The sequence below is a fragment of the Eschrichtius robustus genome, chromosome 9 (genome assembly GCF_028021215.1).
Source record: "Eschrichtius robustus isolate mEscRob2 chromosome 9, mEscRob2.pri, whole genome shotgun sequence".
Classification (NCBI taxonomy): domain Eukaryota; kingdom Metazoa; phylum Chordata; class Mammalia; order Artiodactyla; family Eschrichtiidae; genus Eschrichtius; species Eschrichtius robustus.
The window spans coordinates 28,398,249-28,664,217 of NC_090832.1; the positions used below are offsets into that span (position 1 = coordinate 28,398,249).

A 265,969-nucleotide genomic window follows, 5' to 3' on the forward strand; every position below is an offset into this window, starting at 1 on the left:
AAAAATGGAGTTGCCATTATGTGAGATGGAGAAAGCTTCAAGTGGGGTTTGTCTGAGGAGGCGGAAGATTAGGAGTTCAGTGTCAGAAAAGATAAGTTTCAGATACTATTAGACATCTAAATAGCGATATCTAGCATGAATTTGGATACATGAGTCTGAAGTTCAGGAGAGAAGCATGGGCTGGGGAGATATCTTTCGGAGTAGTCTGTCTGACCATGGGGTTTTACAAACTAGAAGAAATCACCAAAGGAGTAAGTATAGAGCAGAGGTCCAAGAGGTTAGCTCTGGGATGTTCCAATATCAAGAGGTAAAGAAGATAAGCAAAAATTAGCAAAGGTAACTTAGGAGGAGGAGAAGCAGGAAAATGTGCAATCACCAGTCAGAAAATATACTAAGAGAATTTGCTGCATTAAAAATAGCACTAAGGACTTCCCTGGTGTCGCAGTGGTTAAGAATCCGCCTGCTGATGCAGGGGACACAGGTTCGAGCCCTGGTCTGGGAAGATCCCACATGCCGCGGATCAACTAAGCCTGTGTGCCACAGCTACTGAGCCTGCATGCTGCAACTACTGAGCCCACGTACCACAGCTACTGAAGCCCGCACGCCTAGAGCCCGTGCTCCGCAACAAGAGAAGCCACCGCAATGAGAAGCCCACGTACCGCAATGAAGAGTAGTCCCCGCTCGCCGCAACTAGAGAAAGTCTGCGCACAGCAATGAAGACCCAATGCAGCCAAAAATAAAATAAAATAAAAAATAAATAAATTAAAAAAATAGCACTAAAATTATATAAAATACTGAGGAATAAACCTAATAATAATGTGAAAGACTTAAATGAAAGTTCTCTTAATTTTAAAAACCCACCATATTTGGCACTTTTATTATAATTGATAAAGAAACTTTGGAATCAAAATAACATAGTATGAATCATTAAAATGAATGAAATAGATGTATATGACTGACATAAAAAGCCCTCTGGAATAATAATACATGATAAACACAAAAACGACGTGGCAGGACAAAATCTATAGTATGAAGTTGTCGTTATAGTTTAGTATATTTAGTATATATGTGAAAGAAAGTCTGGAAGAATGTATAAAAGACTACTTGCCAGTGATTTACATATGGCAGACTTTCAGTTTCCACATTATAAACATCTGGATGATTGTCTGAATTTTTACTGTAAGCACATATGAACATTATTAACAAAGTTAGAATTTTAATGATGTTTATATGGCATGTATAATTGCATGGAAAGGTATAACATAATGTTAATTCAAGAAAGCAGAAACAAACAGCTTACATATGATATGACCAAAATTAGAATATGCATGGAAAACAGACTGAAAAAAAAAATCCAAAAAAGTTAACTGAGAGTCTCTTTGGGAACGGTACTGCTTGTTTTTTCCTTTTTCCTTGATTCTATGTCTTTTAAACTCTCTGTAACATGAGTTTTCTTACTTTTGTTTTTCCTGTTTACTATGAAAATTTCCAAACACACAAAGAAAAAGTATAATAAAATACCAGGTACTTATCAGCCAGCTTCAACGGCCATCAAAATTTAGATATATATGTGTCATCTTTCCCCCACCTGTTTTTTTTTTTTTTTTCTGGAATATTTTAAAGCAAATCTCAAACATCTTGTCATTTTACTGTCTAGACTTAAAATGATCACATTCTTATATTATCACAATACCATTTTTTCATCTAAAACAAAAATTCCTTAATATTGTATAATACTTAGCCCATACTGAAAAATCTGGGATTGCCTAAGACATGTCTTTATAAAGTTAGTTTTGAATGAGAATCCAAACAAGCTCCCATCACTGCATTCTGTTAAGCTTCCAGAATCCTTCTCCAGCAGTGTTACGGGCTAAGTTAACCCTCCAAAATTCATATGTTAAAATCCCAACCCCTAGAACCTCAGAATGTGACTATCTTGGGAGATGAAGTCTTTAAAGAAATAAGTAAATTAAAATTAGGTCATTAGGGTGGGCCCTAATCCAGTATGACTGACGTCCTAAGAAGAGGAGATTAGGACACACACAGGTACAGAGGGAAGACTATGTGAAGCCTCAGGGAGAAGGCAGCCATCTACACACCTAGGAGAGAGGCCTCAGAAGAAACCAACACCTTGCTAACACCTTAATCTTGGACTTCTAACCTCCAGAACTGTGAGAAAATAAAGTCCTGTTGTTTAAGCCACCCCGTCTGTGGTACTTTGCATGGCAGCCCTAGCAAACTAATACAAGCAGTAAGGCCAACATCTGTTCTGACTGGTTTAATGCAATCCTGTACTGGGGATAACTATTTTGTATACCAACCATATTTTTGTTTTATTCAATAAATTCACTATTTATATTTACTTAATGTTTTGAATACCCTAAATCTATTTTCATGAATGATTAGCCAATTTTATGATAATTACCACCACTACTACTCAATTGTTTGCCTCTCCTAGTACTAGTAGAGTGTCCTCAGTCTTGCACTCTTGGGTAATGGAAGTGAAACAGCATATTAGCTTTCTCCAGTGTGAATGGGGCTCATGAATATGTTAATTACATACTCAAATGCCTACTGGATATATCCTACTGAAAACAAACATCTTTTCCTCCATACCTGCTCTTCCTGCCTTTCACTGTTAATTAATTAGCCATTCTCCATCCAGGTACCTAAGCCAGAAACCTCAGTACATTAAAACCATTTTCTATAATTTTAAAATACTGTTAAACTTACAGAAAAAAAAAAATTGCAAGAATAGTATAAAGAACACCTTTACCCAAATTCTCCGATTGTTGATATATTACATTTGCTTCATTGTTCTCTCTCTGTATGTATATTATTTATATTTTTATTTACTTATATTTTTATATATGCTTTTTTTCTGAACCATTTAAGTAAATTGTAAACATGAAGCTTCATGACCTTTAAACTCTTCAGTGTGTATTTTCTAGAAATGAAGGTATCTCCTACATTACCAGAATATAGTCATCCAAATCAGGAAATTAATATTGTTAAAATACTACCATCTAGTCCACAGACCCCATTCACATTTTGTCAACTGTCCCAGTAATATCCTTTATAGCAAAAAGATCCAGTTCAGAATCATATGGTCCATTTAATTGTCATGTCTCTTTAGTCTGTTACAAACCGAAAATGTTCTTTAGACGTTCCTTTGTCTTTCATGACCTTGACACTTTTGAAGAGTACAGGTCTATGATTTTGTAGAATGTCCCTCAGTTCAGGGTTGTCTTATCTTTCTTCATGATTAGATTCAGGCTATGCATCTTTTGGCAGGAATATCAAAAAAGTGTGTTCTAAGGTTTCTTACCATATACATATACATATATATGTGTGTGTATAATCTCTTAAAACTCTCACCCTCTAGTTTTAGCATACATTGATGATTCTTGCCTGAATCAGTTTTTACTATAATGGTTGCCAAATGGTGATGTTTCTACCTATATCATTCTCCCTACATTTATTAGTTGGCAGTCTAATGTAAGGAAGAGCTTTTCTTTATCCCCATTTTAAAAAATTCATGTATTTATGTCAGCATGGACTCAAGTATTCTTATTTTATTCAGTGGATCATAATTTATTAACATTATTATAGTGATGCTCAGATTGACCCAGATGTGGCTAATGGGGGCCCCTTCAAGCTGACTTCTTTGTCCCCTTGATATGTTCCATCATTCTGTGAGAGCTTCTTTAATTTCTGGTGCCAAAAGGTTTTCCAGGGTCATGTTATACTTGCCATACTCCTGCTCTGAATCAGCCATTTCTCCAGCATCTCTAGTCCCTTTTAGTGGAGAATGGTGTTTAGAAACCAAGATCTAGTTTCTATGTGCTCACTGCTTCTAGGATATCATGCTCCTAGACCTTTTGAACAGAGAGCGAGGGGAGAGATAGATAGATAGATAGATCGATAGATCGATAGATAGATACATAGATAAATAGATAGACAGGAGACACACATACACACAAGTATGCAAATACTTTTATCTATACTTATTTCTGTATGTGTTTATATATATATTGAAAACTGTGAGTTCACACTGACTTAACCAATTCCAATCCAATACTACCACAAAAGTCATTCTGGAATTCCTTTTTTTCCTATTTGTAACTCCCTTCTCTGTTAGAGACACTTGGCTCCCATTAGCCTCAATATATATACTTATTTCCTCACTCCCATTTCATGTAACCACTGTGGCCCTGACATGCTTGCCACCTCTTCACCTGGCAAGGGAAGAAGCTGTTTATCATTTTCTATTCTTTCCTATCACTCATTCCTCCATCCAATCAATCACCAAGTCCTAACATTTTCTACCTCCCCAAATCTCTTGAACTGATACACTTCCGTCCGTTCTGACCACTCCTAGCCTTGACCATACCACCATCATCTCTTACATGGTCTGGTCTAAAACAACAGCATCCTAACTGATCCTAACTGATATTCCTGGATCTATATTTGCTTTCTTCCCATCCATGTTTCTACACTACAGTCAGAGTTATCTGACTGAAATGAAAAGTTGACCATTTACTCCATGGTTAAAACCCTTCAATGGTACCCCATTGACCTCACAATATATTGTCTGGGTCTCTTCATAACTTGCTTATCTCTCTTGTCTTACTTCCTCCAAAAGCCCCCAGTCTCATTCTCAACATTTCAGTAAGCCATGCTGGTTCTTGGATTATGCCAAGCTTACTTTTAGTGAGGATTAGACTCCATTTTTTTCTACCCAGAAACCCTTCCCAGCCTGGACAACTCTACACATTGTTTAGGTCTTTACTTAAATGTCACTTCTGCTATGAAACATTCCCTGACCACACACCTCCCCCACACACATATACACGCATACCTCTGTAAGCTATTGTAAGGTCCAGGCAAGAGATGATAGCAGGTGTACATCTGAGCCAGTCTGATAGACTGGGGAATGTGTTATTAAAATGCCTAATAACGAGCAGCTAGAGTTATAACCTCTCTTTGTAAAGTGGGTCCTTACGTCACAGTTGTGAGGACAGATGAAAAGTACATAAAACACCTACAATGCAAAGCCAATATATGTCATCTATTATCCATTCAACAAATGTTTATGAAGTACCAACTACTTGATATGTACTGTGGTAGATACTGGGGCTTGGAAAGTTAAGGTATAATGCGAACAATTAAAATATAACTTACAGAATCAGTATCCAAAGCATAACAAGATATATAGCAGGAATGTTTGGTGAAATCAGTCAACCTGGTTGAGATTCAAAGGTTGGACAACATTTGGGCTGAGACATGGAGAAGTAGGAGTTTACAAGGAAGGATTCTTCAGGGAGAGGGGACAATATGCAAGAACTGGGGCATGAAAGGGTATGGATTGTTTTGCATGGTAAACGTAATTTAATATTGCTAAAGCATAAAATTGAAACAATGCAATGAGAGATGAAACTAGCCAGGGAGATGGAGTGTCTTGTATCCTAGGCAAAGTAACTCGACTTTCTCCTACAGATTATCTTTGAATAATTTTCAGGAGAGTGGTATTACCAGATTTACATTTTTAGTGAGGTCATTCTGGTAGCAGTGTGCAGAATGGAATTCAGTGATCAAAACTGGAGTCAAGAGACTGGTAAAGAGGCCATCTCACAATAATCCCTGTGAGAAGTGATGAAACTTGGCAGGAGACAGTAGAGTTAAGATGGACAGACTATACCCTGGGGGGTGTTAAAAAGGTAGAATGGACCTAATTTGATGTTAAGAGGCATTTAGGTTGGTCTACAGGCATTTAACTAGAACACTGGGAGGATAAAACCAAGACAGAGATCCAGAAAGAGAATTAGATTTTAAGTGGAAAGATGAACATCCATTGGATTGGTAGTATTTCTCACTGACTTGAGAAATTTCTCAGAGGATTTGGAGAAACAAATGAGATTTGCTTTGTAGCGTGTGGTGATGCTAATAGGAATGGAAAAGCAGGCCTCCAAAGAAATATGCATAATGCTCTTACCGTACAAACGAAGCAACAGGTTTTAGTGTGTGACTACAACTGCAGAAAATTCAAGAGTCCGGGAGTGACTTGACTAGTATTTTTCCATCCCTGGTGACTCAGAGCTAAAGATGGCGCTGTGGCAAAAATCAGAACGTGGGAGGGGGCACTGGGTGTAGCAAAACATGACTTTTGGGCGGTTGCTGTTCTGCTTTAAACACATAGTGAGATAACTCAGCACCACATGAATCGTGGATAATTTTTTCCTTAAGATTTGGTCTGTAGTACGACTCTGCATTCTCCACGCTTAAAAGGAGGTTTCATTTCGTGGGCGCGATCGCCTGGGGTGTGACGAGAGTGTTTCTTTGCCTCATTCATAGTTCCTAGCCTTGGCGGGTTCCATCACAGCCTCCATCTCGCTTTGCCACCTCCCGTTTTTCCCAGCGCTGGCTATAGTTCTGAGGAGCAGAGCGCTTCTTCGGGGCGACAGTGGGGACATGAGCAGGCTCCGAGAAGCACCTGAGCATTTCCATGGTCCCTTCCCGCTCAAGAGGGAGCGTATTCTTTCTCCTTGGAGGGCGGCGGCCTGGAGCTTCCCGCGCGAGCGCGAGGAGTCCGACGCTCGGCCCCTGAGCGCGTGCCCGGCCGCAGCCTGAGGGCCCGCGGGCGCGCGGGCGCGCAGGCGCGCGGGCGCACGCGGCCTCCGCTCCGCAGACGCCGCACTGCAGCGCCTCGGGGCCCAGGCTTAGGTGGCGCGGGGGCGGGGCCGTGGGAGGGGGCGGGGCCGCGGAGGGGCGCCGAGGCCCGGCCTAGGTCCAGGCGGTGAGTCGGCGCCGCATCGGTTGTCATGGGGACGGCGGCGTAGGCAGGCGCTGACGTCAGCTGGCGGCGCGCTGCCCGCACTGCGGCACCCAGAGGGTGCTCAGAGCCCGGTTGGCTGGCGGCTGGGGTGGTAGCGCGGCCGCCTAGCTCTCAGCCCCACCCCGCACGGTCCCGGCGTCAGCTCCGGCGGGACCCTCTGTGGGCAGGTCTGCGCCCTCTTCTCCGTGAGTACCCTGCAGGCCTGCTGGTGGCAGGAGCCCGGGCTCGGGCGCTCGGCCTGCCCTGGCCCTCTCCGGGGACAGTGGCGTGGAGGGCTGCTCGGGTCCTAAGGCGCGGGGGCGGCGGGCCGGGAAGGCCAGGCGGGGGCTGCCCTGCACCACTGCAGTCTGACCCGCCCAGCGCGGCAGAGTGGAGGGATGGGGTTTCTGAGAGTTACCTCTTCGTACTTACTTTTCATCTCCCTTTCCTGGGCTCCTTTTTTCCGGAACGCTGAGCGTGGTGTCCTGAAAGAGTGAATGCAATCTTTGCCTTTCCTATTCCCGATTCTGGTTTAACAGCGTTTAAATCAGATGCGCACTAAGTACATACGTTTATTTCCTTTTAGGGTGTCAACCTGGTGCTGAATCTTGAACCCGTGAAATACCTTCTTAATTACATCTGAGAAAAGGTGATCGATGTGTTACGTTTCTAAGAGTATAGTTACATTAGCAGGGTCGTTTCGATATGTATACAAATAGAAGAAAGCGTTTACTATTTAGGTTTCCCTGCCAAATGGCTGTGCTACATTTCCGCATTACTGTGAAAACATCTACTGAGTGAACATATGGCTTCTCCTTCTTTTGAGAAAAGGATGCTAACAGTTTTTCCACCTGTTGCGTTTACGATTGCTGTTACTTCTTGGGCGTTCCGGAAGAAGATTGCTTATTATGAGCACTCTGAGAAGTTAAAAATATATATATTTGAAAGAAGTTCAAATACCAGAAGTTTTTTTAATCGTATTTAGAATCTTATATATTTATGGAGACTATTCTGATTTATTAGTTGAATTATGTATACGGGTTTTGTTTGTTTCCTTTTATCCCGTGCTGTAAAATTCGGTTAAGGAGCGAATCATCCAAGCCTCTGCTTTTTCTTCCCTTGATCTTTAGTCATTTATTGGCTGATAATCAAGCATTTAGAGAAAACATAAAATGAGATGAAATATAATGCAGTTAATTTCCCTATTTTGTACCTCTTAGCAGGTCCTGTAAAAGGGTTTGTGAGGGAGAAGCTTTTAAATATAATGACATGTATGAGGTTCACAGATGTCATTTTAAGTTTGACCTTAATTTTTGCTGATGATCTTACTTATCAAATATTAGTCATTCTATAATATATTTGCTATAGTACACATTACCATTTAGAGATGATCATTTCCGTAATGTATTTGCTATGTTTATCATTAAATTTAATATTAGTGTTTACTAATTGGATTGTACATTAGACTACTAAATAGTAGTAAATAATGTAAATACATAATTTATTTAATATGTTTTGTCTATCGCATAATTGTTTATTTTTAATACTATAATAATGGACATAAAGTAATGGGCCAGCCACTGTGCTGATAACTTTGCTTTTCAGTATTTCCTTTTCTCCTTACAATAAAGTAGGTGCCATTTTAATTTCCCAGGCAAAAAAAAAAAAAAAAGAAAGAAAGCTTAAGCCTGACTCATTTTGACCCTAGAACCATTATTACTGCCCCCCCCCCTTTTAAAATGGGATACATAGATGAAGAGAGCACAGGCCTAGCCCTCCACAAGCTAGCAGTTTGGTGGGGGGCGGTCACAGAAGATTTTACCAGAGTGAAAATTCAGGGCCTAGGTAGGAGGTATGAAGATCAAGGCACTGTGGGAGCACAGAGGAGACATATTTAACGATTGCTGTTACTACTTGGGCTTTCAGGAAGAAGATTGCTTGTTATGAGGACTCTGGGAAATTTTAAAAATATACATTAGAAAGAAATTCAAATACCAAAAGTTTTTAAAACCATCTTCAGAATCTTGTTTATTTATGGAGACTGTCTCTAACCCCTCAAAGTTAGCGAGCTCCCTATAGAAGATACTGATACTGACCTGGGTCCTTGGACTCTTTAATCAATAGAAATTGATACGAGGCCAGACAAGAAGTTTAGGCGAGGCTTTATTGGGACTTCTGTTGTTTCATGAGGGAGTGAGAACGGGAAACGGGGTGGTGGGTCGGGGTGTGGGGCAGAGCTGGTTCCTTAAATGGGGAGAGGTTGGGGCCAGATTTGTGGGCTGGGCCAAGGGGTGGCTTAGGTGTTCTGCCCACCCCCTTGGTGGTGCTGTGTGCAAGGAGCCTGCACAGTATGCTGCTGCTTTTGTTCCCAGCACCTCAGAAGTTGGGTTTTGGCCCTTTTGTATCTTACTGTTCATGATTTTGCCCCAACTGTGCATGCATGCACAGTTGTTTTTAGTCCCTTATAGTTTGTTTGTCCAGGAGCAGACACTCCAGTAAAGGGACCCAGGTCCCAGGTCTTAGCCTGTCTCAATACTATTTGCATTTAGTGTCAAAGGATAGTTAGGAGTTAGAGAGACCAGAGAGGAAGGGCATTTTTCAGGAGAGAAGGGTGTATGTGTAATGGTACAAAGGCAAGAAAGAGTTTGGCACATTTGAGGGCCTGCAAGTGGTTTCACAGGGCTGGAGCCCACAGTGTGGAAGTGTGGCTAGAGAAGGGGAGGTGGAGAAAGGCAAGGGATCATTTCACTAGTAGCTTTGGACCCCAATGGGACCTCATGTTTTCCAGTATTGGGAGCTACTGAAGAGTTCTAAACAAAGAAATGATTCCATCACATTTGTATTTTAGAAAATTCCTCTGGTGGTTTATTTTTTAAGGGTAGTGTGATGGGGACATGGAAACAGTCTTAAAACAAACAGCAAAATCCTTCCATAGTCTTTTTGTACCTCAAAGCTACTGCCTCATGTCACTGCCTGTGCAGGGTGGAGGGAGACAGTTGGAAGCAGAATTGTAGAAAGAATTATCTACATGTTTCTTCTACAGGTCTTACCTTCCATTCATTCCTCCACCTGTGGCTGCCAGGTTTCTGTCCCTCCACAAAAAGCTTTGCACACATGACTTCCTGACTGCAGATCCAGTGGACACTCTTCAAATCTTGCAAGAACTCTTGGTACCACACAGTGTAGACCACTTCTTTCTTGAAACTCTTTTTCCTTTGGTTACTTCTCCCGGTTTTTCATCTATCTCCCTGATGTCTTTTTCGTTTATTTTGTGGGCTCCCAGAATTCTGTGTTTGGCCCTTTTTTTTCCTGCAACCATCACAAATATAAATAAGTGATGCCCAAATCTTCAGACTCTTATCTCCTTGCTGGATTACTATATTCTATCACCTACCAAACATAAACTGATTATATATATATATATATATATATATATATATATATATATATATTATATATATGAATCTCCATACACAGACACACACACACAAACACACACACTGTATATGTGTATACAGTAATAATAGCTATCATTTTTGAAGAGCTTGCCATGCTCTAGGCATTGTGCCTAGTGTTTTACCTGCATATTCTTATTTCATCTTTACAAAAACCCTGTAAGTGATTTACTATTATCATTCTCTTTTGAAAGAGTAGGAAATTGAGATTGATCTACTGACAGGTAGAACTGAGATTTGAATCCAGGAATCTGACAATAGAGCCAATGCTTATAGCTGCTTAATACCCGTCTGATATCCAGCTCAACATGCCCCGCTAAAGCTCACTGAGCGTCCCCATAAGAAGTATCTATTATAATTGTAGCTAATGTTATTGATGCTTGTTCTAAGGCACTGTTTTAACCTTTTAATCATTTAACTCTTACAACAACCCTTTGAATAGTCACTGTTAGACTGATTTTACGGATGAGGAAACATTGCCCAGCCCATACGAGTAACCGTGGGAGATTACAGTAATTCCAGGACTTGTGTTTTAAACTACTTCACTACACTTGTGCTATACTGCACTATATTCCAATTAATGATACTACTGGTCTAATTATTTCCTTTTGAAAAACATGAGAATCATCCTTGACTCTTTGTTCTATCTCTTCAGTAGTTTTTATTTAATCTGTCTAAAATGTCATACATTTTCTGCTCAAGATAAAACAAAAGAATATAAGTAAACCTTTTCTTGATGACTCAGTCATAATATAGTTCAGCTATTTTCCTATATATTGAATCACCATGGAATACTATAAATATTAAATCCTTATTTGCTTTATTTTTTTTTTCTACTTATGTGCTGTCAGGTTTCAATTACTGATGCAGTTGGCTTTGCAGCCTCTCTTTTCTAATTTGGGGTAGATTGGAAAGATGATCAGGCTTATTAGATCTTTTATCTTCTAGAAAGAGTTAATGCTGTTTCCTATCAATAAAGAATAGGAGGTTTTACTCTGTGTATTTAATGATGTCTGTTTTGTCTGTATACCGGATAGTTGTTACAGAAGTTAACTCACATAATTAGTGTATTTGTATAATTATTTTCTTTTTAGCAGTTCTTATCAGACTTTTCTGTCCAAAGTACCCCTAATACTAAAGGAACACGAATGTGGATCCCTAGGGATCTGGAACCTTAACTGATAATTGTTGAGTCAAATCAATTTTTTTTTTTTTTAACAGTCTTCAGTTTTATTCTTAAAAATGTATGCATATTGTGTTCTAATGTGAGAATTAATGTCTGTTTTGGACACACACCCTCATCTTTTACAAAAACTGGAAATTTAGGAATACATATACTGAGTTTATCCATGGTTTTGATACACAATGATACACACCCAGGTATTTATTTGAGAAGATGGAATGAATGCTTGTGCTTAACCTTCTCTGTTGTAGCATTTTCAGTGGCAGGTACAGAAATATTTAAATTCATTATCTGTGAATGTGCTACCCAGAAGCATACTTCACTAGTGGAATAGTGTATGTGCTTGGGAAAGTCAATCCTGATAGGGAGTTTGGTTTCTCAAAAGTACATAGAAGTGTTCATTTTTTTTACTTAAAATACTTTAAAAGGTGTGTTAATATACTGTTAGATGTTTATTGCCTTTCAAACATTTTTTGTTTCAAATATATAAATATTTTACTCAATTATGATCCAGTTTGCTTTACTTTAAGTCTCTAAACTGATTCAGATGTATTTAAGTCATTTACATAAGGTTGGAATAAGAGAACTTAGTTTTATTGGTATAAACCTGATGAGGTAGTAGACAATCACATAATCTTGCGTGAAGAGTATTTTATAATTTTTATTTGGAAATTCCATATTACAAATAAATCCTCTTTGTTTTAATAGGATCCTGATTGAATCAGTGCTTTACGCTATAACTCAGTGCTCTCCATGAAGCTGAGATATGCCCACTGGTAAGATTTCTATGAAATTTATATATGCAGTACAGATTATTTATTTTAAAGTTTGGATTATTTTAAGGGATTCTTCAATTAAGGAATGAAGTAGGTGTCATCAACCAAAAATTACATTTAGAGATATTTCATAGTTTGATATTTAGCTATCTATGTAATGTTGGTGATTAAGGTTAATATGTATTCATTGGCTGGCAATTTGGGACTCAGCTGGGCAAGGTAAATGATAACATACGGTTAGTTTTTATTTTTTATTGTCAAAATGGGTTTTTCACTTTAGAGTAGACTTTGGCAGACTTTTTCCTAAAAGGCAAGCTAGTAAATATTTTAGGTTTGGTCTCTGCTACAACTCCTCAGCTTTTCCATTGAGGCACAAAAGCAGCCATAACAGTTCTTAACAGAATGGGCATGGCTGTGTTTCAATAAAACTTTATTTATTAAAACAGGTGACTGGCCTGCAGGTAGTAGTTTGCCAATACCTGCTCTTGGGCATTCATTCATTCAGCATTTATTTATTTGAAACATGTTTATTGAGTACTTACTCTGTGCTAGACCCCACGATAGTAGCTAGGGATGTAGTTATGAACTACCTCATATAGTGGGAGAGACACAGTATATTTATGTATATAGATATACAAATAATTACACAAATTCAAGTTGGGTTAAGTGCTGTGAAGGAAAAGAACAGTCTGTCTTGTGAGAAACAGAAATTTAGATGAGGTTGTCAGGAGATGTTCCGCTTTAGAGGCAACATTTAAACAGATATCTTAACACCAGCCAGCTGTGAGGCGTTAGAGGCAGTTTGTACCAGGTGGAAGCAGCTTCACATGGGAAATTGCTTGTTCTGGCAGAAGAGCGAAAAACAAGGATGTCTGGCTAGAATGTAGGGATCTAAGGGGATATTTGTTTTTTGGGTTTTTTAAAATAGATCTTTATTGGAGTATAATTGCTTCATAATACTGTGTTAGTTTCTGTTGTACACCAAAGTGAATCAGCCATATGCATACATATGTCCCCATATCCCCTCCCTCTTGAGCCTCCCTCCCATCCTCCCTATAGGGATATTTGTTTTAATTGAAGCTGTAGATGTAGACAGACCAGGAAGTAAGAACCATGTAGGGCACGTGAAGGACTTGCTTTATTTTGTCCTAAGTGAACTGGGAAACTTACAGGGTCTTAAGCAAGGTACTAGCATGACCTGATTTATGTTTTAAAGGGGAAAACAACTTTCAGCTTTTAATATTTGTTGAAGGCTGATTGTTGGCCAGGCAAGCGTTAGTCATTTTTCATGAAAAAATGATCTTTGACATAGGATTATTCTGATTTTACACATAAGGAAAATGAAGTTTAGAGATGTCAAATGACTTGTTTAAGGCCACGTAATAGTCGTAGGTGCTACTGTGCATCATAAGTAAAGAGTTAACTTAGCAAAGGAAACTTTTAGAGGGAGTAGCCCAAAAGGTAAGACGGATATAGGTGAGTGTGTTATCACCAAAGCCAAAAGAAAAGTTTTTAAGAAAGAAGGACTAATCCTTTTAACTCATGCAGGTATTTACAAGGCTGTGGGTTTTTTATTTTTTAACATGATACATATGATAATAGAGTTGCATAGAAAATGACATGAATCATTATCATTTGTAGTTGAGAGTGAAGCAAAGGTGAAGACCAAAGTTCGCTTTGAGGAATTGCTTAAGACCCACAATGATCTAATACGTGAAAGAAAAAAACTGAAGAAAAAAATTGGCAAATCTGGAGAAAAAATCTCAGTGAGTAACTGATCATTTGGTAATGGTGACTTGTATATCTGCATAAAATTATGACTTTCATATGAAAACTCCAAGAAACTTTGGAAATTAAAAACAGTAAATCTGTGTTGTGGTCAATAACGTGGTAAAATAAAGCTTGCATTAGAATCAGCCTCACTCTTCACTCTTTGAGTATCGAGTTCTTGAGTGCTGTCCTACAAGAACAACAGACCAACTGGTTAAAGTGATTAGGGATAACAGGGAAATGCAAAACTAGCCATATTACACATTCTTGAAGAAAACCAAGATTTTTAACCCAGAATTGTGAAGAACTTAGGAAATAATATTTTACTTCGGATATTTAATGGCTTATCTTTATTTAGACTTCTTCATCTGATTCTACCCAGCAGAGCCAGGAGAAATCAGTGGTACCTTAAAGAAATAATTATCCTTTTGTACTTGAGGTATACTTTCAAATGATAGAATTTTTGGTAGCACCCTTGAAGGGATTGAAAATACAGAACTCAAAGCAATACTAAACAAATCAGCAATTAACTACAACCTGATTCCCAAGGTATTATAGAGTCTGTAATGGTATCCCAGTTAATGCACTATTCACTCTTCAAACCTATCTCGCTGTTTCCATTGCACCTTTTACCTCTTTGACCATAATCTCCACACAAATAAATAACTTCATGCATGTTCTGGTAATTGGTACATGCATGTCCTGGTAATTGATACAAAGAATACATACATTTCTTTGGCAGGAGTTGTACGAGTTATATGCATCCTTCATTTTACTTGTAGCATATTTTACCTTAGTCTGTATTTTGTCATGAGACCTGTTCATTTTAATATTGTCTGGCAGCCATCAGTGTAATAGTTATATTCTCAAGTGAGGCAAAAAAAAAAAAAAAGTTATAGCATTGGCTAGAATGCAGCTGCACACATGTGAGGGGTTCATAGTATACCAGTGTACTACTGCATACTAATTAAGAACTGCTGACAGAATGGATCAGATTAGGTCTCCCATAGTGGATGCTGCTCTAATATAGAATATGCCACTTCTGGTGTACCAGTGTGCAGCATGGTAGGGAAGAGTGGCATATGGACGATGGAGCATTGCTTACTGGGATATGCCCTCTCCTTGAGTAAGGTGGTGTACATTTGGCAAAAGCAGAAAGAACCCTGCACACAACTGTCTGCAGAATATTTGTATAGACTCAGTCAAAGTAGAAACTCATACATTCTCTCACTGTCAGAACTGGGCTTTGTGTGCATGAACAAGGTGCAGCTTAGGCCAGGAACGCTAAATTAAATGGATAACTAGAAAATGGGCAGAAGATATGTCCATTTATCCAAGGTCCAGTTTAGATGTTGGGGACACACAAGTGGGAGGTGATTAAATGTAATCTACTCAGCCTCTTTTGGCACACACCAGGCCATTCAAGGTCTCTCTTAATTCAGAGATAAGTATTCTTAAAAAAAATATTTAGGAAGAGATTTTTCAGCTCAATGGAAGAGGATTATTCCTGGAAAACAAACTATTTTTGAAATGATTTACTTTAGCAAACAGAGGAGGAATACCTGCTTTTATTTACTAGATAACGGTGCTCTCTATCTTTCAAGCACTCTTCTAAACATTTTATGTATATTCACTCATTTTTAATACAAGCAATAAAATTATGAAGTTTTATTTCCATTTATAGATGGGGAAACTAGATCACAGAGAGGTTGAATAACTTACCCAAAGTTAGTGGCATAGTTAGTGGTAGAACCAGGATTCAAACTCTGACAGTCTAACTGCAGAATCCACTGTCTTAACCACAACCCAATAAGACCCCTTTTAATAAGGCATGAAGTGATGGGATCTCTTCAGAACAAGAACAAGGACTCCCATGTGCAGAACAGGCTGACACTGAAAAGGAAGCAGGCTGAAATAAGAAAATTAGGCAAAGAGAAAGCCATAATAAAATTTGTAATAATGTCAGGTTCATGTTACTGTTTTTCAACTATCAGGCACTCTGATAAGAGTTTTACAAATATTATTTCTGATTTTTATGTTAATCATGAAAATAGATATTGGAGCTCTTACTTTGCATATGAGAAATTCTATGAACATCTGAACAGAAAATGACTTACCATCTTTGCCAGGGCTGTATAGCCAGAAATAGAATAAGTAGGAGTTATTTTGTATATATATATTTTAACACATAACAGAGATTTTATTTAAATCATTAATTAATAAGGGAATCAGTAAGATGTTATAACCAGTTCAGATGGATTTAATTTACAGAGATTTATCTACCAGACAAAAATTCAGTTGCACTGTATTAATAGAAATCATTTACATAGCTATGGACAGGAAACATTTGTATTACTATCAGTTTTCTACATGTTAACCCTTTTTCTCTACTGAGTGGTAAAATAGTCAAAGACAGTGAAGCAGCAATAACCAGAATGGATGAGCTAATTTTCACCCATTAGATTTCAAAGACGTTCTCACACTGGAGTAAAATCAAAACAACCTGCAGTCCTTCTGTTCAGGGATAACCTGCATATATGAATTTTGTGCCATATTTTTTGATATCATGTAAGAATTGTAGAATAAGGATTTAAAACCACGGTCTCCACGTTCTCTCTTCCTTGCTTCCTTAAAACTATATCTCAGCCCTAAGTAATAGAATTGACACCATGGAAAAATTTAATTAGTAATGTGGCAGACAAATATGAAGCATTGTTCATGAGAAGAAATGGCTGAAACTAAAATGAAAGCTATAAGAAATAACAAGGACGTATAGAAATGCGTGACCTACAAGTAAGTGTTCCCAGACAGCACTAGTGGAGCAGAAACAGTAAAAAGAGCACGAGGAGGAAGCCGTCCTGAGGTTAAAAAAACATCTAGGAAGAGATGACTCCATCTTGCATTTCAGGTAAATTTTATGAGATGAGAACTATATCTGAAAACTTTAATCAAGAAAAAGATAAATTTTGCGAACATCTAAACAGAAGCAGAAACATCTAGTGCATTTCAGGCTTCTCTCAAAAACCACTAAGGCCAAAGACAATGGAGCAATATCTCTACAATATTTAGGGGCAAATTGTGTTCCAGGGAATCTACTTGCCTAGATTGTCAGTCATTTGTGAGGGCAACAGTGAGCGTGTGAATTAGCAAAGAATTGCTGCTAGTGTTCCCTCCCTGAAAAACACAAGAAAACTATTGAAGATGGAGTAGTTGAATGTGTAGTACCATTTCCAGAGACGTGAATCAAAATGAAGGATTTAAGAATAGAGAATTTATGATCTGAAAATATATATATATCTGGTTGAGCCTTGAAACCAGTTAAATATGTAGAAGTTTCTTATGCCAGGTGTTTCAAGAAGCTATGACACAAGAACTAGTATTGATAGAGTCGCTTTAGCTTCTGGGGGAAAAGGTCAATTACAGTCTCATTTTATCTCACACTAAACTACACTTCAGACATCTTAAAAAGGTAAATGTAAAAAGCTAAATTAGTAGACAAATACTTAAATAAGAAAACAGAAATGAGCTGGTTCAGTTTTCCAGTGTAGAAAGATACTCTGGTCTTAAAAGGAATGAGAGACATCCCAAGTAGTGAGAATATTCTCTGTCTGCACACAGAAGACTCACTAAATATTTGTTGAATGAATAAATCTGATGTAGAAGATACTTTTTTGAGTCAGAAACAAATGCACCTAAAAGCCAATTCGCTGAGGAAAATACGTGATTTTTTTTTAATAGCCACAGATCTAATACTCTTTTATATAGCCAGTAATATATAATAATTGTTAACATTTATTGAACACCTATATTCTGGTATTAGAAGGACCTTTTCAGTGTTTTATAGTTATTACCCTATCAATCTTGAGAGCAACCTTATGAGTAAGTTCCATTCCTATTGTTAACATGTAAAGAAATGCCACAAATAAATGCCATAAATAGTAAGATACTAAATCTCTAAGTGAGCAAAAGGCATGAAAAATAAAACTAATTACAAGAGAAGATAACATTGACTAATAAAATATAGAAACATTTTAAAAGCTATTCAGATTGGAAACCAGAGATGGTATTTTTGCTTACCAAATAAGTATTCGAAAGTTTATTAGCAGGGTAGAGAACAAAGCTTTTTAATATAAGGTTCATAGAAAGGTGAAACAGTACAACAAGTATAGACAACCTTTTCAGGAAGTTTGACTGTAAAAAGGGATATTGTGAAGATGATATTGATTGCATTCAGGTATTTAAACGCTGATAGCGGGAAGATAATGGAGAAATTGATGATACGGGAGAGGAAAGTTTTCTAGAACACAAGAAGACCCACCTCTTTATTTTTTTTTTTTTATTTTTATTAGGGTATAGTTGATTTACAATGTTGTGTTAGTTTCAGGTGTACAGCAAAGTGAATCTGTTATACATATACATATATCCACTCGTTTTTAGATTCTTTTCCCATATAGGCCATTACTATAGGCCATTATAGTTCCCTGTGCTGTACAGTTGGTCCTTATTAGTTATCTGTTTTATATATAGTAGTGTGTATATGTCAGTCCCAATCTTCCAATTTATCCTTCCCCCTTCCCCTTACCCTCTGGTAACCATAAGTTTATTTTCTACATCTGTAATTCTATTTCTGTTTTGTAGATACATTCATTTGTAGCCTTTTTTTACATTCCACATATAAGCAATATCATGATATTTGTCTTTCTCTGTCTGACTTACTTCACTCACTGTGACAATCTCTAGGTCTATCCACGTTGCTGCAAATGGCATTATTTCATTCGTTTTTATGGCTGAGTAATATTCCATTGTATATATGTATCACATCTTTATCCATTCCTCTGTTGATGGACATTTAGGTTGCTTCCATGTCCTGGCTATTGTAAATAGTGCTGCGATGAACATTGGGGTGCATTTATCTTTTCAAATTATGGTTTATATATCTGGAGAAAACCATAATTCAACCCACCTCTTTATAATGAGAAGGAAAAGAAAAAGGTCATTCGGGGTGCATGAAAATTTGCAGACTTGGTAGCAGAAAGTTGCTACCAAGCAGCTTCCCTTTTAATAGCTTTAATCTGTGAAAGTGAGTCAAGAAGTGACAGCACTGGACATCAGAGGTGAGTGAAGAAAGTTTGAAATAGCGACAGAAGAGTGCATATGAACAGATTATGCAGCATAGAAGAATTATCCATAGCTTTGTGGTCTCAGTTGAATTTGTAGACTAAATGTTTATAATAGTGCCAAGTTTTGAAGTGGTTCTTCCAGCAGTATTCAACAGCCTGGTTATAGTTATAGAGATGAAAGTCACTTAATTTGAACAGTACCTGGAGTTTTTCCAGACAGGTGTGATGGATGGAAATTACATGATAATGGTGAGTGATGAATGAGGTGATGGATTATGGAATCAAAGCATCAGGAACTAAAGATGAGAGGCATGATGAATAAGGAGAGTATATTGGGTTCAGAGCATAATGAATGATTTATTATTTTATACCACTAAGTCTGGAGCGGTTTGATACTCAGCAGTAATAGGTAGAACAAATACAGTAAGTCCCCGACATACGAACCTTCAAGTTGCAAACTTTCAAAGATGCGAACGTGCGTTCATGTCCAGTCACATTAGTTAATTCACATGTCTGGCATTCATTGTCACGTGTGTGCATCCTCTACAAGTGGTTGTGCTTTTGTGTACTTTACAGTACTGTATAGGGTACAGTAGTACAGTATCTTTATTTCAAGCCCAGGATGTCTGGAAGTAAGCGTAAAAGCAGTGGTGGTATATAGCCGATTGTGTTAGTTGGGTACCTAGGCTAACTTTGTTGGACTTACAGACAAATTGGACTTATGAACATGCTCTCAGAACGGAACTCGTTCTTACGTAGGGGACTTACTGTAAATATAAATTGCTAAGTAGAGAATAAACACTCAAACTGTAGCTATTATTAATTTTGAAGATGCATCTGAATTTTTGCCTTTTAAAGGGGGAAATTTAAATCATGTTCTGTTCATTATCATTGTCAGTTTTATATCACCTTGATTTCATTCCTTTATTTTCCCCTATGTCATTTTATCCTAATAACTGGTATTTCATAGAGGCGATAACTTCTTTTATGAATGACAGCTTGTGAAAATGTTTGTGTTAAATTAATTTTAAAGGGTGGAAAATATTCTAGATTCTCTAGCTATTAATAATATCCTTTAGATGATTTATGTATTCATTCACCTTTATCAAGCACAACATTCCAAGGGCTCAGAGCTCAGTTCCCAGGAGCCGGCCACGGGCTGGTCCTGAAAACAGGCCTGTTTTGGGATCTGAATGATTTGAGCAACCAGGGCTGCTGAGTTAACCCTTTTCTGCACAACCTTTAACCAGACTGATTAGAACAAAAAGGAAATGAGCACAAATTACCAATATTAGGAATATAAGAGGGGTTCACTGCAGATGTGTTAAAGACCTTAAAAGGATAATAAGGGAGCAGTATGAAATAACTTCATGGCAATAAATTTAGCAGCTTAGATGAAATGCATAAATTACTTGAAGGACACAAACTACCAAAGCTCACTCAAAAAGAGACAGATAACTTGAATATTGTATATCTTTTAAAAAAATGTGTCTGTGGTTAAAAACCTGCCCACAAAGAAAACCAGGTGGCTAGTCTTCTCAGCTGGCTTCACTGACAAATTTTACCAGATTATTTAAGAAATTATATTAATTCTATATAAACTCTTTCAGACTATGCAAAAAGAGTGACTACTTCTCCACTCTTTTTGGGGACAATTATTAAGTACCCTAAAACAAAAACCAGATGAAGACATTACAGGAAACCTACACCAGTATCCCTTTTGAATCTAGAGCAGATATCTTCCACAAAATGTTAGGAAATCAGTCTTACATTATATAAAAAGGATAATACGCCGTGACCAGTGGGGTTTATCTCAGGAATATATCACAACATTTGAAAAAAGTAGTCAGTGTAATTTGCCATATCATAAGATTAAATAAAACCATATGATCATCTCAACAAATGCAATAGAAAAATGACAAAATTCGTCACCCATTCTGATAACTCTTAAACAAAAAGAATAGAAGGAAACTTCCTCAATTTGATAAAGGGTATCTACAAAAACCTACAGGTAAGATTGTACTTAAAAGTAAAAAACTGAAAGCTTTTACCTTAAGCTTGAGCACATCACCATGCATATTCATAATTATGCAGGTGACCCTGACTAATGCAATTTTTTAAAAAGAGCATAAAGATCATAAGTGAAGAAGTAAAAGAATCTCATTTGCAGTTGACAAACTCTCTAAAAAGTGCTGTTAGAACTATTAAATGAGTTTAGCAGAATATAAGGTCCAAGTATAAACCAATTGTATTTCTATACCAGTAATGAATAACTTAATTAAAATTTAAAATATCATTTATAGTAGTAACAAAAATATGTAGCAATCAAGGAAGAATTTATCAGAAAATATGTGAGACCTGTATACTGAAAATCCCCAAACTGCTGAAAGTAAAAACCAAATAAATAAAGAGATATCCATATTCATGGATTGGAAGAATCATTATTGTCAAGTAATTATTGACAGATTATTATTATCCATTCTCTGAAAGTTGATCTATTGATTCAATTCAAAATGCCAGCAGACTTTTAAGAATTGAAAATATAATTATAAAATTTATTTGAAAATTTAAACAACAGACCTAGAATAGCCAAAACAATTTTGCAAAGGAAGAACAAAGTCAAAGGAATTTTGTCATCTAATTCAAAACTCATTGTAAAGCTTTAGTAACCAAGACAACCTGGTATTGTCATAAAGGTGGATATGTAAGTCATAGATCAGAAGAGACTCTAGAAATCGACCCAAATGTGTATGGTCAATTGATTGTTGACAGAATTGCCAAGGCACCTCAATGAGGAAGAGGACAATCTTTTCAACAAATGGTGCTGGGACAGTCAGATATACATATACAGTATTACAAACTGACCATATCATGTTCAGAAATTAAATAGAAATGGATCAACGACCTAAAAAACATAAGAGCTAAAACTATATAACTTATAGAAGAAACAGGATAAAACCTTGGTAACCTTGAGTTATAAATAGATTTCTCAGGATACAAAAGCATGAACCATAAAAGAAAAAAGGGATAAACTGGGCTTTGTGAAAATTCAAAACATTGCCAAGAAAATGAAAAGGTAAGTTATAAATTGAGAGAAAATATTTGCAACACACTGTCTGATAAAGTGTATTTAGGACATTTTAGGAACTGTCAGAGCTCAGTGATGTGAAACAACCTTACAAAAATGGGCAAAAGATTTGAACATTTAACCAAAGAAGAGATACAGATAGCAAATAAGCACGTGTAAAGATTCTCAGTGTCATTAGTATTTAGGAGAATGCAATTTAAAAAAATAATGAGATACCATTATACACCTGTTACAACACAAAAAGATGAAAATTAACAATGTGGAGTGCTGACAAGGGTGTTAAGTAACTAGAACTCATACATTTGGGAGTGTGAACTGGTACAGCCACTTCAGGAAACAGTTTGGCAGTTGTTTAAGAACTTAAATGTGTACTGACCATATAGTATATCAGTTCCACTAGTGGGTATTCACTCAAGAGAAAGGAAGACATATGATATGCAAAACTGGAAATAACTCAAATGTCCATTAATTGGTATATGGAGAAATAAAATGTAGTATCTCTCCACACAATGGAATACCGCTCAGCAATGAAAGGGAATAAATTACTGTAATCGCAACAACATGTGTAAATCCCAAAACTTTAGGCTGAGTGAAGGAAACCAGACACAAAAGGCTATATACTATATGATTCCATTTATATGAAATTCCAGGCAAGACAAAATTACAGTGATAGAAAACAGATCAATGGTTGAGCGGGGCCAGGACATGGAGGGATAGGAGTTGACTTTGTAAAAGAACATGTGGGGTGATGAATGTTTAACATCATGATTGTGGTGGTGTCACAGCTGTATACATTACCAAAATTCATTTAAGTATACACATAAAACTGGTGAATATTACTGTACTTCACATAATTTATTGTTATGTCTCAGTAAAGCTGATTTAAAAAACAAACTAAAGCAAAAAACCTAAATGAGGCACGTAAGGTAAAGATAAAAGGATGGGCGAAGATATAATAGAACATGAACAAACGTATTTCAGACACTTCAGAATTCAGTGATGATCCATGAACTATGAAATACCATGAAGTAGACCTTTTTAAATTATAGTATGACAAAACTAGAAATCAGTAACAAAAGTTTAAAATTTATAAACTACTCGAAAATGTAAACACTATCTCATGAAGTTGTTAGCAAGACAAAGGAAATCCAAACCACAAAAACAGGAATTTAAAAAGTAATGAAACTATCAATTCAGTGCAATGGAATTATGGGATGCTACCACAGATGCTCTGGGCACTGTATTTAAAATGATGTTATTAGTACAAAGGTTGACAGATCAGTGGAAGAGAGTAAATAAATAAACAGAAACTCATCTGATTAGCTTCCCCAGGGTTTTGTTTTCAAAATCCTTTCTTCTAGACCATAATTCTTTTTTCTATTTCTAATTCTTGGTTATCTTTTTCCAGTTATTGGAGTGTCCTCACAATTTGTATCGATTGCCACTACGTTTCTGGTACCGAGAAAATAGAAAAATTTGCATTTGCCCCATTTTGACATAATGGAAATTCAAGGTTATTAGGTATGACTGTGTTCATAGAAAAACAACAAAAATAAGTTTCTGAAGAGATTAGTAATGACTTTCCTTGTGTGAGACAACCCAGGACTGAACTTTGGGTCTTCTTTTTCTAAGTAATTTCTGAATTTTTTTTACTATTTTTAATTTTTTGTTTTCTTACTGTTTTAAGTTAAGCATATATTGCTTCTAGAAACAGAACATGTGAAAATAAACTATTTTTAAGAGAGAAAATTTTTTTTTTTAAGTTCTATAGATGGATGATGGGGATGGTTGCACAACAATGTGGGGTTTTTTGTTTTTGAGTTTCTTATTTTATTTATTTATTTATTTATTTATTTTTGGCTGTGTTGGGTCTTCATTGCTGCATGTGGGCTTTCTCTAGTTGCGGCGAGCGGGGCTACTCTTCGTTGCGGCGCGCGGGCTTCTCATTGCGGTGGCCTCTCCCGCTATGGAGCACGGGCTCTAGGCGCGCGGGCCTCAGCAGCCGTGGCACGTGGGCTCAGTAGTTGTGGCTCACGGGCTGTGGAGCGCAGGCTCAGTAGCTGTGGCGCACAGGCTCAGCTGCTCCGCGGCATGTGGGATCTTCCTGGACCAGGGCTCGAACCCGTGTCCCCTGCATTGGCAGGCAGATTCTTAACCACTGAGTCACCAGGGACGTCCCGAGAAAATATTTTTATTAGATTTGATTAGGAAAGATTTATTTGAGGCTATGGATTCAGAATTTATCCTTGAAGAATAGATAGAATTTGGAAATACCTTTTAGGTAAGCAGAAGAGTCTTGGAGATGGTAAAATATTGGATATATAATGGGTTACTAGTTTTTCTAGCATTTTCCCATCTTTTCACGTATATTAGATATTTTCTAACCACTTTTAAACATGAGGATTTTCGAAAATTGAACTTCAGTCTTCACTGGTAAGCTCATCCATTCCTGGGAGAATTCTTCATTTTGGTATTGGCTTCCATCTTCCAACCCAAGGGCACTTGGGTTTTGCCCTTTCTGTTTTTGAACACATCTCTTAAGCTTTTATTTCTGTCGTTCAAAATTTTAATTCTAACATCTATGGTTTTTTTTTTTTATCTCATGCTTTTGAATTTCTTCATTATATTAATTCCACTTCTTTTAAATTATTTTATTTATGCTATTTATTTTTCTTCCTTGTTAATTTTTCTGTTTTATTGGATTTGGTGGCTTTTCCTTCATTGTGCTGCTTTCCTTCAGTGTTTGTTAGTTTTTGGTTGTTAGTCATCTTTGTATTTGAGAATTTTTCTCCTGCCTTGTTGGTTGTTTTCAACATAGTCTGCTTCTGCTGTTGGTGAGGGTTGTACCTACCTAAAACATGAAGCCATATCTCTGTATTCAGCTGCTTTGGTCTTTGGGTGAAAGTCACCATGTAACACGAATGGAGGAGGGAGACAGAGCTGTCCCTCCCAACTCCTCAATTGGTCATCCTCAGGCTTGTCCCTCCTTCTTGTATTACTTGATTCAGCTTCTCCAGAACCAGCCTTCTCCCTGGAGAAGTCTTTTCCTATGTGCTGTGGTTTTCTCTGGTAGTTTACTAGATCTAATCCTGCCTGTTTTTTTAATCCTTGGGGAATTTCTCAAAATGTTTATTTCATTACTAGTAACGTTTGGTTTTGATTTCTAGCCTGATTTTCTATTAAAAATGTCTCTCATTTTAAATAATTTTGTTTGGAGAAAGAGGTACAAGTGTGTGCTTAGTCTGTCATTTGATCTAACTTGATAATATTTAATACTTAGCAGCATTTTCAGTGATACATTTGGACTAATTGCATAGTAATCCTAGAGCTATAAACCTTTGGTTTTTGAATGTAATTACGAAGCAAGATAAATGACCCGTGTGTGTTTTCTGTTGGCAAACATGAAATGGTTTAACCATGGCTCTTTTAGCATTTCACAAGTATCTATTAGATTAGAGTATGGATCATTCTGCCAAAGAGGAAACTAGCATTTGAGATTTGAGCAGTTAATTCACTTCTGAAAAGTCATTAAGTACTTTTTCCTTTGTTAACTAGTTAATTCATTTGATCTGAAGTTACTCTCAAGATTGCTAATCTAACGCTGGGAGAATAGGAAAACGCTCATCAGATGCCGTAGAATGGTGTCATGTCACAGTGCTCAAGTAAAAAGTGAAATAGTCCTCCCAGTATTACACATTGTGGAACACTTGTCATTATTTTATCTTCACATAACTAAACTGTGCTTAGCTGAAACTTTGTTATTGTGTCGTCTTCTCCTAGCTTGATGCTGTTAGAAGCAACCTTCAGAAAATCAGGGAAACTAAAAGTGGCGATATAAGTGCTGCTAACACTAAGAACCCAGGGAAGAACATGCGAGTCACTAAAAACAAACCAAGAGATCCGCAGCCAGCAACTGAAGATCCAGATAATGATGTTAATGTGGAGGACGACAAGCAAGAAAAGGCAAATAAAAAGGTTATAAAAACAGCACTCCAGGTGACAGCACAAGAAGTGGAGCCGGAAACTCCTGAGAAGGCGGATGCAACACCCCAGAAAGCAAGGATCAAGCCACTGCCAGGTGTCACTCGTGAGAAAAGTGAGAAGGCCAAGGAAGGAGAAAAGAGTTTAGATGAGGAAGAACTGATGCAAGTATACCAGCTCCAAGTAGCTGAAGAAATGGCAAAGGAGATTAAGAAGAAAATCCGAAAGAAACTCAAGGAGCAGTTGGCTTACTTTCCCTCAGAGACTTCCTTTCCTTCAGATACTTCATTGTATGATGACAAATTGAACAGTGAAAAAAGAAAAAAGAAAAAAAAGAAAGTCCCAATCCTGTCTAAATCTGAAACAAGGTATGTTACATTGATAAATATAAAATGTCCTCTTAAAAACACACTATTATTTTCAGCTTTTGAGTGATACCTGTAGTTTTGTTACTGAGTCTAAGATCATACTGCTCGCCGCACGACAGGCCAATAATCGAGAGATGAGTTGCTGGGGCAAGGAATGACGGCTTTATCTGGAAAGCTGGCAAAGATGAAGATGGTGGGCTCATGCCCCCAAAGAACCGTCTTACCTGAATGAGAATTCAGGCTCCTTTTATACTAAAAAGGGAGGGCGTAAAGTCAAACACTTCCTGGTTTCCATCGGCTTCCAGAGGGGATGTGTTAATTTCTTCCTCCCTGCAGTCATTCACAGGTGGGCCTGGTCAGGATGTTTCCTGTGAGCTAAACAAAGGTATTTTAGCTTAATGCTCATTACCTGGGAAGCAGGGCTCCCAGAGATGGGCCATTATGTATAATTTAAGCTTATAGGCAACATCCCTTTAGTGATTAACTTGTAATAGAATACAAAAGGTTCTTCCCTATTACATTTTCACAAAGAAAATGGTTAGTCCTCCTTTTGGACACATAGCCAGTACAATGCTAACAGCTAAACTTTATGTGGCCCCTTCCTGTGTGCTTAATGCTTTACAAGGAATACATGCTTTTTCCCTTATAACAACCCTATAAGGAATAGTAATATTATCATCCTGTTTTGCAGGTGAGGAAACTGAAGGGTTTAAGTCACAGAGCCAGTAAGAAGCTGAGCCAGAACCTTGGCAGTTTTGCCTTAAGAGACTTTACCCTAACTGTTCACATCTGCTTATTAAATAATTGAAATCTAAGTAGCCCCTTTATTGAGCTACAATAGCCTGTTTGAATATATGAAAATAACATTTTCCTCTTATTTTACAAATAACATTTACTCATTGTAGAACACACAGACACAGAGAGGAAAACAAAAGTAATCCAACCATACAAAGATAATCACTATTAGCAATTTTGTATTCCTTTAGTCTTTTTTTATATACAATACTTATACATACATGCTTACATATACAATGTGAGCATCTGTGAGTATATTCATATTTATATGTCTCTCCTTGGGGAAAACAAGACAAAAAAAATCTTTTAACTACTGTGATTAAATTTGTTCTTCATAATCTACATCTGGATAAACAACTTGAGGTGGGAACAGTCTGTATTTGACTATTCTCTGGCATTCAGGGTCAGTTTCCCTTAATGTCCTCATCTAAAACTAATTCCCCTCTTATCAAAAGCTAGACAACTAGTTGTAGCAAAGAGAGGGCAAATAGAGTTGCTAACAGGGACACGTTAGTATATGAATTAGCTATCGGTTGCTGCATTAAAAAGTTACCCCAGAATTTAACAGCTCAAAACAACAGACATATATTGTCTCACGGTTTCTGTGGCTCAGGAATCTGCGCATGGCTTAGCTGGGTGCCTCTGACTCAGGTTCTCTCACAGGCTGCAGTCAGGATGTCAGCTGGGGCTGCAGTCATCTTAGGGCTTGGCTGGGGGAAGATCTGCCAAATGATGCAGCTATTGGAAGACTTGGATGATCCACTGCTAACCTCACTCATAGGGCCATTAGCAGGTCTCAGGTCCTGACTGGCTTTTGACCAGAGACATCAGGTCCTTGCCACACGGACCTTTTCACGTGGGCTACTCAAAACAGGACCACTTGCTTCCCCCAAGCAAGGGCTCTGAGAGGGAAAAAGCAAGACCAAAGTCACAGTCTTTTCGGAACCTAATCTTAGAAGTAGCACCAATTACTGTTCCTATATTCTGTCTATTAGAAGTAAGTGGCTAGGTCCAGCCCACAATCAAGGAAGGGGATTACACAAAGATATGAATATCAAGAGGCTGGGATCATTGGGGACCATCTTAAAGGCTGCTTACTACAGTATACCATAAATCCTATTTCTTCTCATAACTACCATATCTGTTATGAAGTGTTAAGTCATACTCAGTAAGATCAGTTCATGAGTTTTAAATAAAACCATGCTTTACATGACAACAGCATACAAAGGGTAATTGTTCTCTTTAAATAATAGTATTTGGTGATGTGATAAAATAACATGACTTTCTGGAATGACTAATTTGAAACATTTCTTTACTCTTTTTATTTCTCAACCTCTTTTTTTGAAATGTGACTAAATATATTGGAAGTCAATTTTTGATTATTAAATGCAGATTTCTTTTTTCCTTGATAAATCACAAACTTTAATAGGCTGGTTTCTCTTTACAACTCAGTATGCTTCTAGGCTGCCACCCCTTGCCATTTAGTAGTTCATGTGATGCATATTTTAATTTTAATAATAGCCTTCTGAAAATGTAGTGACACACCAGACATTGGAACACACAAGAAATTAATTTTTACATAGAAATCAAAAGTTGACTATCTGAAGCCTCTTGAAAACAGAATAAACAAATTAGAACACTTTTTTTGCTTTTAAATAAAGTAATTTAGTAATTTGTTCATTATTTATTTACTTGGCAGTAGCGTGAGGAGGATTTGACAATCCTATGTAAAAACAGATCCATCGATCATAAAATACAATTTCACTTTTCCCTGGAGTTTAGAGATGAGTTTAATGTGGCTCATGGGGTATATAATGTATCACCAAGCGTAACTTAGTACACATAATACCTAGTTTGGCAGCCAACCATTTTAGTGTGTAAGAAAATATATGTATCTCCCAGCAGGAAATAATATTGATTTTAGGATTATCTTTGCCTCTATTCACCGTTTACTTTGCTGCACAGTAATAATAATAATGGTACATTTCCAATGGCTTGAACTTGGATTATATTTGCAGTACATTGATCATCTCTGATGACCCAGTTGAAGGTGAACAAAAGAAGGAATCTCCAGTTGGAGCAGTTACTTCAGATTCTCATCAAGATGATGAAATAAGCTCAAAGGAACAAAATGTAGAAGTCAATGTGCAAGATGACGCAAAATCCAAACTGAAAAAAAAGAAGAAGGCTAAAACAGGTTTGTTATCCAAATTAAATGAAAAATGTGTGCCTTGGTAGGAATAACTTGATTCTAGGACTGTTGGTCCTTAAAACTAAAGAAAATCTAGTTCCAAAGGATATAATTGAAAAAAATCCAATATAGAATATTTGGTACTTATTCTTGGATTTGTCCAGATTATAACATTCATTTATTTATAACTGTGGACCTCTGTGATGAGTTAGTCTTACTTGAATCATCTCTAATTAACGACTTGATTCACCTCTAGAATGACATTAACTTTGTTGTTGCTATTGTGGCATAGAAGATTTCTTCTTTATGTTATTGCCCCTAAATAATTAAGACTTATAGCACTGAAAGCTATAAATGGTCAACAGCCAATAAACATTTCAGATGTTAAAGCTGCATCCCTCTGTCAAACATGGTATCTTCACAATTTCTCCTAATTCAGCTTCTCTCCTTCCTGCCCACTTTTCATTTTACCTCTTGCTTTCTACTTTCCTCTTTACTCATTTCATTTTTCTTATTTTTCTTTACTTATTCTTGCCTTTTTTCTGCTTGTTACATTTCTTTTTTTTTTTTTTTCTTTTCAGTTCCCATTTAACTGGCCAAACATTGGGACTAAAATAGGCAATTTTAGACTTTATGGTACTTATTCATTGGGTGATGCAATTTATGGTGTTTTGCAGTTCCATAATTAATTTTTTAAAAAGTAAAATGTACATGTTACAAGTATACTACTTAGTGAATTTTCACAAACTGAACGTGTCTGTAAAGTCATCATTCAAATCAAGAGCCAGAGCATCATGAGCACCCAGAAGCCCCCACAAGTTCCCTTCCTGTTCATTATCCTACAGGAGTCTTTTCATCGAACACATAGTCAATTTTTCCTGTTTTCTGCTTTAATATAAATAGAATAATAAATACTATGCTCTTTGTATCTGGCTTTTTTTGCTCAAAATTATTTTTGTGAGATTTATACTGTTGTTGCATGCACTTGAGCTTATGCATCATCAGTCCTGTTTTTGTACTGTATAGACACCCGTTATGTGAATATACCACAATTAATTACCTATTCTGTTGATGGACGTTTGAGGTGTTTCTAGTATTAAGCGATTATAAATAAAGCTATAATGAACATTCTGGTCACATCTTTTGGTGAGCATGTGTATACATTTTTCTTGGGCACGTTCTTGGCATTCTTGCTATGCCATAGAGTATGTATATTTTTCACTTTAACAGGTACTTCTCCCTTTCCAAACTTGGGTTACCAATTGATACTAGCAGTATTTGAGAGCTTCCATTACTCTACGTCTTCACCAATATTTATATTGTCAGTGTTTTAAAATTTTAGTCATTCTTAGGAGTGTTTAGTGATTATTCCCTTTTGACTTTGATTTGATTTCCATGGTAACTAGTGAAGTTGAGCATCTTATTCATGTTAATTGACTACTTGGATTCCTTCATTGTAAATTTGTTCACATCTTCTGTGTATTTTTTTAAGAAATGGAATTGTCTGCCTTTTTCTAATTAATTTGTAAGAATATTTTATATAACTAGGTAGCAGTCTTTTCTCAGTTATAAATACATATATATATTGCAAATATCTTCTCACTCTGGGTTTTATAATTTTTCTCCTACTGATATCTTCTGAAAAACAGAATTTAAAAATTTTATATAGCCCAACGTATCCGTTTTTCCCTTCGATGTTAAGTGCTTTCTGTGATTTAAGAGATCTTTCCCAAGTCCTGAAGATGTTTCTCTGTATATTATTTTCTAAAAGTTTTTTTGTTTCACTTTTCACATTTAGATTTCCAGTTTATCTGGTATTGATTTTTAATAGTGGTAGTGGTCCGGACCCATTTTTTTCTCGTATGAATATATAATTGACCTAGTACCATTTACTGAAGAGAGCTTTTCCTCTGCATTTCAGTGTCACTTTTATCATAAATAACATGACTGTGTAAGTGGGTCAGTTTCACTAGTCTCTATCCTTAGATGGTTTGCACCAACACCACCACCATGTCTTAGTTCTATAGCTTTATAATAGGTCTTTCTGTTAATAATGATAGTTTTATTGCTTCTTTTTTAGTTCTTATGTCTTACTCCTTATTCTTACCTTGATACACTGGCTAGGTATTTGATTACAGTGTTAAATACAAGTGGCAATAACAAGTATCCTTCTCTAGCTCTCAGCCTTGGGGAAAGCTTCCATTATTTCACCACTGACTGTGATGTTTGCTATAGGTTTTTTTGTAAATACCTCTTATTGGATTAATTACTGGCTATTCCTAATTGGCTAATAGTTTTTTTATTATTATTATTATAACTAGATACTGAATTTTATCAGGTGCTTTTTCTGCATCTATCAACATAATCATATTAATTTTCACCCTTTTTTCTATTAATGTGGTTAATCGTTATTTGATTATTAAGCCATCTTTATGTTTCTGGCAGAGGTGGGGGGCACCCACTTTGTTGTGATGTATTAGCTGTCTTTTTAAAAATCTATTACTGGATTTGATTTGCTGATACTTTGTTAAGGATTTTTGTAACTGTAGTCATGAGAGAGATTGGTTTGTACTACTCTGTCTTAAAATACACTGAGTTTTTAATATCAAGGTTTTGGTGGTCTCAAAAAGAATTGGGAAATACTTCCCTTTTTAATTCTCTGTAAGTATTTGTATAAATTGGTGTTAACATCTTCCTTAAATGTTTGAAGAATTTACCAATAAAGCCTCTTAGGCCAAGGTTTTCTTTGTGGAAAGAATTTTAAATCAGATTTAGTTTCTTTCATAAATATCAAACTCTTCATATTTTCCGTTTCTTCTATCAGCTTTGATAGACTGTATTTTTTGAGGATTTTTCCATTTAATATGGATTTTCAAATTTTGTATGTCTATAGTATCTGAAAGGGTACCCCTTGATATCGGTAATTAGATTCCCTCTATTTCTTCATTAGTCTCAGGATTTTCAATTTATAAATATTTTTAAAGGACCAACCTCTAGCTTTTATTTCTATCTATTATACATTTGCGTATGATTTTGGTGATTTCTTCTATCTATATTATTTCCTTTTTTCTACTTTCTTTGGGTTTGAGTTGCTGTTGATTTCTAGCTTTACAAGTGGATTTTTTAAGATTTCAGTCTTCCTTTATATGCATCTAACACATTAAGTTACCATCTAAGCACTACTTTATCTGCATCCCACAAATTTTTGATATGTTCTATATTCATTATCATTCCATAAAAATATTTCCTAATTTCCATTTAAATTTCTCCTTTGATCATTCATTATTTAGAAGCATATTGTTTAGTTTCAGGCAGCAGGTGATTTTCTAGTTATCTTTTTTTTTTTTTTTTTTTGGTTTTTATCTTCCATTGTTGTCAAAGAACATATTGTGAATGATTTCAATCTTTTGAATTTATCACGGCTTTCTTTATGACCACCTTATGATCGATTTGGTAAATATGCCATGTGCACTTGAAAAGAACATGAATTCTGATGTCATTGGGTGTGGTGGTGTCCTATGTATATCAGATCAAGTTTAGTGTGTTCTCATCTTACTGATTTTTTTTTTGTCTGCTTATTGTATTAGCTATTGAGACGAGTATTAAAATTCCCACTATTACTTTGCATTTCTGTTTTTATTTCTGTCGTTGTTTTCTTTATATATTTTGGAGCTATGTTATTGAATATATATACATGCTTAGGATTGTTATATCTTACTGTCAAATTGACACTTTATTATTGTCTTAGTTCATTCAGGCTGCTATAACAAAATACCATGACTGAATGGCTTAAACTATAAACATTTATTATTCATGGTTCTGGAGGCTGTGAAATCCAAGATCAAGGTGCCTGCAGATTCAACGTGGAAAGGGCAAGAGAGCTCTCTGGCTTCTTTTTTTTAAGGGCACTAATCCCATTCATGAAGGCTCTACTCTCATGACCTAATCACCTTCTGAAGGCCCAACCTCTTAATACTATTGCATTGAAGGTTAGAATTTCAACATATGAATTTTGGGGAGTCACAGGCATTCAGTCTATAGCAATCATTATGCGGTGTCCTTCTTTATCTCTGGTAACCATTCTCCCTTAAAGTCTACTTATGGTTTGAGTTTGCATAGTACATTTTTCCCCTTCCTCATTTCTCCAGCATCATCCACAGTGTACCCCTAGGTGGTGCCAACCTGGTTGAGAAAGGACAGCCTTCAAACCTGTGCTTGGTTCATGGTCTCCAGGTCTAGGCAGGGCTTGCCAGTACTTCATTCCTCTACTAGCCCCTAGGCTCCCTGTGTGTGCCTGCTTTGCACCTCCTTTGTTTGGGCCACAGTATGTCTGTATTCCTTTCCTTTTTGCCTTCACCTCTTTTCCTCTCCTACTCCAGCACATGTGGGGTCTCAGCCCCCAGGCTGTGAACTCCTTGGGGACAGGTGCCCAATAAATGTGACATGCTCTTGTGCCTCCCCCAATATCCTCTTGTTTGCGACCTTTCTGTGTCCTTATATTTATCACCTCACTGTTAGTTTTTCCATATGACCTAAGTGTTTTATGTTCCTTATTCTCCTTGCCTTCTTTTGAATTATTCAGGTTACTTTAAAAATTTTGTTGCCCCTATTAACTTATTAACTTATTAATTACACATTTTTCTACTATCTTTTAGCTGATACCCTGAAGAACATTAAGTTTATTCTTGACTTATTATAGTCTAATACAAACTAACTCCCTAACAAAATACACTTCCCCAACACTGCTGAAACATAAGAATAGTTTGACTCCATTTGGATTTTGTCAGGTGCTTTCTTTCTCTGCATCTATCCCCCCTCCCGCCTTCTAGGTTCTTATCCTGTATTTTAGGCCTACATATATTTTAAACTTCACAGATGTTACAGTTACCATTTTGCACAGTTGATATTAATTTATATTCACCCCAAAATTTACTTTTTCCTTTATTTCCATCTTTCATCTGCTTGAAGAATTCAGTTTATTCTCTCTCTTAGTGCAGGCCTGCTAATTCACTCAGATTTTGTTGTGTTAAAAATGCCTTTACTTTACCTTCATTTTTGAAGCATATTTACTAATATATAATTTTAGGTTACAGGAAATCATACAGTTGTCTTCTGGCTCCCATCATTTTTGTTCCCAACTGCAGTCTTATTTCTGTCCCTTTTAGGGGACTCTTGTCTTTTTTTCCCTCTGGCTGCTCTTTAGCTTTTGTCTTTGGTTTCAACGTTTTATCATGCTATGCCTAAATATAGCTTTGTTGGAATTCACCCTGCTTAGAGTTTACTGATTGATATCATTTATCAGTTGTGGAAAATTTTTAGTCATTATTTCTTTAAATATGGCTTCTTCATCATCCTCTCCTGTTTTTCTAGATTATAATTTCACAGACTCTTTTGAGTTTGTCCACATGTTTCTTATGTTTTTTTCCCCCATATTCTTTTGTTTTTTTCCATTATGCTTTGGTTTGGATATTTATATTGATTTTTCTTCTAGTTCACTAATAATGTCTTCCTTTGTGTCCAGTATGCTTTTAGACACATCCATTGAATTCTTAATTTCAGACATTATATTTTTCAGTTCCATAATGCCTGTTATTTTTATGAGTTTCAATTCTCTGTAGATAGTCTCTATTTTTAAAAATAATTTTGTCCGTCTTTCCTGTGCTAACTCCAGGCTGAATCATCTGTGGGTCTGCTTCTGTTTTCTGTGTTTTCTCTTGGTTATTGGTCATACAGTCTTGCCTCTTTTAAGTCTAGTAACTTTTTTATTATATGCCGGACATGGTGTATAGAATCCCAGAGGCTCCAGATGATTTTATCTTCCACTAGAGAGGGTTTCCTCTTTCCACTTTTAGGCAGACAGGGTGGGCAACTGATTTCAACTAATCTGAGCTAAGTCAGATCTGGGTCGCAGTTTTGGTAAGACTCTATCTCTGATTTGCCCCGTTCCTAGGATGTGCCCTTGCAGGTGTTTCAAATTGAGAGCCTGGCAGGTATTTGTCTTGTCTACCCTAAAAGACTTTGGGAGATTCAGTTTTGCCCTTCAGAGGTTTCAGCTTAGTCCTTTAGCCTTCTGCCCCATGCAACTTCAAATTTTGGCAAATGTCTTGAGGGAGAGACTGGCCGTGTGTTTGAGGCCCCTCAAGTCTCCAATTTTGTCACTCCAGCCCCGCGTGAACGCCAAAATCTCTGCTGGTTTCTCTGTCCCCCAGTAGGGACCTTCTGCCAGGGGGCACGCCTGGATTCTCAACCTCTAGATGCGCCCAGAATTGGTAAGTGACCCCAGGTGAAAAGTGGCTGTAGGCATAAAATGACCATGCCCTCCAGGGCTTCCTCCTTGCCTGTTTTGTTTCAGGCCCCTCCCTGTGGTGGGTCATTGTTTCCTAGTACCACAAGACTGGGAGATTTTACTATCTCTTTAGCCTCTCACATTGGCCTTGTGTTTGAGGCTGATTTTATCACTTAACCCCATGCAACCACTAAAAATTTTGCTGTTTACTCTTTCTCCCAGTAGTGACCTTCTGCTTGGGTCCTCTGCTCATATGCTAATCAGCAAATGTCCCCAGACACTGAAACAGTTGCCAGTCCATCAGCTTACCCCTGATTGATTCTCCATCTCTGGAATTTTAGTCCATCTACTCTACATTGTTTCTGTACTTTTCTGATGCCTTTAAAAATAAGGTTTTCATAATTTATTTGGCTTTTTCAAGTTGTTGTTACCAGAAACATTGACCTGCAACATCCTACTGCATCCTACCCAGAAGCAGAAATTTGAGTGATACATATTCCACTTAGACAATTTCTAAATGAAATTACTTTTTTGTCTTTGGCTCTCATTTTTTTCTTTCTGTGTTGTTTAGTCCTTGTTAGGGAAAAAAAGAAAGATACCTCACCCTATTTTAGTGCATTAGTAAATGCAGTATTTACTCTCAGAGTGTAGTCTGCTATTATCTGGCTTTTTCTTTCTTTTTCCTTGAAGTGCCTTTGTTAACAAAGACAAATAATCATGGATTACTAGGATTAGATAATCTGTAAATTCAATGTTTATTGTTGAGTATATTGTTATGGGAACAATTAATTATAACATTGATTTTCTTCCATGCATGTAGTTTCAGATGATAATGAAGACACTGATGGTGATGGTGTTCATGAAATAACAAGCCGAGATAGTCCAGTTTATCCCAAATGTTTGCTTGATGATGACCTTGTCCTGGGAGTTTACATTCACCGAACTGATCGACTTAAGTCAGATTTTATGATTTCTCACCCCATGGTAAAAATTCATGTGGTTGATGAGAATACTGGTCAATATGTCAAGAAAGATGATAGGTAATTTTTTTAATTGCGCAGCCAACCCTTGGAATTGAAACTGTCTGCCGTAGAAGTCTCTTGTCTGCCATTGACAGTCAATGGGAATAGAGCTATAGATTTGTATTAGAGAATGGTATACTAATTGTAGGTGTTCATCAACCATTGATATTGATGAGTATGTTTTATAGAAGAAATGGAGAACATGTGTTAATTGAGTAATTCATTTTAAGTGAAGGGGAGTTGAGAGAGTTTCTCCCAAGCTTAACTTTCATTGTATGGCATTTAACTTGCATTGTAAATCATCTTATGTGGCACTGCTTTAATTGTCTCTAACCTCATTTTTTTCTTTTGAAGTTAATATGTTATCTGTGCCACAGATGAGACAAATGTCTTGAATTTAATTTTTCCTAATATTAATTCTATAGCTAATACGTGTTTGAAGGCTCAAATAGAAAGTATAATATTGATAAAATAAATGACAGTACTAGAATTCAAAAAAATTATTTGCTTGGAAAAATGACAGGCCTGGGAAACTTGAAAATTGTCAGAAAGGTTATTCACTTATTCATTTGTCTTGGAGCACACAAAGAAAATATGACACACCTCAAAGTACTTACAGTCCTGTTGTGATCATTTTGTTATTTAAATCTAATGTACTAATTTATCACAAACTCATTTAAGATTCTGAAGGTGTTACTTAATTCCAGCTTTGTATGCCAAAGATGTAATCACACCTCTCACTTTATGTGTAAATAATAAAATAATTCTATGAAACTGACTGATGGTATGTAAATACAAGATGAAACTAAGATACTACTACTTTTACGTCGCATAAAATTTGTAGTTTTCTAGATAGATAAAATTTTTTTCCTTATGTATCATGGCTATTTATTATTTTTGGTCACCTCACCTTGAACACTCTATTTTTATTTTTTTCTTGCCTTAAAATTGTAAAGAACTGTGTTAATGGAAGTATCTTTTTTGAACAGTGAACGGCCTGTTTCATCTTACTATGAAAAAGAGAATGTGGATTATATTCTTCCTATTATGACACAACCATATGACTTTAAACAATTAAAATCAAGACTTCCGGAGTGGGAAGAACAAATTATATTTAATGAAAACTTTCCCTATTTGCTTCGAGATTTTGATGAGAGTCCTAAAGTCATCCTGTTCTTTGAGGTATGAATTGAATAGAGCAATTTAAACTAAATTTTAGTTAATATTTTAATAGCACAAATATAAGCTATTATTTTAGTAGATCAATAATACAACAAAGTAGTGTGAGAATTTGACCTCTAGGAATAATGTATTTGTAATATGCTGTGGAGATACAAGTAATCGTGTCTTTGCTGAGCCTTTACTAGTACAAGTAGTTAGCCATTTGATTCACTCTGTATTATTTAATCCTTACAACAATGCCATGACTGTTCACTGAAGTGATGATTCTAATCTATGTCTAAGCAGTCTTCCATTTTTAACACTTTTCATAAAGAGTAAACTCATTTAACTGTATCAGACTTCCTAAGATTTTGTATACTGCTAGGAGAAATAAAGAAGAAAATACACAGATCACTTGACTAATACAATGTATTATATAACCAAAATGAAGTAGAACTTCTTAGGTGTCAAGGGTTAGTGGAGGGTCATAGCAGTCAGGGAAAGCTTTATGGAGTAGAGCGCCTGTGAGCTGACTTTTTTTAAAGAATTAAATTTATTTAAACTAAAAAAACCCAAAACCAGTTCACCTATTTCTCTTAACCCCCATCCCCCGCCCCTAGCAACCATCAATCTGTTCTTGTATCTATGATCTTGGTTAGTTTATTTGTTTGTCTAGATTCCACATATTAGAGAGATCATACAGTATTTGTCTTTCTCTGACGTATTTTACTTAGCATAATGCCCTTGGGATCCATCCATGTTGTCACAAATGGCAAAATTTCATTCTTTTTTATGGCTTAATAATATTCCATTTTGTGTATATGTGTGTGTGTGTATACCACAATTTCTTTATGCATTCATTCATCAGTGGACACGTAAGTTGTTTCCACATCTGTATTGTAAATAATGCTGCAGTGAACAATTTTGCATTAGGGTTTTTGTGGGTTTTTTGGATAAATGCCTAGAAGTGAAATTGCTGGATCATATGGTAGTTCTATTTTTGATTTTTTGAGGAACCTCCGTATTGTTTACCACAGTGGCCTCACCAGTTTACATTCCTACCAGCAGTGCACGAGGGTTCTCTTTTCTCCACATCCTTGCCAACACTTGTTCTAATCTTTTTGATGATAGCCATTCTAGCAGGAGTGAGGTGACATCCCATTGTGGTTTTGACTTGCATCTCTCTGATGATGTTTGATGTAGAGCATCTTTTCACATACCTGTTGGCCAGATGTCTTCTTCAGAAAAATGTCTCTTCATATCTTCTGCCCACTTTTTAATCCGATTATTTTTTTTACTATTGAGTTGTAAGAGTTTTTTACATAGTTTGGATATTAGCTGACTTATTATTTCTAATTTTTTACTGCAAAGGAAATGAAGGCTCAAAGTATAAAGTGATTATCCCAGAGTTACTCCAGTCTTAGGTGCAGGTAATTAGTATTTAAAGATAATTTGAACCTAAAATACCACATTTCTTTTCCCTACTTCATGTTATCTCTCCATAAGCAAAGAAAAGGAGAGAAAGCCTCTCCTCCAGTTTAAGCAAGATGGGGAATTTTAGCATGGGAAAAGCAAGGCATGACCAGAGCCAATAACTGATTTTGTAGAGTCACTTGTTTTTATGATCCTTAACTTTCAGATGATCTAGTGTGTTTATGGTATGAATACTCCACCATTTACAATTGTGATTATGTTTTATGATTTGTACAAAGCCATGCTTTTTAAAAAAATGATATAATTTGTATATAAAGGTACTATTTCTTTGTCATAGAAATTTGTCCTCTGTTATCATAATATTCTTTTATACTCATTTTAATAATATTATGAGATTTAAGAAAGATAGGTTGTTGGATTATAAACACTTTTGGTTGATTGTTAAGGTTTGACATAAAATGTTATTCTCTACAAAACTAAGTTTTGATTTCAACTTTTTAACGGTGTATTGAGGACAACTCGATAATATCTATCAGAAGTTCTTAAAGCTATTATTCCATTTTCAGGTATTTCACCTAAGGGAAAAATGACAAATGCACAAAGATGTGTGTGTAAGGATATTTATTTAAGCACTGTTTATAATAGCAGAAATTTTAAGGAAACAGATCTCTTCAGTTAGCAAGAGGTTTGGTTAAATAAATTATGGTTTTTATTAAATTTATGATACTTCTAATACAGAAGAATACTAGGTAGCCATTAACATGATGGTATACATATGTATGTATTGACTCGAGCTGTCCACTACATATTACATGAAAATAGTTTGCAAATAGCGTGGGAACACACAAAAAGGTTTGGATACCTATAAACTAGATGTTAATGTTGATTAGCTATGGGTCTGGATTATACGTTTTTACTTTGTTATATATTTTTCTTATACTGTCATCATTTTTTTCACTGAGAATGTATTACATTGAAGACAAGTTTAAGTATATAAAGAAGAGGAATAAATGGAGTGCATATTATTTTTTAAGCAGTCCCCTACAAAGATTTGTTAAGCACCAGTAAGTGGTAGTCTCTGACATGTACCTAGAATACATGTAGTCTCTGTGGCAGGTTGGTTGCAAATCCATGAGCTTTAATATCCAGTCAGGATAGAGATATGAAAGGAGTTCTCTTGAGAAGCCTAATGACAACATATATCCAAAGAGAAAATACCCAATTTCAGGAAGCTGATCCAAGGAAGAACCCACAGATTAAGGCCGTGAGTTTTTTAAACAAACAATTCTTTGAAGTCTGTGCTCATACATTAAAAAAAGAGCAAAGCTTAAGAATTTTGTGCCTGGTGTATTTTTGCCCGGACTATATTTGAGGTAATTAATGCTTTGTCTTGAATTTTAAATAAATCTTAAAGATTTATTGATAAAAGATAAAGTGGTCAAAAAATGGACCTTACTAACTGGATGAGTTAACTCAAGAGTGAGTGAGATGAGATAAAAATGTTTTTCTTCTCTCTAAGGGAAGATTTTTTAAATTTTAATAATATATTATTAGGAAATATTAAATTTTAGGTAACCTAGTATACTGTGAAGTAATTTTTTATGCTTATTTACAGATTCTTGATTTCTTAAGCATGGAAGAAATTAAGAACAACTCTGAAATTCGAAACCAAGAATGTGGCTTCCGGAAAATCGCCTGGGCATTTCTCAAGGTATGTTTTTCATCCATTTTAAACAATGTTTAAAATAATCTTCAAATCTGATGGGCTACTTTTTTCCAGGTCAGTTTGGTTTCATATAAGGAGTTATGATAAGGAGGTAAGATTGCCATGGTAAAGAGTTATTAATTCAAGCTCAGGTGATGCTCATTCAGATTCTTAACTATTTATTGAGTGCTTAGTGTGTGCCAGGTACACTATTTGGCTCTAAGGATCCAGCACAGAGAAAGACACACACAGCCCTGACCTCATTTATTCAACTCAACAAATTATTTATTATTTATGTGCCAGCCACTGTTCTAGTCAGTGAACAAAGAAGATAAACTCCTTGACCTCATGGCCTTCATATTCTAGCAAGGAAAACAGACATAAAACAATTGATCATACAACTTAGCATTTATTACAATTTTTATAAATACTCTCAAGTTGGATGGGGTAGATGATGCAAACATCCTGCGGGGTCAGGAAAAGGTCTCCTACAGAAGAGACATTGAACCTGAGCATGAGCTGGATGGCAGTAGTGGGGAAGAGAGGGTTCTAGGTAGAGGCTACAGGCTATGCAAAGACCCTGATGTTGGAAGGAGCAAGGAATACCTAGATAACCAAAAGAAGGCCACTAAGATTGGAGGACAGAGACTGAAGGGGAAATGGTGCCTGAAGAGCTTGCTGAGGTAGACAGGGCCTTGATAATACAAAGTCTTTGAGCCATTATAGCAACAGGGCACCATTATAGACTTTAAAGAGTAATGGGAAGCCATTTAAGGATTTTAAACAAAAGGATGAAATAATCTGATTTATTTGTTAGAAAGATTACTTTGCTGAGTGGAGAATGGATTAGAGAGGGTACAAATGTATGTACTGGAAATCAAGGTAGAAAATTCTTGCTGTAGTCTAGGTATGAAATGATGGTGTCTTGACTAGGATGTTTCAGCAGAGATGAAAGACGTGGATAGATTAATGTTTAAAAAGGGGGACATTTTACTTTCATAATTCTTTTATTTCTGACTTTAAACATAAATTTGAGTTTTAAAAAGTCTTGAGTAATTAACCTGTTTTGTATTATCTTATAAAACTTTTCCATTTGTGCATCCATCCATTCAACAGATATTTACTGTTTGAAATGTAAATGGTAAATAGTCTATGAAAATAGTCTATGAAGTGCCAGGCACTCTGCTAAATATAGGGCATTCATAGGTAAATTAGACATTGTTCTTGCCCTCCAGTTCAGTTTCTGTGTAAACGTATTACCTATATGATTATGTGCTATGGAGTAGATGCTGTGAAAACCCAGATGGGGCACTTAATCCATGTTGGGGGTTAGAGGCTTTAGGAGAGGTGCAGTCTGCTTGCTGAATGGCAGTCTGATAGGCTTAAGAATCACTTTGTCCATTGTACCTTCTAAAATCTCCCTTCTATAGAAGGGAGATTTCTCCCTTCTTCTGTTATACCTTTTTCTAGACCCCCTCTCATACTAAATGAAAAAGAAAAAGGCAAAAATAAAAACAAAAAAAACCGCAAAAAAGGTCACTTTCACATAGTAAACATCGCCATCTTGTGGTCTTATTAGAAACTTTTCATTCATTTTATGCTATGGTTTGTGCAGAACTGCAGTATTTACTGTAAACTGCACTTGGGAAACAATGTATTTCACAGCATTTTTACCTTTGTGTCATATTAATTTTTATTTATTTATCCACTTTATGCCATTGATATAAATGGCAGTCAGGAATAAAGCGCACATTATTCTATGTGCATCCTCTATTAGAACACATATCTCTTTCATTAGACTGTAAGCTTTTCAAGTCACTGGTGATTCTTTTTGGCCAATTTGTTGAACATATTTTAGTCCTTATTTTACCAGATCTCTTTGCATTTAATATATCACTCTTCAAACTCTCTATTTTATAATATCATCACTCTCCGCATATTAATGGCACATAGAAAGTGCTCCGTGATGTCTATTGAGAAAGTGACATGAATCAAATTAAAATGCGAATGTTTGAAAACCTGTACCATTGGTTCCAGGACTGTCCTAGATAACTGTAAAGTTATCATAGTGGTCCAAATGAACCCCAAAGGACCTTTGTCCAGATTTAAATGAGACTTTATCCTAATTCTCAGGTAGAGGCACTTTTGATTCTTTTAGCACATATATATGACTAATCTTTTAAACTGAAAAATAATAAAGCCTTATTTATTCAAGTTCCACTTCGTATGTTTTGTAATCATAATGGCAGGATCTTGGCTGAATCTTAGTTGTTTACTCATGCTAAGCAGCATACTAGTATAAACTAAATTGCCTGGTGAATATTAATACAACTTATGGAAAGTATGATTTAGAATCTGGGCAAAAAATATCTTTTAAAAATGATATTATTCCCTTATGATAAGCTTCAGGCAGATAGTATACAGTTTATGAAGGGAATCTCAACTGCTTAATATTTAATGACTGAACATCTCAATTGCTCAATTTGAAACTGGTTTTTTACCCCTCTATATCGTAACATCACCTCTCAGCTTACGACCTCCATTGACTTTACATCTTCCCCTAAGAGGGGTAAGGAAAAGATGAGCTATGTTTTTTGCCAACTCTGTTTCTTTATTGATGCCTCATTCCTGAACGCACTGCAATCTGGATTTTGCCTCAGCTACTAAAGCTTCTCCAAACATATCACTATGACTTCTATTTACCAAATTATTGAACATTTTCTAGTTCTTCTTTTATCACACCGATGTGCATGATATCACTCTCTTGAAACTCTTGTTACCTTGGTTTTCTTGTCACCATCCTTTCCTGATTTTCCTTATCCCATTCCTTCAGTTCCTTCAGTTTCCTTCCTGGTCTACCACCTATCTCTTTAATATCAATCCTACTCATGATTCCATCTTTAATCCACTTTTCTTAGACCCACTTTTCTTGTGTGTGCCTCAGAATTCAGACATTTCAACTTGGGTGACCCATAGATATCTGACTCCCCCAAACTGAACATCTTCCCTAGATCTCTTACCTTTTCCTCATCTGCTGCTTCAGTTGGTAGCACCACCATCTGTCCAGTCTCCCAAGTTTACAACCTTAGAGCTGCCCTATCTATTTTGGTAGCCACAGGTCATATGTGGCCATTTGAATTCAAATTAATTAGCTAAAATTAAATATAATTAAAAATTAATTTCCACAGTTGCACTAGCCACACTTCAAGTGCTCGATAGCCATGTGTGACTAATGGATACTGTTTTGCATGGCACCAATAGAGAGCATGCCCATCATCACAGAAAGTTCTGTTGGACAGCGCTACCTTAGAGTCTTACTTGATTCTTCTCTTTTTTACTTTCCAAGTTGCATGAGTCAGTAAGTTATTAAATATTCCCTGTACTCGGTCCCTTCCTACTCTTGGAGTTTGTCAGCTCCACCTGCCTAAACTGCTGCAAAAGCTCCCAACTGTCTCTACTAATTTGTAAAGGACACAAAAGTTAGCAAAGGTATTTTCTACTTGAGTCATAGTCTAGTGAAAGAGGGCCTATTTTGAGTTGGTGAGATTATTTTTCTCATAAGAATCTCCATTTATGTAGCTGAAACATACGTTGTCTTGTTTAATAGTTTTTCTTAATTGAATAGACCTTTTTAAGAAGGTAGACTAAAATATTTTAAAAATGTAATAAGGGGCTCAAACAAGTTTAAGTGTCTTAATTACTTTTTTAAAATAATTTTGACTTTTTAAAAATTTAAACATCATGAAATTTTACCACTGAAAATACTGATGCTGAACAAATGGGAAATTTGTTTCTGTGTTTAAATAATATGCATTTTAATCTTTATTACAAACAGTATTATTACAAACAAATGTGTATTGATCACCTCCTTTGAACAAAGTAACACCCGCCACAGTAATGTAAATGCTTTACCAACAGTCTGAAGTTGTATAGAGGAAAAGACAGCCATTGGGAAGATATTTTAAGTCATTTGGGCTATCTTGTCAAAATGACCTGGAACTGTGCTTGACCAACTGTGTCAGTGTTCTTTCCTCTGCTTTACAAATCTAAAGGATTTCAGCATGCCATGTTAATCTTTTTAAAATGAGTTTTTGACTATATACTATTGCTTTATTGGATGTATTTTCAATGAAGGTAACATTTTATTTGAATTCTTATTTTCAGCTTCTAGGAGCCAATGGAAATGCAAACATCAATTCGAAACTTCGCTTGCAGCTGTATTACCCACCCACAAAGCCTCGATCCCAATCAAATGTCGTTGAGGTTTTTGAGTGGTGGTCAAAATGTCCAAGAAATCGTTATCCATCAACGTTGTATGTAACTGTAAGAGGATTAAAAGTTCCAGAATGTGTAAGTTAATAGCACATGTAAAAAATATATCTTCCATTGTTGAGATTAAATGGTGACATGTTTCTATTTCTAAAAAGATAAAGTCTTTAGAATTATTTTAATAGACTTCTGAAATAGAAAGGGACCTTCAGAGATTATATATTAAGCCTGTAATAGCTGATACTTAAAAGATACTTAAATGAATTTTAAGTACTAAGTATAGATATCAGTTTTAGGAAAAAAATATTTTTTTAAAATAATACTGATCTTTAAAAATTAAAGGTAAAAGAATGATTTAAAGTGGGAGTTGGCAAATAGTTTCCATAAAGGACCAGACAGTGAATAGTTTAGGATTTGCAGGCTATACAGTCTCTGTTGCAGCCACTTAACCTTGCCTTTGTAACGTGAAAGTAGCTACATAGACATATGTAGGTGATAACTAAACAAATGGGTTTGGATGTGTTCAAATAAAACTTTGTTTACAAAAACATCATCAGGCTACATTTGGCCCAGACCATAGCTTGCAGACCCATGAATTACAGGCACATTTTTTTTACAATATTATTCAAATAATCAATAAGTAATATTTCTACTTCTGTTTTACATAGATTAAAATTATGAATATCTTAGCAAAGCATTTGTCCTAAAATGAGGTGAAACTTTTGCTTTTGTCTCATTGCTATAAGACATTTCAGGCCAGTTGCATATTCTGTAGTTGAAATTATAAAAAGTGACCATAAGGTTGGTTTCATTGGTTTGAGCGTAGTTAAACCTATTTTAAGAAATGGAGGATTTAAAAAACTTTAGATCTTTATGTTATCAGTTTCGTGATCTTAAAGCCAGAGATACCGTAGTACAATGGCAGAGCCATAATATAACATCTGGTAGGTATTGGTGAAGAGGCGGAAACAAAGGGACAGAGTTACTAAAACTATTTTATGTAACTATTGGAGTTCTGTTTTATTCCTTCCCACTTTTAAGGCTTTTGGGTTTAGGACTGTAATTTCAAGCAACCTTTATTTTATTTAGAATAGTGTACAAATAAAAGTAGAATTTTTTTTCTGGATTACATTTTGAAAACATTTCCATATTATAATGTTTGTTTCAATATTTTAAAAACCATATATGCTAGAAAAGAGAAAAAGATTAACATGATATATACATTTTCTCATTTTGTATATATATTTAGATAAAGCCATCTTACCGTTCTATGATGGCTCTTCAGGAAGAAAAGGGTAAACCATTGTATTGTGAACAACACCATGAGGCACGTTCAGTAGACACAGAACCTGGATTAGAAGATTCAAAGGAAGTGGTGAAGTGGAAACGACTGCCTGGGCAGGTGAAGTGGTGTCTGACACTGGATTCATTTAGATATTTACTCATTTACCTTAAAAACGCCAACAGCTCCTAGGGTAACTGGCTTCCTACTTAAAACTCTCAGATCATCCTTGTTTTTAACCATGATCTTGTCTTTCTATTAATTCATTTGGTAAATAATAATAGAGTGCCTATCATGTGCATAAAGGCCCTATCTTAAGTTCTTTAGTGACCTGGGGAGTTTTATTAGTTTGTCAGAGCTGCCATAAAAATATATCACAGACTGGGCCTCTTAAACAACAGAAATTTACTTTCTCATAATTCTGGAGGCTGGAAGTCCCAAGATTAAGGGTTGGCAGCGTTGATTTACTCTGAGGACTTTGTCATTGGCTGGCAGATAGCTGCCATCTTGCTTCTTCTTCATGGTCTTTTCTCTGTGTGTGTGCATCACTGGTGTCTCTTCTTATTATCAGATTAGGGCTGTACCCTAGCAACCTCATTTTAACTTAATCAGCTCTTTAAAGACCTTATATCCAAATACTGTTACATTCTGAGGTACTGGGGTTAGGGTTTCAACATATGAATTTGGAGGGACACAATTCGGCCTGTAAATCCACAATTTATGGATTTGTGAACTTTTTTTACAGCTCCTGGATTCTTCCTGAGTCACATTTTGATAGAGATAGGTATATGTATATACCTTTACCACAAGTTGAGCTATATTTAAGCTTTTTCTAAAGTTCTCTTACTTGGTTAGCATATTTTGTAGTGGCAAGAAGCATTACTGATAAAGTTTTGCAAATCTCTTGTTTCCGTAAAGAGTGGAGGGGTTCATTTTATATACTCAGTATATACAAAGAATGACTATTTTCCTAGACCTTTTCACATGCTGTTTTGCATCATATCTGACTTCCTTTTTGAGGCTAATTTTACAGATACATCTTAAAATCAATTTTAAATACTTCAAACATAATAATATGGAGAGAATAATACTTAGACTGTGACCTTGGGGACCTTTCACGTCAGTTGGGGACATGGGAAGCGGTTACAGTGTCGTTCACTGTCAGGTATGCTGCAGAGAAGTCTTGAGGAAATATAGCTATAAAAATAGTTGTTTAGATCAGCAGTTCTCAAAGTGTGATTTGGGGACTGCTGGGAGTCCTGAGATACTTTCAAGGGGTCTGTTGAAGTCAGTCTATTTTTATAGTAAGATCATAATGATTCTAATGATTCCATAATGATTTAGTTTTTCTTTTTGACTTTCATTCTCTCACAAGTATACACTGGAGTTTTCCAGAGACTGAATGATACATGATATCACAAGAGAGTGAATGCAGAAGCAGTTATGAAATTCCAGCTATCTTTTATTAAGCCAGATGTTAAAAAGATTTTCAAAAATATAGAACAATTCCATTTTATGTAGTTATTTTTCATAAAAAGAAATTATTTATGTTAACATTTAATGGGTTTGCTCTGTTGTTTATTAAATGATTAACAAATATTTTTAAAATTTCTCCATTTTAATTTCTAATATAAATATCTGTTTATATAGCCACATAAACAAAAGCTTTTTGGAGTCCTCAAAATTTTTTAAGACTGTAAAGCACCCTGAAACTAAAACAGTTTGAGAATTGCAGATATGTAGGAGGTGATCTGGAGTGGTGGAAGAAGGGTTCATTCAACAGGTTGGTGGAGCTTGAGATGGACTTTAAAGCATGGCCAAGTTAGGAGTGGGTGAAGAGGACAGGGAGAAATATTTCCTATTGTGGCAATGTTGTAAAAAATGGGAAAGCACCTGTTGTATTCCTCAGGCACTCAAAACTTGGCTGGCTGGAAACCCAAGTTTGTATAAGAGGTAAAGTGGTGTGATAGATTAGGCCCGCATTGTGGAGTGGCTCAAATGGTAGGTAGCCTAATATTTGATTGTGTGGGATTGAGAAATAATGGGAGGTTTCAGGTAGGGAGGAAGCATGATAACAATTGTATTTTAGGACAGATTAACGCTGGCGATGGCAGGTAGATCTTGAGGTAGGATACATCAGAATGAGAGAAAGGTAGCCGTTGCAGTCATTGGTGTGTGAGGTGAGAAGGGTCCAACCTTGGGGTATTGGTGGCAAGAGTGAGAAGTAAGAGGTAAATACAAAAGGAAAGACCTAGTGTGAGTTAGTGACTGACAAGGTCGTAAAGAAGGGGAAAGAGTTGAAAATGTTGAGGATCTTTATTGCTGTTATTAAACGTTCATCAAGTGCCTCTTCTGAGAACAGTGTCAAACTCTGGGAATACAAAGAAAATGATGGTGCCGTTAGTATTTTGGCTTAAGTGATGAGGCACAGAGTTTTCCTTAACTACATCTCCTCCTCTAAGAGCAGCAGCAAGTGGTTATGAAACTTCCTAACTTTTCCTTCAATTTTTGTCCTCTTTTTATCCCCCTTTCCCTTTTCTATATCATCCCAATAGAGAATGGAGGGAAAATGGTGTCTGATACATTATTGGCACCTAATAAATGTCTGTTGAATTTTTCGCCTTTCTAGTAGCTGCTTATAATGCTGCCTCTTCATAATGCTGCTAAATCTTGATGCTACTTGTGAAAAACCTGGTACCAATCTAGAAAGCGGGCCCTTAAACCAATAGTCTTTGACTAGGCCCGTTAAGCTGGGCTTAACCCTCTGAATAATCCTTATTAGCTATATATAGTAATAATAATTACAGGTTTACTGCGATGAATATATAAAAAGACATTTGTAATAAAGTACCACATTCATGGCATATAGTAAGGGCCCAATGTATGTTCAGTTGAACTTTTTGAATAATAAGAAAGAAACACAGGAACCAAGGCTCACAAAAGTTGGAAAGAGAGAATTAGGACAAATAAAAGTAAGTAGTATTTTCTACAGCAGATAATAATGCACAGAAAGTTTTGGTTTCATCTGGTAATAAGGAATGAAACATAAAAATTATGAAGGAATTTTAATAAAATTAGCGAATGAGAAATCAATAGGTGATTGAGTTACTTTGAAAATACATTTTGGAAGGCAGTACAAATAATGGTTATTTTAAGAGAGAAAAAAAAGAAAGAGAATGAATATTCATACATCATGGACTTCAGCTAGGCCTATATGGCATTTATAGACTCAGAACAAGTTTATGGTTCAGCAAAAATCACTTATTAGTTGCTGTCATGAAATAAGGGTGTGACATACATTCATTTTTGTGGCTGTATAAAAATAATGTGGTAGTGACAGCTTTAGAGTATCAGATATTGAAATTTTCTATTCATATTTTGGGTGAATAGTGCTAGTTAGGCATGGAGTATAAATTCACTTGATTTTCAGGAGAATTGAAACTGATTCTCTGCTTTGAAAGTAATTTACTATGGTTTTCCATCATTCCGCTTATTTGCTTTCCTCTTCCTCTGCATCACAGTACAGGGACTTTTTAAAAAACCAGAAACTGCGACAGCTACAATAATGGAAGTTAACAGCTAGCTTTCATATTTTAATGTTTCTTCATCCATATTGGTAAAATGTCTGTCTTTCAGGCTTGCCGTATCCCAAACAAGCACCTCTTCTCACTAAATGCAGGCGAGCGAGGATGTCTGGGTCTTGCTTTCTCCCACAATGGAAGAATACTAGCAGCAGCCTGTGCCAGCCGCGATGGGTATCCAGTTATTTGTGAGTAATAATCCTTCTGTTTAAGCGGATTGTAGTCTATACGGAGGATGTTTTTTGGGTTTTAAAATTCATTGAAATCTTAATTTGAGTCATCCACCAGTACGACTAAATTAAAATAGATTTCCTCAAGTAAAGTAACAATTCTTTTATAATAATTTTGCACTTTGCTATACAGTGTAGGTCCAGAAATAGAATGACAGTGATCAAATGAAGGACGATAAATTTATTTTTAAAACATTCAGGAGGTATTTTTTAAGCACTTTCTACTTTAAATACAGAAATTTTGCAACATGAAGGATTAATAAATCTCTTGACGAATTTTAATCCAATTTTAGTCAGCTGATAGTAGTGATAATTTGATTATGAAAGCCCTGAAATTTGTTATGTGCAACTAAGACCTGGCACAGCCAAATAAACAAATATGTTTTAAGAAGAAAGAAAGAAAAACTTGAATTTAGATATACTTACTGCTTAAGTCTCAAAAAACAAAAGAAGAATCTTTGTCGTTGTTTTTTGATTATGGTGTGTCTACTAGGAATTCATTTAGCTTATAGGATGTGCAGATTGATGTTTTTCACAAGTTTGGGAAGTTTTCATCTTTATTTCTTTGAATGTTCTTTCTACCCCTTTCTATTTCTTCTCTTCTTCTGGAACTCCCATCATTAATATATTGGTACACTTGATGGCGTCCTACAGGTCTCTTGCACCTTTATTCATTTTCCTTCGTTTGTTTTTCTTTCTGCCCCTCTGACTGCATAATCTCAGTTGACCTGTCTTCAAGTTTACTGATTATTCTGGCAGTTCATATCTGCTGTTGAGCCCCTCTAGTGAATTGTTTATTTCAGTTATTGTACTTTTCAACTCTAGAATTTCTGCTTGGTCTTTTTTTATACACTCTATTAATTGGTAAGAAATAATTCTCACACCTTCGTTCTTTAGATGTGGTTTTCTTTATATCTTTGAACATATTTATACAAGTGAATTTAAAGTCTTTATCTAGGAAACCAGTGTCATAGACAGTTTCTGTTGACTGCTTTTTTTCCTATGTGTGGCCATACTTTACTATTTTGGGTTTTTTTTAGGGGTGTGTCTCCCTAGAAAATTGCATATTTTAAATATTACAATGTGGCAACTCTGGAAATCAGACTCCCCTCTTTACCCCCCCTCCATCTGTCCACCTGGGATTTGTTGTTGTTGCTGTTTGTTTAGTAATGTTCCTGGACTAATTCTGTGGTCTTTATCCTTTGTCAGGTTTTACCCCTGGAGTCGTTGCTTGGTTAGCTTAGTGGTCCACTAATGGTTAGAGAGGGATTTTTAAATGCCTGAGTGAACGGGTCTCCCAGCCTGTGCCGAAGTGCCGTGTGTGTGTGTGTGTGTGTGTGTGTGTGTGTGTGTGTGTGTGTGTGTTGGGATATGTTTTCAATTCTAAAATAGGGAGTTTACAACTTCGCCTTAGCCTTTACTCACTGTTTGCACAGTCCTCAGGGCCGTCACAGTAAGAGACAAGGCCTTTCAGGTCTTTCTTGCACAAGTATGTACACAGCCTTTCATGTGTATGTGTCCTTCTAGATTCCCCAGAATATATTGGAGCTTTTCAAAGTCCCCTATGGACATCTCATTCCTAGTTTTTCCTTTTGAATTTCTTGATCAGCCTCTTCTTAGGTGCACCTGGTATCACTGTGTCAGATAGCCACACCACTGATTATTTCATGCACCCTAGAGTTATGGCTCTTCACACAGATCATGCTCAGAGCCAGCTCAGATAAAGCCAAGCCCTGAGAATGGAGCCTTTCCGGGAGCTGCCAAGCTGTCCAGCAGTGATAAATCTTGGAGATGGGGCTTTGGAGATCTTCAGGCCTCTTCTGCCCCATCCCATAGCTGCTAGGCTGCTGGTTTTCTTCGTAGTTTCAAGGCTGTTGGTTTTTAAGTCTACTTTGGAGCTTAGGAGAGGGGAATGGGAACAGGACAAGTTAAAACACTACAGAGCTCAGTGTTCTTACCAAGATTCAGCTGTTTTCTTTAATAAATGCTCCTCAGATTTTTGCAAGCCTTTCATTTCCAGAGTTCTGAAAAAGTTAATTTTGACAATTTTTGCCAGTGTTCTCGTTTTTATGGGGAAGCAGATTTTCCGAGGTCCTTATTTTGCTATTACAGAAGTTCTTGTGTACTGCTTGATATTTTAAAGAGCAGTTGGTTTTACCACTAGGTGGAAGTAGAGACTTGGAAAGTATTTTCTGTGTTAAGTTGTTATCTTAGATTTCACTGTATATGTACGTAACATAGCCATAACACAATGCCTTGTTTATCAGATTAAATCTCTGTTCATTCTCTCACAGTAGTGTCTGTCATTTTTAGTATTAGAATTTTTTTCTCACAATAGCACAGTTTAAATTTCTCATTGCTTCAAATAGTTAAATTTCGGTTGGAATTTGATTGATTTTCAGATAAAATAATACCTTATTCATGAAAGACCAAATTACAGAATCTTTGAAGTGAATTGCAATTTAAAAGTTATTTGAGGGACTTCCCTGGTGGTCCAGTGGGTAAGACTCCACACTCCGAATGCAGGGGGCCTGGGCTCGATCCCTGGTGGGGGAACTAGATCCCGCATGCGTGCTACAACTAAGAGTTCGCATGCCGCAGCTAAGACCCGGCACAGCCTAAATAAATAAATAGTTTTTTAAAGTTATTAATAAATTGATTATCAAAGATTATTAGGATTGCTTTGAAGAGATAAGAATAATTGTTAATTGTAGCCCATTATAAAATTTTAGGTATTTAAATTCTTGTGTCTAAAGCAAGTGAAAACTTACTTTTAAGTAGATTTTGACATTTTTTAGTACTGAAAATGTCTTTGGTGATAATATTCTTATAGACAGTGCTTACCTGATATACAAATTATTATAAATTATGAATTTTTAAGTTATTCGGTTAAGACTCCTCTGTCTGGAAGCGTACTAATTCTTGAATATTTTCATTAGTATATGAAATTCCTTCTGGACGTTTCATGAGAGAATTGTGTGGCCACCTCAATATCATTTATGATCTTTGCTGGTCAGAAGATGATCGCTGTATCCTTACTGCATCATCTGATGGCACTGCCAGGTTAGTATACTTGAGAAGTACTTGCTGTGTTTGCCGCTTGCCCTCAAAGACAGCAGAGAGACTATAAAGTGATATAACTACTCTTATGCTTCAGTTATGTTTTGCTTATCAAGGAACCGTCACAAACATGCATCATACAGACTCACTGATTAAATAAGAAGTAATGAAAACGTTTTTCCTAAAGACATTCTGTTAAATATATTTCGCTTATGTAATATATAATGTTTCACTGTCTTTAAATGATCATTTTGTACACTCTTTGATTAATATTTTGAGATGAAGTTCTTAAACAACTGAGATTTTTCCCGGAATATAAACTCTTGATGGCAGGGATTCTGTCTCCACTGTTAGCTGGATGCAGAGGCCAGGACATGGTGCGGCTCAATGCACAGTGTAGGGTCAGTAAATGAATACACACCTTATGTTTTAAGAGCTTAATAGATTGTCAACTATTTGCATTTTTCAAAATGTCAGTTTGAAAATAATTTAGCCCCTTCCAATTTAATAAGTATCACAATAAAATATTTTAAAAGTTACTTTTTTAATCTGTTACATTTATTTCCTACCTCTGTTGTCTCTTCAGTATCTTTCTCTATTTATTTTTTCCTCTCATCTTAGAAGTATGTTCAAATCTCCTTATCTTAAGGAAATCTTTTTCTAAACTCCTCCTGCCTTTCAGGCTACCACATTATTTTTCTTTCTACCCCATCAAGAAGCATTCTACACACACTGTCTTTACTTTCCCCCAGTTAGTCTGGCTTTCACTTCCACCATGCTGTATAAACTTTCTTTGAGAGATCTGCAGTTTCTTACTAATTTTCGGATCCACTGGCTAGCTTTTGTCCTTACCCTGTTTGCCTTCACTGCAATAGTTCATTATTGAGCAGTCTTGAAATATTTACAAGTCATGGTTTTCATTGACAACCTCTTCTGTTTTCTTTTTATCACTCTGACCAATTGTCATTCTCCTGTTCCTTTTCTTCTGCCTGTTCTCTGTAAATGCTTATCCCCAAGATCCTTTATTCGATGTCTTCTGTGGTTTGGTGTGCTTATCCTGGTCTCTCTCATCTCCTTGGCTTTGAATCTCACTCATATGCTAATGACTTCGAGCTCCTTTTCTTTTTCCGAATTCATCTTTGTATTACACACTTCTGTCTGGATTGCCCAGTGGCACCTCAAGTCCGTAACGGAAATCACCAAATTTTGTTTTCCTTTTTTAGCCCTCATATAGTTTTTAATGGCATCCTTATCCACCCTGTCTCCCAAGCTGGGAACTCAGAGTAGTACTCGTGTTTCTTTTCTACATACAGGTAGTTCTAAAGTATATTAATTCTGCCTCCTAAAAGTCTCACATTCTGTCACATTCTTTCTATCCTCACTGCTGTTGCCTTAATCCAAGTCCTTGTTATCTTTTGCTTAAACTGTTGCTGCTCAGCTTTCCCAGTGTTCACCCTCTAGCTCCCCCATCCCTGCTATGCTAAAATTCTTTCCAAAACCATCTTTCATAATGTCTTGACTTTAAAAATCTTTGCGCTTTGGAAAATATTCCAGTTCCTTAGCATGGCATGACAGGCATGACCCTCATTGACCTTCTGTAGTCCCTTGTGCACATCCCATGTACCCTCCGCCTCACCCACACCATCTTTTCAAATACCTTTAGCATCTTATCTTCTTTGGCATCTCCATGTTACCTGTCGACTCTTCCTGACATGCCCTTCTCCCCTTCCTGCCCAACTCATTCACTCAACACACATCTAAATGCCTTTTGTAAGCCAGGGTGGGCTCATAGTCATCATTTAAAACCCAGCTCAGATTTTACCATTTCTTGAAGTCAACTTGGGTTTCCTCGCACAGCATATATTGTAGTAAAGGATCTTTTTTTCTTTATGTAGCCTGGAAGTTGATACTAATTTAGGACTCTTTACATCCTAAAAATATTGTTGTGAAGGATTAACTGAGTGAAGAGAGAAACATTGTGGCTAGAACGAAAAAGACAGTGGGGTTTTTGAAATAGGTGAAAAATACTTACACTGAATGAGCTAAAGTCAAAAGGAAGAGAGCCAGAGTTGCTAATGCTCAGAAGTGGCAGGAGGTCGGGTTTCTGCCCAGGTCTTCTGTCATCCCCTGGGGTCACCGGCACCTGTTATTGTTAGTGTCTCCTGAGTAACTGTTTTCCATTGGTTAGCTCTCTGCTAGATGGGCTTAATCTAAATCTCCGTCTTTAGTTATCTTCAGTATAACTTGAGAACACTACAGATCAGCAGCTCCTAATATAATCAGAAAGACTTGTCCATGTGTAATGGCTCCCAAATAGACCCATAAGGCCCCACTCTGCCCTCTCTTCACACATACTGTGTTAACTTCGGAATGTTTTTCTTCTTTCCTAATTCTGATAATTTGTGTGTGTGTTCATCTGGTCTTTACAGATTTGTGTATCACTGTTCTTCTCTGTCTACGGTCAATCTGATTTTTTTTCACAAACCCATTAATACATTTCTTTTGATCTTGGATTCTACCATTGCTTGGGTGATGAAAGCCATCATTGATACCAATTCCGCTTTTATGTAAAAAGTTTTTTATTTTAAAATACTGTGTCTGTTCTAATTATATTGAGCTGTTTTTAAGGTACAGTTGCTTCATTTCTTCTTGTTATATAGTATTTCAGATAATGCTGCTAAGATTTATTAGCAGGCCACTGAAGTTTTTATCTTTTAGCATTCTCCTTAATATTTCCTCCAAATTAGTGATTTTGTTCTTTCTATAAGTACTATATTTCATGTTACATATGTTCATTGAAAGTAATACTGTGGTAAAAATGTTTATGCAGTGACACACATGCTTTACTTTTACTTGAAAACATGTTCTTTCACTTCCTTCATTTATTAGTTTGGATTCTTAGTAATTAAAGATCATATCCTGTATTTTAAGCAGCTGCTGAGAAAACTTATAGAATGTTATTCTTGAATAGCAACTGTATTTTTTTATAGATAATCTTGAAAAGGACTTAATTTGCTTCAGGTCTTAGACAGTAATTAAAAGGGTGAACTATAAATCCCCATATTAAAAAATTAATAAATTCTTCTAATTCTGATAACTTAAATTTTTAAAAATCGAGTGCTTCACACTCATAAAGCACCTGTTTGTTCCTAGGTTTTGCCTATTTTTGCATATTGACTTGCAGAGTATCTAACATGATAGTTTAACTCTTAGAGTTTACTCTTGTCAAGACTGTAGCAAGGGCTTCCCTGGTGGCGCAGTGGTTGAGAATCTGCCTGCCAATGCAGGCGACACGGGTTTGAGCCCTGGTCTGGGAAGATCCCACATGCCGCGGAGCAGCTAAGCCCGTGAGCCACAATTACTGAGCCTGCGTGTCTGGAGCCTGTGCTCCGCAACAAGAGAGGCCACGACAGTGAGAGGCCCACGCACCGCGATGAAGAGTGGCCCCCGCTTGCCGCAACTGGAGAAAGCCCTCGCACAGAAACGAAGACCCAACACAGCCATAAATAAATAAATAAATAAATAAAAATTAAAAAAAAAAAAAAAGACTGTAGCAATAACAATATTAATTTCTTTTAAATCACCTATTATATAAAGGAAGAGATAACAAGAGTATTAAACATAAAGTGAGTGCTCAATGTTAGCCTGTTTTCTATAAAATATTGTAATGATTTTAATGTTATTTTAAGTATTTATATAGTAATTTCAACGTGCCTTCTAAGTCTTTGAGATCTTTTTTTTTTTTTTTTTTAATTATTATTTATTTATTTATGGCTGCGTTGGGTCTTCGTTGCTGTGCACGGGCTTTCTCTACTTGCGGCGAGCAGGGGCTACTCTTCGTTGCGGTGCTCGGGCTTCTCATTGCAGTGGCTTCTCTTGCTGAGGAGCATGGGCTCTAGGCACGTGGGCTTCAGTAGTTGTGGCGCACGGGCTTAGTTGCTCCATGGCATGTGGGATCTTCCCGGACCAGGGCTCGAACCTGTTTCCCCTGCACTGGCAGGCGGATTCTTAACCACTGTGCCACCAGGGAAGCCCAGTCTTTGAGATCTTTATGTTCATTATCTATGCTTTGAAATTACAAATATAAAGTTAATAGAGTACCCTATTCTCTAAACCCTCAACTGTAAGCACTTTGGAAAAATGATATACACAGCCGAAATGGGAAATCATTGAAATTTCTCCCTCTATTTTATTTTTCACTTATATTGTATTAAATGCAGTATTTTACCAACTATTCAATGTGTTTACTCAATGCCAAAAATACGTAGGTTTAAAAAGTACAGATATATACAAGTACAGTTTTTCATTTTACAGTATAGATTACAATTAGTAGAGGAATTAACCATTATGCTTGAAAATAACTATAAGAAATAGCTTTGTCAAACTGAAAGAACTCTGGCTATCAAATAATGTCATCACATTATTTTTATTGCTATAAAATTTACCATTGGTTGTTGTCACTTGCTTACTTTTATAAAGTCCATTGCCCATATTGGTTCTTAGAGAAATGTCTGCCTTTCAGAAGCAATATGTAACTTTTTTATCCTTTTCCAGGATATGGAAAAATGAAATAAACAATACAAATACTTTCAGAGTTTTACCTCATCCTTCTTTTGTTTACACGGCTAAATTCCACCCAGCTGTAAAAGAGCTGGTGGTTACAGGATGCTATGATTCTGTGATACGTATATGGAAAGTTGATATGAGAGAGGATCCTGCCATATTAATCCGACAATTTGACACTCACAAAAGTTTCGTCAACTCTCTCTGTTTTGATATTGAAGGTATGTCCAAGAATATATTCCAGTTGAAGGCTAGTTACATGAAGAATTTTAAAAAATTTTCTGTTTCACTAGGATAATAATTATTTAAGCTTGAGAGTGACTTTATGTATCAGATAAAATTAAATATGTTTGTGCGTATTTAGATTTATGCGTATTTTGCAGATCATATGATAGACCTTGGCATAAATTTGGCACTGAGGGAATTGTTAGTTAATTTTGAAGTCAATAAATTTCTAAACATTTTGATTCAACTAATCTTTGCTGTAACAACCAGTCCTGTTCCAAATTGCAAAATATATTTCATTGGATTGATGATTATTCCCTAGTAGGTTTCTTAAAGGGCCGTTTTATGTAAAGGGTAAAAATGAGGAAGGTGGGGGGGAAATCCCAGAGGAATATTGAAAATATATATTTTAAATGTAGCAACAGGATTTTTTTTTTAAGTACAGAAACATATAGAAGGGAGATTTGCAATTATTTAAAGGTTTAATCTTAGAATATGAGTATTATGGATAGTGTTTTAAGGACATAAAATATAGATTATTTTGTCAGCTGAAAGAATAAAGAAATTCATTATTAAATAGTCACCTTTTCTATTATTTCAGACACTAGTTGTGTATAGCTATAATTAGTTAGTATGGGATCCAGATCAAAATGATAATACTGCTAATGTACTCAGTTCAACCATAAGGATGTTTATAAGTAGGAACCCATTCAGGAAAGGTCAACCAAGGATAGGAAGGCGTCTGAAAATTCTGTCATAATAGAAGTAGCTCAGATTATAAAAGAGAGATGAAGAATTTCTTCAAATATTTGGTTAAGATGTGAAGCAAAGAGAAGTCCTTCTACGTTGCTCTGTAGGTAGAAGTAGGGCCAAAGCTGCAGGAAATAGATTTTCTTTGCTCAGAATTAGAAAGAACATTCTAATATATAGAGCATTTCATCAGTTGAATAAGCTACTTTTGTGTAAAATATTACATTCACAGTTGCTGAACAACCATCTGTTCATAATGGTTTGTAAGATATTCCTGACGGGTTATGAAGTTGAAGATGTTCTCTGAGGTCCCATTCAACTGTAAGATGGTTTGACTCTAAGAAATGATACTGAACTGAAGCACCTGTTATTTATTATTTTATTCATTCCCTGGTCATTTATTGAGTTCCTACCAGGTCTCAGGCATTATGCTAACAGTATATATTAGAGTATAGGTGTTTTTCCAGGAATATAAAATAGATTATATAGGTTAATAAAGGTGAGCAATACAGATCATATTGGATATTTCAAATAATTTGTTTAGCTTTGGAATTTGAGCCACGTACACATAAACTGAGGTGCTCATTTCTTTTTGTATTCAAATTCAGGTAGGTGACAAAGGGAAATAAATCATCAAAAATAATTCAAAAGGGTGAAGAATTCATTTAAAGATAATTGGGATCTGATTGTTTGCCGTTTGGACTTTTTTAAAACTGTAATGCCTTTTAATAGCCCTTCAATTCTTTGTTTTATTGGGATGTGTTTTCCCAATTTCATAATGTTTGTTTCAAACTCTGTGTGACATTTATATGTAAGTAATTTTATTTTTTTAAATAGGTAATCACATGTATTCAGGAGACTGCACAGGGGTGATTGTTGTTTGGAATACGTATGTCAAAGCTAATGATGTGCAACACTCAGTGCGTCACTGGAGTGTAAATAAGGTATAGAGCCATTTCATATTTGGGGATTTAATTAAAGAAATGGGAAAAAAAAATTGAACCACATGACTTGAAGATGTCAGGACAGATTCACTTTGTTATAAAGCAGAAACTAACACACCATTGTAAAGCAATTATACTCCAATAAAGATGTTAAAAAAAAAAAAAAGAAAAAAAAAGATGTCAGGACATTCCGTTCGTTCTTTTCAAAGAAATTAAGGTTTTCTCAGTCCCTGAGAAGTCAATTATCATGTCTTTCTGATGGCTAATTGATAACATAGTGACGTAGTGAAATTTTCTTCATTTTGGCCAGGCTTTTGTTTCTTTTTTTTTTGAGCCCTAATTTGCCCTATGGTATTCAGGGATCCATTACTGAAGTTTACGCAAAATGAGGTATATGTTATATCACCACCTATACATAATAACTTACATTTTCTGCTATTCAGATTCTTTTTTTCTTGGTCTCATAACATCACTAAAAACACTGTGTTCAAGGTTTTGTTAACAGTGCTATCCCTCAAAATTATGTGATCAAGATTATATAAATATGAGAGGGCTTATCATTTAATCACAGTAATTGTTTCATTTGAAATACACTAAATTGACAGAAACAAATGAATGATCTCATTTTTGAAGCAGAGTGTTTTAAAGATGGCTTGTATACCAAGCAACTTTGTTGGTGCATATTTAGTATGTTTAAGTTAAAAATACAAAATGAATCATTCAACCTGAGTTGTTTTTATAAATATTGATATAGTTTTTGTCTTACATGCTATACCTGTGTTCTTCAGTTTTGTTCTTCTTCATAATAGATTATAATTGTCCCTGTTTGAAAAAAAGACATTCTACATGAAAAAGAATTTCCAGGAACTTTAGTTAAATCTGTTGAGGCTGTCAGACCTGTTTAAAAACCAGTCTATTCTATTTTTAGTCATTCTCATCTAGTCTGTCAGATTAATGAATGATGGCTTGGGATTCATGTTGTAGCCTAATTTCACACACTTTGAAAAGAACTTTCTAATTACTTACATATTGATACCTAGAGGATTGGCAAGGCTCCAAAGGCACCATTTCTAATCATTTGAGTCTACAATGCGGAGCGTATTATTTGTATTAAAAATCATGTATTTCTTTACCTCAATATAGTAACCAAAAGGCAAATATACCTTGGAAATCTGCCTCCTGGTGGTTACTTGAGACAGTCGAAAATAGAAAGTTAGGAAATGAGCTGGGATGTCTTTTTAGTAGCTTATGTCCTAGGACAGATGGGAGACTGCGATTTCTTACTTGGTTCTCTTCAGCCAGCAGTGGGGGGAGGGGTTCTGGGTTATACACATCTGTCCCTGAAGATGAGGTGCCCATGTGCTATTGCACACAGTCCTTGGTATAGGGCATGGTCTTTAGAACTAGGGCTTGAGCATGAATATGATAAAAATACGAAGGAACTCGTTAACAGATACTACAAACACTGAATCTACCAGCAGCTTTCTCAAACCTGTACCTAACACTTAACTTGTTATGCAGCCCTGGTTTTGATTTTGCACATTTGCATCTGTGTAAGTGTTGCTCCAATTGCTCACACCTTCAGCAGTGCATCTCCACCTCCAAATCGTTGTAGTTGGGCTCAGTAAAATCCCCATCTGTGGTATCAGTATTTGACTTTATTCTGTAACTTGTAAAAAGCTGACAGCAGGTTTTAGCACCAAATAGCAGTAGGAGGGGCTCAGCTGCTGATACTAGGATTGTAGCAGTTTGTACCCCACCTCAGCTGGTGCCAACCCACCTCTGAAGAGGAGACCCTCTAAGAGAAGCGAGCAAGAATAAGGGGTCCTCGAGGGAGAAGAAGGCTAATTCAGAATTCTGCCTACAGGTTAAAGCAGACCCTCTCTTGACTCTTTAGACTTTAGTTTAAGCAGTTTTGCATTTGCAATTTTTGTCTTTCTCCTGGTAATTGAAACAAGAACCTTTGGAAATTGTCCTTATACACGGCTTGTTCAGGCAGATTCTCTTTCAGTGTTTGTGTCTTTCTTGACATCATTAATCAGGTCTACTTATAGTCTTCTTCTATAAGTAGAAGATTTAGCTGCCTTAAGTATCCAAAAAAAAAAAAAAATTACAAGCTAAACTAAATTATTTCAGAATAAGATGCTGATAATTTACCTTTTTCAGGACAAGTGGAAGTAGATGTATGAAGAAATAATCTGAGACTGAAATAGAACTTGAGAGCTAATTCTATACTTAATTTTGAATTTATAAAAATTGGAAAGTTTCTTATCTGATGATAAACAGACAGTGTAGTGTTAGAAGATGTGTTTGTAGAAAGTGCTTCTTGTTTGGGAATATACTACAAAAACACTAATTAAATAAGGTGTTACATAAGAACCAAAAAATACATTTTAGCAGCTTTATTTTCATCCTTAACCTGAAGTTACTTGGAATAATTTTGCTAACAATTTTAAAACATCCTGTATTGTGCAATTGAAAATGACATCTTAAAATTAAATTTGTACACTTAAAAGGGCTTAACTTTAGACAGATTTTACAGTGGTAATATTTTATAATCTTTTTTAAAATCATTTTAGGAAATTAAAGAGAGTGAGTTTAAGGGGATTCCAATAAGTTACTTGGAGGTTCATCCCAATGGAAAACGTTTGTTAATTCATACCAAAGACAGTACTTTGAGAATTATGGATCTCCGAATGTAAGTATATTTCAGTATTTGCGGGTTAAGTGCTCATAGAATAAGTAATGATTTAATTCATATTTATAAAGTGCAGCTGTGGTTCTCAACTAGAGAATTTTGTCCCTCAGGGGACCTCTGGCAGTGTCTAGAAACACTTTTGAATGTTTATTCCAGTATCTGGTGGATAGAGACCAGAGATATCACTAAGCATCCTGCAGTGCATGAGACAGGCCTCTGCAACAATTATCTGACCCAAAATATGAATAGTTCTTAGGCTGAGATCTAGTCTATTGTTTTTTATTTTCACAATAAAAAAAAAAAAGAAACTTCTGCCATCGAATATCTTTTATCTCTGTGATATTGGTTTAACAGAGTATTATGATCTACTATCACGCCTGAATGAGAGGGCTTTTGATTCATACATCCTTGTTTTTCTTTTTTGTTTTATTTCTAAAAGAGGCAAATGAAAAGAGATACTCTTAATGTAAAAGGCAGAAGCAGAGTTCTAGGAAAACCAGCATGGACTTCTGGTGTGCTTTGGTTTTGACGTTAGAAGTTCCTGTAAAACAAATGAGAGAAAGCTATTTTATTAAATTTCATTATTGTATTTAGAAAGGCAAATGTGGTAATCTAGATTAGTTTATTCTGCAATTATCACTTTAGGGCTAACCATTAAGCCCTTCAGTATTTATGTAGAACTGTTTGAGACACTGGCATGGGTGCTGTAGGAGAATGATAAGCAGAATTTGTTCATCAGGAATTTATAATCTAGTTGTACTACCTCCAAAATAACATATGAAACACTTAGGCTACATTGTGAGATCTTCAAGGACTGTAATCTGCTTATTCTTTTTTTCTATACATCGTACCCACGTCATACCTAACAGATAGCAAGTACTCAATAAGTATTTTTAATGAATATAAATACATAATAAAAGGATTGTATTTTTCATGGCAACGGTAAAGCTGATAGCTATAATATAGTCTTCTGTTAAAGTCTCTGTGGCAAGACTGGTCCTTGAGCTCAATCTTGAAGGATGGGTAGAATTTAGACAAGATGGCAGTGTCCTCACTAGGGTGGAAAACATGAAAAGCCTGGAATAAAGTTTGGAGGTAGAATAATAGAAGCTGTATTCAGGGCAGAGTGAGTTAGTCTGTATGAGCATGGGTTTCTTGCTAAGGAATGCTGAGAGAGAATCCAATAGAAATTAGAGCCAGACTTTAGAAGACCAGGCCTGCAGAGTTTGGTTGTTCTCTATTTAAGCAGTATAGTATTCAGCCTATGACCATGCTTGGGCTCTAGAGGAAAACTGCTTGCAGTCAAATACTGCCTGTTCCACCCCTTACTAGCTGATTAATCTCCCTGTGTCTCTCTTTCCTCATCACTCAAATGGAAGAAATAATATACCATCCTCATAAGTGTTTTGTGAGGAATAAACTAGTTTATACATGTAAAGTACTTAAAACATTAACAGACATAGCAGAAGTGTTTGACCCAGTAACCTTAGGTTTAGTTATTTATGTTAAGAAAATAATCATGAGGCAGTGCAAAAAATATATACACAGGGTTGTTCACAGAAATCATATTCATGGTAGGGGAAAGCTGGAAACATCCTAAGTGTTATCCAACAATAGAAAATTTCTTAGATACATTTAGACAATGATATAATATATGCCTATTAAAATGATAATGCGTAATCTTTATTTTCTGACATGATGGCCATTATTCATGATTCATTGTTGACTGAAAAAAGCAGATAACAGAGCAGTATATGTAATATCTTCTCTGTAAACCAGGGACGATACTAGTACCTACCTGGCGCATAATAAGCACTAAAACAGTGTTAGCTATTATTATTCATAAGTTAAAAAGCCTGGAAGGTTATATACCATATTTAATAGATGATTCAATAATGTTTTGTCTAATACTTCTGCAACAATCAAGTATTCATTGTTTGATTTTAAACATTTATCACATGGAGAAAATATAAGAGTATAAAAATTCTGTTCAGTTTTTAGTAAACAATTCAAATGCTACTTCCAAAGTAGTCTTTTGCTCCATAGCTAGAAATCATCTCTCTTATCCAAATCTGAAAAGTACTCTTTCTGTTCTTCTTTTGTGGCACTTTCTACATCCACTTTCTATTTTACTTTAATGCATTTCTTCTCTCTCCTGCTAAATGATAAGCTCCCTGAGCTCTGGGACTATCTCTTCTTTATTCTGCATCCATCATAGAATGTATCCTGCATAACAGATTCTCACAAGTTGTTTGTTAAATGCAAATGAAGTATTTAAAAGTCTTCCTACCACCAGTCTTTTAAATGGGTAAGACAGGTTGCATTTGTAAAATCTTTTTGGTTTCTAGATTAGCAGCAAGGAAATTTGTAGGTGCAGCAAATTATCGAGAGAAGATTCACAGTACTTTGACACCATGTGGGACTTTTCTCTTTGCTGGAAGTGAGGATGGTATAGTATATGTTTGGAACCCAGAAACAGGTAAATAATATTTCATTGAACTTGAAAATTTTTGTTTTGTTTTGTTTTTGATGAAGTATAAAAACTACCATTTTATGGAATAATTTTCAAGGAAATTCTGATTTCAGGTTCTCAGTTACGTTTTTCAAAATTGGAAAGCTGATAATGGAATTCAGCTGCAGTCTAAATTTATATTAAATTCTGTTCTTTATGGTTTTGATATCTTCATGGATTTAGAATTTCACATTGTAATTCAAGGTTTATTCTTTCCTTGCTGGTAATGAGATATTGTTGATCTTAGAGAAGTGTTTAATGAGGACTGTAATACAAAACACAGTGTTATAAACTGAATTTAAAGTACAACTAGGTATACAAATGGTTAACCATCTACATTTTTATTAGAAACAAACATACTCCTGTCAGTTTTGGATGTCTGAAACTTAATAGCAATTTTGCTGTAATTCAGTTTTTTTTCAATAACATAAACTATGATATTGGGCAGTTCATTTGTGCTTCACCTTGCTTTTTAAAAGAAAAGCCAAAACTACCTAAACATTTTTTTTTAGCAGTAGAAAGAATTTTATAAAAGTTACTTTAAAGTTTCTTTAATGAACAGTATTTGACTTCAGCTTTTTATTTTCTTCATCTTTCCCTTTAGGCATTTTTGACTAGTCAGTTCACTTACAGTTTTTTTTTTTTTTTCTTACTGTATTTTGATACTTCAGCATCAGTTCATAAGTGTTCATAAATCTCTTTTCCCCGGCAATCAGTGGAACTGGATTCTTTGCTTTTTGAGTTCTGATTTTCAAACTTAAACTTCTGCTGTAGGCCTCTTTTAGTCATTAATAATCATATGCATCTTTAAAGCAGATGGTACGTCAAACAGCCTCTGGAAGAAAAATAGAAAAAATTAATTCCTCACTAAACCTCTCCCAACCAGAGTTTCTTTAGTTTTAATCCTGACATTCCTCCCCTAGTTCTCCCTGGAGTTCTTTGTTAGCTGGCATTTGCTCAGCTCTGTCAGATCTCAGACTCAGATCTCTCTACTTCCAAGCTCTTTGTCTTTATTTTGTGCCTTGAATACCTCCGTGAAGAGGTTGGACTGAAAAGTAGAAAAAGGAGGGCCAACAGAATGAAAAATAAAGATAATTATTTAATATAGTGGTACTCAAATATTTATAGGTTTTTAAGGTGTTCATGTAAATAACGTGAGCTTTATCATTACTATAGATCTTTTTTAATAAGCTACAGAATAATCTTCTAATGAGAAGTATCTGAGATGGTACAAATTATTGAATGTCTTTTCTTATTTAGGAGAACAAGTAGCAATGTATTCTGACCTGCCATTCAAGTCACCCATTCGAGATATTGCTTATCACCCACTTGAAAATATGGTTGCATTTTGTGCGTTTGGGCAGAATGAGCCAGTTCTTCTATATATTTATGATTTCCATGGTAAGTCCACCACTTGATAAGAGGAGAATATTTAGAGTAACCTTTACATTTAGACTGAACCGGAAATTATGAGCTCTGTGAAAACTGTCATCCTTTGTATTAACAAAGCTCTCTTGAATATACTATGAAAGCCAAGCAACTTAAAAAGATCATATTATTATTATAACATTTTATTTTTCCATGAGCACTATTATTATGGAGTTTAAATATCATCAAAAGTACACATAATGGTTGTGCTCTTACGTTGTAATCACAGAAAGGTAGTCATCACTTCCTTTGTAAATCAATTTAAATAAATAAAATTCACCTAAAAATTATTCGGGAATATGTCTAAATTTAAAAGATTAAATAACATTTAGGAAATATGGATCTGTAATGTTTTTACTTGAATATTGAGTTAATTTTCCTATTCTTTGTTTTTCTTTTTTACTAAAGCACATAGTTTAAATAAGTTGTAATCTTGAGCGTTTCTTAACATAAAAAGAAGGCAGAAAAATTAAGCGTCAATGAAAATGAGATCTGGAATTAGAAATCTAACGCCTTTTTCTACTCTAAAATTACACTATTCTATAATTTTGGAAAATAATAAGGAAATAAAGACTTTGGACACATTTTTCAGAAATAGTATGGCATTATTAGAATTATCTGGATTTATGCTATTTTTCATATATTTCTTTAATTTTTGTCCTGAAATTAGGATTTCATTGTTCTGCATGGTATTGATAGTGCTGACACTCTCAAAATTGCAGTTCCATTTTCTTCATATATTAATTATTGTACAAAAATAAATGGTTTTTATTACTCTCTTTGCTTTGTTTAGGATATCATTCACTGTTTTTGCTAAGCTAAGATGGCTTCCACACAATGTTATAAATGCATAAATATGCACATATGTATACAGGTAACATTGCTGTGGAACTATCTAGACAGAGTGTTTAAGTTAATGAAATGCAGGTGGTTAAGCTTACTGCATTAATACAGTGTGAACTGGTTAATGTTTGTGATAAGTGCTAAGTGTTAGACAATTGAGTCAAGCTCTAAACCTGAAGTTCTTGATCATAGTATGGATTTTATTATGCCTTTACAGGTGAATTATATTAGAAAATAATGTGTAAAATTGAGATTTATCCTGTTTTAAAGAATTTTACAAAGAAGAAATAATAAATTTCTCTGACACGTATTCAGATTTACAGAACAGTATTACTGATGGTGGAATTGTTAAACAACACAATACCACTTAACTATTACAAACAAATTTAGCAAAAGTAAACACTGCCTGACTATGGGAAAAGACAAGTGGATTTCTCAAATCATCCAGTGTCCAAGTTTGTTGTCTAGTTCAAACATATGTCCTGAAACAGGTCTTTCTTTCATACACTTTAAATCTTCACAGAAAGGAGAAGAGTTATACCTAATTACTTTGTAATGGGAACTGTTATATAGGAAATAGGCACTCAGTTATTTCCTCAAACTCTTCAGAAGTTTCACCACAGTTTTCATTGAATTTCTATTTTGCTTTTTAGGCTTTTGAAATTTTCACTACAAAATGCAAGTTAAAGCTCCAGTCTCATCTTTTTTCTTTAGTGTATTTTTTGTCTTTGATAGAAGTTCATCAGTAGATTAGCGCAGTTAGGTTTGTCCATTTGGTTTTGTGACAATAGACATTTAGACTAAGAAGTCCACTCTAGAAGCATAAGTAGAAAGAGCCAAGTGTTTAGGAGTTCAAAAACATTAGTTTTAGGCTCAGTTCTGTTTCTTTAGTGGCCTTGCACAAGCCTCTTGCCTTCCTGAAGCTCCATTTCCCTATCTAGTAAATGGTCCTACAACTACTAATTTCTGTCCTACCTAAGAGATTTTTTGGCGAGGGTGCTATGAGACAGGGACTGTGAAAGTACTTTGTAAGCTGATAAGCACTATACTAAAACAAACAGAAAAGATAAAGTGGGTTGTTACCATGCTCATCCAACCTGTATACACTTGACTCTATGGGAACTTATGTTTTAACATGCTGATAAGCCTCTCTGTGTGGAATGAAATGGAAAAAAAGGTTTTTTTCCCTTTCTTTCACTCTTTCTGTTGGTCAGCCTTTTCCTTTTATTTATTAGAGTGTGTACCTTTCTAGGTCAGTTGTATTAGAAAATAAATGCATAAAGTTAAGAACATTATGTTATGTCCACAGTATCTTGATGTAAATGAGGGATTTCCATGAGTGTTTTAGAAATTTAAATGTTCAGTTAATACACATATTAAATTAAAATATTTTGTGCAGTGTATTTAGAACACAATTTTTGATACGCTAACACACCTTTACAAACAAAACTCAAAATGTTTCAACACATTTTCCCAACTCTTTGCTGCCTATTTTTAAAAAGAAGCAGTTTAGGAAAAAGTTATGTGATCTCAAGCAATCCAAGATTTGGCACAGTTCTTGTGAATGGTGTATAACCATGAAAAAATGAAAAGTTGTTTCAGACTCTAAAATATTTTGCTCATTAAATACAGGCCAGAATCGTGACGTCTTTAAATTTTTTCAATGAAAATTATAACATTTATTACTGACCTATTATACCTTTGCCTTATATTTTATTTATCTTTTAACACAGGACTATTTTGCTCACACTTTCTTGTCTGAAAATAAAGTTTACAAGCAGTTTTACATAAATGTTTTAATGGTAAAAAATTTGAAAGATACAAAGCAGTTACATGATTTTTTAGATAGTATTTATCAGAGCAGCTGATACATTTAGGCAATTTTTAAGGAAAATGGAGTAAGCTCATTTTTTTTATCAGTTAAATAAGCTGTGAATGAGACCACAGTGGTAGCTAAATGTATCATCCATCTTTCAGTTCTAGCAAAATCTGTGAAGAGTCAGCAGGCATCTTTCCCTGTTAAGCATGTGTTCAGGTTGTGGTCTTTTGGGTCTTTCATTCTACTGACTTTTTGCTTTTTTTGGTAAGAAATATGATTTTTACTTTCAGAAGGCAGTTTTATTTGCCTGATTTTGAAAGGGTTAATCATCTAGTAATACAAAATTTAGTCACAGTGTACCACAAATAATGCACTTTTAGGATTCCCATAGTAACAGAGTACTAGTCAGAGAAACGGCTTCTACTGAATTAAATTTATGAAGCTAGACTTCAGCAATTAATGTTCTGTTATTAATCAATACTTGTCTACCTCAATCTCTAGGATCCTGTTCTACATTTAATGATAATTTTGTCTAAAACTTATAGAGCATCTTCCATGTTCCTGGTACTATTTTAAGCACTTTACCCATATTTTTTAAAGTTTTCGCAATAATCTTATGAGGTAGGTATTAGAATTATCCCCATTATGGGAGCCAGGACTTGGATCCATACAGTCTGGACTTGGAGTCCATACTCTCATTTGCTATACTAAACTGCCTTTTTAGCAGATTTCCTGAAATATTAGCTTTTGATTGTCTAATATGCAAACTTTTTTTTTTCTACAAAACCATTTATTCTATGCCTCTCCGTGGAGTATGTGATTTCTTTATATTATCTATACTTTGTGGGAAGCAGAGTTGGAGGCTTATTTGTCTTTTTATTACTGGTACCTAGTCTGAATACTGACACATATTGAATATACATGTAGTATTTTAAGCAGAATCAAGTCTTAATTTGGGAAGTTCTCAGCATTATACGGTAATCTCAGGTAATGAGCCTAATTTTTCACTAGGTGGCAGTATCTCCTGTGAATCAGTATTAACTCTGGAATGCTTTTCAGTTCATAGTGTTTTAGGCAAAACAAATCTTCATTGAGCATTTATTGTGTGCCAAGTTGAACGGCGCTGTGAAACCCAGGAATCAGAACCATGCTCTTTTCCAATCTTTTGTGCTTCCTAAGTAGTTAATTAAACCTCTGGGAGAATTTTAGTTAAACTGAAAGGCAGTCTACCATTGACACTAAACATGATTTTATTTATAGAGCGTAGACTTATTAATGATCACCTGCATCGTCATTGTTGATAGGTTTATTTTTCACATTGTGACATGTATTACCAGAATTCAGGGCAATATATACCTTTACATTCCTATATAACTTGCTCAGTAACAAAAAGCCCATGGTGTTTACAAGACCCTATGTCTAACATCCTACCTGCTATATTACTGATGTGCAATAAATACTTGAAATAAGAATTTAAAATCCCTTAGAATAGCATTTTCCCCTTATATTTTATAAACATATAGAATGAAAGGCATGATCAGTTAGTACATTTGGGGCTAATAATGATAGTGGTAGTAGTAGTAGCTAATATTTATCAAGTACTTATGCTGTCAAGCATTTATTTATTTATTTAGTAAGTATCCCCTGCTCTCATGAGCATTTTACATGCATTATCTCATACAGTTCTCCCAAATCCCCACAAGATAGTTGCCATTTTTATCCCCATTTTGCAGATGAAACTGAGGCACATGAGGAGCATGAAGTAATTTGCCTGAGGCCACACAATTGGTAAAATGGCAACGCTTGCCAGGCTGTCTGACTCCAGAGCCCGTGCTCTTAAAACATTAAGCTGTCTGCCACAGCTACTTATTTAGTCTTTGCATTTCCTATTTCATGAAGTAACTTAAGAAGGTAGCTGAATATACCTGTGGTGAAATGTAGTGTTTGTTTTCAATTTTAATATATAGGAAGACCCCTTAAGAGTAAAAGGAGCTTTGGTTGTCTAGTATCATTATTAATTGTTCACTCCTTTACAAATGTTGGTGGTAATTATAATGCATTAAACCATTATATTCTCAATATAGTCCAAAATATGATTTTTCTTTATTATGTAATATTAAATTTTAATGTAACTACTTTTATAATATTTTTGCAATAAGGTAATGTCTAGTTGAAATAAATTTAACATCTGTAGTTGTACATATAATTTAATGGTGTTCTTGAAGTACTAATTATGAATGATTCAAAAGCAAACTCAGATGTTGTAATCCTCATACTTGGATAAGACTAGGCAGTAACATATATAACTGATTGTAGGTTAGAGTTTTAGATATCTATTATTAGCTTAGTAGGAGAAATTGAGATAGAAATGCCAAATTTTAAGACATACTGAAGCTACCTATTTCTTGGTCATATCCTGAAGCATCTGTTTTAATAGTCCACACATGAGGGATACTCTGATTGAAAGCTTATGTCATTCAAGGATTCAGGACGTATAGAAAACGTAGTCAACTTAATGACTTTGAGCACAAACCAGAGCCCTGAATTCCTCATCCAGGCATTTTCTTATGCTTACATTGGTGCTTTTTAAAGTGCCCCTAGGGAACTTACCTGGTGGCGCAGTGGTTGGGAATCTGCCTGCCAATGCAGGGGACACGGGTTCGAGCCCTGGTCCGGGAGGATCCCACATGCAGTGGAGCAACTAAGCCCATGCTCCACAACTACTGAGGCTGCTCTCTGAAGCCCGTGAGCCACAACTGCTGAGCCTATGTGCCACAGCTGCTGAAGCCCACACACCTGGAGCCCGTGCACTGCAACGAAGAGCGGTGTGCACTGGGGAAAGCCCGCGCGCAGCAACAAAGGCCCAACACAGCCAAAAATTAATTAATTAGTTAATTAATTAAAAATAAATAAATAAAGTGCCCCCAAAAAGAAAAAGTGGTACAGTTCAAAATAGACAACAGTGTGGAGGGAAAGACTGAAGTAGGAATTAGAGCATTTTGGTCCTAGACAAAATGCCATCACCTTCTATTTGACCCTGGTCAAAAAATTTATCATTTCTATATCTGTTTTTTCACCTGAAAATTTAAAATAATACCTGTTCTATTTTATCTCAGTGTCTTATCAAAGGATAAAATGAAACTAGAAAGCAAGGCATGGAGCATGGATATGTGAAGCAGGCTGCAGTAGGGAAATCCTAGCTATTTTCTGTAGCAGTATACGTGTCCCACACTTTCAGTTGAATAGCATGATGTGTGATGATTGATAATGGAATAGGAAGTCAACAAAACTACAATGCATGTACTTCAGGGGATTTGGAGATAGTTTATTATATTTTCGATGTTCAACTAATAGATTTGCTGAATGATGGTAGACCCTCTCCCATTTGGTTGGCTATGAGACATGAGTCTTTTACACTTTCTTGTATAGCTTCTTGAAGTTTTATTAGTGACACTTTATAAGTTCTACATGACATATAAAATATTTCAAGAAATACAAGATTATGAACAGGCCCTGAAATACACTCAGGCTACTAGAATTGAAGTATTACTCAGTAGAACTTCTTTGATCCATTGACGCAGTTTCTTAAGATTCGCTGAGGCAGGAACAAGTCAGGCCCAGTGAAATACAACAAAAAATCGTAAGCCCTTGAACATCCTTGTCTTAGTCAATTTGCACTGCTATAACAGAATACCAGAGACTAGATGGCTCATAAACAACAGACATTTCTTTCTCACAGTTTTGAGGTCTGGGAAGTCCAAAATCAAAGCCCTGACTCTTTGTCCAATGAAAGCTCACTTTCTGGTTCATAAAGAGCACCTTTAGCTGTACCCTCACATGGTACAGCTAAAGACCTCATTGGGGTCTTTTTTATAAGAGCACTAATCCCTTTCATGAGGGCTGTGCTCTCATGACCTAATCACCTCCCAAAGGCCCCACCTCCTAATACCATCACCTTGGGGGTTAGGATTCCAACATAGGGATTTTAGGGGAACACAACATTCAGACCACAGAGATTCTCTTCACACCGCAAGTGTGAGAGGAAGAGAAGGAGGGTGCTGCATAACTGCTGAGTGCTAGGAATCTAGAGCCGTAGACCTGCCAGCTTACAGTAATCATATTATAATTAGAAGTAGAAATATTGATAAGTAAATTAGGTATCCAGTAAGATGACCATACACAGTAACAGGGGTATGTGTAATGGCAGATCTTGACCAAAGGTATTAAATGTTGGACCACAAAGAAATATTACTGTTAATATAGTGTAAGAAAAAGACCGTGCTATTTTTTCATTGTGCTTTATTATAAAGTCAATAACATAAGTACACATAGGTTTTAATAATAACAAACCTTGTATTATTTTCAAATGCAAAGGGCACAGAATTGAAATATCTTATTTCCTCCATTCTTCCTCCTATAAAGATAGAGATCTCCTGAGGAAAACCACATTATTTTTTTATAATTGTTTAAGGCCAGAACATACACAGAAGCACTGAACATACTATATAAATCAGGAAAGAGTGTCAGTTATGAAAACATTTTAAGAATTCTTTTAATCGTGTAAAGTCTAGAATCCCAAATTACAGGTGATAGTAGGTAAATTTAGAAGTATTTTGATGGATATAGGAAGGAAAGGAAATTGCATTTCCTTTAAGCAAATGTAGTTGCCACCTCTGTGTTCTCAGCACCATGTCCATTGCTCTGCTGTACCACTTAGCACATAGCAGTAATTTCTTGCTGACCTCCAAAAATTCAGACCCCCAAGAGCGGGGCAGTGCTTTTGTATGCCCAGAGCCTGCTCTAGTGCACTCCTCTGAGAGTCATGAAAGGATAGGGATGAGACTTAAAATTGTGAGTTTTAAACATATTAGTAAGGTTAGAGCTAAGTTTTAAACATACAAAGTTAAATTAGTACAAGGAAGAGAAAATGACTAAGTGAAGAAATACAGTTACCTAATTGCACCATCATTCTCTAACCATGGCCTCTATGAAAATGATTTAGAAACCTTTGAACTGTTAGAAGCGTAGAGCTTGAAGGAATTTCAGAAATCATCTATTATAACCTATTTTACAGGGAAATAATCTGTATAGTCTTACACAAATAGGTATTTGTGGAGGGCTGGGGAGGGGAAAGAATGCAAGAACTTGACAGCAGCTTGTTTGTAGTTTGTAGTATCTGAGAAACTAGGTCTTTATGAATATTTCTGCAGATTTTTTTTATGGCTGTCTTCGCAGAACTAGAGGTGCTAAAGATAAGGTAGGGTGTTAATTTGCCTCCTTGAAATCCAGTCAGATGGCTTTTGTATAGAAAATTCCCTTTAGACAACATAAACAAGTATTCATAATTGTTTGGGGTTTATTTTTGTCATCTGTATCCGTTTAGGCCATTTTAATCTTTTCTGAAAGGTATCCTTAATGCCTGGAAAAATAGATAAATACTCAGGCAATTGCCTTTTGTTATTTTTTACTAGTTAAATAAATTCCTTTTTTAAAAAATTAAAATAATACATGTTTAGCATAGCAGAATACTTAGAAAATACAGTTTGGCAAAAAGAGTAAGGTAAATACCCAAATCCTACTGTCCCGTATAACTGTTGCTTATATCAGCCTCTGTGCTTCTAACGTGTACTCACCCACTCAGGGCTTGAGGTGAAATTGTAGTTGTGTATCTGGCAAGTACAAAAACATAGGGAGTCAGAAAATGCCATTAAATAGTTAAACCCAGTTTTACTTTCCATTCTAGTAGCAAAAACCAATGAAATGTTAAGAGGACAATTTTGAAAAGCAAATCAGGCAAAGATCATGGAACGTGATTTTTACGCGTTGATTCATTCATCCCCGACCCATCTACTAAAGTCAAACCTCCAGTCCATTGAGCACTCTTCTTTTACAGCTTCAAAGTTTCTCTTTGTTCTTTAAACAATCTTTTATTTGAGGTAAGTAAATGTTCTGAGTGCTATGAAAAGAAGTCCAAACTATATACTGAAAAATAGTAGTCAAACCCACAAAAATCTAAGTGTAGGCACAGCTACACTTCCATCTGAAAACAGTAATTGGTACTGAGGAACGTGCATCACTGCAAGGGTGGGCTGTAAGCAGGTCTTCTCCCTCAATTACATCCCCTGGTTCTTAACCACCATCAAGGTCTGCAGGGAGAGATCCCCAGTTATCATTGAGCTGTTCTTCACTTAGAACATGTGAATGAAGTAGTACATGAATATAAAGATCAGAGACCTGAATTTTTTTGTAGGTGCTATTTCGAATTCATGCTTCGTGAAACCAAGGGTGATAACTAAAAAGAAAAGTGATCATCCTTTTGTATATTCATGTTATTGCTTTATAAACTTTTTTCTTCCAATTAATAATATATTATGAACAATTTTCTATCATGATAATTATACATCTGTACATAATTTTAGTGGCTGAATTCCCTTTCTTTAAACGAATACACCATAATTTAAACAACTATTGTTGCATAATTCCACTATTATATGTTTTTCAGTATTTTAAAGAACACTTCAGTACACATCTGGCTACCCTTACTCAGTTTGTTCCGTGGGAACAAATATCTTGAGGTACAGTGGGATAGTTGAACAAGCAATAAAAGAAGCATCACTTTCTAATTTGCCTTCTTCCTCTTATTTCTTCCTTAATTAGTAGTGAAGTTGGATATATAGTTCTCCTTTTTGTGAATTTTCTGTAATGGTCATTTGCCCATTTTTCTGTTGGATTATTCATTTTTAATTGATTTTGTGGGGACTCTTTGAGTATTAACTCCTATCACTTTTTTGTGAGCAGTTTTATTGAGGTGTAATTGACATACAATAAACTGCATATATTTTAAATGTACACCCTGATAAGTCAACACATATTTATATACTTGTGAGACTATCACCTCAACCAAGATAATGAACACATCCATCATCCCCCAGAGTTAACTTTGTGCTCCTTGGTCATCTCTCCCTACCTCCCCCTCCTGCCAGACAAACACTATGAATTAATTTGCATTTTCTAGAACTGTATATGAGTGCAACAGTATATACCACATATTTTTTTTGGTCTGTCTTCTTTCACTCATAATTACTTTGAAGTTAATTTGTGTTTTAGAGTTTATCAATAGTTCCTTTTTATTTCTGAGTATTACTTTATTGTATTGATATATCACAGTTTGTTTCTCCATTCACCTGTTGATGGGCATTTGGGTTTTATCCAGTTTTTAGCTATTACAAATAAAGGTGCTGTGAATATTCATTTACAAGTGTTTGTATAAACATATGCTTTTATTTCTCTTGAATAAATACCTAAAAATAGAAGAGCTGGATCCCAGCGCGGACATATGTTTAAGAAGCTGCCAGACTGTTCTCTAAAGTGGTTGTGCTGCTTAACCTTGCCACCACTAGTCTGTATTTCAGTATCTCCGTATCCTTGCTAAATTTGAAATGGCCAGTCTTTTAAATTTTAGCCCTTGTAATAGGTATGCTGTGCTATTTCATTGTGGTTTTAATTTGCTTATCCTTAATGACTAATGATGTTAAGCACCTTTTCATGTGCTTATTTACCATCCATGTATCTTCTTCACTGAATCATCTGTTCAGATCTTTTGCCCATTTGTAAAACTGGCTTGTTTGCTTTCTGATTATTGAATTTTGAGAGTTAGGTTTCTTATATACAAGTGATGCTCTATCAGATATATGATTTGCAAATATTTCTCCCAGCCTTTGGCTTTTCTTCTAATTGTCTTATGAGTTTGAAAGAACAGACGTTTGAAATTTTTATGAAGTCCAAAATTGTCAATTTTTTCTTTTATGGATTTTTAAATTATGTAATTGTATAATCAAGAAAATACTTCTAAATGATTACTTTTTATTTTTTCTCCTTTGTACTTACAGGCATTTAAAATTTTTCAAATTCATTTATTTAAATGATCAAATGAGATAATGTATGTGAAAGCATCCTAAAAATCATAAAGTACAATACAGGTGCTAATACCCTCGTCGTCGTCGTCATCATCATCATCATCATCATCATCATCATCATCAAAAACATTCACCCTTTGAGCCATCTATTCCACTCTGGGGTATTAAATCCAAAGAAAGGATTCTTTTAAAAACTGAATTATGAAAGTACTTACGCATAGCCTATAATGAGGGAGAACAGAAAACATTGTAAATATTTAGCAATAGGAGAATACATAAATAAACTATGGCGCTTCCTTAGATGAGACATTGTAAAGCATTTATAAATGGTAATTACATAGTTGTAGAAATATGCAAAAACTTACATTTAAATTGAAAAACTGTTCGATTGTGTTTACACTGTGATATCTTAAATAAACTGTACATATGAATAAAGATAGGGGTATGAAGATATGAAAACAGTTGTTTTAAGGAAATGGGTTTGTGACTAATTATTTTTATTGTTTTTGTGTTTTCTTTAATTCTGTTATACTATGCCTTTGATGTTTTATATTGTGTTTTCTGTATGCATCTCTTCAAAGTTAGAGTCCCCTTCCAATGTGTTATGTTTACCAGACCAAGATACTGCATGGCCTTCAAGGCTCAGTTATACTACCTGACATGAAGTTATCTATGAAATTATTATATTTCCTTCCTTATGGTTTACAGTATTTAATAATTTCACATTTTGTTCATCATGTTGTATTATTATTACCCAGTATCTAAAATGTATTATGTACTTTCTGATCATTCCTTTAATGCTACAGTTTCATGGCTTAATTATTTCATTATGCTTTTGCCATGATGATTTGAACTAATTATGGACTAATTTTTCCAGTTGCCCAGCAGGAGGCTGAAATGTTCAAACGCTACAATGGAACATTTCCATTACCTGGAATACACCAAAGTCAAGATGCTTTATGCACCTGCCCTAGACTGCCTCATCAGGGCTCTTTTCAGATTGATGACTATGTCCGCACTGAAAATTCTTCAATGAAGATGCAGCAAGTGAAACAGAGGATTGATTCTGTCACAGTATGTTTACTTATTTTATGCAGTTGAGAAGTTGGAAACTTTAAAACCATTTCAATTCTGTTTTACATTGCCATGCCAATAAATATTAACTGAACGAAGTAGTTACTTAAAACTAGGCTTTCTTATACTTTTATAGTTCCTTTCTGGTACTTGTTCTAAAATCACTAACTGCAGTAAACAAACTGAACTTAGGATAATCTATTAGGCTTTCCTGACTTGATATCTCTGTAAAGATCAGCCCAGGACTTGTTTCTCTGTTTTAAAGTATATGTGTGTATATGTGTGTATACGCATATATACAACATGCAGACACGCACACACAGCAAATACCAACCTGGGAAAATGTCTACATAAAATGTATAAATGGAACAACCTTCTTAATATGCAAGAACTAAATAATAAAGAAAATAAAGTGAGACTTCAACAAAGAAATGGATAAAAGAAATAAACATGTACTTTCAAAAAGAGTAGGTACAAATGTCTCATAAGCATATTTTAAAGTTCTATCTCACTTCAGAGAAAAGTAGTGCCACAGAAACCAGATATTGCCTGTAAAACTGGAAAATAGATGATGAAAATCAGGAGGAAGATGCTTGGTTAAAAGTCGTGTGGTATTCTGTTGGTGATAAATTACTATGCAGTGTTTCTCAAAGATAAGTGGTAAAATGTATTGAGAAGCTTGAACATCCTTAAAAATACTTAGGCTCTTTGACCCTAATAGTTCTTTTAGTGAGAATTAGCCTGAGCTCCTTGAAGACAGGGACTTTGCAGGCTTGTTGCGTTCCCCCTTGTGGCACAGTGCCTGGCACTTAATAAATATCATCCTTTCCCCTCCTCCTTTGATAGGGATATTGACCAGTTTTAAACCCAACATAGGAGGAACTACATCGAGACATCTTTTAGTTCTGACTGTACTTTCTTCCTCTCTCCTTTCCTTTCTTTAGAAAGTTAGAGAGTGTGGAGTATACCAGAGTGCAGATCACTCAGACAACGGGTTCAGCTTTAGTTGGAATATGGGGGAAATTTTTTTATATTTCTCAGTATAAATTTTAGAATAATATGACTATAAATTAATATTTCAGTGTTGTAAGACTTTATATTTTAACATTTTAAAATAATTGAATAATGAATGTGTTCCAGATTTTAAAAGGAGGTATGAATAGATAAATGGAGTTCTAAAAATTAGAGAAAAATATTTATTCACTAGGGAAAAAAATGGCCCTTGTCTAAAATCTTGCATGGCAAAATGGTTTCATCTACAGACTTAAGAGCAACTCACAGATAGATATATAAAAACAAGTTTCCTACAATCTGTCAATCTTTACACTGTAAAACTTAACATCCTGGAATCACCTTGGGCTTGTAGCTTTTCTCCTGCATCATCTTTTATAGCTGTCATCCTCAGATAAATGAAACGAAGGTAGATGTAAAAGAAAAATAAAATCAGAAAAATATTATTTAAGATATGAAATCAACGGCAAGGGGAAAGTAAATTGATAATTTATTATAAGAGAAAAACTTGTTTCTCATAGAATCATTGATTTATTTAGCTTTTACTAAACTTTTCCTTTTAAAAATTATGCTTTGGGATTGAGGTAGATTGAGGCTGCCTTTGGAAATGAAAGCTTTGTCTATTTGCTGTGGTTTTTGAAAAACCATATATTTCCTGTGTTAAGAGAATTCTCTGAACTTTTTTTTCAAATGCTATCTGCAGTGTATTTTCTATGAGAATGTATGTAGTATATATGGGAATCAAAACAAAATGTCATCTTTGTTCCCACGGAAGCTCCATTCTTTTTATGTTTTGCAAGCATTTAGGTTGACTGGATTCTCAACTTTTGTCACAATGCCTTTTCTCTTGTTTCCTAAGCTGTGTTTTGGTAGACCCTAAATTCCTTTTCCTGTTAGGTTTGTTACTTAGTCTAAAAGGCTCTGTCACTGGTCTTCTATGTAGAAGTCTAATAGAGAAGACTATATTACTTCTATATTGTAGAAGACTGTATCCCTGGAGATACTCCTTTCTTTGTAACCACAAAAGGAATGTTTTTCTGATAAAACACAGTTCAAGTTTAGGGTATGATTTGTGTGTGTGTGAATTGCATAATAAATTCAGTTCCTCAGGTATTTCATAGGTGTTTACTCATGAATGAGAAAAGGATGCCAAAAATAGATAATTTTCTGTTCTTGGTAGCTTTATCATTTACTCATAATAAAACTCATTTAACTGTTTCGTATTTAGTAGAGCCGACTTTGTGCTACTGCTGCAGCAATACCTAAAAGGCTCTGCAATCCAGATAAGACCTCACGGGTAGACAGTATCTTGAGAGCAGTGACACAACTCTTTCTAAGGTTTCAAACCCAGAAATTTGGTCTTATTAGTGTAAACGGAGCTGCTCAGAATCTGGGGTACCTGGTAGTAGTAAACAGTTCCACAGAAAGTTGATTTATAAACTTAAACATCTTATAATGAAAGGTATACCTCTCCAGCTGCTTGAGCACTCAAGACCACTCGCGCTTTTAAAAATTAACCCGATATCTGGATCAGTGATCACAGAGCTGATTGTTAAGCAGAGTCGTAGGAATAGGGATTGAATGGGTTTTAAAATGTTTTATGCCAATTTTGAAAAAAAAAGATTAATTTTCTCTACCTCACAGGAGATTTCACTTTATAATAATTGGTGATAATTAACATCTGTTTAATTATGAGTAGAAACTGACATAATGAATTCCTGGTACTGTGCTAAGTGTTTTACGTGTTCACTGTATTTAATCCTCAAAACCATCCTATAATGTGGATGCTAGTATTATCCCCATTTTACAGAAGATGAAGTTGAGGCTTACAGAGATCAAGCAACATTGCCAAGGTCACACAGATGGAAACATTGGAGCTGAGATTCGGTCCAGGCAATCAGAATCTCATGCCCACAGTCAGTTTTACTGTCTCCTTTTAGTGATTGAAATTACTAGTATCCTTTAGAGGTAGTCTATGTCCCTTAGAAATTTCTGGATTAAAAAAAAAAGGACACTCTTCTTTTTTAGTTCTTTTTTTCTAAACTCCACACTGATTGTTACCATTTTTCCCTAGTGCTGTACTAGGCTGATGATATATGCTGGTTAACCTTAATTGGACTAGAATATTATTTGTGTCTCCCTAGCAGCAAATTTACAAGTCATCTATTTTGTGTTGCCTTTGACTAATTTCTGTTTCAAAAGTGACTTTTTCTTGGCCTTATCCCATGAGTTGTAGGCAGTCCCTTTCTGTAGCTCCTCCAGTCATATCCTTTACTCCTCAGAAGTGTTTACTATTAGATTTCCTCTGAAGTAAATTATTAATTTGAGAATTATATGTATGGGTATTCTTATTTATAGAGATAATTATATACTGCAGTTCAGAGTGTGTCTTTTAGATATGTTAGTGTCCCAGTACAGAACTTTAGTGTTTATGCTAAGTTTACTGAGGAGACAAATTTTTCTTGAGGCGGTTACATGTGGGCCCTCCAGAGTCTTGTTTGTCAGTGCGTTTTGCTTTGGCAAACCAAAATCATGTCATTGAGTCTCTTTAATTTATACTCTTTCCAGCTCATTGGAACAGTGCAGAGTGACACCTGCAGGTCATAGATTAAAGAACACTCTCCCAAATGTTGATTTTTGGTTATTAAGAGATTAATATCTGAATGTGTTAGAAAGAGTTGATATTTTATTAAATGAAATTATGAGTATTTCTTTACTTATTTTATCCTATTTCTTTTAGGAGGTGATACGAGCCTGTGCTGCGAAGGTGAGTGGTTTTTGTTGTTGTTGTTTTTGAATTTTATTTTATTTATTTTTTTATACAGCAAGTTCTTATTAGTCATCCATTTTATTCATATTAGTGTATACATGTCAATCCCAATCTCCCAAGTCATCCCACACCCCTCCCCCACTTTCCCCCCTTGGTGTCCATGCGTTTGTTCTCTACATCTGTGTCTCTATTTCTGCCCTGCAAACCGGTTCATCTGTACCATTTTTCTAGGTTCCACGTATATACGATACTTGTTTTTCTCTTTCTGACTTACTTCACTGTGTATGACAGTCTCTAGAGTGAGTGGTTTTTATTACCAGGAAGGTAACTTTAGTTTTCATTGTGATGCACCAAAGAATTGAAATGTACCGTTCATAGTTGTAATAGAACTTTTACAAAGTTCATCTGATACATATCTTCTGCATTTGAGCTCGGATTTATCAAGGAATCGTAATACTGGCACCTGAGAATTCAGCAAGTAGCTTCATATTTTTGAAGATTTAAAAATATTAAGTGATTGGGATATACTTTCAGTAAAGGGCCAGCAAGATCATTTCCTTCTCTGAGAAAAATATTATATGATACTTTATAGGTAAGAGACAGCAATACAGTTCCAATGGGTGAATGCTGAGTAAAGTGTATAAGCCTTGAAACGAATGTAAGCCTCACATAAACGGCAGCGATATATTGCGCTGATAATGCTCTGGATCATTTATACCGTGTTTCATACTTCCTTTCCCATTTAACTATATAACAATCCTGAGAGACAGATTAGATATTATTGTTATTCCAATTTCAGAAGAGAGGAAACTGAGGCTGAGAGAGGTTAAGTGATTTGCCCAAGACCCCAAAGTTGGTCTGAAAATGGAGGTATGCAAAAAGGCCCTTGATTATTAATCACTTTCAACTAAATTGTATCTGGGATGCTATCAACACAGCAGCTTTCTTCCTTCTACAAGCAAGGTTATTTTATATACAACCTTTAACTTAATTGTCAAGAAAATAAGTTTTATTTAAAAGAGTTGGAATAACATCACATGTTTGTCCTTCCCTCTTATTTTCTTCTGTCTGTTCCCAAAATTCAGTTGAATAATTAGACATCCGTTTATTTATCAAATATGATTATATATGTCACAAAGTGAAAGGTGAGACCTCCAGAAGGGAAAGAATTAAAGTGGTATTAGTATATTCAAAGACTGCTTTATATAATGTCAGTGCAGTGGAAATACTGTTTTTACTCAGTAGACACCTCCTACCATGTGGCAGGTGCTTGGAATACAGAAGTAAGTAGGCTATTGTCTCGTTCCACATGGGGCATCTTATGGAGGAAATGTGTCAGAGAACACTGGGCTTATCCCGTCACTGAGCTGTCCGATATCAGTCAGGACCCATCACATTTTTACCTAATTATCACAAGTCAACAGGAAATAGAATATAGACAAGGGGAAGGAAGATGGGGAAAAAGGAGAACAAGCTATATTCTGACTTAGGCTGCAGATGTTCAGGAAACTTGTTCCTGATAGCAATGATTGGTGTAATGATTGTAGCTCTAAGATTACTAAATCTTCTTAAGTATGTATAGAATATAAAACTGGAGTCAAAAAAGTAGTTTATCCTCTTGATTAGCAGTTCAGAGCTATTTCTCTTTATTTTAACACATGTATTATGTACCCCTCTTTTGTAATGCTGTCTGAATGTCCAAAGAGTAAAGTGTTCTGCACATATTTGGCAAAAGGCTTTATGGAGAACGTCCTCTGCTATTCTGGAAACTTCCTGAGGGTGGAGGTTCATGTCATTCATCTTTGTATTCCTAGTACTTAACAAAAGCAGAATAGTCATTGAAAATATGACATTTTTGGAAATTAATCAAGGTCTATAAAGATTAACCTACTAGTGCCTTTAGTTATTTTTTTATGACAGTTTTATTGAGATATAATACACATACCATAATATTCACCCTTTTAAAGTGTACAGTTTATTGGTTTTTATTATATACACAGAGTTGTGCAACCATCACTACTATCTGGAGCTCTTTCATTCCCTCCAAAAAGAAACCCCGTATCTCTTAGCAATCATTCTCCATTTCTGGGTAGGGACACGCATACACACACACACACACACACACACACACACACACACACACAACACTCAAACTCCTGCTAACCACTAATATACTCTCTGTCTCTATAGATTTGCCTATTCTGGACATTTTATATAAATGGAATCATAGAATATGTGATCGTTTGTTAGTGGCTTCTATAGATTAGAATAATGTTTTCATGGGTCCTCCATTTGTAGCATGTATGAGTACTACTTTTTATTGTCAAATAAGATTCCATTGTATAAATATATTGCATTTTGTTTATCCATTCATCAGTTTACGGACATTTGTGTTGTTTATACTTTTTAGCAATTAAGAAGAATGCTACTATGAACATGTGTGTACAAGTTTTTGTGTGGGCATATGTTTTTATTTCTCTGGGGTATATATCTGAGAGTGGAATTGTTGGGTCATATGGTAACTCTATGTTTAACATTTTGGGAAACTACCAAGCTGTTTTCCAAAGTGGCTGCACCATTTTAGAAGCCCACTAGCAGTGGTTCCAGTTCCTCCTCATCCTTGTCAATACTTGCTATTTTCTGTCTTTTTTTTATAGCCATCCTAGTGGGTATGAAGTGGCATCTCATTGTGATTTTGACTTGTATTTTCTTAATGACTAAAGGTGTTGAGTATTTTTGTTGTGCCATTTTTATATCTTCCTTGGAGAAGTGTCTATTCAACTCCTTTACCTGTTCTTTAAAAAAAGAATTATTTCTTTTTATTGTTCACTTTAAGAGTTCTTTATATATTCTGGATACAAGTCCCTTGTCAGATAGATGATCTGCAAATGTTTTATCCCATTTTGTGGGTTGTCCTTTTAATTTCTTGACGGTATTCTTTAAAACAAAAAGGCTTTAATTTTTATGAAATTAAGTTAATCTATTTTTTTCTTTTGTCACTTGTGCTTTTGATGTCATATATAAGAAACCATTGCCTAACCCAGTGTTCCAGAGGTTTACTTCTCTGTTTTCTAGGATCTTTATATTTTTAACTCATATTTAGGTCTGTGATTATTTTGAGTTAATTTTTTTTAATATGATGTGATATAGAGGTCTAATTTTATTCCATTTGCGTATGGCTGTCTAGTTGTCCCAGCACCATTTATTGAAAAGAGTATTCTTTCCCCATTGAATGGTCTTTACACTGTTGTCAAAAGACTTTACTCTTAAAAGCAGAATATATTTATGTCATTTCTCATCTATTACATCCAGGATAATAAATTTTTACCAGGTACCTAAGTTTTTTCTTCCCTAAATCCCATCTAGATTTTTATATTGTTGAAGATTTATTCCTTTTTTTTCCATTAACAGTCTTTAAACAAATATTTATTGAATGCATACCAAGTGTGTGTGCGTGTGTGTGTGTGTGCGTGTGTGTGAGAGAGAGAGAGAGACCATGTGCGCACATGGAGAATACAACAGTGAATAAGAACATTCTATTGTAGGGAGACAAATAACAAAAAAGGAAATAAGATGATTTCAGTAAGAAGTGATGTGAAGAAAATAAAATAGGCCCATGGGACAAAGAATGACTGGGGGAAGTTATACTCTAAAGGATGATCATGGAAGGCCTCTCTGAGAGAAATACTTGACAAGGAGCTAGTCCTGTCCTGCAAAAGTCCTCATCCAGGAATAAAACTGGCATGCTGGAGGAGCAGAAAGAACACCACTAAGCTTAAGCGGGATAGTGAGCAAGCAAGGAGGAACAATGTTTCCTGACAAGTTGGAGAGAAAATCAGGAGATCAGGCATGCCTTTTAAAGGGCCTTGTAAGCATGGTAATGTAGGGGAGGGAAAATTTTACCTTCCACCCTTCTAGTTTCTGTGGCTGGTCTAAGGGTTAAATTGGCATAGACAGATTACCAGGAGAAAAAAATACAATTTTAATTACATACATACATGAGCTCCACAAAGTTATGATATTCCAAAGGCTGCCAGGTAACTGAGGCTTATATACCATCCTGAGCCTAGAAAAGGGATAGAGAGATCTGGGGCTTCAGAGGCAGAAGGCAATTCAAGGGAAGGTGAGCAGAGGAACTGGTTAGTAGACAAGGTTACCCTGCCATGCAGATAAGTCTCTCAGGTGAAAAAGTTGTCCCTGATGATAGCTTTTTTCCTGGTATAATAGATCCCCTTTCTAATGTATTGGGTTGGTCAAAAAGTTCGTTCGGATTTTTTCCGTAACATCTTAGGACAAACCCGAACAAACTTTTCTTTTTTTTGAGAAAGGCCAGTGAACCTTTTTTTTTTTTTTTAAACACAACTAACTTTTAAAAATTTATTTATTTATTTTTGGCTGCGTTGGGTCTTTGTTGCTGTGCGCAGGCTTTCTCTAGTTGTGTCGAGTGGGGGCTACTCTTCGTTGCGGTACGCGGACTTCACATTGCAGTGGCTTCTCTTGCTGCGGAGCACGGGCTCTAGGTGTGCGGGCTTCAGTAGTTGTGGCATTCGGGCTCAGTAGTTGTGGCTCACGGGCTCTACAGCACAGCCTCAGTAGTTGTGGCACACGGGCTTAGTTGCTCCGTGGCATGTGGGATCTTCCCAGACCAGGGATTGAACCCATGTCCCCTGCATTGGCAGGCGGATTCTTAACCACTGCACCACCAGGGAAGTCCCCCGAACGAACTTTTTGGCCAACCCAGTATATTTCCCTTACAAAAGGGTAACTTCCACTCTGTTTTCAGAACTCCTGTGTCTGAAGTTTCTCAAAGTAATCCTTATGCCAAAGAGGCATATTTTGGGGTGGCATATTCTGCTATCCTTCTGTAAGGAGTTTAGGGTGTTGATTTAATTAGAGAAACAAGTGATTAAGATGTTAAGCTAGAGAGAATGTGAGAATAGATTTTAAAAGGAGAGTAAGGGTCTCAGTTCAAGAAAGAGGAGATTGTGGCCTGGACTAGGATGGTATTAAAAGATAAACTGAGGCATATTAAACATTTTAAGAGGGTCTTTTGGAGCAAAAAATGATTCGAATTGGGCAGGGCCAAGCCAGAAATCATTAGAAGCATTTCACCAACAGGAGCTGGGGAAAGACTTCTATAGAGAAAAGGCAGAAGCAAAACAATGAAATTATTGATTGGCTATAGTTTAAAGCCTAGTTGGCTGTTGTGATTAGTTGTCCTTAGGTTTCAATTTTGCAACCTTGAAGTATTTACAGGCTTAGATTTTGTGGTCATAGGCTACCCTGGCATTAGAGCCACCTCAGTCTAATGGTCCCCTTGATTAATTAGCTTAACATTGGTAATAATGGAAATGGAAGCAGTGGACAGATTTGGGATATATTTTGGAAGTAGATTCAACAAAACTTGGTGATGGATTAGATGTGGTATAAGAGAAAGAAATTAGAAATAACTTCTATGTTGCTGCTTTCAGCAGCTGTGTAGATGGTAGCAGTGCTTTTTAATGAGGGGAGGAATACTGGAGTGGAGTTTTCAATATGACTGTATAGCTGAGAAGTAGGCAATTGGATATATGAGTCTTAAGCTCAGGGGAGAAGTCAGTGCTAATGTCCTTTTTGTTCTAAACTGTCAGATTTGGTAAGATCACGTGGGGAGAGATTATAGCTAAATACCTGAGGCCCTGGTCCAGGAGGGGGTATGTCAGAAAATCCCAGAGGAAGTATTTTAAGAAAGAGGAGTGATAAACAGTCACATGCTACTGAGAGAAAGAGTAAAATGAGGACAGAAAGTTGGCGTGGTGGTGTCCTTTGGTTACCTAGATGAGTGCTGTTTCAGTAAGTGGCTGAAACAAAAGCACGGTTGAAGTGAGTTGAAGACAGAATGGGAGAATATAAAGCAGAGACTGTGTAGGCCATTCTTTTAAGACATTTTAACTGGGGAGCAGAGAAACAGCAACTGGAGGGGAACATTAGATGGACAGTATTAAAGCATATTTATTTGCTGATGGGAATAATTCAATGGTGATGGAGAAGTTGATAATGTCCCATGGAGGTGGTAATTGCTGGACTCAAGTCCTAGAAAATGTGAAAGGGGATGTAATCCTGAATACCAATGGAGAAACTAGCCTTAAGAGAAGGGCGTTTTCATCCTTTCTGATAGGCAAATAGGTAGAAAGTATGGGTAGATGCTCAGATACAGATTTGATGATGGGAAGATGAAAGAGTTCTCATCTGATTACTTCTGAGATAGTAATTGGTATTAGAAGTCTGTTACATTGCTCTGAATTGCAGTAGCCCTGGACTACTTACACATAAATATATAATTTACAAACTTCCTTGCACTTTCCTTTGTTTAGGAGTGGACTGAAGCATACCAGAAATGGTATGAGTCTATTTCCATTAAGCTTTGTATGATTCCTCACAAATGGAATTAGTCTGTTTTTCTCATGTTCTCAGACATATTTTTTCATACCTGGCATGTTATATAATTGGGCTTATTCTGCCTTAAGTTGTAATTAATTTTGCCTGTCTTTTCCAGAATTAAATTATGAATTCCCTCAGGGAGGAACAACACTTTTATTTTTTCCCTCTCCCTCCCCTTCCTCCCCTCTCTCCCTTCCATCTTTCCTTCTTTTTAAATTTTACATGGTATTGCTTCCACCTCTAATCTTTACACGTCTGAATTTCCACATGCCTCTGTAAGCTTCTGGAAGCCAGGGGACTTTATCTTTTTTTTTCCAATTATTTATATCATCTACCCTAAATGAATATAAATGTAACCAAGCTAAAGTTTATTGAAGAATGCTGTAAAGGTGAAGTAATGATCTGTATTATAGTTTAAACTATCTTGGAACATATTATTCACTGAAAAATAAAAAGGTTTAAAAAAATAGAGACTCCAAAGAAAATAAGTTTTTAAAACTCCTTAAAAAAAAAGTATTTTGACAGTATTTGGAAGACTGGCTTGGCTGTAGGAGTAGTACAAGCTACAATAGGCCGCGGGAAGAAATGTATGGACTTTTGTTACTGGATATCTTAGAAAACAGGAAGAACCCTTGTTTTAGGAAAAACCAGTTTTCCTCCTGTCTCCCTCACTCTCACACTCCTACCGCACTCCGACATTTCTGACACCAGAGGTGGCGGGGTTTCCCTCATCAGGCAGTTCTGAGACACCAGCTGGGTGAACTGCAACTTAATTCTGACACTGTCTACCTGAAGATAGCATCAAATCCTACAAATTAAAGGCTCAGTCGCACAAGCCTGCCCCCCTCACCCCGCTTCAGGCGCCAGTTGCGAGTCCAGGTTACTTGTGCTTCTGACCAATCAGCTGTAAATCGAGATTCCACCCACCCCCTCCTTGGGTTTGATTGATTTGCTGAAGCAGCTCACAGGACTCAAGAAAACAGTTTACTTGCTATCTATCAGGTTATTATAAAATGATATGATAAAGGATGAACATCCAGGTGGAAGAAATGCATAGAGCAAGGCATGTGGGAAGGGGCGTGGACCTTCCTTACCCTCTCTCTGGGTGTGACATTCTCCCAGCACCTCCCTGTGCGCCCCATCCTGGAAGCTCTTCGAACCCCATATGGTCGGGATTTTTATGGTGACTTCAGGTAGGCATGGTCAGTTATTAACTCCATTTCCAGCCCCTCTCTCCTCCCTGGAAAATGGAGAGTGGGCCTGAAAATTCTAAGCTTCTAATCATTTCTTGGTCTTTCTGGTGATCAGTCCCATCTAGAAGCCCACCGAGAGCCACTTCCCTAGAACAAAAGACATTCCTATCACCTAGGAAATTCCAAGAGATTTTGGAGCTTAGCTTCAGGAACCAGAGTCAAAGATAAAATATAAGAACAAAAGATGCTCCTAGTGCTCTTATCACTTAGGAAATTACAAGGGTTTTAGGAGTTCTGTGCCAGGAACTGGGGGCAGAGACCTATATGTGTATATTCTTTTCTATTATTTCACACTCCTGTTTCTAGATTTAAATATGAGTATTATCGGGGTTTTGTACGTAGCAGAGCAGCTCCCTTGCTGAGATCTATTGAAAGTCAGCCCTCGACACAAGGGTTTGTAAAAAAATAAGAAGAAGGAAAAAAAAAAAAAAAAAAGAAAAAAAAATATGAGTATTAAACCATGTAAATTAATGAGTTTCTTACTTTTAAGCCCATTATTCTGTAATTCTTATCATCAGAAAGTTACCTACATTTGAGAAGTCTTGAATACAAATACCACCTTAAATTTGGGTAAGGTTTTAAAACATGCACTGTTTTCATATGTATTAATGCATTTGACTTCTGTGTAGTTCTTATTAGCGCTATACCAGCCACTTACCAAAGAAAGGTAGACGAAACCTGTTCCTTACCCTCAAGAAGATTACAGTCTGATGGATAACTAACAATATAAGTAATCGTACTAAAGTGTTACCAGTGCCATAGTACTAGAAGATGTGGGGATAGTGGAGAGACAAAGGAGGGGGAGGTAAGTTCTACTGGGGGAGTCTGAAAGGCTTTTCGTACATGATATAATACTTGAGCGAAAGCTTGGAGATGGAGTTGGTATCCACAAGGAAGAAGGAGCCAGGAAGGAAGCCCATTCCAGGAAACAGGAACAGCATGAACTAAGTCACAGAGACACTCAACAACCTGGCATGTCTGGGGAGCTGTATGCAATTTGTTGTAGCTGGAACATAAGAGATGGAGCAGTAAGGTGGGAAAGCTAGGTAGTTCTTATAATATAGAAAGCTTTGTATGCCATACTAAAAATGTATGGATTTTATCCAGTGGAACAGTTGATGATGGGTTTTAAACAGAAGTGTTGCTCAATAAAATTAGCATTTTAGAAAAATCATCCTGGTAGCAGTATAGAAGAAGAATTAGAGAAGAGACAAGAGATAGGAAAACAAATCAGGAGACTATTGCAGCAGTAACACTAACTGTGGAGAAGGAGTGGGATCAGATGCCAGAGCACCTGATTGACTTAATGAGTGACTCTGTGTGAAGCGTGAGGAAGCAGTCCAAGGTGATGCCCATCTGTCTGGCTGGGGCAGCTGGGGGGATGGTGATATCTTTCCCTGAGGAAGTGAACAGCAGGGGAAAGTTTAGTTTGGTTTTGAACTTACCGATCAGAATAGTTTTATTGGGTTGGCCAAAAGTTCGTGTTTTTCCATTAGATCGTGTGGAAAAACCCGAACGAACTTTTTGGCCAACCCAGTATATTGAAGAATCATCAGCATAAAAGGCAGATGAAGCAATGAAAACAAACATCACTGCCCAGGATAACCATGTGTTGTGAGGGAAGAAGAGGGCCCAGTGGGTCTAGCCAACAACACTGATAGGCAGTGGCAGGATCGCCAACAGAAAAATGGTTTCCCAGAAACAGGAGAGTTATTGACAATGTCAGGTATCTCAGAGGCCTTAATGAATCCGCCAAATTTGATCCTTTGAAGTCCACGATGACTTTAACTTCAGTTTTAGTGTTCTGCTGGATAAAAGCTTTGTTGTAGCTGCTTGAAAGTGAATGGTTGAGGTATATGGATAGCAGTTATGTGCTATTTTTCAAGAAATTTAACTTTCAGTGAAGCATAAGGAAATTATGGAATCACAGTGAGAATTTGTTTTCTATTTTTGTACTAAAGTAGAAAGATTTATGCTTATAGCCTTTAGACAAACAGCCAGTAGAGTATTTGGAAGTAGAATCTGGAAGAGTTTTAAGGATATCCCCAAGGGGACAGCTGGAGGGATTAATCTTGAATGGAAGGGTACCTCTTTCTCTGACACTAGGAGAAACAGAAAGGTAGGTGCAAGAGGTATGTTCTTAGAAGTGAGGATTTCGGGGGGTCCAGCACCAAATTTTCTCTCTGGAGTAAGGAAATACACTAAGAGAGAAAGGAGGTAAAGGTTTGTCATTGCAAGATGCATCGAGGTAGACTGGCTTTCCCTAAGGCATATTACTGCTGGATAAGTGGTTTGAACCAGGACTAGATCTTAATTTTGAGCTTCTCACAGAGAAATATATGAGTAATCTTTGAACCACCAGTCCTTGCTGTATGTATCAAGGGCTCAAAAAATCTTGATTAAATATTACAAAATAAAACTTTGTTATGACTGATCCCAATTAGAATTCTAGTTTAGTTAATACAGTATTGGTGAACTGATTTGGGGGGAGATTTTCTAGCACATTACCTCACTGTAAAAATTTCTCTTTAATAGTAACAGTGTTGGGCTTCCCTGGTGGCGCAGTGGTTGAGAATCTGCCTGCCAATGCAGGGGACACGGGTTCGAGCCCTGGTCTGGGAAGATCCCACATGCCACGGAGCAACTGGGCCCGTGAGCCACAATCACTGAGCCTGCGCGTCTGGAGCCTGTGCTCCGCAACAAGAGAGGCCGCGATGGTGAGAGGCCCGCGCACCGCGATGAAGAGTGGTCCCCACTTGCCGCAACTAGAGAAAGCCCTCGCACAGAAACGAAGACTCAACACAGTCATAAATAAATAAATAAATAAAAAGAACGTGAATTTCTTTAAAAAAAAAAAAAAAAAGCAAAACTGGGCTATTCATTTCAGTAACAGTCAAGTGGTCTTAGTTTGCATTCAATTTCCAATCAGTTTCTCAATCTATTAAAAAAAAAAAAAAAATAGTAACAGTGTTTCTTTCTAATCCCTCACTTCACTGTCCCACCTTGCAAGGAAAATATCTGGGGCCTAGAGATCATGTTGTATTTCTCTTTATGACACCATAGCCAACTCATTTCTTAGGTTTTACTAACCAAGATATCACAGAAATGTAAGCTGCTTTTAGAACTTATATTATGAGATGTTAAGAGACCTACTTCAGATAACTTGAATCTCACTTTGGCTCAAGTTTTCTGTTTAACTTGTTTTGTAATATTGGGATTTTAATTTTTACAACACACATATAACTTGCAGCAAAACATTTCCTACATACTGTCTAGGTTTTTGAACTGTCTTCAAATTAAAGTATTATCTGCATTGTTGTTCAAATTTAGTTCAAAAAATAGACAGTTGTCTGGAGGATGTGGGACAAATTTGTTAACATAAGCATATAGACAGTATTAATATCTTTTCCGTTATCATTTAAAACCATTTGAAGTGTCTTGACAAGTTGAAACTTTAAAAACAATTCTTCAGGTGAATATAGCATATAAAGTCAGCTGAAATGATTAGACTTGTAAGTGTATATGGAAATCAGTGTTATATATCTCCCAGTGGTTTTACAATTTAGTCACTAAAAGGTAAACTATTGCTGGCCTGTTTAGTTTTGTGCATTCAATTTTAGGTTAGAGCAATGACTTTTTTAACATGAAAATTAACCCCCTCCTAGAGAATTAGTATTTGCATATTTTACACAAAACTGTTTATACCCAGAAAGAGTAGGCAAAACAGTTTTGTGATTAACTTGGCAGTTCTAGGTGTTTTTTTTCTTTTTCTCTATTATGAATTTCATTAAATTTTTATGCTTTTCTTTTTACACAGTATGGAGGTATTAAACTGACTTTGGCAGACTGTGGTTTTTGCATGAAGCAAGCAGAAAAGTGTGTTGTAAAAAGAGGATAGATTGTTGTAGGGTAGACTATCTTAGCCAACCTTTCTGTTGTTGTAAAATTATTAAGCAATTCTTTTCCACAGCATATATTTCAAAAATAGATATTGCTTCACTGTATTTAATGGTTGTTATTATTTTTCTTCCTTTAAATGAAGTAGTGAATATGTGTAAGCTAGCTTTGAAAATACTTGGAGTTCTAATTTCAAATCACTATAATAATTAACAATTATCCCAGCCTTAGAAACTGACTTATCTGCTCTGTTGGGTTATCACCCATCACTTCATGGACATTCGAATAGTCTCTAAGAAATGTGTCAAGAAAGAGCAAATTATAAAAATGCTTCGGAAAAACATGCAGATTATAGTTGGGGTTTTTTAACAGCATTTTACTTAAAAAGAGTGACAAGTCTTTCTGTTTGAGTGGAGGCATTTAAGTATCCTCTTCTAGCTTTCTTGGTATCCATTTTTGTTTTAACACAAGTAAATTAAGGCAGATTGTGTGTGTGTGTGTGTGTGTGTGTGTGTGTGTGTGTGTGTGTATGTGGTGTCTAGCATACACCTGTTCTTTTGCACCAGATTTCAAAATGCTTTGTTTGACACGTAGGATAAAAAATTTTAAGAACACAGAAGTAAAACTGAAAAATGATTCTAAAAAGAGAAGTGGATTAAATAGTTAAGTGATAAATATGTCATTTTGTATATAGTACTTCCATTTAAAAGCATAGCATTCTGAAAAATTTACTGCATCTTCTTACTGTATTACATATTTTTAATTACCCTTACTTGTAGTGCTGTTAATGATAACTAATATTTATATAGCACTTGATTTGTATAGCACTTTAGGTTCCCTTTACCAACGTACTTTGTTTAATCTATTTCATATTTAATATGTTATTTAGTGCTTTATGGTTAACCTGTGTGAATAGCACTTTATCATACCAGTTCATTGTTACTGCTCTTCAGGCACATTTCCTTTGAAGCATACGTACTATTTTTATTATCTCCATTTAAAGATGGAAAATGAAGTTCAATGATGTTAGGTGATTGCAGTGTTACTTTAGCTGTTGTATCAATATAGTCAACTTTAATTTTGGTCAGTGTTTAATAATGGCTCCTTACAGAATTTTTCTAGCTGGATAATTTTTCTTAGCATTGATGTAGTATTTGACCCCATCTAACTACTTTGAAAAATATTTTTATTTTTTATAAGATGATACCACAACAGTTTAGGAACCTTAGAACTATATTATCATCTGGTCTTAATTGACTTTTTCACCAAATTATCTTTCCTTCAAGAGAAAAACTTAATCTAAGATATACCATTTACTATCACTGTTTGAAAGAAGGGAAGCATTTACAAACATTATGTAAATAATGAGTCAGATAAAGGGCATGTAACCACAACCCAGTACTATTGTATACAGAACATCAAAAGGGAATTTTTAAATAGTAATACAGTAGAAGTCCTCCGTGTAGTTTTGATTATTTCAAAAAAAGAGAGAGAAAGGAGCTATTTTCATCTACTAATATTCACATACCATAAACTATCATTTAACAGTTTGTTAATTCACAGATTACTTTTGAAACTTTCAAATTTTTTCAAAATTAGATCACATTTTATCGTGCTTTTTGAAAGTGATAAAAATAATAAGATAAATGAATGATTTATTAATAATGAGTGGCTAGATCACTGCTGAAATTGGTTGAGTTACAAAATGAATTTACTAATTTACTAAACATTTAAAACTTTTTTTGTGACATGTATTTTTCTACAGTAGCTGTAGTTATAATGTTGCACTTGTTATGCATTTCATTTCTGTGAAACCATTGTACTCAGACAACTATAATAGGATTTTTGTGTTGTAGAACATTGTATTTACTTACAGAAATTTTGCTTGTTCATTATTTTAGTTGTTCTTTGACATTGTCTTAAGAATGAGATTTTTTGATGCAGTGGAAACTATTTCACTTGGCAAGTTAGGTTGCAGCTGTGTTATCTATGTCACCATGATGTATATAAACATGAATATTACAGGTGTTTTCTGTGCAGTCTCTGAAAAGGAAGTACCTGCTATTTCAAAAATGCTAAAGAAATGTGGGTGTGAAACATTTTAACCCTTTCTTAATTGAAAGCAGTCAAGGAGTCACTTTTATTTTTCACATTTTTTTTGGCATAACTTTTAAGACCACTCTTGAGTTACTAATAAAGTCAATTCCATGATAAGCAAACTTGTTTTCAAAGTAAAGCAGATTGACTTTCATATAGTTACGCTTTCACTACCACTGTATTCCTTCTTTGATAAAAACTATTCTGTAAAAACTTTAAAGTTTTGTAAACTCTTAAAAACTAAGCATATAAATCATTACCACTCCTTTTGACACGTGTCCTGGTTTGCATCGTAAGCAACTATTTCTCATCCCGTTTTTGCATCAGTAACCCAGGAAATTACGCTTTCGTTTCTGATTTGCCTTTCCTATTACAGGTTAACAAAAATCTCTCATTTACTTCAACATCAGCCTCTGCACAACAGTCGAAGTCAAAACAATCCAACATGCTGGACGCTCATCAGATTCTGCGTCAGTTTGGTTTCTCTCAAACTGGTGAGCCCCTTTCTTACTCTGACTGTTCTTTAAATGTTCAGGTTCTATTTTTTAATGGATATCATTTATTTCACTTCAGAAATATGGCTCATAGCATTGTAATGGTCAGTTTTCACACCTGATGAATTATATTCCAGCATTTTTTCTTTCTAAATTATTTCAAAAGCAAATTTGAATTTGGTAACTTTAACAGTAGACACTCCCAACCTCTATTCTATTGAGCAGATAATAATTTAAAGGTAGCAAAATGTGTGAGTTTTGAACATGTATGATATGAAATCTGAGTCCCTTGGGTAAAGGAACCATAGTTTATGGATAATCACATTTTGTAATTCATTTCAAGGAAAGCCCAGATAAAATGCATTTTGGCAGAAACAGAATACATCCTGCCAGTACTATCGTGTTTCTTCAAAATTAGAAAATTAAGAAAATATGCAAAGAAGCTAGTTATTAAAATGTCTATCAATCACAGAGTTGAAATGAACTATACAATTGCAAATTTTTAGGCTAATGTTTTAAATTAATTTGAATAAGGTTTTCAGAGGATATCGAAGAAAAAGCATCTAAGTGAGAAATGTGTATTTTTGGTATTGAAAGATGACTATTTCTATTCATTAGCTTTAGGTTTTTTATGGTATTTTTTCTGCTATTGAAGTCTTTTAGAAAGATGAGACAGCTGAGAATAACAAAAGAGTTGTCTTTGACGGAGAGTTATAAAAAGAAGAAGAAACTTGAGCTTGAAAAGATCAACATACTTTATTTAGAAATTTAGGAACAATATTACTTTTCTACTTTGAAGGTATTTGGAGTTTATATATGCAAGTTATTTTAATATTGCTACATTTTAATATCGCTGAGTTACATATTACAGTGGGAAAATACTTGGTTCAGGAACTCTTATGTTCAGTCTGGCTGTGCCTTTTATTATCCTTATTACCTGCAAATGTTAGAATGTTCATTTTAAAACTAGAAATGATGTTTGCATTATATATTGTTGAAGTTCAAACCACGAAGCACATATGAAAGCACTCTATAAGCATAAGATACTATATGAGTGTAACATACTTATATTGTAAACAGGGTGAGTGTGTACATAAGCTTTGAAAATACTTTGAGTTCTAATTTTAAATCACTATAATAATTAACAATTATCCCAAACCTTAGAAATTTTAAATTTCTAGTGTTTCAGATACCTCTAGAAGTTAGAGCAATAGCTTTGTTTGTTCTTGTGTACAGTGGGGGGCACACCGTGGCTGCTCCTGTAGACACATTCTCTGCACCCTAACTCGATAACGTGGTTTGCCTTCAGACCACATCATTCTAATGACTAGGAGGGAGGGAACCTGTCTCCACCACTTGATCCCTATCTTTCTGCTGAGGTCTAAAATTCTTCCAGGAACAAATCTTTCCTTCCACATTTCAGGGTTAAGGGGATAGAACATAAATGTCTGATTGAGTTAGCAGATTGATTAAAGTTCATTCAAGTAGTGTCTTAAGTTTGTCAACCAACAAGGTGTAGATAATAGATATAAAATTCTTTTTCTGTAAACGGAAAGAGCAGAGAGGATAGATAGGAAGGCCTTTGAAATGGAAGAGCGATTACCACTGTGACAGATAAAGACTAAAGATAAAGAATGAAAGGAAAGCCCAATATGATAAAGGCAAGCCTTGCAAACTTCACAATTATACGTAGGATTGGCTCCATTTACCTTCAGCTTTCCGTGGCCATGTAGTCCTTGAGTGGGCCTTTTAAATCATGCATGTCCCTTGGTGTGTGCACTATCCCAGGAGCATTACCATTAAGCCATGTAATACGTGGTAAGAATGCTTTGCTTGATTTTTAGTTATTAATATGCCTGACCTCATTTTAAGGCATATCCTTCCTATAAAATTTATTGAGATATTGCTGTATAGAAAAGTTATAAAAGCAGACTATGTAGTCCTTTGCAAAATGGCCAAATCCATCTTATTCATTAAGAAGCCAATCTTTGTGGAAAAAAATCCTGCACTAGGAAACAGGTGAACTAGTTTCTACACCTTACTTCACTTCTGAATGACTATAGAATCTTTAGTAATTTCTTCAGGCCTCAGTTTTCTCATCCCTGCAGGTAAATGAGGGCTCTGGATTTGGTGAGTTTGTGTCTTAAAAATTCTGTGAGTCTATTCAATATTCAAACCAGTTTTAAAAGGGGATAAATAGTTAAGTGTTCTTGACTGTACAAATAATCTATTAGAATCTGAAATGAAGGACTATGGAAACAATGTAGATAGGATGTTTAAAAATAAAAATCTTACTGAAAAGCTATCAGCTTTTGGCTTTGTACAGTATAATGAAAGACTATTTACACAGAACTAGTCAATATGGGCCCACTGGCTTTCATGCAAGAGGCTTAAGAGGAGGAGTTGATTTGATATATATTATACGTAAGTGAGTTTATATGCTGGAAGACAAGACCCAGAAGTGCGTTTACCGTCTGCTGTGACTTCTATTGACCTTATTCAAGGTGAGTTCTGGGTAATGGAGACTGCTAGAAAAGTAAGACTTTCTTTCTTCCTTGGTTTGTATTCTTCAGAGTTTCTAGAATACTATCTTCATTCATTCTAAAATCATTTTAAGTGGCTACTTTGTTTAAGTCCCTTTCTTAAGGATATGGACTAAATATGGCAGTCTCTGCTCTCAAGGAACTTAGTCTGGTTGGGAAGACAAATGAGCACGCAACAAATTTTGTCAGAGTGTGATAAATTCTAAAATCACAGCATAAACAAAGTGTCACTGAAATATAGAGGGATAAAGCAGCTGAGCGACTTCTCATACTTTACATGTCCACACAGAACTCTTGCCCCCAAACCGTTCCTCCACTTCCACTTCTGCCCCATACCAGGTCTTCCCACCCAGCGCTCCGGCATATGTACCCAGTCATTTAGGTTGAACCAGAAGCCATTCGGGATCCCTCTTCTCCCTCCACTTCTCTGCTTTTACTCCTGTCCCTTAGCTTATTCTCCCCACAGCAGACAACATGGTTCTCTGAAAAATAAATTAGATCCTGTTACTTCCCTGCTTAAAACTCTTAAATGGGTTTCTGTGGCGGTCAGAATGAGTTCCAGAGTCCTTATAATACCTTCCAAGGTCTCGCCTCTGTCTTTATCATCGGCCTCATCAGCAGATAGGGCTGGAGGAGGGCATGCTGAGCCGAGAGGCAGGCAACTAAACAAACAACTGGAAGCGAGCTTGACTTGGATAGGCAGTGGTTTGAATCTTAGGTTAGCTGGAGGAAATGGTGAGATGGATGTGTTTAGGAAGAACTGAGTTGCAAAGTAGATTGGGGTCAAACTGTGCCCTACTGTGGAATTCACATTTTATTCTCTAGATAAAATAGAGCTATCCAAAGGTATGAGGATGAAAGAGAAATGATAAAATATGTTTCTAAAAAATACAGCTTGTGTCTTAGTGAGGGATGGGTTAGAGAGGAAAAGAGCTGGATACAACTCTTATGAGATACTTATTTTAGGAACTGTTCATTAGGCTTTTGCTCTAGGTTCTTAATGAACAAAATAATAAGTCAGCTAATTTTATTAAAATTAAAACCATAAACCTTTTCTGAGTACGTTGTATAAGAAAGAAAGTTATAAAATTATATTTGTCAGTTATACCTTTATAAAGCTGGGAAAAAAGGACATTTTAATTTTAACATTTTAGGTTAAATTGTAGGTTACAGTTCATAAATGTCTCACCATATGGTGAACATGTTGTACTGCATCTCAAAACTGTTTCCAAACTTCCTTAGTATAATGAAGAAAATCTATAAAACAACAACAGTAACTTCTATTTGTATCAAAATTTATTTATATACATCTTCATTTGATCCTCAACAAAACCCTCTGAGAAGTAGGGTAAACATTAAAATCGTAGAGTGTAAACTCTTTTGAGAGCTGCTAGGACCTTATATCTTTGACTGTCAATCTCTTTACTGTGAAACTGAGAAGCAGAAGGGCTGACGTGTCAGAGTTCACATAGCTAGTGGCATTTGTATCTAGAGCAAGATCTCCTCGCTCCTAGCTCAGTACTTCTCACCCTCACCATCCCACGCTGCCTCTGCCTTTGGCTGGAGGGGGACACTAGTTCAGAAGTGAAGTGGACCCTCAGTCAGGCTATGCCTAGAGCCACTCCTTCATTCCTGGCCCGTTGTCCTCCCACTCTGCCCAGAGGTCCCTCTGGCCACGGGCATGTACTTTTCTTACTAGCATTGGAGGTGTGTGGTATATTGCAAAGTAATAACCTGGACAGTACTATTTGGAATAGATGTAGTTGTTAAAACTGAGGTGTCACGAAGGTATTTTCTAAGAATTAATTAAGTTATCATTTTATCTGACCTTTAAATATAATTCTGTGTTCACCAGTTATTAGATTTCTTAAAGCCTAGTTCCAGTGAAATTGTGGTATTTAGTCGCCAGTCAAATCAAGAGATTCTCTGCAGAGAAATTTTGTTCTGAGATAGTTGGTCTGAATCCCAGATCCCATTCAACCATCTTGAGAGTCCTTATTAGATCAATAGTAGTAAATTTTAACATGTGGATTATTCAGCAATAAATAAAAACAATCACAGTTATGAGGGTGGAAGTTAGAGGAAGTGCTTATCATCTTTGCATGACTATATTTGAAGGACAGCATCGTTCATTTTTGTGTACTTAGTATATCTTTTCACAGCATTGCACTAAATTTAATTCATATTAATAGGTAAGTAGAGGCGTGCAAAATAAAATGATTCACTTTTATTAATATGACTATTAATGTAATCTTTATATCCTCTCTTTAAATTTTTTTATTTATTTATTTTTGGCTGCGTTGGGTCTTCGTTGCTGTGCACAGGCTTTCTCTAGTTACGGCGAGCAGGGGCTACTCTTCGTTGCGGTTCGCAGGCTTCTCTTTGAGGTGGCTTCTGTTGTGGCAGAGCTCGGGCTCTAGGCACGCGGGCTTCAGTAGTTGTGGCACGTGGGATCAGTAGTTGTGGCTCGCGGGCTCTAGAGTGCAGGCTCAGTAGTTGTGGCGCACAGACTTAGTTGCTCCGCGGCATGTGGGATCTTCCTGGACAAAACTGTGTCCCCTGCATTGGCAGGCGGATTCTTAACCACTGCGCCACCAGGGAAGTCCTATATCCTCTTTTTAAATTGTAGTCTTGGAGTTTGACGGGGTGGCAGAGTGTGACTTGGTTTTTAAAAGCGATCAATAGCTTCCGTCTTCTCCATATTTTGTTTGCACTCTCCATTAGATCATGTAAACATATATTAATGTTTTTACCATATCCTAAACTGTCAAGATATTTGACTTAAACAAAATCATAAAATAATTCAGATGACTTCAGTATTGGTTGAGAGGTCTGTCAAGTTAACTTTTGTGCTTCTACATGTTGGATATTTGAAAAACTGTATCTTTCCGTTTCTTTTGCATGTCTTTGCCAAGTATACACTTATCCCTTTGACCAGTTCTTAAAATTAGGAGCTATTTTTCCAGTCAAATTTTAGTTTTATTGTTTTCACAGTGTCAGTATTTCTTAAGGTTTCAACTGTTTTGGAGAAGTGCAAAACTTTTTAAATAATGTAACTGAAATCTATTATTTATGTGTCAAAATTTCACCAGAGATTCTGTGATATCCTTATATAAACCCATTGTAGAAGGTAGATTACATGTAAGCTGGAAATATGATGGTTCTTATATTTCAAAGGGAGAAAAAGAAAACATTTAGGCAAAAATTAGGTTAGAATAACTCAAACACAGGTGATGGTAAAAGGGGGTTTCCGTTTTAAGGAAGGCAAAATGAGTTCAAAGACTTTCTCATACTATCAGAATTGGCAGAGTTTTCTGTTAGTATTACTTAATGAACTTTAAACTATTAATTGAAAAAGAATGTTTCATTGAATTCTGATTTCAAACCTCCAGAATTCCGAGACTTCAGTTCAGGTGTGGGATGAAAGGAATTAATTCACTACCAAAGATAATCTACAGAATTAACTGATTATCTGTAGACACATGTCCTTAAATGTGCTTAATGATGCTAACCAACCACTCTTCTGAATTCAGCACTTGTGTGTTTTGGTGAAAAAAGCACTAAACCTGGGGTCAGAAGGCCAGAAGTGTTGGGGCTGAGCTCTAATTCTGCCACTTCCCAGCTGTTATCTTGGGTAGTTTCTCTCTGCCAGTACAGTGTCTCTACTTTCTACTTCAGATGAATTTTCTACTTCATAGAATTGTGAGGATGAGATACTTTGAAATCCATAAATACTGTGAGAATAAACAGCATGAAATTTTATGGGAGATTCTTTTTATATTATTTTTTTTTAAGTTTGAAATCATGCAGTTTGCATTGTGGCCAAAGGAATGGAGGAAATCTTATTTTAAGACATGATTTAATAAATGTGTTAAGTGATGATGGCAGAAAAAAGAACATGTCAGAGAGGCAAACATGGATTCTCAAAAGAGAATTTTGAGAAGCATGCCAAAAAAGACATTAAGATGAAGTAATTAGAAGACAGGTTTTCAAACAAATATCTCAAATATAAATAATCCACCAGAAGCCACTTAACTTTTGAAACTTTGGCTTTCCACATAAGTACTAGACAACACAAAACCCCTGGAGGTGGGAATGTTTTAATATTTGGATTTTTCTGGACACTGAGAAAAAGACCTTGATCACATGGATTTTTTTCTTTAACACATCACTATTTTATATTCCCTTCCACAAAGAAGAGAGTTTATTTGTTAGATATTTTTTGTTATCAATCTCTAAAATAGTTGTTTGATTGGTACATTAAAGATATAAGGTGCTATTTTAGTAACCAATATCAGGATTTTACTAAGTAATTCTCCAGTGATCTGAGTTAATCTGCTTGTTGAAGGTTGAAACTTATCCTTACTTGTAATAAAAGTGCCTATATTTCCTGAATAATAAATGTCACTTGAATTAGTAAAGTGTTTCTAACCATGTTGATAACTTAAAGTATATTCTACATATTTATCGTTTCCTAATTTAAACATCATTTTTATGAACTCTAGTAAATGTTAATATACTTAATGAATGGTCTTCATGCACAAGGGTATGCACTTGGTCCCCACTGAGATAAGAAATTTCTTATCATGGTCCCCACTGAGATAGGAAATTTCTCCTAACACCCTCTGAGGGGAGAATATAAATGCAAGCATTTCTCCTCATATGAATCTGCTGATTTGAATGAATTTAAATTTGTGCACTATTTCCTAGCCATTTATTTTGTAAGAAACTATTTTATAGAATATTTATATGGTGTATATGCTTCTAACCTTACAATTTTAAACCTTTTCCCTCTATCTGTTAACAGTAGAAAACTTACTTTAAGTTTTTCTTCTTTTTCAGTCACATTTCTGTGTGTGTGTGTGTGTGTGTTTTGTTTAAGAACCTACTAAATTTAGTTGTCAAATTATACTGTGACATTTGCCCAGTGTATTAATTTTTAAAGTAAGATAATTAACGTGAAAAATAACAAGAAAGCAACTGAAAACCATAAACTATGAGAAATTAAAATGAGATCTTACTGATTTAATGAATATGAAAAGTACATAATTTCATTCTAACATAGCCAGAGTACATGCCAGATCATTGAATTTATATTTTACAGGTATTCTGATGTTTACCTATTCCAAAGCTTTCCAATTGATGTAATAACAACTTCTTAATTTGTCTTTTTTATATTTTAAAGATTTATAGAAGTTATTTGCATATGGCATCTTTTTTTAAAAGATCAAATATGAAATTTCTGAGAGTTTAGGCAAAGTTAAACAGAGCTATTGTAGTATATGTGGCTCTGAAATATGAAATCTAATCTCAGAAAAGATTTTCAGCCTCAAACTTGTGTAGCAAGGTATATAAGCTAACCACTTTTTGTCATGTATGTGACAGAAATGTAATCATTGCCATGAGTGAGGTTGAGTTTCCTGAAAGGAGTTTCTGTATTTTACTCTTGATGTTAGCATTACTGTTTTTCAGGTGGAAACTATGGACTCCTTCTCCTTTCCTTTTTCTAACTAGTCAGTCTCAGAGCCCTCTCATTCCTTTATTCTAAGTCTTTCTCAGTTCACCAATCATCCATTTGATATTTATGGTTTCTTTCTTGTCCTGTTTGTTCCTTTTTCCTAGTATCAAAGTTCTGTGGATGTCATTATATCTTCCTAGATCTCTAAGTTCTCTTCTCTGAATTGATATTTCCTCTATGTTCAGTTTTTTCATCTGTTAATGTATCCTGTGTTTTTCTTTTATGCCAATGATTTTTCTTTTATATCTGATACCCTTTATATTTCCTTGGTATCTGGTTTTTTTTAAATGAATGACTGGATACAAATATGGTGTCCCTCCCTCTTCTGTTGTGTAAATAACTCTATAATCTAACTATTTTGTCACCTGAGCAGAAAGTCTATTGAGAACTTTGTATGTATGGCTAAAACATATTAACTGGCAGGCTTATATTTAGGGTAGTAAACAGGTAAGATAAATGAGTCCACCTGTCAGGCTGTCAGACTAATTGCCAGAAAGAGAATAAGCAGGACAGCAGTATCCACTCTAGAAGTCTTCACTCTGTCCAGATGGTTTGTTCAATATTATTTTTAGAGACAATGCCACTGACTTTTTTGTTTTTTTGGTTTTTTTGCTTGTGGTTAATGCTCAGCAGCATCCATTTTATGTGGGATCTGCAGCCTGTCTGGCCCAAGTGTTTTACATATGAACCTTCAATTATTTCTCCTGGATTATGTTTTGTTTTGCTCCCCACCAAATATGCTGATCCTGTGTTCACAGCTCCTCTGAGTTTCATTGTCAGATTCTGTATCTACAGCAGCCCACCATAATGTTTTCAGACAGATGTTTCTAATCACTTTTCATCTTCTGTAAATTTGTTGAAATTTCTAATCTGTTCTTTCAGGCTCACCAGTGACCTGTACACATTGCTGATTCCAATGGTCAATTCTTTGTCCTTATCTTGCTTGATCTATCAGCAGCATTTGACACATTCAATGGCTTCTTAATACGTTGGTTTCTGGGCCACCACATTCTTGGTTTTTTCTCTTATCTCATTAGCTACTGCTCTTCATTCTCCTTTGCTGATTCTTCCTCTTTTCTTCCATGTCTTTTTAGACTGTTCCACTGCAATCTGATCCTCTTTTATTCCCTATACTTCACTTCCTTGATGAACTCATGACTTTAAGTAAAGCCCACACACCAGTGATTCTCAAATGTCTATCTTCAGCCCAGACCTCTTTCCTGAATTCTAGACCAGCACAGTCCAATATGGGAACCTTCAGCCTCATGTGGCAGTTGAATACTTGAAATGTGTCTTGTGTGACTGAGGAACTAAATTTTTAATTTTACTTCATTTTAATTTAAATTTAAATAGCCACATGTGGCCAGTAGCTATCATATTGGACAGTACAAATCTACAAAATCGACTTCGATGTAAATCTTCATTATCTGACACCAGACAAATCAGGTGTTACAATATAAAGAATGGATTACCCATTTTTAAAATTAAATACAAATAATGCTTTTAATATTGAAACATTCCTGAAAGTATTATCCTGAAGATTTCATGATATTTCGTCATCACGATTGTGCATTGATTAACTTTAATAGAGACTCCAGAAGTTTCTTATTTTTCATATTTAAATTAGTACCACATATTCTGGTAACACGTAGCCAAGAGGTCAGAGACACCTGAATTTAGATTCAGATTCTGTTTCTTATGCTGTGACCTGGAGCAAGTGATTTCATCTTAGTGACTTGTCATTTGAAAATAGAGGATAGGAAAGTGTTTACTGCAAGTGAAAGTTTTTAAATACCAACCTATGTTTGACTTACAATGCAGTAAGAGTTACAGATAGTATCTTTATGACTATATTCAGAACTATTTTAATCATTGAACCTTTTGATTTTAAATTTACTTCACTTCCCACTAAATTTTAGAAAGAGAAATCACTATGCTCTTAGAATTAAATTTAGTGTATGTCTTACGTTAAAATCCATACTCTTTTAGTACATATTTTTTCAAAATACAACTTCTAGGCATACTGATTAAAACACTTCCAAGACAAAAGTAGTTTTCATTATATAATCCTGAAGTAGGAGACTTTGAAGGTTTCAGCCTCCTTATCAGAACATAATTTATATCATGGTGAAAATAGTGAATGTTTTATAATTTACTGCTGTGCCTCCAGGGAAAATTGGTAGTATCAGTAACCAATCCACTCAAAGTGAGGATTAGAGGAAGAATTACAACAACTTTATATTGACTGCAACAGGCAAGGTGAGAGGGCAGGTTATAAAATGGCAAAATTATTTTTGACCAGGCATAACTTTATTGTTTGTTTTTTATAGTTTGAGAAAGACTATGTTTAACATTGTTGAATATCAACCGTAAGACACATTTTACTATTTTATAATTTCAAACTGAAATGACAGTTTTTCCATTTTTAAGGCAGTTAGGCATACAAAAAGATGTTGTGGAATGTATTCCCAAATATGTACTTCTGCGGTTTTCTGTAACTTTTTCTGATAATAAGCTTAATGCCTGGTCTTAAAGAAAATGAGTATTCCATAATTTTGAAGCCTTTCTTCAAGTGCTAGAGCTTATGAATATTTTTAGTTTTTCAGTATTATAGTGAATACATTGTATATCAAAATGTTGACCACATCTATGATAATGAAAAATATTTTAATTCATGTTTAAAGTAGAATAAATTTTATTCCATATTAATCACGTATACTCATTCCTTCCCTTTGTATATCTACACATTAGCATTTTCACAGATTTCACATCACAATCCATGTCAGTCTTTATGTTCTATTATTCTTTGAAAAGTTATGAGTTTAAAAAATCAGTAATTATTTTTTATTTGCTAATCTTGCTTAGGGTAGGCACTGCTTAGAACCAAGGAAGCAGCCCCTTATGTTTCCCCTCCCCTGGTCATGGGGAAAAAAATGAAATACTATTTATATCATAAAAATAAGTTTTATTTCCTTTGTAAATTTCTATGTCCCAAAGTAACTTTTTTGTGAATTAAGTCTATGATAAGAAATACTTTAGTTTTTAGACATTTTGGTTTGTGTCTACTGAAGGCCCTGGAAATTCAGAGTAGGAGGGCTATCTAAATTAAGTTTTCATTTACTCTTACTCAGTTAGATTATACTTTTCTAAGACTGTACTCAGAATAGCCCTAAGGTTTCTTGTAGAGTAGCTAACTGCGTACTTTTTGCATTTTGTGGTTTAGTCAGTTTGGTCTAGATAGTGAAGAGACTATGATATCATAGAATTTACTGGTAATGTTTTCTGGAAATGAATATCCATCACTTATTGAAATGCCAGCTAACAGTGGAAATTAGGTTGAGGAACCAGACCTTCTGGTAATGATAGAGATGTCTAGATAATGCTGATTTGTATTTTCCAGAATTTTAAACATGTATTTTCAGGAAACTTTTTCCTTAGTGAAAAGTGAATGAAAATGTAAAGAATAACTCCGTGTTTTTCTGCAAGTCTTGAGAGCAAAGTTGATGACAAATATGGAAACTAAGAAATGACTAAGTGGAATGACTGGTCATTTTTTTTTAAATAATTTAAGTGGTCTTTGCAGTGTAAATGTTTGATAAGTAAAAAGTAGAACATTATTTTAATGTTCTAATTTCAGTCAGTTTACTTTTTTTTCTCAACTTTCTCCTCTGAAAAAACATTCAACTATAATTTCATAAGGAGTAAAATTGAGAATGATTTTTGACTAGTGTCCATCTTTTTCTTTTTTATCAAACCAGAAATACTGTATTTTAGTAGAAGCACCCTACAAAAAAGCTGTTAGTTTAAAAAATAAAAACCTTTTTATACTTGATCAAAAATAATTCATACAGGTTATAAACCAATGTTTATGGCGAGCTTACTATGCACTAGGGACTGTGCTAAGTCCTGGGGAAATGGAAGCTGAAAGACTGCCCTCAAGGTCCTCCCAGTCTAGTTGGGGAATCCAGCAGGCAAAGAAATAGGTATAATATATGTTGGGGATGAGTTCAACAGGAGATAAGCATAAAACACTAAGAGAGCGCAGAGAAAGGAATCAGTTCGATTAAATGTATTAATTCTGTGTTGTCTTTACAATATAGAACAATATTGTCCATTTAAGACTCCTCTAAATGGCAGTTTAGAACTAGGAATCTGGATTTTGTTGCTGGCCTTTTAGGAGACTAATATGTCTCAAGTCATGTGATAGCCTTAATTACTATGTTACATCTTTCAGATGTGCCTCCCAGTGGTATTCTGGGAATAAGTGAGTTAATACATAAGAAGCACTCCAGTTTCTTTTATATTAATGTGTGTGAGTGACACTGTGTGTGTGTTGTGTGTTGTGTGTTGTGTGTTGTGTATACCTTCCCTTCTTTTGAAAGGAATCCAGTCTTTCACATCTCACAGCTATTAAATTTGTCTGAGCAAAGTAGGCAGTGAGCAGGTTTTTTATTTTGGCCAATTCAGAATCAACAAAGTTTGAGGTTTTTGGGGGAGAGGGTGGTCTCATTTTCCTCTCTTTCTTCTTTTTTCTTTTATTTTTGTAGTAATATTATGAGGCTTGATACTTAATGTCTCCTCAGTCTTTTCAATCTGTATATTTTCAAGCAAAGATTTAATAAACAGTTGAAAGCAAAACACTTTAAAAACTAATGTTAAAGGCAGTGTAAATGCACAGTATAGCAGTTAGGCAAATTAATGTACTTAATATTCAGTGAACTTTAACAGGGAAAAAGTTGATATAGCATAATCATATTTTTAAAATGACTTCTCATTGCTTTGAGTTGTGGAAAACGTCTTCTAAATGATCATGCTTATGTTCAGCATTTAAATTTATTGTCTCTCTCTAGAATTTAAATTGTATCTTTTATGGATGGACCCGGGAAAATGAATTCTCACTTTCTTATATTCTCGATACTGTACCACTGTAGTAGATGAAAATAGTTTTCCCTTATTCAATCCTTTCTCATGTTAACTTTCTTCTTTTTTTGTTTTTAATTCTAAAGGATGTTTAATTCCTGCATATACAGATTCTGGGAATGCAAGATTCATTCATACATTCAGTAAGTACCCAGTGAGTACTTACTTTGTCCCAGGCACTGTTATAAGTGTTATGTGAATGTATCAGTGAACAGAACAGATAATAATCCATGTCCTTGTTTAAGCTTACTTCCAGTGGAGAGAGACAGGCAATAAGCAAATAAATACAGAATAAATAACAAAACAAGGAAAGGGGATAGGGTAAACTGGGGAATGGGGTTAGGTTGCTGTTTTTAATGGGTGGTAAAGGAAAGCTTCACAAAAAAGGTGACACTTGAGCAAAATTTTGAAGAAGAAAGAAAGCCATGTTGTCAGGAAGAATAGCATACCCAACCAAGATCCCAAGTCAGAAATTTGCTTAGTGTGCATTTTGCACAGCAAAAAGGCTAATATGTCTGGTGTGGAGGAATGAGGGGGAGAGTAGAAGTCAGAGGGGTAGCAAGAGGCCAGATCATACAGAACCTTATATAAATGAGTGCAAAGCACCGCCCTATCCTCAACACTGGCATTATTCACTAGAGATGTATTTTTAAAAGGGGGAGGTGGATGGGATTGTACAATTTAATACTTGCTATAAATAAAAATATGAACAAAGTGTACAAGAGAGCAGATACGACGTAATGACGAATAATTCCTTGTAGAGAAAGCAGTATTTAAAGTAATTGTTGCAAGATGAGAAGACTGTCAATTATAAAAAGTATTAAGGCATCCCAGCTAGGAAGGCCAGTTAAAATATTATTTTAATAATTGAGGTGGGAGAACAGGACCGAAGTAAGAAACTAGAGATGTTAAGTTATTAAGGTATTAGAAATTTGGAATGTGAACGTTAAGAGATAGACAAGTAGAATTTGAGGATAACCAAGGATTCTAATTTCGGTGAAGGAGTGGATGGCAATCCATTAACAAAAATAGGGGAATATAGGAATATTGGGAAAATCATAATGAATTGTATGCGGTGTTTTGGATATATTGAGTTTGAGATGGCTGGCAGACATCTAGAGCAAGACATCAAATAACTTGCACATCTATTTGAGCCTTATTTATTAAATGTCCTACTATGAGTCAAGCCCTGTGCTAGGAACTAGACTACATACTTTGAAATACAGGCTTGGAGCATAAGTATAGATTAAGGAGTCAGTGGCATATGTGTAGTCTTTGAATCCACAGGAGTAAGGGAGATAAGCTGGAAGAGGCTATTGAAGAGACTGAGAACCATTAGGATGACTATGAGGTTGATATCTTGGATATTTGCTACCTAAAACAGACAGTAAAGGAAACAATTGAAAATACAGGCAAATACAGAAAGCTTCTGTTGGTGCTAAATGTCTTTTTTTTTGTTAATTCGTCACTGCAGTAACAAATCTGAATAAAAAAGAAATACCTGAATTATATGAGTATACCCTTCATCTTTTTTGTAGCTGTACTTGTGATTTGCAAAGTACTATGACATTGTTCAAATAATTAATATCAGTGTTAAAGACTTAGGCTAAATTATATTTTAAGGATTGAACACACAGAATTGAAGTAATTTTGTCCTTGTCTATATAATAAATATGTGTCACAATTTTGTTAGAAACATACCTGTCTTCAGATTGAATATCTAGAGCATGTCACAAAAGATGTGATTTGAACAGGCTTCAGTCTCTTGTTAGAGTGAGAGGAAATTGATCAAACACTAAAAATTGTATGCAGTTCTTGGTAGTTTTTAAATAGAAATAAGTACTGTAAGATTTTGACCAGTTATTGGTTAGCATCAATTTAATTATTAGCACCAATTAAATTATTTGGATATCAGTTTATGAGTCAGTTAAAGAAATGCTAACTTTATATATTCATTGGATCAGTGAATTTAATTTTTTGACTAATATTTGGAAATAAATAGCACAGATCATTAGAGACTAGCATAGCCAGGAAATCTTCCCAGAAGGTATGAGATGTAACTGAAGCATAGCAAGACTGAATTGTATTCACTATTGGTGGTGGGGCTGAAATCAGGAGTCACATTGTCTCAGTGATGTATTGTCCACCATGTAGCTACTCACTTCTCCCTGCTTGCTTTATACTTTTTCATAAGCATTAATTTACTAGTCTCAAAATTTAGGGACCCCTTACCCCACTTCCTAGTGTCTTACATACTCATTCATGTTTACATACTCCCGGTCACTACCTGATTCCATGACTAACACAGGAAAGCCTACTAATTTGTGGTTTGAATATTCACTGCTATACCTCTGTGGTCTGTATAGACACCCAGACATTGTAGACTCAAGGCCCTCAGCCATTGATGTTTCTGAGTTTGGAGAAGTTTTTTCATATAATATATGAAAAGTACAGTTTTCAAAGAATATTCTCTTTCTGAAATCTTTGAAATATGTAGAGGACTTTCCATAGCATCCAGAAAAATCCAATATGAAATAAATATTAACATTTTACCAGGTTAAATAAGGATAAACCACTTTAAGATTCACATTTATTAAAAATTCACTTTTAGATGAATATTTAGAAAAATATGTAGAATATGGGATGACTATACCTGTGGAGAATCTGTAGCCTATTCTGCTGCAAGATGTTTTTATAATTCTCATTTTCTCTACTCATGTATTCAGTCATTCAACAAGCATTTATTGAAGATGAACTATTTGACACAAGAAACTAAAGTTTTAAATAGTGAGGAAAATGCTGTGATAGAGGATTGCACAGGAATACTAAGGGGAGGAGAGATGGGGAAGGGTATCTAAATCAGAAGTGGGATGAGGAGAAGAAAATCACATAGTGTTTCCTAAAGAACAGAATGTTTGACTTGAACTTTAAGTGATGTCCAAATGGCTTTGCGTGCCATTTTGAGTTAAGCAGTTTGAGTTAAATACTTGACGAGGGTGATGTGTATCCTGAAGATTAAGCTGTAGAAGGACAAGATAACAATTTTCCCTTTGGAAGAGTCTCTCTGGCAGTGGGGATGTCATTGGAAGATTCATGGAGCAAATCAGAGACCTGGATTAGGAAGCTATTTCAATACTCCAAATGATGAGAGAGCATCCAAACTAAGTAGTGAGACAGAGAGGAGGGGGCAGGTTTTATATAAATATGTATATATGTATGTGTGTGTACGTATATCTATACACACATATATATGTATGTGTGTGCATATTTTACAATAAAATTTTTTTTAATTAAACATATGATAAAGTCATTTTTTTCACCTCAGGTTGTATGAGGCAAGCCCTTAAGTTCTAACAAGAGCTCATTGTTAGAATAGCTAACCTTTGTCATATAAATATTTAATTATAATGCTTCCTATCTCTTTTTTCCTTTAAACTTCAGTTCTACATGTATTTAAAGGCTGTTGAAAGCATATGACAAATATAGAATTTTTTAAAATTGAAGTATAGTTGATTTACAGTATTGTGTTTCAGGTGTACAACATAGTCATTCAATATTTTTATAGATTATACTCCTTTTAAAGTTATTATAAAATATTGGCTGTATTACCTGTGCTGTACAATATATGTTTGTAGTTTATTTATTTTACACATAGTTTGTACCTCTTAATCCTCTACCTGTATCTTGCCCCTACCCTCTTCCCTCTCTCCACTGGTAGCCACTCGTTTGTTCTCTATATCTGTGAGTCTGTTTCTTTTTTGTTATATTCACTAGTTTGTTTTACTTTTTAGATTCCACATATAAGTGATATCATACAGTATTTGACTTTCTCTGTCTGACTTATTTACTAAGCATAATATCCTCCAGGTCCATCCATGTTGTTGCAAATGGCAAAATTTGATTCTTTTTTATGGCTAAGTAATATTCCATTATACACACGCACACACACACACACACACACACACACACACACACACACACACAGTACACCTTCTTTATCCATTCATCTGTTGATGGACATTTGGGTTGCTCCCATACCTTAGCTATTGTAAATAATATTGCAATGAACACGGGGGTGCATGTATCTTTTTGAATTATTGTTTTTGTTTTCTTCAGATATATACCCAGGAGTGGACTTGCTGGATCATATGGTAGTTCTAATTTTAGTTTTCTGAGAAACCTCCAAACTGTTTTCCATAGTGGCTGCACCAATTTACATTCCTACCAACTATGTCTTAGATTTCCCTTTTTTCCACATCCTTGCCAACATTTGTTGTTTGTGGTCTTTTTGGTGATAGCCATTCTGACTGGTGTGAGGTGGTATCTCATTGCAGTTTTGATTTGCATTTCTCTGATGATTAACAAGGTTGAGCATCTTTTCATGTGCCTGTTGGCCATCTGTATGTCTCCTTTGGAAAAAATGTGTATTCAGGTTTCCTGCTCACTTTTTTAATCGGGTTATTTGTTTTTTTGATATTGAGTTATATAAGCTGTTAATATATTTGATATATTAACTTTTTATTGGTCATATCATTTGCAAATATTTTCTCCCATTCAGTAGGTAATCTTCTCATTTTGTCAGTGGTTTCCTTGGCTGTGCAAAACCTTTAAGTTTAGGTTCCATTTGTTTATTTTTGCTTTTGCTTCATTTGCCTTAGGAGACAGATCCAAAAAACAATTCGCTCAATTGATGTCAAAGAGTGTTCTACCTATGTTTTCTTCTAGGAGTTTTATGGCTTCCCTTCTTTAATTTAGGTTTTTAATCCATTTTGAGCTTTTTTTCCTATATGGTGTGAAGAATTGTTCTAATTTCATTTTTTTACATGTAGCTATCCAGTTACTCCAGTACCACTTATTGAAGAGTCTTTCTTTTCTCCATTGTTTATTCTTGCCTCCTTTGTTGTAGATTAATTGATCATAAGTGTGTGGGGTTTTTTCTGGGCTCTCTATTCTATTCCATTGATCTATGTGTCTGTTTTTGTGCCAGTACCATACTGTTTTGATTATTGTAGCTTTGTAGTATAATCTGAAGTCAGGGAGTACAATACCTCTAGCTTTGTAAAGCTTGCTTTGACTGTTCAGGGTCTTTTGTGGTTCCATATAAATTTTAGGATTATCTGTTTTAGTTCTGTGAAAAATGTCATGGCTGTTTTGATAGGGATTGCTTTAAATCTGTAGATTGCTTTGGGTAGTATAGACATTTTAGCAATATTAGTTCTTCCAATCCATCCATAGTATCTTTCCATTTCTTTGTATCATCATCAGTTTCCTTCATCGGTGTTTTATAGTTTTTAGAGTCTTTTACTTCCTTGGTTAAGTTTATTCCTAGGTATTTTATTCTATATGAGGCAATTTTAAATGAGATTATTTTCTTGCTTTCTCTTCCCGATAGTTCATTATTAGTGTATAGAAAATCAACAGATTTCTGTATGTTAATCTTGTATCCTGTAACTTTGCTGAATTCATTTATTAGTTCTAATAGTTTTTGTTTTTGGTGGAGACTTTAGGGTTTTCTGTATGTAGTATCATGTCATCTGCAAATAGTGACAGTTTTACTTCTTCCCTTCCAATTTGGATGCCTTTTATTTCTTTTCTTTTCTTTTCTTTTCTTTTCTTTCTTTTTCTTTTTTTCTTTTGTCTGATTGCTGTGGGTAAGATTTCCCATACAATGATAAATAGAAGTAGTGAGAGTGGGCATCCTTGTCTTGTTTCTGATTTTAGAGGGAAAGCTTTTAGCTATTCACCATTGAGTATGATATTAGCTGTAGGTTTGTCATAAATGGTCTTTATTATGTTGCAATATGTTCCCTCTATACGAATTTTGATGAGAGTTTTTATCATGAATGGTTGTTGAATTTTGTCAAATGCTTTTTCTGTATCTATTGAGGTGATCATGTGATTTTTACCTTTGTTAATGTGGTATATCACAGTGATTGATTTGTGGATATTGAACCATCCTTGCATGCCTGAAATAAATCCCATTTGATCATGGTGTATGATCTTTTTTATTTATTGTTGAATTTGGTTTGATAATATGTTGTTGAGGATTTTTGCATCTATATTCATCAGAGATATTGCCCTGTATTTTCTTTTTTAGTATCTTTGTCTTATTTTGGTATCAGAGTAATGATGGCCTTATAGAATTAATTTGAGAGTGTTCCTCTCTCTTCAGTTTTTTGGAATAGTTTGAGAAGGATAATACGTATATTCTTTGTATGTGTGGTAGAATTCCCCTGTGAAGTCATCTGGTCCTGGACTTGTTTGCTGATTCAATTCACTACTGATTTAATTTCACTACTAGTTTGTTTAGATTATCTCTTTCTCCCTGATTGAGTTTTGGAAGATTGTATGTTTCTAGGAATTTATCCATTTCTTCTAGGTTGTCCAATTTATTGGCATATAACTGTCTGTAGTATTCGCTTATGATTTTTTTGTGTCTCCGTGATATTGGTTGTAATTTCTCCTCTTTCATTTCTTATTTTGTTTATTTAGGTCCTCTCTTTTTATTCTTGATGGGCCTGGCTAAAGGCTTACCAATTTTATCTTTTCAAAATGGCAGCTCTTTTTTTCACTGATCTTTTCCATTGTTTTTTGGTCTCTATTTCATTTATTTGCTCTCTGATCTTTATTATTTCCTTCCTTCTGCTGAATTCGGACTTTGCTTTTGTTCTTTTCCTAATTCCTTTAGATAGTAGGTTTTGTTGTTTATTTGAAATTTTTCTTGGTTCTTGAGGTAGGCTAGTATTATGGTAAACTTCTCTCTCAGAACTGCTTTTGCTGCATCCCATGGATTTTGGAAAGTTGTGTTTTTATTTTCATTTATATCAAAATATTTTCTGATTTCCTCTTTGATTGCTTTGTTAACCCATTGGTTTTTTTAGTAATAAGTTGTTTAGTCTCCATGTTTTTATGTTTTTTCCGTTTTTCTTTCTAATTTCTAGTTCCATACTGTTGTGGTCAGAAAAAAATACTTGATATAATTTCTATCCTCTTAAATTTATTGAGACTTGTTTTATGGTCTAGCATGTGATCTGTTCTGGAGAATGTTCCATGTGCACATGAAAAGAATGTGTATTCATCTTTTTTGGTGGAACACCATGCAGATATCTACTAAGTCCAACTGGTCTAAATGTAGTTTAAGACCACTGTTCCCTTATTGATTTTCTGTGTGCATGACCTGTCCATTGATGTCATTAGGGTGTTGAAGCCCCTACTATTATTGTATTATTGTCAGTTTCTCCCTTTAAGTCTGTTAGTATTTGCTTTATATATTTAGATACTCCTATATTAGGTGCATATATATTAACGAATGTTATATTCTCTTCTTGTATTGATCCCTTTATCATTATATAATGCCCTTCTTTGTCTTTGTTTTAGACACTGTTTTAATGTCTATTTTGCCTGATATGAGTATTGCCACCCCAGCTTTCTTTTTGTTTCATTTGCGTGATATATATTTTTTCCATCCTCTCACTTTCAGTCTGTGTGTGTCTTTAGCTGTGAAGTGGGTCTCTTATAAGCAACATATAGATGCACCTTTTTATATCCAGTCAGCCACCCTATGTCTTTTGATTGGAGCATTTAGTCCACTGATACTTAAAGTGATTATTGGTAAGTATGTACTTATTGCATTTTTGTTGTTTCCTGCTTGTTTTTGTAGTTCTCTCTTCTTTTCTTCCTTTAGTTTCTTCTCTTGTGGTTTGATGATTTTCTTTAGTGTTATTCTTGTGTTCCTTTCTCTCTGATTTTTGTGTATGTGTTGTAGGTTTTTGATTTGTGGTTACCACGGGGTTCATATATGTTGACCTATAACTATATCTACTTGTTTTAAAGTTCTAACACATTCTACAAGATCTTCCTTTTTCACTCCCCTCCCCCACATTCTGTGGTTTTGGTATCATATTTTACATTTTCATGTCTATCTCTTAACTGTTTAATGTAGTTATAGTTGATTTTACAATTTTTGTCTTTTAATCTTCATACTAGCTTAAGTGGTTGATCCATAGCATTTCCTATATATTTGCCTTTACTAGTGGGATTTTTCCTTTCCTATAAATTCTTACTTCTTTTCTTGTTGTAGCCTTTTCTTTTCCACTTAGAGAAGACCTTTTAACATTTCTTGTAGGGTCAGTTTAGTATTGATGAACTCTTTTAGTTTTTGCTTGTCTGAGAAGTTATTTCTCTCTCCTTCAATTCTGAGTGATAACCTTACTGGGTAGAGTATCCTAGGCTGTAGGTCTTTCCCTTTCAGCACTTTAAGTATACCTTACCACTCCCTTCCAGCCTGCAAAGTTTCTGCAGAAAAGTCAGCTGAAAGCCTGATACCTTGTATATGACTGTTTTTCTCTTGCTGCCTTTAAAATTCTCTCTTTATCTTTAACTCTTGCCATTTTAATTATGATATGTCTTGGTGTTGGCCTCTTTGGGTTCATCTTGTTTGGGACTCTCTGTGCTTCCTGTACCTGGAAATCTGTTTCGTCAGCTTTGGGAAGTTTTCAGCCATAATTTCATCTGATATATTTTTAACCCCTTTCTCTTTTCTCCTTCTGGGACCCCTACCATGTGCATGTTAATATGCTTGATATTGTCCTGGAGGTCCCTTAACTGTCCTCATTTTTTAAAATTTGTTTTTCTTTTTGCTGTTCTGATTGGATGATTTCCACTGTTCTATCTTTTGAATCATTTATGCATTCTTCTGTATTACATAGTCTGCTGTTAATTCTTTCTAGTATGTTTTTCATTTCAATTATTGTAGTCTTTAGCTCTGACTGGTTCTTTTTTATGATTTCTAGTTCTTTGCTAAAATTCTCACCTGTTCATCTATTCTTTTCCCAAGTTCAGTTAGTATTCTTGTTACTAATACCTTGAACTCTTTATCTGGTAAATTATGTTTCATTGGTTGTTCTTTCAGGTTTTTTTTTCCTTGTTCTTTCATTTGAAACAAAAACTTCTGTCTTCTTATTTTGTTTAACTTTCTATGTCTCTATGAAATTAGGTGAAACACTTAACTATTGTGGTCTTGAAGAGGTGTTCTTGTGTGGGAGCATCCTATGTAGTCTGCATGTGCCCAGTGGCTTTGATGTTAGAGCTGGATCTGAAATGAGCAAGGGTCATGCCTTCCCCGAGGGTGTGCTGGCAGCTATCACCTTGGTGGGAGGTGGGGCTAGAGGTGGAGGGGCTAGACCTAGAGCCAGGTGTGAGCCTGGGCTTTTCCTGTGCTCATTAGGCATCACCACCGTATCAGGGGTGGGGGTGGGTCCCAAGGAGGTGGAGCAGAAGCCCTGAGGGTCAGATCTGAGCTTATTCCATTCCCTTTAAGTATGTGTTCTCCCCACTCCTGGCAGTGGCACCTTCTCCCCAGAGGAGAACAGTGCTGGAGCAAGAGGAGCCAGAGCAGACACCCAGTCTTGGGCACATGCTGGGATGGTCATGGCACACCAGTCAGAGTTGCAGACTACTCCTGATCTGCTGCCTCCATGAGTGTCAGCCATGGCTGCCCTCACCTTGTTCACAGGCAGTGCCAGGCCCAAGCAGGCTCCATCCCCTACAAGAGTCCACTCTCCTCAGTATCAGCACCTCTGCCCTAGAGGGAGCTGCACCAGAGCAAGAGGGGCTGGAGCAGGCACCTGGTGCAGGCTGGGTCATGCACTGAGCCAGCTGTGGGAAACTGGCCAGAGCCCCATACAGTTTCAGTCTACTGCCTCTGCCTTTTTCAGGGAGTAAGCAAACACGTGCACAGTCTGCATGAGTGAAGTCTCGACTTCTTACAGTCCTCCTTTAGGTCCCACTGGTTTTCAAACCCGCTAAGGGTACTCATCTTCCTGGTTTTGAGCCTTAGGGCTGGGATGCCCAAGATGTGGTTCAAACCCCTCATTCTTCAGGGAGGATCTTTGAGCCCCTGATATCCCCCTCCTCTTCTGTGTCCCCTCCTTGGAGCACAGGTCCCAACCTGATCACTTCCGCTCCCTTCCTACTCGACTCTGTGATCTTTCTTTACAAGCTTGGTTGTAGGAGAGTCTTTCTGCCAGTCTCCCGTTTGTTTTCAGTGAGAATTGCTCCACGTGTAGATGGTTTTTTTTATGTGTTCGTTGGCAGAGGTGAGCTCAGCATCCTTCTACTCTGCCATCTTGATCTCCTTCTGGATCAGATATTTTAAACATTAAAATCAAAATAAACATTCTGAATATATATCAATTATGTTCAGTGTTCAGTATGCCAGGTATAATTTGAAGTATTTTTTATATTAATTAACTAATTTAACCCTCCCGTCAGCCAGTGAGATACATATTGCTTCCCCTGTACTGAATAAGGAAATGAAGGCGTGGAGTGGATAAATAACTTGCCCAAGTCACATATCTAATAATTGCCAGAGCCAGTTTTTGAATACATTACAGAGTGGCTCCAGAGTCAGGATATATTATACAAATAAATTGTTCTTTGGAATGTATTTTTTCCCTGATTATAAAGGAACAAAGTCTAATAGTAGAGATTATAAACAACTCATATCTCTGAACAGGGTGGTAATTTTATTATTATATATAATAATATAAATATTATATAAAATATAATAATATAATATAATTATTATTATAATTAAAACTTATTATTTTTAATAAACATAGTAGATTTATTGAGTGGTGCTATCAACATGTCAAATATAAATACATTCATGCATTAATTGTGGAGTTTTCTCTCATTTTTAGGAAGGTCTTCTAATCAATCCAGAGTGAGTGTTTTGATTTTCTGTTGGCTCTTTGTTTTAAATAATGCTGAGAAGTTTTTTCAGTGAGAATTTTAAACCCATTTACTCTGCTTATATGGAAGATTTTTCAATTTTCAAAACCATTGAAAATTTGTTTGCCTACTATATGGTCACTAAAAGTCTATTAAGGGCCTACACTCCTTTCCCAAACTTTATTTTGAAATATTTTAAAACCACAAAAAAGTTGAAAAAAGTAGGTAAAATGAAACTTCGAAATTCACAACATTTGCTTCTTCGCTTTTAAAATTTCACTCATATATCTGCCAGCAAGAAGGGTATTGTCTTAAATAACCATAGTTCCATTATCACATCTAGGAAAATTAATGATACTATAATACCATTTAATAAACAGTTCATATTCAGGTTTTCCTAATTGTGCCTAAGATGTCTTAAGTAATTTTTTATTTGCTTACCTATTTTGTACAGCATCCAGTCCAGATTAGCACTTATATTGGTCATTATGTCATTTTAATTTCATTTAATCTCAGTTAACCTAGAATGTTTTTTGTTTGTTTTTCATGACATTAACTTTTTTAAAGAGTCTGCCTGAGCCAGTTGTCCTGTAGAATATCCACTGTTTTTATTTTGTCTATTTTGTCATGATTAGATCCAAGCCAGACTTTTTTGGCAAGAATACAGTAAGTGATGTGTGCTTTTTTGCATCACATCAGGTGGTATATAATGTCAGGTTGCCCCACTATTGGTGTTGCTATATTTAGTCCTGGACCTTTTTCTGAGCATTTTAATACATTCTGTTGATCTACATGTCTACTCATGTGTCATCCCCACATTGTTTTAATTAGAGACTTTTTACAATATATATTGATACTTAGTATTTATTTTCAGTCATCACTCTTTTTCCCCAGGATTTTTCTAGTTATTCTTGCATAGTCTTCTACATGAATTTTAGAAGCAACTTGTCTAGTGCTGGGACAAAAACTGTTTTATTGAAATCACATTAAATTCATATATTATCTCAGAGAAAATTGGCCTTTATGTGATGTTACATTGTCTTAGAACAAGGGATGTCTTTTCATTTGTTCAAGACTACTTTTATGTCTTTCAGAAGTATTTTTACATTTTCTTCGTACTGTTTTATATATTTTTGTATTTATTCAAGTATTTTCTCTTTTATGATAATCTTATAAATGAGGTATGCTTTTTCATTATATCTTCTAACTGGTTGTTTGAGTATGTAAAGGGTATTGATTTTTATATATTAAATTTTATATTATGCTGACTTTCTGATTTATTAGTTCTCTTATTGGTTGTGTTAGTTTTAGCATTGATTCTTTTGGACTTTCTGGGTATAAATTATATTATCGGAGTAACAGTTTTACTTCTTTTCCAATTCTTGAGAAGGGCTTGCAGTTTTCGTACAGACATCTTTATATTGAATTTGGCAGGAAAGATCTTTGCCTTCTAACATTCTGTATTTTACTGGAATATAATAAATTGTATTTCATTTCTCCTAGCCGTAGATAATCAAAGCATAATTCTCCCTGTGCCCCATATAGAGATTAATGGCAACTTCCAAAACTGAATTAGGATACATAGTTATAGTGTTGCCTAAAACAAATAACTCTTTAGAAAATTTCATATAAGGGAGGAGAGAGGCTCTCCCGTCCTCAGCACAGTGCGTTGTGCTTGGTGGGTTGCCCATAATCATTTGGTGATGATACATAGGATTGCTGGATATACGTTCTGGCTTCAGAATTTGGCACTTTGTTTGGCCTGCTTTGTTTTTGCAATAAATCTGATCATCTGTTTTCTTTCTTTCCTTTGATCATGGTCCTGACTTGAAGATTGGTAGAGTTTAAGGAAACTAAAAAATATATAATTCTGCTGTTCCAATCAGTCAGGTACAAGCGGGGTATAATGTCATGTTCTGATTTTCCACAAAGTAAAATACCCAAAGCATCTCCCAAGAAGCATAAAATTTCTTCATTATCTTCTCCAGAGTGTATTAATGTCTGGAAAATTAGGAAAATTTTAAAATAATACGTTTCAGTTTTATAGTAGGTTTAGAAACATTACCAAAGGAAGTAGTTAATTAATGTTTTGAAAAAGAGCCCTAGAACGTTAATTCAAACATTCTGATGACTAATACACACAGTTAACACTGCATTGTAGAACGTGAACCCGGTGGATATGGCATAGATTAATTCATTCAGTTAATATTTGAGTTAACTCTTGAGGACCTTCTGTGTTTCGAGCATTTGGACCAGGCACTATGGATACAAAAGTGAATTAAATCAGATCCTGGCCACAGGGGCTAGACAAACACACAAATGGGTCTGGAGGTTTGTGACTTAGATGCATGGGTTTCAGTAATGGTACTGCTGCTCCTTGGTTGTGTGACCCATCTTCTGACTTACTTTCTGAAAGCTGCTATTTCCTCCCTTTAAAATGGTGTTATCTTTGTTGTTTATTAATTAGCTATCTTAAAATTCTTAATAGTTGTCAAGTTTTGTTTCTTTTGTTTTATTTTAATTTAAGAGATTCTCTAATTTTTCCATTGTTATCAGTGGCACTACCAGTCGTGTAAGGTTATTTGCTGATCTTCAAGTTACTGAAACTCCTTACCAGAGTTTATTTTCTTTGCACGCTCATGGTTGTGGTCCCAACTATTCTGCTGGAGGTCTGAACTATAGCAAAAAAATGAAAGCAAACCTGTGCAACTGTTACCCCTGTGCTGAGGCACAGGATTAAGCTTCTCCTCTCAAGTCTCATCAGTTGCAGGTTACAGCCATCTCCCAGTAACTGGTCCTGGAAGCAAACTCCTCCAGGTGGATGGGCGTATAGGCCTCTGTTTAAGGACCATTGTGGTCCATAGGATCTGCCAGGCCCTTGATGTACTACAAACATTAAACTGACAGATAATAGCCAGTTACCCAGAGGATTTATAGCTTCTGCTGGCTGAGAGCCCTCAGTGAACTCTGGAAAACCCATTATCTGCCCACACCTTGAGAAGAGGCCTGTTTTCCATGCAGAGGTCCTTGCTCAGCACCAAGGAAGACACAGCCCTCCCATTCCCACACTTTGCCTGACACACTGGCTCTGAGATCCCAGGAAAAAAAAACTTCATCTTCTGAGATACTGTCCAGCGTTTGCCATCCCTCTTGCCTTAGTCTTCGTAGGCCTCTGGAAAGGAACTAAACATGATTTCAGATTTTAAAATCATTAGACAAAGTGAAAAAGAAGATGCTCACCTAGAAGATTAAGTGGCACAATTATCAAAAGATAAAAATTTTGAAGGTAAAAATAAAATGGGCTGCAGAATTAAACAAATAACAGAATAAAACTTCCCTGAGCAGAAGAATGATAAGATTCTGCAGATTAAAGGGCTGTCAAGTCCCAAGAAAGATTAATAATAACAAAGACACACTTGGACATACCCTGGTGAAAGCAGTCTGTTGGCACAATTCCCTCTTTCAGGGGAGGTCAGTCTTTTTTCAGGCCTTCATCTGGTTGGATGAAGCCCACTCACATTATGGAAGGCAATCTACTTTACTCAAGGTCTGCTAACTTAAATGTCAATCCCATCCAAGAAATGCTTTTCACAGAAACATCTGGAATGTTTGATCAGATAAAAGTGAAATAAAATATAGATTTTTTTTGGTAAAATTTACTTAAAATAGCAAAATATTTGGGGATGCTTTTCCTTAAGCTTATTCCTTTCTGTATAGTCTCTATTGAAAGCTTAAACAAACATGCATGATTGTATTTCCAAAGGATATTATTTCAGTAGGCAATCTAAATTTAAAACTAAGCTTATATTGGGTTGGCCAAAAAAAGTTCGTTCGGGTTTTTCCATAAGATGTTATGGAAAAACCCGAACGAATTTTTTTTGGCCAACCCAATATCTTTAGAAAATTCATTTTAAAATTCTAGTTTTCAACACATTCTTATCCTGAAGTTGAAACTGTAAAACATGTAATTTTTTTCTTTGTACTTTCATAAGCTAAGGATGTAGATTTGGGGTTTTTTTAGTTTTTTTATTTTCATCATTTTGAAATTACTTTCTAATTGGATAAGAATTTTAAAATCAGTAGTCAGCCTAGGCCTATTTTATGGCAGTCAGATTATAGTAGTGAGAACACGTATGTAAGATGTTGCTAATTCCTGAACCCCGTGGTATGACCCCTCTCATTTTAAAGCCAGTGTGTCGTGCCAGACTATTCTTAGCGGTTGCAGCTAGAGAGGGTTGTGAGAGCATGAGGGCTGAGGAGGTGAGGTTTTCACCATTAGTTCTGTATACTTCAGTGTAAAGTCTTACAGTAAGAATCAGCATTATTTGAATATTTTCAAATATGTTTTACTTGGGTTTTAAAAAAAACTTTTCAAGGCCAGTGTTATCTAAGAAAAAAAATGTCTTTCCATCAAAATTACTTTAAAGACTTTGTTATTACATTTAAGACAGAACTGTTAATTTGGTGTATAGTATTTCTTCAAAAAAGGACATCTGTTTTACTAGACTCTTAAGGTCAGAAATCATAATTTATCCTTTATAATTTATCTTTTATCACTGAGTGCCAAATAGCCACTTACAACTAAATATTAGCTGATTGAATACAGGTAGTATAGTGCTTTACACTTCACTGGCTAACAATACATACTGAGAGTATTTTTAAATGAAACAAAAACTATTTTTTTTAATCTTGTTTCACAGTACTTAGTTCATTTTGAATATACTCTACAAAAGTGATAAAAAGTGATTGTTTTGTGTTGATCTCATTTATTATACTTTAAGAAAAAATGAGTTAAATGCCTATAAAGGAGAGGAACTAGTGTTTTGTTTCAACTAGGAATTGTGCTATTTGCTCTTAACAGTGCATTGCAATTCTCACTTCTAACCACCCCTGCGTGGTTAGCTTTTAGCGTTATTTAACAAACTGTTAAACTACTCACATGTTAACTATTCACATGTTGGTCTGCTGATTGACAGAGATTGAAAAGTAAATGAGAGCCACACCTGTGTTCATTTTAAACTTGAGCTTGATTTTGAACCAGTATCTTTACAGATGAGATGCAATGTGTTACATCCTTAGAAGCTGTTTATTACAAAGAAATGCAGTAGGGGACATGGGGAACAAAAAGATAAATCTATACATGATAAAATGATTTTTCTCAAGGTTAGCAGTCTATATTGTCATTTTAAAGGAGAGAATCAAGGGAACTTTTTTTTCTTCAGTACTCTGTGGTGATTGAATAGATAGCCAGCCGATTGTATCATAGTAGGAAATCAGATGATCAAAGAGAAATTCAAATAGATTTATTTTTTGTTTTTGAGAAAATAAGGAAGCGATTCTTTTCACAGACTTTGTGATATTTCTTTATGAAAACTTGATGACCTCAAGACAGAAGCAAAACTTTCATTGAAGAAATGTAGCAGAGGGAGATAATGGTATAATTTTTGAGCTGAGAACAGAATAAGAGCACATCTTCTGCTATTGCTGGATGCCACTTGAATGAGAAAATTGGCTTAGCTCACCTCGAGTCAGGTCTCTTAGTTAGCTAAACTCTCCAACTGTTTCTGACCAAAGAATTCATGATACCACTTTAAAGGATTCTGCCATCCAAGTGAGGCTTTTTTCTTGTAAGCTGTAGGAGTCATGTCTTGCTGACATAAATGTTTTCAAAATAAAATGTATAGGTATAATAAGCAAATATTCACAGTCTTTTCATTTCACAGGGATTATCAGTATAGAAAGAAAGCCTTGTAACCACCATGTAGATACAGCACCAACGGTAAGGCAACCTATTTCTACATTGTTAAAACTGTTAAGAAGGCACAAAATAATACTGGTTATAGTGACAGAAAATGCCATTATAGAAAACTCTTGTAACCTACCTTTTGCCAAGAGTTATATCCCTTTAAGAAAATTAACCTTATGTTTTCTAATTAATCAAGATAACCTATCAATTTTTACTAAGATATAGGAAAATAAGATGCTGTATCATTTTTACAGATACTTGTTTATATTAATGTTATGAATAAAATGGTATTTAATTTTAAAATACTTTATACTTTTGGTAAAGTACTGTAAATCTTTATGCAAATTGATTTACACCCTTGTAAAAATGAGTGTTATTTTGTGCACTAGCATCATTATTTAGAGTGAATGTTTTGTAATAGTGAAAGTAGGCCATTATGCTTCATTTCTCTTGTAGATTACTATGCCTTATAGAAGTGAAATGCCTTACTATGCCTTATAGAAGTGAAATCTAATCTTTTACTCCACTACTATTACTACCAGACAACAAAAGGCATTTAATAATTATAGTATCTATTTACCATATTAAAAATAATTATAGAAAATAATATAGAAGGAAGACAAATAAATTTCCCTTTTAATCTCTGTATATAGTATTTGTATGTATGAAATACACTTCAGTTGCTGGTTCCCACTTGAAAGATTCACAAGAAGTAGACTGGAGTATATCTCTTCACTAAGCATATTCTTGTTTCTTATCCTTTTATATAATAATCTTTCAAGTACTCCGTACACTTCAGCATTTCCTATTGTGAGAAAGATTTAGTAATACCTTTTTTAAGAAAATAATAAAGTATTAAACTATATTTGAATTTTATTGATAATTAATATTTTCCTCACGGACAAATTGACTCCATTTTTTCTGTTTGTTATAAATCCATATAATTGATTCAGCATGTTTGGTAACTTCTTCATACGTGGGGCTTCAGAAACGACTGGTGTTTGAGGAATTAATCATTAGCATAGTCATAAAAAGGTACATGGATATAGTGTGTGTGTTCCAGTTATCCTTTAGTAAGTATTCTAAAAGAATAGCCATAATATTATGTAAGTTTTATTCATTAATATTAAAAATGGAAGGCTAGCAATTATGGAAAATTAATTATTTTAAGGTATTTGAATAATCTACTCATTTGACCATTTTATATACTTTTGAAATTTATTTTATTCCTGTAGGGTTTCCTGCAGCACCTTGTTTACATTCTGGGTGTTTTGTACATTTTGGAACTCAGGAAAGTGTAACCTGCCAGGTTTTTTTGTTTCACCCTGTAGGCTGATGGCAGATTCCCATGTGAATTAAATCATAAAATAATAGAACCACATATTCATGAAATCATGAGAAATAATGGCATGAACAAAATTTACAGTAGTGCCCTGATCTCGAAATTACTCCTGTGAATTAGGAACAAAATCTAATGCATAATAGTTTAGGTATCGTTGGTTTTTGGTTATGTTCTCCCAGTTGGGTTATTAAATGGTGGCTCCTAGTATAGTAATAACATTTCTACTCTGTAGAGTTGATAAGTTTTAAAATACTTGGTTTATACAGACACTCCCCTAACACTCATTAGATCCCCAGGTTTGACTTGAGCCAGTCGTCCTTTCTGATGTCTTTTTCTGAGCTCTTCTCCTTCTGTCTCTTTACTACAGCTTAAGCATATTCAACAACCTTTCGCCTCTCCCCCATAGTTCCCCAGCTTGCTGACAGTTAACCTTGGCCCTTTCTCCATAACCTCTAAATAGAATCACAGGTCTGTTCATTACCCAATCTCTGCTGGGCCACAGGACAGATAAAGTCTGATTTTCACAGAAATATAATTTTACCTAATTTTCATCCTTTGTGTCAATGTGCCCTTATTTTCCCTAAAGGGTTTAAGAGAAGAAAATACTTAGAGATAAAAGAAATAGGAAAAAGTCTGTCTAAAAGTTTTACAAAGTGGGATATTTGTGAGTTCAAACTTTGTACTATACTGGCTAAAAAGGAGAGAGACTCTTTGGGCCTGAGAAAAAAAATAGAAGGGAAGTGGACCAGGATTTCAGAATGGCTGAGGCTCTGAATGACTCCTGTCCTCATACCTAGCCACCAGTTTCCAGCCTACCTCTCTACAATTCCTTTGGCTCTAAGTCCTACCGTGAATGTCTGGGGTCTAGGAGAGTGCTAGATGCTACTTACGACTATTCAGCAGGGGAGGGAAGCAAGACTTTCTTAGGCCTCTGTGACAGGGAAAGATGTGTTTCTTGACGTTTCAGGTTGGAATGAACTTTTCTGTAAATATATGGTTACAGAGGATAGTTTGATCCTATAGCATTGTAGTGGGATGCAGTAGTGTTCTTTAAGTGAATATAGGTTAGCCTGAGAACAAAACCCCTTTTGTCCCTTGGTTCTGTGTTCTTTCTCACTCTCTTTTTCATTTACTTGTTTCCCTTTTTTTTCATTTATTACATGAATTTTAATTTTCTGTTTGGAATTTTTTTTCTTTTTGACATAAATAATACCATATCTGTGTTTGAGGTTCCTTCAATAGAAAGCAAAACAGAATATCCCCACATGGCATGACCCCCTCCACCAAAAAGGATCAAACCTTCCTTCTTAACTGGCTATAATCACTACTTACTTTTTTTTGCATTCAGAGCTCTTAATTTTGTTCATATCTAAGAGTATATTTTCAAGTTATTTTTTCAAGAAATATAAATTGAGAATTATATTACCTGAATCTGCATATTTTAAAATATCTCTCATTTGTCTTTGCATAAGACAGCTTGCCAGGGCTTTTAATTATTTGAATATAACCTTTTTCCCTTCAAAACATTGTGGAAATTGATCATCTTTTTGCCTTCTGTCATTGAGTATTTCAGGAGAGACATTCAAATCAGTCTGATAGTTATTCCTTTGTATAGGTAGCATGTTTTGCCTGTTCATGTATTCAGATTTTCTTTTATTTTCTTTATACCTAATGTCTTAGCTCAGGTTTGAGGCATAAATGTGTGGCTTTCTTTTCACTGATTTTTGGGCTGAATGGTATTCACTCAGACGTGTTACTATTATAGGAAAAGCAAATAAGACATCATATAATCATAATATTAGATTACATGAAGATAATTAGATCATGCCACTTTAAGAGCTGGTTGCTGCACCTGCTTATAGCCTCCAGCAAGTTAAGGATAATATCAGACTCAGATTAATCAGAGGTCATTGTCTGAACCCTGAAAGGCAGGTGTAAAAGTAAGTTAATAGTTAAATCAGCATAGGCTTGAGTCCCATAGTTACTTTAAATGGAGGACTTATTTGCAAACCAAAGAGAAATAGCAACTAGCATAACGAAGTCTTCCACCCACATGTCTGGTCTTTTCTTACTTTAGGTTATTACACGAAGGACTTAGTTAAAACATACCTGCCTATTAATGTAGAGTCATATGCACAGCAGTTCCCATAGCTTTTCCTATTTTCTGGTGGAATTAAAACATGGTAAGCCATGTTGAATATATATAAAGTATTTTTAGTGATTTGAGGAGAACTGTTTTTGAATCTCTTCCAGTGAAAACTGGTACGATAAAATTCAAACAACATCAACATGGCCTATTGTAGTCAATCATTTTTTGTAAAGCTTCTGCATTCCAAACCTGTAACCCTAACTAATACTATTTCTTTCTTCTTATTTTATTCAGTGATCCCACAACCCCCACTAATGAGAACAAATTTTCTTTTAACAAAGGGATTTTTTGTCAGTTTATGAAATTACAGCTTATGTTTTCATAGAAGTCTGCAGATCTACCACAGCAGGTTGAAACAAACTCCTGCCTGTCTCATCAGAATTATACCAGTTATGGAACACTTTTGCCATCTGTTAAAGTGTTGCATAAATTATTAAGAATTAAAATATCCTAGCTCGATTGGAAATTTAAATGTTGCTTCATTATTCTTCATTGTTATAAGACCAGTTTAACAAGCTGTTCATTCATTCTGCGGTTACACTCCTTCTAGGTTTTCTAAGGGCTTGATTGATAAATTTTTGTCACATGATTTTTCATCAGTGGTAAACTTTACTGTGTTTTAGAGTATTTTATTATTATGAAAATATATCTGAGATGTTTGTGGTATTGCTTGCCCTTAACAGTAAACTTATTCATAAATGTACATTCAAATTAAACTTTATTCTGAGTCTCTTTTGGATTATATGATTATGGATTATATGATATTCATTCTATAACATTTTGAGTTGTTTCTGTTGTTAGATTATTATCATTGTTTAGCCCACTGTAGGTTCACAAGATTGCTACATATTGCATTATTGCACATTAGTTTAATAAATTTATACATATGTTTACATAAAATATGTCTTTCACATTTTAACATACTGTTGGGGGCAGCCAATCTATAGAATTTTCCGGGAATTCATAGTATGTAAACTAGGGTGAATGTGCCCCTATAAAACTCATAAAATAGAACCTATGGCCAATCTCTTCCTGAAGGCAATTGCAGGGTGGAGAGGGAACTGATAAACTATAAGCTTTTATAACTCGTCATAAAAGAATCTGTTTTCACTTATCAATAAAGTAGCAATTCAGAGCAATTCTACTGAAATTCAAATGTAAATGCTAAATTGGTTCTTTTTTAAGACCACTTGTGAGTTATCCATAATATAACATTTTTCTTAAGTATTTGCACATTAATTTTTCTCCAGATACTGTAAACTATGAAGCTTATGTTGATTTTTCCCATTAGTATACTCTGCTGACATTTGTTTTTCTCAGACTTTTTTCCCCCAGTTCTCTTTTGACTTTGCTAAATTTCTCTACCTGAGAAAGTTTTAAAATTCTGAAAGTGTCATATTACTGGAGGACTATAACATAAGAGTGGCATAATAGGAATTTATTTTCTAAATTATCAGCAAACATTAGGTGTACGGTGCCCATAGGACAGTACAGTATCAAGTGCTGGGTAGGTGTGGGAGTGGTATGGGGGAAAGCAGAAATACAAAAAAGTATAAAACATGCTTTGTGTCTTTGAGCAGCTCTTGGTCTAATTAGAAAAGTGAACTGTAAATAGTTAAATCTCAATACATGAAATGGATAAAAGTTCAGAGCAATATAGTACAGATGTCATGTCAACAAGGCAGCTTGTACTCAAGTATAGGAATATGGGATGGGCCTTGAGTGCTTTAGGAATTCCCAGGGCTGTAGTGATTTGGGAAGGCTGTTTAGAGTAGGAAGGTGCTAAACTGGATCATAAAGGACAGATGGGATTTTAAAAGGAATAGGATGTTCTAGACCAGAGTAACAGTGTGACTGAAGATCGTAGAAGGAAAGTACACAGAGTTTATAGATGGAGACAGTTTGCCTGAAGCAGAGCATTTCAGAACATGAGATAGATTAAGAAAAGGTAATTTGGGCATGATTTATAAAGATCATTGGATGTTAGGTAAAAAATTAAGACTTTATCAATATAAGCAACAGTAAGGCATTTGAGCATGAGAATAAGATGATCAAGGTGTAATGTTTTTAAAAAATTAAAATAAAAGCAGCTCATGAAATTGCAGGTAGGTGGAGATTAGAAGTAAATGATCTGTGAAGCTACTATAATCCACATTCAAGGTGCTAAGGGTCTGAATAAGGAAGGGGCAATGGAAATGGAAATAGAGGTATGCTTATGAGAAAGATTTGGAAATTAGAACTGATGATAGAAATTCAAAAGAAAAAGAGGTAAATGATGGCTGGAGACATAGGTTACTGAGAGAATGATGACTCTGTTAACAGATTTTTTTAAAAATAGGGATGAAGGATGATTTTTAGAGAATAATAGATTCAATTTTAGACATGTTAAATTTCAGGTAACCAGAAGCCATGAACAAGTAGAAATGTTCAGTAGAGAACTGAGAATATAGGCTTGAACCTCAGAAAAGAGGATGAGTTTGAAGATCTAAATTTGTTGTGCTTGATAGAGCCACACTGAACAGCTCTGGGGTCCAGAAGGGAGATCCAGTGGTCAGAAGCCTCAGACCTCGGTTGTGGGAAGTCCTGTGTATCATCATAGGTGGAAAGCAAGCAGACTCTTCCCAACAGGTGTCCAAAGGCCCCGTCCAGGAAGGGGGCAGATATCCAGTCTTTAGAAAAAGCTCAGTCAGGAACCAGTCTCCTCCGCCTCACCTCCCAAATTCGTTCTCCACAGTTATTTATCCAAGGCATAAATACAATCATATGTTAAAGATCTTGTGGTGCACCCCATCTCCTACCAGTTGAAAGCTAAGCTATTTAGCATGTGGTCTGAAGCCTTCTGCTACCTTTGTAGACTTATTTCCAACTTTTCCCAAATACTCAACGCTGGCCACTCTGAGCTACTTGTAGTTCCCTAAACATGTCTAGGTCTCTCGCATTGAGGAGTAATTTTAGAAGAGGGCTTAAGAACACTGAGTCCAGACCAGATGTCCTGGCTTCAAGTCCTGTTTTGGCCACTTTTACTCCATATGACTTCAGGCAAGATTCTTTACCTCTTTGTCTGCAAGTGGGAGTAATACCTACCTCAGGGATTGTTGTGAGGGATAAATGAGTTGAGACACATTCCACTCAATATTTTTCTGTATACCAGATATTGAATATTATTTCACCACAAGAGATGGCCAGATAATATGGACAAGAACATATCCCAAGCCTGAGGTCAAGAATCAAAGGGAGGACCCCGGGGTCCCAGCTAGGGCAGGGACACTGGGAACAAGGGAATCTGATGAAGGTTGCCGCAATGACCTGCGTGCCTCTTGACCAACCTTCTTTCTTTTTCTCTTTTCATTTTTTAAAGTGTGTTTATGTATGTATGTATGTATGTATTTATTTATTGCATATTGTGACTGTCTCCTGCTGTCGATGCAGACATCCAGTTACACCAAGACAACAGGCGTATAAACTGGGACTGTCTTGGGCAATCCTGAATGCGTGATCCCTTTATTCATCGATTCTGTAAGTCATGGCAGCCAGAGTGATCTTTTTAAAATATAAGTCAGAATGGGTTTTCCCTCTCCTTATTAACACTCTTCACTAACTTCTCCTTACTTGTAGAATAAAACCCAAACCCCTTCCTGGGGCCTACCAGGCCTTGCCTGATCTGGTCTCTGCCTACCTCTTCAGCATCACTTTATGATACTCTTTGCTCTGAGTTTCTGGAACACAGCCAGCCTTTCTCCCACTCACCTATCAGCTTTGAACATTCGGTCTCTCTGCCAGGAATATACACCCCCTTTTGCATAATGGGCTTTTTCCTTAGATCCCAGTAAATGTCAGCTTTTCAGAGGATCTTCCTTCACCATTCTATCTGAAGTAGATACTCCCCACTTAGTCTTTTTATTGCACCTTTTTTTTTCCTTCTTAATACTTATCCCAATTTGTAATTTTTTTGTTCAGTTATTTTCATGTCTATCTCTTGTCTTCCTCGATAGAATGGATGTAAGTTTCATGAAAGTAGGGACCATGTCTGCTTTAGTCACCATTGCTTATAGACTGTCAGTAGATACAGCTTAAATGAATCAATGAATATAGGCTGAAACTATAGAAATAAATAAGCACAAAGAGCTAGACCGGACTTCAGGGATGTCCATATTCAGAAGGTTGGAAAAAGAGCCCTCACAGAAGACAGACAGAAAAGAGAGACATAGGAAGTCAGGAGTAGTGTAGCATCTTGGAGGCCAAGGGAGTCTACCTGGAGGTTTTGTGCCATCATAGGTGGTCAGAAAAGTTTGGGAGAATGGAAGCAGAAAGGAAGCTAGCTGGTAACATTAGGAGGCATGATGAACTGGAAGCAATTCGGGAAACCTGTCGTGAGAGGAGGATGGAAAATAGAACAGCAGTTACCTTAGCCTTGTGTGTATATTGCTGACTCATTTCACAAAAGAAAGTAATGTTTTGCCAAAAGGGCTGCCATGAAAGGAACCTATATAGAATGTGAAGTACATGTTTCTTTTTCCGTGCTCTTCAAAAGTGAAAAATTAAGCTTTAGTATTTATGCAACATTATTACTTTCAAAAAATTTCTCAGATGGAAGGAAAAATTCAGGAACATAAATGGGGAGAAGGAGGCACACTGTATTTTAGCATTAGACAAAGGAGTAGAGTAAGGCAGTTGTAGCAAGATTCCTTACTAAGTACTTAAAACTTTTCTAGTTGGTAAAATGAGGAAAGTTGAAGAAGTTGATCTTTTAGGTCTACTTTGGGTCTTTTTCATCTGCTCTTACTGTTCCAGGACAACACATTAAAGAAGAAAAACTAAGCAAATTTCTGATAGTCATCGCTTGAATGCTCACTCATCATTTCTCTCTTTCTTCCTATTCTCAGGATTCAGTTAGAATTCACCCATATATTATACACATGGCAGTCGTGTCCACCGGGTCGACTAACAAATGCCCATCACCACCATTGCTATTGGAAATTTCATGCTGCTTAATTAGTAGACGTGGGTTAGTTGTCTTCAGTAGATCAAAAACTAAGTCCTTTCACTACAGACCAAATCTCTCCACCTTCACAAGCCCAGGGCTTGGTGAAATCATGCCAAGCAGTAGGATATGGTGTTCAGATAACTGTGTAATTTAGCCAGCAGGGGTTAGAGAGCATGTGCAGTACAGTGGGGAAAAGGAAGGGCACTGGTCTGGCTGCCTAGGGTTCTATTGAAAGAGCAACCAGTAATCTTTTTTGCCCATTTCAATCTCTTTCACTAATAGCTTTCCCAACACAAATAAAGTCATGTTCAGTTACACAAGCTGGTAGAACTTGAGGATTCGGCTAATCAAAACTATGAATCAAGAACAATTCAGAAGTGCGTAAATATTCTAAAACAGTACATCTAAAGCATTAAAAAACTAAAGAAATTAAAATCATTCCATTTTAGACTCTAGCTGAAGTCCTTCCTTAGTCAAGCTCTAGTGAGATGTCTAGAAGTATGAACACGTGGTTCCCATGAGACCTGACTCCAGAGGAATTATTTTGGTCATTTTTTCCCCTGAGAGCAGCAAAAAGAGCAAGTGCTGGAAGGGAGTCTGTTTCCTCAGGAACTTAAACTGGGAAGACAGGAGCCAGAAAGCAGGAGCTGTGTTAAATGCCATAAGGGGAGGTGGTGATATGCCCCGCCCAAAACATGTACTTCACCCCCTAACCTGTTTCTTTGGAGTAGTACTTACTGTCATTGTAAGTACAGTCTGTGTTTCTGTAATGCAGATTAGCCAATGTGCAGTTAATAAATAGTTGAATGATGTCAATAAGATTGCAAAAGATTTATTTATGCATGTTACAAGTTTAAACCCATCAGAGGCAGGCTTTTTCATAATCAAATGGAAAGACTGAGTCATTTTAGAAAAAAGCTGAAATGCCTTTTGCTAATGTCTAATTTAGTAGCTTCAAGAACTGCTAATACAAATGAAGAATTGTTTTGTTTGATGAAATCTAAAACCTGATTGGGTTTTTAAAAATTATTTGCTTTATTTTATTTTTTTTTTAATTTTATTTATTTATTTATTTATTTATTTATTTATGGCTATGTTGGGTCTTCGTTTCTGTGCGAGGGCTTTCTCTAGTTGCGGCAAGTGGGGGCCACTCTTCATCACGGTGCGCGTGCCTCTCACTATCGCGGCCTCTCTTGTTGCGGAGCACAGGCTCCAGACGTGCAGGCTCAGCAATTGTGGCTCACGGGCCTAGTCGCTTCGCGGCATGTGGGATCCTCCCAGACCAGGGCTCAAACCCATGTCCCCTGCATTGGCAGGCAGATTCTCAAGCACTGCGCCGCCAGGGAAGCCCTGGGTTTTTAATTTTGATAAACTGGTCTCTATTGAAAGGAAATTCTTTCATGGACCTGACTTAACCATAATGCTGGGTACAGATGCCAGCAAAGATTTAATACCACATTAGTACTTTGATTAGGATTGTTAGTTTCTTTCAGCACCCTAGTTACAAGCTCCATAGATTTTAAGTAGTCTGCAACAACTGCATTTTTTTTTTCATAAGCCTCATTCTACAGAATGCAAGGCTTTATAGCAGAAAGGCCTATAAAAAATTATGGAATTTTGTCTCCCCTCGTAAAATGTAAGCACCACTAAAAGAGGGGTTTTCCATGTTCTTGTTCAGCACTACAGTCTGAGAACTGTCCAATGCCTTACACATAATATTACTAGCTATTATATTACTAATATTCATAATGATCCTGAATCTCTAAGAATAAGTTAATTATATCAAACTATTATTTAACTTTGTTGTGAGCATCAGTGATACACATGTATTGAATACCTACTATGTTGCCAGTGTATCTTTATATCTACTTTCTTTTCATCTGTATAATCTTAGACAGGTTTTATTATCCCCATTTTATAAATTACGAAACTGAGGCACTGAAAAGTGAAGAGTCTTCACTAGGGTCACACAGATGGTAAATATAGAGCCAGGAAATTCTTTTCTTTTTAATTAACATGTTACCTAAGAGCCTCTGGAGTCCTTGATATTTGACAAAGACTACATTATCTGCTAATAATGGGATATTTTGATAAGTGTATCGAGACGTTTCTAATCTCTACACATTTTTAGTCATTTAGCTTCAACATATGAGAAGGATGTGTCACTGGTTACAAAAAAAAAGTCCCCTTGCTTGTGGATACGTTCTTTCCTGGAAAACAAAAAACTACTTCTACCTTAGAAACACTGTGTTTTCATTAATTACTCAAGTTTTGTGCTTTACCTACAAATGATTAGTACCTTGGTTTTACTCTGCTTCTAGACCGTTATAGAACAAATCAACTTTCTCTGCTATAAACACAGCTCTTGAGATGCTTGAGAGTGTCTGTTTCATCTTGACATTCTCTTTTTTAGACTAACTCTATCCATTTTCTTCTACTTAATCTATACTGATTATACTGGTCCAGTTTGTTCATATTCTTTGGAAAAGTGACATCCAGAACTAGATTTAATATTCTAATTGTGATATGAAAAATAGTGATATTATTGGTTTCTATAATCTGCATACTGTGTTTGATATTGAATTATGACCTACCATAACTTCTTGATATTTTAAAGATTTACTGTCAAGACCTGTCTTCCCATTCTTTATCTACTTGTGCCTCAGTATCCCCATCTCTAGAATGGAGATAATAATAGTACCCACCTCATTAGTGCTGTTTCCAGTACGGAGTACAGTGTCTAGCACACAGTAATCTCTCAGCTTTCCACTATTACTGTTTAACCCTAGGTGCAGTGGTCCATTTATCCTTGTTGAATTTCATCAGTTTGTTTTTGACTCATTTTTCTTTTGAATGCCGATTTTTTTTCAGCCATGGTCACTCACTCCTGAACTCTGTAACATGAACAAATTTTATAATGCCCCTTATTTATTGCCTTTATTCACAACATGAGGAAAATATTGAACAATGAACAAAATCAAAAAGGCAACAATTTCTTTACATGTGGTCAGTTTAAGTTTCTATTTATCAACAAAATGCCTTATAAATAAAAGTCATTTGGGGGGAGGATGTTAATGTTTAAAAGCAATTTCAATGTTACATTGCATTGTCCTTTAGCAAAGCATTTACTTATCTGTCTTTTAAAATAAGATTTGGTGATTACTTGAAATTTTCCTTTTAATCAATATAAAATTTGATCCCTGTAAGGAAGCATTGAATATAGTACCTAACAGAAACCAAAACTTGAGTTGATCATGCCATAAAATGAAGCAATTATTTAGAAAAACTTTTCAGACTCATCATTTTATGGAATATTATTTTCCATTTTGGGAAAATTTAATCAAAAGTTATCAAACTAGTCCTCTGTTCTTCCTGCCTAGATGGGCATTTACCATCTGCCACTCCAGATGTTCCATAGATTCTTTTCTTACCTTGATAAATATACACGAGTTTACCAGATCTCTTCTTCCTGTGATGCCCTTTATCCTGCCATCTTCTCAGCGTCCCCAGAGATCAGTCTTTGGCAGAGATCGTAGTGCAGCAGCCAGTAATGCAGACACCTCTTGGTATAACCACATTATTGGGTCACAGATTAGTTTAATGCATAAAGAGTAAGTAAGATACATACCTAGAGGGAACTAAACTTCTGTGTTTTTAATTAAACTTCATAAAGTTTTCTTGTCACCGTATCTCTGCCTGGTAATATCTTATGGCAACATGAGCAGACTTTTCTGAGGGCACTTTATGGATTCAAAGCTGTTTTTGCCAAACCTAGAAATAAATTTTCTTTTCAGAATGGAGTTGGAGTTAGTAGATCTATATTTTGTTTGGAAAATATGGTTACGTTTATAGTACTACAGAAATACTTTACTACAGAACGCCATTCCTCTTTGATAAAGAACTTTAGGAGTTGAGTAATAACAATCATACCTCTAACATTTATTGGGCACTCATTATGTACCAGGCACTGTGCAAAGTGTTTTATGTAGGATATCTCATGAATGTCATAATTCTGTATGATAAAAGTATCATCATCATCATCATTCGCCAGTAGGGAAACTGAAACATAAAAGGTCTTTAAGAGTCTTTTAGAAACATTTAAATTGAATGTGTTAATGCATTATGGTAGATGAGCCAAAAATATTAAGAGCAGAATAAGTTTATATGATTAAACCATTAAACTCAAATGTCACTCAGTGGCACAAGGCAGATTCTGTGGAAACTGGGAGCAGTTCAGATAATATTAACAGCAATTAACACTTATAAAAACAATTTTTAGTTTTAAAAACCCTGCTTCATAGTGTGTATTATCTCATCTGATCTTTGTATCATCACTGTATCTTTTAATGGCATTAGGCAGGGGTGGTAATGAGGAGAGTAGACAACTGAGAGATTCTGGTAGGGCTGACCAGAATGACAGCCAAGGCGGGTCATGAAGACCTTGAGGACAGGACAGAGCCAAATACAGATTCCTCCCACTTCACCATCTACCATGGATGTTATCTAAGAAAGCCAATTGCAGAATTTTTTTCTTGGAAAACATCCCATCCACACACCAAGGAGTTTTAATCAGATATGGTTTGGGGTTAGTGGACAGAGTCTTAGATTCCCTCAGAATAGTGGCACTTCAATTCTCAAAGCTGCAGGGTGGGTTAAAGACACATAAGTAACAGAGAGTAATCTGGATGTGAGAAGGGGATCTTGGGGTTTGGTGGGAAGAAAGGGGCCCAGAAGCTGTGGTTTTTCTAGTGCACTGGCAGAGTCACCTGTGACCTTGAGAAAGGAAATTACAAACACCTGTTACACTTCAAACTATGCTACCCACATGCCACAGACAGCTGTTTGAAGAACAGGACTAAAAAGAACAGGAATGAAAAGGTAATTGTCTCACCCAAGAATGAGGTGATTGGGCTTTGTCCCTTCTTCCTTGAGACCTACTTGCAAAACTCATTGTACACACCCAAGTGTCAGCTGGTACCTAAGCATAAATGACTCCTCAGTTGATGTTTCTAATCTTAATTATTCTTTTCTTTCTCCATTCTACTAGAAAAATCTTCATAATAAATACTTAGGCTGTTAACCACTTGGGAACCAAAGAACCTGAAAATGAGTACAGCTCAATAAAATTCCTGTCTTTCCTGGGACTTCTATTGGGCCTTTCCACTTTAATCTTCTGTCACTGGTACTACCAACTGCTTAGTTCTTACTGACAAAACCTTGGTAATATATTAAGCTTATCTTTCTCTCTTATGTACCTCATGTATTGCTTTCCTCTTCTCTTATATTTCCACAGTCTAACCTCTTTTGTCCATTTCCATAGCCAGAATCAAGACTCCCCTCTCTGACATGAATCACTATGGTCTCCATCTCTGTGTTTTTGCTTGTATCTGTTCCTTTATTCTGACTTCACCTTCCATAACCATAATTTCTATGATGTTCTTTTTTTATAACAGCTTTATTTGGATATAATTCACATAGCAAAATGTTTGCTCTTTTAAAGTCTACAATTCATTGGGTTTTAGTATATTCATAGTTTGGTACCCGTCATCAGTGTCTAATTTTAAAACAAACTCCTCACCCCAAAAAGAAATCCCATACTCAGTAGTAGCCACCCACCCCGCTCCATTGCCTTCTCTCCCTAGCCCCTGGCAAATACTAATCTACTTCCTATCTCTGTGGATTTGCCTATTCTGGACATTTTATATAAATGCAGTCATATCATACATGACCTTTTGTATCTGGCTTCTTTCACTTAGCATGCTTTCAAAGATCATCCATGTCATAACATGCATCAGAATTTCATTCCTTTTTATGGCTGAATAATAGTCTATTATATGGATACGCCACATTTTATTTATCCTTTAATTCATTGATGAGCATTTGGGTTGCTTCCATTTTTAGCTATTATGAATAATGCTGTGTGAACATTTACATACAGGTTTTTGTGTAGACCTAGGTTTTCAATTCTCTTGGGTGTATATTTAGTAGTGAAATTGCTGTGTCATATGGTAACTCTGTATTTAACATCTTGAGGAACTGCCAAAATGTTCTCTAAAGTGCCTGAACCATTTTACAATCCCACCAGCCAAGTATGAGAGTTTCAATTTCTCCACATCCTCACCAACACTTGTTACTGTCTTTTTTATTATAGCCAATTTATTGAGTGAAAAGTTATATCTCCTGATTTTGATTTACATTTCCTTAATGATTAATGATGTGAACATCTTTTGCAGTGCTATTTGTATATCTTCTTTGGATAATTTATTCAAATCCTTTGCCCATTTTCTAGTTGGGCAAATTATGTTTTACTATATAATTGTATAAATAGGATATATTTTAATGACTGTGTTACGTATTTATGTATGTATGTATATATGAGAATCAGATCTTATTATACCAAGGGTAGCAATACAGTTTTGTTTTTAGAAATGGAGTTGAAGTTAGCACATCTACATTTAATTTGGAAAACAGGATCACATTTATAGTTGTGGGTATCCTATAGAAATATTTTTATTTTAAAACACCATTCCTCTGTGATAACTCAAAGAACTATAGGAGTTGAATAATAATAATTATACCTGACACATATTGTATACCTACCATGTGCCAGGAATATAGCATATAAATATATATTATATAAAATCAACTGTATAAATTATGTAACTCATACATAAATATAGATATAATATAGATATATTCATATTATTTATATCTAATTGGGTTTGTCTTAGTATTGACTTGTAAGAGTTCTTTATATACTCTGGATACAAGTCTCTTATCAGATATGTGATTTGCAGATATTTTCTCCTGTTCTGTAGGTTGTCTTTTTCTCTTTCTTGATCATGTCCTTTGAAGCACAAAATTTTAAAAAAATTTTTATGAAGTTCAATTTCTCTACTCTTTTGTTTTGTTACTTGTGCTTTTGTTACCATATCTAAGAAACCATTGTCTGATCTAAGGTCACAAAGATTTACTTCTGTGTGTTCTCAGAGAGTTTTATACATTTAGCTCTTACCTCTAGGTCTATAATCCATTTAGATTTAATTTTTATATATGGTGTGAGTTACGAATGTAACTTTATTTTTTTGCATGTGTCTATCCAGTTTTCCCAGCACCGTTTATTGAAAAGACTGTTATTTCCTCATTTAATGGTCTCGGCACCCTTTTCAAAAATCAGTTGACCATGAATGTAAGGGCTTATATCTGGACTCTCAATTCTATTGTGTTGATTCATTTGCCTATCTTTATGTCAGTAATCCACTGTTTTAATTGTTGTAGCTTTGTAGTAAGTTTTAAAAGCAGAGCTTGTCCTCCAGCTTTGTTCTCTTTCCAGATTATTTTTCTATTCTAGGTCCCTTGCATTTCCATATGAATCTTAAAATCACCTTCTCAGTTTCTGCAAAATTTTTAATAGGGATTGTGTTGAATCTCTAGATCAAAATGGAGGCTTTTCATCTTAACAGTATATTAAGTCTTCCAATCTAGTAACATGGGTCTTTCAATTTATATAGGTCTACTTTAATTTCTTTCAATGACATTTTGTTTTTAGTATGTAAGTCTTAGACTTTTATTTCAAGTATTTTATTCTTTTTGATGTTGTAAATGGAATTGGTTTTATATTCAGATTGTTCATTCCTCAGGTATAAAAATATAATTGATTTTTTATATTCACCTGTATTCTGCAACCTTACTGAATTTGTTTACTACTTCTATAAGATGTTTTGGAGGATTTTTTGTAGATTCCTTGAGATTGTCTATACACAAGGTCATTTCATCTGTTAATATAGTTCTACTTCTTTCTTCCCATCTTGATGCCTTTCTTTTTCTTGCCTAATTTACTGGCTGGAATCTCCAGTACAGTGTTGAAATAGCAAGGGTGAGTGTCTGTGTCTTCTCTTGCTCCTAATCTTAGGGGAAAAGCTATCAGTCTTTGACCATTAAGTATGTTGTTAGCTGTGCGCTTTTGTGAATAACCTTTATCAGGTTGAAGCAGTTCCCTTATATTCTTACTTTGTTGAGTGTTTTTATCAGGGAAGGATGTTGGATTTTGTTAAATGCTTTTTCTGTATTTATTGAGATGATTATGTGGGGTTTGTCCTTAATGCTATTAATATGGTCTATTACATAGACTGATTGTCATATGTTAAACCAAACTATCATTTCTGGGATAAATCCCACTTGTCATGGTGTATAATCCTTTTTATATGTTGTAGATTCTGTTTACTAGTATTTTGTTGATATTTTTACATCAGTATTCATAAGCAGTGTGTAGTTTTCTTGTCCAGCTTTGGGATCATGATAACACTGACTTCATAGAATGAGTTGGAAAGTGTTCTTTTCTCTTTTATTTTTTGGAAGAGTTTTGTAAAAGATCGACATTATTTCTTCTTTAAACATTTGGTACAGTTTGCCAATGCTGCATTCTGTACCTGGGCTTTTCTTTGTGGAAATTTTTTTAACTGTTAATTCAGTCTCCTTACTCTTAAGGTCTATTCAGATGTTCATCTTCTTCTTCAGTCACATTTAAGTTGTCTCTTTCTAGGAATTTGTCCCTTTCATCTGGGCTATTTAATTTGTTAACATACAGTTGATAATAGCACTCCATTATAATCCTTTATATTTCTCTAAGGCCAATAGTGATATCTTCTGTCTCATTCCTGATTTTATTAATTTGGGTGTTACCTTCCACTCCACCACCCTTGGTCAGTCTAGCTAAAGTTTTGTTAATTTTCTTGATCTTTCAAAGAACCAATTATTGGTTTTGTTAATTTTCTCTATTCTTTTTCTATTTGTTATCTTTTATTTCCATCCTAATATTTATCATTTCCTTCCTTCTACTTGCTTTGGGTTTAGTTTTATTTTTCTAGTTTTAAAGTATAAGGTTAGCTTATTGATTTGACTTTTTTTTCTCAATTAAAGCATTTACAGCTATAAAATTTCCTCAGATCATTGCTTTTGCTGCTTCCCATACATTTTGGTATGTTGTGTTTATCTTTTCATTTATATTTTTAAAATTTCCCTGGTGTTCTCTTCTTTGACCCATTGGTATTTAGGAGTGTGTTGTTTAATTCTGACACAATTTCCCAATTGTCTTTCTGTTACTGATTTCTATTTTCATTTCATTGTGGTTGGAGAACATACTTTCTGTCATTCAGGGTTATTTTTTTTTTAAAGGCTTATTTTATAGCCTAGCATATTGTCTATACTAGAGAATGTTCTACATGCACTTAAGAAGAATATGTATTCTGCTTTTATTAGGTGGAGTGTTCGATAGATGTCTGTTAGATCTAGTTGGTTTTTAGTGTTGATCAAGTCTTCTGTTTCCATGTTGATCTGCCTAGTTCAAGTCATTATAGAAAGTGGAGTATTGAAGTCTCAACAACTATTGTTGTTGAATCATCTATTTCATCTTTCAATTCTGTCCATTTTGCCTTATGTATCTTGAGGCTTTTTAGGTGCATATATATTCATACTTATTTATGGCTTCCTGATTGATTGACCCTTTCATCATTTAAAATTTCCTTCTTTATCTTTACTGACAGTTTTTGTCTTTAATTATATTTTACCTGGTATCAGAATAGCCTCTCCAGCTCTCTTTTGGTTTCTGTTTGTATGGCATATCTTTTTCATCCCTTTCAACTTTATTGTGTCTTTAATCTAAAATGTTCCTCTTGTAGACAGCAGATGGTTTGATCATGTCTTTTTTTCCATTCTGATAATCTCTGCTTTCCATTTGGAGTGCTTAATCCATTTACATTTAATTTAATTACTGATAAGATAGAATTAAGTCTACAATTTGGTTTTGTTTTCTTTATGTCTGATGTATTTTTTTGCTGCTTTCCTCTTTCATTACTCACTTTTTTTGATTAAAGTAATATTTTTAATATACCAATTTAAATCCCTTTTTCTTTTTGTGTATTTACTTGAGTTGTTTTCTTAGTAGTTACCCTGAGAATTACAATTAACATCTTAACTTAAAACAATATAGTTTGGATTAATACCAACTTAATTTTAATAGTATATAAAAACTTTAATACAGTTATTTTCCCTTCTGTCTCCTTTGTGCTATTTTGGTTGTACAAATTACATTTTTTTTTTTTTTTTTTTACTATCTTTATTGGAGTACAATTGCTTTACAATGGTGTGTTAGTTTCTGCTTTATAACAAAGTGAATCAGCTATACATATACATATACATATATCCCCATATCTCCTCCCTCTTGCGTCTCCCTCCCACCCTCCCTATCCCACCCCTCTAGGTGGTCACAAAGCACGAAGCTGATCTCCCTGTGCTATGCGGCTGCTTCCCACTAGCTATCTATTTTACATTTGGTAGTATATGTAAGTCCATGACACTCTCTTATTTATACATTGTAAGCCCATCAACACATTTTTATAATTCTTTACAAAGTTGTCTTTTAATTTACATGAGGAGTTTCCCAAAAAGTACATTTATACTGTCCTTTGTATTTACTTATGTAATTACCTTTATCAGTGCTCTTTATTTCTTTATGTGGATTTGAGTTACTGTTAAGTGCCCTTTTGTTGCAGCCTGAAGGACTCCCATTAGTTTTTCTTGAAGGGCAGGTCTACTAGCAACAAACTCTCTGTTATCATTTATCTGGGAATGTATTAATTTCTTCTTTTTTACATGGTAGTTTTGCTGGATGTTGAATAGTAGGTTGAGTCTTCTTTCCACACTTATTGTTGAAAGCATCATCTTACTAACTTCTGAACTCCAAGGTTTCTGATGAGAAATCTATTGTTAATCTTATTGAGAATCCTTCTATGTGATGAGTTGTTTTTCTCTTGCTGCTTTCAAGATTCTAGGGCTTCAGTAGTTTGGCTATGATATGTCTAGGTGTGGTTCTTTCTGAGTTTATTCTACTTGGTGTTTGTTTAGGCTCTTGGATGTGCAGATTAATATTTTTGATCAAATTTGGGAAGTTTGGGCCATTATTTCTTCAACTATTCTTTCTTCCCTTCTGTTTTTTCTCTTTTTGGGTCTCCCATTATTCATATTTTGGTACACTTGATGGCAGCCCATAGGTGTCTGAGGCTCTGTCATTTTTCTTCATTCTTGTTTCTTTCTGTTCCTCAGACTAATCAGTGAAAAAGTTCACCGATTCTTTCCTCTGCCAATTCAAATCTACTGTTGAGCCCCTCTAGTGAATATTGTACTTTTCAACTCTAGAATTTCTATTTGTTTTTTAATTCTTTGTTTTTATTGATGTTTTCAATTTGCTGAGATAGCATTCTCATTTTCTGTTAATTTTTTTTAAAATTTTTGTTGGACTATAGTTGATAAACAATGTTGTGTTAGTTTCTGCTGTACAGCAAAGTGAATCAGTTATACATATACATATATCCAGTCTTTAGACATGGTTTCCCTTAGGTCTTTGAACATATATATACCAATTTAAAGTTTTTGTCTAGTAATTCCAGCATCTGGACTTTCTCAGGGACAATTTCTATTGACTTCTTTGACTCCTATTAGGGTTATACTTTACTCTTTCTTGACATGTCTTGTAACTGGACATTCGAGATAATATAATGTGGCAAACTTAAAAATCAGATTTTCTACCCCCACTTCCCTATGATTTGTCATTTTTGTTATTATTACTGTTACTGTTTGTTTAATTAGGGACTTTTCTGGAGTAATTCTTTAAAGACTGTACTTTCTGTGTTGTGCAACCACTAAAGTGTCTGCTTGGTTAGCTTAGTGGTCAGCTAATGATTGTATTAAGATTTCCTTAAATGCCTAGGACCTTTTCCATAGGGCTGTATGTGTGTGTTAGGACATGTTTTTAGTGCTTCAACATGCAGTTCATAACTCTACCATACTTAGACTTCACTTTCTGCTTGCATCGACTGTCAAGGTCGGCACAGATGAAAGATTTGAGCCTTCTCTGGTCTTTCCTGGGCATACACAGAGTTTTGCACATGCCCATGGCCTTCTAGATTTCCAGGAATCTGTTGATGCTTTTCAGCAAACTCTATAGACAGACATGTTATTTCCCAGTTTTTCCTTTTAATTTTTTGGTCAGTTCCTTACTTGTCATAACATGTATCACCACCTAAGTTGCCACTGATTTTTTTTGACAAATGCTCGAGGAATATGGCTGTTCAAACAGCTGACTCTGAGTCACATCAAATAAAGACAAGCCCTGAGAATGGAGCTTTTCAGGGGCTGCCACCTAGGTCATATAGTGGCACTTCTCTGGAGATGGGGATTTATAGGCACTCTGAACCTGTTCTGCCCTCTCCAGTGACTGCTGACCTGATAGTTTTCACAGTTAACCGTGGTTGTCAGTCTGTTTTTAAAGCTACCATGGGGCTGGCAAGAGAGTAATGGGAATAGGGCAGGTTAAAATTCCACAAAACTTGATGTTTTTACCAAGATCCAACTGTTTTTCTTGAATACATGCTCTTTGGATTATTGCAGTCCTTTGGCTAATTTTTCAAGTTCTTATAAGTTGATTTTGACAGTTTTGCCAGTTTCCTTGATTTTATGGAAGAACCAATTTTCATTAATCTCCCATTCCAGAAGTGCTTCCCCTCTACTCATTTGTTCTTAAGCTCAGTGTTTTCTAGTTGCTTCTTTAAAATTCTATTTGCTGATTTCTATTTTGCCGTTTGAAATACTGTTTGGTAGGTTTTAGAGCCCCTTACTTGACCATCTACATCTCTGTATGTATCATAATTATATTTATATGCTAAAATAGAGACGTTTTCCATCAAGCTTCTTCATTATCCTTCTATTATATTCTTGTCTTCTTCCTCACTAAACCAAATACTCACATGTGTGTACATGAGCTTTTCCCAGAATATTTGGATTGACATTAGAATTAGAAATAGACAAGCCTCAGTGTTTAAATAAGATGCGCAGTTAATTATTGATGTCTTACTATCAGCAGCCTAAAAAGCTTTTCTCTTTCCATTTAAATTTATTACTCAAGATTCCTTCACAAAGCCTTTCCAAATTAACAATGCCTAGTCATTTCAGTGTAAGTGTAAATATAAACTATAGTGATCAGATGGACACACCTGTTAGTATACGTATGTCTGCCATCACTTTGGCCTTATTTCAGTTTACCACATCACTTCCCAGTTTGATGGCCTCAACAAATTGTGGCTGAGAAGATAACATGAAGAAAATATTCTTCAGGTGCCTTCTGTAATAGAAATACCAAGTCTTAAAGATCCTTCTTTTGGCATAAATCTTAGCAAAAGTCATAAGCAGTGAACCAAGCAGATTTATGTTTACTTGGTTCCACGAAGACCTCTAACTTCAAACTTAAATATATAGGTTTAGTGATTAAGAGCATAGATTTAGGAGAAAAACAAACCTTCTAACATCTAGAATTTGCCAAACTGTGTGATTTAGACAAGTAATAATTCTTTTAGTTTATAATTAAGGAAACAAAGGCATGATAAATACTAAATAGGGTGTTTATGAACTTATGTGTGAACATGTGTATGTACACAAATATATATATATATGTGTGCTATATATGTGTGTGTATATTTGTGTGTATGTACACATACACACATGCATACGTATATAGTGTAAAATGCTTTGCTCATGCCTGACACATAACAAGCATTAAATAACTGGTAGATACATACATTTCTAGATAACATCTAGAGAGATAAACAGACATATCTATAGCATAGCAGATTATTAAATAATAACAGTAGATATACGTTGCTGAGAAAAAAATAAACTGAGATTTATATACTTGTTTTAGAATGAGTGAATTAAACTTTAAGGATAAGAATTTTTAAGTATATAATATTTGAAATAGTATGTTTTTCTTAACTATGTCTTAAGTAGCTTCAAGTCAAGAACTTTATGCTGCATTTCTTTATATTTCCCATACTATGTACAGTGCTATATATATAGCACACACCAAACATATTTATTATATAAATGAGTTACTAGTTAATTCATCTTTTTAGAAATTGTTAATAAATTATGGGAATTCCCTGGCGGTCCAGTGGTTAGGACTCTACGCTTGCACTGCCGAGGGCGCGTGTTCAATCCCTGTTCAGGGAACTAAGATCCCACAAGCTACATGGTGCATCGAGCTAAAAAAAAAAAGAAAGAAAAGAAATTATTTATAAATTTAATGAATTCTGTTAATAAATGCCCTTAGGGGTGCTCTTAAGTAGTTCTCAAAAATATCAAGTACTGTAACTCTTTGCACTTATAGTTGGTGCCCAGGAAATCCTGAAGATGCCATTAAGCATTAAAAAGATTTAATTTCATTCTCAAAAGATTTGTCTCCAGACCTTATGTTATTTTTAAGTGATAAGTCTGTTATCTCTATTATGTGTATTTAAGCACAGAGAAATGCACCCATACCTCACTCTCAAAGAAAAATGGAAATGTAGCTCATACAAACAATTTTTAGTTCCTGTAGGTGCATATTCAGTTTTAGAGTAGGCTTTTCCAAACTAGTTTTGTAACAATACAAGTCTATTTGAAGACCCTTGTGTAACTTACTTATCTATCTATATGTTTATTTTTTTAAAATATATTTATTTATTTATTTTTGGCTGCGTTGGGTCTTTGTTGCTGCGCACGGGCTTTCTCTAGTTGCAGCGAGCGGGGGCTACTCTTCATTGCAGTGCGCGGGCTTCTCATTGCAGTGGCTTCTTTTGTTGCGGAGTATGGGCTCTAGGCACGCGGGCTCAGTAGTTGTGGCTCACGGGCTTAGTTGCTCCACGGCCTGTGGGATCTTCCCGGACCAGGGATCAAACCCGTGTCCCCTGCACTGGCAGGCGGATTCTTAACCACTGCACCACCAGGGAAGTCCCTATATGTTTATTTTTAAGTTTTTTATCATTTATATATTCATGTGTTTATATCGTTAACAAACTTGAATCAATAATTTTTATTTTAGTATTTATAAATTTGTATGTTTATTTATTTTTTAAAAAATTTGTACTACCTCTCATAACAATATGGCAACAGAAAGGACCTGGCCAGGAAAGTAGCATCTAAGGAAAATAGAAACAAGTTATAAATGCAACAGGGTAAAAAAGAGAATATTCCATTTATCATAAGGGATATATTTCTGTATATAATCTCTATAAACCACTGCTTTGAACTGTGAAGTATAAAATTTATAATGACTAAAACTGTGTATAAAGTGAATAATATGTTGTTTGCAGATACTTGAATTTATTTTTGTTTAAAAATATAATCTTCAGCTGATTCTTTTTCTACTGATTTTACATTTACTCATAGCTCATGGTTTGTTAAGAGAATTTAAAGAAATTTATTATACTTTTCTGAAGTAATTCATAAATTATTATTTTAATATTCAATATCAGCATGCACCCTAGTACTCTTTATTGGCAACTTAAAAGTAGAGAAACAGCAGAGTAACTTGTACAGATACTAAAGGTGTCCCGTTTTTAAAAAGGGCCACCAGACCAAAAACAATGAAACATAAAATGGAATATCCCAAGGACAGGAACTGTTCACTTCTGCCTCCTCAGCCTATAATAGTACCTCAGACACGATATCGATCTAATAATTATTGCTAGATAAACAGATCTAATCTTTCAATTTTTGCTTGTTTTTCTATTTTAAAAAGTTTGCTAATCCTTAAGAGATGGTAGGGGAACCGAAGAAATGTTTACTATGACTCCTAGTTGCAGTTTGAGCATGAGCTTGTTGAAAAAAATGACGAAGTAGATGTTAAATTACTCAAATCTGGACCTAGTCAGCATTTCAGTGCTACGAGGGAAACTAAGAAACATAAGTAAAATAGGAAAGGAGGAACAGGTTTACTTTTTTAAGTTTTACCCGTGACAATTTGTTATAAGATTTGGTTTTATATTTTAAATTATGTTTCTTAACCATTCAGTCACATACTTGATACGTGCAGAAAATAAATGTACATGTTTTATAAAGTAGGTCATCGAAATAAAGTTAATTAAACCTTAAGGTACATCAGAATCACCTGGCAGCTTTGTTAAAACAGATTACTGGGTCCATCCCCAGAATATATGGTTTCAGTTGGTCTGGAATGGGGCCCAAGAATTTGCATTTCTAACCAGTTTCCAGGTAGTGTTGCCACTGCTAATCTGGAGACCACACTTTGAGCACCCACGTCTAAACCAATGATTCATAATTCTCCTTTTGCTATCCCTCCCAAGAAAAATAATTAAAGTACACTGTCATCTTTCTTCACTAACAAAAAACAAAACAAAACAAAAATCTGTAGTCCAGTCTATAAAGGTCTGCATCATTCTCTTGATTTTTTTTTAGGAAATAACCAATACAAAGATACATTTTAGAGCCTTTTTCAATGAAGCACTAATGATTCACTGTAACAAAGTATGTGAATTGTGATTTCCAGTAAGAAGAGGTTTAATTAATACCAATCATCATATAAAATGAGTAGCTTTATTTGTGAAGTCCAAAAGTTCAATCATTCCTATTCGTCAAAGAAGAAAGAAGTATTTCCAACCAGTAAATTCCAAAGAAATGCTTTATCACTATTCTTCTTTAATTATGACTAAGAGGCTTTTCCTGTGTAGTACTGCAGCAAGCAAACAAGCTTTTCTAATTCATGTATGATCACAAATAATCAGGCACACTGTTATCCAACAAATTAATATTTTGAATTTCCGTTAAAATTTGTGAATGCCATTCTTTTGGAATAGTTATTTGAATACCTGATATGATAGAATTTTTAAGCTGGAAGGGATACCACCTAGCATCTGGTCCAAACCCCTTAGTTTACAGACATCCAGCTTGAGTGTTTTATGATATATTTTAGCCTTGGAGGCCCAGGCAGGACTGGAAACTCACTGTCTTGATTCCTAGTTTCGTATTTTTTTCCATTACCCTTAGTAGTTACTTTACCAGAAGGTATTTGGAATTAAATATTTTCAAATATTTGTTTGATGAAGTGTTTAAGGTTCATATATGCTAGCATTATGTAGCAGGATAGAACAGATAGTTTGTCTGGTACAGAGACAATAAACTTTGTGCAATTATTTACTTTCTTTATCTCTGTTTTCTTAATCTATTATTATCCAGATAAGATCAGTCAAAAATAACAAGACCTTAGTTTCTTTTTTATGAATATCTTTAGAGTTGTCTTTCTTAGTGTTCATGGAAATAATCATAAGAGACTGTATATATTTCTACCACATGGTGCTAGAAGTAGGGTTATATGTTTTTCCATTCTTCTTATGAAATAAAATATAGTCCCAGTGTCACTATTAGTAAAGGAGTCATTTGAATGTTTAGTAATGTACTTCTGTACAATTCAGGATTTGTTGTTAAATTTGATTTTCTACTAACTTTTTTTATCTGCTCTTTTTTTCTATTTTAATAATAAAGACCCAACATTGCTCGACATAATTGAGAAATGAGACTTTCCTAAAGCTTATTTTTTTTCCACTTGTTAAATATTACTGGGGGGCAGCAGGTAGGCACAGCCGGGGAAGGGACCGGTGGAGGTGGGGGGATCATGCCCAGCATAGCTCGTGGGCCAGTGCAGTGATGCTCAGGTACATGGTGGTTGGCGACTGCACGGCGGGCAAGATGTGCCTACCCATGAATTATGCCAACGACGCCTTCCTGGAGGACTACATGCCTGCCATCTTCAACTGCTACGCAGTCAGTGTCACCTTAGGGGACAACTAGTACCTCCTGGTTCTCTATGACACAGCCAAACAGAAAGACTAAGAGCAGACAAGAAGACTGTGATCATCTGAGGCTTTTATCTTATCCGATGACTGATATCCTCCCTGTATGCTTCTCTGTGGTAAATGTAGCCTCATTTCAAAATGTGAAAGAGGAGTGGGCAACAGAACTTAAGGAATACACACTAAATATACCTGTTGTATTAATAGGAACTCATATCTCCGAGGTGACCCCAAAACTATAGCAAGACTGAAAGATATGAAAGAAGAACCTATGTCTGGAACAAAGGTGGAAACTAGCAAAAGAAATGAGAGCAAGGACTTCCCTGGTGGCGCAGTGGTTAAGAATCCGCCTGCCAATGCAGGAGACACGGGTTCAAGCCCTGGTCCGGGAAGATCCCACATGCCACGGAGCAACTAAGCCCAATCACCACAACTACTGGGCCTGCGCTCTACAGCCCGTGCACCACAACTACTGAGGCCACATGCCACAACTACTGAAATCCACACGCCTAGAGCCCATGCTCCACAGCAAGAGAAGCCACCACAATGAGAAGCCCGCACACCGCAACGAAGAGTAGCCCCCGCTCACCGCAACTAGAGAAAACGTGCACGCAGCAACGAAGACCCAATGCAGCCAAAAATAAATAAATAATTTTTTTAAAAAAAATTTAAAAAAAGAAATGGGAGCATGCTGCTATGTGGAATGTTCACCTTTAATCCATCAGGGATTGACGTGTTTGGTGAGGCTATCACAGCCATTTTAACTCCAAAGAAACACACAGTTAAAAAAAAAAAATAGGATCAAGATGTATAAACTGTTGTTTAATTACATGAGAAACATCTCCAGTGGCCAAGAAAACGGTCCATTTCTCTCAGAAAGCATATGAAATGCTACAGCTATACCCAGACCTCTTATAAATAATGAAGCAGTTTAAAACTTGAAAGAGATTTTTTTAAAACCCTGTCATCAGGATTCTATAAAATTCATTAAGGATGTTTCCCTAAGGTCGAAAAAGCAGCAAATGCGTCTGAAGCCACAATCTATTCTAAATAACTTTATTTCAACTAGAAAGTACAATCTCTCTGGGGTTTCATAGTTTAAAAAGCTACAGTCACACCATGTTGTTCACTATGTGAAAAACAGTGCAATAAATATAACTGCCTGGCTTAGACCATCCATACTTCTGCATAGTCCTTATGGAATCTGCACAAAGAAGCATCTTCTCCCTTTGCTCCAATTAATTGTTCTTGTATGTAAGTTGCTTTCTCTTTTAGTATATCCAGAGTGTTGAAACAACAAGGCCAACCACGCAGCCAAAGGTCACTCCAAGCCTACAAGAGATGGGCCATCCCTGAGGGGAACATGTATAAGGTCAAAAAAGAACAAAAGTTTTATTATCACTTGAGCCAGAAGTTAAGTGTAACCTAAGTATTTCTATATTAAAGCTTGATATGCTTTCTTTAGGAATACCAGAAGTGTAATAAAGTCATAATTGCATTTATTATGAAAACTGAAAATGTATACATTTTAGTTAATGTGCATTAAATACCTGTAACAAGAGTTCTGTCAAAAAATAAAATAAAATAATTACTAAGACGTTTCTTTTTGTTTCACCTTATATTAATTGGTAATAATCCTGCCAATAACCATAGAAGTACCCTTAATAACTCTTTGGCTGAGTACTGATCTGCACCTACATGGGGTAAAACTCCATAAGGAAAGAACCATCAGAAATTAGTAGCCTACACAACAGAATGGAAATAATTCACAGTCCTGCCAGCCAGAATGGAAAAACCTCCTAAAAATGTGGGGCATCAGGGGGAATTATCAGGAGAATCATGTCTTAGTAATGGAGTTTGTTGAGTCCTAAAGTCTTCCTGAATCTGCTCTAACACAACTTAAAAGCAAACCTGGAAGGGGTCAAACTGATCTCAAGTAACTACATGCCAGAAAAGCATCCAGTACTCTTTAAAGGAATACAAAAAATCTAGTACTCACGAAAGTAAACTTCATATGTATTAGTTTTCTGGGGCTGTCATATCAAACTACCACAAACATGGTGTGGCTGAAAACAACAGAAATGTATTCTTTCACTGTTCTGGAGGGCAGAGTTCTGAAATCATTTAAGCAAGTAGGAAGCAGAGGGAAGGGGGTGGGATCCAGATGCTTCATTAGCTGCAGGCCGGTGCAAAGAAGTTCCCCGACAATTATGGACCCAGCAGAAGCCGTGTTGGAGGAGAAAGTGCTCAAGTGTATGACTTATTCAGCGTAGCTTGTTGAATGACTTGGGGTCATTATGAATATTGATTTTTGGATTGCATCACAGATAACATTGCAAGGAACGTCTGCTGCTGAGCAGTACAGTGGTTAATGTTCCTTCGGTACAGTGGTTTCAAGAACCACTGAGAATTCTAGAGAGACAACTGTAATAATGAAAAATCTCTCAGAAGATAGTGCAAAAAGGAATTCATCTAAATGTCTTATAACAGCCTGGCAGACTCTGCTTAAACCAAGAAATAGTATCTGGCAAGCACTGCTATGAAGACTGAAAACTATGTCAAAAAAAAAAAAAAGCTTGCCAGTGGCACTTCCACCATGAATGACTGTGCCCAAGCAACTCGGCAAACTTTGAGAAAAGGAAGGAACTCTGTTTCAAATATGTGAATAGTGGTCAAATGTGACCAAGTGGATTTTGTGGAACATTTGATTTCCCAGACCTATCATTACCATTATGTGCACATGGGCACATAAACACATATTTTTAAACTTACGTCTAAAAAGAAAGATTACTGAAAGATTTCATAACCACCCTGTCAGCTCAAGATTTGGATCATAGTACTGAGGATATTCCGTCATACCTACGTGCCAGACACCGTGTGCACAGAATGGTACATTGTAGAAGATACTTCTCAAGAGAATGGTCAAAACAGATTTTCTGTGACAAAACCTACCAAAATAAGGGGAAAATAGAAATGGTATTAATTCAAAACAAACCTCTGCATGGGACTGTGTCTTCCAACACTTGGGGAATAAAGCTCCCAATGGAGCTTTACTTTATCCTAAAACAGCGAGATGACAATGAAATCTAATTGGAGGCGGGGAAGACGTGACTTACGCAAAATCCACTACCAAAATAAAACAAGCAAAGTTTACTGTGTGTACTGTGATGCTCCGAAGAGAGTAATGGTCTTCAAATGATGAGAACATTTTGATAAAAACACACACTGGAATACCAGCAGATTCTCATGAGCCGTGTGGATTTTGTCACGTGCCTTCAGTATGATGAGAGAATGGTCACAGCTCCACTGCCGCCAACCTGTGGGCTGTTGGCACGTGAAACACGCTGACTCCTCATTGTGAAGCTGTTTTGCGCCTAAATGTCAGTAATGGTGTGATGGTGACAAAGCAAGACTGCTTCGGGGGGTGTAGTCTCCCTCCTACGGATGGTAGTTGTGGAGTTTGGTGACAGGACATTATTTCTACATCAGGAGATAGCATTATGAGAGTGTAGAACACAGTGCTGTAAGCCGGGAAGGACCTAAGATGGATGCAAATGAGGCATTGCCCATTTGCAATACCGTAAGAGGCTGGTAACACGTGATTCACCTGACACCATCAGGTTGTGAGGCTGTATTATGTATTGGTCTGACAGATCTGCTGTAACAAAATACCATAGACCGGGTGACTTAAACAACAGAAGTTTGTTTGCCCGCAGTTCTAGAGGCTGGAGGTCCAAGATCAAGTATCCGGCCAGGTTAGTTCCTTCTGAGGCCTCCTTGCCATGCAGACAATCACCTTCTCGCTCTGTCCTCAAGCGGCCTTTTTCTCTGTGCACGTACGCTCCTGGTGTCTCTTGCTCTTTTTATAGGAACACCAGGATGGAGAACAGTGGGAACAAATCCCCACGCAGGTTCTCGGACTGGGTTTCAGGTGTCGGGAAAGGGGCGCAGTGGGGCCTGCAGGTGACCCAGGGGAGCTAATCTTCTCAGCACAGCCAGCTGCCCAAGTTCTGCTGTCCAAAAATGTGTCTTATCTTTCATGAGTGATTAGGATCTCCTGTCCCTCCTCCCTTCCTCTCTGCTGCTTCTTTCCCATGTTTGATCCTAGGTAAAGATGGCCTGTAAATGTATTTCATTAAAAAAAAAAAAAAAAAAGAAAGAAAGAAAGAAAATAAACACGAGTTTAAATCCTGATTCTACCACTTAGTAGTTTACTTTAGACAAGTTACTAGATTTCTCTGTATATCAAATTTCTCATTTGTAAAATTGAAATAAGAATTTCTGCCCTCACAGGATTGTCACAAAGGTTGAGTAAGATAACTCACATAAGCAACTAGCAAGGGACCCAGAACATGGCAGGCGCTCAGAACATTTTTATTGGCTTTCCTGTTCTGTGATAGTGCCATGCAGGAGAATACAGGAGAAGAGGTTTGGAGAAGGAAGAATGCAGGGGAAAAGTTAAAAGTTCCACTTTTACATAAGTGAGTTGGCATCAGTATGCTGAGAGTTATAAAAGATTTGTAAATTTTAAACAACGTCCTGCATAGCATGCTGTAAACTAGGGGCTGTGCTAAGCAGAGCAATAAGAGTTGTATTTTTACCACTTAAATTAAATTATCATTACTGCCCTTATATTGTACAGTGGCAGCAGTTAATTCCAGATTTATCCATTAAAGTCTTCTGGTTAATGTGTTAATAAAGATTTTTAATTAATTTCAAGGCACCACAAAGAGTTTTGAGAACTGTTATGGAATTCCTTGCTTCCCGTTGCCCATATTCTGAGTCTGAACCTTTCAGCGTGTATGATCTGGCGCCTACTGACTCTTGAAGCCTCAGCTCCTCCCACCTTCTATCTAGATTCTTACCTCTAATGCCAGGCTCCCACCATATTGAGCTATTTGGGGTTTCTCTTCCCTGGACTCTCACACATGGGGTGCAGTCTGCCTGAGACACACTTTCCATCTCTTCAGCTGGCTATTTCCTGATTATCCTTCGTTCTCCTGCAAAGCCTAAGCAAGGTACCCCTTCTAGAAATTATCTTGTTTATCACTGTACGTTCAGTCCCTAACACAGTACCAGGTACATTAGGATTTCAGTAAATACTTGTTAAGTGAATAAATCAGTACTCAGCCTAAATGCAGAGGACTGCAATGATAATTTTCCATTACGTATGTCGTTGTATAACCTGTAAATTTTCAAATTCCACTTACATAGGAAAAAAAGTAGAAGTAGTTTATTCTTTACTGTATGTATTATGTCCTACTTTATACACTGCATCACGTCTAAAATGGGTTGAGGTCTGCTTCCTTCTTGTAACTGCTGTAAGGGATTTGTAGATTCCTGTGCAGCCATTCATTTTGAATTTGGTTTTTCAAAAGAAAAAATATATATAGTCACTACTGTAACAAAACAGAGAAAGAGGATTCTCATAGAAGGGTTTTTCCTCTTAAATTTGTATAAGCTTATAAAGGTATTTTTAAAGGTAGGGGAAGATTTAGATTATTCATATAAAACACCCCAAAAATGGTATTTGTGTAGAAATACATCTCAAAAAGAGACATTAACAATAAACCCAAGTGATCACAATGAAATTATGTAAACTGGTTGTTCCATTGAATTTTTCCTTTTTGTAAAAGTGTCGACGTTCTGGAGAATTTTTTTTTTTTTTCAGATGCGTCTGCTTAGCACAGGGAATGGGACCAAAGGTAGAATGAAACAATTCTAAGAAAGTGAATGATGTGTGAGCTTTTTTTTATTTGCCTCACAAGTAATTTACTTTAAAAAAAATTAACATCTGCTATTTTGAAGCTAATCTTAGTGTATTGAATGATCTTAACCATTTCTCAATCCCACAGTCTTTTATCTTGCTTCTCCTGCTGTGTTCCCACCACCCCTGATCCCATTAGCAAACCTTGAGACAGCCTCAGACTCACCAAAGTACTGCTTTGGTTTCAGCTGCTCTTCTGCAAGAGGAAGTGAATGTTGGGGGTTTTCTCTGTGGTACAGTTGTGATAAAGCTGTGGTGGTCTTATCTCTCTCTTAGGTAGTGGCCCTTTATGACTACACAGCGAATCGATCAGATGAACTAACCATCCATCGTGGAGACATTATCCGAGTGTTTTTCAAAGATAATGAAGACTGGTGGTATGGCAGCAGAGGAAAGGGGCAGGAAGGTTATTTTCCAGCTAATCATGTGGCTAGTGAAAGTAAGTTTTATGCTCCCTTCCTGGTTTACTAATATGGTATAACTGATAGTCCAAGATTTTATCATTTTCTATGCTTTAACTTGCTGTCTTGTTACTTTTGCATACATTTACCGATGGGTATTGCTCTTCATTCTCATGCTGCAAAAAAATAAAAGGGGAGGGAGGCATTAGTACACTCAAAAGCTATTACATTCTGAGATTGGAATATCTGCTTCATGGGCTTCCCATCCCAGGGGACCTGCCCGTCTAGCTACCACCCTTCTTCAGCCCCTTTTCCCCGCCACCTGATGCTCACACACTGACGTCACCTCTCCTCTTGCCACAGAGACTCCTCAGTTGACAGGCACCTAAGAACCTCTAGCTCCCAACTCCCATTCTTTTTACCTTGTTTCCCCAGGCCTAGCTGGTACCTGCTCAAAGAAAACTGCAATAGATTGTTCCATTCTCAAGTAAATTAAGCCCTCATTTGTGAAAGGAAAAAGAAAGGAGCGTAAGAAGAAATTCTAAATCTGAGTTTCTGAAAGCTGTAGATTTGCTTCCAGGCCTTGAGAGGAGAAAATAGAACTAACACAGAGAGTTTGAAAATAAAAGAGTTCAAAGACTGAAGAAAAGAGAGGAGTATAGTAGTGCTTCTTCAGAAGAACGCTTCCCATCAGCCGTTAACTTGGTGTGTGGTAGGAAAAGCATGATGCCCAGCGGCCAGGAGAACTGACTGCTAATCCTACCTTGACAACTAATACTGATATGCCTCCGTTTCCTCCCATGGAACGAGGGAGCTGAGCTCCATCATCTCTAAGCTTTCTTCCAGAAACACTAAAAGCGTATAGTTCCGATTTAAAAATATAGTAGAGGCAGCCTTGAGAACACGCTACGTTTTGAATGTTTATTGTTAAGTCTTTTGTTTCTGCAAAGTAATTATTATAAGTAGTAGCTGGTTTTCAGGCTAGTCTCTGAAACCCCATTCAACCCAAACTATGGTTGAACAAAAATACGATTGATTTCTAACCTAAGTTCTGAACTTTGAAGGGAAAAGAGATGAAGAAAAGGAGAAAGAATTTCTTCCATGAATCCTGGATGCTGGGCCAGGCCCAGATAAAATTATTTCTCTTGGGCCACCTTCCAGGTCTGCACCCGGCCCTTCCCAGGGCTCCCTCCCCAAGAGCTCTAGATCTCACTGCAGCTCCTTCCCCAGCTTATCTGCCGCTTTCAGCAGACTCCCCTCCAAAGCGCTAAGTGTCTCGAAAATTACCCACTTCTTTCTCTCTCATAACAAAATTCTTAATTTCCTCTGTGCCATGGTTTTATTCTCTGAGCGGTAAATGACTAATAGCTCTTAAACTCTATCTGAGGTATAGTTTTATGTTTAAAGGAGGATGCAGACTGGAGAGAAGTTAAGGCAGTGTGGAAGGAAGAAATTTGGGGACAAGTTAATTCCCAGTCATCTCCCGTAAACTCAGCACTTCTCACATCCAGGTCATCTCAGATATCCAGGCTGCTTCCCTCCCCTCCCAGTGACGGCTTCTCTCAGGACCAGCAGCTGGAGTTCTGCAGCGGTAGCTTCTGTTTTTAAATCAAGAGCTGCCTGCACAGTCTTAGTCACTCTGGAGTATATCTGTCATTTTAACTAGATGTTACAATCTGTTGTTTCTTTCAGATACAAGTGGAAACTTGACAGTATAAAAAGATTGTGTATTTCCATAAAATGGTGTTATGTGCTAACTTTAGAATCTAGTTAGTTTGCAGAAATTACCTCTTAGGCTTGCAAATATTGAGAGACTATAGAAGTTTGATCCACAGGGGATTAAAGATTCAATAAAATTCGGTTTTCTTCCATAAGAACCAAAGTGGGACTTCTGAAGCATACTGCAGTGACCATGGTTGGTGGCCGAGTACAGAAATCAACTCCGTGTCTCAGGCGGTGGCCATCCTTCAGTTGCCATAACTCCTTGTTGTACCCCAGAGTAATTGATGGTTTCTTTTGGCATCAGTCACTGCTTGTTGAAAAAGCTTTTGCAAAAGCCAGAACAAACAAAAATTTTTCAGAAAACCTGAGAATACGATCGAATTCTCAGCTTATCAGGGGTTCTTTTCCTCTCCTTTTATCCTACTTTTTACCTGAATTTAACAAAAACTCACCTTCCCAGTTTTAACATTAGAGAAAAAATGACTGTCAGCAGCATATTCCGCTCTGAAAATAGTAGGAGAAATTGTCCTTTATCTTTATCTGAAGCCAGATATGCAAAGCAAATGATCTAAGGGACTGTGTGTGTATGTGTGTATTTGTGTGTGTGTGTGTGTGTGTGTGTGTGTGTGTGTACATACTATACATACATACATAATCTCTATCAACTGTTCAATTGAAAGCCATGTCCTTTAAGAGAATGACACAATAGAAGACATTGGTACCCTGTTATCACAAAGGACATTCCCTTTGTATCTTAAGCCACTGGAAAGGAAAACTTGATCAATTTCCTTAATCACATCTAACATTTCCAGTAAGAGATAAAGAAACCCAATGATAAAATCCACCCCCACACAAAGCCCATTAATGTAGCTCATAATTTTAGAATTTTGATCAGGTGTATTTTATCACTTTCTCTCAATTCAGAGTTGCCCAAGTCATTTAACCAAAACAGATTTCCTTTTTAGCCCTTTAAAATTCCCACGTAACTTTTTAGATTCAATACCACGTGTAGATTAAGTAGATTATACAGATTATAATCTTAAAAGAATCTTAGATCCAACACTGAGTGGATCCTGTGTCATGTATAGTCCCAGCCCTGTGCTTACTTGTTTCGTACCATCTTCACAAATTATCCTTTATCCACACCTCCGCCTGGCAAAATCCTCCCTATTTTTCAGTCTGACACACCTACCACTTTTTCCGTTAAGCATTTGCTATCCCCACATCAGAACTTGTCTTTGTTATTATCTCTCTTCAGAATAATATCACAGTCTGTTTTATATTACAGTTAGTTGTGAACATATCTGTCTCTGACCAGATTGTAAGCTCCTTGAGAGCAAAGACTGTCTTTGGTCATCTTTGTATCTCCTCCAGCGGTACCTAGCTGATGACCCTGCATGTAGCGGGTTCTTGGTACATGTGTATTAAGATAAAATAAGCATCTGCATGACCACATACATAGTAAGTGAAAATGACACTTTCTGCATTTCTGAAATCCTGCTGATCAAAACTTGCCAATCATAAGTTGTGTTCTTTGGATAAGGAATGTGTAAGACTACAAATCGCCTTAACAGTAAGTTCTGGGTAGCTCATTGTTACACCAAGGAAGTGTGAATATCAGTGTGTTTAGTTTCCTGTCTGCCCCCCATTGCTGTTTTGCCCCGTGGAACGGTGCCCCTCGATTTGATTGCGTGAATTCTTTGTTCAATTCCAGCACTCTATCGAGAACAGCCTCCAGAGGTAAAGGAGCGATCCCCTCCTTTAACCCCTAAGGAAAAAGCCAAAATGGAAAAAGCTTTTTCAGCTCCACAAAAGGTAAATGTTTGCAAGACTGTGTATTCCATGTACTTTGATTTTCACTCTCTCTGGATGAAATATTACTTTATTTTTCATGTTTATATCCTTCATTGTTTACATTATTATTTCTTCTAATGTTGGCACAAACATTTTGAAATATATAAGGCAAATATTATTATAGCCATTTTCCAGATAAGGAAACTGAGGAGGCTCAGAGAGATTAAAATAAACCCCAAGTCACAGCCCAAGTGATGGGACGAGAACCCAAAGTAGAACTTGTGACTTTAAGTGTGACACTATTTCCACTCTCCACGTTTCTGTAACTGTGATACTGACACTGTCCTCAGCCCCACCTGAGGGGTCCACATTTATGCTAACAATGACTGGGGCTCATAGACTAAAGATGTCCTATCTTCCTGGATCATTCCTCTTACTTGCTAGGAATTTTAAATGCTTTCAGGTTAAAATAAATACGGATCTATTATTAGCCAGAGAAATGTCATGTTTTTTCACCCTGTGCCATCAGCTCCCTCAAGGATATCAGGCAGAATTCTGATGTTGGTACTGCTTTGGTAGAAAAGTTTATAAGCACTGTACCACCATATATACTACCTTATTTAACTTATTTTATTATGTGACATTAGCTCTTGCCTTAGACTGAATAACTTTAGTTATTTTTGACTCCATGAACTAGCAGGCATATATATGTGTGTGTATATATATATATATATATATATATATATATATATATATACACACACATATATATGTATATTTTTTTTTTTAACAAATACCATGTCGTGATAGAGTTTTTTGACAGTTGAACCTGTCATGTATCACCCTGCCATTCATTCTGTATTTGTTGAGTTCTTACTTCCATGCTAAGCACACTATTAGTCCTCACTGAAACAAGACTGAGTAGTCAATGCACCTGCCCTTGAGGAGCCTACAGGCTGGTAGGTGAGACTCCTACAAGCAGGTGATTCCAGCAGACTATGGTAGGTACTGTCATGAAGATCTGTGCATGATGCTTTGGACACACACAGGAAGAAACACTCTAAATCTTCCCTGGGGAGTCCAGGAAGAGTTCCCAGAGGAGGTCAGGCTTGAGCTGAGGCTTATAGGATGAAAAAGTATGTGTTAGGTAAATGATCATAGGAAAAAACATTCTAGCAAAGGGAATAACTTGAGTAAGGTGTGGTATAGGATGGTTGTGTTTGGGGAGCATGGGGTCTGATGGAAAGAAGGATAAGAGAAATACAGGACCCAGGCCTAGTGTGCTCTGCTCAGATGCTTAGACTGTAGCCTTCAAAGAGAGGGGATCCCCGGAGATGGTAACCTGGGGAGTGACATGTACAGATTTACAGGATGAAAATACCATTCTAGTGGTAGCACAGTGGTTGAGTTAGAGGTAGCTGAGACCTGGGGCAGGGAAATTGGTTAGGAATCCATTGAAATAAAATACAAAAGCCTGAACTAGTGCAGATGTGGAGGATAGGGGTCATAAGGTAAAATTGACAGGATTTTGTGATTGATTGTATGCGATTAGTGAAGTTGGAATCTAGGCTTGTGCTAAGGGCCCTGACTTTATTATACAACTGCATGGATATGGTACCACAGAAATAATAAAAGAGCAAGGAAGATTTGGGGAGATAGAGACGGAATGGTGGGAGGAGGATGTGATAAGTTGTTTTAGATATCTTGATTTGTTAGTGGTGTCTGTAGGGCTCCCAGGTAGAAATATTCACTAGGGGGCCAGAAATTCAGGATTGGAATTTGAGAGAACATAGGGCTTCAGAATAAAATGGGAGGAGCTAATGTATCCATTGTATTATATCAGGAAAGTTGAAGCTTGTAATGAAGGAGATAGCACAGGAGAAAGAGTTCTGAGAGGAGGCGGCCAAGGACAGAATCCCAGTTGAACACTTACTGGTATTCAATGTCTAAGGGACAGTCAGGTGAAGGGAAGAAGATTAAGAAAGAGTAATCAAAGGGGAAGGAAAGAAGTGGCCTGGAAGCCAGGGGAAAACAGAGGTTCAAGGAGGGTACAGTCAGGAGTGTCAGAAACAGGCAGTTAGTTAGGGTCTCAGCATGTGGTCATCAGGAGGATCCTGGCACCTTTGCACTAGTGTCATGGATTCATACTAGTATGAGAAGGATCGAAGAGTAGAATGGGCCTCAGCAAGTGAACTCGTGGAAGTCATTCCCCGAGCCTCTTCACTTGAAGGAAAAAAAAAAAAAAAAAAGTCAAGCAGTGGCTGGAGGGAGACCTGGTTCCAGGAATGACTTTTTAAATATTGGAATGACATAAAATGATACCCTAAGGAGTCAGAGCCAGTAGGACAGGTCCAGGTTGAAGGTAGATAAAGAAAGCACACATGGATCTTAGAGAAAGCAGGAGGTTTTTATTGGGAAGACAGGTTGATAGATTAGTCTTGGCTTAGAGCAGTGGTTCTCCACTGAGGGTGACTTTGTCGCGCAGGAGACATTTGACAATGCCTGGAGAAATTTTTGCACATACCTGCAAGGAGAGGGGTACTACTGGCATCTAATGGGTAGAGGTCACAGATGTTGCTAAACATCCTAGAATGCCCAGGACAGCCCCCTCAGCGAAGGACTGGATTGTCTGGCTGTGCTGAGCATAGAGCCTCACCCCCCTGCCGAGACAGGTAAATGTGGAAGAGGATGCAGGTAAGTTGATAGCGTGGAAGTCTCGAAATTGAGGATATCTTCATGTTCTCCAAAACTGAAAGGAAGGTCCACTTCAAATGTGAGGGTCATAGGAGTGAGATAGGAAGAAGAGTAGTGACTGTTAGAATACCTGTAAGGACAGCAGGAGCAGGGGCTTATGGGGGACATATAAGGAGATTCCTGAGTAGTTCTGGGAGCTGCTATTTGGATGCCATAAAAATCCAGGTGACGTCATTCTGGATTGAATGTGCAGTTGGGTTTTTCCTCAGTAGCTCTTAGCATCTAGGGCCTAGCAGTGGAGAAGGCAGATTTAGTCGGATGCATAACTGGAGCTTTTTGAGGGGGGGGGGGGTGATGGGGAAGAAGAGGATAAGAGGCTCAGTAGCACTGGTCAGACAGTCACTGGAGTGACACACCATGGAGGGTCACCCGGACCGGAAAGGACGTGCAGTCAGGAGAAGACCGGCAGACTTAGAAAGCAGGGTTCTCTGCAAGGCTGCAACAAGCCACCCATGCCCCAGTGGCAGCAGGCAAGTGTCAAACAGGAAAGCAGTTAACAAACTGGAGCTATGGCCTGTAAAGCCAGATAAAGCTAGACAGGCTTGAGCTCCTTAAGTCATACCATTAACTTAAACCTAATTTTTTGGAGAAGAGGAGCCATGATTACCTTCCCGTCTGTGGAGAAGATACCGATGTACTATGCAGATCAAGAAGGCAGGAGCTCATTAAAGGACTTTGTAAGCTAGCTTTTCACGACGGTGTGAACTGCTGCAATGGGAGCTCGCCTGTAATTCCAGGTTTTTCTCCCACTAGCTGAAAATAAAGTGGTTTATTTGCTTGGTTCCAAAAAAAAAAAAAAATTTCTGTAAAACCAGAAATTCTTTCGCTTATTTAATATTATGTATCAGATGTCAAGCAGCCCAAAGTTATGGTAAATCCACAGAGTTGTGTATAAGAGCTGGAGTGAAATCAAAGGACGTGTTATTAGAATTGAGCTGGTCAAGGAATTAGGACCCAGAGTATCGGGCAGGTTGTTCTCTTGGACATTAAAATTCGAGGATGGTTGCAAGAGTTGGGATGAAGAGGACACAGGTGAACCAGGAGCTGAAGTTCTTAATTCTTGTGTTAGAGCAGATGTCTCAACCTTGGCTTCACATTGAAGTCACATGAGAAATTTTTAAAAATAAATAAATAAATGCCTGTCTCCACACCCACAAATTGATTTAAGTGGGCTGGAATGGGACCTTGGCATGGGTAGATTGCAAAAGCTTTCCAGGTGATTGTAATGTACAGCCAGCATTGAGAACCATTGTGTTAGAGTGACCACAAGGTCCAAAGGTAACAGCTGCAAAGATAAATAGAGGGTGTTATAGCCAACGTCAAGGCACCCAAGGAGGAGCACTGTTAAAGTATAATAGCCTAAAATCAGCAGCGGAGAGCTAAGAGGAGGCCAGTATTAATTCCAGCCCCCGTGGTTCACGGTTGGGTTATGTGTGAATGAACAGCTTATGCTGCAAAGAACTGAAACAAAAACAATTCTTGGTAAACTCCAGTTTCAAATCCAGCAAGAATTTATGGTGATGGTTGCCTATAGCAGTATGGGACTACAAGGGATACAGTTGAAAGGACTGGCATGAAATTTCGCTGTGGGCAAATGTCACATGTGTAATAGTATCCATTGTTTGGAATTCACCAGATTTAAGAATTTAGGAAGATGCTAATATAAATTTAACCTAAAGGCATATAATGCAATGAAAGCGTTTATAACATCAGCATAGAGTCATTGTGACAGCTAACAAGATTTGTAGTCTATGTCAGGAACTGTGTGAGATGCTATGAAAGACACAACCTTTACTTGTAGTGGCTTACTGGCTTACTGGTATTCCCAACTCTGCATCATGCTGACCTTTGAAATTAGGGTTACCTACCCCCCACCTTTGTATGTTCCTGTCTAACAGCCTTGAGCTAATTCTGCCACAGCCAGAGGAGATATAAGGAACTCTGTCAGTGTCTTTCTGGCTGCCTCTTCTTGACATGCCTGTGTTCCTATGGATGGAAACCTCTTACCTGCTTCTAAGACTCCCCAGTTCTCACTGCCTGTGCCACTGCTCTACTTAGCAGAACTCGCTGCATCATAGTCTTAGTTTAGACTGTAATTGATTTTTTAATTCTCTGTGCCTTTTCTTCTCACAGACTGATCTCCATGCTTGAAATAGATCTTTATATTCATATCCCAACAGACGATTCTTCAGATATCCAACTTGACCCTTGAGGTCTGCTTCAGGCTATCCCACTGCTGCCCAAACCCTAATTCTAATAGATCTCAAAGAACTTGTAGATATGCAAGTAAAACATTTAAAAACATAAAATAGGTAAAGCAAGGAAGTTGCAGAGGATAAGAATACATTTAGGGAAGGAAGTAGAAAAGTTCTCATGGAGAAGATGGAGCTCGAATAAGGCTTTAAGGTTTAAGATGCAAAGATTTCTTTTGTTGAAGAACATGATTTGATCTGCTTTATCTGAATCCATGTGTTAAAATAGAATCTTACATATATGTATTTATCTTCACATGTGGAATGTACCACATGTATAGTTAGACAGTGTTTTACTTCCCTGTGGGAGAAAGTGTAAAGAGTGACCTACACGTAGGTAAGAAGTCCCTGGGAAAGGTTAATGTCATCCCAGGTAACCAAAATGCCTTGGGTACACTGTGAGTCATGACACAAACAGCCAGCCCTTGAGAAATGTGTAACTGGGCTTCCTTAGCACCTGGCATAGTTGTATTTCTTCAGTTTAGTTTCTTTATCAGAATATGTTATGGTTTGATTTTTATCAAGATCCTGCCTTATAAACCTACCACAAATTCTATCAGATGTTTAATTTCATGTGCAAGTTTTATTTTTATTATCATATATAAGTTTTTTTTTTTAAAAAAAAAGAAGGGCATGAAAAGTGATCTGTGATAAGTGACTAGAATTGGGGCGTGGGAGGGGTGGGTCCTAAGTTCGTAGAATTATAGAACTGATGACATGGAAGGAAACTTAGAGATCAACACTGGTGATTCTAGTCAACTCCTTCACTTTGTAGATGAGGAAATCAAGGTAGATCCAGGAAGGTTACAAGGGGTTTGTTCAGAATGACCCTCCTGGTTGGAGCTTGGCCTCCATGCTCTCAGGCTGGTGCCCTTTTTCCTCTACCACCTAGTCAGCGACACAGGCAGACAGCTGTTACCTGCACAGCCAGCCACGTTTTGCTTTTTTACGTCCGTGTTTTATGTTTGTTTCATTGTACCCTTTCTTCATGTGGAAGTCTTTAGAATTGTATTGTCTATACTTCTTAAGGAAAAAAGGAAAGAAACCGCAGCAGTTTTTTTTTTCTTTTTTAGATTATTTCTATTCAAACTATAGAATAAGAAGTAAAATTATGCCTTTTGGCAGCTGCTGAATCTTCTAAGTCCTTCCAAGTGGGACACACCTGTTCTGTGGCTAAATGTACCAGGTACCTTCTAACATTTCGTCTGGGTCATGGAAGTGTTAGCGGGTGATGGCAGCATTTGGCTTCTCCACTGCAAGAGGAGGGGACGGGCCTTGTTCGTTACTCTCCACAATTGGCTAGAGAATCCCCAGACAAATTAACCTGTACCCCAAGGGTATAGGAGAACATTTTCCTCAAGCTCATTCCAGAACATTTTTATCACAGTGTGCTGTGATAAAATTTGCATCTCATAAAAGGAAGAATATTGCTGCTATCAGGGAGGAAAGAAACTCAGAAGGTTTGGGAAAAAGAAGTGCTGACAGTCTTAGTTTATTTGTGTTTGTATCGTGGACCATTTCTTTTTTAGGCTCTTTATTTTTGATAGCCTAAGCATTAATCTGTAGCATTCATCTATTTGGGGAGGAAAATTGTCATTAAAGTTCCTTGTATAAAAATTTTAATTAATTTGAGGATTTACACTATAAAAGTAATATACTTTTTTTTTCCTTCATTGGAGTATAATTGCTTTACAATGGTGTGTTAGTTTCTGCTTTGTAACAAAGTGAATCAGCTATACATTTACATATATCCCCATATCTCCTCCCTCTTGCGTCTCCCTCCAACCCTCCCTATCCCACCCCTGTAGGTGGTCACAAAGCACCGAGCTGATCTCCCTGTGCTATGCGGCTGCTTCCCACTAGCTATCTATTTTACATTTGGTAGTATATATATGTCCATGCCACTCTCTCACTTCGTCCCAGCTTACCCTTCCCCCTCCTGTGTCCTCAAGTCCATTCTCTACATCTGCATCTTTTTTTTTTTTTTTTTTTTTTAATTTAATTAATTTATTTATTTATTTTTGGCTGTGTTGGGTCTTCGTTTCTGTGCGAGGGCTTTCTCTAGTTGCGGCAAGCGGGGGCCACTCTTCATCGCGGTGCGCGGGCCTTTCACTGTCGTGGCCTCTCCCGTTGCGGGGCACAGGCTCCAGACGCGCAGGCTCAGTAGTTGTGGCTCACGGGCCTAGTAGCTCCGCGGCATGTGGGATCTTCCCAGACCAGGGCTCGAACCCGTGTCCCCTGCATTGGCAGGCAGATTCTCAACCACTGCGCCACCAGGGAAGCCCTACATCTGCATCTTTATTCCTGTCCTGCCCCTAGGTTCTTCAGAACCTTTTTTTTTTTTTTTTTTTTTTTTTTTTTAGATTCCATAATATATGTGTTAGCATACGGTATTTGTTTTTCTCTTTCTGACTTACTTCACTCGGTATGACAGTCTCTAGGGTCATCCACCTCACTACAGATCACTCAATTTCGTTTCTTTTTATGGCTGAGTAATATTCCATTGTATATATGTGCCACATCTTCTTTATGCATTCATCTGTCAATGGACACTTAGGTTGCTTCCATGTCCTGGCTATTGTAAATAGAGCTGCAATGAACATTGTGGTGCATGACTCTTTTTGAATTACGGTTTTCTCAGGGTATATGCCCAGTAGTGGGATTGCTGGGTCATATGGTACTTCTATTTTTAGTTTTTTAAGGAACCTCCATACTGTTCTCCATAGTGGCTGTATCAGTTTACATTCCCACCAACAGTGCAAGAGGGTTCCCTTTTCTCCACACCCTCTCCAGCATTTATTGTTTGTAGATTTTTTGATGATGGCCATTCTAACTGGTGTGAGGTGATACCTCATTGTAGTTTTGATTTGCATTTCTCTAATGATTAATGATGTTGACCATTCTTTCATGTGTTTGTTGGCAATCTGTATATCTTCTTTGGAGAAATGTCTGTTTAGGTCTTCTGCCCATTTTCGGATTGGGTTGTTGGTTTTTTGATATTGAGCTGCATGAGCTGCTTGTAAATTTTGAAGATTAATCCTTTGTCAGTTGCTTCATTTGCAAATATTTTGTCCCATTCTGAGTGTTGTCTTTTCATCTTGTTTATGGTGTCCTTTGCTGTGCAAAAGCTTTTAAGTTTCATTAGGTCCCACTTGTTTATTTTTGTTTTTATTTCCATTTCTCTAGGTAAAAGTAATATACTTTTATATTACTTTTATATATTATACTTTTTTATATTTTATATACTTTTATATTACTTTTATATATTTTAAAACTCATAGTTTTAAAAATCCAAACAATAAAGAATAGTGTAAATGAAAAATAAAACTCCTCTGTCCTGCTAATATTCATGTTTACTCTGTTTCTTGCATATCCTGTTAAAAATGTTGCCTGCATATGTATACATACAGGTCTATTCATGTCTGTTCTTTGTTTTGATGAAACTGTGATCTACTTAATATTTTTATTTCGCCAATATATCTTGGACATCTTTTTTTAATCTTTTGAAGTATAGTTGACATACAATATTAGTTTCAGGTGTGCAACATAGTGATTCAGCATTTAAATACATTATGATCACCACAGTAAATCTAGTAACCATCTGTCACTATACAAAATTATTACAGTGTTGTTGACTGTATTTCTTATGCTGTATATTACATCCCTGTAATTTATTTATTTCATAAGTGGAAGTTTGTACCTCTTAATCCCCTTCACCTATTTCGCCTAATCCCTCATTCCCCTCCCCACTGGCAATCACCAGTTTGTTCTCTGTATCTATGAGTCTGTTTTTGGTTCGTTTTGTTTGTTCATTTGTTTTTTAGATTCCACATGTAAATGAAATCATAGGGTATTTCTCTTTCTCTGTCTGACTTATTTCACTTAGCATAATACCCTCTAGATCCATCCATGTTTTCACAAATGGCAACATTTGTTTTTTTTATGGCTGGGTAATAGTCCATTGTATATATATACCACATCATCTTTAACCATTCATCTATCAATGGATGCTTAGCTTGCTTCGATCTTGGCTATTGTAAATAACGCTGCAGTGAACATAGGGGTGCATACGTCTTTTCGAATTTGTGTTTTCTTTGGGTAAATACCCAAAAGTGGAATTGCTGCATTATATGGTAGTTCTATTTTTAATTTTTTAAGGAACCTCCATACTGGTTTTCCACAGTGGCTGTACAAATTTACATTCCCACCAACAGTGCATAAAGGTTCCCTTTTCTCCACATCCTTGCCAACGCTTGTTATTTTTGGTCTTTTTGAGGATAGCCATTCTGACAGGTGTGAGGTGATATCTCATTATGATTTTGATTTGCATTTTCCTGATGATTACTGATGTTGAGTATCTTTTCATGTACCTGTTGGCCATCTGTATGTTTTCTTTGAAAATATGTCTGTGCAGATCCTCTGCCCATTTTTCAGTTGGATTGTTTGTTAGATATTAAGCTGCATGCATTATTTTGAATATTAACCCCTATCAGATATATCACTTGCAAATTATCTACTCCCTTTCAGTAGGTTGCCTTTTCATTTTGTTAATGGTTTCCTTCACTGTGCAAAAGCTTTTTAGTGAGATGTAGTACCATTTGTTAATTATTGTTTTTGTTGCCTGAGAAGACAGATCCAAAAAATATTGCTAAGACCCATGTCAAAGTGTTTACTGCCTGTGTTCTCTTCCAGGCCTTTTATGGTTTCAAGGCTTACCTTTAAGTCTTTAATTCATTATGAGTTTATTTTTGTATATGTTGGATATCTGTTCTTATTAGCACAGACAATTCTTTTCATAGTTTCAAGGTACTGAAATGCCCTATTGTCTTTTTCTTAATACCTAAAATGCCCAGGTTTTTTTTAAATTTCTGAAAATGCTTGGTTTTCTTCTTTTTTTAATTTCTAAAAAATGAAACCCATGGTAGAAGAGTACTTTCTACCTTCAGTAAATTTTTCAGTGTTAACACAACCAATTATGTTTTTGTATAAATGCCAGGTGTATAGTAATAATTACACACAAGAATGTTAGATTATTTCTGTGAATGTGAAGAAATTAACTGTGATGTTTTATTTATGTCTTTCTCTAAAAACTCATTAAATGAATAATAGTTATTAGTTTTTCTATTCCAAGATAATTATTAAAATATCCATTATAGCTCATCTCTTCATTTGAGAAAAGTGTTTTAGTTATTTTCAGTATTTTGCTTAGCATATAAAGTCAGTAAGAGCAGGCTGGGTTAATTCAAAAGAGCTGGCTTCCTAACTAAACTGCATACTCCAGTTGTATTCAGAAACAGCTGTTTTCTTGTCTAGTCCAAAACAAGAACAGAGAACCCCAAAGCATCAGATAGCTCCATTGTAGTTCCTCTTCCAGCCAAACACATGCACACAAAATTTTACATTGATAATTCTGTCAACCTATCAGGAAGACAGTAGGCAGTGAATAAGTTGCCTTCAGTGTGCATGTGTCTGCCTTATTCTAAAAAACATCTAATTTTTATTTACCCTCTTCATCCCAAAAGTAGACAGTTTATTGAAGCCTGGATTAATTGTGCTATATATCACTATTTTCAAAAATCACTTCATATAGAAAAAAATTTTTCCCGTTTACTTCTCCATGTACCAGGAGTGCATCTGAATTATTCCTAACCATAGGAATTATATGATTTTATTACTGTGTTAAAGTCCAACAGCAAATTTATAATATACAGTGGTAGCAGATTTTCCAACTACCTAAAAAGTTCATGTGCACTAAATCATTGAATACAATCATAATTATTATTGCCTTCTTCCTAATGCTAAAGAATAATATCAATTTATATATTTTTTACTTTAGTAATTCATTTATCAAAGAAAATACAGTTGATTTAATCTCTAATTTGTTATGTTAAATAGATAAAAATTAATATATGCTTGGATTCACTTTAAAATTCCAGGAATATGTGAAGTTTTCTTTCTTTATCTGAAGAGAACTAAGGCAATATTTTAACTTACAAGTAAATTAAAGCTAAAGTGCTTATTGGTGTCCCTCAGTGCAGATGACACTGATACATATTTCTTTTTTCTCCATAATTTGGCTCAGTAATTTATAAATATTTTGAGGAAACATGTTAATTTCCAAAAAAAAAAAAACGTTATTTACATTTGAAAACTATCTTTTAGTCTAGAGAGTGAGTGGGACCCCGATGATACGACAGCAAAGCCAGTGTGAGTCACCTCACACGCACAGATTCCACTCCCAACAGTAAAGTCCCTAAACATTCTACACGGAGGAACTCTAAAAACCTCCAGAATCTCTCCTGCCCTGCAAGGAACCCATAAGGTTTTGACTCTATCAAAGGTTTGGTAATGAGTTTTACTACTCATTCTGCTCTTACACCGTTGCCTCAGCCATTGTCCATGCAAAGTGTACCTCAGCCTGTGCTTTGTCTCTTCCCCCGCAGCTACATTTCTTGCTACTTTGGGCAATTCCCCTCCATGTTTTCAGGGCCCTCTCACCCTCAACAGAGTGAGACCCCACAAAGTGCTTGTCTTCTCACTTTATCTCTCCTGGGAGCAGGACCTAGATCATTGCCAGTGGTTCTGAAATAAAGGGACTGTGAGATAATCCCCCCATAGTCTCTACCCCAAAACTAGGTTTGGGGAATGTTTCATTTTCTTGATGTCTTCCTAACTCGCATTACTTAAGATTTGTACAGAATAACATAAGGGCAAAGTTGTTTTCCAGTTTAGCAACCCTCTGATTATTCAGCTGGTTTGAGTCTCTGAGCCCATCCTCCATCACGTCTCATTTTCTTACACAAATCTTCCATGAAAACTCAGTTTAGAGAATAATATAAATTCTCAATAAAGACTTGATAATTGTTTCAATAAACCATTGATAAGTATTTGTAGGACTCCTTCATGACTCTGAGAAGGCAAGTTTGGATTCTAATCTTTGAACGATGAGATACGTGAAAGTATAAAATAAGTGATGCTGTACAGGGTCAAACCAACGTTCCCCTTGGCCCACACTCTCTCCAACAGTGGCTTCAAGGGCCGTTTGATAGAATAATGCAGTGTTTGCTCTCCATGATGATATTTGCAAAAGTTAACCTAAATATCAGTAACATCCCTCTTATGATCTATTACAAACCTAAAATGTGAAACATGTTATTGGGAAAGCTTCCCACCAGTCATTCCTAGTCATAAATTGCCCTTTAGGTAGTGGCAGAATTGATTGTTATCAGTCCTCCTGTCTTCTGACTTGACAATCAGCATGACCTTTCTTCATAAGTTCTCTGATACCCTAACTCTGTTGTCCTCTTGTTTTGTCAGGCACTCCAGGGTTTCTCAGACTTGGCACTATTGGCATTTGGGGCTTGATAATTCTTTGTTGAGGGGGAATATGTTGTGTATTGTAGGATGTTTAGCAGCCTCCCAGGCCTTTACCCACTAAATGCCAGAAGCACTAACCCTCTCCGGTTGTGACAATCAAAAATGTCTTCCAGACATTGCCAAATTTCCCCTGGGGGCCAAAAAGACCCCACCCACACCCCACAGTTGAGAACTACTGCTCTATTTTAATAGAAATATATATAATATATAATATTTTATACCCATATGAAGAGGTGTGTTTTTCCTTAAATTACAATTCTTATTTTAAGATCTTATTAAGGAAACTTTGCTTTCATTTTCCCATTACGTGCACGTATATAAGTAGTGGTGTTGGAGTTACAGACTACGCTACTTAAAAACAACAGCTTCACGTAAAGATGTATCCAGCTATGTGAGGCTCAGTGTGATGAATGTGATTAAAATGTCTCTTAATCAGATTTAGGTATCTCCTGACTACCATTTATTTCCTTTGCTTAAGAAACTTAGCTGTATGCTAATCTTCACATAGACCATGGAAAATTAACGGTATGCTAATGTTATTATTATTATTACTTAGCAATCCCAATAATGTGGTCATAATGGTCCCTGATTTTAACATTGTTCTCCTTCAGTTGACATAAAAAAGGAAGAATCTTTTTTTATTTGAATGTCTCTTTTATCCTCATAAACCATGTGCACAATGAAAGATCTCTGAACATACTGGAACAGGTTTGCTTTTATCACTCTTTTACTAAACTTTTTTGTGCTTGCTGAGTCTTTTCTTTCTTTTACCCCTATTTCTGCTTCCCTGTTACTGTGGGTGTGTTTAAGCAGCAGCCTCTTACCCACTGCTGTATCTCACACGAAGGAGAGACAATGTTTGATCGACCTCCAGAGGTTGGCATCTCCCTTGTGAGAAAATGTCTTGACCATGCCTGCCTGCTGGCAGAGTCACTGACTGGAAAAGCAATATCGTTCCCAAGATCACAGGAGAAAACATGCCTGGCCCAAGACCATGAAGGCTGCATACTGCCCTGTCCTTAAACTCACTGGCAGGCATAGGTCTAAATTACATTTCAAATTGAATTTTTCCATATGAACAATCTTAGCATATGGGTCACATTTTTTTTTTTGGTTGATTTAGTTTGATTTGGTTTTTTATTGTAGAGACATAAAACATGGAAGACTATATGACTTAAACTGATCATGAAAGTAATTATATGCCCAAATATCTAAGTTATGAAATAAAATTTCATGTTTTATTGTATTTTTTTTTTTAAAAACACCTTTAATTAATTATTTATTTATTTTTGGCTCTGTTGGGTCCTCATTTCTGTGCGAGGGCTTCTTCCACTTGCAGCAAGCGGGGGCCACTCTTCGTCACGGTGTGCAGGCCTCTCACTATCGCGGCCAATCTTGTTGCGGAGCACAGGCTCCAGACGTGCAGGCTCAGTAATTGTGGTTCACGGGCCCAGTTGCTCCGCGGCACGTGGGATCTTCCCAGACCAGGGCTCGAACTCGTGTCCCCTGCACTGGCAGGCAGACTCTCAACCACTGCGCCACCAGGGAAGCCCTGTATTTTGTTTGCTTTTTTTTTTTTTTTTTTTTAACATCTTTATTGGAGTGTAATTGCTTTACAATGGTGTGTTAGTTTCTGCTTTATAACAAAGTGAATCAGTTATACATATACATATGTCCCCATATCTCTTCCCTCTTGCATCTCCGTCCCACCCACCCTCCCTATCCCACCCCTCTAGGTGGTCACAAAGCACCGAGCTGATCTCAAGGTGCTATGCGGCTGCTTCCCACTACCTATCTGTTTTACGTTTGGTAGTGTATATATGTCCATGCCACTCTCTCACTTTCTCCCAGCTTACCCTTCCCCCTCCCCGTATCCTCAAGTCCATTCTCTAGTAGGTCTGCATCTTTATTCCCGTCTTGCCCCTAGGTTCTTCATGACCATTTGTTTTTTTTTGTTTTTTTAGATTCCATATATATGTGTTAGCATACGGTATTTGTTTTTCTCTTTCTGACTTCACTCTGAACGACAGTCTCTAGGTCCATCCACCTCACTACAAATAACTCAGTTTCGTTCCTTTTTATGGCTGAGTAATATTCCATTGTACATATATGCCACATTTTCTTTATCCATTCATCTGTTGATGGACACTTAGGTTGCTTCCATGTCCTGGCTATTGTAAATAGAACTGCAGTGAACATTTTGGTACATGACTCTTTTTGAATTATGGTTTTCTCAGGGTATATGCCCAGTACTGGGATTGCGGGGTCATATGGTAGTTCTATTTTAATTTTTTAAGGAACCTCCATACTGTTCTCCATAGTGGCTGTATCAATTTACATTCCCACCAACAGTGCAAGAGGGTTCCCTTTTCTCCACACCCTCTCCAGCATTTATTGTTTGTAGAATTCTTGATGATGGCCATTCTAACCGGTGTGAGATGGTACCTCATTGTAGTTTTGATTTGCATTTCTCTAATGATTAATGATGTTGAGCATTCTTTCATGGGTTTGCTGGCAATATGTATATCTTCTTTGGAGAAATGTCTATTTAGGTCTTCTGCCCATTTTTGGACTGGGTTGTTTGTTTTTTTGATACTGAGCTGCTTGTAAGTTTTGGAGATTAATCCTTTGTCTGTTGCTTCATTTGCAAATATTTTGTCCCATTCTGAGGGTTGTCTTTTCGTCTTGTTTATGGTTTCCTTTGCTGTGCAAAAGCTTTTAAGTTTCATTAGGTCCCATTTGTTTATTTTTGTTTTTATTTCCATTTCTCTAGGAGGTGGGTCAAAAAGGATCTTGCTGTGATTTATGTCATAGAGTGTTCTGCCTATGTTTTCCTCTAAGAGTTTGATGGTGTCTGGCCTTACATTCCATATTGAGTTTATTTCTGTGTATGGTGTTAGGGAGTGTTCTAATTTCATTCATTTACATGTAGCTGTCCAGTTTTCCCAGCACCACTTATTGAGGAGACTGTCTTTTCTCCACTGTATATTCTTGCTTCCTTTAGCAAAGGTAAGGTGACCATATGTGTGTGGGTGTATCTCTGGGCTTCCTATCCTGTTCCATTGATCTATATATCTGTTTTTGTGCCAGTACCATACTGCTTGATTACTGTAGCTTTGCAGTATAGTCTGAAGTCAGGGAGCCTGATTCCTCCAGCTCTGTTTTTCTTTCTCAAGATTTCCTTGGCTATTCGGGGTCTTTTGTGTTTCCATACAAATTGTGAAATTTTTTGTTCTAGTTCTGTGAAAAATGCCAGTGGTAGTTTGATAGTCATTGCATTGAATCTGTAGATTGCTTTGGGTAGTAGAGTCATTTTCACAATGTTGATTCTTCCAACCCAAGAACATGGTATATCTCTCCATCTGTTTGTATCATCTTTAATTTCTTTCATCAGTGTCTTATAATTTTCTGCATACAGGTCTTTTGTCTCCTTAGGTAGGTTTATTCCTAGATATTTTATTCTTTTGTTGCAATGGTAAATAGGAGTGTTTTCTTAATTTCACTTTCATATTTTTCATCATTAGTGTATAGGAATGCAAGAGATTTCTGTGCATTAATTTTGTATCCTGCTACTTTACCAAATTCATTGATTAGCTCTAGTAGTTTTCTGGTAGCATCTTTAGGATTCTCTATGTGTAGTATCATGTCATCTGCAAACAGTGACAGCTTTATTTCTTCTTTTCCAATTTGGATTCCTTTTATTTCTTTTTCTTCTCTGATTGCTGTGGCTAAAACTTCCAAAACTATGTTGAATAACAGCGGTGAGAGTGGGCAACCTTGTCTTGTTCCTGATCTTAGTGGAAATGGTTTCAGTTTTTCACCATTGAGAATGATGTTGACTGTGGGTTTGTCATTCATGGCCTTTATTATGTTGAGGAAAGTTCCCTCTATGCCTACTTTCTGGAGGGTTTTTATCATAAATGGGTGTTGAATTTTGTCGAAAGCTTTCTCTGCATCTATTGAGATGATCATATGCTTTTTCTCCTTCAGTTTGTTAATATGGTGTATCACATTGATTGATTTGCATATATGGAAGAATCCTTCCATTCCTGGGATAAACCCCACTTGATCATAATGTATGATCCTTTTAATGTGCTGTTGGATTGTGTTTGCTAGTATTTTGTTGAGGATTTTTGCCCCTATGTTCATCAGTGATATTGGCCTGAGTTTTCTTTCTTTGTGACATCTTTGTCTGGTTTTGGTATCAGAGTGATGGTGACCTCGTAGAATGAGTTTGGGAGTGTTCCTCTCTCTGCTATATTTTGGAAGAGTTTGAGAGGGATAGGTGTTAGCTCTTCTCTAAATGTTTGATAGAATTCGCCTGTGAAGCCATCTGGTCCTGGGCTTTTGTTTGTTAGAAGATTTTTAATCACACTTTCAATTTCAGTGCTTGTGATTGGTTTGTTCATATTTTCTATTTCTTCCTGGTTCAGTCTCAGACGGTTGTGCATTTCTAAGTTTGTCCATTTCTTCCAGGTTGTCCATTTTATTGGCATATAATTGCTTGTAGTAATCTCCCATGATCCTTTGTATTTCTGCAGTGTCAATTCTTACTTCTCCTTTCTCATTTCTAATTCTATTGATTTGAGTCTTCTCCCTCTTTTTCTTGATGAGTCTGGCTAATGGTTTATCAGTTTTGTTTATCTTCTCAAAGAACCAGCTTTTAGTTGTATTGATCTTTGCTATCGTTTCCTTCATTTCTTTTTCATTTATTTCAGATCTGATCTTTATGATTTCTTTCCTTCTGCTAATTTTGGGGGTTTTTTGTTCTTCTTTCTCTAATTGCTTTAGGTGTAAGGTTAGGTTGTTTATTTGAGATGTTTCTTGTTTCTTGTGGTAGGATTGTATTGCTATAAACTTCCCTCTTAGAACTGCTTTTGCTGCATCCCATAGGTTCTGGGTCGTCGTGTTTTCATTGTCATTTGTTTCTCGGTAGTTTTTGATTTCCTCTTTGATTTCTTCGGTGATCTCTTGGTTATTAAGCAGTGTGTTGTTTAGCCTCCATGTGTTTGTACTTCTTACAGATTTTTTCCTGTAATTGATACCTAGTCTCATAGCATTGTGGTTAGAAAAGATATTTGATACAATTTCAGTTTTCTTAAATTTACCAAGGCTTGATTTGTGACCCAAGATATGATCTCTCCTGGAGAATGTTCCATGAGCCCTTGAGAAGAATGTGTATTCTGTTGTTTTTGGATGGAATGTCCTATAAATATCAATTAAGTCCCTCTTGTTTAATGTATCATTTAAAGCTTGTGTTTCCTTATTTATTTTCATTTTGGATGATCTGTCCATTGGTGAAAGTGGGGTGTTAAAGTCCCCTACTATGATTGTGTTACTGTCGATTTCCCCTTTTACGGCTGTTAGTATTTGCCTTATGTATTGAGGTGCTCCTATGTTAGGTGCATAAATATTTACAATTGTTATATCTTCTTCTTGGATTGATCCCTTGATCATTGTGTAGTGTCCTTCTCTGTCTCTTGTAATAGTCTTTATTTTAAAGTCTGTTTTGTCTGATATGAGAATTGCTACTCCAGCTTTCTTTTGATTTCCATTTGCATAGAATATCTTTTTCCATCCCCTCACTTTCAGTCTGTATGTGTCCCTAGGTCTGAAGTGGGTCTCTTGTAGACAGCATATATATACAGGTCTTGTTTTTGTATCCATTCAGCCAGTCTGTGTCTTTTGGTTGGAGCATTTAAACCATTTACATTTAAGGTAATTATCAATATGTATGTTCCTATTACCATTTTCTTAATTGTTTTGGGTTTATTATTGTAGGTCTTTTCCTCCTCTTGTGTTTCCTGCCTAGAGAAGTTCCTTTAGCATTTGTTGTAAAGATGGTTTGGTGGTGCTGAATTCTCTTAGCTTTTGCTTGTCTGTAAAGGTTTTAATTTCTCCGTCGAATCTGAATGAGATCCTTGCTGGACAGAGTAATCTTGGTTGTAGGTTTTTGCCTTTCATCACTTAAAATATGTCCTGCCACTCCCTTCTGGCTTGCAGAGTTTCTGCTGAAAGATCAGCTGTTAACCTTATGGGGATTCCCTTGTACGTTAGTTGTTGCTTTTCCCTCGCTGTTTTTAATATTTTTTCTTTGTATTTAATTTTTGGTAGTTTTATTAATATGTGTCTTGGTGTGTTTTTCCTTGGATTTATCCTGTATGGGACTCTCTGTGCTTCTTGGGCTTGATTTACTATTTCCTTTCCCATATTAGGTGAAGTTTTCAACTATAATCTCTTCAAATATTTTCTCAGTCCCTTTCTTTTTCTCTTCTTCTTCTGGGACCCCTATAATTCGAATGTTGGTGCATTTAATGTTGTCCCAGAGGTCTCTGAGACTGTCCTCAATTCTTTCCATTCTTTTTTCTTTATTCTGCTCTGCAGTAGTTATTTCCACTATTTTATCTACCTGGTCATTTATCCGTTCTTCTGCCTCAGTTATTCTGCTATGGATTCCTTCTAGAGAATTTTTAATTTCATTTATTGTGTTGTTCATCATTGTTTATTTGCTCTTTAGTTCTTCTAGGTCCCTGTTAAACGTTTCTTGTATTTTCTCCATTCTATTTGCAAGATTTTAGATCATCTTTACTATCATTACTCTGAAATCTTTTTCTGGTAGACTGCCTATTTCCTCTTCATTTGTTTGGTCTGGTGGGTTTTTACCTTGCTCCTTCACCCGCTGTGTATTTCTCTGTCTTCTCATTTTGCTTAACTTACTGTGTTTGGGGTCTCCTTTCTGGAGGCTGCAGGTTCGTAGTTCCCGTTGTTTCTGGTGTCTGCCCCCAGTGGCTAAGGTTGGTTCAGTGGGTTGTGTAGGCTTCCTGGTGGAGGGGACTGGTGCCTGTGTTCTGGTGGATGAGGCTGGATCTTGTCTTTCTGGTGGGCAGGACCGCGTCCGGTGGTGTGTTTTGGGGTGGCTGTGACCTTATTATGATTTTAGGCAGCCTGTCTGCTAATGGGTGGCATTGTGTTCCTGTCTTGCTAGTTGTTTGGCATAAGGTGTCCAGCACTGTAGCTTGCTGGTTGTTGAGTGGAGCTGGGTCTTAGTGCGTTGAGATGGAAATCTCTGAGAGAGCTTTCACCGTTTGATATTACGTGGGGCCGGGTGGTCTCTGGTGGACCAGTGTCCTGAGCTCGGCTCTCCCACCTCAGAGGTTCAGGCCTGACACCTGGCTGGAGCACCAAGACTCTGTCAGCCACATGGCCAGGTACATTGTGAGTTTCTTGCCTTTTGGGAAGTCTGAGGTCTTCTGCCCGTGTTCAGTAGGTGTTCTGTAGGAGCTTTTCCACATGTAGATGTATTTTTGATGTATTTGTGGGGAGGAAGGTGATCTCCACGTCTTACTCCTCCGCCGTCTTGAACCTCTCCTATACATATATTTGCCCTCAATAAATTATGAGCCTGAGAGTTACTGTGTCTGTTTAATGTTGTTTGTTGGGAAGGAATTTGAAATCCTTGATGGATAGTTCTGGTAAGAATTGAGATTCAAACCAGAGGAAGGGGAGAAGGCAAGAATGGGAGGAGTTGACAGGGATCAGAATAATCCATGCTTACCGGCTACTAAGCGAAGTCAGCTTCACACACACAGATCAGGAATCAGTCCTGAGCTCTCCAATCCGCACAGATTATTGGTTTGATATATGCCAGAGTAGGAGTTCTCAAACAGCTAGGCCTTAGAATCACCTTGGGCACTTGTGTGAAAATACCAGTGCCCAGACTCTACCCTAAACGTGCTACTCTTTGGGAGATACTCCTTTATATTTTTGAAAGCTCCTTTGTAGACACAGAGTTATGGAATTTTGCTAGAGAATGTTCTTCCAGCCTCATCAAAGGAATAACATATCTACTTCAGGCCCTTTGATCTCAGGCTATAAACTTCCAGTTGACCTGACTAAATATGAGTTTATAAGCCATTACACACAGCCATGTGAAACCAACAGGAATCAACTTTCCAACAGTCATATTCCCCCCAAAGTTCCCACCTTAGTACTGGACGTGTAGGATATTCTCTATGAATGATTACAATTTGATTGAGACAGAGCTCCCCCAAACTTCATAGATTTGTCAAGGAATAAGATTAGGAAAGGTAGCAACTAAGAACAGTAAAATAGTAATTTGGTGGATGCACAGAAGCCATGCCTAAAAATACACAGTCAATTTTAGTCATTTACAGCAATTATGTTCTATAAATTCACCATGAACACTGAATTAGTGAATTCTAAACCAATGCTCCTAGAGGAGATGCAGGATTAGGTTCTTGAGAGCCTCTGGTCACAAGATTTCCATCAACCAATCAATACATAACCTTGTTTTATGTGTATGTCTGTCTAAAGACACTTAATTTAATATAGTTGAGTCATTAAAATTGAACTCATGCACTGTCACTTGCACCTAAACAGAGCTTAACTAGTACACATACTTTATCTGTGGGGCACCTCAGCCCTCTTGTACTTAGTCACACTAGACAACACTGCAACACTATGCTTAGGGACCATTTTAAACAGCAAAATCACCAACAAAGAGCACAAAAATGTGAAAAACATGGCACTAAATAGATCATAAAAAGGACACTTGTTTACTGTATGAGAGCTGAAACAGTAAGACGGAGCATGAGAAACATTGCAAGGCATTAGGAGGTGTTAACATTCCTCCCTCAGCTGGGAACGTGTGCATTGGGCAGCTCAAATGTGTCACCACTCTGCGCCAGTGCATGTATTCAACTGTGACAGCACCACACGCGTTGATTTGGGGGTTACAAGTAAATTTTAGTGAGTAGGCAAATTTGCAAATAGGGAATCCACAAATAATGAGGATTAGCTGTATTTTGAAACTGTATTGAAAGTACACAGTCGTTTTATAAAACCTGTAAGTCTTTATAATAAAGATGAAGAAGGAAAAGGTCAGGCATAAGAAATTGGATCAAAAGTGTAACCTACTATTCCTAGCATGGCTCATGCATACGACTTTTTTCTTCTATTCCTTTCTTTGTCTTTGGATGGAATAAAAGGGCCATAACTTCTTTAAGGCAGAGACTGTGTCTCGTTTAAAATTGAATTCCCAGCATCCGGCACAAAGCAGGTATTCAGTAAATGTCTGTTGAATGAAGGAAGGATCAGGCAAACAAATAGGAGCAGCTGTACTGAGGTATGTATTAATCTTCCAAATCAGACCTGACCCTGTCGAATGTCAGCAGGGATGGTGTTGCTCACGGGCAGATGGTCAACAGTGCACAGAGGACTGCAATGGACTTGGTAAAATTGCCACGTCTCCTTCAGTCTCTCCAGTTTCCTTCCCTTATCGCCCATCACTAGGGAATAGTCCAGTCCCAAAAGAGGCAGTGGGTGACCCAAATGATTCTTTAGTTTGCAGAAATTTTTTTTAAAAAGAGGGAGGGGTGGCATTCTGATGTTTCCTGCCTTCTTGGTTATCTGCTATCAGTTTTCGCTCTCCCCAAACCAGCTCACTTAGATCACCAGGAAATAAATGCATGGAAGCAGCACTTATTTACCAGTTTGATGTCATATACATATATGGCACTTGGTGTGACTTGGCATACAGGTCTTACCAGTCCCCAGGCCTGGGGGTAAACCAGTTGTCCATTTCTCTCACTTCTACTCTGGAATTTCATCACTGCTAAAGAAAAGCACAGAATTGTGGTGGTTGTCTCTGTGTCATACTTGTGGTTCCCAGCCTCAGTGAGACCCATGGTCTTGATCATCTTTTTGTTCTTCCTGACTGACTCCCTACCCCATGCTTTACAGTGCCTGCTCACAGTAAGGTCCACCTAACCTCTTACTCCAGGCTGACTTTGTCTCCCTGCTTTCTCTGTATTTCTGTTACTTCCCCTTCCTTCTCCAGCTGCTTTCAGATCATAGAAAGAAGTGCCCTCCTTTCTATGGCCAACCTCTCCACTTGTATTTTTGGTCATTTTCCCCTCCCACATTCTTCTAGCCTCACTCAGCCAATGACCTGCATCCTCACTCCTCCACCCCTTTGGTGTCTTTATAGTTTATTCATTTAACACATATATATTGAATGCCTGCTGTTTTTCCAGGCACTGTGGTAGAATGTCGTCTGGACGGTGTAATGGTGAATTAAACAGAAATAGTCCCTCCACTTACAGAACTTACAGCCTAATGAGTGAAAGTAACTGTAATTAATGAGTCATAAAACTAAAACATAAGCAGTGAAAGGACAGTGAAGGGTAGCTGTGAGGCCTTGTGGTGAGAAGTGGATGGGTTAGTTTTTGTAAGGGGGTGGGGGGCAGGAGGATACGTTTGAGGCATTAGAAACAGCTTGTGCAGAAACCCTCAAGTAGCTAGAAGTGCTCATCAGAGAAACTGAAAAACCAGCTGGTCACAGGGGAAGGGATAAGGGATAAAGCACACGATGGAGGGAGGGACTGTTTCCAGCAGTTTACAGACCATGTGAAAAAATCCTCCATATGCCAGCTTTCTGGGTCATTAACACCTCTGCTTTTTTCTGTTTCCTTAATGCTTGTAACAGTGCGCTTACCTCTCCTGTTTCTCTCTCATTCTCTGGCTTTGCCTGCCACTGTAATACAAGCCTTCTCTAAGATACATGCTGCATGTTTTTTATTTTTCTCTAGCACTTTTTTCTGGATTATCCTCTACCCCTATCATTTCAAATATTACTCTGGTATTTCAGATGTATCAAATTCTACATACGTAACTTCGGCTCCTGTTCTGAATTCCCCAAGTGTATTTCTAACCGCCTACTAGAAATTTCCACATTCACGAAGGTGTCATTCTGGAGTCTCTGGTCCAGTGTGCCCAAAACCAAATCCATTTTTAAAAACCCAATTTTCTTCTTCTCTACTCCAGTGTGTTATGGAATCATCATCTACCTTCACCTTTAAGGAGTTCTCTCTTGAAAGAACAGTCAAATATCGGGGGTTTTACAGCATAAAAGTCTGTTTTGGTAGAGTTCTATATGAAATGCAAGGGAGCAAATAGAAGTGGCCCCTGACCCAATCTTAATGAAGTCAGGAAAGGCTTTCCAGAGGGGTTGATTTCTAAATTGAGTTTTATGGGAGGAAGAGCATTCCAGGCAGACTGAACAAATATGAAGGCATGGCACACAGGCCACCACAAGTATTTCATCATGGCTGGAGCCTAGGCTGCAAAGTGAAAAAGAGAGAAAACCTGAACCTGAACGAGGAGACGGGATCAAGAAGATCCTTGTATGGCATGTGAAGGAGCTGGATTTGATCCTGGAGACACTGGGGAGCCATTGGAGGATTTAAAACATGGAGGATGGATGGCATGATCAAATCAATTGTTTCAAAAGCTCATTCTGTAAGCTCTGAGAAGGGGGGAAAAAGAAAAAAAGCAGTGAAATAAGACCCGGAGAGGCGGTTGCAGCAATCCGAGCCAGCCGTAATGAGAAAGTAGGGTTTGGTGAGGAAATCCATGTGAAGGAAAAGGAGCAACCTAGGTTTCTAATGTGACCATCAGTGTGTAAAAGCAGAAGGGCCCTTCAGCGTAAGATGTGCTGTGTGTAGTGCCTGTGCGGCAGCCAGGGGGCTCGGGAGAGATTTGCTGAGAACTCAGGCTTGCGAGGTAGTTCTGATGAAGATGGATGGTTCCAAGTGTATTTTCAGAAAAACTGCCATATTTACAAGATTTGCTGAAATCTAACGATTGCCAAATCATTTTGAAGAAAACTGGAGATCCAGGTTCTGGGTATTGATTTGGAAGTCTTTAGCATAAACATACCTGTCGAATCCATGGGAACAGAGGAGTGTACAGAACTAAAGGGTAGAAGGCATTAAGGAGCATCAGTTTTTTTTAAAGAGTGCACTGAGGGGGAGGAGCCTGGGAAGGATATTGCTGGAACCAGTCCCCCAGCCCCTACCTGTGGAGGTCTCCATGCTGCCATTCTCCAGTCTTTACTGCACCATTTACCTGCCTACCAGAGGTACCTTCCTAAAATAGAAATCAAGTCGTGATTTACCAGCTCAGAAGTCTTAGCTGATGCTATATTTGTCTTTGAAGTCCAAATCTCTTAAGTTTTAATCTAGCTCTCATCCCTCAGAGATTGAACAGAAGTTCTGACCTACTTTTCCTCATCTCCCAAATCACCCTCCCGAGTATGCTGCCCTGCAGACGCAAAACCTCAAACCTCCGCTTACCCCGTTTTCTCCAGCTGTATAGTTTTTGTGCTACGCCAACTATCAGAAATTCAGTTTATCCCTTAGGAGACATCTAAATGCTCCCTCTTCTGAGAATCCTTCTCAAAAGCCTCCAGTTGCAATTCAAGACTTCTGTTCCTTTATATCTGCACATTTTTTTTCCTTTATCATAATGTGGATCTCCCTCTGCTTTGTTGGTTGTCTCCATGCCTTTCCCTGTTAGAGTATAAGCTCTTGGAGCCTACTTAGCTTTGTATCTCCAGGGTGTGTAGCATGGTGCCTTGCCCCTAGAGTGGCTTTCCGTTAAGTATGTATTGTTGTTGTCATTTTTAATTGGCATAATTAGTATCCCAAACTACAAATCATGAATCAAGATGAAGGCCTTTACTTTTTGTTTTAATATACTTATAGAAACTGCATCTTAATGCAGAAGAATATTTTGTCCTTAAGGAAAAGCATAATTGGAGGATTTAGCATCAAATACAACTCAAATAATCAACAATAAATTCTAAAATCAAAGAACCAACAGCAAACTTGTATGAATATTTAAAGTCATAAAATTATGCTCCCAGAAACATAATTTTAGCAACAGAGAAAACCTGAAAGAGCTTATCTAGTCGAGTGGTTTGTAAACTCTCTCCTCTGTAGAGCCCTGTTCCTCAGGGCTCTGTAGGGTAGGTCTGGGGAGGCCAGGTTGGCCAGACCACCAAACCTAGCTTCACCTAGAGAAATTCTACTTTTCAGTGTTTGTATGTGAGGCTTTCAAACAAAATTGTATTGAAAACGAGTTTTGCTTTTAAATCAGTTTGAAAAACAGGATTGTAACCTTCAGGCTACTTCTGTAATCTTGGTGACTCTGGGCCTCCGTTTCCTCATCTGTAAAATATAAGAATAGTGCTATGATAGTTCATGCTTTTATCCTGAGCACCTCCTGTACATTTTCAAATAAGAAAAACAGACCTCAAGAGAAGTTAAGTGGCTTACTCAGGCCACATAGAGAGTTAATGACAGAACCAAGATTAGAATTTAACCAACAGCCCTCGTTGTTGGGGTTTTTTTCTTTTCAATAAAAATTCCTACAAAGTGGGTATAAAAAAATTGCAGATATTAATTCTTTGGAAAAGGTAGATATCAGGAGGTATATAAATAGCTTTAAAAATAGAGCTCTACTATATCATAAATTTGCCTTATTTAAAGCTGGTGTGCTACTGCAACAAACATAGATTGAACATTTACTTAATTTTACATTCATTCTTCAAGTTTATAGAAATATTTGGGGGAGTTGTTTGCATGGCCCATTTCTCTTTTACAAAGTTATTTATGAGTTGTTTCTTCTTGGTAAATCTCCGTGTAATCACTGGAGGCACTGAAAATCATTCCATTAATCATTCCTTTCATGTTTGTCTCACTGCATCTAAACTTAAAAGCATCACTACGAAGTTGTGAGGGTTTGGGAAGCAAGAGTCTCCAGATTCTGATCCTTTCATTCATCTCCTTTGCTTTGCTCATCTTCCTCTCTTCATCCCCTCCTCTCCAAATCAAGGGTATCCATGAAGAGGAAATGAAGTCACAAAACAGCTGAGAGGTGTGTGTGGACAAGAGGGAAAGAAGGGCAATCATGCTCCTTGGCCTTGATGGGGGGTGAGGGTGCTTATGGGCTGATTGTCTCATAGCCTTGGGCTTTTTTGTTTAAAGATAAAGTGAAACAAAACAGCTCACAGAGACACTTCCTTCTTCCCCCTCCTTCTGCCTCCATACCCATATGGCGCGCTGCTGCTGAGACCAAGGAATGAGTGAGTAAAGGTGTTGAGAAGTGAAGTATTGGTCCTAAAGAAATAAGTGTCCTTTTACAAATCAGTGTCAAGACTTTGTAATGTGGATCTCCTACTAATTTGTGATTCATAGGATTTGAACATAGGTTAAGCCAACCTTTGCATCATGAAAAAGGACTTGGATATGCCCGCTACAGTAATGCAGTAATACAGTAGGAAACAGGGCAGGAACCATGTTTAACCTGCTTAAGACAGACTTTCTGAGGACATCACAGCACCCATTTCATATGAAAAGACTATTAGAAGCAGGTTTGGTAAGACCTGCACATAGTAATATGTTGTTACTCATTTGTCAGGGTCACAACAAGCAAGGAAAAGTAACACTGACATAACAGTGATGTATAATTCAGTCTGACTTCCCTTCCCTAAACCTCTGGAGTAGACTTATATTCTGATTAGAGCCATTATGTTGGGTTTTTCTAATCCAGTAGTTTTACAACATTTCATATACAGTTGGCCTTCCTTATCCACGGGCTACGCATCTAAAGAGTCAACCAAACATGGATCGAAATTATTTGGAAAAAAAATTCCAGAAAGTTTCAAAAAGCAAAACTTGAATTTGCCATGCTGGCAACTATTTACATAACATTTACATTGTATTTACAACTATTTGCATAGCGTTTACATCGTATTAGGTATTATAAGTAATCTAGAGATGATTTAAAGTATACAGGAGGTTGTTAGGTTATACACAAATACTACACCATTATATGAGGTACTTTAGCATCTGCAGATTTTGGTATCTGTGCAGGTGGGAGTGTCCTGGAACGAATCCCCCTTGGATACTAAGGGCCGACTGTATATACATGTATTTAAGGTAAGGTGTTGCTCTTGCCTTGGGCAAAGAGAGAGAAGTAATACTTAGACCATGTAAAAGAAGCATCTGACCTTTAATCTGATGGCTGTGTTTGGAATTTATTTCATAAGTCTGGGGAAAAAAACTGAAGAAATTCAGTTACAGTTCATGCTTTCTGAGAGGTTTTGACGGTTTTCTTCTGCTCTATGGGCTTGAGGGCAGGTAGACTATTCTGCAGTCTGCGTTAGTCCTTGAATTTAAATTTTCTATGTGTTTGTACTTTTTTCCCCAAACACATTTTAACTGAGTCAGATCATCTTCAAATAGTCGAGAAAAATCCAAGATTGGTTCTTTTGTTGTTCTTTGAAATAGCCTCACTTAACTACAACGTTCAGGTTTTGCCACTAAGTCTCCTTGCCCTTTAACTCTTGTTTTCATTACATGCTTGATTTAAAGCTATATAGCCAGCAATAATATTACATAATTATGGTCCAGAAAAGTACAAAATCCTCTTGAAATCTTTATGATAAGAAAAGTAATACTTGTTTAAAGGGACTCAGTGCCAAATCTTGCTGAAATCTGATTGTGGAGGAGGAAATCCAGAAAGGCAAAACAAGTTTCAGTAGAGATAAGACTGGGAAAGCAGTAGTTACTCAAAGAAGTTAAGACTGAAAGAGACAGTTGTACTCCTTGTCTTTCATTTCATTTTGGTTTTTTGTTTTCTGGGGTTTTAAAACTTTAATTAGGTAGATATGGTATATCTCTTTCATTTGTATGTAATTCAAAACTTTAACATAGTAGTGATTTATATTTTCTATGTGAATTTTAAGTAGATCCTTTCCATAACATGTAATTATCTGTAAAAAAAAAAAAATTTGCAAGTCTGTCTTATAGCAAGATTAAGTTGATTTCTAAACTACTGTCTTATATCAACCACCATTTTCCACAGTATCCTTTCATTTGGAATTAACGTTCAAACTCTAGAGGAACTATCTAACACTCAGAGTATAATCTGGCACCACTGAAAGTGCTTATTTGATTTTCTCATGGAGGTGCCATTAATAAAACAGATATACTAAGCAAATTTTGTAGATTCAAAAGAGCTTGCAGATTAAGATTTAAAGGACTTGCAGATTTAAAGATTTAAAGAGCTTGCAGATTCAAAATTTTACACATAGTTCAGTGAGTAACACCATGAAAATACAGTGTACTGACAAGATTACAAAGGAAAGATGCAGTGTAGAAAGGTAAATTTAGAACTTAAGTAATATAACATAGTATTACTGAATTAATTTAGGCTGACTCACAACTGACTCTTTTTGCCACACACCTGAAAGCTCACTTTATTTACGAAGAGCGCTTAACCAATCTGGAGAGCTGTTTCCTTGGTTTTCCATGGGAGTGAATAGACACTTGTGATAGACATGCTGATAGACACTTGTGTTCAGAACAGGCATGCTCTCTCCTCATTCATCCAGTTGGTGGGTTTTCAGCATGTGAATATTGCCTGTGTTGTCTTCTGTGATTTGTGATTTACTCTTTGTTCTTCTTTCACAGCAGTCATTCAAGTCCCAGGATTTCAGACCGGGCTCAGAGTCTATGACACAGTAAGCAGCTTTTCCTCCTAAATAATTTGCAGTGAATAAATAGTTGTTGTTTTTTTTAAGGACAATTTCTCCATTTCCTTCTTCATAACACCACACTAAAAAAATTATGAAATGCCTATTTCGAGGCATTAAAGAAAAAAAGCTAATACCCAGAACATTATCATTGTATATGTCTTAGAAATGCCTAATGTAAATGAGCAATTTTTGAAGTATTTATTTTAAAAGATCTCTAGGAAGTTTTTGTATTTTTTTGATACTTGCTATATTACTTAATAACATAAATAGAAAATCTCTCTCTTACCTCAAAAAAAAAAAAAATACCAAAAACCTTTGCAAAGCACTTCTCAATTTTTATCATTGCAGATCATTTTGTACGTAATTTGAAGCCCTGACTTCATATTCACACGTCACTAGCAAACTATCACATGAGTGTAACAACCTTGAACAGCTCAGGTGTCTGCTGTGCCCTCCCATCCCACCGCCACTGTCCCCATGTTGGGTGCATGCCTACACACATGTGCACACAGAGAATCCCTGCTGAATGTCCTTCAGGAAAATATTGGGTTGGCCAAAAAGTTCGGGGGTTTCCATAACATCTTACAGAAAAACCCGAATGAACTTTTGGGCCAACCAATATTTATTCGTTAACCCTGCTATGCACTTTGACATTTTGAAGAATATGTCTCTTCCAGTTCAGAAATTCTGATTTAAATGACACTCTAATTTACAGGAATTATCAGATAAAACCGTGCATTATTTTATAATATTTCATTCTACAGATGAAAGACAAACAGAATTTTTAAATGGTATTTAAGAGTCACAGAATCATGACCTAGAAGATCCCTTAGAAATTCTACATTCCCTCTGTTTTACATTCAGGAAAACTAAGAGGAAAGACCTTGTGCAAATGTCACAAGGCACATTTATGTCAGCGCTTGAACCAAGCAAGACCTAAGTCTCCTGATTCTCAGACTACCGGGGTGTGTGTGTGTTTGTTTTTTATACTATATTCAGTGTTATTAGGCCCCTTGGTAAGATGCCATTTTGTTGTAAGTTTAAAATATCTTTCTTTTTGAGAGATAAAATTATATTGATGATTATATGATTATATATAGCCCTGTATGACATCAGAGCACAGCCACTCACATTATCACATTTGAGTCTCCCCATTTCCCTGCAGACCATTGCTCTGACCCCTCTTTTGCATGTGGAGAAACATGATCTGAGGGAGGTAGTAAGAGGCAGACCCAGTAACAGAACACAGATCCTGTGTTTCCCAATCTGCTGTTCTTTCCATGCTTTCTCTCTGCCTGTCACACGACACAAATACACATCCCAGGTCTTTCAGTTTTTTGTTTTTGTTATATCTGCCAGGTATGTTTTCAGTTCCCATCTCTGAACAATTGAAATTTTGCATAATAGTTGATCATATAATAACTGACTCTGAGGAATATATTCAATGACAGATCACCCATGTAAAAAATACGCTGGATCAGTGAGGACAAACTCTGTTTCAACAACCAAAAATGACCATATTTTAATACATTATGGGAACAGTCCTCTCTATGAACATTTTTATAAAATTTTTTAGAACTTTTATCTAATATGTGAATGAAAGGTTCTGTAGTCACTCTGACTACTTTGGATATGTATTTTCAGGTGACAGAGAGATCCACACAATGCTCTCCAGATTAAAATTCAAAAAAGCCTCAAAAACCATCCCAGCTTGTTTCTAAGGCTGTCAGGGTAGCTTGGCTTCTCTTTTTGAACATAGAGCACTTAAGAAGCTTCTGAAAATAAATTTTCATGAGAAGTTCAGATATGTCTAAATGCTCAAGTTCATCTAAAGCCTTTGGGCTTTCCCTGTACTCATAATTTCTTAGAAGTAAGGATGAATTAAGATACATTTCTCATGACTTAAGAACTGTAGGCAAGTTGAAGGTGGAAATACTATAGCCCAGTATGTCATTTCTTTATTTCTCTAATTTACTTAAATGAGTCCATTGTACCCAAGTAAATGGATAGAGGCTAATTTTTTTGTTTCTTTGCAGCCTTGCCATTCAGTTACTAACATCTGCTCATTAGTTGGTTGACCAAACTTTGTAAATGAGCCGCATAGGACTGCCTCTCACCACTTTCCACTTGAATTTCTTGTCTCATTTATGCTTTTTAATTTTTTTTCAGAAATGTCAGTCACTTCTGTGCAAACAATTTTTACACATTTTAATAAAGCTACACTCTCTTATCTTAAAAAGATACCAAGAAGAAACTTTTACAGGTTAATTTAAAGGCATTTTCTTGAAAGTCTTAAACTTTTACCTTTTGTATCTCATGCCCCTATGATGTTATGATCTGCTGCCCAAGTCAGAGTTTGTAATGAAGCTTCTACAAATATGTTATAATCCATAATTAGTATTAGTGTTCCCTAGTTACTAATATATTTTATCTTGAGTTTGTTGGGTTTTTTTTTTAAACATAGAATGCTTTATTTCATTAACAGGTTTGGTCAGAGAGAAGTTAATTCAGATGGTCAATAATATTAAAGGCCTTTATTTGTGAACACTCATATGTGAACTGAATGAATGAATGAATGCAATCTCTTCTTAATGTAGTGCAGCCATAAGTGTTAACTCCAAGTATCCGATCTCTCCTCCACTATATATTTTTCCATCTTTATAATAATCCTATTCCAGACTTCTTCAATTTCTTCTTCTTTTCATGAGAAGAAATTAGTTTACCTTTTTCCCCTAAAATACCCTACTACTTGCAACTTTTTTTTTTAATTTCTTCTTTTGATTATTCACTTTTCAGCCTTTTTCTCCTCCTCCCATTGCCCGCCCTTTCTGAAATCAAAATTATCCATTGTCAGGTGTGTGACATCACAGAGTTCCTTATATATTCTAAATATGTTCTTTATCAGATACATGATTTGCGGATATTTTCTCCCGGTCTCTGTTATGCCTTTTCATTCTTTTAACAGTAGCTTTTGAAAAGCAAACTTTTTTTTATTTTGATGAAGTCCAATTTGTCAATTTTTTTCTTTTATATATCATGCTTTAGTATAGTATCTAAGAAACCTTTGCCAAAGTTACAAAGGTTTTCTCCTATGTTTTCTTGTAAAAGTTTTATAATTCAAATTGGTTTCATATATAAGTCTATGATCTGTTTGTGTTAATTTTTGTATATGATGTGAGGTTTGGATCAGAGGATTCTGTTTTGTTTTGTTTGCATTTGGATATCCAGTTGTTCTAGCATCATTTGTTGAAAAAACAGCCATGCCTCAACTGAGTGGTCTTTGCACCTTCATTGAAAATCATTTGTCATTATAAGGGTAGGTCTGTTTCTGGACGTATTCTAATCCATTGATCTACTTCTGTCTTTACACCAGTAACACACGGTCTTGATTACTGTAGTTTTATAATATGTCTTGGAATCAGGTATTATTGGTCCTCCAGTCTTGTCCTTTTTTAAAGTCGGTTTAACTATTCAGGGTCCTTTGTATGTCCTCATCAGTTTAGAATAAGTTTTTCTGTTTCTACAACATAGGCTTCTGGAATCCCAACTTGTATTACCTTGAATCCAAAGATACATTTGGGGAGAACTGACGTGTCGACTTTCAGTCATCTGACTCATTAACATGAAATATTTCTCCATTTATTTAGGCCTTCTTTAATTTCTCTCAACACTGATTGTTAGTTTTCAGCATATAAGTCCTGCACATATTTGACTGATTTATTCCTGCATATCTCATTGTTAAATGGTATTATTTTTCAATTTCAATTTGCAATTGTTTGCTGCTAATTTATGAGAATACTACTAATTGTTGTATGTTGATCTTGTATCATGCTACCTTACTAAACTATCTTGTTAGTTTTAATAACTTTCTGGTAGACTTCACCAGGTTTTCTGTATAGATAGTCATACATATAAAAGCCAGTTTAGCTTCTTCTTTCCCAATCTGGATGCCTTTCCTCCCTCCCTCCTTATTGCACTGGCTAGAACCTCCAGTACAATGTTGAATAGAAATGATGAGAGTATATATTCTTATCTTCTTTTGTCCTGAAGGGAAGTGAGTGGGAAAGCATTCAGTCTTTCACCACTAAGTATATCATCATAGGTTTTTTAATAAATGCCCTTTATTCCTTCATTTCCTAGTTTGCTGAGAGTTTGTATCCGGAATGGATGTTGGATTTTTGTCAGATGCTTTTTCTGCACCTACTAAGATAATCATATGATTTTTCTTTTTGAATGTGCTAATATGGTAAATTACATTGGTTTTCAAACGTTAAACCAACTTTTCATTCTTTGAATAAACCCCACTTAGTCATGGTGTGTTATCCTTTTTATAAATTGGTGGACTTGATTTGCTAAAATTTGATTTAGAGTTGTTTGTATTTTGTTCAAGAGAAATATGGGTCTATAGTTTTATTTTCTTGTACTGTCTTAGTCTGGTTTTGCTATCAGAGTAAGCTGGCTTCATGGAATGTGTTAAGAAGAATTCCCTCCTCTTCAGTTTTCTGGAAGAGTCTGTGAGGATATGATATTACTTTTTCCTTTTGTAATACATTTCTATTTATTTATTGATATTCTCTATTTGATGAGATGTTGTTCCCATACTTTCTGTTAGTTCTTTAAGTATGGTTTTCTTGAGTTCTTTGAATGTATTTATAATAGTGGATTTCAAGTCTTTGTCTAGAAAGTCTGATGTCTGGGCTTCCTAAGCGACCATTTCAGTTGATTGCTTTTTCCCTTGTATGGTGCATACTTTCTTGTTTCTTTGCATGTCTTGTAACCTTTTATTGAAAACTGGATATTTTGAATGATATAATGTGACAACTTTGGAAATTAGATTCTTCCCCCTCCCCAGGGTTTGTTGTTGTTGCTACTTATTGTAGTTGTTCGTTGTTTGTTAACTTCTCTGAACAAATTCTTTAATTCTTTAGTTGTAATGTGTTTGTCCACAGGAGTCTTTGCTCAGTTATATTAGTGATCAGCTAATAATTGGAAACCGATTTCCTTAAACACCTGGAACCAGTAGGTCCCCCAGTCTTGCCAGGTAGGGGCTCTGTGTGTGCTGTGCACACCTTCAACACCCAGCCAGTCAGTTGACACCTCTGTCTTAGCCTTCACTTCCTGTTGGCATAGAGTGTTAAGGTCAGCCAGCGGTGAGGGCTTAAGGCCTTCTCAGGTCTTTCCTGTGCATGCACACAGCCCTACACATGTGTAAGACCTTCTAGACTCCCAGGACTAAGTCTGAGCTTTTCAAAACCCTCATGGACAGCTTCTTCCCCCAGCTTTTCCTTTAAAGCTTTTAGTTAGTCTGTTGTTTGCCTACTGTTATCCACCACTCAGGCAGCCCTGAAGTTAATTGTAATTGCCTCCCAGGGAAAAGGCAAGCTCTAAGATAAGTCAAATGCAGACAGCCTTACAAGTGGTGTCTTCCAGGAAACCACCAAACAGGTCAGATAATGACAGTTCCTTGGGAATGAGGCTTTGAAAGAGCTCCAGCCCTGTTCTGCTTCTTCCAGTGGCTGCCAGGTTGCTGGCTTTCACCATAAACGCAGGCTCTTCTTTTCAAGGTACCCACAGAGCCAGACAGTGGGGATGGGATAAGGTAAGTTAAAATGCCACAGAGCTCACTGTTCTTACCAAGTGTCAACCATTCTTCTTGAATAAACATTCTCCGGGTTACTACAAGCTATTGGCTAATTTCCAGAATCTAAAAAAGTTGATTCTAACCATGCTTGCCAGTTTTCTCATAGCTTATTCGGAGGAGAAATTTTTCAGAAGTCCTTACACCACCATTTTTACTGATGTCACTTTATTTCTTCTTCAGATGTTGCGTAGACTCACCAGTAAAGCTATCTGGGCCTGGAGTATTCTTTTATGGAAGATTTTTAACTACAAGTTCAATTTGTTTAATAGAAGTAGAGCTATTAAGGTTATCTATTTCTTCTTATATAGGCATTGATAATTTGTATCTTTCAAGGAACTTGTCCATTTCATCCAAGTGGTTGAATTCGTTGACATAAAGTTGTTCATAATATCCCCTCATTATCTTTTTAATATTGAAAGAATCTGTAATAATGTTGCCTCTTTAATTCCTAGTGTTGATAATTTATTTCTTTACTGTTTTCCTCAGTCAGCCTGGCAAATGGTTTATCAATTTTATTGAAAAGAACAGCTTTGTTTCGTTGATTTCTCTTTATTGTTTATTTATTTTGTTTCATTGATTTCCACTCTGATCTTTATTTTTGCTTCTTTGGGGTTTAATTTGTGCTTCTTTTTCTAGATTTGTTAGGTGGGACTCGAACTGTGTTTAGTCTAGGGCTAATTATTCCTCACTACTGATACAAATCCCTTTTGCGTATTCTACCCAATGCGTTCTGAGTTGTGAGGTTTTCCATCCTGGCTGATGGGAATAGGTACTGTCCCTGGCCTCGGGAAATTTCCTCAGCTGTATATTCTCACCTGTACTCTGCTGAATACTTGAGGAGAACCTTTGCAGGTCTCCAAGTTCTCTCACTATGAAGCTGTCTCCTCTCTGGTAGTCTGTGAACTATAGCCTACCTGGTCTCCTCAGACTCCTAGCACTCACTCAGGGAGTCCGCCAGGCTCTACACAGTTTCCATCCCCCTGTGCTGTGGCCTGGAAGCTCTCAAGGCAGTAAGCTGCGCAGTCATAGGGCTCATCTCATTTATTTTCCATTTCTTGGGTATCACTTTCCTTTGTTGCCTGTGATTCAATGTCTTGAAAATTATTTCATATGTTTTGCCCAATTTTTTTGGTTGTTTTAGGTTAGCAGTAAATCTGGTCCCTGTTACTTCATCTTGGATGCAAGCAAAAGTCCAGATGTTGTATTTTTCAGGGTAGCTTTCTGTTAGATCATATGTACATTATGAGAAAGAAAAGGTGGAGAGGATCACACGGTCTGATTTTCCCACAGTGATCAGGGAAAGCCAAAGATGTAAGATAGCATTTAAGTCTTAAAAACCATGTAGAGACAGGGTGAACAAAAAGAAAAGGACCTAGAAGTCAGAAGGATGGCAGGAGCTAAGGCGCAATTGCATGGAAGTGCCTGGAATACCCTGAGACTAGCAGGGTACTCTACAGGGTGGGGGAATGCACAGACCAAAAATATATATATATTTTTTAATTGGGCCTGCCAGCAAGATACAGTCCAGGTCCACTGTGTCTGTAATCTTACCAGTTGCCCAAGTACAAAGATTTCACATAAATGTAGATTTCTTATTTCTTTTGAAGTTCTGGACCACAGCTCCACATTCTTTGCTGGCTTCCATCCACTGGAGCTGAGTTAGTGGTCCCCTCCCTAAGATGAGTCATCCACTCTCCAGTTTACCAGGGTCCTGCCGTATTATTCCTGGCTTGCTTTCCTCGCTCTCCTTGTCACCCTGGCAACCACAGACATTTGAATTTTTACTTTAATGCTAAGGTGTAGGTTCCCTGGAGATAGGCAGTAAGTTATTGATGCTTTTTGCTTCAGAACTCAACTTTTCCTTTCTCTCTCATCATTTTCCTCCTTTCTAGACGTACTTTATTTGTTCTTTCATCTTTGTGGCTTCTGACCCTTTTCCTTCTCAGTCATCTGACTTCATTTTACTTACTTAGACATCTCCATTTTAGTCTTCTCAGGCTGCTGTAACAGTACCACCGACTGGGTGGCTTAAACAATGTAAATGTATTATTTTCATAGTTCCGGAGCCTGGAAATTCAAGATCAAGGTTCCAACAGGGCTGGTTTCTGGTGAGGCCTCTCTTCCTGCCTTGCAGGTGGCCAGCTTCTTGCTGTGTCCTCACATGGCCTTTCCTCTGTGCATGTGTGGAGAGAAAGAGCTCTCTGGTGTCTCTTCCTCTTCTTATAAGGACACCAGTCCTGTGGCTTAGGGTCTCACCCTTATGACCTCCTTTAACTTTAATTACCTCCTGAAAGGCCCGATCTCCAGATATATACACTTTGGGGGTTAGGGCTTCAGCCTGTGAAAGAATACAATTCAGTCCACAGCAGTCACTGTTCAGTCCTCCTTATTGCCTGATTTTGAAATTCTTGTACCTTTTTCAAGCTCTGTTGTGATGTCTCCCACCATTCCTAGACATCCTAGAAAGGGGGCACTGCCTTCTATTCTTTGAATTTCCCTTTTTTTATTGTTTTTGTATTTTCTTTTTTCTAACGTAACTTGCATTACTAAACACTCATCCACAAAATATTTGTTTTCTATGTTATTGTTACTGTTGAACCATTTGAAAAGCTGCATTCCCCATCCCACAGGTCAGGATATCACTGTTTTCTTATGCATAAACTTCCTTCACCCCTTCTTTGTCAGTAAGGAATCTCCTGCTCTTTTACACACACACACACACACACACACACACTTTCTTCTATTTAATTTGATAAAAACTTCCTGGTTTCTCCCAGGCAGCTAGTATTTTTCTGAAAGAAGTAAAATTTATTTTATTCTTGTCCCTTCATACAGTAAAAAGGAGCCCAACCAGCTAAGGTTTATTATCTCTACGTTATTTTCAGTGACTCCCTGCTGCCCACCCACATATATAATCGCTCATGTCATCTGTCGAATATTTTTCTCTCAGATCCTCCCATTTATCTCCCCTTTTTATTCCCACTGCCACTTGCCTAAATCCGAGCCCCATCTGAGCTGTTGCAGCAGCTTTCTCACTGGCTCCTTGTCTCCAATCTTCCCCTCCTGCAGTTCTGAGGTGGGCAGAGAACAGAGCCTTGAGGACCGCAGACACATCATGGATATGCAGGGGAAGAAGAACGAACAAACCGGCCGGACAGTCACCCTCATAGAGGTAAGAGGAAACCAGGAGACAGTCATGTCACGGAGTCAACAGGAAGGTTTAGGAAAGGCATGGTCAACAAGGACAAATATCAAAGACAGCAGAAGTAAAATAAGGACTGAAAAATGCCTTTGGGATTTGCAACCAAGAGGCTGTTTGTGACCTGGGAGAAGAGGGTTTTGAATGGAGGGTCCTGGAAGCATGAGTCAGATTGTCTCCAGCCCATAGGGAGAAGGCCCGTCAGGAAAGGCTTCTTCTCCCAGAAGTTGGACTTCAAAGGAAAGAAAAAGCTGTGCAGAAACTAGTGGAAAACACAGGATGTAGGGAAGATCTTTATACAGGAGGGAATGACAAGAATATTTATAACCCCAGAGCAAAGAGCCCCTTGAGAAGAGCCAGTCAAGGTATAGGATAAGGAGAATAATTAAAAGAGTAGAATTTGAAACAAGAAGGTGGGGCTACTTTTTCCACTGAGACAGGCAAGTGAGACAAAATGAGTTTGAATGATGATGTTTTCTGGTGAGAGATAAAGTATAAGAAGGACAGGAAAGGACTCTCTAAAGAAGGCGACCTTGTTTTCTCTATTACTAGAAGTGAAGATTGTCTGCTGGAAGTGAAAATGTTAAACTCTATCACGTACACTTTTATGAAATTGATACTTAATGAGAATTAGATTCAAATTTTTCATAAGTATTTTTAGATTTTGATGGCAAAAAATAAAATCTCATTATACAGAAAGTTTATAAATCAATAGTTTTATAATCATGGGTGTTAAGGAATGACTTTTTATCATTGATACCAGAATCAGAAAACATATTTTGAAACAGGTTTTTAGCTCCAAATAATAGAAACTTTAAAATCATTTATGTCAAAGAGAAAAAAATGCCATAAACAGAATCTAAAAACAACCAGTAAGCTGGCATCAGGAAGAATTTCACAAAATATGTGACAGACGAAGCGTTAATACCCTTAACTTACAAAAAGCTCTAAAAAGTCAAAAGGGAAAAGAAGTATATCAGTAGGAGAACTGGCAAACGGGGTGCATAGGACATTCTTAAAGGGATATATATATATATAAATAGCAGTGAACACACAAAAAATGTCCAATTACAGTGATCAAATTAAAACAATAAATGAGATGGTATTTTTCCCTCAGAAAATGGCAGCAAGCTTCAAACTGATACAACCTTGTGTTGATGAGAGTGTGGGGAAGTGGGTTTCCTCATATGCTGCTGGTAATAAGTATATATTAAAACAATCCTTTGTGGAGTATAGCTTGGTAATACTTGTTTATTTTAAGTTTTCAAATTGTTCATGTCTTTTGACCTGAATATTCCACTTCCAGGAATTTACTATAGGAAAATGTTTAAGTATACCTGCAGAGATTCAGTTAAAAGGCTACTCCTTCAAGCAGTGTTTTAAAAATAGAAGGAAAAATATTCAATTTCTATGAATAAAGGATTGATTAAATTATTATTATTATTTTAATTTATTATCATTTATTTTTTTTGGCTGCGTTGGGTCTTCATTGCTGCGTGCAGGCTTTCTCTAGTTGTGGCGAGCGGGGGCTACTCTCTGTTGTGGTGCGCGGGCTTCTCATTGCGGTGGCTTCTCTTGTTGCGGAGCACGGGCTCTAGGCGTCCGGGCTTCGTTAGTTGTGCCACGAGGTCTCAGTAGTTGTGGCTCGCGGGCTCTAGAGCGCAGGCTCAGTAGTTGTGGTGCACGGGCTTAGTTGCTCCGTGGCATGTGGGATCTTCCCGGACCAGGACTCGAACCCGTGTCCCCTGCATTAGCAGGCGGATTCTTAACCACTGTGCCACGAGGGAAGCCCAGGATTGATTAAATTATGAAACATTTATATAATAGAACACCATGTGACTATTTCAAATAGTGAAAATATTATAGAAATATGTTCCTAGATGTGGAAAGAATGAAACATTTTTAAGTTAAAGAAGGATGATTATAAAATAGTTTTTATATAACATATGCATGAAATATGGAACAATATACATCAATAAATGTCAGTAGTTATCGCTAAGTGGTGGAATTGTAGTGATTTTTTTTCCTTCATTTTCCTGTGTGTATTTTCTAATTTTTCTACTCAGCATATATTGATATATATACACACTTGATCATTTCTTTATTTTTCTTTGCTTTTTGTTTTTTGAATTTTATTTATTTTTTATACAGCAGATTCTTATTACTTATCTATTTTATACATATTAGTGTATATATGTCAATCCCAATCTCCCAATTCATCCCACCCCTGCCCCCCGCGTTCCCCTCTTGGTGGCCACACGTTTGTTCTCTACATCTGTGTCTCTATTTCTGCCTTGCAAACCGGTTCATTGTACCATTTTTCTAGATTTCACATATATGCGTTAATATACAATATTTGTTTTTCTCTTTCTAACTTCACTCTGTATGACAGTCTCTAGGTCCATCCACGTCTCTACAAATGACCCAATTTCGTTTCTTTTTATGGCTGAGTAATATTCCTTTGTATATATGTACCACATCTTCTTTATTCGTATGTCGATTGGCATTTAGGTTGCTTCCATGACCTGGCTATTGTAAATAATGCTGCAATGAACATTGGGGTGCATGTGTCTTTTTGAATTATGGTTTTCTCTGGGTATATGCCCAGTAGTGGGATTGCTGGGTCCTATGGTAATTCTATTTTTAGTTTTTTAAGGAACCTGCATACTGTTCTCCATAGTGGCTGTATCAATTTACATTCTCACCAACAGTGCAAGAAGCTTCCCTTTTCTCCACACCCTCTCCAGCATTTGTTGTTTGTAAATTTTCTGATGATGCCCATGCTAACCGGTGTGAGATGATACTTCATTATAGTTTTGATTTGCATTTCTCTAATAATTAGTGATGTTGAGCAGCTTTTCATGTGCTTCTTGGCCATCTGTATGTCTTCTTTGGAGAAATGTCTATTTAGGTCTTCTGCCCATTTTTGGATTGGGTTGTTTGTTTTTTTGATATTGTGCTGCATGAGATGCTTGTATATTTTGGAGATTAATCCTTTGTCAGTTGCTTCATTTGCAGCTATTCTGAGGGTTGTCTTTTCATCTTTTTTATAGTGTCCTTTGCTGTGCAAAAGCTTTTAAGTTTTATTAGTTCCCATTTGTTTATTTTTGTTTTTATTTCCATTTCGTTAGGAGGTGGGTCAAAAAGGATCCTGCTGTGATTTATGTCAGAGTGTTCTGCCTATGTTTTCCTCTAAGAATTTTATAGTGTCCGGCCTTACATTTAGGTCTTTAATCCATTTTGAGTTTATTTTTGTGTATGGTGTTAGGGAGTGTTCTAATTTCATTCTTCTACATGTAGCTGTCCAGTTTTCCCAGCACCACTTACTGAAGAGGCTGTCTTTTGTCCATTGTATATTCTTGCCTCCTTTATCAAAGATAAGGTGACCATATGTGCGTGGCATTATCTCTGGGCTTTCTATCCTGTTCCACTGATCTATATTGCTGTTTTTGTGCCAGTACCATACTGTCTTGATTACTGTAACTTTGCAGTATAGCCTGAAGTCCGGGAGCCTGATTCCTCCAGCTCCATTTTTCTTTCTCAAGATTGCTTTTGCTATTCGGGGTCTTTTGTGCTTCCATACAAATTGTGAAATTTTTTGTACTAGTTCTGCGAAAAATGCCATTGGTAGTTTGATAGAGATTGCATGAATATGTAGATTGCTTTGGGCAGTGTAGTCGTTTTCACAGTGTTGATTCTTCCAATCCAAGAACATGGTATATCTCTCTATCTGTTTGTATCATCTTTAATTTCTTTCATCATTGTCGTACAGTTTTCTGCATACAGGTCTTTTGTCTCCTTAGGTAGGTTTATTCCTAGGTATTTTATTCTTTTTGCTGCAGTGGTAAATGGGACTGTTTCCTTATTTTCTCTTTCAGATTTTTCATTATTACTGTATAGCAACACAAGAGATTTCTGTGCCTTGATGTTGTATCCTCCTACTTTACCCAATTCATTGATTAGCTCTAGTAGTTTTCTGGTAGCATCTTTAGGATTCTCTATGTATAGTATCATGTCATCTGCAAACAGTGACAGTTTTACTTCGTCTTTTTCTGACTTGGATTCCTGTTATTTCTTTTTCTTCTCTGATTGCTGTGGCTAAAACTTCCAAATCTATGTTGAATAATAGTGGTGAGAGTGGGCAACCTTGTCTTGTTCCTGATCTTAGTGGAAATGGTTTCAGTTTTTCACCATTGAGGACAATGTTGGCTGTGGGTTTGTCTTATATGGCCTTTATTATGTTGAGGTAAGTTCCCTCTGTGCCTACTTTCTGGAGGGTTTTTATCATAAGTGGGTGTTGAATTTTGTCAAAAGCTTTCTCTGCATCTATTGAGATGATCATATGGTTTTTCTCCTTCAGTTTGTTAATATGGTGTATCACATTGAGTGATTTGCGTATATTGAAGAATCCTTGCATTCCTGGGATAAACCCCACTTGATCATGGTGTATGATCCTTTTAATGTGCTGCTGGATTCTGTTTGCTAGTACTTTGTGGAGGATTTTTGCATCTATGTTCACCAGTGATATTGGCCCGTAGTTTTCTTTTTTGTGACATCTTTGTCTGTTTTTGTATCAGGGTGATGGTGGCTTCATAGAAGGAGTTTGGGAGTGTTCCTCCCCTGCTATATTTTGGACGAGTTTGAGAAGGATAGGTGTTAGGTCTTCTCTAAATGTTTGATAGAATTCGCCTGTGAAGCCATCTGGTCCTGGGCTTTTGTTTGTTAGAAGTTTTTTAATCACCGTCTCAATTTCATTGCTTGTGATTGGTCTGTTTATATTTTCTATTTCTTCCTGGTGCAGTCTCGGGAGGTTGCGCTTTTCTAAGAATTTGTCCATTTCTTCCAGGTTGTCCATTTTATTGGCATATAGTTGCTTGTAGTAATCTTTCATGATCCTTTGTATTTCTGCAGTGTCAGTTGTTACTTCTCCTGTTTTCATTTCTAAGTCTGTTGAGTCTTCTCCCTTTTTTTCTTGATGAGTCTGGCTAATGGTTTATCAATTCTGTTTATCTTCTCAAAGAACCAGCTTTTAGTTTTATTGATCTTTGCTATCGTTTCCTTCATTTCTTTTTCATTTATTTCTGATCTGATCTTTATCATTTCCTTCCTTCTGCTAACTTTGGGGGTTTTTTTCTTCTTCTTTCTCTAATTGCTTTAGGTGTAAGGTTATGTTGTTTATTTGAGATGTTTCTTGTTTCTTGAGGTAGGATTGTATTGCTATAAACGTCCCTCTTCGAACTGCTTTTGCTGCATCCCGTAGGTTTTGGGTTGTCGTGATTTCATTGTCATTTGTTTCTAGGTGTTTTTTGATCTCCTCTTCGATTTCTTCAGTGATCTCTTGGTTATTTAGTAGGGTATTGTTTAGCCTCCATGTGTTTCTATTTTTTACAGATTTTTTCCTGTAATTGATATCCAGTCTCATAGCGTTGTGGTCAGAAAAGATACTTGGTACAATTTCAGTTTTCTTAAGTTTACCAAGGCTTGATTTGTGACCCAAGATATGATCTATCCTGGAGAATGTTCCATGAGCACTTGAGAAGAATGTGTATTCTGTTGTTTTTGGATGGAATGTCCTATAAATATCAATTAAGTCCCTCTTGTTTAATGTATCATTTAAAGCTTGTGTTTCCTTATTTATTTTCATTTTGGATGATCCGTCCATTGGTGAAAGTGGGGTGTTAAAGTCCCCTACTATGATTGTGTTACTGTCGATTTCCCCTTTTACGGCTGTTAGTATTTGCCTTATGTATTGAGGTGCTCCTATGTTAAGTGCATAAATATTTACAATTGTTATATCTTCTTCTTGGATTGATCCCTTGATCATTATGTAGTGTCCTTCTCTGTCTCTTGTAATAGTCTTTATTTTAAAGTCTGTTTTGTCTGATATGAGAATTGCTACTCCAGCTTTCTTTCAATTTCCGTTTGCAAGGAATATCTTTTTCCATGCCCTCACTTTCAGTCTATATTTGTCCCTAGGTCTGAAGTGGGTCTCTTCTAGACAGCATATATATGGGTCTTGTTTTTGTATCCAATCAGCCAGTCTGTGTCTTTTGGTTGGAGCATTTAAACCATTTACATTTAAGGTAATTATTGATATGTATGTTCCTATTACCATTTTCTTAATTGTTTTGGCTTTGTTATTGTAGATCTTTTCCTTCTCTTGTGTTTCCTGCCTAGAGAAGTTCCTTTAGCATTTGTTGTAAAGCTGGTTTGGTGGTGCTGAATTCTCTTAGCTTTTGCTTGTCTGTAAAGGTTTTAATTTCTCCGTCGAATCTGAATGAGATCCTTGCTGGACAGAGTAATCTTGGTTGTAGGTTTTTGCCTTTCATCACTTTAAATATGTCCTGTCACTCCCTTCTGGCTTGCAGAGTTTCTGCTGAAAGATCAGCTGTTAACCTCATGGGGATTCCCTTGTATATTTTTTGCTGTTTTTCCCTTGCTGCTTTTAATATTTTTTCTTTGTATTTAATTTTTGAAGTTTGATTAATATGTGTGTTGGCATGTTTCTCCTTGGATTTATCCTTATGGGACTCTCCGTGCTTCCTGGACTTGATTGACTATTTCCTTTCCCTTATTAGGGAAGTTTACAACTATAATCTCTTCAAATATTTTCTCAGTCCCTTTCTTTTTCTCTTCTTCTTCTGGGACCCCTATAATTTGAATGTTGGTGCGTTAAATGTCCCAGAGGTCTCTGAGACTGTCCTCAATTCTTTCCATTCTTTTTTCTTTATTCTGCTCTGCAGTAGTTATTTCCAGTATTTTATCTTCCAGGTCACTTATCTGTTCTTCTGCCTCAGTTATTCTGCTATTGATTCCTTCTAGAGAATTTTTAATTTCATTTATTATGTTGTTCATCATTGTTTGTTTGCTCTTTAGTTCTTCTAGTTCCCTGTTAAACGTTTCTTGTATTTTCTCCATTCTGTTTTCAAGATTTTAGATCATCTTTACTATCATTACTCTGAATTCTTTTTCAGGTAGACTGCCTGTTTCCTCTTCATTTGTTTGGTTTGGTGGGTTTTTACCTTGTGCCTTCATCTGCTGTGTATTTCTCTGTCTTCTAATTTTTCTTAACTTAATGTGTTTGGGGTCTCCTTTCAGCAGGCTGCAGGTTCGTAGTTCCCGTTGTTTCTGGTGTCTGCTCCAGTGGCTAAGGTTGGTTCAGTGGGTTGTGTAGGATTCCTGGTGGAGGGGACTAGTGCCTGTGTTTTGGTGGATGAGGCTGGATCTTGTGTTTCTGGTGGACAGGTCCACGTCTGGTGGCATGTTTTGGGTTGTCTGTTGCCTTATTATGATTTTAGGCAGCCTCTCTGCTAATGGGTGGGGTTGTGTTCCTGTCTTGCTAGTTGTTTGGCGTAGGGTGTCCAGCGCTGTAGCTTACTGGTCATTGAGCAGAGCTGGGTCTTAGCATTGAGATGGAGATCTCTGGGACAGCTTTCACCGTTTGATATTACGTGGAGCTGGGAGGTCTCTTGTGGACCAGTGTCCTGAACTCGGCTCTCCCCCATCAGAGCCTCAGGCCTGACTCCCAGCCAGAGCACCAAGACTCTGTCAGCCACACAGCTCAGAAGAAAAGGGAGCACAAAAAAAGAAAGAAAGAAAGGAGAAAATAAAATAAAATAAATTTACTAAAATAAAAAATAAAAATGCAATTTAAAAAAATGAAAGAAAGAAGAGAGCCACCAAACCTAAAAACAAATCCACCAGTGATAACAAGCGCCAAAAACTATACAAAAAAAAGGAAAAAAAACGGACAGACAGAACCGTAGGACAAATGGTAAAAGCAAAGCTATACAGACAAAATCACACAAAGAAGCATACATATACACACTCACAAAAAGAGAAAAAGGAAAATATATATATATATGTCTATATATATAAAAAAAAGGAGGGCTTCCCAGGTGGCGCAGTGGTTGAGAATCTGCCTGCCAATGCAGAGGACATGGGTTCGAGCCCTGGTCTGGGAAGATCCCACATGCCGCGGAGCGGCTAGGCCCGTGAGCCACAACTACTGAGCCTGCGCATCTGGAGCCTGTGCTCCGCAGCCAGAGAGGCCGCGATAGTGAGAGGCCCGCGCACCGCGATGAAGAGTGGCCCCCACTTGCCGCAACTAGAGAAAGCCCTCGCACAGAAACGAAGACCCAACACAGCAAAAATAAATAAATAAATAAATAAATAAATAAATAAATAAATAATTTAAAAAAAAAAAAAAAAAAGGAAGAGAGCAACCAAATCAATAAACATATCTACCAATGATAATAAGCTCTAAATACTAAACTAATATAAACATAAAACCAGAAACAAGTTAGAGGCAGAAAGCAAACCCCAAGTCTACAGTTGCTCCCAAAGTCCACCGCCTCAATTTTGGGATGATTCATTGTCTATTCAGGTATTCCAGAGATGCAGGGTACATCAGTTTGATTGTGGAGATTTAATCTGCTGCTCCTGAGGCTGCTGGGAGAGATTTCCCTTTCTCGTCTTTGTTCGCACAGCTCCTGGGGTTCAGCTTTGGGTTTGGCCCCGCCTCTGCGTGTAGGTTCAGGCTCTGCTCTGCGTGTAGGTCACCTGAGGGCGTCTGTTCTTTGCTCAGACAGGACGGGGTTAAAGGAGCAGCTGATTCGGGGGCTCTGGCTCACTCAGGCCGGGGGGAGGGAGGGGTACGGAGTGTGGGGCGAGCCTGCAGCGGCAGAGGCCGGTGTGACGTTGCACCAGCCTGAGGCGCGCCGTGAGTTCTCCCGGGGAAGTTGTCCCTGGATCACGGGACCCTGGCAGTGGCGGGCTGCACAGGCTCCCGGGAGGGGAGGTGTGGATAGTGACCTGTGCTCGCACACAGGCTTCTTGGTGGCAGCAGCAGCAGCCTTAGCATCTCATGCCTGTCTCTGGGGTCCGTGCTGATAGCCACGGCTTGTTCCCGTCTCTGGAGCTCATTTAGGTGGTTCTCTGAATCCCCTCTCCTCGCGCACCCTGAAACAATGGTCTCTTGCCCCTTAGGCAGCTCCAGACTTTTTCCCGGACTCCCTCCTGGCTAGCTGTGGCGCACTAGCCCCCTTCAGGCTGTGTTCACGCCGCCAACCCCAGTCCTCTCCCTGGGATCCGACTGAAGCCCGAGCTTCAGCTCCCAGCCCCCGCCCGCCCCGGCGGCTGAGCAGACAAGCCTCTCGGGCTGGTGAGTGCTGCTCGGCACCGAGCCTCTTTGCGGGAATCTCTCTGCTTTGCCCTCTGCACCCCTGTTGCTGCGCTCTCCTCCGTGGCTCTGAAGCTTCCCCCCTCTGCCACCCACAGTCTCCGCCCGCGAAGGGGCTTCCTAGTGTGTGGAAACCTTTCCTCCTTCACAGCTCCCTCCCACTGGTGCGGGTCCCGTCCCTATTCTTTTGTCTCTGTTTTTTCTTTTTTCTTTTGCCCTACCCAGGTACACGGGGAGTTTCTTGCCTTTTGGGAAGTCTGAGGTCTTCTGCCAACGTTCAGTAGGTGTTCTGTAGGAGTTGTTCCACATGTAGATGTATTTCTGATATATTTGTGGGGAGGAAGGTGATCTCCACCTCTCACTCCTCCACCATCTTGAAGGTCCCTCATGCTTTGCCTTTTAACTCTGATTAAATGGTAAGTACTTGCAGGCGGGGGCTATAGCATGCTCACATTTTCTCTCCCCAGTACTTAGCCTGGTGTCTGGCCACATAGTAAAACTTCAGGGAATACTCATTGGATTGAATTTCTTGTGGAGTAGGGCACAGTATTTTTAGGAATCTTATTTTTCACACATAACATACACACAAACACTAACCTGGTTTCATACTCATTTTTAAAATCCTGCTATGAGATTTTCCTTTCTCTTTTCATATGATTTGCCTTTATCGGCCCTCACTCTGTTACTCTCTCCCTCTGTTATGTTACGGGGATACTTTATGAGGAGATACCACAGAGAAAGCCTGGATTTGTTTTCATGCTGGTGTCTTGGTTAGATGACATCTCTCCCCTTGTCAGCAAGTCTCTGCTGCCTCTTAGGTGTTCGGTCCCTGTGCTGTCAGCAGCCATCATCGTGCTGCTCTGTCCCTCTTGCTTGTTCCCTGTTGTCAGAAGGGGGCTTTCCTTGTCCAAGGTGTGCACTTGGCAGTCTCTTCTCCTTTTCCTTTTATTCTGTCCCCTTTCTCCCTTTCATAGATAGTCTTTGTCTTTCTGTATTCAGTGTTCCTTCCTCTTCTTAGTCTGAGTCATTTCCCTTAAATATGTTATCTTTACTGCCTTCTTTAGCTTTTTCCAGTTAAGTTTCTCTTCAGGTTCCCTCTCTTGAGGGTCCTCCTGGCTCCCGTGTTTACTTCTCACAATGCAGCCTCAGTCTGATTGATTTAACTTGTCCTACTGTCTTGTGCAGGATCCATCTCACTCATTTCCAGCTGTTCTCCTCCTCCTCCCCCTCCCTTTTCTGTTTTTCTTCCTCGGTTTTGTCCTACCACTATCATAAACTCCTCCTCTCACCCTGTTTGCCTCGTTACTCCTCTAAGGTCCTTTACCTTCCTCACTGTTCCTTGCAGAACAGGGTCTGCAAGGAACAGACCCTGTTTATAGGGTCTCTGGGTGACTTGTGCTCAGCATCCATTTGAGCTTTTTCTTCCCCACTTTTATCAGACCCTAATTTGAGGCAAGTTTTATATGCTGTACCTGTATACACACCAGGACAGTGTGATGCCCTTTTTTGCCCCTGGTGAGATTGTACCTTGCCTCACCATAGCTGTACCATTTTATAGTCTACCTTACTTGCATTTGTGAGCATGTTCACTTGAAACATTTCAGGGCTTCTATATATTATATAATACTGGTTTAACAAATTTAAAATCAGAAAACAAGGACTGACAAAAGATTATTTTTCCCTCATATGGAAAGGTAGTACAACCATTTATTTAAAATTGGGCCATAAACCATAGCAGAAAAGAATATGAAAAAGAATGTGTGCATGTATATATATATATCCATATATATATATATATATACACACACACACACACACACACACTATATGTATAACTGAATCACTTCGCTGTACAGCAGAAATTAACACAACATTGTAAATCAAATATACTTCAAAAAAATAAATTTAAAAAGTAAAAGATTGGGCCTGTCCCTAAAGGCACAGATGTTCCCTAACCTTCCGGTTTAGGGTTAGGGAATGGTTATTAGCACATCCTTTTTTGCCATGATGCTCTAGCCTCTACTTTTCTCAGGAGTGATCAATGGAATTGACCACCACCTAATCAGATTGCCCTAATCCTTAGGCTGAAGTTTGTTTTCTAAGAGCAACCAAATGTTAAACCCTTTCTGTTCAGAGGAAAGACAACAACAGTTTTGTGTAAGTCCAGATACTCATCACTGATATGTAAATAATTGCATCAAAAAATTTCAGGCTCAACCCCTAGTTTATCACCCTCTAGTTTTGGTGTACTTACTACATGGTCTCTAAAGAAGCAATATCTTGTTTCATCTGCCTATTGGTTCTTGATTTTTATTGATGGTATAATTTGTTTTATTTCAAAGCTGCATCTAGATACATAGTTAACCATCACTATCTTGGTCAATCAAAAATGACACATACCATTTTTTGGATTTATTTGAAAAGCTGTAATAGTTTACTCACTTCTAAAAGTAGACACAGCCATAGACTAAATGAAAGAGTGCTGTTTAATAAAATGGCCTATATGCTTTCCAATCACTAACCCTGAAGCATCTTCCATGACATTTTTTTTTCCAGTGAATGAAGAATGTTATAAACTCTGATTGCCGGCACTTAATTTCTGGAAGTTACTGAGGGTTTGCAGTGCTTATTGTCTGTATTTGAGAAATGTATTTCTTTTTTGCTTAAATTAACTAGTCAGTGCTGGATCAGGCCTTAAGCAACTGCTGGTGATGCTAAAATATGTTAATTTAACTGTATGTTCAAGAGGCAAGCTAGAAGTTAATTCTAGAAGTTAAACTAGAAGTATGTTCAAGAAGACAAATTAGTATTTTGGTCGTGTGTGTGTGTGTGTGTTGCATAGTGTGTTTTATTACTTGTGCTGTTGTCTGGGCATGCTAAGATTTGTTGTAACTAGAAGACATTGTTTAAGTTCATTTAGTACATTTTGTGTCATTCTCTCCTAGTAAAGAGCTGAAGAAGAATGAAGAGGCAAAGAACCAAATATACAGAAATGAAATGACAAATTAAACCAAATGGAATTTCTCTTCAGAGTTCAGAAATTTCAGATGGCCAGGAAGAAAGGAAGGCTCTACTATTTCTTACCCTTATGAAAGAATCTAGAAAAATCAGAAGCAAGGTATGGGTGGAAAAATAAATGTGGCCTTTTGAGCTTAATTGTTATAAACCATTGTGTTTGCTGTTGATCAAAGTATTGGTACTTGTATTTATTAGTAACTGCATCAAAATTACATTACCATTCTTGGAAAAATCAATAAAGAAACACCATAATTGCCACACAGCAAATATGAGGAAAAAGTGTTTGCATTGTTAGGATGTCCGTAAAGTAATCATTTAATATTATTATATCTGTAATGTGGTTATATGTGTGATGATATGCTCAGAATATGAAATATCTGCTATTGAAACTTAACTTTATTTAAAATAAAGATAAGCAGCTTCAGGATTTTGTGTATTCAAAATGGTGCAAGTAAGAAAGGCATTAAAAGGTAACAAATGTGTTTGTTTTGAATGAATCATATGTGTAAATTGGTACACATAAACTAAAAGTGGTTTTTGGCTAGACTGGCAACAGTGTTCCAAATTTTTTTACCTTTAAAAGAAAGCATTTCATCTTGAAGCATATAAGTGATTTGTAGGCTTAACATTGTTTAATATTTATTTTAGTCTTAATACTTGTTTTTAAATGTTTACATTGCATTATTTATTTCTTTAGTTCCAGAGTAACAGTGTCATTACTATGTGACTATATATTTTGAAGTGAGATATTATAAAATGGGAAAGTTTATCTCTTTGTTTTTCACTTGACTCTTCTTAAAACTGTGTGATTTTAAGTCTGTCAATAAAATATTTAACTTCAAGAAGGTCAAAACTAATATAAAATTAGAAAACTTATTTACCAAATTAGACAATTGATTCCATTAAAGTAAGAAGTGAGAAAAATAGTGCTGGGCATTGAGGTGTAAATTTTGCCCAGATGTATACCCGATGTGAAAAATTTTCTAGTAGAAATATATTTGACTCTTACCCCTGCACATGTTGTAGAGGCATGAAAATTGGTAAACATGCCCCTGCTGTGTAGAACTTGGGGGGAGGGGGGCATTTTTGAAAGTGGTGAGTGGCATTGATGACTGCTGAAGCCCTCAGCCATCAGCACAGAAATGTGTTCTGATAGTACCAAGCTCCACTGTTCTGGATGCACACGTCGGTGCTTCAGGTACAGCTGGACCCAGCCAGCTTGAGTCACCCTTGTACAAGCTTGTTTCTTCTGTCTTGTGAGTGCACTTGGTAATTAACAAAATAAAAATATGTGACTCTCTGCAGTTTCAGCTCATAGTTTTGAGATGTGTGTAGATTCTCTGATTTTGGTTTTAATTACAAAGAATTTCAGCAAGTTGCAAAATGATTTTAAATCAAGATGATCATAAAATAATATGTCAGAGGAGCTAAACATTTGCTGAAATCCCAATGTTCATATGAAAAATAAAGTAAAGGGTTATTTTTATATTGCAACTACTGAAGGCAAAAATAACAATTGAGGCAAACACCAGGAAAAGTTTTTTCTACTCAAAGCCCATTTCTTTTCTTTTTTGTCCTGTTGACAAAGCAAGACTTGGGTTATGTTCGTGAATAGATTAATAAAACATCTTCACCACCTTCTAAGATGAGATGGGGTGGGAGAGATCATAAGAGTGCCCTCCAAGTAATAAGTCCGAATTATAATCAAGCAGAGAAATCAGACTATTTACTTAGTAATAAATTAACTTTGTTTTATTTTTATTCTAAAATTATTTAATTCTATCCCATTTTATAGTCTCTTTTCTCCAAACAAGGAGCAGTTTGACACTATCTTTTCTAGATAATAAATAATGTCATTCTTACAAATTAATTTCCCAATTATTGATTCTACTCTGTCTTGAAGATTCGAGTTTCTTCAGTATCAAAGCTATACAATGAATAGGATTTGCAAAACTAGAATAAAAAGCAAGTTTTAAAAAGATTTAAAACTTGAAATATTTTACACCATGAATGCAAATTCATGTTTTAAATGCACCTTTTAAATATGAAATCAGTGTTTTAAATGGTTAACACTTGATACTTTTGAAACCTTTCATAAGGTTTCTTTCCAAAAAAAATGGATACTTGACATTAATTTTATTTTTCAGTTACAGAAAAGTTTTATTAAAGAAAGATATTTTCTCTTTAGGAAGTTCAGCAAGACTATCTGGGAAATAACTTACCATTTTATAACTTTATATGTCATGTTATTTTAGTCATATATTTAACTCACAAATATTTTTCAGACGGTTAGAAAGTTCTAGAAACTATATCAAAAACTCATGACCTTATACTTTTATACATATTTCAATGATTTCCATCTGAGGTCCATATCTGTTAGGTAGATTATGGGAACATTTTCCACCAGTCCAACTTTTGAAGCTCTATATTTGTTGATTTCTACCTCATTGGACTTGACTACAGGAGAGATTCCCCACATCTTCACTTTATGTACATGACCTCATTTAGTCCTCACTTCAAACCCAGGAGGAAGATAAAATCTTCCCTGCCCTGCAAATAAGGAAACCGGGGCTTTGAAAGTTAAACAACTTGTCCGAGTGCACACGGTCAGTCAGTGTGTTGCTTGCTGTCCGTGGAGGTTTGTCAGGCTCCACTGGGACATCTCCAAGGTCCCCACCCACCCCAGGTGCTGGGTGGAGTGAGCCAGTAGCAGCTAGAGTTGGTCTCCAGCCCACACAGGAGTAAGAAAGCAACCTGATGCACATACAGCCACACTCAGAGACTAGAAACATCTCATATGTCTTCCATGCAGCCGTGACCTACATAAAATGAAATACCATATCTGAGTGAAATTTTTTTTAAAAAACTGATAATGTCTTTACCCCATATTTGTTTTGCAAAATCTTTACTCCATACTCTAATTCTTACATTTTTTTAAGGAATCGATTCTGTGGATTCAAACTAATACATGGACAGTAACATTTTATTCAAGAAACAGTATCCCAGTCACATAAGAGAAAATAAAAACATCAAGAGTCACGTCAATCAAAAGGCTCTGCTGAGTGGCAGACTCAGTCTGTGGATGGACCCAATTATCTGCAGGCGAATTGAATGTCAGCATCATTTAGGGTTAACAATGGACCAGCTAGGCAAAAGCAGACAGCTACTCTCTGCAGAGACCCGGAAAGCAAACTTGGTAATGAGGTACTTCATTCATCATCTCCTTCTGCTCTAATTATTAAAGTGAATAGGGAATACTTTAAGTTAAGGCGGGAACTGGATAACATAAAAACATCTGTTTTGTAAACACAAAGAATGCTTTTTTTCTAATGATCCTCTTCACATCTACATCAAGCATATGTTGTGAGCCCCCTGTTTTCGAAAGTTGCTCTTCTAACACCTCAAATTCATTCTGATTATGGATGGGTTATTTCGATTGTCTCAGAAAGTTAGGGAGGACAAAGCTGCTAAGAATCTACAATTTTACTATCTACTCACAATCTAAAGAGGGGGAGGGTGTCATAAGTAAGTACCTATATAACCATGCATAACACATGTTCTATTACTTGTGTCAGAATGGTCCAACTATATATACTTCAATGTCATTCATCTCTAAAAGTACTAAACAATCTGATTTTTACTCATTCTAGTTCACTTTTTCTTAACTCATCACTTGGATCCTTGTGAAGAATTGTGAAAGAATTTGGTAGAGGAAAATGTAGGATTTTTTTTTTATACAACAATTATATAAGTAAACATATATTGCCAATCTTTAAAGTTGCTGGGAATGAGCTGATTTACTGTTGAGAGGGACCAATTATAGTTAAGAAAAAAAAGTACAAAAGGAGGAAAAAGCAGGAAGGTGAGGAAAATAGCTTGTTGCTGGAGCAAAAATGAACTGAAGCTTGTGAAAAAGCAGTCGCTAGACCAAAGGAAGAAGGTTCCCTGGAGAAAAACGTGGTCGCTACGGTTCAGTTTTTCAGTGATTTCAACTGAGAATCAGTAGTTAATTTTTTTTCTATTTAATTTGTTCATGGGGCCATTTTATATAAACACTCCACACAACTTTTTCCGGAGCTACAGTTCTTCGATTTAAAGTAAATGGAAGATGGCTAAGCACGGTGATGTTTTTAACATCCCTGCCTGTTATACAGAAGAAGTTAATGTTCAGAAGTATCTGCACATGCTACTTTTAGCAACTAAATATTTCCATCGTGGTAAAGAAATGTCAGTGAAATCCATGCACTTTAAGAACATCAAATTCTTATTATACTTATCATGTGTGCAGGCAGAGTACATAATAAGCTAGTCTATAGCAGCTGTAAATTTCTGAGGATTTATCTAACCACAAATACATTGAAATGGGGAAACGGGGCTATATTAAACTATGCAAGATGCTGCTGGAGCTTTGCCATTTCTGCAACATCCTGTAATTAATTTCTCATGACAGGTCTGGCAAACTGAAACATCCAATACACTTGCGACAGACAGACTAGAGTTGTTGCAAATCCTACAGTCCCATGAAGTGAAGGTAGTTTTTTTCTTTCAAACATGAATATAGCTCTGTTTAGAGTGTCCCGTAGCCAAGGACAAACTTGTCACTTTTTAATTCCAAAATAAAGAAGGTCTAGAATATAGAAAAGATCCTGAGCTGAGTGTTTAATCTGTTCTCTGTGTTGCGCAGTCTTTCCCTGAAGCGGGACAGCCCTGGGTAGGGGGATGTTATGGTTAGGTTGGCGTGCATGCCTGTTGTAGCTATGATGGGATTCTCTCCTGGGAGATTTGAGGTCAGTTCTCTCTCGAACACATCCTCTCACTGTAAACAAGACTCACAAGACCACCTTCTGCATCTGTGTGTCATTCTCTTCTGGAACCCATAATCCTGCCATCTTGCAAACTTAGAGCACAGATAAATACAGAAATGATCCCTGCTGCAACACAGAGAAAGGAAAAAAATGTAAATTTTTTTTTTTTTGCCAAAATAGATTTTCCTGTATAACAGTAAGTTCTTTGTCAGTTCATATGATGTGAAAGAATGATCCTCTCTTTACCTGATGTGTGTAATTTGATACAGGTGTTAAGTGGTTGGACCTTAGTAAGCAAGCCTCCTTCTTGCTGGGGGAGTGAGATTCTGCCCCTAAAAATGAAATCAACATATCAATGTCCACAGCCTCGAGCATTTCCTTTGGAAGGTTGGAGTTCCTCAGACTACAAACAAGAGGACACAAGGGAGTGTGGGAACCTTGAATCTGGAAGTTTTCATAAGAAGGGAAAGGTTCCAGGTGGTAAAGAATAGGATGGGTCTTGCTCAGCAGAAACGGAGGTGAGAAGCCAGGCAGGCAAGGGGCAGTGCTTTCAGCCCAGTTGCCAAAGGCTAACTGTAAACACCTGATGTTCTTTGTATTTTCTCCAGTGATTGTCTTTCCCTTTATCCTTGCTATTGAAAATGTATTCTGTTCAGAGGACCAGAGAACTTTGTTGCTTGGGCTTAGTTTTAGAGAAAAGCAACCACAGAACCCCAAACTGAATAACCCAAGGGGAAAAGTGAGCAAGAGACCATGTAGGAATGCTTTTGTATCCTTCCACTCCTCTCCACTGGAAAAGCTCCCTTCAGAGCTCATCTATGTAAAACTCTGGAAATGGAAGAGAGAGATCAAAACATAAAAAGGAAGACCCTTCTTTTACATACTTGTCCAGGGTCACAGAATCCAGGGCCAGGACCCCACCTCCTACTCCTGATTCTCCTACTCCTACTGCTATTTACTAGGTAACATTCTCAGTTACCTTAAAGCTGAATTATTAAATCCTAATTCTTGAAAACTCCTAAACTTTTTCAACCTCCTACACAACTAAGAATAACATCCCGCATAGAGCGTGATCTACATTCAGGTAAATTCCCCTTTAACACTAGGTTGTTATAAGTGGTGAATTTGAATGAGTGAGGGTTGAAAGTAGGAAAAGTATAAGGTGATAGCAGAGAGTCCAGAGAGAGACATTTCAGTGCATGCACAAGAGGTCGTTTTCTTTGATTTTTGTTTTTTTTACTATGTTGACAATTGGATACAGATAAGGACTGATTCTATTTACATATCAATAGCTGGAGTTACTGACTGCTTGCCTAAATATATCCTTATAGTTAAAGATCATCAATAGTTTTAACACTTTTCATGTTTTTTCAAAGCGTGTGTGATCGCTTTCAATTTATTCAACAGCTGATTATTGAAAGCCTGTTTGTCAAGCAGTGGGCAGGAGCTGGATGGACAGTTGAACCAGGAGCCTCAACTCTTCTACTCTGTGTTTCACCTTGAAATTGTCACATGTTTATTGCCTCCATCACCCCACAGTGGTTTTCAGAGGACTTCCACATACATTACTAAACTTGAGCCTCATGACGATCTTTGTTAAACAGAAAAGTCCCCCATTTTTCAAACCAATCGCAAAGAGGTTGAGTGACTTGCCCAATAACTGTTGATCAGCGTCCAGCTGTCCTCCTCCCAGTGCTGTGTTCTTTCCAACCAGGAAAACTCATCACTGACATCTGAAAACTGTGGCAATAAGTTATATGAAAAGCCAATATATGTTCCCTGTACAAGAGGCAACATTATGTAATAACACTAGTTTGGATGTGGGTCTTTTCGTATGAATTTATGATCTCTTCCTGTAATCAGCTATAAAGTGTTTTTGCTGCCATCCTATATTTAAATATATTTTTAAATACAAGAACTTAAAATGTAAAGTTGTAACAGAGGCCAAATAAAAACATGTAAAAAAATTTTTTTATTGTATTTTGTAGACAGAGGAAGAAGGAGATGTGCAGAAAATGCCAGAGTCCCTTTTCAAAACCTTTTCACAAATCAAGTAAAACAAAATCATTTTGTGCATTGTATATTGAAGCCAAATAGTTTTTATTCAAGTTACCAAATAAATTACATTTTCTATTAAAGGGTAATAAATTCCCATTTGACATAAAACTTCATTATATCAACTAACTTGGAGGTACCACAGAACCTTTCATTAAATGCAAACCTGACCACGTCACACCCCGTTTAAAGCTCTTCACTGGCGCTCCCATCCACTCTTACTAAATCCAGTGAGTTTTTCCTATTTGCTTAACGATTATTCCTATAAATTCAGTCCTGTGCTCTCTGATATCACAGGAAACTCTCAAATGAAATTCAGTCACCTTGGAAGTGACAGCAAAAGTAAGAAACTTGGTTGGTATCTGAAAGTCCAAACCACTGAGCACAGCAAAGACCTCCCTGATCTGTCCCCTCTGTTCATCCGTGTCATGACTGCATGTGGAGGTCCTCTGTTCACACTGCAGCGAGACCATACTACTGCCCTCCAGGGACCATTGCTGCTTCAAGCCCTTGACTTGTTCTCTTGACTTGAAGACACCTTTTTCCCAAAGCCTCTGCCAAATATATTTCCATTCAAGTTTCATCTCAAATAACACATGCACTAAGATTCCTTTCCTAATTACTGACGATGGGTAATTGTAGTCTCACAGTGTCCTATACCTAATGTCTATAAAGACACTTACTTAGCACATGACGTTGAAACTGACAGTCTGTTGATCAATGTATTATTTAGCATTTCTTGTGTGCCTGAGATAACGCTTTTTTAAATTGAAGTATAGTTGTTATATATATATATAGTTTTATATATATTCTTATAGATCTGTGCTTGTGCTCAATATCACAGGATGTTCTCAAATGGAATTTAATCTTTTTAAAAATCTTAAATGCCCAGTAAGACTAGGGAATTTAGGAAGGAATCTAAGAAAATGTCGTTAGTCATTCTACCACACCTTCACAACTGTCTTTTGTCTTTTTTCATTCTCTCGTCTCTTTCTCACACGCTCCCCTTTTCTTCTTTTTCTCTGGCTCCCTTTTTCCTTCTTCCCTGCTTGACATCAGCAGTGGCATTCACTGAATTCCACATTAAACCCTCACTGACCCATCTCAGTCTCCTCCTGAAACTGGGAATCCAAGATGGAGGATCCATCCTGACGGTGACTTTGGCTGCCTCTATCCAAGCCCCCAGTGCACTCTGAGCAACGCTTTATTTACATAAAAACACAGTCTTTAAATGTGGATGTAGTCTTCCTTTCATGTCTTTAACTGGTTTTATTGAGGCAAATTATCTGGAAGAGTAAGTCTGATTTGCATAATATTTTGCATTCCCATTCATCTGAGGGTAAAAATCCTCCAAAAGCCTTCTAAAATTTGTATATCTAACCCCATTGCCTGTGAATCTGTTATCTTTACCACTTTTTTCTTAAAATTTCAATAATTTTCTGGAGAAAAGATTCCTAGATTCATAAACAAAGTCCACGATATCACAATGCCTGAGTGTAAGCATCTAATTTTAAGAATTCACCACCTCATGCCATATATGTTTATGCCAGTAAATGAATCTAGTCATTTTCATCCCCTATATTTTTATCACCTAAAGAATATCTAAAAGCTTCAAACAATTCTTTGACCTTATTTGGTCTTAAGCAAGACCAATATCTAGCCCAGCAGTGTTTACATAAAAAGTTTCAGGAGCCCCCCAGAGCCCCCGAGGGAGAGGTGTACGACGAATCACACATAGACCTGGCTGCCTGGTGTAGAGGGATGAGGCTCGACAGTTCTTGGCTTGGGTTCTGCTGAGACTCCTGACACTTTGCACTCAGATTTCTATGTGACTGATGTTATTGAACACCCTTAACTTTTACTCATGTGCTTTCAACTTTGGATCTTCTATTTCTCCTTAGGATTAGTGGAACTACTCCTGAATATAAACATTAGTCTGGTCAGCTTCTTGAGAATGCAGGCCACTGTGGGTAACCCTCTGTGACACTCATGCTATCTACACAGCCAGGGAAATGTGATTTTGACATTTATCCTCTTAAATAAATCATTCTTCAGCACTATCAGATCATTCCACTCAAAAACTTATTTAACCTTTTTCATAGGCTGTAGCCATTAAATTCACTCACAAAAAATGAGTTTCACTTTGTCCAATTCACTTTGTCCTATGCATAGTCATAATTTAGCAGGGAAAGGGAAAGTATTATTACAATTATTCATGATTGTAGACTAATTTTAATGATAGCTACCATTTGCTGAGCACAGGGTAGGTACTAGGCTCCTTGTCAGGGGCTTTATATGCATAATTATCTCATTAAATTTTCAAAATAAGCTTACAAGGTAGATACCATTATCATTACTCCCGTTTAAAAACAAAACAAAAACTCTGAAGTTCAGAAAGGTAACGCTGTGTGTCGGAGATCACACAGCTTGTAAGTCGGGATGTCAGGATTTATATCTCTGGTTTGTCTGACTCCAAAATTCCCCTCTTAATTACTAAACTACTGCCCTTGAGTTTGCCAAACTACAGACTGTATGTTCTTTTAAAATGAAATGGCTTCTTTTTAAAATGCTTCTTCCCCTCACAGTTGACAAAAAGTGACTTTCTGTTATTTTAGAAACGCATAAGAAAGTTAAACATTTAATATTTTCCAAATTTCTAATGTGTTTTGCAGAACAGTCTTCAACAAAATAGTTTGATCGAAAATGAATCTCATGCACCCCAATATTTATTGCAGCACTATTTACAATATCCAAGACATGGAGCAACCTAAATGTCCATCGACAGATGAGTGGATAAAGAAGATTTGGTATATATACACAATGGAATATTAGTCAGCCATAATAAAGAATGAAATAATGCCATTTGCAACAACATGAATGGACCTAGAGATTATCATACTAAGTGAAGTAAGTCAGACAAAGACAAATATCATGTGATATCACTTATTTGTAGAATCTTGAAAAATGATACGAATGAATTTATTTACAAAACAGAAACAGACTCACCGACATAGAAAACAAACTTATGGTTACCAAATGGGAAAGGTGGGAGGAGGGATAAATTAGGAGTTTGGGATTAACATATACACACTACTATATATAAAATAGATAATCAACAAGGACCTACTGTATAGCACAGGGAACGCTACTCAATATTCTGTAATAACCTATATGGGAAAAGAATCTAAAAAAGAATAGATATATGTATATGTATAACTGATTCACTTTGCTGCCCACCTGAAACTAACAACATTGTAAATCAACTGTACTCCAATATAAAACTAAAATTTTTTAAAATAAAATTAAAAAAGAAAATGAATCTCAAAGGTTCATATTGAAATAGTCACCAACCTTTAGCATTTAAGAAAAATGTTTTCTTTACAATTTTTATGTGATACAGAGACGTTACCCTAGTCTAAAAGGAATGAATAATAAAATACCATCACCAATGCATTTCACATCCCTGTGAGAATTGTGTCTATTAGGGTTGCGTTTGGGGTGCAGAAGAGGGTTGTGTAAGGTCTTCCTTCTTGTGTTTCCTCTCTAGTCTCCGTTCACCATCCTCAGGAGACATAGTTGGCCCTTTATGTCATCATAGCCCGTGTACATCATCTGGCAACCATCTCGTGTTAACTTGCCGTTTGCAGAGAGACAATATCTTTTCATCATTTGTTCCCGATGTTACCTTTAGTGCCTGGTGCATAATAGGCACATTCAGTACTCAACAAGGCAGATCACAGGTCCAAAGGCTTATTTTCTGTATATCGTTAAGTTGGGGGTGAAATGTAGGTAGGGATATTAACAGATCGTGGAAATTATGCAGTGGTATCACACCAATCCAAATTTCTGTGTATTTTTCTATTTCCTCTAGTAAATCTATTTCCTTTCCCCTCTCACTCCCTCCCCTCCACGCCCATCCTGGCTTTTAAACTCTTACTTTCTCTCTATTTACAGCCAAAATTGTTTGCAGTGCCCCACACCTGACTTCCAGCTGGTACTTGTATTCAGGCACAAACAAAAGCAAGACAAACACACACTGCATCTGTACCTTGAAACAGCCTCAATTCCAGCTGGTTGAAAGGACTCCCTGGGGCACCTGAAACTCAGGTGGGACCATAGCAGTGTTTCAAGCCCAGCCCAACTGTAATTCCCCTTTCCTCAAGGCTGCCAGGCAGGTGAAAGCTGGGTGTGCAGAACTGGTGGCTCGAGTTCTATCAGGTGTCGGCCTCTGGCATGTGCAGTGGCAAGAGGCAGGCTGATCCTCCAAAACGTCTTGAGCCTGCGCTTCACTGAGGTCACAGCCCGAGCACCTCACGTGTCCCCATCCATTTCCCAAAGAGCATTTTCCTCCTGACTGAAGGGGAAAATCCAACTTCCTATGGTTTTTCTCCTGAACTAGCGTGCAGCAGGTGAGCTAGGGAGCCTGCCTTCTGGTGACCAGCGTGCTCAGCCATTCCAGGCCAAGTGTGGGTGCCTAGTGGGTCTCAGTTCTCCCTGTCACTGCTTCCCATTTCCTTGCAGTGCCAGTGGACCTCAAGGCATGTCTGAACTGCCATCACAAGCTTTCTTTGTCACTGATTTATAGCATCAGCCCAAATAATCATCTGGCCTTCATCCTGGCAAGAAGAAAAAGATACACGGGGTGGTTAACAAGAAGGTAATGTGTGTGAGTATTTAGGTAGTAGCTGATTATTTTCTGACTGGAGAACCAGATAGACTGTGGCAACACTGTTTCTAACCCCACTGCTTTAACACTTTCCTAAGTGGACAAATGGATGTGAATCAGAAAGGAGGGTAAAGTGAGGTGGGCTTAAAAAATAAAGATATCTTCTTTCGGTTTTTGCTTGAGTTCCTTTCTGCCAAGAAATGAAGAAAGCTTCAGAACACCTTACACAACATTTCCCGTTTTCTTAATTCTACCAAAATGCTTTTATTTAGAGTTCAGTTTTATAAATTGGCAAATCAAGTAAGAAGGAAGTCCATTTCCTTGTGGCACAGCTTAACAAGAGACCCAGGATGAAAACCTCTGCAGAATCTTCATTCCCAGGACTATGGAGGATAAAAATTATAAGATTTATGCAAAACTTCAGAACAAGCCCCTCCCTACACACACCTCCCCCTTGCGTGGGTGTTTCCTTCACCCCACTACCACCAGTGTTGGTTTTTATGTGAGCATAATTGTGCTTTTGTCTTGGAGTTGGCTCACCTCAATACTCTCTAGTCTGAGATCCCCTGGCCTCAAGCCCAGGGTGGGGCTTTGCCCTCAGTACTGTAAATAATGGTAATTACCTTTACAAACTTAAAAAAAAAAAAATTTTTTTCCCCAAGGCCAAGAATATCCAAAGTCTAGAGCATTCTATATAACCCCTTGTGCGTAAATCTGTTAGAATCTGTATGGCAATGAGAAAGAGTTTCTCCCTCGTGGAATGAATGTCCAAAGTGAAAAGACGGTCACCAGCGCTCAGCTGCCCCGTGGATCGCTCTGGGCCTGTGTGGGCTCTGCTTCCAGATTATAGTGGTGACGTAAGTCCAAAAGAAGGGAGTAAATTATGAAGTAGAATTTAGCGTTTATTCTCACCGCTGACGCAGAAGTTTCTGTGAATTAGATTGAAACAGAAGTGTGTTCCATGTGCCCGCTATCAACTCACAAGGAGAGGAGTTAGGCCGCCTGATTCTAGACTGGGCCATTTCCAAGGCATTACTTCCTACAGTATCTCTGCCTGCTTGACAGCACCTATTGTTCCGATTAAGTTGACATGCATCCAAGCTTTTGCCTCATTAGATTATCTCCATGGTGCTGAGGCTATAATTTCTGCATAATCTTGGTGTTTTATTTCATGCACAATCGCTAGCAGCTGTTATCCATGTCGAAGTTCAAAACAATTAATGAAAATTCAAAAATTTTAAACTCAATAGCTTTTGGCCACATCGATATATCAAGACTCATACAAAAGTCTTGATTTATGAATGAGATAGATTGGTTTCCCGGACCCCAGAGTTCCTTTGATTATTTTACTTCCAGATTAACTGGTTTGAGTATGGAGACCTGAACATCCGTACAGGTGCCCTCAACCTAGCATGCACTCGTTTCAAAGGCGAACGGCACAGAGTGGGAAGCCTCCTGGGCATGTGTGATAACTGGAAATTTACTAAGACCCTCAAAGGAAGTGTCAGACTTGTCTGCATGTCATTTTTTCCATTCAGAAGTCAAATTATTGCTCCATGGCTGTGAGAGTTATTGAGGGCATGCTCTGTGTTCATGTTCTCGTGTGTTCCAGGCATTTAAATGATCAAGAATATTCATCTGTGAGGTTTCTTGTGCTAAGAGGAGGTGATTCATAATGCAGCTACCAGAACATGAAGCTCTGTGATCCATCATGCCATCACTTTATTAACAATCGCTTTCCCTTGGCTCAGGACCCTGCTGAGGACCAAGAGGGGTCCACCCCTGGGCTCTGGAGCCTTCCCCTGAAGTGCTAACTTATAATCAACAGTAAGAAACTTCCCCTCTCACTAGGAGGGCTCAGTGTTCAGGAGGTAATTTCTCTTTTGCGCTTGGCCTCATTCCAAATGTTCAGAACTTCTTGTGGAGGTTCTGAGAGCTATTCATGCAGCCCTCCTGATGTTTGCTCATCGGTTTGTTAAAGACTCCCTTGTCCCCATGTGACCCCTCAATCCATCCACCATGCAAGTTCCAAAGACTGCCAGAGAGAGCACCATGCAGATGGCTGTCTGTACTCTACACAAATTCACCTCTTTTGGGGGACTCCCCGGATGGCTAGTGTCCGTGCGCACAAGAATGAAAAGTAACTCCACGTGAGGTACAGCACGAGTCGTTCTGGGGGAAACAGACACAACCGCACAGAACTGGTGAGACCAGGCTGCCCCATTCACCATCTTCGGAAATTTTAAAATCGGGCTGCGTCTCAGTATCTCTTCTCTCTGCTGCACAGTCTCTAAAATAACTTGTTCGATGGTGATGGAAAAAAGCCGAGGGCAAACAGGAATTGGTTTTCTAGGTCAGGTACTTTACGACTTACTGAACACCTAGAGAATCCGACACACGGTATTATCCCCATCCTAGAGGAGCGTCCGTGGAGCGCCGTCTCTGGGGCTCTGTCGATACAAAAGGAGTGTCTCGGCCTTGGCGTCAAAGCTGGAAAGGCTTAGGGATAATTTTTCAAAACTTTTGTCTGAAACTGTTTCATTCTTTCACTGAAGGTTAATAGTGGTTCAAAGTACTATTGCCATTGATTTGCGTTGAACTTCTTTAGAACAGAGAGAGGGCTAGGGGTAGGAATTGTTTTCTAAACCATAAAGCTTGACTCTGGTTCATTTAGGAGAAAAAGGGGTTAAGTCCTCTGGGTAAAACATTGTCAATCACTAGTGACTGCCACCAAGATGAAAAACAAGCTGCACCTGTACATGGGCAATTTAAGAGATTCTGGTCAGCTATTTTTCTCTGGTGCTTTGTTCTGCCAGCTGCCTCTACTTTGGATGCAGGTGGAAGCATGGACTTTGCTATCTATAAAAAAATTTAATGGTGAAGATCAACTTCCGCTTCACCTCCCCAGGGATCAAAGTTTTGGGGCTCTTTTTTTTTTTCTTTCCCTGAAAGACTAGTAGAGCAAAGCTCAGATCAGACTAATGGATATGTTGTTGAGAAGCCCATTCTCCCCAGAGAAGTAGCAGGAGATCTTTGGTGGGTTATAGTTTTTTTCTTCCCAATTTGAGGAAACTATTAGAAGCAGAGAGATGCATGCCTCCACAGGGTGAGGTTAAGCATCTGCTGGGAGGAGGGCTGGGGAATGACAGCTGGGGGAGCCTCATTACCACCACTACGTTTACAGTCGGCCACCATCGTGAGCCTGACAGGGAGCAGGCATATGCGAAATGGAAGTGACAGTCTCTGCACCTGTCAGTGGGAGAGATGTGCTTCCGTGCAGCCTCATCTCTATGGAAGCGGGATGTCACAAATCTTATATGGGTTGGGTTACTTTCCGTTGCACAATCAATGACGAGCAAAATGTGTAGGTAGAACAGAAGCTTAAAAATTGAATGCTCTGGACTAACCCATACAGGAAACTTAAGTGACATGCCTCACCAAAGACATTCTCAAGGTTCTTGTAGTCATTCTACAAACACCTGTTGCTACCATGTGCCAGGTTCTAAATTAGTTATTGGACATACAGTGGTTGTTATGGCCTGAATTGTGTCTCCCCAAAATTCATATGTTGAAGTCCTAACCCCCGCCCCCAGCACTGTATTTGGAGGTAGAGCCTTTAAAGAGGTAATTAGATTAAAATGAGGCCATTAGGGTGGGCGTTAATACAATCTGACTGGTGTCTCCATAAGAAGAAGAAATTTGGACACACAAAGAAACACCGAGGAAAGACCAGGTGAGGAGACAGAGAGAAGGCGGATGGCCATCTGCTTGCAAAGCAGGGAGACCTCAGAAGAAACCCAATCTGCCGACACCTTGATCTTGGACTTCCAGCCTCCCAGGACTCTGGGAAAACAAATTTCTGTTGCTTGAGCCACCCAGTCTGTGGTGTTTCATTATGGCAGCCGAGCAGATGATTACAGCAGTGAATAAAGCCAGGTCCAAGTCGTCACTGTACTTACAATCGGTTGAAGAACCGACAATGTCATGCCCATTTAGCAGAGGAGAAAGTGACTAAGGGCACTTTTAGACATTGTCTAGCGAGCCTGACTTAGTAAGAGAACCAGGACCAGGAATTCCAGCTAATCTTTGGACATACTTCATTATGGCATCTATGGTCATTACCCTTTATATTTGAATTAAGGGTTAAACAGAATTATCACTGTGCTTCAACATGAGAAAGCAACAAATCCTGCACTGATCACGTGCCGGGGGGAGGGGGGAAATCTAACAGATACGACCTAAAAGGTTAAATGGAAAAGAAGCATGTGCCTAGATGAGCATCACATGCAGACACATCACAGATGTGTGGGCTTCAACGTTAACCAGTAGAAGGAAAGGAAATCTGTATATTTTTATAATCACTACACAGGTGCTTATTTTAGATTGTTTTCTTGAACGTTGTTAGTTTGTATTTTTTTTTTAAACCTCACTGCCCTATACTTGTTGCCTCAAAGGAAGCATAACATTAGATAAAAATACAGAAGCTGCTATCCGGAGTTCAACAGGTTAAAACAGAGCTAAAAATATCTCCTAGGCATGTCATATGGTTGGCTGACTATTTAATCCTCTGATATGTGCGAGGAATGGAAGCGTTCTCGTCTGCATATCTGCCAACTGTCCATGAAGCTTTACTGTCCTTGGGATTTTGGGGGACATGGTCATTGGGAGACTGAGTTTACTAACGCAATGAAAAGTACAAAAAGTTCTCCTAGGCTGACTAGACAAAACTGTGACAGATGTGTGCTTTCTGTTGTGTGGATGATATACTCATTGTATGTTCAGATGTTGTGATTCTGTCCAGACAGGCAAGGACCCCTGTGTGTGTAGAATTGGAAGTAGGTAGGGTCTCAGATAAAGGGAGAACTCACTTACTGGGACAGTTGTAAAAACACCACCACACCCCTGAGGGTGGTGTGGAGACCTCGGGCTGGAACCCAGAGTAAGGATCTAATGGAAAAAACTTATGCAAGTGACAGAGTTAAAAATCTCTTTCTCGGTCTTAAGTAGGGTTGCCAGATAAAATAAGACCCTCCAGTCAAATCTGAATTTCACATGAACTACAAAAATCATTTTCATTGTAAGTATGTTTCATGCAATATTTGAAACATACTAAAAACATGTTATTTCTCTGAAATTCAAATTTAACTGGGCGTATTTTACTTGCTAGATCTGGCAATGCTATCTTAATGGCAAATACTAGCTTCAGTGTGGAAGGAAAGTAAGATTCAGTCATCTCTGTTTGGGGAGCTGGGCCTAGAGCTGGGTTATGTCGTCTGTGAAACTGTGCCCATCTTTCGGGGTTGGAACTGAGTAGCCTTTCTGCATAGTATGTGGCACCAGAGCCAGCAGGTCTAGAAAGATGAGAAAACTATGTGTCATATTACTCCCAGGGCATTTAATGAATCTTCAAGAATTCCCAGGCCTGTGAATTCTCAGCTGTGCCAAGGTGACAAACCTAAGGAAAGGATTTGGGACCATACTTTGCCAGGAGCGTTAAAAGCAAGTCCCCCAGGGGACAGCAAGGGCTGAAATCAAGGGGACAGAATTGCAGTCAATTGGCCAGTTAACTTCCCACCTGGGAGACTCTGGGACTTGTTTTATGGAGAGAGGCAAATACTGCTCCCAAGTGTGAAGAACTCTGGCAGAGGGACTTCCCTGGTGGTCCAGTGGTTAAGAATCTGCTTTCCAATGCAGGGGACACGGGTTGCGGGTTCGATCCCTGGTCGGGGAACAAAGATCCCACGTGCCACTGGGCAACTAAGCCCACGAGATCTAGAGCCCACGCACCACAATTAGAGAGAAGCCCGCGTGCCACAGCAATCTCGCATGCCACAACTAAGACCCAACGCAGCCAAATAAATAAATAAATAAATATTAGAAAAAATAAAAAGGAAGAAATGTGGCAGAATACTAAGGCTCCCTGGTTCTGCTGTAGTCACTCCCTCCCTCTTCAGCCAAGGGATTCCTTGATTCATCAACCAATATTTATAGAGCACCGACCACGTGCCAAGCACTGTGCTAGGTCTGGGAATACAACTACCCCCAGGCATCACCCTCACCCTAGGGAGCCTCTGGTCTCAAGGGGGATCCTCGTGCTGCTCTTCTTAGACTCAGCCCTGGGCCCAGGCCTTGCCATCCAGCTGGCATCTCCATTACACAGGCTCATTCAGTTACGATCTACTCCTCTTCAGCATTGGGGAACCAAAGAGTGCATCACAGACACTTTTATTGTGGTTGGGGTCCCTGTAATAACTCATCACGTGGGCCTGGAGCTCTTTTCTTTCACTCTGGCTTGGCGACGAACACAGCAGCTCAGCTTTCCCCTCGCCCTAAGGCTGTCTGGTCCCTACGTTCAAAGGGTTCCAGGTGTATTCAAGTTAAATAACCACGCCCGGGGTAACCCCCGCTTCCTGTCACTCTCCATCACGTTGCCCTGTTTCATGGTCCTCACTGCATATATCACTATCTGGAATTGTTTCCTTTGTTCATTTGTGTATTTGTTTATCACCTCTTCCTAGATTAGAATGAATACATCATGAAAGAAGTAAACTCATCTCTCATTCACCATTGTACCTCGAAAGCTTAGAATAGTACCTGACACTGGTGGACACTTAAATATTTATTGAAGGAATGAGAAACAATGAATAAGTGATCAAACAACCAAATTACCTGTTCCAGGCCACCTGTGACATGCATGGGGTGGATCTCATGCACTGAAACATGGCTACATTTGGAAGATGTTAAACTGTGTCTTCTAAGGCTGATGAGCATGTGCCCTGTTTTCCCATGGGGTTATCTGGTGCTGTATCTATCTTCCTTATCATGGTCAGGGCCACCAGCTGGTCACCCACACTGGGAACCTGGAATCTACATAGTCTCCCCCTTCTCTCCCTCCCTCTACAGTGAAACTACAACTGAGTATTGTTTCTTCTACTTCAATAGTGGTAGAGCTAGTGAACCTGCTCTCCGCCTCCATCCTCCCCCCTCCTCCAGGTATATTAGTCAAGGTTCTCAGAGAAACAGAACTAATAGGATCAATAGGATGTGTTGTACATATGTGTAAGAGTCTGCTTCTCTTGCCATTCCAGAAACATTTGAAAGAACCCACCTCCCTACACTATGTCCCTTTCTGGCTGAAATACCTAGAGAGATTGCTGTTGTGTGTGTGTATGTGTATGTATATAAATATATTTTTATATTATATTATAAATATATGAGAGAGATTTATTTTAAGGAATTGGCTCACAAAATTGTAGAGGCAGAATTCCTTCCGCTTCTGGTGACCCCAGTCTTTTCTCTTAAAGCCTTCAACTGATTGGATGAGGCCACCTACATTAAGGACAGTCATCTGCTTTTAGTCAAAGATTTAAATGTTAGTCACATCTAAAAAATACCTCCACAGCAACATCAAGACCGGTTTTTGACCCCAAAAATGGACACCATAGCCTAGTCAAGTTGACACATAAAATGAATGGTCACAGATGACTCTCCGCCTCCATCCCAACCTACTCCAGGGTGCTTTCAGGACAGCAGAGGATGGAAAGCTAAAAATTATATTTCTAAGACTCCCTTGCAGCTAGGTAAGGCAGCTCAGGCACAATATTTAAGGGGGTATTGAAAAACTTAGTAATCAAGATAAATAATGAAGTATTTTTGAAAATTAAAATATAATGCCATATTACTGTTTTCTTTTGCCTTTGTCCCCAGTATGGCTTGGCATGGTACTTGGTTCTTAATGTAATTAGGTTTCATCAGTGAGATGCACTCATGTGATATCTGGAAGGCAGAAATGAGGTGGAAGTTATCTTTCCATGCTAGTCTCTGCTGGCAAGTCTAATTGTGCTCCAGCATGCCATCTCTTGCTGTAATGAGGGTTACAAAGTATGGGCTGGGGCATGTACATTTTGCTGTTGCAGATGGAACGAGCACAGCAAAGCTCTAGAGCCACTACTTGCAGTGACAGCAGCTCCTGCCACAGGTAGGGGGAACTCTTCCTGAAATCTGAAGGTGGCCTCTTGATTCCCCACTTCTCTTATTGAGGCAGGGGTACAATTCCCAAATGGGTCATTCTGCAATGGTGTTCATTCCTAGAGATTGACCTAGAGTCTGCTTCTCTTGTCCTTCCAAAAAGTTTGGAAAAAAATTAATTCCCTATATTATGTTCCTTTCTGGTTGGAATACCTAGAGAGGTCACTGCTTCTTGCACCTGAACCCTGACCAGTGCCATCATCCTTCACATATTCATCCTATCCCTTCCAGCCCTACCATCCTGTTCTTAATTCAGGCCCCCTTTTTAATCTCTCCCCTGCCTTCTCTAGTATGGTTTTCAGATCACTGTCAACTCACCCTCCTTGTGCACTTATTTTTATACATTCTTTATTCTTCACCCAGATAGAATTATCCCCTTCCCTGTGAGCTCACACTTTACTGTATAGATTGACCCTGTTCCCAAAGATTTAGGTAACATTAGCACATCATCTGGGAAGTGTGATGTTAAAAATCCAATATTGAAAATGTATAAAATTTCTTTAAATTCTCAAGGAGTTTACATTTATTTTCTACCTTCCATCTCTACTGAATTCCTCACTTCTTGATTTCACACATTCTGCATATTCTCACAAGGCCTTTTTATGCATAGAAGAACTTACTGAACAGTTGAGTGTAAGCAAGTTCTTAAAAAAAAAAAAATCCTGTATCTTCTCTGCCACGCTGCTCAGGTCTCCCTGATTTCATCCTTTCTTGTCTGTTCACTGCCCTGCTGTCTCTCAGAAAGAAAATTCTTCAATTTTCTAATGTACTTCATTTCTTCCACCCTCTCGTTATAGACCTTGTCTTATGTTTCCACATCCAGTTGACCAATCATGGTTTTCTTCCTATGAAATGGCATTACTTCCCAAAGAGGACTTCTTCTACAGCTCAGTTTGGGTAGATGAGTGGGCAAAACTAAGTTACTCTAAATAATTGTATCAGGGTTGTGGGAGTTCACAGGAGCAATCTGGGAGAAGAGGTGAGAAAGGCACCAGTGAGGAGAAGGACCAGGAAAATGACTGGAAGCCTGGATACTCCATGAGGTCGTCTGGCCAATGAGAACTCGTAAGGAGGTAGGGGAAAGACATTCAAGAACAGAAATGTCTGCTGTTAAATTAAAGCGCTGTAGACAGAACGCATAGTGTTCAGGAACTCTGGCTGCGGGTTGCTGACTGTGTTCAAAATTCAGCTCTACCACTAACTAGCTCTGCAACTGGCAAGTTCCTTAACCTCTTTTATCTTCAATTTTTTGTGTAAAATAGGGTAATAATTGTTTTTTAAAAAGCCTATTTCCAATGACTACTGAAGGATTAAATAAGATAGTATATGAAAAGTGTCTGACAAAACAAGCCAGTTGTCTGGAAATGTTGCTATGATGATGATGTTAACAACAATGCTGAACAGACGCTGTTACTGCTGCCATGTAAGTCATCATTGCGTCCCCAAATCTTCAGCTCAAAGTCTATGAATTTGATATTAAAATCTTTAAAATATTAATAACTGAATTTCCCATTCTGGTTGAAGTAATAATGAAAACAAGGGCAAGAAAATCCATAAACTGACCTAATGTAGCAGAAGCAATTGCTCTGGAACACAAGCATGCAAGCTCCTTATGGAATATCCAGAATCTTGGAGTTTGACTTTCCTGACGTTGGGGATAGAGGACTGAGTCAGTTGTACCCACATCTTGAAAGCGCAGGAAGAACCCAGCTGATATCTGAATAACTATTCTTCAAGCGTTCACTATGGAGATGGCCACTGCATGGCAGGCAGGCTGCCCTTCCCCACTTCTGTGGTTGTCACTGGCAGCACTGCTGTGTTGAGAAGGATTCTGAAGTCATGCCCAAGCTCAACTTGAGCTGGTAGGGCCTTGACCAATTAAGAACCCCTGTCATGACCCAGAAATGTTCTATGTCTGGGGTCATCAAACTATAGCCCAAGGCCAAATCCAGCCTACCACCAGTTGTTGTATAACCCATGAGCTAAGAACGCTTTTTACATTTTGGAATGGTTGAAAAAATGTTTAAAAACAATACTATTTTATAGAGCATGAAAATGATATGAAATTCAAATTTCACTGTCCATAAATAGTTTGAATTTGGTCAACAAAAAAAGTTGTGGAAAATTATTTTTCACTCTTGTCATAAAAATTCTGGTTTTTATCTTTTGGCCCAGAAAGTCTAAAATATTTACTATCTGGCCTTTATAGAAAAAGACTGACACCCCTATTTTACCTGATCCAGAAGAGTCAGTGTATTGCCACAAAGTGTCTTCTCTTCCTCTCACCCTCAAGGCTGTGCTTATTTTTTTTTATTGGAGTATAGTTGATTTACAATATTATGTTAGTTACAGGTGTACAGCAAAGTGATTCAGTTTTATATATATATAGATATATGTGTTCTTTTCAGATTATTTTCTATTGTAGGTTATAATAAGATATTGAATATAGTTTCCTGTTCTATACAGTAAATCCTGTTGCTTACCTATTTTATGTATAGTAATTTGTATCTGTTAATCCCATACTCCTAATTTATCCTTCCCCTCCTCCCTCTCCCCTGTCTCCCCTTTGGTAACTATAAGTTTGTTTTCTGTGTCTGTAAGACTGTTTCTGTTTTGTATATAGATTCATTTGTATGTGCTTATTACCTTTAACTTGATTTTATCATATAAATATTGTGGATGGGAGCCCAAGAGACTTGTGGATTTTCTTTCTTTTGATAGAAAATTTCTTTTTGAAATTATTCCTTAATGACAAGTTTGGGATAAATCAATAATGCATGCTGATTGACTTTTTTTAAATCAAATACTAAAAATGAGTCAGTAGCTCTCATCATCCTCTGCGTTAATGACTAAAGTATAAGACAGGGCCACACCATTTTCATGATGAAACATTCTTGGTGTTTCTTCTACTTTCATGGTGACTGCTGGGTCTACTTTATCTAATTTTTATGCTTTTATTAAAAAAAAAAAAAAAAGCTTTCTTAGACTCTGCGCACCACCACTCACTCCTCTCTGACAAATTGCAGACACTTGAAAAGTATTTTCTTTCTTAGTGAGAAGTAGAACTTGGATACAGTACCTGCTGGATGCGTACAGTGCTTTCACTACAGCCTTGACCTTGCACATTCCCCATTCCCAGAAACCAGGCACCTTCCTCTTCCACCTGAGCTACCCGTTGCCCTTTCTCTAGAAAAACTGTGTGAACTTTGAATTTTTTCGAAGTAATAATTTTCCTGATAATTACATTATAATATCGCTGGAGCTTATCTTTATTTCTGATTGATCTTCAGTTGGCACCGACTCCTAAAACTTTCTCCTTCTAGGCCCCACCCCTGTGTCCCCCACTGCAGTTAATGATCTATTAACAAATGCATAAGAGCTTTAATGCAGTTGCCATTTAAAAAAGAAGCCTGTGGAGATTTTTTCAGAGGAGAGAAAAATCCTTCAGAGAGTGAATAATAATACCCTAATTGTAGGTTCTGGAGATTTTGATTTCTTCTTCAGATTTTCTTATCCCTTCTTTTCTGAAAACATATTTCCTGAAGCCTATTTACTCATTTATCAACCATTTGCTTTATTTTTCTTAATTGATTTTTACAAAAGCAACATCTGTTCTTTGTGACAAGTCAAACAGTGGAATTATAAAGAAAATCACCCTTCCCCTCCTTTCTCCAACCTCTCTTGCTGGGTTAACCAAGGATTGCACCTAGGATTTCTTTCATCCACTTCACTACATTCAGATAGACAGAAACAAATGCAAAGAGTTATTTTCTACCTTTTACAAATAATAGGGGTGTTCCATACATATCACTCTGAAATTATAATCAGTATGCATAAATATAACTCATTCTTCTTAGTAGTTGTATATTATTTACTGGTAGAGCTCTTGATGTCTCTGTTGATAGATGGTCAATTCAACAAAGATTTACTTTGCACAAAATAAATGCTAGACACTTTGATAAATGCTGGGGAGAGAAAAATTAATAATGCATCACCTTTGATGAAGTCAAGGTCCTGTGGAAGAGATTAAACGAATGATTTCATGTGAACACAAAGTGCTACAATGAGGGGTGTACAGTTATACTGAGAAGAGACAGAGAACTAGAGGGAGATTTAGATTCATCTAAGGATGAAACTTGACAGACAAGGTGGGAAGGCACAGACTTAGAGAACAGCATGTGCAAAGCCAAGGAAGTCTGATGGAACATGACGCCCTCAGGAAACTGGCTAATGCATAGCGTGGAGCAGCTGGAAAAGGGCAGAATGGTAGGTTGGCACAGAAGTGAATGGACTTGTATACCAAGCTAGAGAATCTGAACACATCCACTGGGCTGAGAGTAAAAGAAGGACGTTACAAGGATTTTAGCAAGAGAACAAGGTCCTGGTTTTAAAAAGATATCTGGCAGATGAACTTGGGAGGAAAGACCAGGTATAACAGGAGATGGCAAGAAGCCACTGACATAATCTAGTCAAGAGAGGATGAGGGACCGAGGCAGGGCAGTGGCCAAAGAAGGGAGGGTAGAGAATCAGATTCACTTTTTGAGTTTGACCCAGTAGGACTTGTGGGTAGACTGGAGAGTGGTGGTGCAGGAGAGCTTTTAGCTTGGGCAATCAGATGTACCCATCGAAGGAAACACAGGAGAGGTGATAACTTCTGTTTTGTACGTGTTGAGTTTGAGGTGCCTGTGGAAACATCTTGGGCTCTTTGAACATTTTCCAAATATGTGGCAATGTTGGCCATTGTAAAGTATTCATTAACTTTGTGATAGGTTTTCCCCCTTCACAGAGAAAAAGGAATGAAATGACTCAATGGGGTTGCAACCATGGACTCCAATCTCAGGAGGTGGGAGCCACACAGCCCCAGGGACTCTACTGCATGCTCAGTGCCCCTGAGTAAATTCACAAAGTGCCTCTTCTAGCTGACAACTTGCCAAAACATGAACTCTGTGTAGATTAGTAAGTAAATGACATCCTTCCACTGGGCGGAAGCACACATGGCAGAGGGTGTTGGTAAGAGAGTGGGCTGTGGGTAAGATTCCATCGAGCCACCCGCACCAGTCAAGCACTTGTGTGCAGGTCCCAGTCTGCACAACCATAGGCAGAAGCCCACGGTCTTCTGAGGTCATCGGTGACCTCTCAATTGCCTAATCCAACTGACACTTATCAATCCACCTCTTACTTTATTCAGTAAACACACAATACTCCACTCTGTGACACCAAGAACACCATAATGAGCAAGACTTGCCCTCAAGTTGCTCTCAGATCAGTAGGCAAGTCTGCAGTGACAACCCCCAAACCCCACTATCACATGATGAATGATTTCAAACTGATAGGTGCAAAGTATAGCAGTGTGAGAAAAAGAAAAGCTACATTGGGCAGACTTACAGAAAGCTTCAGGGAGCAAAAGGCAGAGAGAGTCTTCTGGGGTTAGCAGGAATCCCCAAGACAGACAGGTTTCCCAGAAGGATCTTCCACAGAGGGGAAGGCCGTAGTTCCCAGACACGGTCAGGAGAATCATCTGGAGAGAGTTTTAAGGTATCAGCAAAGGAGATATTTGCAATGAAAAAAATCTGACAGTGTGTGGAATATTACAGAATTTATCTGTGGAGAACACTGCTCTTTCTTTTTTGGGTGGACACACACTAATATTGTTTTTTAAATACAAGGCCCGGGAACTTGGCTGGAGGGGGAGACTGATGCAAAAAGGACTAACCTCCTCGGTGAACCAAAGGTGGGCCTCTCAGAAGCTGAGGAAGATGCCTCCAATTCAGGCATCTTCTGGATTGTTCCCAGAGGAAGACCCAGAATAGGAGATGATTTTGGAGGGTTGGAGAGGAGAGGCAGTGACTTATTAGCTTGGGCTGCTATTAAAGAGTACTGTAGACTGAGTGGCTTAAACAACAAACATTTATTTCTCACAGCTCTGGAACCTGAGAAGTCTAAAATGAAGGTGCCAGTGGATCCGCCTGGTGAGGGCCCTCTTCCTGGTTTGTAGACAGCCACCTCCTTGCTATGTTCTCACATGACAGAGATAGAGAGAAACTCTGGTCTCTCCTCTTTTTATAAGGGCTCTAATCCCATCGTGGGGCTCCATCCTCATGACCTCATCTAAACCTAATCACCTCCCAAGGGTCCCACCTCCAAATAGATGTTCATCACATTTGGAGGTTAGGGCTTCAACATGTGAATTTGGGGGGAATACAAGCATTCATTTGACAGCAGGAAGGAACCTGATACTGGGGAAGGGGAGGGGAGAGAAGATGGGAAGAGGGCACTCTGGGGCAGGGAGCAGATAAGGTCAGGGCATAAAGACAGCGATAACCATCCTGTTATTCCTCTAATGGGGACCAGGAACGTTTCAAGGAAGTGCGTTTTTTGTTGTAGAAAGCTCAGTCTGGTGGCGGGGTGGTGGTGGAGTGATGGGGCAGAGACCGGGTGGAAGGCCGGGTCGTGAGACCTGGTGATGGCCCTCCTGAGGCTCCCTGTATGCGCTCCCACCCTCCGTCCTGCCGGTTTGCATTCTCATCGGCTCCCTGGGAGTGAGCGTTCTCCCTGGCAGCGAGGTGTCTTCGCTTGAACTCCCACTGTCTGTTGTAGAAGGAAGATAAAAAGCAGCGTGTTTGTCTTTCATCAGGACGCCATCTCTGAAAGACAGGGACAGAGTCAAGGCCACACGGACCTACTCCTGCCTTTGGGATCCTGCTAGCTTCTAGCTTCTGTATCTTATCAGAAAGTCAGGAAATGGCTAAAGCAAATACCTGCTTTTTGCATTAGGCTGGGCGCAGCTTGAGTTTCAAAAGAGGAACCTGGCTCCTTCCTTAATTAAAGGGTTTCTGTTATTTCCCTACTTTTTAGTAAAATGCTGAAAAGAAACGCGGATGCTGCTGTTCTTACAAAATGATATTTTAAATGTGTCCTTAAATAAAGCCGAGTCTTAAGGCAAACCCTCGTGGGGTTCCTTTTCCCCTTAGAAATGCATCCTGTGCTCTAAATGTGAGGGACAGAACAATTACTGGGCATAATAAAAGGAATTACGTCTAAACCTACCCAGCCTCCACCCCCTGCACCTCCCTTTTTAATGTAAATGTGGGCAATACCAGGAAACAAGCCGGGCACAGTATTTGCTGTCTTCGTATCTCCACTCGTCTATTTGGAGTCTTGGGTAAACATGCCCCCAGCCACGGAGCTCAGCCGTGTGTGAGCACCGCAGCCTCCCACCGTCAGGCACCTCCCCTGTAAATTCTGATTAACATCTCTCAAATCCATGGCAATCTCTCGGAGTCAAAGAACAAAAGAGGCTGTACCGGAACTTAAAACAGTACCTGCCTTACACAGGAAAAGCCTTCAATACATCGTTCTTTTCCAAACATCAGGAGAAAACTTCTACTAGAAGAGTCATCTCACTCTGTTCATGGGTACTTTAACACATAGGTCTCAAACATATACATATGTATATATAATATATATATATATTTTATATATATATATATAATATATATATATATGGAAGCTGTAGACAGTATAGGCATAAATGTGATATTATTAATGCTATGTAATTCTTCTGCTATAGGATGGAGTAATACATGTATCACATATAAATACATGCCTCATAATATGGAGTGTTACACATCATGCTAAGATCTGTACTATTAATAACTGTATATCATTCCAAATGCTAATTGTCATTTTTCAGAGTCCAAGCATTAGTTTTGGAAGAACAAGGCCACAGCTCACATTGTTCTAACAGTGTGGCCAGCTGCTGGCTTTACCACAATGAGACCCATTGTTGGGTAAATGGAGTCCCTCAGGTGAATGTAATTATGCAAATCCCTCCCTAACTACCAGCACTCCCTTGGCCCTCTCCCCCGCGGCCTCCCACCAGTGGGAACACTGTCACATTTCATTATGGGAGGCTTCGCTTATTTGCTGGGAGTGTCCCCCTCCTCGTTCTCAGGCCTGGTGGCCAGAACTGGCTATGCAGGCTCTGCCTCCATAGGCCTGCCGGACCAACTAAGGAACTACTAGAAGACCAAATCCTTTTCACCAGCTGATAAATTTCTTCACAGTGTGTCAGACATTGGCAAACATATCCTTTAATTCCCTAGCGTGTCTACCTCCTGATTCAAGGCAGGCCTGCACACAGATAATTCTAAGGTCAGAGGCCGGAGAGGTGGAATGAGGCTCCTTTGAGAAAGATGCTGGAAGTTATGTAGCCCCATGGTTAAGTGTCACATACACACACACACACACACACACACACACACACACACACACACACACACGCTACTCTTCTTAATTCACTCCAGAACAACCCTCTGTGGTGATTGAATATTAGTGTCCCCCAATCCACAGACAGGAGAAAACTGAGCTACATTTGCTTATTTATTGACACACCGTAAACATACCTAGAAATAGGGAACCTGGACAAATAGATCTCTTGAAAATCCCCACCTTTTAAAATTTACATGAGTCGCAAGGCTCATTTTTTCCACATTTTTGGTGATTTCCCACAGTCACCAAAATAGAACTCTGCCTACAGTGGGTCCTGCATAAATGTGAGGGAACACAAATTAACCCCTTTTTACTTTCTAGAACTAGCTCAATGAAATAAGAATATTCGTTTAATAATTTACTTCTCAACATTCTGTTAAGTCCTCGCCCTACTCTCTGCTAAGTTTTAACTATTGAGAGGATTTGAATGTAAAGTCAGATGTAATGACAGTGAACCAAAGAACACTTTTCTGGAGAAAATAAAATATCCAAAGGGGTTTAAAAACACAGAACTGCTAATTACAAAATTCATTTATGTTAAATCTAACTTAGCTTTGATATCAAGATGATCATCAAAGAATGAGATATCCTAAATGCCAGAGGCTCTGTAAAATTTGTAAATCATCAGTGAGGATATGAGACTAAGCTTTGGTTAGCAAAATGAGAGGGGACGAAAGAGGTCAGACTTGCTGGCAAAGAACTCTCATAATTCGGAGCCAAGACCCGACATGAGGGAGATTATCAGGGAGGATGTTCCCTTATTCCTTTATTCACACAAAAGCTGTATGACTATTGTGGGATGGAATTGGAAGAAATAGAATATACGTGGGAGTAAATGAATAGGTTTCTGTGTTTTTTTAAGCTTTTTCTGGATCCTGCAGTTCTAGTTTTAAAAAAGAAAAAGAGATCTGGGCTCTGGTAATAAAATATATTTTTGCATCATCTTTGTATTAATTCAAGGGCTCTTAGGTTTAGGTAGATGAAGTAAAAATAAATTCATGTATTGGAACCTACTGCAAAAGAGTCAAGATTTCTAAAATGGTATCTATCACATGTAGGAAATAAGCAAATTTTCTCACTGAACTGTTTAATCACAACCAGCTTATCATATTTTAAATTTTTCATTATTTTTATCTGTCATTTGTTTAGTCCTTTGCATTGGCCATAAACTGTGCCAGGTACTTTATTCATTGGAACCTCTTTATTCCTCAAAGCCATCACATGAAGAGTTATTATCTCCATTTTACAGAAGAGGAAACTGAGGCCCAGCTACATCAAGGAAAACACATAAACAAGAAAGGAAATAAATCCATCATGAAACAGGCCCTAACGTTTCAAGATCCAGGGGATTCCTGCCTTTTGTGGCCTCTTCTCTGCTGTTCCCTCAGGGAGAGCTTGGTGGAAGTGACTCCGGGTACGGGAGTTTGGAGCCAGGAAAGCCCATGTGTCAACTGCCAGGGTCCCAAATGAAGATGAGACGGGCCAGCCCTTGCTGAAGAGGCCACCAGTAAAACCTGCCAAGATGTCACAGGGACATCCTGCGGTCAGTCCTGGGGAACTGAACTTCTTTTTTCTAAAATTGCAACGATATTTATTAAGATTTCTTAAAACTGCTTTTAATTCTCTTTAGTGTCATGATTCCATTTGGAAATTTTTCTTGTTTCCTAGATATACCTGGTATGTTGTGATATGTTTACAAATGGGATAAGGAAAAAAACTAAAATAATGGGAAAAAAAGCACTTGGGTAAAAAAGATGGCCTCGGTGAGGCAGGTAAGGAATTGCATCCAATATTCCATATATGAAACAAAATTTTTCATCTTTCTGACTGATTGTGTACATGGATTTTAACCGATCCTGGCCGCAGCACTGTATTGACAGTCGGGATTCTTGCCCTAAGTTTATTATCCATATCAGTTTCATTAAGGGAGTGAATTACCAAGAGCCAAATCATATCAGCTCTGTAATATAAAAGAGCAAATGATCTGTCAGTCTTGGGTAAGAACTGCACTGAAAGTATTTTTGAGGCCCATAGGTAGTTATTTTTATGAAATTCTTACTGCAGTAACACCTTGCTAGCTAACAACCACTGCTTTCTCCAGGGCTCCTTTCTAGAATCACCACCTCAGGGCTCAGTGGCATTCTGGGAGACCAGAGCTGGAGCTATGCTGTCTTCAGAAAGCTCAGCTGTACCTGGTCTTTCAAGATATTCGAAAACCAAGAATGTGAGCACTTCAAAAAAAACCCACATCTCAACTTCAAAGATTTTAATAACCCGTCAGAAAGACAGTTTTGCCACTACAGGGGGAGGAGGCAGGAACTAGAAACCTCTTTCTTGTGTTGTAGTTTTGGACTTTGGTATTAAACGGAGATGGGCACTTGTAGTTTTCACAGTGGAGAAGGCAAAAGCAGGTGGGTTGTGACTCTGACATCTCTTCCACCTAAAGTTGCCAGCTCGGAAACACTGCTGCCTATTGATCCCAAGCCAGAGCAGTGGTTTTGGGGTTGTTCGAGGGGTTTTTTGGGGCTGCCAGGTTGACAGCAATGGAAAGTGTAGAAATGTCAACTAAACAAAAGAAAAATTCCACCATGTTATTATTAATCTTTAAAAAGGAAAGCCTGTTCCCTGATACCAGTTGGAAAAACCTACAGCAGGTCAGTCAATCCCTTTGCTCCCTCCCTTCTGACCAAACTGGGGAACTAAAGCAATCAGACAAGTGTAAAATGGATGAGAGGTGGGACAAAGCCTATCCAAAAGGTCAGATTTTCCCATATTCTTAGAAAAAGTATCTTTGTAACTAGGGTGAAGTGCACGGTTATCAGATAAAGGCCAGTGAAGCAGCATGTACAATGGAATGACTAATAAATAGTTTATTATTTGATGGTGATGATTAATACAACAAAGTGCCAATAAGTGTCTCAATACTCAATCCCTATTTGGAAGAGTTTTTGAAGCTTGCATGGAAATGAGAACAATCATTTACCTGAATAATTTTCTCACGTGTATATAGAAAGTCGACGCATCTCCTGGCTTAAAAAAATAAGTAAATAAATCAATCTATTTAAAAAAATTTTTTTTCCTATTTTTTTCTTTGTTATCCCTATTCCAGAAATGTCTAGGGTCCATTAAAAGCTGTTCTTTGAACAATGAAGAGTTGGTGATTGCATCAGCTTTCTCTTCAGCATTACCTATGCTTTATTACTTTTATTAAGGAAATATAAAGTAACAGTAAAGAAAATTTGGAAGATAGAGCAAATCTCAACTATTTTCACTTTTTAAAATTCCCTTCTAATGCTAATGATACACATGCTCAGTTTTTGCATGATAGCTAGTTTAATATCTGCCAAAGAATATACCCTGCTTTCTTTTACTGAACATTGCATAGTAAGCATTTTACTTGCTTTTTGTAGGTTACATAGTATGTCATAAACTGCATTGTTCCACAATTTAATTAATGCCCTAGTGTTTTCTTCCTTTATTTCTTCCTTCTTTTCTTCCTTCCAACTTGTTAACTTCCTACCCTCTTTTCTTCTTTCCTTTCTTCCTGTCACAAGTCCCACTGTTTCTTATTTATTTTGTCTTTTTTATGCCAAGTTCCCGGAAGTACGATTACTGTGTCAAGGCAAATGATGATTTTCATGGTTCTTTATATATAGTGCTAACTTGTTTTCCAAAATATTTGTAGCAATTCCCACTGCCAGCAGTGGTAGATGAGTGTACCAAATTCCATAAGCCTCCTCTGACAGTATGTTTAAATTATTCAAAAATCCTAATTGTTATTTTTATGTATATTTTAAGTTTTTAACAAGGTTCATAATTTTAAGTCTTTTTGTTTGCTAATTATGCTTCCTCTTGTTCAAATCATTCATTCATCTACTGGTATTTTTTGTTTTCTTACCAATTTGTATAAAGTCTTTCAATCGTAAAGAATGTGCTGTATTTATCATATGTGCTCTATCCATCCTTTCACAGCCTTTTGTATGACTGTTTACTTTGGTTGAGGAAGATGTTTTTATGGAGATGTAAATATGTGCAAAGTCTCTTTAGCTAAATCTATAGACTTCTTGTGTTTAGATTCTGTCTTTTACTTCTAAGGTAATCAAAAGCAATCCAGCATTTAGATATCTGATAAATATTAAACTCTTTTTCTATAAATTAAAATATTTAGGTTTTTACTGTGTTACACAGTGTGCGATTCAGATATACATGGATTTTCTGCACTAGTCACTAATCACTAACCACTATCCCTTTTCTTCCTGGTCATTTTATGAGGCTTGCTTTATGATGTATTAAATTCTTATCACTGTGAAGTTATCCCAGCCCAGCTCTACACATGTATTTATTGTGGCTAATATAAGGCAGTACTGGCTCCCCTTCTTAGTCTTTTTCTTTTGTAGAATATTCTTTGATATTTTTGCCTATTCCTTCTTTGAAAGAGAATTTAAAGTCCTATTATCAGATTTAAAAAACATCATGTTGGGATTTCTTTACACCTGAGAAATTCTTTCTTGTAATCCTTGAGATAAGGCGGCATGTCATGACTGGGGTATTTTAGCAACAGATGACCTGAACCAAACTGGGTTAGGTGAATATTTACTCTCAGAACAACCTGAAGAAGACATGAACTAGGAGGCCAATATAAAGTATACCTAAGGAGAGGATTCCAGATCCATAGTTGAGGGAAATGTAAAGAATCAGGGCCACGGGGAGTGAGTTAGCCTTGAAAAGTAGAAAGGGCACTAGGAAATCTAGAACCCAGGAGAGCAAGAATAAATCAGAAAAAGGACTTAACATAACCATGGGAACCTAACCAAACTCTTGTTTTTTTCTTGGTACTTTTCTGCAATTCCATTGAATTTCCCTTTGTGTTAGCAGTGTCATCCTGAGCCTGGCCATGCATTTTATAAACTACAAAGAAGCTCTTATAATCTTGTGAGAACTGTCTCAATAAAATCCAAGCATCTGTCAGATTTCCACACTGTTTGATGTGTTCTGCAGGAATCTTACACCAATTCTCAATGAATCTTTCACTGCAGTTGCCTTATTACAGATTTTGAGTAAGCCGAGGGAACATTTACTTTGTGATGTTCTGCAATATTTTGTTTTGAAATGTGTACTCTTTTGAAATCAACTGTAAGTCATAATATTTGTCTTTATTTTCCAACTGCAAAATTGCCTTTTTTAAAATCAGAAAGACATGTGATACCCTCTTAGCTATAAACATTGTTTTCTAGGAAATAAAATACTTTCAGCAACAAATTTCACGTATGTTCTATTTCCTGAAATGTAGATCAAGATAACGAAAATAATATGCCAGATCAGTTCTCCAGAAATCTATCTTTACTCAAACATTGTTATGAGTTCAAATACATTTTATTTATGAATGCTTTTTGACCTTTTCCAGAGCTTTTTCTTTCCATTAGAAACTCTTCATTTTAAATGACATCTCCATAAGTAAATATTATTTAAAGGAACAAGTATTATAAAGAACAGAATGTTGCATCCTTTATAATTCTGTATCCTTGTGTTAGACCTCAATACCAAAATTCTTCGAAGCTTCAAAGTTATCTGCAGAATTCTGGTGGAAAGTGCTTCACTCTTCTTAATCTTTGGGGAGTAGCTATGGCAAAAGATTACATTTTATCTATCATATTCCTTTTGGGGGAACTTCTCCTTTCCCCATCTCTAATCATGAGATCTATATAGCAGCAGCCATCATTTATGTAACTTCATATACTTGGCCACGGTGACTGTGCAAGAGGGAAGTTCCTGAATCAAATGAAGATACATCAAATCCCAAGGCACTGACCGTAGCACTTGATCCTGAGAAAGCCACATGTAACAGACACTCTTGGTGTTTTGCACCGATCCCCTCTGGTACCTATTTTTATGCACCTGTGTCCTGGCTTTGATGTGCTTTGTATCTAAGGGCTTGCATCTGTGACTCTCTTCTGAGGCCTGTCTTGGGCTACTGGAGATGCTTTGCTTTCACACATTTGCAAGCAAGTGCAGAGAGTCAGAAGCATATGGAATGGGGTGACCTTTAGCCAGTGACCAGCTGGTCAGTATAAAAGTGCCACAAACTTGCCCTGTATCTGGACAAACTTTGAGCACCATTTGCATTCCAGAGCTCCCCGCAGGATCAGGCTGAAGCTGGAATTTTGCTTGAAATCACATCCTTGTTTGGTTTCTTTCCCTTTGCCTGTCCCTGTTCCCTCGTTCCTTTTCTCCTGAGAGCACTTTCATTGTAAATGACTTGAACACATAGCCCTTTCACAGGCTCTGCTCCTAGCAAACCTGACCCAAGCCAGCATTGACTCCTGCAGGGTCCATGAGTTTCTCTCCCTGAGATTTTCACACCTGGAGTTGGGAGGTAGAAAGCTTGTCAGGATGACTCTGAAGCTGACCCACAGAAAGCTGGGGAGACAACCCTGAAATGCTACAGTCCCCACCTCCAGCTGTCCTTGAGGCATCTCAGGACCCCCCCAAGGTGTGGTTGAGATAGAAACTGTGGTTCAGGTAGTTAATTCCATCCCTGTCAACAGACGTTGGGGAACTTTTTGAGACCTGAGAAACTTTGTTTCCCTCTGACTGTGTTATCTTCTGCTTTATGAAAAGCCATCTTGGGAGTGGGGCGAGGGTGAATGGGATGAAGGCAGCCAAAAGGTACAAACTTCCAGTGATAAGATAAATAAGTACTAGGGATGTAATATACAACATGCTAAATATAACATGCCATATGTTATAGTTGAAAATTATTAAGAGAGTAAATCCTAAGAGTTCTTATCATAAGGAAAAATATTTTTTTCTTTTTCTTTTCTTTTCTATCTATATGAGACAATGGATGTTCACTAAACTTATCGTGGTCACCATTTCATGATGTATGGAATTCAAATCACTATACTGTACACCTTAAACTTAGTGCTGTATTGCAATTATATCTCAATAAAACTGAAAGGATACAAAAGAAAAGCTGTCTTTATAAAATGTAACTTTTTTTATATAATTTTTTAAAATTTTTATTTATTTATATTTATTTTTGGCTGTGTTGGGTGTTCGTTTCTGTGCGAGGGCTTTCTCCAGTTGCGGCAAGCGGGGGCCACTCTTCATCGCGGTGCGCGGGCCTCTCACCGTCGCGGCCTCTCTTTTTGCGGAGCACAGGCTCCAGACGCGCAGGCTCAGTAGTTGTGGCTCACGGGCCTAGTTGCTCCGCGGCATGTGGGATCTTCCCAGACCAGGGCTCGAACCCATGTCCCCTGCATTGGCAGGCAGATTCTCAACTGCTGCGCCACCAGGGAAGCCCTATAAAATGTAACTTTATATTTAGCTCTCCCTTGATTTTACAAAAGAAAGAAAGACAAAAGGAAAAAAAAAAGAAAGAAAAAGAAAAGAAAGTAAGCCAGACCCTACACTTGATAATGGTATCTGTCAGCATCTTTCTGTTGAACGCTTCATCTTCTCATTTTGACAAGCGCATGGCAAACGTTAACGCTGCCCTCACTTCTGTGCCTTAACTGAAACTTGGTTTTGCGTAATGACAGTTTTCCTTATGACCAGTTCTCAAGAATAGACTACTCATATTCCCGCTCCTCTTAAAACTTCACACCTTTAAACTGCAGAGTCATATGTTGCCGCATAACAAATTACCACAGGCTTAGCAACTTCAAGCAACACCTAATTATTAGCTCACAGTTATGTGGTGAGCAATTTTGGAAGGTCTGGCTGGGTTCTCTGCTTAGGGCCTCACAGGCTGAAGTCAAGGTGCTGGCCGAACTCAGCTCTTATCTGGAGGTTCTGGGGAAGATCCTGCTTCCAAGCACGTCCAGGCTGTTGGCAGAATTCTCTTCCCTGTGGTCCTCATTTCCTTGCTGGCTGTCAGGTGGAGGCAACTCTCAGCTTCTAGAGACTTCTCTCTGGTCCTGGGCCAAGGCCCCCTCTATCTTCAAAGCCAACAATGGGTGTGAATCCCCATGATGCTTTCTGACTTCCTCTTTTTCTACTTTCTGGAGAAAATTATCTGCTTTTTTTTTTTTTTTTAATTATTATTTATTTATTTTTGGCTGTGTTGGGTCTTCGCTTCTGTACGAGGGCTTTCTCCAGGTGCAGCAAGCGGGGGCCACTCTTCATCGCGGTGCGCGGGCCTCGCACTATCGCGGCCCCTCCTGTTGCGGAGCACAGGCTCCAGACACGCAGGCTCAGCAATTGTGGCTCACGGGCCTAGCTGCTCCGCGGCATGTGGGATCCTCCCAGACCAGGGCTCGAACCCGTGTCCCCTGCACTGACAGGTGGACTCCCAACCACTGCGCCACCAGGGAAGCCCAAATTATCTGCTTTTAAACGGCTTACCTGTCTGGGTCAAGCCCACCAATGGAATCTCTGACTTGGGGCTATAATTACATCTGCAAAATCCTTTCAGAGCAGCGCCTAGATGAGCGTTTGATTGAATAACTAGGGCACAGGAATCTTGGGGGAGGAGTCATGTTTAGAATTTTGTCTACCATGGCTACCAACTTAGAAGCATTTTAGTACCCCTTGAGGGTCTTGGATTAATGTGGAAGCCTCCCCATTCCATAGCTGGGGTGAGTATTTTCTCCTAGGGTAACTTCAGCTTTTGGAATTATTTGCTGCTCACTGTTTGGATTTTGTCTGCTATGCTTCTTCATCATCTTATTTTTGTCTTCGTTGAGTTGGGTGGAGGGTTTAGAGATTCCTTTTACTTTCTTGTGAGGCTGAAAAAAATTCTTTAGAAAGTATGTTTGTGGAAATTTGTATAGGATCTCGTTATGTTGTAATAGGAAGGCATTTTGGAGTATATAATCCCCTATAATGATGCATTCAATGCCCACAGATTCTTTAATTAAATGAGTGTGTGTGTGTGTGTGTGTGTGCGTGTGTACTTACGAATGATACAGCATGGCTACTGAGCAATCAGAATGGACACCAGCCATGAATGCCCAGTACAACTAAAGAGCAGCCCTGCTAGCTCCAGTATCAAAGAGGCACTTTATAAAGTGCTATGAGAGACACAAAGATGAACACAAAAAGGAAGATATGACAAACAAATCTTGGGAGGAAGAAGAGCTATGTGTATAAAAGATAATGGAGAAAGTTGTAAGTGTTAAAAGAGAGAGAAAAATAAAACGTTTTGTGTAAGAGGGGAGAAAGATTATTTCCATCTAAGAAATCCAGAATATTCTATGGGAATACAGCCCCTGAGGTGAGGCCTGTGGAAAACAGGCATCCCAGGCCTTTCACAATCTCACCTAGAGAAAAACCATTTTTCAAGATCCTGCTGGAGTGCCCTCTGTACCATGCATGTTAATGTGGTGGTAAACTACTAAAGATACTTTTGTGTCTAAGGCAGGTATAACTGTTTTCTGCGTTAGGTCTAATTTTGATTATTTAAAGATAAACCATGACATCAAGACATCAATTTCTGGTTTTTTTTTAAGTTTGAAATTCTTTTTATTTTTTATTTATTTATTTATTTTTGGCTGCATTGGGTCTTCGTTGCTGCGCGCGGGCTTCCTCTAGTTGCGGCGAGCGGGAGCCACTCTTCACTGTGGTGCGCGGGCCTCTCATTGCGGTGGCTTCTATTGTGGCAGAGCACGGGCTCTAGGCCTGCGGGCTTCAGTAGTTGTGGCACGTGGGCTCAGTAGTTGTGGCTCACAGGCTCTAGAGCGCAGGCTCAGTGGTTGTGGCGCACGGGCCTAGTTGCTCCGCGGCATGTGGGATCTTCCCGGACCAGGGCTTGAACCCGTGTACCCTGCATTGGCAGGCGGACTCTCAACCACTGCGCCACCAGGGAAGCCTCCAAGACATCAATTTCTTGACATCAAGAGACTCAGAGACTAGCCATCAGGTTATCAACTGCTTTTTATTCTCTGTCCAAAGTAATATTATAAAATATTCAGATATTATCGCCTTGGTTTTTTTTTTTTTTTTAATGGGAATTATTTATTTATTTATTTATTTATGGCTGTATTGGGTCTTCGTTTGCTGTGCGAGGGCTTTCTTCAGTTGCGGCAAGTGGGGGCCGCTCTTCATCGCGGTGCGCGGGCCTCTCACTATCGCGGCCTCTCTTGTTGCGGAGCACAGGCTCCAGACGCGCAGGCTCAGCAATTGTGGCTCACGGGCCCAGTCGCTCCGCGGCATGTGGGATCCTCCCAGACCAGGGCTCGAACCCGTGTCCCCTGCATTGGCAGGCAGATTCTCAACCACTGTGCCACCAGGGAAGCCCTCGCCTTGGTTTTTTAAATTGAAGTATAGTTGACTTACAATATTATCTTAGTTTTAGGTGTACAACATGGTAATTTGATATTTTTATAGATTATACTCCATATAATGTTTTGATAAAATAGTGGCTATATTCCCTGTGGTATACATTACATCCTTGTATCTTGCTTATTTTATACATAGTAGTTTGTATCTCTTAATCCCCTTCACCTATCCTGCCCCTCCCGCTAGTCCTCTTCCCCCTGGCAACTGCTAGTTTATTCTCTATATTTGTGTGTCTGTTTCTGTTTTGTTATATTTGTTCATTTGTTTTATTTTTTTAGATTCTACATAGAAGTGAGAAAGATTCAGTATTTGTCTCTCTCTGTCTGACTTACTTTACTAAACGTAATACCCTCCAGGTCCATCCACGTTGTCGCAAATGGCAAAATTTCATTCTTTCTTATGGCTGAGTAAAATGCCATTGTATATGTACACCACATCTTCTCTATCCATTCATCTGTTCATGGACAGTTTGGTTGCTTCCATATCTTGGCTGTTGCAAGTAATGTTGCTGCGAATATTGGGGTTCATGTATCTTCAAATCAGTGTTTTCATTTTCTTGGGATTTATACCCAAGAGTGGAATTGTTGGATCATATGGTAGTTCTATTTTTAATTTTTTGAGGAACTTCCATACTGTTTTTTATAGTGACTTCACCAATTTACATTCCCACTAATAGTGCATGAGGCTTCTCTTTTCTCCACATTCTTGCCAACACTTGTTATTTCTTGTCTTTTTGACAATAGCCATTCTGGCAGGTGTAAGCACATTGGTTTTTCATAGCTCAGGACTCTCACCTTTTGATGGTCAGTCCTGAAACAGAGGATTTGGTCCACGACTGCACAATTGCTTTAAAGAGGATGTGCTGACACTTTCAGCAGCATCTTTCCAGGTAAAAGTGATGAATGTGGTGATCGCTTTGATAAACTGCAAACATGGCTACAATTATTTGGCTCCTTTTGCAATGTGACTTCATAGCTCTTCCCATCAAGAGGTGGGGGGAGCCTATTTCTGCTCTCCTTGACTCTCAGCTGACCTTGTGACTTGCTTTGACCAATAGAATGCAAAAGAGGTGACATCATGCCTGGTCTGCAGAGACTGTGCCTGCCGGCCTGCTCTTTTGGAACTCTCTGGAGCGACCAGGTAAACAAGCCCAGCACCCCATGCAGCCAAATCCAGAAGCAGAGCTGGATTTCAGGTGCTTGAGGAAACACAGCTGAGATAAGCAGAAATGCAGGTTCCCAAGAAAAAGTTAATGGCTGTTATTTTAAGACACTAAGTTTGGGGTTGCTTTGTTATACTATCATAGTTCCATTTCTCTTCTGAGGGAGGTTAAAAGGGCAAGTCCCACCCTATTCTTTAGTAGCAACATTAAATAGGGACCTGGGACAAAGATTTCTCACAGGAACTTTGCAAGTGTATTTCATTTGTTTCAATAATGGGCAAATTTTCTTTCTGTGATAGGTACACATAGATTTTGTGTAATTACTTAAGAACTACAGTTAAAAGTCACAATATTTTATTTCCATCTATTTTCTTTCTCTGTGAGTGAAAAAAACCCATTAAATGTGTTATGAGTTCCAGGTGCTTCAGAAGAAAAAAGGTTAAGTTTAATTGAGAGTGTCCTGAACTTTTAAGTTTTCAAAATGCTCCAGCAATGCTATTAGATAGCATTGGCCAAATTGGTGGGTGCAGCCTGGGGTGGGACGGTCTGAAACATCTGAATAACATAAAAGTCTTTTTAGTCTTTGTAATTCTAATAGTTGATTTCTTTTTCTAAGTAACATTTATAACTCTTTAACTGTAAGACGTGGGCATCATCCCTCACTCCTGCCCTCCCAGCCCATTTTATACGCAAGAATACCAAGGCTCAGAGAGATTGTCACTTGACTTAATGGTAGAGTCATGGCATTTTCCCATTACCAGCTGACACCAAAACCCATGCTTTTTCTACGTGTTAATAAATGATCAGTTGTTTGAAATTTGATAGTATGTTTCATTTAAGTTCTTTAAAATGGTAATAACTTTTCTTCTTGCATAACATCCATGTCTTTAATTTGGAAAATACTGAGTAGGGAAATAATTCATTATAACAATATATTATTTAATTAAAAAAAAAAAAAAACACCTCTACAGTCCTACTTGCAGGCTCAGCTTTCAAGTATTTATAGTCTACTACTAACCTCACTGCTAGTGTTGTGTTCATCTCCCTGCCTCCCCGGCAATATTTGATATGTGAATATTTTAAACGTCCAGAAAAGTTGAAACAATTTTAAAGCAATCACGCATCCACTCACTGCCTTGATTCTATAATTAACATTTTATAATACTTGCTGTATCATATCACCTACTCATTTATCCTTTCCTATCCATCCACCAACCAGTCTTTTTATATTCACCTTTAATCGGACAGCTCCCTAGCCCAGGACAAAACACTGTTAAGAATATTGCTTTGTGAACAAAGGGTTGTCACCTCACCTTGGCACCAGGGTCTGCAGACAAAACCACTGATGATCTGAAAGTCAACTTCAAAAGAAGGATGCCAATAAAAGCTCCAGCTGCAATCGGTTTCAAAATGATTTACATGGTCTGAATGGAGGCATTGCCTGCCTGCTAATGGGAAGGGTCGGCAAGAATGCAACTCCTGCCCACTGGCCCAGAGGTTGTTCCTTTACTGCAGCTCTAATTCTGAGTCATATGTTGGCCCTTTTCTCTTCCTTTATTTCCTTTTGTCCTTCTTTTCTGTCTTTCTTTCTTCTTACCCTTGGGACTTTCTTCTCAATAGTGATATAAACAAAAATAAAAGACAGGGAAGGGAATCATGGAATCACAGGATATAGAAGGACAGAAGAACACCCTAAGACTCTGCCAAAGGGGCCAGGTGCCTGAGATTAAGGGTAAAGTTCACTGAACACAAAAAGCTAAAAAACATGTACAGTGATGGAGAGAAGAGGCAAGGCAAATCCAGAAGAGTGACACAGCTAGATAGATGTTAAGGAAAAGTGGTCAATATGTGCTACCAGGGGTCTGGAGGAAGGGCCCTGGAAATATTCCATCCACTACTGTTTTAAAACCATAATGCCCACATAGCCTGATAACTGATTTTTTTTGTCCCTGGAACATGCTACTTCATGCTTTATTCCATTCACTAAACACAAGTATTGAACCAAAGGGAACCAGCCTTACAAATGGATTTGAAATTTATGGCTTTGGGAGCCCCAGATATTCCAGTGTATGCTGAGAGTTTTTGTAAATCATGTGGGAAGTTCTGTGGCTGCGTGACCCTGGCTGCTGGGAATTTCTCCAGTAAGTGAAGCCCATTGAGTCCTCCCGCTACTAAAACTACAACCATCCTGTTCAGGGATACGCAGTTAAACAAAACGTCACTGCTTACCAGGAGAGCACTCAGAGGGGAGCATTTAGAGGAATAGGAAGAGGGAATTCTGGAGGAACTTAGACAACTATCTTGCAGTATGAAGGGTAAGGAAAAAATCTACTTGACCTAAGTCTATTATTGATGTAGTACATTACTTATGGATTTCCCTATGCACAAGATTACTTGGAACTTTGCTTGAAAAATGAGGGTTTCCAATAACAGTTTGCAAAAAAGAATTTAAAAATTAAACCCAGGACAAAACCAGTCATGTCATTTTATGGTTATGGAGATAATATGAGGCTATATCTGTTGTGAGAGAAATGGACCAGGACTTGGAGAGAGCACTCATGGTGGGAAGGGCTATAGAACCAGAGTGGCTGGGAGAGAACAGCAACTGACCCATGGGAATGGAAGATTAGTTGGGGCAACTGGGCCATCACAACTGCCTTGATATCCCAGACAACCATCTAGCTCTCTGCATTCCTGAGTCTGAGTATGTCTTTGGTCTTTATAGTCTTAAGCAGCTCAAATAACTGAAAATGATGACTTTCTCTTATTCTAAGGTGTGCCAGCATTCCAGAAGCTCTATGCGTATGAGAGGATCAGAGAAATGAGCCATCTCATCTTTACTCACACCTCCATGTTTTTCCTCCTAGGAAGTATTAGGATCTCAGCTATATTAGAAACAATATAATTTTATAGTTGATTAAATAAACCTATGTTTGTAGTCAGTGGTTGCTATGGACTCAACCACTGACTACAAAATATTGAGTGTCCACTCAAAATTTATATAAAATTCATATGTTGAAGCCCTAAGCCCCGATGTGACTGTATTTGAAGGTAGGGTTTTTAGGAGGTAATTAAGGTTAAATGGGGTCATACAGTGGGGTCCTAATCTGATGGGATTGGTGGCCTTTTAAGAAGAGGAAGAGAAAGAGAGATCTCTTGCTTTCTCCACATGTACACACTGAGGAAAGACCATAGAAGGATCCAGTGAGAAGGTGGCCATCTACAAGCTGGGAAGAGAACCTTCACCAGAACCTGACCATGCTGGCACCCTGATCTCAGATTTTCAGCCTCCAGACTGTGACAAAATACATTTCTTTTAAGCCACACAGTCTGTGGTATTTTGTTATGGCAGCTTGAGCTGACTAATACAGTGGTAACAAGATCAAAATAGGAACCTAGATCTGACTCCTGGTCAAATACATTTTTTGCTCCTTTTTAAATATATCAAGCAGCTCTCATTCATTCTTGTTCTCTCTTTCTCTTTTCTCTCTTTCTCTGACTTTCTCTCTCTCCCTCTCCATCCATTTTCCCAAGTAAGTGTTGTGTTCTTGGATTCTAGCTGACCTAGTGATGACAGAACTTGGCAACATGGAATTTAAAAGGGGCTTTTCAGAGGTCTAGGAACCATTAGGCAGGGGATTTCTATGTGCTGCTACAGTATTCCATGTTTCCCTTTTGTAGTGTTCGTATTCACCCTTAAAGTTTTGTATTTTTCCCTAGAGCATAAGCTCCATGCGGACAGAGGCTTTTTGTCTTGTTCATTGCTATATCTCTAGCACCTAGCACAGAGAAAATCACCAGCTGTACCTCCTGTCACAATTCTCCCATTTATCTGGTTTAACAGCATTCATGAAAGACCTACTTTGAGCTAGGCACTGTGCCCATGGAAGATAGTAATGGTATAGTGGTTCTCAAAGTGTGGATCCTGAACCAAAAGCATCAACATCACCTGGGACCTTGTTAGAAATACAAATTCTTGGGCTTGGCCCCAGACCTACAGAATCCGGAACTCTGAGGATAGGGCCCAGCATCTGTGTTTTCACAAGCCCTCCAGGTGATTTGACTCAGGTTTAGGTTTGCAGTAATGATGACCTCAGTCCTTCATTACAATTGCCCCCATTCTTCTATCTCGGTGGAAGGAGTCCTTAACACGCATCACCTGGGTATTGCCAAAAGCTCAGCTCAGAACTGCTCAAGCCTGATTGCACATTGGAATCACCTGGGGTGTTTTCTAAAAATACCAAATGCGGGGCCCCTTTCCTGGAAGTTCTGCTTCAATCAGTTCTGGCTGTGGCCTGGGCATTAATGTTGTAAATGCTCTCCAGGTGATTCTAATATGTAGCCAAGACTGAGAACCACTGACATAGTTGGAAGGCTACAAAGGGAAAGGGGAATTGAAACTGAGCACGCTGAAGGAGGCCGAAGTATTAGATTGAGTCACATGAAGTTACCATAGTTATAGGTCAAACTCTGTCGAATTTCGGCAATTATATATGGTTTAACATATCAGATGCTCTCAACTCCCAAACAAAAACGGTCATGGCATATAGCCAACAAAGGGGCCCAGAAATGAAGAAATTATAATAAACTCAATCTGTTTAACTGAAGCAAAATCCATTATCTTCACCACTAATAATGAAACTGCTGGGAATTCCCTGGCAGTCCAGTGGTTAGGGCTGGGTGCTTTCACTGCCAGGGTCCTGGTTCGATCCCTGGTCTGGGGAATTAAAATTCCGTAAGCTGAGTGGCACAGCCAAAAAAAAAGAACTGCTATTGTGATTTTTGATTACTTTTCCTCAAGGGCTGGGGTCACAAACTTTTCTGCAAAGGGCCTGATAATATTTTAGGATATGCAGGCCACATGGTGTCTCTTGCCACTACTAAACTCTGCCATTGTAGTAGGAAACCAGCCAGAAACAATATGCAAATGAAAGGGCATGGCTGTATTCCAATAAAACTGTATTTACTAAAACAGGCAGATTTGACCAGGGACCATAATTTGCTAACCCCTGTTCAACGTTATGAATTTTCCATAAGAGTGCTATATATGAGTTGTCTAAGACTTTTGCATGATGAAACAGCTTCCAGTTGACTTGTAAAGTTATACAAATCAGCCATAAGACGCAAAGAGAGCTTCCATATGTCAAGTAGCTTTCAAATGATATGATGTAGTATTGTTGAGTTCCTTGGAACAGAAGGACTCCCATTTAAGCAGCAATTGTGAGGCTTGGGGACAGAGATGGGAGGAGTCCCAAAGTGTGGAAACTCCTTTTCCCTTCTTACACAATTAATGTTGAGCAAATGTTATTGTATTAGGCTGCTAGGGCTACCATAATAAAGTACCACAGACTGATTGTATTAAACAACAGAAATTTATTTTCTCACAATTCTGGAGGCTGGAAGTCTGAGATCCAGGTGTTGGCAGGGTTGGTTCCTTCTAAGACCTTGACTTGTAGATGGCTATCTTCTGCCTGTGTCTTCACATGATCTCTGTGTGTGAGTGTCTGTGTCCTAATCTCTTCTTCTTGTAGGGACACCTGTCATATTGGATTAGGATCTACAGGTATGACCTCATTTAACATTAATTACCCCTTTAAAGGTGTTATTTCCAAATACAGACACATTCTGAGGTACTGGGAGTTAGGACTTCAACACATGCATGTGGGTGGGAACATAAATTCAGCCAATAACAGTTATTAAAAGCATTACCTTCATAAGCAATACACATGTCAAATAAGTCCTCTAAAATCACTGTAGTTTCCCATTTGCAACATCTTAATGAATGATCTCTCCTACTCAGAGATGGTTAGAGCTGGAAGGAGTCTACAGCTGAGCTCATCCAAAGCTCATTTTGCTCATTTTGTAGCTGAGCAAACAGACCCAGGGAGATGAAGTGGTTGACCACAGTCATACTGATAGGGCAGGGGTAAGATGTTGCAGGGATATTCATATTCTTTCATGAGTTTCCAAGTATTTATTGAGCACCTGCCACATGTTGGGAATTGGGTTAGATGCTAGAGATAAAAGGGGGTTCCTGCTTTGCAGTGATTTGGACATGTACCAACCCATGAGCCATAGTTAAGCATGTGGTGCTGATGTGCATGGGAAAAGTGGAAAAAGTTTGTAGGGATGCTGAACACCTGTTGTTTCATCACTAATAAAAAGCTGAGGAGGAGATTGGTTCAAGAGAGTGGAGTAGAAGGATGTGCTCTCACTCCCTCTTACAAGAACACCAGAATCACAACTAACTGCTGAACAATCATTGACAGGAAGACACTGGAACTCACCAAAAAAGATATCCCACATCCAAAGACAAAGGAGAAGCCACAATGAGATGGTAGGAGGGGTGCAATCACAATAAAATCAAATCCCATAACTGCTGGGTGGGTGACTCACAAACTGGAGAACACTTATACCACAGAAGTCCACCCACTGGAGTGAAGATTCTGAGCCTCACGTCACACTTCCCAATCTGGGGGTCTGGCAACGGGAGGAGGAATTCCTAGAGAATCAGACTTTGAAGGCTAGTGGGATTTGATTGCAGGGCTTCGACAGGACTGGGAGAAACAGAGACTCCACTCTTGGAGGGCACACACAAAGTAGTGCACTCATCGGGACCCAGGGAAAGGAGCAGTGACCCCATAGGAGCTGAACCAGACCTACCTGTTAGTGTTGGAGGGTCTCCTGCAGAGGCGGGGGGGTGGCTGTGTGTCACCATGAGGACAAGGACACTGGCAGCAGAAGTTCTGGGAAGTACTCCTTGGTGTGAGCCCTCCCAGAGTCTGCCATTAGCCCCACCAAAGAGCCTGGGTAGGCTCCAGTGTTGGGTTGCCTCAGGACAAACAACCAACAGGGAGGGAACCCAGCCCCACCCATCAGCAGACAAGTGGATTAAAGTTTTACTGAGCTCTGCCCACCAAAGCAACAGCCAGCTCTACCCACCACCAGTCCCTCCCATCAGGAAACTTGCACAAGCCTCTTAGATAGCCTCATCTACCAGAGGGCAGACAGCAGAAGCAAGAAGAACTACAATCCTGCAGCCTGTGGAACAAAAACCACATTCACAGAAAGATAGACAAGATGAAAAGACAGAGGGCTATGTACCAGATGAAGGAACAAGATAAAACCCCAGAAAAACAACTAAATGAAGTGGAGATAGGCAACCTTCCAGAAAAAGAATTCAGAATAATGATAGTGAAGATGATCCAGGACCTCAGAAAAAGAATGGAGGCAAAGATCGAGAAGATGCAAGAAATGTTTAGCAAAGATCTAGAAGAATTAAAAAACAAACAAACAGATGAAAAACACAAAAACAGAAATGAAAACTACACTAGAAGGAATCAATAGCAGAATAACTGAGGCAGAAGAACGGATAAGTGACCTGGAAGACAGAATGGTGGAATTCACTGCCACAGAACAGGATAAAGAAAAAAGAATGAAAAGAAATGAAGACAGCCTAAGAGACCTCTGGGACAACATTAAACGCAACAACATTCGCATTATAGGGGTCCCAGAAGGAGGAGAGAGAGAAAGGACCCGAGAAAATATTTGAAGAGACTATAGTCGAAAACTTCCCTAACATGGGAAAGGAAATAGCCACCCAAGTCCAGGAAGCGCAGAGAGTCCCATACAGGAAAAACCCAAGGAGAAACATGCCGAGACACACAGTAATCAAATTGGCAAAAATTAAAGACAAAGAAAATTTATTGAAAGCAGCAAGGGAAAAATGACAAATAACATACAAGGGAACTCCCATAAGGTTAACAGCTTATTTCTCAGCAGAAACTCAACAAGCCAGAAGGGAGTGGCATGATATACTTAAAGTGATGAAAGGGAAGAACCTACAACCAAGATTACTACCCGGCAAGGATCTCATTCAGATCCGATGGAGAAATCAAAAGCTTTACAGACAAGCAAAAGCTAAGAGAATTCAGCACCACCAAACCAGCCCTACAACAAATGCTAAAGGAACTTCTCTAAGTGGGAAACACAAGAGAAGAAAAGGACCTACAAAAACAAACCCAAAACAATTAAGAAAATGGTAATAGGAACATACATATTCATAATTACCTTAAACGTGAATGGATTAAATGCTCCAACCATAAGACACAGGCTTGCTGAATGGATACAAAAACAAGACCCGTATGTATGCTGTCTACAACAGACCCACTTCAGACCTTGGGACACATTCAAACTGAAAGTGAAGGGATGGAAAAAGACATTCCATGCAAATGGAAATCAAAAGAAAGCTGGAGTAGCAATACTCATATCAGGTAAAATAGACTTTAAAATAAAGAATGTTACAAGAGACAAGGAAAGACACTACATAATGATCAAGGGATCAATCCAAGAAGAAGATATAACAATTATAAATATATATGCACCCAACATAGGAGCACCTCAAAACATAAGACAACTGCTAAGAGCTTTAAAAGAGGAAATCAACAGTAACACAGTCAGAAAGAGAAAAACAAATATCGTATATTAATGCATGTATGTGGAACCTAGATAAATGGTACAGATGAGCCAGTTTGCAGGGCAGAAGTTGAGACACAGATGTAGAGAATGGACATATGGACACCAAGGGGGTAAAACTGCGGTGGGGTGAGGATGGTGGTGTGCTGAGTTGGGCGATTGGGATTGACATGTATACACTGATGTGTATAAAATTGATGCCTAATAAGAACCTGCAGTATAAAAAAACAAACAAAACAACTAATACTAAAAACAAACAAACAAACAAACAAAAAAACAGTAACACAATAATAGTAGGGGACTTTAACACCTCACTTACACCAATGGACAGATCATCCAAACAGAAAATTAATAAGGAAACACAAGCTTTAAATGACACAATAGACCAGATAGATTTAATTGATATTTATAGGACATTCCATCCAAAAACCACAGATTACATTTTCTTCTCAAGTGCACATGAAACATTCTCCAGGATAGATGACATCTTGGGTCACAAATCAAGCCTCAGTAAATTTAAATTCAACAGCTGTTTATGATAAAAACTCTCCAGAAAGTGGGCATAGAGGGAACCTACCACAACATAATAAAGGCCATATATGACAAACCCACAGCAAACATCATTCTCAATGGTGAAAAACTGAAAGCATTTCCTCTAAGATCAGGAACAAGAAAAGGATGTCCACTCTCACCACTATTATTCAACATAGTTTTGGAAGTCCTAGCCATGGCAATCAGAGAACAAAAAGAAATAAAAGGAATACAAAACGGAAAAGAAGAAGTAAAACTGTCATTGCTTGCAGATGACATGATACTATACATAGAGAATACTAAAGATGCCACCAGAAAACTACTAGAGCTAATCAATGAATTTGGTAAAGTTGCAGGATACAAAATTAATGCACAGAAATCTCTTGCATTCCTATACATTAATGATGAAAAATCTGAAAGAGAAATTAAGGAAACACTCCCATTTACCATTGCAACAAAAAGAATAAAATACCTAGGAATAAACCTACCTAGGGAGACAAAAGACCTGTATGCAGAAAACTATAAGACAATGATGAAAGACATTAAAGATGATACAAACAGATAGATATACCATGTTCTTGGATTGGAAGAATCAACAGTGTGAAGATGACTATACTACCCAAAGCAATCTACAGATTCATGCAATCTCTATCAAACTACCAATGGCATTTTTCACAGAACTAGTACAAAAAGTTTCACAATTTGTATGGAAACACAAAAGACCCCGAATAGCAAAAGCAATCTTGAGAAAGAAAAATGGAGCTGGAGGAATCAGGCTCCCAGACTTCAGGCTATACTGCAAAGTTACAGTAATCAAGACAGTATGGTACTGGCACAAAAACAGCAATATAGATCAGTGGAACAAGATAGAAAGCCCAGAGATAATGTCACGCACATATGGTCACCTTATCTTTGATAAAGGAGGCAAGAATATACAGTGGAGAAAAGACAGCCTCTTCAGTAAGTGGTGCTGGGAAAACTGGACAGCTACATGTAGAAGAATGAAATTAGAACACTCCCTAACACCATACACAAAAATAAGCTCAAAATGGATTAAAGACCTAAATGTAAGGCCAGACACTATAAAACTCTTAGAGGAAAACACAGGAAGAATATTCTTTGACATAAATCACAGCAAGATCTTTTTTGATCCACCTCCTAGAGTAATGGAAATAAAAACAAAAATAAAGAAATGGGACCTAATGAAACTTAAAAGCTTTTGCAAAGCAAAGGAAACTACAAACAAGACGAGAAGACAACCCTCAGAATGGGAGAAAGTATTTGCAAATGAGTCAACGGACAAAGGATTAATCTCCAAAATATATAAACAGCTCATGCAGCTGAATATTAAAAAAACAACCCAATCCAAAAATGGGTAGAAGACCTAAATAGACATTTCTCCAATGGGGACATACAGATGGCCAATAAGCACAGGAAAAGCCGCTCAACATCACTAATTATTAGAGAAATGCAAATCAAAACTACAGTGAGGTATCACCTCACACCAGTTAGAATGGGCATCATCAGAAAATCTACAAACAGCAAATGCTGGAGAGGGTGTGGAGAAAAGGGAACCCTCTTGCACTGTTGGTGGGAATGTAAATTGATACAGCCACTATGGAGAACAGTATGGAGGTTCCTTCAAAAACTAAAAATAGAATTACCATATGATCCAGCAAGCCCACTTATTGGGCATATACCGAGAGAAAACCATAATTCAAAAAGACACATGCACTCCAATGTTCATTGCTGCGGTATTTACAATAGCCAGGTCATGGAAGCAACCTAAATGCCCATCGACAGATGAATGGATAAAGAAGATGTGGTACATATATGCAATGGAATATTACTCAGCCATAAAAAGGAACGAAATTGGGTCATTTGTAGAGACGTGGATGAATCTAGAGACTGTCATACAGAGTGAAGTAAGTCAGAAAGAGAAAAACAAATATTGTATACTAATGCATGTATGTGGAACCTAGGAAAATGGTACAGATGAACCAGTTTGCAGGGCAGAAATAGAGACACAGATGTAGAGAACAAACGTATGGACACCAAGAGGGGAAAGCAGCGGGGGGTGGGGGTGGTGGTGTGATGAACTGGAAGATTGGGATTGACATGTATACACTGATGTGTATCAAATGGATGACTAATAAGAACCTGCTGTATAAGAAAAAAGTAAAATAAAATTTAAAAAAAAAAGAAAAATGCTGAGGAGTTCTTTCTGAAATTCCTGCTTTCCAAGAATCCCAAGCTCTTCCTTTATTTTATGGTATCATCAATTTTATGGCTGTACAGATTTAATAGCAATTTTCAAAGAAAGAAAAAAATCAGACCATGTTAAAGACATATCCTGATGTAAAATGTTAAAACACGAAAAAGGACATTTTAGGTTTAGAGAAATATGGTTATGGTTATGAAGATTTAGAGAAAAATGTGAAACAGGCCATTTTCTTAGTACTTTGGGGGTATCCAAGACCATATTGCTCTGCCAGTTATTTGAAAATTATGTATATCAATTTATGTATAGTTTTGAACTCTGCCTTGCATGAGAAGTGCTCAATAAATATTCAACAAATATTACATTTGTTGGATAACTGACTTAGATTCTTGGCAAATATCTCTTACCTGTTGTTTTCTATTCCCTTTGACTTGTATATTTAGTCCCCTTATTTGTCCCCTCATTGTCATTTGGTGGAGTTTCCTAATGGAGTGTCATTAATTCATGTCTTCAATGCACTATGTTCAACCAGAATACATGTTTCTAATATCTTTTCATTTTGGAAGATTTGAAATAGGGTAGGGAAATGGATTTGGGATGCTCTGAGTAAAGCCAAGTGGCCATGACCTTACACAACGAACATCTTTCCAGTGTGCTTCAGGCTGGTCGTTGGTCACTGCTTGCACTGACTCGGAAATTGACCAAGGAAGGGAAGGTGAAAGAGTCTTCCCATCGTTAGGTAATTGGGACCATTAAAAAATAGGTAGATGAATTTACATTCTTTAGGTGAATAAAAGAAAATCTTAGCTCTGTCCTTAACATCTGCTCCCAAACACAGGCTAAGGGTGATTTATTAATTTTCAAATTCAGTTCAGAGGATGTTTTCCAGCAGGAAAACCTAACAATCCTATGTACTCCAGTGTCTTTGGGTTACTAAAGCTTTCTTTGAATTTCATTCGTCTTTGATCTGAGGACCTCTGTGTGTTTTGTAACTATATACAGGATTAAATATTTCCTCCATTTAAATAGAAATCCCGAAGCACAGGGGTGTAAAGCGACTTGAACAAGGATTTTCGGTAAGTGGATTAGAGACTGGTTTAGAAACAGGGGCTTCTGGATTAAAATAGTGTTGTTGTTTTGTTGTGTTAATATGCTAAACTTCTTGAGCAATAACATCCATTTTGATAGATCATGTGCAATAGAATCATACTATTAAAGAGATTCACATACACGGTGTATAAAATTATGCTTCCCCACATCTTGTAAAAATCAAACAAAAGGTGGATCTGAAGGCCAAGGTTAGCCTTAATTAACAATATCTGTCACATAGTAATTCTCTGGATTTAAGAAACTCTTGTTATAGTTATGGGCTTAATATTTTTCGAATATTCTATAGACCAGTGGGCATTTCCATGAAGAATTATGGGCTCCACTGGAATTGAACGTTATGGGGAGGGTTAGAATGAAAGCACAGGGTTGGGAGACTAGAAGGCTTTTCCTAAGGCCTTAGTGTGATCCCCTAAGAAAGACCACCTGCCTTAGAATCACCTGGAAGCTTGTTGAAATATTTCTAGGTCTACACCTGACTCATGAATCAGATCCCTGTGGGTGAGGTCAGGAATCTTCATTTTAAGTAAGTTCTCAGTGTGTTTCTGATGCCCTCAAAGTCTGAAAACCACTGGAATATAAGAATGTGTTCTAGATTAAAGAGTGTAATAAAAGAAATGTTAAAGTAAGCTGAAGATACCCTCGAGAGCAATCCTGGCAGGATTCCTTAATGGGCAAAACACCAGACAAATCAAGGACTATGCCATATTTTAAAAAGTCAATTGAAGATGTGGTGTTTGAAAACAACAAGGAGGATTTTAGATAAATTATTGGTTGAAAATATTCTGCTCTTAAAGGGGAAAAGTGTTTTTTGCAAACAATTCTTCCTTAACTAATTACTTTATATAGGAAAAAATATGAAAACAGCCTTGATATACTTCAGATCAAAGGATATTTTTCAATAAGATTTTCTGGGATTAAAGCATATTCTTTTGAAATTAAGAAGCAGTAGGAAATATACTATGTAAAATCCAATTAACTGGGTATAAAATTCAGACTCTGCAATCATTTGGCCCTGCTAACATGAGGTTTAAGTTTATATTATGTATAAAAAAGAGATTTGGACAGAATTATTTCTATAAATCAGGGATAAACTAATCATTTTATTTCCCTGAACTAAAATCATTCAATGACCCCCCCATATCTCTAAGGACTAAGTTCAAACGCTTGCAGAATATTTATACGACTTCCTTCTCCAGCCTCATGTCTTTCCCCCAGGTTTCCCTTTTGGTTTCTCCTCATTCTGACCTCTCAGATCTCACCAGTCTTCTTCTCTCTGCCGGGAACCTTCCCTCTTTCTCCCTTCTTCTCCAGCATGTAGTGAGCACTTAACACATATTGTATTATTGCTAACAATTTCACTACTGACAATGGAGAAAAGTGGACACATTAAGATATAGTTTCAACGTAGAGTAGTCAGGTCTTTCTGAGCCCTTGGGTGTAAGAGGGGTGAGACATCAAGGATGATACTTAAATTTTTGGCTTGAGAAATGAAGAAATTAGTTTAAAAATTAGGCCTAATTACTGCAGATGAGAAAAAAAGAAGCATTGAGTGATTGCAAGTTTTGTTTTGTTCATACTAAGTTTAAGATACCTATGGGTGAGGGAGAGATGTTAACATGGAATAGGATACAGGAGTCTGGACTTTCAGAACAGGGTTAGAGCTGAAGATAGAGATGGTACTTAAAGCAACAGCAGTCTTGAAATCCCTTGGAAAGAATGATGTAGAGAGAAAGTGGAAAGGGCCACTTCAAGGCCAAAGGGAGAAGGAGTAGCAAGCAGAGGAAACCAGTGAGGAAGGGAAAAAAACCAGAAGAGGGTACCCTGGAGCCAAGAGAGGAAAGTGGTTCAAGAAAGTGGGAGTGGGACTTCCCTGGTGGTCCAGTGTTTAAGACTCCGTGCTTCCAATGCAGGGGGCGCAGGTTCGATCCCTGGTCGGGGAACTAAGGTCCCACATGCCATGGCGCTCGGCCAAAAAAAACAAAAACAAAAAAAACAAAAAAAGAAGTGGGAGTGTCGATTCTGTTGAAGGCTGCCAATGAGTGAAGTAAAATGAGGCTTAAGAAGTAACCACCGGATTGGGCAACATGGAGGCCATTGGTGACAATGACGAGGGCGAACATGATGGAGTAGGGGCGATGAAAGTTCATGTGGCATGGGTTGCGGGAGGACGCAACAGGAGGAAGTGGTGACCAAAACCATAGAAGATCCCTTAAGCAGTTTTGCTGAGAAGAGGAGCAGATAAATGGGGCTTTATGATGGTGATATGGGATAAAGAGAGTGTTACTTTTTACTGCGGGAGATGTAGACCATGTCAATATGATAAGAATGATTTGGGAGAGAGGAAGACACTAGCATATAGGAGAAAGATAGTATCTGCAGGATGAGGCCTGGAGGATACAAGGATTGCAGAGGCCAAATGGAAGGGCCAGCCCATGTTTGCAGCCAGGAGTGTTCATCCATGCTAACAAGAGGGAAGGCAAGGATGTCAGTACATGTGCTGGTCTGTGGGTGGCTTTGGTGTGGGACGGTGAATACTTATATTTTGTCATGGATGTGTATGAGTCAAGGTTATCAGTTGGGAATTGGATGGAGATGGGATGGAGAGGGCTGAGAGAAAGTGGTGTGAAATGGTTGCCCAGAGGGAGAGAAGAAAAATACACTAGAGAATAGCTCCAGGCAGTACCATTGCCTAAGTGTCCATTTGCAATTTGTCATCATGAATTTAAAGTCAGACAAGTCATTATATTTGGGTGTTTTTCTCCAGTAAACTTCAGATGCTACCCTCACCCTGCTGCCCCCCTCTTTAGCTTGGCTTTGTCTGTCAGTCCTGCTAGATTCTTCCATGGAAACTTGTCTGGCTCCCCCAAGTCTAGATCTGGTCCTCTCCAATGGTTTCTGTTACCCCTATACGAACATACCATAATTGTCCACTTATGCATCTGTCTCTCCCATCAGAA

At 37.3% G+C, this 265,969-nt stretch overlaps 1 protein-coding gene and 1 pseudogene across 8 annotated transcripts; both read left to right on the forward strand.

The window, feature by feature from the left end:
• The first annotated feature begins 6,867 nt into the window (after window positions 1-6,867).
• Window positions 6,868-212,707, forward strand: AHI1 (Abelson helper integration site 1). Of its 8 annotated transcripts, none has more exons than XM_068551279.1 (29): window positions 6,869-7,020; window positions 7,401-7,463; window positions 12,161-12,228; window positions 13,870-13,994; window positions 25,987-26,555; window positions 29,369-29,547; window positions 35,706-35,810; window positions 36,648-36,867; window positions 37,839-38,031; window positions 41,060-41,155; window positions 45,314-45,499; window positions 46,668-46,820; window positions 50,337-50,469; window positions 53,451-53,574; window positions 58,126-58,355; window positions 59,947-60,053; window positions 62,633-62,751; window positions 65,100-65,230; window positions 66,524-66,664; window positions 78,147-78,343; window positions 82,095-82,121; window positions 96,168-96,285; window positions 109,353-109,409; window positions 125,724-125,779; window positions 157,940-158,102; window positions 161,501-161,601; window positions 190,304-190,353; window positions 199,079-199,181; window positions 211,335-212,707. In XM_068551279.1, exons 3-29 carry the CDS (start codon window positions 12,219-12,221, stop codon window positions 211,335-211,337), a joined length of 3,696 nt encoding a protein of 1,231 aa, XP_068407380.1. In that variant the 5' UTR covers window positions 6,869-7,020; window positions 7,401-7,463; window positions 12,161-12,218; the 3' UTR covers window positions 211,338-212,707. The 8 variants fall into 8 exon arrangements, with proteins under 8 accessions (XP_068407385.1, XP_068407380.1, XP_068407381.1 ...); XM_068551280.1 differs by having other exon boundaries at window positions 190,307-190,353; XM_068551281.1 differs by lacking the exon at window positions 109,353-109,409.
• On the forward strand, window positions 133,535-152,730 carry LOC137769692 (rho-related GTP-binding protein RhoQ pseudogene; annotated as a pseudogene).
• Window positions 212,708-265,969: the final 53,262 nt, after the last annotated feature.

Coding starts and splice junctions, on each gene's coding strand:
- AHI1 (XM_068551279.1), top strand. Junction 96,286..109,352: donor GTTTGGTTTCTCTCAAACTG/GTGAGCCCCTTT, acceptor TTAATTCTAAAG/GATGTTTAATTCCTGCATAT. Junction 161,602..190,303: donor CTTTTTCAGCTCCACAAAAG/GTAAATGTTTGC, acceptor CTTCTTTCACAG/CAGTCATTCAAGTCCCAGGA.